Below are 258,366 nucleotides of genomic sequence, written 5' to 3'. Positions count from 1 at the left end.
ACCCCGAATACTAATAAATATTTTCAGCATGAGAACAAATCAAAAATAATGTGTAAGGTTTGATATAATTTTTTTATCGATATAATCTACCAGAAAGATTATGAGAAGATTATAAATTTATAGAAATTTTATTAGCGTACTGACAGCTACTGAATTTGGGCTTGCGCGAAAAACGAATTGAAATAATTTATTGTAAACACGGAGCGCTTATCCTGGAAGTCGAGTTTCACCGCGTAGCGGTCCCGAAGCGCGGGATCCGGGAGGTTGAGAACCCGGTACTCGAAATACGTAGCGGACCCGAAGCGCGGGATCCGGGAGGTTGAGAACCCGGTACTCGAAATTTGCGGAGCGCGACTCTCATCCGTCCGCTCTACTGCGCGGTTGTTTCCAGACTGAGGAATTCGGCTAGCTGATTTTGAATTGGTGACGTCACTTTCTGAACATCCGACATCCAAACTTTGGTTTCGACCTTTAATACTATGTATGATGATGTATGATGTACGATGTATGATCTACGATGTATGATGTATGATGTATGATGTATGATCATATGATATGATGTACAATGATTTTAGGTTTCACAAATTCATACAAGAAATACACACTTTATCTCTCCTGCCGATTCCAGACTCAAGGGGCCAGGCCCTTCGATGGTCAGCCGTTGACTGAAGATATATTCTTCAGTGAACGGGTCGGCTAATAATGCTGCCGTTCTGCGACAGTTGGATGACGAAAAATTTCGCTCGTATCTTTCAAATGTGTGTTAAAATACACTCGAAGTGTTAAGAAGCGTCGTTCTTTCTCTCCCTATCACCTTTCTAGGGCTTTAAATCACTACGCAGCGTTAAATACTGTCTCATATACGAAGCATCCGTTTCATCTCGATCAAAATTAGCGCATCCGTGATGTGTTACAGTTACTCTGAATTTTTTTCCATCCGAATACTTTTCGAAAAACAATTCTGCTCCTCCACCCAACGCAGATACTTCACTTGCAACCAGCTAAAACAACGTTTCGATTCTATGCCTATGAAAATTCAAGATCGAGAGAGCAAATGAAAAGTTGTTGGAATAATTATGAATACTAATGTTATGGAATACGTCGAGCGCGCGTCGAATAGAATCCCATTTCGAAATGAATAATTCTTCTCTTTTCATATCATAACTAATCTGGTAATATAGGTAAATAGGATGGTTGGAGGTGTTCGGAAATGGTAGGAGGTGGTCGGCGCTAGCAGATGGTGATAGGGGGTGCTCGAAAGTGGCCATTGATGGTCGGAGGTCGCAGGGGGAGGTAGGAGGCGTTCGAAAATGGTAGGACATTTCAAAAGTTAAAGTCGACGATGATCCGGTGCATCAATTTTATCGTTACAGATTTTTTTTTCCCATGAGGCATAGAGTATTCAACAACGATAATGCAGTCCTTAAAATTCATCATTCATCTCTGTCTGGAAAGCTAATTCGCAAGGCGTGGTATTCTATTCTATTTGCATTATTAGAAAAATACCCGTACTCTACATACACTGTTTCTAATCTTTTGCTACATTTAGTTTAATCCCCATGCATCCACAGCACGAATAGTCGGAAATGTTTTTGATTATCCATAATAAAATAAAAGAAGTAACAAAGCTTAAATTTATTGTCAAAGCTCTAATGAATACATCAAACTGCGGTCGAATCAATTCATTTATTATATGCACATGACCTCTGTATATTTGATAAATTATTCCTAAATACATTGAAACATACGTATTTATAATGAAATATCATGCAATGGGCTGAGTAAACTATAAAATATAATTTCTATCCAATAGCTGCTTTTATGTCAACAGGGCTTTGAGACTCAGTTCCGTTCGTCCTCCTCCTCGTCCACCTCCGACCACCTCCAACAATCGCCAACCGCCTCGAACAACCACCGATAACCACCTCGGGTTGTACCTGGAATAGCAATAAATATTTTCAGTATAAGAACACATCAAAAACATTACGTAAGGATTCATATAATCACAGGTTTTGTTTTTTGGCTGTAACTTTCGATGCGTTGATCGCAGCGTATTGGAACTGCGCCCATTCGATTTCTCTCGCAAAATTACGTCGGAATAGTGCCACGATTAATTTATTCCAGCACTTTTGAAAATCGCGAAAATTTTGGCCAAAAATGCAAAGGGCCTTAATTTTTTTACATTTTTCGATCCGAAAATTTTTGGTCTCAGATTCGATATAAATGACCCTCACCTGACTAATTGGACCCTCAGGAACTCAGAAAACGCTGCGAAAAGAGCGTAGGATCAAGAGGAGAGAAACGGCGAGCGAAAAAGCATCTGCTGAAAAATCTCGAAAATACAGGATCTCGTTTTTTGGCTGTCACTTTCGATGCGTTGATCGCAGCGTATTGGTACTACGCCCAATCGACTTCTGTCGCAAAATTACGTCGGAATAGTGCGTGAAAGAATTTATTCCTGCACTTTTCAAAATCGCGAAAATTTTCGCCAAAAATGCAATGTGGTTAGCCCTACCATTGGACAAATAATATAAAGACAGTTGCCCTTATGGGCTTAAATGTGACAACCGAAAACTGCTTCGTGAGATTTTCCAACGGTAGAGTTGAGAACTTACCGTAGAACATCAGAGAGTTTCCGATTTCGACATGATGCTGGCTGCATTCACCTTCTGAGCAACACAGTCTTCGCAATGGTCAGCCTAAATCAGTACTTGGCCTGAGTGTACTTACCGACTTGTCGGCGATACAAGAAATTAATAATTCGAATAAATATCTCTCAAAGTTCGTAGCAAAACAGTGATCCAATTAAAGTATAGGTACCCGAGAGAAGAATGTATACATAGATCATGAAAAAAAATAGATCAGATGTAATGATCATGCAGAGACCAAAAAGTATAAATGTATATGCGGTGCATGTACGACATTGATATATATGATTCATTTATGATTAATACGTGATGCAAACTATAAATTTTATAATTTTCTAGGAAACATAGTAGATTATCTACCATAATCAGCTATAACATGACAATAAAAGAATTGTTCGTTTCGAAATGGGATTCAATTCGACACGCAGTCTATATATCCCATAACAATAATATTCAGAATTAGGAGTAGGAATAGGAGTGGGATCAGGAGTAGGAGCAGGAATAGAAGTAGGGTCAAGAGTAGGTTCAAGAGTGAGAGTAGGAATAGGAGTAGGGTCAGGAGTAGGAGTAAGAGTATAGGAGGAGGGTAGGGTAGGGTAGCGTAGGGTAGGGGATAGGGTAAGCCAGGGTAGGGTACGGCATAGGCTAGGGTAGGGTAGGGTAGGGTCCTCCTATTCCTACTCCTTCTCCTACTCCTACTTCTACTCCTACTTGCAGAAACCTTCAGCGCAGAAACTACAGAGCGCTTTTCCTGGAAGTCGAGTTTCACCAGGTAGCGTACCTGCTCCGCAGAAACTACGGAGCGCTTGTCCAGGAAGTCGAGTTTCTGCAGTTAGTGGACCTTCAGCGCAGAAACTACAGAGCGCTTTTTCCGTATGTCAAAATCTACCAGGTGGAGGACCTGGACAGCCAGAACTAAGGAAAATTACACCTGAAGGTCAAAAGTCACCAGGTCAAGGACCTAGAGCGCAGGAACCACGGAGCGCTTGTCGTGGAAGTCGAGTTTCTGCAGGTAGTGGACCTAGAGCGCCGAAACTACGGAGCGCTTGTCCCGGAACTCGAGTTCTTGCAGGTAGTGGATCTTGAGCGCAGAAACTACAGAGCGCTTTTTCCGGATGTCAAAATCCACCAGATGGAGGACCTGGACAGCTAGAACTACGGAAAATTAGTCTGAAGGTCAAAAGTCACTAGGCGGCGTACCTGCTCTGTAGGAATCACGGAGCGCTTGTCCTGGAAGTCGAATTGCACCAGGAAGCGAAATCGGAGCGCAGAATCCAGGAGGTAAAGAACCCGGTACTCGAAATCTGCGGAGTGGGATTCTCATACGTCTTCTCAGCTGCGCGGTTGTTTCCGGACTGAGGAATTCGGCTCACTGATTTTCGTCTACATAGATCGGTGACGTGAGAGAAAAAACATTTTGGGTGACGTCACTTTCTGAACATTCGAACATCCAACCTTTGGTTTCAAACTTCTGTACTATGTGTGATGTATGGTGTGCGATGTATTCTGTGTTATGTATGATGATATGATATGACGTATAATGATCTTAGTTTTTACATTTCATACAATAAATACGCACCTTATCTCTCCTCCCGAATCCAGACTCAAGCGGCTAGGCCCTTCGGTGGTCAGCCGTTGACTAGAGATATATTCTTCAGTCAACGGGTCAGCTTATAACGCTGCCGTTCTGGAATAGTTGGATGATAAAAATTCTTTCTCGTACCTTTCAAATGTGTGTTAAAATATACTCGAAGTTTTAAGAAGTTTTGTTCTTTGTCTCCCTATCATAAAAAACAAATCGCCGACAATCACCTTCATATTATAGTATAATATAGTCTTTATATTCTTCAGTCAACGGGAAAGGACAGATAGAAGCGAATAGAAACTTATAGATTCTCACTAGAAACACGTACACTCATTTCGGAAATTTCAAGAAATATGATTCACAAGTAAGATAATCAATTTCGTTAAATTCTTTTCCGTTTATTGAGAACGATTCTCGGGTGGTGAAATCTATCCTAATTCAAATTGAATCAAGCGTATATCAGAGCCAAGCGCAAACAGCGGTAATCAGAATTTATCTGACTTGCGTAGTCGGTTTCAATGCTGTGTTCTCAAATTATTAAACTACCGGCCAATATCTAATGGCTAATCGTCTTTTTTCTTCTGAAGTTAGGTACAAGTGGGAAATTTTGTACTTCATAAACGTGAAACAGCTAAACGCGTAAATTTTCCATTGTTCAACTGTCAAACTGGACTGTCAACAAGCAATAACGTGTAAGCTACCGATAAACAGCGACGAAATTAATGGTAAAGTACCCTCATATCCATAGTTGGTTGAACGATTTCTAAAACGTTGTGAACGCACGTGAATTCACAGCAATTCAATGTAGTAGACGTGGTTGAACACAGATTCTACACAATATAACCTCGACATGATCTGCAAAAATTTTCTCCACGACGTGACCGGGCATGTGGCCGAAATCACGTCACCTAACAAAGCGATAATCCACTTCACGTTGGACGGTGTATTGCAAACTGCATTTCTCAAAATTCAGCGATTCTACAAAGACGGAAAATGCCTGCCTGATAATGAAAATCTCAACAAATATATTAAAATCAGCAACAAGGTGAGTCCAAATTTACCGCATTACAGGATGAAATTTGATTGCAATAGACCTTCACGGCTTCTTTCAAATGATTGAAATCATCTGTCATTCTTCTAGGTGAAGTTTTCTTGTCACATTATCGACAATGCAGAGCCTGGGCAGTGCAAATGGTTCATAACGAACTGCTGGCGGCATATTGAAAGTGAGCAGCATACTGCGACTTTATCAACCGGCATAATGAACGTTGCAGGAACAGTGATGGACCTGAAGCAACGTCACGGGATGTTAGTAATGACTGACCTGCTGGAGAATGAATTTAGGGTTCATTTTCTTGCCAGCAAAGTGTATATCTATGGGAAAAGGTTGTCAGCATCGAAGCCGTTGTCCAGCCATCTCCAGATCGAGGACAAAGTTTATTTTGACGCAATACCGTGCTTTCCGGAAGAAAATAATCAAAAGTGTAATTGGTTCGCGACTTGCGTTCACAAAGGGAAAAAGCCAGAGGATCTGTACAAGGATCCAAATAGAATTGAGACCACTGAGACTGACAAGGGTACGGCACTGGACCAGTTATTTAAATTCTATTTAAAGCAATGACATGTACGCAACAAACAGGATTCTGAATGGATTTTTTTGTAGATGGACTTAACAGGAGTGTCAATAATTTCGTTTTGAATAACGAAGTGTCTTCTAGTCACTGTCAGCAACAAGAACTTGTACCACCTGAGTATGCTTCAACCATCAACACATGTGAAACTGTCAAACAGACGCACAGTGCCAACGCAGATAATTCATTCAACAATTCATTCAACAATTCATTCAACAATTCATTCAACAATTCTGGTCTTGGGGAAATGGAATCTTCCAAAGAAGATGCCAATCCAAGAGCTGAACATGACCCAAAACTTAATGCCAAGATGTTGCATGATATTAAGCTGGTTAGTAATGCATTTGGAAATTCATCTCATGGTGAAATACATTATTACATTTAATGGTCGATATTCATACCTACTTTTTTAGACTTTTAAAAATGTATTACTGTCGCGTTTAATGATTCATGCAAATGGGTTATTTATTGAAAATATGGTAGTGACTTATATCTTGTATTTCAGTTAACGAACAATCCCAAAGCAGTGTTTGCTAAAAGTAACGGTATCATCATGGGTATAATAAATGAAGAATACGGCGTGATATTGGGGGAATTTCAACGAAACATCTTTGAGAGTATCCTGTTTCATCGTAGCAATGCATTCCTATTCAAAATGAATCTGGCCCACTCTAAACTTTCAGAAATCTTCATTGAAGGCAAGTCTTTATCTGCTATGTCGCCAAATTTTGTTACTCGATTTTTAAATCCAGCGATAATTGTCTCGATTCATTTGGTTTGACACTTATTGCTTGAGGTATGTTGACTTGTTATCGACCAATCATTATAAACGACAACCGATATGTCGGCTCGTTACTTACATTGCTGGTTGAAGGTAAATAGGACTTAGTCGTGTCCTGTTTTTATTGCGCGCTTAATTTTCTCATTGACAATACTGTATTTATGCAATTCTAGAGAGAAAAAAGAACTTTGTTCGATAACAAAGTTAAACTTATTCCAATTCGAAATTACACATTCGGAATTAAAGAACAACCCTGTGCCCGCTCAATTCTGTTTCACTGGTAATATTTTCTTCAATCGGAAATCTGGCAATGACAGCATTATCCATATTTCAACTAGTGTATAGTACCATGCAAGTGATTATTTTGGCAGTTTTAAAAATAAATCTAGTATTTTTGGGATCTAGACTGCACAGAATTTTCTCCTTTCGGGGTTTACCCCATACATGTATCTCATTGTACGGCATTGAAAACTGTCCACCTCATGAATTGCCTGGTCTTTAAATCTGTCACAGAATCACATTCTTTGACACTCCCAGGTACCGCAAAACCTCTGTGATGTTTGATCTGTAGCCTGTCGCATCATGTGAAAATTTTGCTATTTCTTGGGGCCTGTGTATATTACTACATATCAATCTTGGAAGTCTTTCTTTGCATCTGAAACAAAAAAGAAATGTATGTTACCATAATACGAGGTTATGAAAATGGCGAATGCAGTAATTGTCATCATTTCAGTTGCGTTTACGCCAAGGTATTACTTTTAGACTGGCCAAACCGTAATACGAGTTAACACTGTTCAATTTAAAATGTACTATGAAATCTGGACTTGTTTTTGTATCAAATTCAGTGAAGTGAGTTTTGACATTTCAGAATAGAAGTTATAAGTGATATGCGGCTTTTATCTGGTAACGATAAAATATAATGGTGCACAGTTTCGTTTTTTCGCAATTTATGGGTATAACGTGATAATACCAAAGTTTGTGAAACTATCACTTTCGTTTGTTTTCTTCCAATCGCAACGTTAAGACATGAATAATTCTTATATCTGCCATCTTACGGCTGAAAGTGAAACTAGTTTAATTTCTATCTTACCATCAGTCCATAGTGAAAATTGTCGATTCATGCCATTAATCCATGGTAGATGTGATTGAACCGAAATGGGCACAAAATTCGAATTGTTTACGAAAGATTCGTGAAAGGCTGGAGAATCATTCTGCAAGAATTTTCGAATGCCGTATAGTGTAATGGTCAGTTAGTAACGACGATCAAGATTAACGTGACAGTTTGTTGATAAATCGAACTCGTCTACACGCACGGCGGTTTAAAACATTCACCGGGACTAAGTGATCCGTTAATAATGTGTATATTCCAAGTTTAATATAAATTATTTTAGGCCATGGATGGAACAGTCCAAATCAATCTAGCCCTGGGTACACCGATAATTCCTGCTCGTAATATAATCGTTCATTTAAAAATTTACCTTTCGCTGTACACATCTCGCTGTAAATGTAGGAGAATTAATCCTGGACGTACGTTCAAGAGTGAAATAAAAATAATTCTTTTCCTATACTTTCTCGCTGTAGGTGATCGAGTAAGATTCATCGCTGTCAATGCGCCTAAGCAATTCGTTTGCGAGTGGATCGCCACGCAGGTATCCGTTGCAAACTTTGCAGAGGAAGGAGACGAGCAAGGAGAGGATCACGAAGTGCAGATAGTAGAAGAATCCCCCAATGTACAAATTTTAGAATAAAACAAAACAAGTCAAAATTGTAGACCATTAATTACTCGATAGTCAGACGAGAAGCAACTTTTCCGGTAATTTCTCATCGGTAAAACGCGTCTTCTAGTCAGCACAGTTCTATTTTTGTATACGGACGCCGTATCTACCCTTCATGGCGTAGGGAGACACAGGATCTGTTTCTTTCCCTCCCATCCAATCAATGCTTCTTATACTTTCTTTCGATTAGATTCGTTTCTCCGACGAGTAGGATGCGTTCTTTTGCATCGTGTATAATACATAATAGGTATTCATACCTGTTTGCATTTATCCTCACGCAGAGGTAAGAATATCACTGTGCTCGTTTCTTCAACACGTTGTCTGCATTGCAGCAAGCGACTCTTGTGGGCGATACGGATAAGAAACGTATGTACGCAGTCCAGGTGTCGTAGTATTTTTTACGTAACTGACTTTCGCGTCTTTGATGCGTTTATACGTGGTCGTTTATTTTTGGTCCTTTTTTGTTCGCGCAATACAAAATACGTTTACTCATTTTTTTCTACGCTTCAACGTACAACAGTAAATCAAATTAGGATGTATCAATTGCGCCTGAATGCCTATAGATTCACACCGGTATTATAGATTTTTAGTATTTTTATACCATCTGTGATACATATAACTGTTATAAGTGAGGTAAATTTTTACCTTGTTATGCAAAATAAATATTTTGAACTCTGCCCATATCATCCTTTCATTCTGATACTCCAAGAGATCTACGTATAAGTGTATCTACTTAGTTGGAATAATGAATGACGTAATAATAGTTGATGATTCATATTCAACGGTAATTTTTACTATGTCTGTGATCATTGTTATTCCAGCAACAGGAACCGCGTTTTTTGGCGAAGCCAACATTGCGGTGAAAACAGTCGATGCCAACAGTGACGGCAGCTGTATATTTCTCCAGTTTAAAGAGCGTTAAAGCCAGGCAAGCGAGTGTGAAAGATTGAAGGAGGAAAAAAATTGGAGTTTGAACTTGATTGGATTAGCGAATAAACTTGTATCGACGTTGTATGTAAAATCAGCAACGCACGAGTCTCGATTACAATGTAGACAAGATTATACCCTCGCAATTTTGTTCGCCGTTAAATTAATTACATCCGCGATAGTTGCGTAACAACGTATATAGATACGTTTATACCTGACCGGCTCGTTTCGTACGTCAAACCAGTCAACACCTCGCTTCATTATTAATTAATCGAAAGTTGTATATCCTGTGCATTGTCTCATGGAACGAGAGGCGCGACTTCCCGCCAGAGTCAACGTTTCGTCAACTCTGCGGGAGGAACGTATAAACTCGGTTCTTGTTCTTTCTCTTTTCATTTTTTTCGTTTCGTTCAGTTTCTGTTTCTGTTTCTTTTTCTCGTCTTCCTCGACGCCCTCGGACGACAAGGTCTCCGATGACACAGCTTCAACGCGTCTGTTAAATCGAGAAATTCAAATACCGCGTCAACGCGTTTATTGGTTCGTTATTATTATTATTCGGATTATTCCATTCCACCTGCTACTGCTGTACCTTGTACTTTTTTGGGTCATTTCGAACACGTTATAATTATTTTTACCGTTTCTGGATATTTATGTATATTTTTATCTCTCAGTTTTATTTTCAGACCGACAAGTTTTTCATGCTCCACACATCCGTAATCCCGGCGATGTGCACGGTGTGCAAACTCGATATTTGCAATAAGAATTTCTGTTTTACTTTTAACGTACAATATATAGTTATACGGTACGTATTATACCAAGTCAGTAGTTCGCGGTATCTTTAATTCATTTTTGTTCATATTCAAGTCACTCATCATGTATTACCGTGACGCGAATTTTACGCAAGTTTGTTTGTCGTTTCTTTTTTCCCCACTTTTCTTTACCCTCGACCGCGGCGCTACGTTTTTTTCTTTTTATTTATTTTTTTTTCAACGCTGCGCACCTCAGATTTCTCATTTCACCATAATTCTGTGGTAAGCGGTGCTTATTTCACGCTGTGAATCGGTGAATTTTATTTATTATAGAACACAAGCAACGATCGTTTGTATAAATAAAGTCAGTTTTAAATCAATACGAACAGTTAACGCCGCGGGTGAAATTTCTAATTTCAAATCGTTCGATCTGCAGCACGAGCCGTATGCCCTTTCGTAATGACTCTAATTTTGCAATTTTATCCCTAATGCTCATGCGCGGCTATGGAATTTGAATAATTTTCAAATAAAATGCATCACCTCCGGCAATTATTCGATTACGTCATTTAACCGAGATGGCATTCGTTTTTAGGGATCTACAGGCTGAATATGACGTAAGTCATGATCGCTAGCGCATGCGACGTGCCATCTACCATATGCTGCAAAGATTTTTACCATATTTATTCATTGCGGTTGCTGCCCGCGGAGAGAGAAAAAGAAATATTTCACATTACCGACGGCGACGCGCGATAATTGTAAATTAAATATATCACAGAGAAATTTCCCTCGGTGAAAGTCGATTTTACAACGTAAAATAGGTGAAAATTTGTCATTGTTTAAAACCCATTGTTTTCAACAAGCGAAACGTAAGTCCGCGCGCTAGACGTTCAACAGGTAATAATTCTGGATCTGTGTGCGTGCGTATTAAGAAATGCTAGACCCTCACCTGTCGCGCGGGCTGTCACTGCGGAACAAGTCGAATTGCTCTTAGGCCAAACTTTCAGGGACAGAATAATTATAAGATCATTACCCCAACCCGAAATTACGAACGCGTCGACGAAACCTTCATGCCGTAATCGTAAAGCAGTGACGATCTCGCGCAAGTATTACCGAGACACACTGTATAACATTTCTACAATAAAGTAGTTAATCTTTTCCTTATTTTTGTCACATTATACACCTCATACATGCTTGCCGGATGTCTGACGGGGGCAAAGGAGCGATTAAACCGATGGAGAAAAAAGCGAGAACGGTTCGTCGATGAGTAATTTGAATTACGCTTGTTTGTTTATTTGTTTGTTCTTCTCTTTTTCCTCCATCGCCAGTGAAGATGACACGGGGCGTTTATTACACGTGTACTTTGTAACCGGCTGTAAGTGTTTTTATTTCTTATTACGATAATGTTGCACCTCGTCATAGATTTCATTATCTGCATAAACAAGTATCAAGCGTTTGTAATTATTCCTTGTGTTTGTGTGTTTAGCTGTATCTTCGAGCGGGCATTTAAGACTGACGGCTGAAAACAAGACCGATACCATCGGTCCTGCCTCGATACGTTAATTCAAACTGCTGTTCCACCAGTTTAGTGGTCCACCGATACGCTCTCCTAGCTTTGACAGCACGTGTCCCGCTCAATTATCGCGATCGCGACGAAGGCAATCCGCGGATTGATAGTATTTTTTTACAATCACGTTCTTCCTACTTTGAATGATTTTCGAACGCAACTGCAGCAACCTCGAGTCGAGTGCATCGAGCGCATCGTAGGAGGACCCGAATCCAGGATACCTAATTCGGCAGATCGAATGGTATAAAAACGAGGGATTGAGTAACCGCGACGCGGAGGCGACGCGGACTCTTTCTTTTCGAATACTTGGATCGTCTCGCGGAGGCATAACAAAAAGACACTGTTCGAACGGAAACACTGCAGAGCTACATCGAGAGAGCGCGAGAGAGCGCGAGAGAGAGAGAGAGGGAGAGGGCGACCTGCAGGGGGCTGGATATTTTTAAAACTTGCTGTATTCGTCCCTCCAGCCGAGGCACAGAGCAAACTGCACATCATCTCCCGAGGGGCTGGACCAGAAACGACAGACGGTACCCTGCATCGGTCCTCCGTGCCTGGCGCGAACTCAATAATATAGAAATAAAGCCGTAAAACGTGGTAAATGACCGAAAATTATAACTGGCTGTACTGCCTGAAGGAAAGTCGAACTGCGACTGATTGAGGGGGATTCTGGGGGACAATTTACCCCCCTTGTGGCTGTATTCCTCCCAATGCAATGACCGTGATATATATGTATATACAAGTGTATTCTTGAGGATTCCGGTCAATGGTTTCATCGATCGAATCACGGTGTATCTATCAGAAGTCGTGGTAGAAGAATTTTTCTTCTTTAAACTGCACTTGATTTTGGACTGAATAGCTGAATAATAGGAACAAAAACGCGAAGAAATGGAGCTGTAGTTTCGATTGTCAATTGAGTTTTAATTCAAAATACAGTTATGGTACGTGTAGTAATTTTACATAATATTTAATATAGAGGTTTCGTAAATATTTTCCGTAATATCGAACACAACGCGTCTGAAAAATATGATTATTTTAAAAATTCGAACAAAATTCTCGACTCCGTGCCGATACCTATCTAATCTATGATATATTTTGACCTCTTTCGATATAAAGATTGGCCACGGTTTCAAATCAATAGTTTTGCGATATATAGAGTTGATGAATGTAACGGTGAATCAGATTTGCAGAACAATGTGATCAAAGTAGCGTGAAATATGGAAATGGATGAAATTCTCTATAGATCTGTAACTGCGATTGAAAAATCTTGAAACTACTCGATACTAGAATCGTCATTTAAGAATAAACTACGGTCCATTTTCAGTATAATTTTGATACAACCTCTTACGGGGGTAAACCATACCGCCCTCGACAATGCCTCGAGTTGGCGTAAAGCGAATCTTCGATCAACAAAGGGATCCAACCATCTAGCAGGCCAGCTGGTCTATTCGCGAGGATGTTGGACCAGGTTTGCGGAGAACACCTGGAGGCAGGAACTGGACGTGCGTCGCGGTCGGCTTCCGCAGGTATAATATAAGGCGATGCATTTCTGGGCAAATACGTATATCCCGATACGTATAACCAGGTGCATAAACTCGGCCCGCCGCGTTCAGGGAGAGTTCAGCGATATTCCAAATAGGGTGTTTTAAAAATCGGCCAGATGTGCGCACGTACATACCTACATTATACATGTACAAACAGGCGTTGTTGCGCAGCAGTCAGATGCAGTCTGTGGGTGGAGAACCGCTCTGATCCCTAGCAGCGCGAGCTCTGCACACAAGCGTGGTAATATCAACGATCAACGCATTTGTCGGACAACGGTGCAGCCGGACTTGTAAGGGCATAGGTGTTTTTAGCCGCGTTTTTATCGGCCAGCAGCAGAGTGGACGGCGGTGCGTTGCAGTTGGACAATCCGCGGTGTGCACCGAGTTTCTCGCCTCATATTCCGTCGTTTATGGATTTGTGGGTAGAAGGTACGCCATACGCGTGTAATAATTGGCCAAATACCGCGTTATGCGTAAACCGAGCATCATGCCTGCTGTATCTAAATTCTTTGGAATGGCTGTTCGAACGTAACGCCCCATTTATGGACCTGACGTCCTCGGCCAAGGCCGCGCGTGACAAGGATCAGTGACTCTTTTCGGGATCGGAGTTGACGGCTGCAGGGTTTGCGGAAGATCCTCTTCCCGTGGGCCAGGTATACCGATCGCGACGAAACTGAGGCTGGCAGCCAGATTTAGCTGTCAAGCCTGTTAAACTTTTTGGAAACAGAAAGGGCGCAGTTCCGTGGTGAGACTCGCGAGGTAACATTCGCGGAAAAAGGTGGAAAGATGAAAAGAGAATTGAGAGAAAAGAAGTAAAGGAGAAAAAGAGAAAAAGAGCCGCCAGACGGACGTCCGTACGCGTGTAGGTACATGGAACGTATCGCGCCCCGCCTGCCTCGCACACCTCGAACGATAGTGTTGAATTTACCTTGACGGTCGTGTTCGCATGGTCCTTAGGACTCCCATAGATGGAACGATTTTTATTCGAATTATTCCGGGCCGGAGGCCACGCGGCTACGGCGAGATGAGAGGCGCCAGGCAAGGATACGCTGGACTTCCTATTGCTGCAATACTCCCTACATGGCTCTAGAGGTTTGCGCCTTCTGCGTCGAGCAGGCTCGCTTCAAGGTTACTTCCTAAATATCCGCGAGCGGATCTTGCCGTCTTTGAAGACCGGTGAACTTCTGGGGTATGTACGCAGGTACCTACCTACTTTCAATCTGATTTACATATTTATTACTGGCTCGAAGACGCCCGCGGGCAAAGAGCATGCTTCCCGACTAGATGAGTTCATCCGTCTAGGATCTACAATCCGCATCGGTTAAGTTTCACAGCGCGCAGCGTGTTTTTGCGCCTGAAAATGGGCCCGCGTGAAAACCGCAAGAGCATCCGTCCATTTTTGCGTAGGCATCTTCCGATCTTCGGTACGAAGCCTGAAAAAGGGAAGCTGTTGGTTGTACAACGTACATATCTGTGCATGCTTCGTGTAGACGAGTGACAAAGTCTTGTGTATATTAGCCCGAGAGTTGAACAACTATTGTGCGCCATAGCGGGTAAATCAAGGTGACTTATTCTCGGTTATTACTGTAATCATATTTTATGTCGAAAATTAGTCACCGGTTTACAGGGACGCTTTAATGGTGTTAAGTACATTGACCACGTGGCCGAGAGATTAATTGGAATCCTTGCGAATTGACAATCTTTATATGGGAGAAGTGCGGAGAAGCTGTACAGAAATTTATACAGAAAATAGGCGCGGGACTCTTCGAGCTGTTGTTTCGCAATTTATCAAACACGGGTGAAACGAATATTTGCCAATAGCTGTTTTCTCAAAACTCTTATACTTCGAGTCGTAGGCGAAGAGTCCTTTTTCGGTTCGAAGACTGTAACAAATTCGCCGGTCGTACCAACTTGGAAACGCTTCGCTGTCGAAAGACAATGATTTCTGCATCGTTATCGAATCGTCGTCAGTTCGAGTCGATATAGTTGATTGACGGGCTGATCGGAGTTTCAAAGATCCCGAATTCGCGAATTTCCATTCGATTCCATTCTACGCTCTGCTTCATCTGGTTCTACGCAATTCCTCGGAGCTGACCTTTTCATCCGGTTTAGTTTCCATCAATATTCTCCGTAGAGTCGGTTTCACCGAGTCAATTCAAGGCGATAACGTACACAGATTTGCGTCGCCTTGGACACCACGTGTTGCCACCGATCATTGTGGTCGACTCGCTTACTCACGCACGCGGAGGGTCAAATTGTTTGCAAGCGAGTTTTGCGTTTTACGCTACACGTGTTTTACTACTTCCGACGTATAATTATCCTTTCGCACTATTATGCTATATTTTCCGTTCTCTCCTTCGAATATTCTCGCGGTTCGGCGAGAAAAAAGCTCCGCGAAAGGTGCTAATTTACTGCACGATCTACGAGAGCATGCTTTCGTACAAATAACTGTTTGCCGGTGTGTACGGAATATAACGTAGAATTATTATTGCCTTTAAGAGTGTTGAATCTCGGTGACAAGATTTGCTCATTTATTTATGTAGTTGTGCGAAAAGGTTGAAACTTGAGGCGAAAACAATGATGTGAATTTTCCTTTAAGGAAAGCTAACGGAACGACTTGGCGAGAAATTTGTTACGTTCGAAATTCTAAAAATCACATGAGTAATCTTAATTGCACGAGATTGCGGCAATTTCGTCATACTGCAAGTTATGCGATTTATACTTGGCGGGAAATATCAGAAGGTCAATTAATTACCACGAAATATTTGTCACGATTCATTCTCGTTATGGTATAATAATGTCGACCGCTTCCATTGCGATCCTATTAAGAAAACAAGACTCTGTCTCGGTAATAAGAACGTCTTCGGAAGGTCAATTATTGAAAAACTCTGACGATATATGTCTTCGTAGAATTGTTTATAATGTGCAATTCTGTTACTTGCCAAGGCAGAAACTCGAAATTTCTTTCCACGCCTTAATTTTGGCACGCACGAAAGTGCGATTTTGCTTCAAACGCGATCAAAATGACAACCCACGATCTTTAATGAAACAAGAGTTCATCGTTTCATTACCTATGATTCACCGAAATAAAATTTGCATGAAATAATCTATTGAGATAAGTAGAACATGAGTGAGTTGTGAAATAAAATTCCACTTCACCTATGAGGATCGATTATACATGGAGTTAATGAGTCGAGTGTTATTGATTATCGCAGCATCAATTAGTAGCTAAATTTGGCGGCCGATCAAAGTATGGATATCCATATGCACGCAGATTATCTACGAGCAAGGAGCGAGTAATTATTTGAAATCTGTCCGACGTTGTAGAATAGAAAGAAGAAGACGAAGAGGAAGAAAAAAAAAATCAATCACACAGCGAACAGCGCCGTAAAAGTTGTCGGACATCGTAGTACAGCGTAACGGTCGGTAACCTCATTACAAAAAGGTAAGCATCAAAACCTTGTCATTTGTGAAGAAGGGAGGGCTACGGGATGAAAGGAAAGATACGACCTCAGCACACCTTGGAACGTGACAACCTATGCGGACGTGTATCCCACAAGTATGAACCTGGCTATATTTGGCCCGCTCAGAATAGAAGTGGACCAAGTCCACGTCTCGAAATTATTTTTTCTTCTCCCTTCAACAATAACGTGCATAAAAGGTAGCCGCAGTGCCTAATGACTCTTCTCACCGTTGCTGCAGCATCGAAGGTTCAAGGCACACGTCATTTTTAACAGATCTTACCGAAATGTGGGTCGTCATGGTTTAATAGCGAAAACTTGGAGTACATGTTCATATCTCACAATCATCGCGTACCCATAGCGGCTACGAACGTGATCCGATCCCCGTTCTCCACCGTATTCCATTTGTAGGGGAGCTTAAGCCAAGTAAATTGAACCACCTTTCAGGGTTTAAACTCGACATACCTTAATTCCTGCCGTTTAATCTTACGAATGAAATATTAACGCATATGGCAATCGCTTCCACTCGGACCTCACACTTTCTAGATTTCAACATCTGGAACTAAACTATTCTAACTCGAAAATATTTAACCAAGGAGGTTTTCCCCGGTATCCTTAATTTGAGGAAATCATGTTTCAAACTTTACTCTTGCTGGGAACGGTTGAAATACAAGACCTCCGATTGTGCTCGAAAATGGAACAATGTTTGGTCTGAATTGAATTTTACGAACTGCGATTGTTCACCAGCTCGTACGATGCGAGTTCGCCGCTTTCCAAAGTCTTTCGTAAGGTTTCAGCTGACACACGCACCTTTTAGAGAGTTGAAAATGCAAAAACTGGAAAAAATGGTCGAGCAGATCCGAGGCTGGTCTAAAATCTCGGCATCCGGAGTCTTCCGCGAGGTGCAGCCTCCGGTATTGGCGGACCTCTGGGACTCGGGTCTCTTCGACTCTTCGTTCTCCTTAGGCTTTAATCTTTGGCGCGGAAACGATGGAAGGTAGCAGCTAAGCGTGAGTCACCCAGAGACAAGATCTCAAGTAAGGAGGCGGCCTTGATGCCGCGGGACTGATCATAATATCGGTACGGCTTGCCTCCTTGCCTCGCCTCTTTGTACCTCCGTGTCTGCTGCTCCGATCCCGTCTTTCGATGCTTGCTCGATCGAACACCTCCCCGGGGTCGTCGGGCCCTCGCCACTTGATTTTTCCCATTAATTGAAAGAGGATATTTTCGCCCGTGACAGTGCCGAGGAATGGAAACGAACGAGTACGTGGCCGATCGACTCGTTCGTCCGATCCATTCGGTTTCCAAAAATGGGAAACTTGGGTTTTGAACGCTGATCGCAAGCACCCTGAAACATCTGAATCGTTGTATCGGTACGTGGATTACGAAACGAATGCGAGTACTTCCGGTGGTATTTTATGTCGTTGTTAAATTTATCTGGTTACCCTAAATGGACAGAGGTGGAGAGTTGTTGGGAGCGACGCAACGCGCAGGTATTAGCAGTCGATTTATCGTAAATGGAATAAAAGGGGGGACAGGTTTGAAAATCTCAGCACCTTTGTGCCAACGATCATGACGGTAACTCCCATTGAAATTGAGAAAACTAATTTAGGACTGCTCTCCGCGGGAGTGAACTGCTCGTTAGGGTACCAAGTCTTCGACTTTATAGATAACAATCGAGGAAACAGCTATCTCCACGTTTGCATTCCCACAGCCCATGCTTATGCAGCCTGCAGAGCGTAATATCTCCGTACAGCAAACCGGGGCAACGAGCGATGGATCGAACAAGATCGAGGACTGGAATTTATCATATTGTAAAAATAATTAGGTATTCTTATTTTTTATTCGCGCAAAAGAAGTTTTAGTGGTGGTTAAATCGGAACGCGACCTAGCAATTACTCGTCAATTTTCTCAAACGTGAATAGTTTTCTTCCAATTCGTAACTATCGCGGAAGGAAAATTCACCCTCGTGTTTTCCGTCTATATTCTTCGAGAAGTACGATACGCGGTTTTGACTTTCCTGCGTGCGAAATTCACTCGCCAATCCGGAATGGAATCCTTACAGCGCGTGGTTCCGAACTGAAAATAGGCGACGATGGTCGCTCGAACTTTCGACCTGCAACGTATGCAACGCGAGCAAAAGCTTCGCTAAACCTCCATCGCCTCTTCCTCGCGCCTAAGACCGTCTGCGGGATTTTTTTACCCTCTTTTCACAGCTCGCATACCGTCTTGCCACGGAAAAACAGACGGTTGTAGGACCGCGAGCGGTCGTCTGACGGCGGAAATAGGCCCCGCAAGCTAATGTCAATGTCTCGTAGATGCCAAACTCGTAATTGCGGGGATTCCCGATTTTCTGACAAAACGTTGAAGGCTGGAATTTACACAGAATTCATTACGACATTCCACCTCAAGCTTTTTGCCAATCCAGCGTTCTGCAGACATCGGAATTCGAAATTCTTAAGTTTTTCGAGTACTTTGACGAAAATTACACGGAATTTGAATAACTAAGTGACCTTTACCACGTCATGGACGTTGAGCCAATCGTGAAGCACGACAGTGGTGCTCATCAACTTCCACTTTTTGCGGCAACGATTCGAAATAAAATTATCTCGTTGTATTCATCTTCACGTCTTCCAACGAGGCGTTTCATCAAATTTAATCAGAAGGCGTGTAAGTTCATTCGAATCGTGACTTTTCACCAATCTATCCAATCGTAGAAATGGAGCAAAATGGTCAAGAGCTTCAGTATTGATTCGTCTATAACGGGACTGGGATTTGTATATTCATAAAATTGTTTTCGTTCGTTATTCGTCGCGTTGAATGATATTCTTCAATCCGCTTGATAAACCATTTTTTTCAGTCACCGAGCATCCACCGTTGCCTTGAATGCCTAATAGAAAATATGTACTTATCGAAGTGACACGTCGCCGAGCGTATAGTGCGTAACGTCAAATATACTCAACCATTTAACGCAGGCTACCAGCACGGAGTAAAATACGAGAACGTATCTTCCAGATGATAATTCAATGTATAATTTATAAATTCATCACGCCGAACACGTGATTGTAAACGAGTTCGCCCTGGCTTCACGAGCAGCCAAATTTCCTATCCGCAAATAAGATCTAGGTTTTTATTCCATTGTTAATATATTACATCGCGTTATTAATATATACAGATTCGTGGCCGGCATAATCCAGCTTGTAAAATAAAATCCCACGCAGCCGGATCACGTATACCGCAATATAATAATCGAATAGTCGTCCAAGTTCATTTAAATTCTGACCGCTTGATTCTCTCGAGTACGTACGGCATCGTTTTTATTTTGTTTTTTTTTTTTTTGTAATTCGTTTCGTTCGTTGTTGTTGTCGTTTTTTTTTTGTTTTTTTCTTTTTATCTTCTTCTCTCATTCGCCCATATTACAGCATTCAATTACGACGGACAACGAAAAGGTATTAATCAATGGACCGACGTAGAACCGGGCGCGATTCTTTAATTGTAATAAATAAAGGAGTTGAAATTATTTTTCAAGTGTCACTCGTCAGCCTAGTCCGAAGCCTCGGCCTGATTGACTGACAGCACAATAGTTACACGCGTATCCCTGCAAGATCATAAGGCTATATACGCTGGTGCACGCGTTGCACGGGTGGGAAGGAGGGCTGCTTTATACACGCGGGATTAACTCGCCTCGTTTCTTTAGGGCCAAGCGGTTATCGTCATCATTATTATTCATTTGTTTCGACTTTTATGTTCATGCACAAAGGTCTGTTGGGTGTGTCGCCCAACTCTCCGCTCTTGGCTCCTCTGGAATCTCCGTTCCGCAGGCGGCGACGAACCAGCCCAAGCCTGGCTGTAACGCTGTAAAAATGCAGGTTAAATAATAATATGTTGCGAAAGGTGTGCAAGAAATTGTTTCAACAATCGCTGCGGCAGCGCGCAATAGATGTATATATATGTGTGTGTGTGTGTGTGTGTGTTTGTGTGTGTGTATAGGCGGTCCTCACTAGCCGTTACAGCCGTCAATATGACGTAACGTCGTCAAGTCAAATTACCGAGGCCTGTTCTTTTCTCTCGACAAGGTAGGTAGGCTGGTAGGTACGCGGATACCTTCCGACTAAAGGCATACCTAGCCGAATACTTCTACTTGTAAATACCTTGGACGGCGTTTCGAGAGTCGATTTTATCGTTAGTTAGAATTTGCGGGGGTCGCATCGCGTATTGCGGCCTTTTGCGGCACGGCGAGCTTTCGGAAGGATGGATTTTTATGTAGCAATTTTTTTCGAACGGCCGATGCGACTTCTCTGATCTTTGCTCGCGCCCCTGGAAGATGAAAGACCATTAAATTCAAATATGGCAGCCGAGGGCCGCCCGTCGCGTCGTCTACCTCGCGTAAACATTCGGATATTGTTATGATCGAAACGGTCTTGTCGGTGCATGGATAATAATAACAGCATCTACGAGGGTAAGAAGAGAACGAGATTATACTCCGCCGGGTCGAGCCTTAAGCTCGATTCGGGGAGACGGAAGTGAGGAACCTTGGCGTTGCCGTTTTCGGTCGAAAGTCGTCGATGTTTCCTACTTCGAGACAATTCGTCTCGGGCAACATTTTTAATCGTTATTACGCATACGACTTTGCGTATACCTTATACGTAGGCTTACGTACGTCTAAGGATGTCGGGTATTCTCTCGTTTGACCCAACGCGATTTTACGGCGAGTAATGATGACCCTACCTGCAAATTCTTACTCCCATAGTATACGAACCGAGCGGTTGCGACGACTGCCTTAAAAGTCGGGACGGGGTTGAAGTTCCGAAAGCGACTGATTCCGAATTATTTGGTGGCAACACTTGAGGTAAAGACATAAACTTTGAAGATACAAAAAAAAAATTTCGAACGGTCGGAAACCCGACGGCTCAAAGTTCCGAAATGCAAGTTTCCGAAAATTCATGTTACCACAGAGCAAAGTTCCGATAAGTAAAGTTTCGATGGAGTAAAATTCCTAAAATTAAAATATACCCACACAGCGTAGTTTACTCAATGAGTGGGTGTAAAAAATCAGAAGAAAACGAAAATCGGAATTACCGAAAACAAAGAAGGATCAAAGTGGCGAAATTTCACCAAGTCATAAATTCACAGAACTGAAAATCGTCGATTATTCGGAATTTCGATACTTTAGATTTTTAAATTTTCTCATGTTCGCACTATCGGAACTTTGAGCGTTCCGGACCATCCGAAACTTTGATGTTTCGTCAAAATTCAATTTCTTTACTTTCAGTTTCGCCACCAAAACATTCGCAATCTAGCGCTTTCGGAACTCTTTAAATTCAGAATTTCAACCCCGGCCCAAAGCTCCATTCTGCGCCGCGTCTGAAGTAAATAAATTGTTCAGCCTTCGCGGTGACAAAATAATCGTCAGCTGATACAATGCTTCTCCATCACCTCAACCTGCGTGAGATAAAAAATGCCAATGCCTCGAAACAATAAGTTTAATGCTGAAAGTGTACGTAAAATCAAGGACCAGCCGAGCGCCGAGCGATGCTAGACGATTGCCTTTAAAGGTGACTAATTTTCCACACAACCGCACAGGCATTAGTCAGACGATTACAAAAAGACACGCACAGTGTCCCGGGTAACCATTGCGCGGTTCCCATAGCCAGGTACAAGTGCAAAAGAACTGCAGTACGTCGATAACCGTTAAACCAATACCATTGCAGGAAAAAAGTAAACTAAAAATAGAAAAATCAAGTCAACCCAGGAAACCTGCCTTCGTTTCTATTACTCTTTCCTTGTTTTCCCACTATTCTGAAACGCGGTTTTCTCAGAGTCTCGAGTCAAGTTCTCTTCGACGATGGCGCGGCCGCTGCAGCGCTGCAGGCCAGACGTCTGAGTATCTAGCCGGCTTAAAACACTTCTGGGTTTTATTGTCGGGGGGCAGCAAGTAGCGACACTATCAACCGCTCATTAGCGGTGAAAATATAGACGCGTCTCCGTTTCGCTTTTACGGTTCTTCTCCACTCCAGCTGCTGCCTTGACACTCCTGCGCTATACCTGAAACAAGGCACGAGGTACGTCTACTCCCCGTACCTAGACTCTTCGTACACGTTGTACAATCGTATATTATTACACGTACGTGGACGTGAAGATATACATACCTTCAATTGTACCTGACCGACCACCTGAATGCCTGGAAGGTCGTCGGGCTACGTCACACGTTGTTGTAGGTGGATGAGTGTTTATTCCATTTTTGTAACCTTGCGCGCAAGGTCCGACGATAGATGTTGCCTATGGGTTTGCTAATCTGGGCATTTCGTGCACGATTGTAAGATCGTGTATAGTGACTCGTTTTTTTATATATTTTTTTTTTACTTCACTCCTTTTACGTCGGGGAAATGTTCATTTACTTATTTATTTATCTTCTCCTTTTTCTTTCACTCGAGTACGTGTTCGAGAAGCTTCGAAGAGTTCTCAGGATGTAATCCGTTTTCCAATCGCGTGATTAGATGATATCAGAGCGTTGTAGGTTGACGAACAGCAGCTGTGACTCTGAGTAGTCCGATTGGAGAGAAACGTCGAGTCCCGATTAATTGGGAGTAATTAAGAAGAATCTAGTTATCGCACGGTGATAGGCACGGGCTTTGATGTTTAACGAGCGATCCACGTGTGCTTTTATGTACGCACAGACGGACACTGAGACGCTTCGCAAAGCAAATACCGAGTTTCGTGTGTCGGCGAATGATTGTTCACAACTAAAATTCACTCCCGCGTTGCGCACACACACGTAGATAAACTTCCAATTCTAGATTCGAGCGTTTAATCACAGCTGGGCTTAATGGCGAGTCGCCTCCGAGTACAGAGTAAATATGTCTAGTGCTCCGGCTGAACTATCGCCGTTTAATACCGGGTTCTTCTTTTTGGATATGTCACTGAGAATCGGTATAATTATTCGTAAGAAACGGTGAAACCGTGAGAGGAAAAAGAAAAAAAGTTGGACTTATACCGCGCGGTATTTATTCTCGTTCCTTCCGCCGATAACGGGATAATAGAAAGTAAACATTGTCCAATTTTCCTTCTTCATTGGGCTATTATGTTACAGGTAAGGTTTTTACGTCGATGGAAAAAAAAAAAAAATACCCTGCCGACGAAAAACGGTTTTCTCTTACTCCAATTCCAGGACCTTAGAAAATTTTTGCTGCCACGGTTCATAACCGTCGCGATTGCCTTTGTCAGTGATGTTCGGGCCGTTTTTTGGTTTTGGATTTCAGAGTAACGGGAGTCGTTCCAACGGTCACGAACGTAATTGAAATTCCGTCGACAGACTACTGAATCGAACCCTTGTACGACGATCCGAAATAAGATACCCCCAAGGAATTAGGTTGTAATGGTCGTAATCCGTCGATTCACGCGGTCCATGAAACGCGCGTAGGTCGTGAAAGAAACGTCGCGGTTGTCGAGATTATACCAGATTATACGAGATATAGAGAGAGAGAGAAAGAGAGAGAGAGAGAGAGAGAGCAACGATCCCAGATGAAACCAGAAGGGACTAAAGAATCCCTGCTGCAGTCGCACCTGTGTCGCCCACGAATCAAAACCCTGGGGCACCGGGTCAAAACCGGCCACCGAACTCGGGCTCTGCAGGTTCTCGGTACACCTGAGGTCTCTTTCACCTCTTAATTAGCTAAAATACACAAACGTACATTACGAAACACTCAAGGCTGCTGTACAGACGAGATGGAAAGAGTGCATTGCATGGGCTCGAAAAGTAACCCAACGATGATGATCGTTACAGAGTTTCGGTTTGTTTGTTTCTTTATTTTATTTGCTTTTTCGTTGTTTGTTTTTTTCTCTTTTCTTTTCTTTTTTAAATTTATTTTTTATTTCTTCACGCTTCAACCGAATTCACAACCAAGCTATACAGAGGGATGTGAAAAATCGTATAGACGCTCCACGTGAGTATAACGCGAGTAGGTATACGTGGGTGCAAAATTACCAAGAAACTGACAACGCACGCTTGTGAGACGACATCATACCGCATTACGATTCAAAGGCCCGAAGCAATGTTATACAGGTATACACATCGGGATACCGATTCGGCGTTGGATGAAAAATATGGTAATTTCAAAACTTTTTTTTCCATTGTCCCGAACTTTCTAATAAAAAAATCTATGTTAGTCCAACAAGAGCGCTAGAAATAATATGTGTCGATGTAGAAACTGACACAAATTCGAAATTGTCAATTGAACGGAATACGTCTTTTTAATGTTTACGAAAAATTTTACACCCTGCGCCCAATCCATCGTCTCTCTGTAATGTGTAAGTGTCTTTACACTGATTGTGAGAGAAATTCTTAGTTCCGGTTACCGCTCAGTCCTTAACAATTTTCATTTTTTACCACAATCGAAAAATATTGTTCTAGGTAGAAAATGAAACTTAGTTTTATAGCCGTTACCGGAAAGTCTATTATCCGTTACTATTCTTTCTCGTTACGATCACTGTTACTATATTTTCTTGTAACTGTTGCGAAATCGACGTTAGAGCCTTGTTTAACTAAAAAAGTAGAGTAAACCTCAGAAACTGATTTTGCGTTGCAATTACCAAAAAAGGATCGACGATAGGGCAAAACGATTACGCGCACCTCGTTTTTCGTAAATCCAACAATATTCAAACAGTTTTTTTAACGATACCTGTTTTATTCAATTTTCCTAGTTACTGTAACAAATGAATCTTTTCTCAGTGCAATGAAAGCCGTATCTATTTGCGGTCGATAATGAACAACAAGCGACCTGTCATATATATTAGGTGTGTGTGTATATATATGTATATTATAACGTTAATACGTGTTTATAAATACACCTATAACGCATATACATACCGTAGCCGGTAAAAAACGTGTTGCAAGTCGTTCGCCGGTCCCTCGGCGGTATTCCCAGTGCTGCTGCAGCCCGGAGGATACACGTATGCTGGTACATACATAGGTGTTGATGTGGACGAAGCCGTCTTTCCATATCTGGCAAGGACGCAAGCAGTACCTCTGTATGGGAATGGGCCTCATAATGAGGAGCCCTACTCTCTTTTTACACCGGGCCCCGACGCTGTCGCAAGCTCTACTTAAAATCTAACTCGCGCGGCCTCTGTCATTACACTACATCCACCGATCCCTCCGTATCCGTTGGATCGATATCGGCAACATAAAATACTTTGCTTGATTAATGGGCGAGGTGATGATGTAGACTTTATTTCTTCATTTGGACAGTTTTTAAATTTTATTTTTTCACTCTCTATATATATATATTACGTATATTGCTCTTTTTGTCTTATCATGCCAGGCTGACAGGCCCGCATCTCGTTTGACGAGAGTCTGAGATACCTATTTTTCGTAAGGCATGATAATTAGGAGTATTCAGCGCGGTGGAAGGTGTAAAGAGAAATATTTAATAAACGCGCGTCGATCAGTTTCCGTTTTGTTATGTTTTTATTTATTCATGTGTTTATTTTATTTTATTTTTCACTTTTTTTTTTTTTTAGTAAGATTTTTTTTTTTTTTTGTTTTTCATGCGTATATAAACTAAAATAATAACATAACGAATAATATAATAGATGATATTGTTGTAATATTATAATCGTTAACGTGGTAGACTGTGTGATTGGGTTATAAAACTTAGGCCTATTTATACATTACACTATATAATATTACGAACGGGCGTAAAAATTATTCATTAGGCGTATCGACCGGTTATAAGTGTGTAAATCACGTCTTGACTGACTATTAACTTTTCCTTTTTTTTCATTCCGAATTCACCATACAAAAGCAACAACAGTTAAGTTAGACGTATAAAGTAAACTAATCGAGTGAATGTATCATAGTTCACACCGGCGTGTACTTTAGAATTATCATCTTGTTTCTTTAAAAGCAACTGTTATACGGTTGTGTATTTTTATGCATTTACTTTATTTCTATAAAAGATTTCTATAAATGCGTAAGGCAAATTTCATACAAGGAATCGAACATGTACGGCGGTGTGGTGATTTAAAAAATTATTTTTTTTTTTTATACATATATATTCTATTTTAAACAGCTCTAAAAGGAGTTGCCTGAATAATCAGGATGGTCAAGACAGAAAATACAACATTTGAAATCTTAATCCAATCAACGATTTCCCGTTGACTCTCTGGACGAGGAGACCCACGGAAGCCGACGGTCGATGTCGCGGTAGATTGAAATAGAAGCCATTAATCACCGAGTTTCGGCATTTTGTTATTACATCCAGATCCGTTTGTGATACAGCGTTGAGTTATAGGTACCAAACAATCTTTCAGATCCTATAGCTTCCAATTTATTTTTCAAGCGTTTTTGCGTACGTGTTTCTATGTGTGTGTGTGTGTGTGTTTTTTTTCACTCGTACTTTATTTGTTTGTTTGGTTTTTTAATTCTATATACTTTACATCATATACTCTAGTTTATTTCTATATTGTCTATAAAATAATCTTAGCACGTTAAAAGACCCTTCGTCCTAAAAAAGTCCGTTTCTACATCCCTCGCACTATTGTATAAGACACTTGGTACAAAAAGATAATCAATTTTATTCGTTCTATCTCTTTGACTCTCACTTTCTTACCTTATCTCAAATTGTTTTTTTTTTTTGTTTTTTTTTTTATTCATCTCTCTCTACGGTTACTTTTGGTATAAAAACACATTTCAATATTGGAATGATGATACGCTATTATATCCAGTCTATTTGAGTAGTCGGATTATTTATTTTTTTTTTTTCAGTTTTTTTTTTATATTTGTATGCTTTTTTGTCTTGCATTTTTCACTTCTCGTCACCATTTTACGCGTTTCGTCTGTTATACTTACTTTCTTTCACCCACGCTTGACTTCATTTCTCAATAGCCTACAAACCACGGCCAGAGAACGTAGATACGTATACGATACAAGTATATACGTTGTAACGCGTAAATAAACTGTGTATCTCGTTCGCTTGTTCTTCTTTTAATAAATACAATCGATATACTATGTAATATATATATAATATAAATAAATAATTTTCAAATATAATATTCAATCAATTATAAAAACCGTTCGATTATACCCGGATATAACAGGAATTCAACGTAAAAAATTTTCCTCCCTTCATCGTCTGATCGCGTCGTAATTAGATCCGGTAGCAAATGTTTACACGTATCGCGCAATAATATTATAATATTATGCTGTTCGAGCGAACCAACCGTGCATTACATCTATACCTACATGGTATATAGAAAGCTGATATTCATTTGGAAGCCGCAACAGAGTATAGAAAAAATTCACTCAACATATTTTAAACTATACTCAAATAACATTTAAACTTATACAATGTGTATAATATTACAATAATATACGCTACTGCTGCTCTCCCATATAACAAGAATAATATCCTCACTCTCTCTCTCACTCTCTCTCTCTCTCTCCCACTCACTCACTGTTTCACTCTCTACAATCGTTACAAAATGAAAATCTATCGAAAAATGCACTAGTCGTGTAATAGTTAGAGTTGCCACTCGCTACCGCGGTAGGCCGAGCATACGTTACAATGCGTAGCTTAAGATAATTTATCGGAACGGTTGGAACTCCGTCCGTCCGTCCGTTCCTCGACTGGAACCAAAGCTTATTGTTAGTGACCAATTAATTATCAGACTCACATACTGTCCGAAGCGACGGACATCGGCCTCTTGTAAACCGGTGCCGGTATCCTGGAGAAGCCGCCGCGTTCGGAGGCGGCCTTCGGGTCTTTCCTGGGGCTCGCGGCTACGGGAAGCTGTTCCTGAGGCAGGGCAACGGTGCCGTTGCCGTCGACCCAGGCCTTTGTGAAGTCGAGGGTCGGGTCGCCGTCGGTGCTGCCGGCGCTCCCGTTGCCCTGATAGTCCCTCAGGAAGTCCTGGAGCTTCTGCACGACCTGTTTCTCGTCCTGGAGGTGCCCGACCTTCTGCAGAATCTGCTCGAGCAGAGGGTTCGCCACCTTCGTCGGCGAGGATTGGAGCGAGGCGGAAGAGGGCTTTATCCGCCGGCCATTCCGGTCGTATTGGGGGCTACTTCCGGTCATCGCCGGCCTCGGGAGGCTCTGTCTGGCCGGTGATTTTCTCGCGAACGCCGCCGTCGCCGACGTCGAGGTTTGGCCGTTTCCGTTTCCGTTCGCGTTCGCGTTCGGCGAAGCGAACGTGTCGGCCTGGATGCTCGGCCTCTTCCGCGCCTGCCTTCCGTTCCAGGTGTTACTTCCGGCCTGGAAATTCAATTGACTCAACCTGGGGACGCCCGAAGTCGCCTTGCTCAGACTGCCCGTCGGCGGCTTCCTCTGGCTCGTTCTGACCCCGGATCCTCGCTTCATCGGGCTTCCCTCGGGGCTCGAATTCTCCTCGCGCGGAGTCCTGCTTCCCGACGATGCTCTCGACACGTTACTGTTTTCCCGAACTATCGACCCCGCCCTCGGCGTCCTGTCTCCCGACGAAGAAGTCACGCTCCTAGCCGGCGATGCTCGCAGAGGACTCGACGGACCGATTCGCGTCTTACGCAGACCCGTCTCGATCGTTTCCGTCTCCACGCAAGACTTCTCAATTGTGAGTTGCTCTGGAACAGAAAAGATTCTGGTTCGATATTTTGCATTTTTCAAACTCTCGTTATGTCGGTCGGTTTCGCCGTTCAACGACTCTTTCAGAAGCTGCCGCCGTTATAGAGTTGAGATCGGAAACATGGTCGCATGGAGTTGTACAACATGGCGCCGTCAGCGAGAACAGCTGATCCTTTCAGATAGATCGTACGAATATGGAGGCACTGAAAACCTCATGCAAACGGCAAGGATTTTATTTCGTTGCGTTAAGTTAATGTGCCTAACAGGATGTAGGTATGGTAAAAAACGAATTTCGTAATTAAACACGACGCTTTTAAGGCATATATTTTTTGCCACAAGATAGCGTCCATGTCGATGTATCGGATCTCTTGACTCGTTCTTTTCTAATTGTCACAACGTTTGGACGAATGTTTATTTCGTTTGATAATATTTACACACGTATCACAGGTACATAACGAACGATGTGGACGATTTGACGGAGCTTGAATCCAATGATAATATCTCGCACGTTATATGTATATGCGTCATTAAATATTCCGGTCACAAAGCTGTCTTGTATGCAAAACTAAATTCGTCCCGCGATCTTTTCATTTATTTATTTAATGCCTTTTTTCCCTGCATTCATTTTTTAATTTTTATTTTTTTTTTCCCCTTCTTTATGTTTTTACATATTTTTTTTTCCGTGTCCGTACGTTCGTCGACGAAGTATATAACGCGAGCAGAGAATTGTATAACCGCCGCCTACAGAGGCTCCCAGCCTAAGTGCTCGGTTATACGCGCATTATACGTATATTATACGCGCGATTGTTGGAATATCTGCGACTTAGCTTTTAAATTGAGCCGGAGGGCCAAATTTGTCCGTAAGCACAAGCATTCGAACGTAAGGCGCGCGCGAATCTCTCCTCGTTAGCATATCGCGTGGGCCTCTTGGGTCTGATCGCAACGTTTATTTTGTTTACCGTTTCGTTGCCTTGACGCGTGGCGCACGTTCGACTTTACACACCACACATATGCATATTTAAACGCTTAAGCACCGTCTGACAGTTTCCCTCGAGGCTGATCTGAACTAAAAACCAGAAAAAGTCGTCACCGTCTTATTCCTAAACGCCAGAGCACGATGCTCGAATACACGCTTCACAAAAATGCGAACAATCCGTCCGATCCCGTCAATACGTACAATGTAAATGCCTTTCGGTTCTTCTTCTCGCGTAAAGCTGAACTGCGTTACAGAATTTTCGAATAAAATATCGCTGTTTATTTGTTTCCGAACAATCAAGAACACAAGGTTTGCCAACAGTTTCAGCATTAAAGGCACGTTCTACAATACTGCGTGATGTAAAATCGGGGTGGGGGAGGAACAACATATTAAAATTCTGTTTTTCATATTTTGTCAAATCGCGTCTAAATTTGTCGCAAATCGTTTTTCCTCTCTCGCGCGTTATTATCTCCTCTCGTATTTGCGCCGCAGCGCGAAATTGCATTGACAGATGCAGCCATCTGTTATTGGGAATCTAGTAAACGCGATTGTTCCGTAAGGACAGGTTGCTGCGCCCACGTCCGACTCCGGAGAGAAGTAATACCTACATACACGCGCTCCTTCTTCTTCTTCTTCCTTGCTTGAGGTTCTCACACACACTCCTGACGCGTACGCGTTACATCTGCATACGCATGCGTCTAAGCCGAGCTCAAGTGAAGCAGCGAAGGCGATCGAAAGGCGTGCGTGCGTGTGTTTCTCATTCTCTCTCTTTATCTTTCCGTACGCGAACGCCTCTACCATATACTCAAGTTTATGTAGACACGGGGCGTGTAGTAGGCAGTTGACGAGTCCGTAGGTATTGTAGATACCGAGTTACCTGCATGTAGGTAGAGGTATAATCTCTAACGCGGAGATAGTTTCGTGTGGAGTTTGCTGCTCGGCGTGCGCGCGGTTAAATGTCAGGCCAGCCTCTTCTCGGTTTCACGCATATATGTAGGCATATGTACCATATACTTAATCTACCGCGCATATTAATCGCCTACAGGGCGGTCTAATCTCCGCTGCTAGTTTTCCTCCGCGCGCCTTTGGAACCTCGACTTTCCCCTCCGCGCAATAATATCCAGACCACCCCATTGTCTTTTTCCTTTGTTCAAGATTAAAAATCTGACGTTTTTATGGACGTTGGTATAACGAGGCGAAAGTCTCGCGTTGTCCGGGTGCGCCTGGACTTGTATTTTGCACGCTTCAATTGCATCCGCGAATTTTCACGCCGACGTTTACCCAAAACTGGAAAATCTAAATTGGCAATTCGAATGAATTGAAGCAGGTCCAGCAAAAAATTTCTACATTTTTACATATTTTCTACTTCCGAGTTTGAAAATACACCAACGTTTATACGTGTAACGAGCTCGTACCCGGTAAGTCGAGTATATTTAGTGGCGTGAACTGATGTAATGATTAAAACCACGTGCGCCATATTCTTACGATGCTCAATGGTAAAACCTACATGACCTGAATGCTAAGGTTGCAGTCAACGGTTTTTTTTTTTTTTTTTATCGAAACGTTACTGCAAACGAATACCAGCTAGCCTGAAGCATCAGCGTTAAGAATAGACAACATGGGTAATATTAACAAACCCATGTCAAGAAATCTGACCATGATTTATAAGCATAATTAGTGTTCTTTAGGTGCTAATTACACGCCCGGATGAAAATTTAGGTGCTCGTCTTTTCGTAATTTGTTATGTTTCTTTCTTTTTCCTTGTACTCTATTATACAACTTTGATTTTACAATAATTGCAACAGCGAGTTTTTCTAAAACTAACAAAGATAGAAATCCCGTGCTCTTTTAATTCTATCTAGGTGCCATATTGAAAATTATCTTGCTCAATTTTATTCGAAAACACCGGACTTGTTTGTTTCATACACTATATCAACATATTCTTTCGAGACAGGCGATTCAAATTTTACAAGGTATTCAAAAACCCGACGAACTCTCATTATTTTTTGGGTGAAAAATCCCATGTTCGTAGACAGTGTCAAAGAAAGGAGAGATACCTAAAAGGTACCCATAACGACACGGTACCTCTTGATCGGTTTTTCTGACGCGTCTCTACTAACATTACCCACGTAAATATAAACAAATTTTTTTTATTCCTACATGCGCTTAATATCCGGTTTTTTTTCGATGCACCAAAAAAGTTGTAACAAAGAAGAAAAAAAAAAACACCGCGTATAAATATGTATACGAAAGAAAAAAATTGTTTATCCACGTGCGGAAAGAGAATCGTCACAAGTAGGTAGAATATATATCTTCGCATAGGTATATTACCTACGTGTACACACCGTGTATGCCAATTCATACGTGATTTTAAAATATGAATTCGTCGCAAAAGAACAACCTTGGCTATTTCCGCAACAGCGGGTTTATCGTTTCTGTATATTATATACACGAGCTGTAAGTACGAATATGCTTGTACACATATGTACAAATAATCCTATTCACATTCGTGCAACGGTTAATAATAATTAGTGAAGCCGGTCAGGAGAGCGATGCAAACGTGAGAGAGAATGGCATGGCAGTGAGTTCATAACCAGATTATTTGCCCTTCAAGGAGCCTGCAGGTTGTGTTATACAATATACACACACCGATGTATATTCGTGGGATATAGTCGATGTTTATTGCACACACACACACGCACGCATTGTTGTACGTATTCGTGACAACCGCGTACGCACACCTGTACTACTGACATATTCAAAAATGTTTCCGGCAGAACGATCGGCGGCAAGCGATTGATCGAAATTGAAAAATCAATCAACCGCGTCGCGCAGTCAAGTTGTATCAAACGAAAGTAAACTGCAGGCGTGACGGAAGCCGTGTGACTTTTTCTTTTTTCAATTTAATTATTTCTTTATTTATTTCCTTGCCTCGTTTCGTGAATTTATTTCGAACATATAGACGGAGAAAAGGAAGAAAGAAAGAACATTAGAAACAAAACTCGATTAACCGGAATTATAAATACCTGTCTACAGGTTTGCTTATGTATGTATAGTCACTGGGACTTTGGAGAACAAATTTATATATACCAGCTCTATTACCGAGCGCGAAAGTTGACTGACATTTTACGTTCCAGAGACAATAATTAGCTCGGCTGTATGATTAGGCGATTCGTTTACGGTACACGTGTATGCACGCATGCGAATACATGAGAGTGTAATAGTCACTTGGACCAATTTTACATGACACACTTTTGTGCCATGATATCTACGATTTTTAATCATTGTTGTCGTTGTTATTATCATTGTCATTATCATGATTATTATTATTATTATTACCCTATTTTTATTACACGGACAGTCAAATTGACAGCAAAAGCAAGGTTTGTCGGGAGAAGATTACGGTAAAATTTTTGTAAAGTTTTTCCGTTTTTTTTTTTTTTGTTTTTACATTCGGTTCTCCGCTTCGCAAAAAATATATATTTATTTATATATACTTGATAATTAAGCACTTTGAAACCAGTTTCTGTATTCAGGCAGAAAAAACAAAAAGGTAGCAATTTTTTACTCCCGTAGATCGCATTAATACCACAAATTTACGTTCTTACTGTAAAGACAACATGCTATTTTATACGTGCCGCACTCTCTGAAAATATTTAGACTTGCGAGGTTTCGATGGAGTTCAATTATGGCTAAGAAAAAACTGAAAAGTTGAGAGTAAATCAGTGATTCGTGGCTCGACGTTGAATAAAAAATTGTTCTGATGGTTATTTTCAATCAAGAGATTCCACTTTTTTCTATAAATCTTGAACCATGCATTCACGGATGAAAGTTTCTTTCTCTGTCTCTCTCTCTCTCTCTCTCTCTCTCTCTCTCTCTCTCTCTCTCTCTCTCTCTCTCTCTCTCTCTCTCTCTCTCTCTCTCTCTCTCTCTCTCTCTCTCTCTCTCTCTCTCTCTCTCTCTCTCTCTCTCTTTCCAACGACCATTCATAGAAAAAAAGTAAAACTACGCGTATATTTAATGGGTCGTTTGATAAAATAGTGAAACTTGAATACCTTATTTTAGAGAAACGGAGATCATTCTCCGAGTCCCTGCATATTTATCCCCATAATACGAGATACCAAGTTACAGAGAAATCCTTAATAGCGAAAGATATAATAGTATGCCTAAAAACGAAAGACGAGTATATACATCTAGAATACGGACGTGAACATCAGGGGCCATGCGTAGTCGCATAGACGAAAGTATCTTTCCCGATTAACGCACGTAGAGTTTGAATCTGAAAATGATTCTAATTCTCGGAGAAATTTTACCCGCGAGATAATTTCTGTATAATGACGATTTAAAAATTTACATCATACCTACAGGTATATTATATTAATAGTGCCAACATCTCGTGTTCCTTCTCTCCTTCTTCTTATCCCTCCTCATCTTTTTCTCCGTTACCTTAGGATCACATTTGCGCGCTGACGTCACATTATTTTGCGAGTCGCTTACATTCTCAAGCTGAGAGCTGACGCTCGAATGCCAGCATAACATAATGCATCGTTATCGCAGAGTTTTACGATCTCCCCGCATTACCGATCATACCGAGATACCTAGAAATATCAAATAGATTCGCTCCAGCGTTCAAGTTCCGCCAGAAATTCCTCGCGTGCTCCATCCTGTTTATTATACCCGATGACTACGGCAAAACATTCGATGGTGTTTTCGCGGTTTAATCAGACTACACGTATCGAATTTACACGTGTCGGTATTACATGTACAAGACACGCGTGCGTCATGCCTGCCATGGGGTACCTTTACGTATGTACCATTCATGCAGGATATAAAATGAAACTTGTACGGCGACGATGTATCTATCTACACGGGGAAATTAATTCGCGTACATGATACTTTGTACTTTCTTCCCAGCTGGAGATCATCCGACAAGCGATTTAATCGAATACCGATTTCTAAAGTGTGCCTATGATGCATGGGTTTAAGGGTCGCTCAATGTATACGCATAGGCGATACGATACCGTCCGCTTGTAAAAAGGAGGGGGGGGGGGGGGGGGGGGTGTCAACCTCTTCGGCGCGTGTATTACACACACGTTAATGTAACAAACTGAGATGAAAATGATGATGGTAATAGTAATAAAAGTAATGATAATAATGATGATGATGATGATGATAATAATAATAATCGTTTTGCCGAAGCGGCTTAAACGACTCTCGATCAACTTTTTATCGTTAATTACAGACCAGCGTCTGCGGAGAAGTCAAATTGGACGAAGCGTGACTCATTGTGAGTATATTATTTTTCGTACGGAATGACAGAAGAAGAAAAAAGATGTAGTAGGCGAAAAAAAACCTTATAATTAGGTTCGGATCGAACCGATCGTTCGTTGATCGCTCTATACGTATAGGTATACCGATTTCACATTTTCTAAGCGGGTATTCCAAGTATATTCTGCATCGATGATGCGCATACATGTATACGTAATTCGACACAAAGTTATATATAGTATATACATATATTCGCGAATTTTGAGTATTATCAAGATTTTTAAGTATTGCATATCTGGAAAAGGATGACGAATCGAAATAATCAATTCGCAAATTGAATCGGGCAAAAAGTTGCTTCGGATCATACAACGAGAAGAAAATTACACGCGATGAAAGAACGAATGAATAAATTGCGGGCTCGGGTTCGTCAACCTGGATTTTTAACATACAAACAAGAATACGTGGAGGAAGAAATAGAAGCTGGGTCGGTTAGCGGCATGCCGAAGATTTACTCACTTTGATAGTCAACAACCGTAGGCGATGCCTGCGTGCTGCAACCGGAAGTGGAATTCGCGGATGCCGGCTGGACGGCACCGAGGCTCCGATAGCCTTCGTCGGATACTTCGCTTCCATTGTCCGAATGTTCGCCGTCGCCCTGAGGTGACTTGGCGTAGTTGCCGACATCCTTGGCGAACCTCTCGCCCGTCGTTTCCTCCTTTATCACACCCGGCGGACTCGGAGTCGGGCTTCTGCTCGACGAGTCCTCGTGACATTTGTAATTGAATATCGAGGGCTCGTACCTCGGCGTGTCGTCGTGAGACGAGGCCCGACGAGCCACGCCGCCCTCGACGACGTAACGTTTCGAAAATTCCTCCGAAAGCGGCACCTTCGCCCGGATCTCTTGATGCAGATCTTTCTTAGGATCCTGAAACATTTTTGCGGGAAATTCGACAATTTATACCACAATATATTACTCCCGGCAAAATCGTATAACATATATATATATATATACAACAACAAAATTTGTCGATAATTTTTGTAGCCGTATGGATTTGTCACGATATATTTTTGATTGAATGGCAGAAAGAGAAAAGGTAGACGAATTTTAATTGTAAAATCAAAAATCAAAAAAAGATCGAGATTTTGAATGACAAACTTTTATTCAACGTTCGAATGGCAGAATAATAAAAAAAAATCAATATTCTTTGCCACTTTCAGGTACATATTGCATGTTAAAAAAACGATTATTAAATGATGCAGCGTTTTAGTTCTGCACGTAACCACGGTGTTTAAGCACGCTTTTTTGCTAATCATTTGTATTTTGATAGACCTTGTACGGATTGTGTAACAGTCGAGATGTGCAGATCAGCGGAAGAGTTCCGCCGGCCGGTGCGCAGGAAGAATATAAAAACGGTTCCACGTTTGAAGGCAAGAAAAAAAAAAGAAACAAAAACGAATACAAATGCAACGGAACAAAAAAAGAAAGAGAAGAACGTCGGCAGAACGAACGTGAAGCGAGTGCGGTTAATTAACCCGAGGCAATTAGTTACCTGGTAGCTATCCTGATTTCGGCTATGATACATCTGAGAGCGTCCGTCGTACTTGATCTGTCTGATCTCCTCGTTGAGCGCCTTCCGGGTCGGATCGAGACCGGAAGTCCCGATCCTCGAGTTATCTACCTTCGGGGTCGGGCTCCTGGACCTGGAGTTCATCTTCGGCGTCGGCGACCTCGACCTCTGCTTGTTCAACTCGCTTCCGAGGTGACTCGGGCTTCCCAAAAACTTTCGCTGAGGCGTCGGGCTCCGGGATCGACTCGAAGACTTCTTCAACTCCTCGCCGAGATGCTTGTTCTGTTGTACCTGATGCGGGGTCGGTGAACGGGATCGGTTTGCGGAGATCGTTCTGTTCGTCTGCAGGGACATCGGCTGGTGCTGAGGGCTCTGATTTTGCACCCCGGCTCCCGCACAGGAACCAACGCTCGAAGCCGAGCTGCGACGGGTTCTCGGAGGTGATCTTACGATTAGAGGGGAAATTGTATTTTTACGCTCGTCAAGAAGATCATCGACACCCCGATATTGTACGGTAACGTTCGTCAATGCCTTCGCTTTCCGGATAATTTTTCCTCGGTCCGAAAGAAATTTCGAGCTCGATACTGTACGAATCATGTGACAACGAATGGCGATGAAGTTGACGTGAGAGAATGGGAGTCATTGTTACATAATTCGTATAGAATCGATCTCGCATTTTCTTCCGGACCGAAACAAAGGTAGCCAGAAAGGAAAGGCGTCGATAAACATTACTGTACATATTTACATAAATCGCTGAGAGAAATTTCTAGTTCTGGTTACTGTACCATGTACATAGATATAGTCTTTTATTTTAACTATCTTCATTTTTCACCACAATCGTAAAAGCGTAGGTACCTAGTATAGTGGGTGGAAAAATGAAAATTTAACGTTTCGATACAACCAACCGGAGAATATGGCTGTTTAAAATAATTATAGACTAAATAGTTACTAATTGGATAAAAACTTGCTTTCATTTCCAACAGTATTTAAACCGTTGCTTTAAGTATGCCCGCATTTTACTACAATTTTCTACAGTAACTATAAAAGATGAAATTTATCTCAGCGCATCATGTTTTTTCAAGTGGTATATAATTTTCTCAACTTGTACCATGACATGCCCAACTCACCGTTCGTAGTGTACCTGCGCGCTTCCAAGATCAAACGACCCGCCCGCCTTCTGGATCAATTTCGCCGAAATCGTTGAACGGTGCGCTATCATTGTGACAAAGGTAAAATTCGACTCGTCTTAATAATCGAATGAGTACAATAATTATAATTAATAATAAATTGTGACTTGTAGAAGTGAAGGATTATCTCTCGATGCGTACGGTGAAACGGGTTAGGCATCGATCCTTCCGACAAATCAACCCTGCAGGGTCTGACGATGATGGTTAGGTTAGGTTGGGTTGGGTTGGGTTGGGTTAGGTTAGTATCGTAAAGTGTCAAGAAAGATATGAGTATGTAAACTTACAGCTGCGGCACCGGCAAGGGTCGTGCTTGTCGAGATAATGGCTTAGGGTGTCCCACCCTCCGCCTACTCGCACCATAACGTGATTTCGCAGTATGCGGACGAAGATCAAAACCTTCGTGTCACCGATCCTGTACTTTCCTTCGGATACTCGGATCATCGGAAATTGGGTTGGACAGTTGCATCGTTCGACCAAATCGCGCACCTGAAAGCCGAGTGATATTCCAATATTATACCTTGCGCGATTGGAAATCGGGTCGGGTAAATAATATCGAGGTATCGTCCCTGGGAATGGGGGATGAATAGATCGAATAGGTGTTACGTACGTACGCGGATCATTGACGTACGGTGAGATATTTGATTCCTCGCGTCGTCCGTCAAATATATATGTGCCTACATGTATACTAGGGTGTTTCAGTAATAATTATTAACGATTTTTCACGGTGACACCCCCGAAAAAGTTTTTTTCTTTGCATGTTAAAGGAAAGATTTTGCAAAAAGATGAGCGTTCTACGTTATGCGGAAGATCGCGATAATTTGATCTTTCACTTTTTCATATTTTTTTCCCAATTTGTGTAGAAACACGTTGTAACATTTCGATTATTATTTATTTCCCGACATTAATATTCAACCCAAAGATCACGATCTATAACGCAACGATATACCAACCGGGAATCTTATTTTCCTAAATTAAAAGTTCATATTAAATTATAACTATTTCATGAGATTGAATTAATAATGCAAAAGTCGTCAGACACACTTTTCAAGCATCAACTGGAAACTTGAAATTACAAGTGTGGGTTTTCTTTGCGACGTAAATTTGTATAATAATTGATGTAGGCAATAAAAAAAATTGTCCGCTATTCTTTCTGAATTCAAAAAAGCGTAATAAAAAAAAATTAAAAATTAACTGACAATGAAAACGTTTCACGGAGTGTTATGATAAAAAAAAATGGCAAATTATTTTTTTCCAAAACACCCCAACGTATATTTATGTACACCAAACGTTCACTCTCGGGTGTAGAAATTATTTCGCGGAAAACTCGAGCACAGAGTTATTTCTTCTCACCGTTATACGCGTATCGTTATGCGTGGAGAATTTTCCGCAGCTGCAGCGAAGACTCTTAAGCATTTTAATTAATAGCTATTAGGTATAAAATCTGTAACCGTAATTTCCCCACTCGAGAATTTTTGCTGTACGATATTTCTCTGCCGCGGTATTATTGCTTACATACAGAGTGAGAGAAAAAGAATCAAACTACGAGGAAGAAAAAACAAATTCCCTGCAAACTCTCGAGGCTGATGATCGTGCCGCAGGTGAGCTTCAGGCATTCGTTGTCAACCTCGAGAGAGAAATCAGTGACAAATATAAGTACCCTGTATCTATACGAATCGCACAATAATTGACGGTAATTATAATTGTTCCGCCAACGGCTTTGGAATTTTAGTGGAAAGTTGGATTCACCATTTTTCTGGTATTCCTTGTTTTTTTACGCGTAATAAGCTCCGTCGCAATATCCGCCCTGCTGCGTAGCGGTGTCTTTGATATTAATCCGGCATGCACTGTGAGATTCTCTCTCTCTCTCTCTCTCTCTCTCTCTCTCTCTCTCTCTCTCTCTCTCTCTCTTTCGCGCGCGCGATTACGCGTCCCAGAGTCGAGGGTCCAGGTAGGTACTTTAAAAATAAATAATTATCGATCATTGCATCTATAGCGTGGAAGATAAGATATTACATACATTTAGATGGTATCTGCAACAACGCTAGTCTCAAATGATACGCACACAATATACAATTGATTGGATTGGCCGCGTGCTGGGCGATCGGGTGATTGGTAAATTATTGTTAAACCGGCTATCGGAATATATCAGTTTCTATGCCGAACACCCACGGAGGCTTTCACGCCGGGGTAAAATGGTCACAATCATGGAACGCCCGGTTAAGAATCGCGGGTTATTATAAGCACAATATATCACATCTTCGTCATATGCGCCGACTCACCTATACCGTAAACGTTCGTAAATTACGTATCAAATCTTTATACACGTACGTATATACAATACATATAATACGTATATACCTTGCCACGTAGAGACGCGTACAAGAGATTGGGAAATTCTGCTACTGGCCTTCGCGCTTCTCACGGTGAAACTTTTCTATCCCTATTTTCGCAATACCGCTTCTTTATATACATATATTATATACACATCCATACGTACATTCGTATACAATAAGCTGGACACTTTCTCGTACGACGCGGCATAATCTATGACTCTATTTCTCTTTGTTCGAATAATCAGTCTGAGGAAACAAAGATTAAATTCGTACTGCAGGTTCTGAAGAGGAGGAATGACAAACCGAAACTCTGACTTATAAAAATTCGCGAAAGAAAAAGTAAAACCAGTAAAAAAAAAAAAACACGAATTAACAGCTGATCGATTACTTGCCAATTACGGATGACGGGGGTCTTAACTTTTTTCTCGTTCTCAACACAAGCATCCGTGACTATCCTTTCCTCTTAAATCGCAGTGAACTCTGTTCGATAATCGAGGTTGAAAACCTTGCGAATATTGGATCGGGAATTACGTCGAACGGAACCCACGTCAAACTGCAAATCCAATTAAACCGACCGAAGCAACAGTTGAACAATTCGTTGCTGAATTGGAACAATGCAACGATGTCGATTAGAGGGAAAGCCAAGCTCGGCAGTGCTCGAGTGTATCTAATAATGACAGAGTATAATTGAAATTCGCGGTGTGCAGTGCCTTCCGAACGTCAGAAATAACAGAGGAGCTCCAAGTGCGTACCTAAATATTAAAAGGCAGTACGCCGATTAATGAGTGACGCCCACGTCACGGCAACGTCCCAACCGACGATATTACGTCGACACGACTAGAACTATATATATACAGGTATACATACAACACGTATACGAGACACGCAAGGAAGTCGAAACGACGTGCGTTTGTTTGTTTGTTTGTTTGTTTCTTTCTTTCGCTTTGTTCGCAAATACTCGTCCGAAGCGTACAAATGCGGGACTAGATTTTATGGGAAGCTCTTATTCATGAGCATGGACGCAGAATATTTGTTCCGCAATATCCGAACAAGCGAGTCCAGGTACGTTTAAATACTCGCGGATCGATGATTGTCGCCGCGGAAGAGAAGCTGCGGGTTTTAAACCGCCTCGCGTACGATAACTATTATTGTAATAGGCCTGCTTATTACCGTACTAAAACCTCGAGCATTATTCAGAATAATTGTCGCTATCTTTTGCCATAAATTGAATCACGACAAATGGCGGTGCCTGTTAGTCATGAAAGGCGCAGCAGCGGCAACGGCATTGCAGGTAAGCGGACAGGATGATAGTTATGACGCTATAATGCAAGGCCGACGGTTGCATTATGTAACTCGTCCGGGTCTACGGAGCGTGCAAACTTACTCGCCGGATAGCCAAGCTCCGATCCGATCGTCTCCTCGCTCGCAAACACTGCAAACTTAACCGACTTAACAACCTCGATGATAGTTTTGCACGGCTCGATTGGTCCGCCGATGAAAATTACTCTGTAATAACCTTTTTGCACGCCTCGCTTTGATGCTTTTTCACCCAACATTAACGGCTTATTACAGACTAGCCTTAAACGAATCGTCTGCACGCTCCTTCGCTTCGCACTGTTATACTCTTTGTCGGCTTTGTTGTTTCGTCTCACCGATCCGATTCGAAATCTCACATCGTACGGAAGGCGTTAATTTTTCTAGGAGGAATAACGATCGTCTTCGGAAACCGGATTAGCTGATTTCCTTGAAAAAAGACAAGGAGTTGGCCTCCTTTTTGACTGGCTTCAACATACTTTTGCAGAGCATTTGATGATCCAAATGATTCTTGACCGCGCAGTTACGTTTGAAAAAGGCAGGTTAAAAAGAAGTTGATCGATCGATCGATCGACTGGCCGAAATGAAAGTGGAAAGTGGAGGGAATTTTCATACCAAAATAGAGGCTACGAGGTGGAAATAGAAGAAGAGAGCGCTCTTCGAGCTCTTCGAGCTCTTAAAAGATAGCCCTGCAGCTGACGGACGTCTAACGTTCGGTCCATGCAGGTCGAGAGGATCGAGATACCCGCGTGGCATAAGCGGGAGAAAGTGATGGCACAACTTTAGATCCTGATGTTATCAGTACGAGCATCTCCCGTATCTTCGAAGGCATCTTCCCAGGATCAGAGCGCTAGGTTCATGGGAAGGAAGTAACGCAAGTGGCAGGTCACGAAATGACCCGAACCTGAGCCCGAGCCTAAACTCGCGTCGTCGGTGTAAATGGTAGGCGTACTAATCGTGTTTCGGAATCTTAAATTTAAACGCCGGGTTACACGAGAGGTGAAAATTAAGTCCCTACGGTCGCTCTACGAATTGTCGTTTGTGTATTGAATCGGTTCTTTCACCCGTCGGTCGAGAGTTTACCGTGACGATTAAATTTGGCGAAAAGTACGCGGTCTCGTTGTCTGTCTCTCGGATTGTTGTTTTCGCACGGTTCGTACAATGGAAACGGCGCGTTGTTGCGATTCGGATCGGTATCGAACGCGTACGCACGTTTACTCGCGTAATATCATTGTGTGCCTGATAACCCGGATGTGACACCGATGCAAATTTAAGATGATCGCACACCTTCCGGCCACAACGAATACGCGACTCGGGCTCCATTGCCATTGTTATCCGATTTCTTTATTTTCTGAACGAACACGCGGAGCAACGTTGGGAGAGGAGGGAAGGGGAAGAAACGAGAAAAAAATGAAAAAGCACTTTGGTGGCCAGACTCGTGCCTCCGACGATGCGACAGCAACGCTGGCAATAACGACAAAGCGGTAGAAATCGTCAAGTAGGATGCAAGGTACAAAGAACCCAGAACTTCTTTTGTATCTACGCTGTACGGACGTTTCATACGTCTGCAGACTTGGATTATTCAACAAAGCGATACATTCAGTTCGTCTGATTCCAGAATTCTAAGGGTGCGTGTAACGTACCCATGAACCTTAAGCGTTAAAACGTTGTTCTCGTATCCTGCTGAAGAGAAGTGGAGTCATTAATACGAGAGCGATACCGTATCACACTTTCATTTTTGCAAGAGGTATGCCCAAGCACTCCAAGTTCGTTCAAGGAGGAATCATTTCAGCCAGTGAGTTTTGTTTCAAAGCTTGCAAGCACTTCAAAGAAATTTCGTTGATCCCGAAAATTGGTCTCACAGGATAAAGCAGAGCTGTATGCATTAATTTTTTTTTTTGGCACTTTCATGACAAGTCAGAATCCAAACTAACAAAGTCGAATTTCGAGTTCTCTTACGCTTCCAGATTTACGTTATGCCACCCGGCTTTCCATTCCGTTTATCATTTTCTAGTTAAAATTCCGCTCGATCTTCCCTTTCACGGACTTGCAGTTAAACCCGACCTAGGATCGAGTGTAATTTGTAATTTTCGCAGGCTGCGCAGGATGAACGGAAATTAAATGTGTAATCTGGTATGTAGCAATAGTCGAGTCAAGTATCTGTTACAAGGTGCTTAAAGGTGTCGGGTGTCAAGACGCGTCGTTGAGCGTCGGCTTTAACTGCACTGCAGCAAAAACGGCGCGGGTTCGAGCCCCGGCTTTTCCCTTATGTACCTAGCTCGGAATTCGGGCGTCGTTTTGACTCGCGAAGCGCCGCGGCGCCGGCGTCTCGCGCAATCAATACGCGGCGCGGTTCGTGTATCGCCGCCTCTCTGCAAACTCACCTCTGTTACATACCTATAAGCGCGTATTCGCGTTCATTCCGCATTATTGCGCTTTTCGAAATCCATTTTGGATCGACCAACCACTGTATTTTCGATAAATCCAAAGGTCGCAACCCGCACCTTCACGCTTGAGACTTGGCCCTAAGATTTTACGGTCAGAAATCGTGATTTTGTGCAACGTGCGTTACAGTTTTCCCTCGCTAAACTTGAAAGTGCGAAGGGATAATATTCCGTTCTATCATTGCCGCTTTTTTGTAGCCGTTATAATTTCCCGTCAAGCGTCTCTAAAAGCAATCGCAGAATATCTATCACAGATTGCTAAAAGCTCTCTCAATTGAGTTATTGGCAAAGTGCCTGGACGCACCTGGTAGCACGGAGTAAAAAAAAAACAGCTGTAATGATATTCAATTACTCATTCCGCAATTAATCATCAATTGCCTTCAGCTGCAGCTTCTCTTCGTACACGTACCTGCTATGTGTATACGTATATAGATATATTGATAGACCTGTAATATGCAAGTTATACGCGCATGGTTATAGGAAATAGCGAAGCGGAGAAGATAGGTGACTCTCCGAGCGATTATAATTTATAATCGCACCGCATTTATTCAACAGACCGAGAGACACAGGTGCCGTCTATCCGTCCATCCGTAGGACACGCGGTAAAACTATTATAGGCACGTAATACGCATGCAGCATCAGTGTTGCAGCTGCGAGAGGACGACGACGGCGACGACGACGATGATGATGATCACCACCAGATACAAATCGCTTGCAATTAAACGAGCCTTTCATAAATGCAGTATACATATATAATACAAGTACATATTATACACTGTGTAATACTTAAGTGACCGACTGATTCGTCGTAATTGTGAAGGTACGTAATATCATCTTATTACGTAACTAACGTCCCCCCCCTCCCTCTCCACCGCTATGTTCGGACCGTTGAAACGAACACGGATCTACACCCTGTGTAAGTACAGTAGGTGATGCGGATGAACCCGAGGTATGATGAACAGAGGTTCACGATGAACTCGACAAGATATCGCAGAGCTGTATTGCGGTGGTCGCTTTTCTTTATTTGTTGTTTGTTTGTTTTTTTTACATTTGTTGTAAATAACCGAAACATAATGAATAAATCAAGAACGTGAAAGGTAAGTAATTAGAAATGGTGGCTTGATAAATTATACCGATTACTAAAAGTCGTTCAGCCGTAATATAAAGGAGCGGCACCGCCCACACGGTAACAGATTTTTCTCCATCTCATTTTGCTTCCAATGTTTTTTTTTTTTTGCTCATTATTTTCTTCTTTTCTTCTCTTCTCAATCTTATCAAAGTTTCGTTTTATTGCTACACCTTCTCTCGTTCGATCTCAAACAAAGTGATAACCTCGTTCCTCACCCTCCAGTTATCTCAAGGATAAAAAAATAGGAATAGTATTAATGATAATCCTAACAAAATATGAAAAAAATTGATCCAACCTGATTCCGCGGTTGCTTTGTAACGAAAGCTAAAATCCCTGATGCATAGTTGAAGATCGCTTCGTACATCAAGCCCCATTCTATTTTGCAAGATGTGATCGTGCCGCGGAGTGGAGTGGACAAGGGAGTAAACGAAGAAGAACAAGGGTAGAACTGGAGTAGTGCCTGATAGAAAAGTAAGATAAAGGGAAAAAGAAGAAGAAAAGAGTTCAAACCGACGTTTAGAAGCCGTACAGCGGCTAGACGAGCTACGTGACGTTATTGGAATAGCCTACATTCAGATACTTATAAGTATACGTATAAAACTAGGAAGCGCGGGCTTCAGCTATTACTGCAAAAATGTCACTACTAATATCGTCGAGACTTTCTCAACGTCTTTAACGTTCCCCTGTTACATCTCGCGTCAAATTTTCACTTCGCAATGCAGATTAGGTATAATTGAATTCGTTCGGTGATTGTGAGGTTGCCTTTTTGCAACGTTAATCAACCCCGTTTTCGTCCCGAATCTATGACTCAAAACTCTACTGCATATTCGCATACGGACGAATTCCCGCTAGGAATGCACCCCGTGGCAACCAATTCAAATCCAGAGTTATTTGTTGGTTCGAGACTTAAAATAACTGCAGCGTTGGAATTCCAGAGATGCCTGCAGCAGAACCGCGCTCCGACGACGTTGCATTACATCTGGGTTATTACTGCCGTTGATACTAACAACAACAACAATAACGATAACGATAAGTATTCGGCAATGTAACAGCTGTTGCATCGAGTACGCATGCGTGACGAAGGATGTTCAAGGCGTCGTTATTTTTAACGAAAGTTTGATTTTTTTAGAATTTTCATTCCCACATCGAACCGCGGAAGGGTCGCGTCCCTTGAAGAAAAGTAAGAAGGGAAGAGAAAGAATTTCTCGAGCGTTTTAAAGTCTCTTTCAGCGTCGCGGTGACGCGTTCCATTAGACTTGAGCTATGAGCTCGGTCAACTTAGTATTGAATTTCTGACCCATTTCTTTCCCCGAGATAAACAGTGATTAGCTAAGACCGGACCGCAGCCGGACCTTGCACGGCTCAGTAGCCTTCTCTATTATACACTCGCTAACTAATTGCACGTTACGCCAACACCGTCCTGGCTTGTTGCGGGGGGAGGGCATTTTTATAAAGGGAACGCGCGATTCGATCATCAACGCGAGTGCGCCACGTCTTCGAAAACAATTCAACCCTTTTAAAGACACTTGACGCTACGGCAATGCAAGACCGCTGCTGAGAATTTATCTCGCGATTGGTATGCGACTTATGCATACGTGAGGTAAGAGCTTCTTCGGAATGCACAGAGTGTACGTAGTAAAAGCTGTACCGATACGTTGAAAATTTCCTGCAAGACTTTGCCAGGCGTTTCGGAAGCAAAACTCGAGTTATTTTTTTCCACGTGATGACCGTTTGTTGTTTGCATGTGTGTGTGTGTGTTTTTTTTTTTTTCCAATGTAAGAAACTAGAGCGAATCGGTTAATTTATCCCCAGAAATATTGATGTTTCAGAATTACAATTGATTTTAATTACCTGAACTCATTTATTCAAATTATCCATTGACAACGGCGATTTAACTGTGTTGAAATCATTACCATAAATTGTTATATGATATTTTAGGAAAAGTTCTGAGACATTTCCTGTATGCTGACTGTAACCATGATTCCGGATCTTATTATCGTCACCTCGTAATCGGTGGTCAAATATACGCAAGATCGTTTTCCCGTCGAACGGACGTTTATCTTTGATTCTTTATTCGATTTTTTTTTCGTCCACGCGGCCTAAATAACTTGGCAGCAAGAAATGTTTAACAGGCTTTGAATAGAAACTGTATATGCGCATCTATCCCAACGCTTGGAATTCAGCATATCGTTAAAAAGAATTTTATTATTCGAAGATACGATGATATAAGTAATGCTTCACTGAAATTTCTTGTGCAATGGCTTTATCTTTCTAAATTTCGATAGAATCAAAATTGGATACGTTTAAAAAATTGTTTCAAAGAGAAATACCCAAGTTATTCATCGCTTCCAATTCGTCTGTCTTCAATTTTTATTTCTCTAGAGTTTTCGATAAAAGTCTTGAGAATCGCACAAATTAACGTAGGTTCCTGATATGACAAAATGACATTGTTTGACATGTTTTTGAATGAGAGAAGAATAGTGAAATTGATTGAAAACGATGTCAGTTGACGCCCTGGAGGCTCAAAGCGATCTCTGATCACAGCCTAGAGACGATTATACAACATGTCGAAAGAAAATAGTAAAGATTTCCTTTTCCAAACACGCTAATGCAGCCAGTGTATACAATCGTCTGGACAAGTATGCTGCCGCTGCTGCTGCTGCACCGATGAGGAAAAACCCTGCAATGCGCATACCTAGCTTCTAAAGCCAGCTGGTTCGATACATCGATCAGGTTAAAGAAGTACAAACAAACTTTTTCCAGCATACGACGACGCCTTGTAGTCGAAGGGTTGACGCCGGAATTAAAAGTTAGATTGCACCGAGAGGATCGCCTAACCAGAGTGATTTAAGCGGATGTAAGCTAATTCACCGCTGCATCGTCGAAAGACGCCGCAAGTTTTCGGCGTTATCGGTTTCGTTTGAAAGAAAAGGCCGAGTATCTAGTTGATTAATGAACACCTACCTACCTACCAACATTAAACTTGTATCGTAGAACCGACTCGCGGCGTTCATCTGATTCACTGAACTATTTTACGCCTGCTGAATAATCTAACTTTACAATACTTAGTCATCGCCACTTTTTCAGTACAGATATCGTGGTCGACATAGATAGATGATTCGTAAAAATTTCCGGAAATCGTTACTGGGTTAGTTATACCTGAACGTATAATATATTTAAAGAGCGATGTAACGTGCATTTTTCGCCTCTTCTTTTTCGGTCCAGATATAATTTTTACAGCGATATTTTAACCGATAACAGCCTGCAGATGTATTCGGGCATTTTATGAACCGTTACTCAACTCGCATCTAGAATCGTTTTCGAAAAATTGAAGAAAGCGTACATAGGAGAAGGAAAATTTGTTTTTATCAACGTGAAACAAGGCCGGACTTGTGTTCGTAACATCCTGCATGACAGACCGGATTTCCGGAGGAAGGTCAGGCGTCCTGCACTACGTAGATATACACACATTCCTTGCACAAGGACACCGCGAAAGAAGTCCCGGATCGTTCGTAACTAACTTTTAGGAACCTTGGTCTTATCTTGACGCGGAATTACCGAGTCAGTGTTTTGACAAGGAAAGCTGTAAGTACGTAGGAATGATAAGAGGAAAGTGGCGACATCGGTCTGCTTGAAAAAGTTTATAAGCTATTACAATACCGTGATGTGAACAATTTAATGGCCAACTCGACGCAAGATTTATGTATCGATTCGTAAAACCAGATGGTACTCGCTTATCGCCAATGGGGATGAAAGAATGTCACACAATCGGCCTGCCGTACTAAGGAGCCTCTTGGCATGTTTTTAACACGTGAGAAGATAACGCTTGAAGCGGGATATAGTGTAGTTTTTGATAAGCGGGTCGATAGGAGTGTATATCTACCGCGGGACTTATCCGTCGGTTATTATACATGATACGGTCGAAGTGACTCGTTGAAGAAAAATTCACCAAACATTTCATGTATCCAGGATCTGCAAGATTCGAGTAACGAGTTTGGAACCGGTTAAACGAACATTTTCTGCAGCTGAACAGCGAATATGGAAGTCGCTTTCTTACAACGCGAGGCTATAAATATTCGGCAAATGTTGCAAATCATTCGAAAGTTTCATTGATAAAACTCGGATGCGATGTATCGATAACAGTACAGCAGCTGATTGATGTACGTGTAAATCAATTTATCAATCTGACGTGTATCAAAAGCGAAACGAGACGATGACGGCTCGAATATTTGACACGAGTATTTGTCTAAACGTTCTTTTCGAAACTCTTCGAAGACGCAACGCGCGCGGAGAAATTGAAACGGAGAGAGAAATACAGGAAGCTAGAAAGGAAAAAAAACACACACACACACAAAGATTACAGGTACGTACGTAAATACCTACGTGTCGTGACCAACGTTTTCTTAAAAATATCTCCGAGAATCGATACATCATCGGACTTTGGAACAGGCTTATATGTTTACTCGAGCGATAAACGCCGAGTTTAAAGCATGCGATAAGGTTGTTATTTTTGGTGACAATTTTCTTACAGAAATGCAGCCGAAAAACCGTGAAATTATTTACAGTATAGAAGGTGAAGAGATGCAAGCTCGTCTCTCGAAAGGCGCGGTTCCAATTCACATCGGCACAATCAATACATCCGTAGCTCGTATAATATCGATAAAACGCGACGGAAATAATTGGCCAGATTTTGGCGAAGCGTGCAGGTTCCCTTGAACTTGACACGAAGTGAACCAGGCCGATCAATACGAAGCTTTCCAGCGCTTGCGAAGAAAGGCTTTCAGAGATTCTGAGTCGGCCGCGAAGCTCCCATCCTGACGTAAGTATTTCCGTAACACCTCCAACGAAATTATAACGCACAGGAAGTAGACGAATTTTCGGACCCGGTAACCATTTGACGTTTACGTTCGGTATGCGACAAACAATAGTCGTTATATATCTACATACCGACGCATGCCTATGTATATATATGTATGTATGTATATTTATCTCACGCTCTTGTAACGGTGGTCAAAAAACAAGGCGGCGTTTCTCCTCCTTTTGCACCACTTAAACGACGGAAGAAGAAAAGGAAGAAAGAGGGAGAAAGAGAGAAGACGGAAAAATAAAAAGTTTGTTTCTAAAAAAAAAAAAGAAATCGCTTAGCTGTGACGATCAAGTTAAAAGTCACGAAAGGAACTGAGAACGCTTATACAATTTTTTAACCTTTGATCCGTGGCTGGTTTTAGGTCATAACAAACAAGTCCTGCAGTCAATGGAACGACTGTTTCGACCGATCGGTATAAACGGATCAGTATGAAACGGTACACCGTTAAAAATCTTCCCGCAGATCTACTTTTTGCAGACTCTTCCGTTATTGTAATGAATTGCAAAAAATACTTGAAAAAAAAAAACATCGATCATTTTTATTTTCTTGGACCAATTTGACATTATAACGTTTACGTCATAGTTGATATAAGAACCGATGGCCTACCTGCCACAGGTCGCATACGCAAACCTCGTATCGCATCGCATTGACAGCAACGTTTATCATTCGTCCAACACGTTATCTCGTTTAATCATCGATCCATCGCGCATTTTTTTTCCTTCTCTTTTTCAATAAAATAAACTATCTGGCAATTGCGAGCAGTCTACAACGATCTTTTCAATCTATTGTTTTCCGGATTTAATATCACTTTGAAGTATGCCGCAGATTGATCTAACATTTTGTAAAATTTATCAGTTATCGGTATTTGTATTGTGTATATATATATATATATATATATATATATATATATATATATATATAATTAAGAATAATAAAGAAAACAAAATTTGATATTAACATTGACCATAGATTAAAAATAGAAAAGTGTCCATACTTCAACTGTTTCTTTTTTTTTTTCTTTTTTTGGATACATAAGATTTTAAACATATTGTATTCAACTGTATTGTAAAATAAAATGAAAAGAAAATCGCCCGAGACCAAAGCAGCATATTTTTAAAGAATTTTATAACCTCATTGACGAGTTGTGGATAAAAATTTGATACCCAGAGAGCAAAAGAGAAATAAAATGGATCGTGAATCAAGGATCGATGACGAGATATACAAAATCCTGTAAGGCCAGCACTATAATTCCTTGTCGATGGCAGACAGCAGCATTCCTAACGCCTGGTGCAGTCCAAGTAGTTCTGCCCGCGGTGAAAAGCCGGGATTTAAAGTATGCACGGCATTATATGCACGCGCAGTGCGTAGGGTACGTACGTATAATATAAACATACATACGCAGAATGTATAAAGAGAGCGTGCCTTCGTTAATACACGGTAAAAAATCAGTGGATATCTCGAACAACCGGCAGTATAAACGTTATTAAAAGGCACGGTGCATTTCAGGAGGATAAGGTAAATGCATCCAGTTCAACAGTGTCGAGGCTGCTTATGTTAGCTATTCGCCACATCGCATGGCGGCTGGAATCACGTGTAGGTGAAAAACCTCGCCCCCTTTTATGCCGCCTTAAAGTATTCCAACATTCTTCAATAATAATATGTTAAAAGAGCAGAAATTGGCAAGGTTATAACGAGAGAGCGAGTGAGGATCGAATTGCTGCTGATGTCGCCGACGATTCTTTACTTCGTCGTTTCATCGTCAGAAAATTTTGTTATCTCAAGCGTATCGGTGTAGATGCCTGAAATTCCTTTGCAGGAATAATTCGGGAAAATACGTTATAATTGCACCTTTCGTAATTAGAGGAACAACACTGTCGAAGTTCGAACGATCTGCGTCACTGCTAAATTCTACATACGAGTTACCATTTTCGTACCGATTGTGAGATTAACAATATATGTATACGTGCTTTTGAAGTCTGTCGATTGGCGTTAAGATTGTTATTATAGTCCTTGTTATTGTACGGTTGAACCGATACGCGATTTAATATTAGCTTCAAATTGAATAAGGCTCGTAGTTTGTCTTTGTTTAAAAAATGCTGAATCGAAAGTGCGTGGCTGACGATTCGCAAATAAACGCGTGTCGGGTATCGATATCGATATCGATAACGTAACAATTAGCGTAATTGCAGGTATAATGTACACGTATGATATTATATTACACACAGTGACGTTGACAATTTAATAATAAGATACGTGCCCGCGTTGATCGATCAAACGGTTTCAGCGACCGATCGCAGTAACATATCCATAAACTTATAAAGTCACTTCACGATAAATGTTTATCTCGCGTGCCGCGTTAATGGACCGAAGACGATCGTTTCGTGATCAGTCTCGATCGGGCGAAATCTTTGTCAATCGTCTCAATAAGTAGATAAAATGCTCGCGGTCACCGGTATAATAGAACCGTTTGAAGCGAAAGAAAAAAGCCGGATTGGCAAATCGGCTGCTCGCTATACCGAGGAAGAATTTCGCAAATACGCAGCAGTCTTGATTTCAAGCTTCGAAGCAAACCTGAGAAGAATCCGTTTCGCAATTAGCGAGTATTGTGTATACCTATAACAGACGGCATCGCTACGTGACTCAATATATGTGTAATGTACCCTGTGCCAATTAATCAGTTCAACCTAATCTACTTTTACTACATAGCGAATTATTATTCCCAGGAAAGAGAAGCGGGCGCTAACGTAACACTTCTGTCACGATTTACCGTCCAATTTGACCCCGGCGCTGATCGCTGAGTCTTAAAAGCTACCGTCAATTCTAATTCCGATTTTGCCAACTGGATAAGGCCGGTATTCCCCTCGAGACGTAAAAGGCAAATGTAAAGTTTCCAGGAGGTTACGGTAGAATATCGGGAATTATCGAATTCGGAAATGTTCCGGATCGGTTCCATGCAGCCGATGACAATCACGTGAACCCTAATCGGTCACCTGGTGTGAATTTCACCTCAAAAACTTTTCAAACTCCTCCCAGAATCCCTTGGTCATGGAAATGGGCCTTGCGGCGCCATTCTTCGTGCGAAACAAAAGCCGTTCTTCGACATTTTTCACACTTTCTTTAACTTTGTAACACCAACTTTGGTTAAGAAAACCGAGAAAGCTTTTTTTTCCACGATCCGTAAACAATACTCGGATATTTTTTTAGATTTTAGGAACTCATTTTTCAAGCAAAATATCACTTTCGGGGTGAACTTCCACCCAGTGTGACCGACCGGGACTCGAAGTGACTTCGGTAGACAATCGTCAACGTTGGACTCACCATCTCGTCGAGGCTCTTCAAGTCGTTAGTTACGATCTGAGGCTGAGGTCCGTAGATGAGACATGGCTGCTCCTCGTGCATCTCCTCGTAGTCGTCGTCGTCGCTCTCCTCGTTGTTGGCCCCGTTCGCCCCGTTAGCAGCCTTGTTTTCGGCGGCTATTTCCCGATCAATTTGCCTCTCCATTTGCACTAGCATAGGAGCGAGCATACCGAACTTAGCACCGCGTCTCGCGACCTCGAGGAGACATAGAATAACGTGTCGTTCGTTTTTCCGCATAATCAGATCGTCGGTTTCAAACAAAAGGCACTCGATGATCCCGAGGCTGTTCCTGCACCAGGATATGAAATTCGAAACGTTATCGCGGGCGAAGAAAGTCCCGGCTTTTGCATTTGGCAAAAATGCGACGTCGCTCAAATGGCTCATTGGCATAGCCAAGGAGGACGTCATCGAGCGAGTCATTGATTTCCGTGCCTGGCGTCTCGCCACGTAGTCAGATGCTGACTTTCGCACGTTGTTGGCATGCTGAAATCAGTAAAAAAGAAAACAAAATTAAATTAACAATAAATAATCACTCTTCCTCCACTACACCCGCGGAGACTGTAATGAATTCTTTTCGTCCGGCCATAAACTAGAAAAGTTACAAAATATACTCCTACGGTATCGCGTAATGTCTTGACTTGAAATATCACTTGGGAATGAGGCCGCGATGCGACGACCGATCGCCTAGCCTCGCCTCGCGGTTTTAACCACTGCCCTACAGCGGATCCTTAGTGTCAAAGTGTATTTTACGGTATAATTTTTCTTTCCCATAGTCTCGTCTCGCCTACGAATATCATCGCGTTGCGGCTGCACGCCGGCATCGAACGAGGCAAAAGCAAACCAAGCCGATGTCAGCGACGGCTGCACGACCGTGTCTGCCTGTCTATCTTTTTCTAGCAGATCCATAGTGAAAGGTGGATTGCCTGCTGAATGAAAATACGCGGCAACTCGCCTGCTGCAAGTCTTACCAAATAATTAATAGTTCCGTATATTTTACGTGTATCTATCTAAGCATTCATTCTTGTGCAGTCTTAGACGTTTTCGTATATCGTGCGTAGTTATAGGTATACTTTCCGCACGTGCACTTCATCTCAGATGTATGTTTCAACATGGACGACACACGTGCCTCTGTCACCGGGACAATATTCATTCGTCACAATCTTGTAGGTGTTTGCCTGAACTGCAGTGATATATTGTACGCGAGAGCGACAAGAGAAAGAGTTTTTGTTACAAATGCTGGCCCCGAATGAAAGAAAACAATTCCGGCCAAATGTCAGAGACGTTGTTAAAGCAAACGTTGAGAATTATCACGCCATTTGTGGATCTTGGCGATGTGTAATAATTCGTCGAATAGACGGTACGCAGCTTGACTTTTAAAGGACTATGAACCCGGTGGTTTGGTCGTTAGTTGTTGTTTTTTTTATTTATTTATTTTTTTTTCTACCACGTCCTCATCCTCTTGTCTTCGAGGATCGTGAAGAGGAGATAGATGTCTTACAGGATTCTTGTTCACGTGAAAAAGAATTCTTCGTTTCAACGTAGCAGTCTCGAAATTATTCTTTTAGAATACAGGAAGAGATGTAAAGTTTCATTCAACTACATCAGAGAGAATCTGTAACCGTGTTTCATGGACAAAAAAAAAAAAAAAAAACGGTGCGCAGCTTACAGACACAAAGACAATTGAAATAAATCAGAAATAAGGTCAAGTGAGTATTTATTACTGTACAGAATTCAACACAGAAATGATACGCAAGATGGCGCGACGTGTACGCGTGACGTCAAAAGTGCCGCAGCCAATCGCAAGTCCGACGAGACGTTCGAAACAAAAGAATGCAGCGGTTGAACAAAAGTTTATACGAAACAAAATATATCCAATATCGTCGTTACGTGGTTGATTGGATATTTATCACTGGTTGACTAAACTTTGATTATGCCTGCTAACGTTTGACGATGAAAACGAAAAAAAAAAAAAAAAAAGAACACGTACATTCATTTATCGGTATTTATCATTTGGTGAATAAACTTTGATCCTACCCATGCACACGGAGTGTGTATGAAAATATTTCTGTTCGCATATCGCGACCCCATTCGATCGTACGTATATACATACCGTAAAGTCTGCAGCAACAGCAGCATGCTGACACAAAGGTCATGTGTTCTGGACCGCGATTGGTTAAGTTTTTATATTTATTTAATTTACTTATTGTACTATACCCAATGCGTTATACCGTATCGGCTCTGGTGCCTACTACTGGATGTTTGCAACAGCACTCGAGGCGTGTGAAATAAAAACAATTTATGCTCGTGGGGGGAAATCTCTGTATACATATAATATACGGTGCATATTTTCTATAAGACGTAGTTGAACGAGTTGTGAGCCCAATTTTAGGACAGTTTCAACACCGTGTGACTGCGGCAGCAGAGACACATGTGCTAGGGTTCGGTGTGGTCGAGCTGACACAAGAGAGGCCTATACTATAAAATAAGTATAATATGTACATAAGTATAATGCACGGGGATATTTAGGGCCGCTGTTAGGTACGTATGTATGTATATATACATATATATATAACACGAGGCGTGGAATATGCATTCAAATGCACACGACCACAATTTATACATATGTGACAGCATCCGGTCTCCGCTGCAGCAGCAGCAGCAGCAGCAACAGCAGCCGTCGTTATTGCTCCCAAGGGATAATCGAGATCTTAGTACCGGGAACCGGTCGTCGGTTGGGGATTTCAACCCTTAACGAAGTTAACGTGAAAGAATTGGCTCCGCTTCTCATTCATGTACAATCACGCGCGCGTACGGGTGATAGAATTATATTTAAAGCGGTCTCGATTCTCAATCGCACGTGGGAAACAATTACCGAGATATCTAAAACACCGTGCTCGATTTCACCGAGTATTTTTATTTTTTCTCATATCTTTCTCTTCGATACGCTAGAGCTGAGAACGGACCGAGAGGAGAATCGCACTTCGACCACGACGACGAACCGCGATTTAAATTCCAAGTCCAGGTTGATAACCTCTGCGTAAAACTCGAGCACATATGGTGATATGGGCTGCAGATGAGTCGAAGGCAGGATGTCTGTCGCATTATGTGGCCTGTGACCCCCTGGCTCTGACATATCATCTCTTCTACACTTCACCAACTAAACCTCATGAAAACGATTACACTATACGTTATACGCACATCTCAAATTATTGTTACAAACAGATCTGGACTGCCTGCCTGCCTCAGTGACGACGACGATGTTCGATCAAGTTTGAGACGTTCCGCAAACCCCTTCGTAGGAGAAATCCTGCATCTTGGAAATGAAAATCCGAATGACGATAGAGATGGATAGAGATTCAAAGGATCGCGGGGTAAAATTGAGCGTGTATGTCATATCAGCGCGTATAATTTAGTAGGCGCGTACGTGAACGTGATTATAAATAGATAGCTCCTTCGGCTGCAGCAGCGAGCAAAGGGACAGGCGCAAATGTTCGCCGCATGGCTTTGTTCGAGATGACAAGGCGTCAGCCGGGTACGAGGCATTGCATAAACCAGACACGTTCGACGGGAGTCGTTTTCTCCATCACCCGTCCGTCTAATCGCCGTGCGCCAAGTCTTAGAGCTACGCGGCTTTTGTGCACGCGCATTCCGCTTGTTAGATGCCTTAATAAACTTCAAAGTTTAAGAAAACTACGGGGCGATTGTCGTTCCGCTGGATCGATAGATCGACGGATAAATCCCGTGCCCAGCTGCTGCTGCTGCACGACTGGAACAATGATTTATATACAGAACGAATTGCTAACGACCGAACGGTTTAATGCGCATGCGCTAAAATTCGAAAACAAGGGCAGTTGTTTTTTCAGGGTGACCAACATTTTTCTGGTTACATACATCGCGGCGACCTGTCATCTCAATTTATCAATGTTGGTCGTCCTCGCGACACGATTCCTCTTGCTCTCGAATTTTAGCGCATGCGCGTTAACCCTTTCGGTCGCACATTTTTAAACTCAATACTCGGGGTTTTCGGGGTTATACGAAGTATCGAAGATCTTTTGCAGTTGTAAATAAACTGCGATAAAACTAGGACATAGAAATTTTTAGGTATTAGAAATTCACTCTGTAGGTGTACCGAACTTATGTACGTAGTACGTACACGGATCAAAGTGCGTACGCGTATATTCTACGAAAGGAAAATTGCAAGTAGTGCTTGAGTTGTTTTTTTTGTTTTTTTTTTTTGGCAAGACTAGAAAGAAGCTCCTTAAAGTATTTATTAGCAAATTTTATCGTTTCGAATGACGAAAGTTTACTTTCTGACCGATTAGAGACCCTGCGGACAATTAAGATCCGGCCAACTTCTCGAATTGAAACTTTGCTACGAATTGCTGCAACAATCGATTAACTGCAAAATGAGATTCGGAGAACCTCGAGGCGTTGTTTGTGATAGCATAGCTTGAAACATTGTTCAATTTCTCAGAAAATCATAACTGCAACGTGAGTCGACGCTCGTGTTTTCCTTATACGTCGAAGTGAGATCATCGTTACTGTTTTCCGCACCCGTGATTCCAAAAGTTTAACGCTAACTCGACTCAATTGACTATATCAATGGTTAAACCGAATGGCAACCTGGTTTAATTTGAAATTAAAATGATGCATGTACGTGTAATATCCTTTTTTTCCACCGCTGCGCTACAACGCGACTGCGTGACCGCAACTTCGTATACACAGATTAGATACACACTAATTATAACGTATATTGATACATCCGTTAACCGAGAGGGGGGAGCAGAAAGTTATCCTCGTTGGTCGAAACGACCGGTCAAAGCTAAAGTAAAACTCGAAGTATCGTCAAGATCTAAATGACGATGGATCATTGAATATCTCTTACGGCATCGAGGATTGAATTAATTTTAAATCAACACCGATTCCGAATATCGGTCTATTAGCGATCGTAGATTGTTGAAAGAACACCGCGTTCAGGAAGATTCGCTTGTATACGGAAGCCATGCCTCGTGGGCTGCACACGTGCTCAGGAGGATTAAGAAGCGAGTCGTAAAATGCTTTTTGTAGAGTTAATTAAAATTCACGACAACGTGTGCTGCACGTTCTTCGATTTTAATTGTCCTCCTCGTCGCTGCGCTGTAAGCGAAGCGGTTTCGTACAAGCAGAAAGATCCGAACGATGAGCTTGTTGTTAGGTTCGATTGTCGAAACGAAGCTTGCAGAGAATCTACGAACCGCCGAAGCACTCTCGTTTGAAATTAGCCTGCACTTCGAATGAAGTACCGCGCGGTATTAAAGATGTATTGCTAATTGCGAGGCATGCGGTGCAGTTCGTCTCATACGATGATTATTACACGTCAAGAATTTAATTCAGGGAATCCTAATTGGCGGTTATCTAACCGTATTTACGACCCGCGACTCGATTCTTTTCAACATTTATTTTCATTTAATTGTCATGTGAAGATGGACATTTTCTGTCGTTATTCTTTATCGCTTTTTATCGTCACGAAAAAGAGAGAGTGTCGCGCGACTATTTCACATCGTACCAACGATGGCTGCTGTAGTGGCAAATCGTACGTACATCCATACGCCGCTAATTAACCTAACGAATAGAAACCTGTATAAAAATTCACTTATTTACCGTGCGTAAAAGTTGTATAATCAAAGCAGCAGACTTTTCATCATTCTCGACGAAAGAATTAACACCTTTTCGCGTACATCTGCGAGTCGGCGCTGCAAAAGCACGTTCCCTAAAACGGATTAGGATTAGGAACCGCGGTTCGCGGCGACGACGCACAAAGATTCATCGATTTCTAAAAACCTTTCAGGGTCCCGTGGGCCTAACAAAGGGAGGCCGTGTACTCCGTAGTCATAATATTCGTGAGCGTGGCTCAAACATGCAGCCGGACATTCGACACGGCTTTAGAAAAGGTCGAGACCTCGGTTTTCGGTTATTCCTTGTCGATTTTCAAACAATATCGGATTAACGTCTTTATTTAGAAGGCGCGTTTCTTTTTTTCATTATTTTTCTTTTAAGCAAGCAACAACCCATCGCGTTAAAAGTTATTTCTTCGAGAAGAACATAATTGGACAGGGTTGATAATTGATTGAAAAGACAGAGCGGTGTGTTATTCTTCTTCTTCTTGTTCTTATCTTCCGGAAGGGATTGTGTTTCTTGGAAGATCAGCTTTCCAGCAGCAGGAGCAACAGCCCTTAGAAAACGGCTGGAGTTGGCGTTATAAATATAAAAATAAATGAAATTCCGTCGTTAGGACGACTACTACAGCAGGGAGGCCGCCTGCATAGGGGCCGTTTTTCATTTTGTTCTATTTCTGGGATATTTTTCCAGCCGACCATACCGTGCCACCCTTAGAAGCGAGAACGGGGAAACGGCGGGGGAACACCTTGTGTAGGGTATATTTAGACGTACAGGGTGAAAGGAAATACGGACAGAGAGACATCGGGCGAACGTGTTTATCTCATTCATGCCGCACCGCCGCCACAGCAGCAGCATTTTTAGACTGCAAGCGCAAAGCTCCCGCCGCGTCGAGACCGTCGATGCGACTGCAGAGGAGCTTTCTTTATTCCTCGGCGACGACAAGGGAGAACCACCCAGTCCTGCCCCTCTTTCGCTCAGCAGTTGCGTAGACGACACGATCGTTCGTCTAATTGTTCTAAAAATCTATTAGGCCGTCGTTTACTTATATTCCTTTTCCTCCTCCTCGTCTCCACGAACCCGCATCGCTTTTACTTCGTTCGCCTGTACAAACAACCCGTTTCAAACGCGACGAGGCCATCAATAGGGGCTGATGTTCCTTGCACTCTGTGTAAACAGACGCGTAATTTTCTCACAGGGAGTAAACTTGAACCCGGAAATATCGTCTAGATTGTTCATCCCGCGCAGTATATAGTATAAACACCGACTTCTTCAATCCTTTGGAAGATTAAAATTGTTACAGTAATACAGAATTGAAACGATACGTAGCTTTGTAAACAAGAATTGCGGGATGCTTTTATTCTACGCGTTGTGTATACAATTATACGAGCCTGGAACGAAATTCTTACAGCGATTATAAAAGTGATTCGTGAGGTTATAAGCATAGATAATATACTGCCGATACCAGAAGTTTTTGATTAATTACACGGTGCGAAAATCTTCCTAAAAACCATCCGCTTCGTGTTTACAAAACACTTACGACGATCTTTGATCGATGATCGTTGCGGTGGACGGTTGTAGAAAAACGAAAAAGTCACAACCCTTCGGTACCGTTTAACCCGTGACAATTTCGTAGGATTGATCAAGGTCGAATTTTCCAAATTTTCTCAAATAGTTAGCGGTTCGTGGTAATCCGTAAAGGCTGTAAACGCCGCAACGGAAGATGCATGGCAGTAGTAACACAGGGAACACGTGGCGGTGGTGTTTGTACAGTGGGTGAAGGAGTTTATAGCCCGATTACCGAGGGAGCCGATACAAGAGCGTGGGCCTCGGGGCCCGGGGACCACCAAGAGGCGTCCGGCGAACAATGCATCGGGGTTTCGCGCCCGGCCCGTTAGCCATAAATCTGAATTCCAGGGAACGAGGAGGATGGCAGAGCCGAGGAGAGACGGTGTCAATTGCTGCTAATTGCAGCCACAGCGTCGGCGAATCGACTTCGGCGAAGCACCCGCTGAACCGGCGGCCTCGGGTTCATTCAGCGAAAACCGAAGGCTCCGGAGCTCAGGCGCAGCAGGTGGATCCCGGCCGCAGGCACGGGGCCTTATAAGGCCCAACTAGAGGCGGTTCGTATTTGTCATTTCCGACAGGAAGGACCCCGAAGGCACGCGCCGTGGCTCGCTCATCGAGGATGTGAAATGTGAACACAGTGCGCAGGATGATGCACCCGCGTGCAGCGCGATCTGACTTCGAATACGTAGGTACGTGAATCTCGATCCGAAATTCACGCACACTTGACGAACAAACCTTGAATTCAAATATAACGTATTAATTTTATGGGCCTACACGATGCCAGGCTTCGCATCGCATCCGAAATTCTCACCGTGCTCGAGTGTACTCGTATATTTATTACACACGTATTAACGTATGTACGGGGCATTCGGTGACATCTCGATCAAGATTTTACCTCGATGTCTCGGATTGGCTTTGTAATTTTTTCTATGAAAGTACGCGACAAAAATCGCAAAATTTATAAAAAAAAAAAAAAAAAACTTGTGAAATATAAAAAAATTTTTTACACCTAATCAATCATACTTCAGATACGATGGGTCGAAAAATTATGAAAAAAATTATAAAGCCAATGTGACACATCGACGTCAAATCTTGATCAACATGTCATGGAATGCCCCGTATGTATGTATGTACGTACGTGACGACATCGCAACGCGTCCTGTAAGGACGTTGCGGTCAAGTTTCAACCGCGATTAAATCACTCTTTCTTCATTATTACAGATTCAGACGAATGTTGGATTATTTGTGGAGATGAAATTAGCCTTGTGCCATTATTTACTATGGGGAATGATCTTCGGAAAATTACCGCACGCGTTGTAAGGGTACGATATCGCGGTTCTTTGGCCTCGCGCTGAACTCTCGATTATAAACGGTTTTCTGCACGATTTTAAGAAGAAAAGAAAATTCCAGTGCCTGCAGAATCCGTAACCTCGTCAGTACCTATAAATAGTCGTAATAGTATTTGTATATAATCTAAGCATCTCGCGGAGCTGATCTCCTTTCTCTCATTCTCCTCGTAGTGCGGTGATGAGAAAACGTTTCGAAGAGAAAAAAAAAAAATAAAATAACCGACCAAAGTTCACTTGTCCCGAGCTCTTTGCTCTCCGTGGGGCAAAATCACTTCCGGTTGAAAGGTACACGTATACAATAGGATTCGGTATTGATTTAGTATTTCAAGTATTCACGTGAGAGCCATTAAAAAAGGTTTGTTCTGAAATTGATAGTTTGTGATTGAGAAAAAAAAAAATAAAAAAAAAAAAAAGAAACAGAAATGAAAATTTTTATAATTACAAGCTGCCGAGTTATAATGAGCATTCAAAGCTAATTATCACGGGATGATTACTGCGTGACCTGAAACTTTCACACTGTCGATCACAGAGCAAGACTCGCGATATTGCCAAAGTCACGTAACAAAGCATGTAACACGTTAAATTGAATATTTTAGGCAAACCAATTGCGCTATCGCGCCTGCCAGCGTACGATAATTTCATCTTCTCTTCTGCACACAAGCCGTGTCTGCACATATTAGGTGTAATACAAGCATATTACGACACCGTACGAATTACAGGAACGTTGCATGTACGTATTATACGTGATCGAGAGCGGGTTAGTAAAATTACCACCATCCTAGCTGCAGGGGTATATACAATAGCGAATAGATAAGCCGGGAGAGGTACGAGGTATTCACTCGGTATCGCACGTGCCGCATAAATTCCCCATAGGCTTGTTATAAATTTCAACCTCCCGTTGGTACAGAAATATTGAGAGTAGGTAGACGACGACTACGACGATAAGTTTACAAGGTGGAGAAAGTCCGCATAGATTAAACCCGACCCGATGAATTCCTGCACAATATGCATGCATGCATGCGCATACGCGTGCGTTCACGACGTCTTATATGCACGCGGACTTTGCGCATATCCCACGGTTCACAATTTCAACTCTAATCAGCAGCTACGGACGCATTGCTGCTACATATTCACGTATCCGATGTAACATCTCAAAGAAATTTCAAGAAAAGCGTTGCGATTATTATCGCCTTTAAGTTACTTGCCTTTGGTTATTGCCAACTATGCCTTATTAATTGCCTTCAATGGAATATAAATCGTGCAGTTTTTTCCCGATACTTTTTCACAGTACAATGTGAAACGAAGAATGTGAACGCGAATACAATGGTCCGGGAATATTTTACTCTACGTAAAGTGGTTTAGATGGAAAACCGCGATGCTTTCTTCGACTAATTGTTGTTAACTCGGTGTCGAATATGTGCCAGAAATAATGCTTTTTGGACGCGTAGGAATACATCCAGAACCTAAATAAACAACGAATGACAAATTTCATCGGCGAATATAATAAATTCAACTCATCGAAATCGGGTTAGGTGTAAAAAATGCTTGTCGAGTTCGTGGCTGATACGGAAATATCGCGATACGATTCCGCATACATGCGTTTATTCTTGAAATATTACGAAATACCGCGCTTCGATCGACGTCACGAAAATTTTTTCCTCTTGAAATTTTCCCAGCGCAACAATAACTGAAAAATCTAATTGCTGAAAGTTTGATCTCTAAAATTATTTCGATTCAAGTATCAAGCAAAACAAACAACAAGGAATTGCTTGTTTTTTTTTTGTTTGTTTTTTTTACAACCGCGTTGATTGTACGACAGAAAAAAGTGAGCCACCGATCGTTGAGAGGTGGCAAAGAAGCGGTTTAATTGGATTTTAATGTCTGTATTAGAATCCATTGACTCGGTATCCGGTCGCGTATCGCGTGGGCGAGGGAGAGAAAAGAGTCGTTACGTATATCGATGTCCTATTGAAGTTAATTACTCGACTCTTTGATCAATGATTCCGAGCACGTTTACCTTCAAACCGGCCAGAGTTTCCGCTGACGAACGTCACAGACATCCTTTCTCCCTTTACTTTCCCACTTCTATTATCTTTCTCTCCACCTTTCAATTCATCCGTCTGTACATCCATCCGCCTGTCCTTCTCTCTTTCTCTCCCCTTCCCCATTACGTCGCACTGCACATGTCACACACGTAAGTTAACTGTATCCGATATCCTGTGCACGCGATGACTCGTCCGGATCTCGAACTGTTATACCTACATCTGAGAATAAGATAAGACATGTGGACAAAACTCACGGGCATACATCCGTCCGTAAAACATGCCTGGTAATTTGTTAGAGGTAAACGAGAAGCACGGGACGATGACGACTCGTAGACTAGACTAGATTACCGAGTCGCGGACACTCGACGGTATACTTTTCGTCTATTTGCACCGTGCAAACTAAACGCCACCATCCTAGTCATCCTAAAGATTCGAACCTCCGATAAGAAACTCGCGGTTCCTCGCACGGCTCTGACTCAATCTCTCCGATCCAATTTCACTTTTCGTTTTAATCGTGCTTCGACTCGCACGATGTTCGAACAAAGTATCTACCAACGACAAAAGGAATCTTGAAAGGGAATTGTACCTTGCATAAAGCAACTCCGGTGTCCAGTCTGTCCATAAAATTGTCCAAGTTGACTCTGAGCTCGGGGTAAAGAGCGTTGAGCCACTCGGCCAAGTCTTCTTTCATCGCTACCAGGTACTCTTCGGATGATTTGAAGGGCCTGTAAGGCCGGGCTTCGAGCAGCACCGACATGTTGGATTGAATCTGTAACAGAAATAGGGCCGGGGTAATTATTTATAAATCAGACGCGTCGATTAGCGATTGGATGGAATTGCAGAAACACGGGCGGTGGTCGCAATCGAAAGTAGTAACTTTTACCTAATCGCCTCGATCGGGGAGGTGGTCCGTCGTCCACGAAAAGATAACGTAACGTGATCCTGCCGATGGGTTGTTACAGGCTCGAGCAAGAAATTATGCTAATTCGTGGATTACTTCATAACTAAAAATACGATCGATTCGGCAAGGAGTCTCGCAGACGTGGCATCTCCTTTTTATTATATTGCGTCATTTGGCACTTGACACAAGAGTGTAGGTATAACGTCTCGCGGGTACTTCACTACGCGCGTTTCGAGTAGTCACACCTCGTACAACATGCATGTATCTCTACCCGGTGATAAGTGTATGCAAACTTCGGAGAAGACTTTGAGTTACGGCTAGAAAATCCCTGAGGGAGAATTATTATTATTAATCTTCATCTTTTTAGCCGATGTAGATAATGCGACGTGACTTTTAAATAACACAAATTCTATTATCCTGATTGAGTATAACGGATGTGAAAATATGTGTAAGTACGAATGTATGAAAGGCATGTTTATTCATAGTGACACGGTTGAAAGTTCGCGCTATTATACGCGAGTGAGCAGATCGCGGATTAGAATTTAGAAAGGCATCGCATCGCGCCCCGCCATCAAATGTCACCAACAGCCAAATGTCCTTCTCCGGAATCCTCGTGTCAATTGATCATTACGTATAACCCCGTCTCAAGAATGCAGTCCTTGCGCATTTAAGGTCCCACAATTAATACGGCCGAGAAAAGATACCGTTTGAAGAAATGGACAAGCGTTGCAAGTGAACGATATTACAGCTGATTTATTCTATTATTTCAATTACATTTTACGACCATTTGCTGGGAACAAACAAACGTCTTTATCTACTGTTATACGTGCACGAGGACGTTCTCATAAGCACCACTCGTATTCCTAACACAGAGTAAACAATAACGCCGTCACAAATTCGATTGCGGTTAATCTAAAACCGACGATGACTCGCCCGTTATTATATACTAGCTAGAATTTTAAATAATAACCTCACGATTCGCGAACGCATATGTATATGTGTACAGCACATACGGTATTAGTGCACGAAGTAATTATTCTGTGCGCTAAATCAACGCAAGGTATTCTGGTAAAAAAAATGTATAAATAGATAAATAACATGTTACCGCGTGTCAAAGATATCTTTGACGAATCATAACTTGGTAAAACTTGATTGTTTCAGCCACGTTTGTATAATTTCGCCGCAACGATAAAGACGAAGAAGAAGAAGAGATATTTTTCGACCAGAAAGAAATACCCCTGCACAATTACGTGAAATAAGTATTTTTTTTCAACTCATTTTTCACTTCACAGCCTATAAAATTGGACCTTTAATTATTTTCTTTTTTCAACCGTCGCGTCGTAGCTACAAATTTATGCAGACTCAAGTCCCTTACGAAGACCGAATGAAATACGTACAACGTATTTTATACAAGTACACAATGACTAAAGTATACGTATTAATACGCAGGCTGTTGCAGAGTGTGAATGGAGTAAATGACCAGTTAATAAGTCCTAACAGTTTCGAGCTCTTTGAAAATATCTTTTCCCCGCTAAGCCTAGTGTCTGAACCGTTATAATACGCGCGAGCCTGGCGCATAATAAACGACAACCAGCGGGAATACACAAACACACGCACACACACACACGTCATATATTCTCGGGTAAATATGTACATACGTATGTCCACACACGGTTACACAAATTTTTTCCGACAAGCTGATATTCGGTCGCGTTCTACTATCGCCCACGCGTCTGCAGGCCTGCAGGAAATTCCATCTTTTCTTATTTTTTCCACATTTCCGTGTACACACGGATACCTATAACCATATACGTTACTCGTCCAGTTTATAGTTTCTCGGTCACGATTCGTGTGCAACCGTGCGGGGCCACGGTATGCTCGTAAACGCGGTTGAACTTGAATTTTGATCGAGGGTTCTTCGTACGCTAATGCGGGAAAATATACTTGCAATATAACGAGGCGTTACGATTATTTGGACCAGCGATCGATCATGCAATGACTCGAAACGATTCTACGGTGAAATTGTTACAGGATTTCGGAGTGTGCCAAGCATCGGTTCGACGATCAGTCTCAAACGACGCTAGGGGAGCGAAAAAGCTCCCTTGCATCGAGGATAAGCAACGAACCCTCGACGAATCGGTGGCGATGATTTCTTTTTTCACACCGCAGAGAGCACCGATTGGAAATAAAACGAGGCTCGAATCATTATCGCGCGCATCTGTCGGCGCTCCGAGCGAAGAGGGTGATGATTATTCTTGATATTAATTCGCGGGGGGAATTGCGTCGATCCTTGAATGCCTCGTCGGAGAGCGAATCCGTCCGCGTCCTCGCGTTCCTGACCGTGCTGCAGCTGCGTGGCACGAGAGAAAAATACTCGAAGCCGTTCATCACCGGGCGTGGAATACGGCTAACGAGATGAGTTATTGCCCTGTGTCAATGCGAATATTTCGCGATACCACGGGGGTATAGAAAAGCTGCTAAACCGTGCATAACGAACGCCCCGGAGCCAAGGCGTGACTCGATGGACGCGTGAAGAATCACGAGAAAATTACACACCTACCTACCTACCCAGTTGCGGGAACGCGATTGACTCCCGGGTGGTATCTCTATAGTTACACCTCTAGTTCCTACGCACTATAATGCCTGTAAACATAGTAAACAAACTAAAGAAACGTGAGCTTGCGCTCGCTGCTGCGCAGCCCTCGGGCCGCGTGCGGATGAGAATCTTGTGAATGAGCGTGCCACTCCATTCACTATCCTCGAGTTAAACTCCGGAGAGCTTGAGGCAGCGGCGGCAGCCACTTCGGATAGACGCTAATTGCTCGACGTTTTCTCCCGCTGCAGCGTTGTCTCGGCACCCCCCCCCCCCCCCCCCCGCCTATCTTTCTTTCATCCGTTGCGTTTCTTCCGCATCCCCAATTGCATGTTTTTAGTTGAAATATTATAACGATCCAGGCGTTACGGAATAAAAAAATTAGTTCATTGGGACTATTTTTACGATAATACTAGTTGACGCAGAAACCTTGTTCATTTTGTCACATGTGCAAGGTCTTACATGTCTTTTATCTGAGACGAATAGCGGATCAGAAAGGGGGTGATTTCACCCTTTGTTACAATATCAACCCATCCGATTCTACAAAAATCGAGAAGAAATGAAGATTTATTTCTCTATTTGTGTTTAAAGGATTTTTGTTTTTGTGCACTTGAATTGTAGACATTAATCGCATATCGTAATATCGCATCGCGCTGAAATGTTAGTGATGAGAGGAGTCGGGATAAAGGTGAGTCAGAAGCTGAACTTCGTGATAGACTTTGATCTGTGATATGTCGACGATAAATATCCGTATTATCAGAATCTAAAGTTTCTTTTTCAAGCTATTGTGCCCGTATTAAATATATGTACACGATACGTTATCAATGGCGTACAACAGAAAATATCGTTTTGCGTTAAATTTGAATCACAAAAGGAAGAGTAGAGGAAAAAATATAGTGCGGCGACGGAGATAAAACGCATTATCTCGGAGCTGTGTCGCGTTCGATAGGAAACTCTGTTTTTCAGACTCGTCGGTTTAGAGTTTTGTGTAACTATACAATTGAGGCGCGCGCCTCCTCCACGTGTAGTAAAAATGGAAATTCTTTCATTTGCAATTTCCATTTTTATGCTAAATAAAGCAGCTGAACGATCTCATGTGGGTTTCGGTTGTGGGAGGAAAAAAAATATAATCTCTCGTCGTTTGACGTTGGAAATTTATTTGAAAAGGTACTTTCAGCTGCAGTTCGTTGAAAAAAGAAGCAGTAACGAAAGAGAAGGCGCAAACTCGTTCTTCCAACCATCGCCAAATCTAAGCTATCAGTTATTTATTGACTTATTATTCCATTCGTATTTTAAACTGCGAGGCTAAAGATCAATTCTTATCCGTATTAATATAATCGTGAATACTCGAACATATTGTATAAAAGTAAATTTCGTTCTTACCTTTACCGAGTATCCGCTAGTCGATTATTCGATTTACCCTCTCCGATGCACTGACAACACTAGTGATTATTAATTCGATGATAATTTTTTATTAATATAATAATTGTGACGGTTTAGTGGACTGATTTTTAACTATATTTGCCGATATTTCGTTGTCGATTTGGATAAATAATTTGTTTATACTGATAGGTACGGTGGTAGTGAAGAATTAATTTTATGCGTTCTATCTACTTGATTAAATTTTGCGTTTAAGTTACAACATATATTTATTTCATGTACAACCTCTTCCGATTGATAAAAATATCTTATTACTTCATTATCAATTTTAAATGCCTATGCATGCACCGTATCACACTTATAGATCCCGATCATTTCGTTATATTATAACTCGTCCAATATCGCTGTAATACAGTTGATATTTGCCGATTGAATGAAAGATACGAAAATCACAGATTCAAACTAATTTCATACACGTTCATCGAACGTTACGTCGTGTATATTATACTGTGGTATTTTCGCACCGATTTAACTTTATTGAACTATGAGTGTAAGTCGAATGCGTCTCGCGGGGCGTATTCGAACCCCATGCTCGTGCGATGCCGTCCCTGCCAGAGACTGAACGCGCCTGAACGCTGTCTGCCCGTATAAATGCCTCGCATGCTCGAGACATCGGTAACTCGGCTCCGAAAATTCTAATCGCGGAGGTCATTGGAAGGGGGCAGATGGCGCCACCAAACAACCGGCCGCACCGTCGACAAAGCAGAATCCCGTTACGAGATTGAGCCATTCGTTGAAAGCACGGCTGCAACTTTGAAAGTGAAGCATACGGTAACCTGACATTACCAACAAAGGAATTAGAAGCTGTTCTGCGGAATTACCGATGCCAAGCAGAATTGTAACGCTGCATTATGCGCCTATATACTATGTACCGATTTTGCATGCGAAAATTAAGAGCATGTATATATACATATATATATATATATATATTTAATTCCAATAACGGTTGATGGAAGACTTCCGGGGAAGAAAATTGCACCATTCTGCTATGAGGATTCTATTTTATACTGGCCCAAACTAGCCCAGACGTGGCAAACGATTGCAACAAAGACCAGGATCTTGCAGTCAAAATATTTATCGTTTCATATTTACTTATCAAATATACAAATAATAAATCAACACTGGCAATATTGTAAATTGATACCATAGATTGCACAAATTTTAAGAATAAGTATTGAAAAACCGTTTGGAATAATTTGAATACACTGTAATATAAAGAAAAAAGAAGAAATAATATTTAGTTTAGTAATTAGTCCAATCAATGGTTTGAAAGGAAAACAGTTTTATTGTTTTCAATTGGAATACAACGAGTCTCTGCACAATAAGCTACAGATTAATTGGTAGACTTGGATTCCTTGGCATTCTGTAGACTCTGGGTGATGTACAACTTTGCCAAACTTTGAGAACAGAACTGCGATATGTGCTGACTATAGGTGTTTATCTGTCCAGCAACGATCATGGGGTTCAGCCTGGGGGGAACAGGCAACGGCCTGAGCAGCTTGTTGATATCGTCATCGGGTAGAGGCGCCTCGTCCTTAGCAGCCCTGGCTGCGTTCTCCTGTGCCCGCTTTTGCATCAAACGATTCTTGTCTTGTTGCTGACGAATAACCAAATGCTGATGACGGTTGAACTTAATAGCTTCTTGGTTCAGCTCATCTACTCTGTCCATCAAGCACCTCAGCTGGTTTTCCAGGACCGTGGCGGTACCGAGGTCAAGATACTTGGTTCCTTCTTCTTCGGGAATCATTTCCTCTAGTTCAGACATCATGATGTTTGTAAGATTGCTGTTCTTTATGACAATCGGCACTTCGACGAATAGAGATTCGTAGCCAATTTTTAACGTGCGCAGCGCATCGGGCGTAAATTCTCCTTCCTTGTACATTTGGATCGCTTGTGGAGTCAAGCGATAAGCCTTTAGTGTCAAAAAGCCCCTAGCAGACTTGGCCGTGTCGTAAATAACCACCACTGACTCTTCGATGGATGTCTGATAGTGAAACTGCGATTCCAACAGAGGATGGCTCAGAAAGTTTCCAACGTCAGCGCTCTGGTACCAACCAACGTGAAAGTGGTCGACGTTCACTCTACGCAGCCTGCGCATCATGGCAAGTTGATATTCCTCTTCATCCATGGTTTCATCGTTCTTGGGAAACGGAAAGCAGTTGGTGATCTCCAGCCGATTGTTGACAACCAAACCAAGCAGAGCACCCTGAGCGACTTCCATGTTGCTCGTGGATTCTTCATGACAGTGTTTCACCATTTTCATCACTGCCAAACCGTCGGTCTGAACGTAATCTATCCGGGACTCCGTCTCCGGTATCCTCCTCGATTGCCCTCGCGTTGTCATTTTGTTCAATTAAAAAATCACCTCTCTTGTGCACGAAGCGTTGCAAATTTCAACCACTCAATTTAACAAAAACCGTGCTTGATAGATAGGCAGATGGAGGACGGTACTCAGCTAGGTTAGGAAGGAAGGAACGACGGAAACAGGGCACAGCCAAAACCACCGGACCCGGATCAAAAGGAAACGTCAGAAAATTTTCGAGCTGTGTACTAGCGTCCTCTGAGCCGACGGAGGTTTTTACAACTAATTTTCGATAGCGCGTACATACATACGTGTCTGTATTCAAACCGTATTTACCATCTCGAACGCAGTCGATAATATAGTGCATCAAAAGTATGCAAGCTAAATTAAGTTAGGTTAGGTTTGGTTAGACAAATCAGAATCTTCCTGCCCTTCCTGCCAATATACGTATATAAACGTCAGTAAACAGTGAAATGGTAATAAACGTCAAATGATTTAAAATTGAACATGAATAATTCAAAGAAAATAAACGTGAATTATTCATCATTAGTGGGTTTGAAAGCTGAGCTTCTGAGGAAACAAACCGAAGTTAAAGACGCGAAAGCAAATGCGGAAGTAACTTCTATACAGTCTAAGCACAAGGTTAGGACTAAAAAGTCCAAGACGAAAAAAGTAAAAATTGAAAAAGAACTAATTGACACCGACGATATAAAAGCTCACAAAAAGTCGAAGTTGATGCTCGAAGCAAAAGCTAGGCTTTACGAAAATTTGAAAAGGTCACACAGCAATAAAAACGAACATTTTCTGGTCGACTTTGGTAACAAACCACAGTCAGAAGATGAGAAATTCGATTCGGATGATTATGAAGATGCAAACTCTGACCCGGAAGAAGACTGGGTTGAATACGAAGACTGCTTTGGACGGACAAGGAAATGCCTCCGTAGAGATTTGTCGACAATGCAGAAAAAAGATGACTTTGTAAAGCACGAAGTCATGAAAAAGTCCCAAGGAGATACCGAAGTTGAGGATGTCAGGCCTCCAGATGTTGTCACACCTCCGAAAGAGCCAGAGATTGAAATAATGCGAAGAAAATGGGAGGAGCAAACGGAAAAGTTGACTGAGAAAATGAATATTCATTATCAAGACATTCTCTTTGACGAAGCGAGAGCCCACGGCGTTGGATACTACGAATTTTCCCAGGATGAAGAAATGCGAGCGAAGCAGCAAGCAAACTTGGATGCATTGAGAAAGGAAACCATACAAAAACAAAAGGAAATGCAAAATCTAAAGGAAATGAAAGACAAAATGGAACAGAACAGGCTAAAGGCGGCTAGAATACGACAGAGAATAAGGGCTGGACTGCCCCCTGAGCCCACGGACGAGGAACTCGTGAAAAATGATGAGGTGAATACAGACAAGATGGAAGTTAAAGCAGAAACTGAAGAGAAAGTCGAATCTGATGAGAGGAAAATAATTGAATATAGGAAAGAAAATTCACTTATCGAAATTGAGAACAAGATAAAAGCTTTTGGCGAACTGCTTGGTAAAAGAACACAGTGGTATGAGATGTCGCAAGAAGAATGGGTCTACAAGCGGAGAAAAGATAGAGATGAAGAATTTGCCCCCTTATACAATAATTTTAGAAGTTCCGGGTATTTAGAATCCAAGAATACCGATCAGGACAAGGATGAAAGCTCAGCATCGCTCGATGATAGCTTATCTGGTAAAAATGAGGAAACCTCCGAAAGTCCTGCTATTATCGAAGAATGTGGCACAAAGAAAACGGCCGATCAACTCGATGGCACGGATAATCAACAAAGTCATATTCCGCATTCTGAGACTTCTACAGAGTTATCACAGATTACCATGCCTAAGCAAGTGATTAGCAATGCTGACACAGAATCATCGGATAGTAGTGGTTCAGATGTAATCGGACCGATGCCACTATATACCGAATTACCCACACAGCATGTGAATTTTCAACAAACATTCGCTACCCTGCCAGAAAATATGAGAACAGAATTATCAGGCATTGATTTTTCGAAACCACCTCCAAATATGCAATTTGGCCTTACTTCAGATATTTTTAATACTGGTCCAGAACTGGTACCAACTTCAGTCCCACCCCCGAATCGCGATTGTTTACCTATGGAATATCATCTACCGGATTCTACATTGTTGAGCTCAATAACTGGCGTGGATTCAAGTAAACGATCAGCTGACACCAGCATGTCGGATAATATTGATAGTCAAGAACCACAGCATATCTTAAACGAAGACAAGATTACTGCTGGGCTTAAATATTTACGAGCAAATTTTGAAAAGCAAAAGCACAGCTGATCGACTAAAATATTTAAGAATATCAAGTCAACTAATTTTAGATAATAGACATGTTTTATGTCGAATGACATAGTTGTAAATATTTTTTCGATGCACACTTTCTTCATTAATTATTATTTACTTGTAAAATTGTTACTTATTTATACGAAAGATCTGAAATAATTTTGTTATGAAAGTTTCATTAGGCATACTGTGTGGGAAATACATAATTAACGATTCTATTTTTTGTACTTCTTACTCAATTACCTACATTACTAGTTCTTTACGAGTAGACTTTGGTTATTAAAATGTTTTCAATGGGAGACAGAAATTCTATATGGTAACCAAACTACGTACTCATATTTTTTAATTTATTCTTATTTGTGGTACACACAAAACTGAATAAATTTTTTGCTTATTCTGTACTAAGAAAACAACATCGAAAAATTAGCTAATAAAGTAAGAATTTCTCTTTCTATAAACATGATTGATGCGTTCTCATTAGAACATAAACATAGAGAAACATGGTGCTTCCCAGAATTGCGTAATTCTTTCTTGCATGATCGAAGTACTCATTTGTCAATTGTACTACATATAGGAGAAAGGAACTCGTCATTTTGTCTACTCCATAAACAGTTTCGTACATTTACAAAAAATGCACGCATTATTATGATTTAAAGAATATCGTCAGTCACAGTTGAAATTCAACAGTCTTTGCAGAAGTATGGAACAAAAATTTCCGAGGAGTACTGTGATGCGGGATGACAATTTCTCTGATAAAGAACTCATAATTTCATTGTTATATAATATCAGAGGAAAATCATTGCCGCAAAAATGAGAAATGCTCATTATTTTCAGTTACAAACTACTTTCAATCACTCTGGTTGTAAGTTACCCTATTGACTATTCGCTTCCAGATCCATGTCAGACCAAACTGCTTCTGTTTCACTTTCGTCAGCTCCCTCGTCATTGTCTGTATCTGGCAAACCATCTCCAACATCATAAGTTGTATCTGCATGTTCGTCACCTACAGTCATATAATAAGTCGATTCCAGTTTCGTTGAAGTACTGTCTAACCGATGCAGCCCTTCCAGAGCCCGTCGATTACATGGATCTAAACTGTAAACAAATGGGATAAAATGAATTGGTTAGTAACAGTACAGATAAAAATATCAGCACACTGTGAAACTAAAACTGCATCCCTACTTCAAGGCGATGGCGTAATGATCCAATGCTTTTTCTTGATTGTGAATTCTAGCCCACAAATCGCCAAGCATCTGATGAAATTTAGAGGTAGGTAATATTTCTACTTGTCTCTCAAGTAATTCAATAGCAGCTTCTAAGTTCATCTCCTGTTCGTATATTTCAGCCAACAAATAAACAGCCGGCAAAAATGACTCTTCTTGACTCAATGCTTTTTCCAACAAGTTTTTCGCTTTGCCAACTGATACAGGGTCCTTCATCAAAACCGACGAATAAAGCTGCAACATAATATTTTTACATAAGTCATCGTGTCAAATCTCAAAAACTGTTGTTTAAACATACAGTTTAGTATTTTACTAATGGCGTACCGTCAGAGCCCGAGGCGTGTGTCCCAGTAATTTACAACCTGTACTGGCGATATTCAATGCTTCCCTAAGTCTATGCATTCCAACATAACAATCAACGAGTCCTTTGTGTGGTTCGTATCTATGTGGTTTGAGTAGAGCAGCTTTCCTAAAATGGTGCAATGCCTCTTGATATTTTTTTTGGTCGATAAGAATATTTCCCCATAATATAATTGCTTCGATACTATAGGGGCTCAGGTTTATCGCTTGTACAATCAGGGTACTTGCTCTACTGAATTTTCGCGCAGCGTACAAAGCATAAGCCATAGCTATATACTGTTCAGCTGTGTATTCGGAAGTCTGTGTTATAGCTGGGATTAATTTCTCAAGCTCCTTGGTGTTTTGCGTCTTGTACAACACAGCGGCATATATGTCAAGGCTAAAAAAGTAACAAAATAAAACAGATCAGGCTTATCATTGAACACATATCATTTGAATCCAGAAACGAATTTTTACAAACCCTTTCGTCAAATCAGGTTCTATAGTTCTGGCCCGTCGCAAACACGTCAAGGCATTTTTATCGTCACCAGCAAAATAGTAACATTCACCCATTGTTATTAACAAGGTAACATTGTCTCTAAAGTAATTGGCATTATCGAGTGACCTGAATGCTGTGATTGCATGACTGTATTCACGATTGTGAATATGTGCGTGTCCTTTGATCCAGATGTTCAACCACTCCAGACTTGGTGAATTGGTTATAGAGTTAACAATCATGGAATTTACTTCGATCCCTTTTACACCCAGAGCAAGGAGTCCTTCCACTGCGTTAAGAGCCAATGGACATTCTCGTAAAACTTCCTTGTATGTCGTAATTGCTGATCTTTCCATTCCTTGTTCTTGGAACATTTTTGCCAGAGCCATATTCACCTAAAAATTTATTTTCCGAACATAAATAATAGATGGCAAAAAAGTTTTCTACTTTCAAGGATGAAGAAGTTCTTACTTTTGCGGATCTTTGCTTGCCAGGTATTCCCTGAAGAACTTGTAAGGCTTCTTGGGTATTTTTGAGCTTGACCAAGCACAAATGTATTTGATATTTAATGTCTATGTCCGACATGAGTTCTTTCTGTCCATCAGGCGGCGGTTTAGTAGCACCTTTAGATTTCAAAAGGCATTTACGAAACTGCAAGGACTTCTTGTACAGCGATTCAGCCTTCCGGTACTTGGAAAGATGAAAGTACGAATCAGCACAATGGACATACGTTAAGAATTTTGCCTGCGGTGGAAGAAGCTCGCTGTTGTGATCGCTTAGCGATAAAATGAAATTTGCCTAGAAATAGAAGAGCTGAACGTTATCCTCATGCATTTCTCTTACACTGGCAAATTCTTTCTCGCCATCAATTTTCTGCATTATAGGTTAGTTTCAACAAATCAACATTAAGTCACAGCTCGTACTCACTAGAGCGATCACATTTGAATACAGCTCTTGATCGTACAACATTTTTATCTGCTCGTATAAACTCGACATTTTTACAGATCTATATAAATACTACTTTGACAGCGGACGGCTTGTGTCCTCTTATTCACCCACCCACATTTACAAATTCATATACTTATGCACGCCTAAAGCACCCGTCAAACATTGGCGACATCTGTTGACTAGCGCGAGATTTGAATGGCTGGTTTCTTCGACAAATCTAATTCTAGCTTGATTCTAGCATTTTAATGTTGGAAATGCAATAAACGCCGTTAATATCGTTCATCAAAACTTCTTACAAACTTATGACGTTGGCTGTTGACAAAAACAATAAAAGCACATCCAGCAGTTAGTATATAAAATATGTCACATCTTTTTACATAAAACCTAAATACTGTGCGGCTAAACTCGTTGGGCTATAGATTATTTACAAGTTTATTGTACGCTCTGTAATGATCGATAAAACTTTTATATCGTGACCTTCACGAGTAACATTGCCCTACATTCCTGCTCGATCCATAAGAAATTACTCTGCGACGGGTCACATACTGTACTTAAACTATAACTCAAGTTTTCACATCCGGTAGTATTATTTTAATAATATGGTTTATTGCGTACGCTGAATATACGGGAATGTTATACATATTTTGCGCAACTGCCGAAATCAGATATTATATACATATGTATCTATAGCAGATGACATCGCTGATACAGACTGAATCAGGTGTTCTCACAATCAGACAGACATAGGTGAACAATGTGAACATAGATCCCCGCAGCATATCATTCATATATCCGTATATCATTACTGATTAGATAAGCGTTAATTTTCATGTACGATGAGTCGTTGCACCTCGGGTAATTTTTAAAAAATACGTACATTACAAAGTATAGCGTACCAAACAATTTACAATTTTACTGCAACGGACGAATGGAATCAAATAAAATATCTTACCACTTGTAAATAATAGTAATTGAATCGTGTATCGGTAATCCGCACGCGGCATTTTTCAAACCATAATGAAAATTGTGATAGAAAAAAAAAAAAGACTCCAATCTTATCGCAATCCTATGTGCATGATATTTGTATGTCGCGATATATGGCTTATTGGGTCATAATGAGATGTCTTTCCCATACCTAGATGGCGATAAAAAATAGTACGGTGATTGGTGTGCAGAGTGGATGCCATGAATTTCACAGCACAATCAAGGACACGTAGTGCGTTATCCTTTCACTTTCAAGGAAGCCGAGATTTGGCATAGTTTCAGTCTACCGCAGGCAACGAGCGGTGTAACAGGTGGGCTTAATTACTTTTTACATAAAGCTCCTCCGGATTATGTTCGAGTCTCGAATAAATACGAAGTGTTATTCTCTTACTAAAATCCGCTATAATCTTATAAATTGAAAATTATCAACACCGCATGCGTCACTTCGTGTCTCAAGTAAACGAAAACCATAGGGAAAGTAAGTTGGAATATGTGCATACATAAATCGTGATATAATTATATCGAACGACTAATGGATATAAGTGTATGTATTTGTTTTTTTTTTCTTTTGTTATTCGGCCAATAAAATATTCAATAGAATATATTATTCCATGGCAAGTAAACCGAATTTCCAGTATCGTTGCGAATGTCATTTGTAAATAAAGGATTATATCAGAATCACGCCGATGTAGATCAAGCTGATCACCTTGCCATAATAATAATATAATATACGAATACCACGAATACTTTCACGGGAAAAGCTCTGACCTCTGAATATCTTTCGAAATTATTCCGATATTGAATTAATAGATGAAGGACACGTTTCGAGTGATAAGAAAACGAAAAATTTCTACTTTTCACGTATTGCAAAGAACACTGTAACATAACAATTGGGCCTTTTAAGCGGTCGAATGCTCACATATGCGGGTTGAATAACATTTTTTCACGTTCATTTGAAAAGGTGCCAAGATTAACTGGAACATAGTATGAGTGTGTCTGACGTAAATTAGCTTTCTTAAGAAGCAAGGTAGACTTTTGGGCGTTGTCGGTGCAAGATTGACATCTTTTCTTGTCTCACATCTCTCATACACCGTCTAAATATTGCAACATGCGTATGTAATACGGATGTGGTGGAGATCTAGCTTCCGGAAAACATATTATTAAATAGACTGTAAATTTACCACAAAACCGTTTCACAGCAACAACGATGTATAGTTGATTAGAAAAAAAAATGTATAATAACAAGATAACGTAAAAATTCGCTTCCGTCCTGGTTGTATGCCATAAACAAGCTAAACCGACTAATATACAGAAACTTACGTACGATACAATGATAATAATTTCCATTCCGTAAATCATCATATCTCCGCGGTATCCTATTTATTTATATGTGAATATATTTGAAATAACCATAGCTAACACATACACTGTACTTTTCTAGCGCATGTCATAGCCGGACGCCGGCAAACAACAAAAATAAACGCAGTAAAACACAATAAATAATATCTGCGACGGAAGATGGGTGGAAGGAGTGGAAAAAGCTTTTCACCAAACAAGGCAAAACGTAGTGGGGAAACATCGCCACCAAAGAAAGGTAGGGCATTGCGTATAAAAGCTGTTGGATTAATATCCAGCAAAGCTGTAACGCTTTGTAATATTTATTATCAACAGCGCGTTGACCGCGGTATATTGATTTGATTTGAGTCTCCGTCTGCCGGTCATCGGCCTTGCGAACCACGCGTGTATTTCTCGCCGCTTCTTTATACACATCATTTTACTAGAAGTACAATTAAAATTGTTAGCTGGTCTTCGTCAGATTATTGCAGTCATGTCATCGACAGAAGGATGTAAGCGACGCAACAAGATAACTAATCGTATAATCAGCCGTGTTTCCATTGATTTACTTTAAAATATCAGTTTGATTATTGCAAAGAATAGCCCCTATCGACAGCTGATAAACGCTTGCCATGATCTACGTGTTGCGAATAAAATGACATATCCGTCGCGATTTGCTAATTTTCGTTGATTGGCAACGTATTGGGCATCATTATTTTTCAAATATAGTTATCGTCTTATTCTTTGAAACCAAACTTGCCTCTTTTTTTATAATTTTTTGCGTAAAGTTGTCTTTTTGCGACAATTTAACTCTCATATCTCACAATCAGTAGCGAAATATCGTCGAAACTGCCGAGAATGAGTGACAAAAAGCCTGAGAAAAATGAGCCTGGGCAAAGTCAAAATTGCTCTCAGTGCAACAAGCCTAAGCCACCAAATCCTTACGATTTATATAATGTAGCAAACTGCTGTTGCTCCTGTGAGTCGATGCCTTCCGAAATCGAAATGTTCACGCGTTGAATGAATTTTAGTTGTATATTAATCAAATCTTAACCTCACTTAGGAACTGCCTTCACTGTGTTCTTAATAACATATCATTACAATTAGCTTTAAGTTTCCTCCAAGAATCATTCAATGGCCAAGCAATAACTACTTTTGATGTATTCCTCAGGTCAACCGGAGAGTTCAGATTTCGTTGAAGCAGTTGTCTGCAATGAGAATGAAATCAAGGATAATGAAATGAAATCATTGCCTTTGGGCGAAGATGGTGGTAAGATTTTACTGATCAAGCAAGGCGGAGAGCTGCACGCCTTAGGATGGAAGTGCTCTCATTATGGAGCGCCTTTAGCCACTGGCGCCCTGGGTGAGGGTCGAGTAAGATGTCCGTGGCACGGAGCATGCTTCAACATAAAGACTGGTGACATAGAAGACTATCCTGGCTTGGACTCTCTACCATGCTACAAGGTAAATGGAGTTGCTCAAGGAATGAAGAAGTTTGGTTGATTGGCAAAAACACTCACCATCTCACCATCAAAAACATACTTTTAGGTTTCTGTAGATCAAAATGGTGGCATAAGAGTGCGTGCCAAGCGCAAGGAGCTGGAAACAAACAAGCGGACTAAGGAGATGAGTGCGCTTAAGAGTGACAATCTATCGACTATTGTGATTGCTGGAGGGGGTCCAGCTGCTGCAACTTGCGCCGAAACTTTGCGCCAAGAAGGGTTCACCGGGCGCATAGTCATGGTTTGCAAAGAATCTGCTTTGCCGTATGACAGACCAAAACTTTCCAAGGCAATGGATGTTGATGTAGAAAAGATTGCACTCAGGTCCCAATTCTTTTATAATGAACATAACATTGAAACTTTGCTTGGTAAAGAAGTTATAGGTATGTGAAATAACTAATATATCTTCTACTTTAATATGAAGTTGAGCAAAACATTGGATTAGTATAATTTTATTTCAGAGTTCACAGCAATTATTTAAAAAATCGATAGATGAAATTAAAAAAATCTCATGTATGTTTCCATAACATCTAGTAAATATAGAAAATCAAAGAAAAAATTATCAGGAAATTATAGGTCGTCATTTTCAGTTAATTATTTGTTGCAATTAATCACTTTCAGGATTGAATACCAACGAAAAGACCGTTAAGCTAAACACTAATGAAAATTTGAGGTATGATTATCTGTTTGTTGCGACGGGAAGCAAACCAAAGTTACCTGATCTGCCTGGCATCGATTTAGCAAACATTTTCGTTGTACGGAATTATGTAGACAGTGCTGCAATTTTCGCGCAACTTTCTCCTGAGAAACATGTCGTGCTGCTGGGACTTGGTTTCATAGGCATGGAAGCAGCTGCCTATTGCGTTGGCAAGTGTGCTTCGGTTACAGTCGTCGGTCGCGCTACCGCGCCTTTCAAAGCTGTTTTTGGACAAGAAATTGGTGACAGAATTAAAAGAGAATTTGAAGCTAAAGGTAAGATTTTTCACTTGTGTACACTTGATGATAAATAGCGGCTCAATTGAACTCAGACAGTTATTACTTTTACTTCTAAGGTGTACGCTTCATCTTGGAGAACGGCATTGCTCGTTTCTTGTCAAACAATGGTGGTTCTTCTCTTCAACAAGTTGAGTTACTGGACGGGACATTCCTCGAATGCGATATTGCTATTCTGGGAGTCGGTTCTACACTCAATACAGAATGGCTAAAGGAGACGCAGTTGCAACTGCTTGCAGACGGTAGCATAGTCACGGACAGGGTACTGTATATTGTTCAACAAAAGCGTAACTTAATCTCTTGTTATGTATAAGATAGACGAGGCAGAAAAAGTGACTGGTAAGACAGATGCCAAGGACAACAAAGATGCGACGAGTAAGAAAAGTACAAAGACAAAAAAAAAAGTTAAGGTAAAGAGCTGATTGTTACATTCAACTGATCTGGAAACTTTACAAACTATCATTTATTAACAATATAATGTATTAGGAAAAAGGTGTGAAGACTGTTGAGAAACTGCAAAACGTCAGTGTAATAGGGTAGAAGATTACTGATTATATGGCCACAGTTTTGAACGTATTTTAGAATCGCAAATATTTTGTTTTTGTTTTCATAATAATTTTTCCAATTAAAAACTCTGTAACTCCAGGCTAGTCTATAATTAATAGTTCTTTGAAAGCTGAGTTAGCTCATCTGCAGTGACTATCAAAATGAGACATCAGAGAAAGTACAAGCAAGTCAAGCATGCAGAAGTTTTACCTTCATGGGCTAATTTGTCAAAACCAGTATCTATGGTCTACATTCATAGTTTAAATTTTCACAGAATATTAACATTTGCTATTAGATGTTCTTAAACCTTGTTCTACCAGGGTAAAATAAAAGGTCCTGAAGTCAAAACCGAAGAGACACTCCTACATGAGGAAATTCCACAGGTATATTAAACTAGCAAAACTTTTAGACAAAACGATATCGTGTAATTATTTTGGTGATTAGAAAGATATCGTGATGAAGAAAGTCGAGATGCGACTAAATGGCACTGTGGTGGTAAACAAGGTAAAAGTAAGATCTAACATACAGAGAGCTTCGAATTGAAAAGGGTATATCAAATTCTACCACGCCATTATTCACAATATAATACCACTTACCAAATATATATTTATTGGCAGATTAGAACTGTAATATCAATTAACTAGAGTATCTTGTGAGTAAATTAACTTGATGTCCTCCACAGATTTTCTACGCGTAGTGTGCAATGTGCTCGTTTAATGGAATGATTTATCTTCTTACAGTTCCTCAAAACAAACGTGGACAATGTATATGCCGGTGGTGACGTTGCATATGCTCCTGTATATAGTTCTGGAAATATGCCAGCAGCAATAGGACATTACGGCCTAGCTCACTACCATGGAAAAATTGCTGCTTTGAATATAGCGGGCAAAGAAACACCTTTGAAAGTAGTGCCCTTCTTCTGGACCATGCTATTCGGTCGAAGTTACAGATATGCAGGTTCGGCCTAATTTGGATTATCATTTATTTGCTCACGTGTTCAAAACTTTCCTGAAAATACAGAGATCACTCGCAAGTAACTAATAAACACTTCATGTATTGAAATAAATGATCCCACAGGATATGGCAGACCAACTGGGGTAAAAATTGTTGGATCTCTTGAGGACTTCAAGTTCTTTGCATACTATTTCAAGGATGGCAAAGTCATTTCAATGAGTAGTTCGGGAAGAGATCCCATTGTGGCAGATTTTGCCAATTTGCTGTACGAAGGAAGGCAGTTGACTCAAGAAGAAGTGGAAAGAGATCCACTGGGTTGGATGCCCCACAAACCACAAGACTTGATTCCAGCAGTCTCTACACCAGACATTAAGTCGTAAGAATTTAATTTTTAAATGATTTTTATCATTCACTTGTCTCATAAGCCAGAAAGTAATATATGTATGATATATAAATTTGTTAATGGCACATAATATAGACAACTAGTGAGTTGCTTATATACTGTAGAATAAAAACTGTCTAAAGGTACAGAATATTTGTTTTATTCAGTGTTAAATTAATATTCAACAATAATCTCTACAAATTATCACAGTGCATGAAAGAAGAAACTACATTATATTCGGACTTTTGACAGTTTTTCTTTTCACAGCACTACGAGTTTTCAATGAGAATGGTGCCGAAATAATTATATTTTCAATATATCAACTTTGAAAGCTGGTAATTGTTTAAGATATGTAGTACAATCAGTATTAACTTTTGGTTATATATCTATTAAATTATGGTCACAACGTAAGCAGGGACCAATATGTTTAGGTCAGGTCGCGACAGTACGTTCTTTTTAGAAGGATACTTAAAGGCTTGTTATGCTGCGATTTCTCATATACAGTAGAAATTTTTTGTACGTTCAAGACATGATCTATGAAAGGTATGGCGTTACTTAATAAACGCACTGGCTGCTTTCCGAATCTTGTCAGCAGCCATAAAACAAAAATCAATATTTGCCCCAGATTGTAAAACAGTTTTGTTTTGAAAATATACTCCTGCTGTATTATTAGTTGAAACTATCAAGTGTTTGATATGAAAAGTGATTGTGATGTAAATTGAAACGTCCAAGAATTGTTGAAAGTAAACTAAAACGTTTATTTTGTAATAAGGTATCCATTGTATGTAATATTCAAAGTGATCGAAAATACTGAATTGGTGCCTCATTTCTAGATAGTTTTTCATAGTTTTTATATGTCTATAGAAATATGTTGATATCACTCACCTTTAATATATTTTGATTAGGTACTTAATATTGATTATCGTAGATTGTTAATTTATTTTATTATTTTTTTCACGCTTACGGGTACTTATAACATTCTAGGAAAGGGTTGGGTACTGGAAATGTGTCGAGGAGAGATTACCACACGTACGCAATAGTACCTCCTAAACTGTATACAATTAAAAACTGTATAAAACGTGCACAATACTGTAAACAAATCAGTAATTACTCAAGGTGTTTACGTTTTGTTAAGAGTTTTGTTCGTTAGTACACTTGTGATAGATGCAAGGTGCAGATTGCATTTCAATTGTTAGTGCGTTTCAAAAGTTTTATAATTTTAACAGTTTTGTGATATATTAATGCAACGCAACCAACTAGTAGATCACTTCGAAGGTTCTTGTATACGAAACTATATTTATCTTATATACAAACTATTTTAAAACACACATACTTTGCAATTGTTATCAGAGCATTTGTAATATCAGTGAATTAAAATAGGATCATTTGCATATGGAAATCGTTATAATTTCTTTCAGTTACCTTGAAAGAACTGATGTCAAATGAGGCATCAAGAAGTGCTACTTTGTTCATTAACTAGATACCTTTTGTAGTATCAGTCTGGGTCTTTTGCAGGATTTTAAAGCTTTCTTGTGTACTTTTAAAACAAAATGGTAGTATCCTAATTGTCCAAGTATGTATGGATCAAGTAAAAATATCCTTGATTGTGCCATTTGCAGTGAGGTAAAACGCTACGTGAAATCAACATTAAAAATCTTAGAAGAATAATGAAGGGGTTTGAAAAGTCTAGCAAAATAACTATACACGGTAATATTTCCAATGACGGAACGATGTATTAATTGAAGTATCTTTATCTCATAATTGTTTATATGTATGTACATTTGTTGTATAATTTAAACAAATAAAGAATTGTCCATTATTAATCTACTACCTTAAATTGTTTATTTTAATCCCAAGCATCTCTCACTTTCAAATGCATAAGTCTATCTTCCAAAGTAGTAATTTTGGAAAATTTTTCACTTCTTTCCTTATCCCATTTAGCTATCTGATCTACTCTAAGGTCTTTCATATGACCACTGGACTGCTCAATTGTTAAGTAAGGATGACGCAGTAGCAGCATATTCTGCTCTTCTATTTCGTAGTCCCAGCGCAGAGCTCTGAAGCTTTTGTCAGTGACTGCTTTCCTTAGTCGGTGTTTTCTGGAGAACAATTATTACTTTTGTAAGTATTATTCTTTACAAACCTGTCATGTTCAGGTAACGACGAATAAATTTCTCCGAAATCTGGTGTTTCATCCAAATAAATTCAATAGCTATACAATCGCTAGATCTGATTAGTCTCAAATAAATAACGCTGAAAATATTTGACACAGTATTTAAAAAACTGATTGAAAATCGTTTAGTCCGTTTTTCATGGTAATTAATCAATAAAATAATCTTCAATTGAAAGTTAATAAGACCCACTTTTTCAATTGCCTGCGTATATTGATCGCAGGAAGCAAGTTTATAGGTTAGAATCGAAGAATTTGTCTTTTATGGAGTAAGGATTGGAAATTTCCCTCACCCGTGATACAAGTGGCCGTGCGGATGCTTAAATCTCAACAAAACTGTGGTCAACCTCATCCTATCTTTCCTTGTTATTACTTAGATTGAAACGAAAATACTTTGTGAAAATTCGGCGGTCTGAAGCACGACAGGATCAGCTGTTTGCCTTCTTGATATTCCTTGCATCACGCCGGTTTTTCCCCTACCTTCCCTCCGAATGATTTCGATCACCACGCGTGGTGTCGTTCAGCATTTTTACGAGTAGCTCATGTGTTATCTTTGCTGTTGAAAGGAATGGATACTAAATTTATCGAGATAATGTGTTAAAAATTGTCGCATATACTAGCCAGCAAGCGGCGAACTATCGGAACTTTAAAGATTTCAATATCCTGTGTGAATATCAAAATTTTACGTAATGTTTGATAAAGAAAGTAAAAATAAATTATAATAACGTACGCGAATAGAAGTGGTGAGGAAATATTAAAACAATGTTGTTTGCCACTTTTCAACGGTTGACACTGTCTCGAATAGGCATGTCGATGATTAACGGCAAGGGTTTTTGTAGCTTGTCCGCAACGATCATCAAGCTTCCTGAGAAAAAGTTTACCTTGAAACTCGGTCAGCTTCTTTTGTTCGATAAATACAAATTTGTGACAAAAAATTCAATCGCATCTAGACCGCAACGATTCATTTTCACAACTTCAAGTAAATTGCACGGAGTACAAGGCATTCAACAGAACGTATCCACTTTTCAAATGAAAAAGCGTCCGTTGAGAAAAAAGAGATCTATATCAGAGGACGAAGAGAGCAGCATGCCTGGAGTGAGATTTACTCGATACCTGTTATTTCTTTGATATACATGCTATAGGATAAATTCAATACTTCATTTTAAAACATGTTCAGTTCTGGAATGTCAAGTCACTGGCCACTGCAGACGAATATGATTTAGAAGGACTCATGGACGGTTTACTTAAACAGGATTTATATTTGCCACAAAAGATTTCAACGTCTTCAGAATGTGAGTAATATTATGTCGTCACCGTATTATGTTTCACTTCCATGGTGCAAATTGATGCCTTGAAGCTTTCATTTCTATTTTCACTCAACCAAATAACAACTGTAATTAGTTACGAAAAGACAAGTTCGACAACTTGTTACGTTTAAAGATGAACGGGCCGTAGTGTCTAAATTATAAGTTGTGTTATTGATTCGCTTCAAATGTTTTGTCTGACCATTTATCCTTGACTAGTTCGCGGAAATAATTATTCTCAACACTGGTATATTGATAAAAATACAGTAAATTCGTATAAAGTAGATTTTATCTATCCTCGGAAACACAATAATTGCTACAGAAAAACGTATACTTATAGTTTGCGAATTCACTCAGAAAAAAAGTGTATTTAGTCACGTTCTATTATTTGTGAACCTGCCCCGCTTTCCATTACACGCTTATTGAACAAATATCGATAGCGCGTCAAGAGGTATGATACCTACCTTTTATTTATTTATTTATTGTTGTTTGCCACCTTTGCATGACGCAATATAACAGTTGGTTTATAATACTGACTTGATATCTGTAGGGTTCATATTATCTTATCGTCATCATATTTTTCATTCTCATATTTGATAAACAAATATGTTTCATTCCAGTCGGGATTTTCAGGACTTTCCTTTGGAAACTTTGTCAAAGAATTTTTGTCATTATTTCATGATTTATCCTTATTCTGATCAAAGTATGTTACTGTCTATAGACTTTTTACTCAAACCTACCTACTCATAATAGATACAGCACTGCCATCTCACTCCAGTCTCTCATGTAGGCATGTATGGATGAGAGTGAACCTTGATGGTGTGTATGCATGTGTAAGTATCACTAGATATATATACAAGGTTCAGGGATACAGTCTGCAGTCGTTCCAGTGATTCATTTGGTGAATGATGTACGAGTAGCAAGAATCGCGTGATACATTATCACATAAAAACGTGTTTTTTATCAAACTCTTCAATTTTTTTCTATTAAAATTGTATGATAGTTTATTCATGGGCAATGTGAGGAAAATCAATAAGTCCAACAGCAGATAAAATATAACAAAGGTTTTGGTCGGGAGTACATTTGATAGTTTCTTTTTAAATCAAAAGTATAAAAAGTAATTTCTCAAATAAAATATGGAACAGAATTTATGAAAATACTGATTCATGAGTTCGCAATATCTAAAAATAAACATACGTAATACTCTTCAGATTCTTCGTTAGTCAACACCTCAGATGCTAACATAATTACCATTCCAATATACAACGTACTCTTAATTCTACATAGTTTTCATTTATCGTCAGTGCATACTCTAATTTTAAAAAAGGTTAAGAACAAAAAATTTTGAATCATATATTATCGGGAACAAAGATTCAAAATTGGCACTCCTGGACCGGCGCTTGTTAGTATCAATTGACAACAAGAACTATTACGTTTCTGATAATCATACACTTCAGGTATATGTGTGGTTCACAATTGTATGAATCACATAAAAAGCAAGTATGAACGCGAGTGATCAACCCAGTATGGGCCTTTGCGTCAAACTGCCATTGCCGCAGGCAGAACTGCAAGAATTAATAGATAAAGCCAAAGATTGGTCGCTTATGAATGGAGCCTGCATGCGATCGAAGAAGAATTTCAACAGAGATACTCTGCAGTTTGCTCCATTTATTCTTATACCGTCATCATTTCCAAGGACAGAATTTAATCGAGCTTGTGAAATTCAAATAATATTAAATGAACTCATGCACAGGGTTGCCCATGACTATGAATTCCTAAAAGAAACCCTCAAAGAAACAATCAAAGTCGATACTTTTACCCGGAAATTGTTTGATATTTATGAAACGGTCCACAGCGAGGGATTCACTCAGAAAGTATCTTTAGGAATGTTAAGGTCCGATCTAATGCTTGACACCAGTTGCCCTAAAGAACGCGGCTGCTCACAAAATCACAAGCCATATTGTTGTTGGAAACAAGTAGAAATAAATACGATCGCATCAGGATTTGGATGGCTTGGTCCTGCCGCTACAAAATTGCACAAATATATTCTACAGGAACTTGATCGCACAAATGAGCTAAAAAATTTGCCCGACAATAATGCGCTCCAAGGACTATGCACGGGAATGATTGACGCGTGGAATATTTACAATGATCCAAAGTAAGTATATAATTTTTTAAATGTCCTCAACTTAAGAAGAATTTCATTCCTATAGATATTCCCAAATACTTTTGAAACAAGACAAACATCGTCTTTTCTTTCGTTCATGCTTTTGTATAACGTCTAATTACCTAATTATTTTGTGCTTCTTTCAGAGCCGTTATTTTATTCATCATTGAAAACGTCACGTATAACATTTGCGATCAGCGTTTTCACGAATTTGAAATCCGCAGACTTAATCCATCCATTAAGGTAATACGTAGAACACTGAGCGAGCTAGCTGTTGAAGCACGTCTCGGTCCCAAAAAAGAGCTGATTGTTGGAGAACAAACCGTCGCCGTTGTCTACTTCAGATGTGGCTATGAACCGAGTCAATATCCCACTGAGAAAGAGTGGGATGTAAGATTACTTATAGAAAGATCTTTAACAATCAAATCCCCATCAATTCAATATCATCTAGCTGGTGCAAAAAAAGTTCAACAAGCTCTGGCCAAGCCTGGAGTTCTCGCCAGATTTCTGAAGGACGAGGAGACAGTTCAGCAAATCAGAGGAATATTCACTGGTAAATATTATCAAAATTAGATAGCATACTTTTACACTAATGTTGTGGAATAATAATCAGTAAAATTACGACTGCATCGGTTTAAAGAATGGTCACTGAATCGATCATTTTAATCTGTTATTGATTCAAAATTTTCCAGGTCTTTATGCTTTGGATTTTGATGAACACGGGGAAAATGCAATAGACATGGGGATAGCAAATCCTGAACGCTTTGTTTTGAAACCGCAGCGAGAAGGTGGTGGAAATAATGTTTATGGAAATAACATAAAAACCGCACTAGAATCCATGAAGGACCAGCAAGAGAGATCGGCATGGATCTTGATGGATAGAATCCAACCACCGTTGCAAAGAAACTATCAAATACGAGCAGGAAGTGATACAGATACAGAAATGAAGGAAGTCGTTTCGGAATTGGGCATATTTGGTGTATTGATCGGCGATGAAAAGAATATTATCATTAACAGACAAGTTGGTCACATGCTTCGAACAAAATTGGCCAGTGCTGATGAAGGCGGTGTTGCGTCAGGATTAGGGGCTTGTGATAGTCCCTATTTAACTGACTAGTTGAAATGCACATGTAATACCATCGTTGTTAATTATCACCTGATTTTGTACTTAGCAGTCAAGAACTAAGAGAACAACTACTGATGAAAATCTGACAAATGATTGTAATTTACGCCTAAAAATTATTTTATACGAAGAATAGGCTTATTTAGCATTTAATGTGACAATAACTCATCCCTGTGCCACACATTCTATTTATATGAATATATTTTCGATGATACTTTATCCAACGCTTCCTAATCAGCCAATTGTCGGAACTCGCCAGAGAAGTATGGAGTAATAAAATAATATATTTCTGGACTAGTAATCCAGAGTGATCACTTGTACTACGTACTAAGTTTAACCTACCATCCTTTTCTTAGATACGTCTAAATTTACTTTATGGTGTGATATTTTCTACTATTACTTATAGTCATATTGTATATTGGAATAAGTCTTTATGTTATATAAACAGGGGGATAAAGTTCTGAGAACCCATACATCCAATTAATTTGAAATTTTGTCACGAATGTTATAGTAAAAATACCCGCAAATATGAATTTCACGGTCAAAACTCACAAAAACGAATTTAAAAAAAGTTTTTCTATGTTATTTCGATAAGTGTTGATCTGAGAAAAAAATGTTTTCTACAAAATTTGTAGCGTATAAAAAGATTGATCTTATACCTATGTTCCAAACAGTTTTTGTTTGAAATAATTATTTTCTCGTTCAGGAAAATTAGGATAATGCTTCAATATGTACGTTATTATGCATCTGTCATAAGGAGACCCAACTTATTCTAACCTTTGGTCTGCGATAGTCACCAATCCTAGTGGTAAAGTGTGTAAATAGAAAAAAAATCGAAACTAATGGACTTTTGGCAAAACGTACTTATTGGAGCATTATCCCATTTTTTCCAAAAAAAAAAGATTTCAGACAAAAACTGTGTAGAACATAAAAGATCAATCTTTTTATAGGCTACAGCTTTTGTAGAAATTTTTCTTTCTACGATCACCGCGTATCGGAATAAAATAGAGAAACTTTTTAAAAATCAATTTTTGTGAGTTTTGACCATGAAAATCAAATTGGCGGGTATTTTCACTATCATATTCTGATCAGTGAGCCAAAATACATGGGCATTCGAAATTCCAAATTGATCGGTATGGGCTTTTCGGAACTATACCAAAACAGGGTGCTGAACCAAAAAATGAAGTAAAATTCACAATGTCACATTTACCTAGTCTTTTTACACATGTTATTTATATCGCAAAAGCAGAAGAATAATAAAAGAATTGCAACAGAGCATTATCTATGAAGAGGAAAAAGCCACTAAACCATAGACTGCTAGTAATCGTTCAATATATGTTTTTTTGTTATTACATTCCAGCAATGCCAGATGTGATTCACGCAGTAGCTAAATATGAGGTAGAAACAGAGCCCCGTGAAGTCTACTTTTTCCGAGAAGGAACTGTTGTTTTTTGGAATATGTCAGAACTTGAAAGTGGAAATTTACTGAGATTCTTGAAATCCTATGAACAACATAGTTATGCTGATAAACTGGTGCAGTCAGAGAGTGAACTAATGCTGTACACGCATTTAGAATCTAGGTAAGATATCAGAATGGTTGAAGTGTTTTTGATTGCGCCGATCTTTATTCCAATTTGTATTGCCGATTGATATAAGTCCTAATTAACGGATGCTCAATGTATGTACCTGACAACCTGATTTTTGGTATACGTTACAGTAAAAAGAGCCATTTGAAAGAAGGAAATATCATGTTGGCACCAAATGCCACAGACTTGGATAAATACACATTCTCAAATGCAATTGCACTCTCTGTCAAACTTGGCATATGGGAAGCATCACTAGACCGTTATGTGGATTCAATTGCTTTTGTTACTGATGATCTGAAATCTGGTCGTCCAATAAAAATGAGCAGAGAAGAAGTTCTGCGAAAGCAAGGCGAATTATTTGCGCTCAGGCATATGATCAACTTGAGTTCCGACCTTTTAGATACCCCAGATTTTTACTGGGAAAGAGATGAATTGGAAAATTTATTCCAACAAACGTGTAGTTATTTCAGTATTGCCAAACGTACTCGGGTATGTGAAATTATAGTAATACACAATATGTCAATCAATTTAATTTCGTACTAGCGAAATATAAAACTGCTTAAACATTTCTCCATTGTTAACGAATTCGAATTGAAATCTTAGATTACCTTTGTATTATAAATTCAATTATGGATCTGACCAATATTTTATATAGAATAATATACATGATTTCTGTCCACAGGTGATGAATGAGAAACTGAATCATTGCGTTGAACTTGTAGAACTTTTGTCATCCCATCTTAGCGATCGTCATCACGTTCGTTTAGAATGGATGATAATTGTATTAATTATGGTTGAGGTAGTATTTGAAATACTACATTACATCGATCGTTATTTTGCCGATCAACCCCAAACATCTGAAGTGTTGACCTCCTAGTTACACTCTAATATCAATTAAAATATCTATGTATATATATATATATATATATATCATTTTCAGCGAGTAATTTCTACAATAGCAGGTTATAAATACTGTAAATATATAGATAATTTGCGTTTATAAAGTATAAATAGTTACTTATTTGTTATTTGCCACATATGTTGTCTTTACAATAATAAGAGAAACAAATGTATAAGGAATTGAAAACTGTTGTAATGATGATTAGATTTATTTTAGTTATCAGGCTCATGCATTATAGGGGCATTGCCTAATTTTAATTTTGAGAACTTTCGTATTGACTTTTCAATGCTGTGTAACATGTGTTATCTGTTACACAAAATAAAAACAAAGTAGAAAAATAAAATTCTCTACCCTAAATACATTTTTTGATAGAAATAGCTGCAGATTCCAAGAATATGAATATTTTTCGAAAAGAATTTTTAAGGCGACTCGATGTTTCAAATTTTCAAATCGAGATGAATCGAAAACGTAAACATGTGTCGCTGCATGTCAGATCCAAAGGTCAGATCGACCTAGGTATATGAAGCTAGCCTGTGAACTTCGAATTTCTTAAAAATTTTCACGAAATTCCTATGTTGCAGGCCAACTTTACTTTCCTGCCTTTCTTATAAATTGTCATAAACTACACCATGTTATAAACCATAAACGTCAATTACTCGTCAACTTACCATGTGCGTGCGATGTGCACGTGACAGCTGCGTTTGATTCGTGATTGCTTATGCTAACTAGAACTCAAGTGGGACCTTATGATCTGTCATTTCTGTTCTTTGGTAGGCATTCGTGATTCAAGTTTTGATCACACATTATTTATTTCGATTTTATATCGTAGGAATTAGAGAGAGTTTATAGGGAGGGGAAACACAGTGAGTTTAGGTTAGATTGCAGCAAGAATCTTCGGAAAATTTATTGAAACCATGTCGGGTAAGATGCCTTTGTTGAACGTTTTAATTAGCTGCAATACAGAATTGTTCATATTCAGATTCAACTATCCGTAATTTGTATTCTTCCAGACAACGTGTGTCTTCAACTTCCAGTGTCAGTGGTTAACCGTGCAACAACATCGACGGATCGCAGTGAATATCTTTTAAATCTTTTAGAAAATATCTTACCACCCTCAGATACTAAATCAGTTAATGAAGAATTGAAAAAGGTAATAAGAATAAAAATTTTACTTCCTTTGTTCCATTCATCAGTCATCTTTTAACATTTTTCACTTTTCAGACATTCACTTTCAACAAATACAGAACAAAGCATGTTCGCCGTAAACCAAAGAAGGTAACATTTTTAACAGCCAGAAAAAGATCAGAACTTGGCTTAAATAAATTGGATAACAGGATTAACTTGAAATACGTTGATGCATTAGCATTGAACCAGCTGTGGCTAGAATACATGCGACAAATGCTTGGTGTTAACAATTTCACTGATTTACCGCAAGGACCAGTCGAACCAAATTGGGACAACATTGGTCAACAATTGCTAAAGGCTGACTTCCATGGAGCAAAAATTGTTGTCATTAGATCTAAATGCCCAAGTTTGGTAGGCATTCATGGCATTGTATTGCAAGACACTAAATGTACCTTCAGAGTTATTGGAGAGGATAGTATTATCCGAAGTAAGACAACTCTGAATTTTAGCATTGAAATCTAATTCTATTGGAAACAAAACTTCTGATTTTTATTGAATAATTTATCAAGATTTGTGCCTAAAGTTACCATGCATACAAAATTTGCACAAGCCTACAAAAAAATGTTAAGACATCCTCATTAGTTACATGCACTTAAGTATATTATTCGATGAGAACGAAAAGGGATAAGAAAAGATATGCGATTAGCAGTATACAATGAAAGATTTTAAAGTTGCTTTCTGTAAACCATCATGAAAATATTAACGCTTTTTTTTCTTGTAGCAATTCCAAAAGACACAGCTGTATTCAAGATATGTTTGGGCAATGTGAATTTACAATTGTTTGGCAGAGAGTTGTGTGTCAGACCTGCTGAGAGATCAGTGAAAAAATTTAAAAGTGCTCGTGTACCTGATTTATAACATAATTACGATTATGAAAATACAAATATTGCTAAAATTTTCTTGAGTACTTTTAATGACTTATCAAATATCACAAATGAGGCTTTCCCATAGTCAAGAGATACGTGCATAAAATTGTATCTTTAACAAGTACGTTGTGCATTTTAATTTTTAATTTTTTTATAATTTTTATAAAAAATGTTTAGTGACGAATATCATTTGTTACTGGTTAATTAATATGGGAATGTGTATGATAAGAAAATGAAAATATGTTCGTCAAACAGGCATTTGTTTATTTCTCACTGTGCATATCCACTTGACACAGTTGTTATATCTTACAGCAAAAACAATTGAATGCAATCCAGTTCTTCGATCATCCATTCTCGATAATTACCTTTTGTATCATTTATTCATTTTTTTTTTTTTCAATAATATTAATTCATATCATATTTTTGTCTACTACTTACATGTTACACTAAATACCAATATAATATATAATAATATAATTATATATTTATAATATATATGTATAATTACTAATAATCCTTGCTTTTTTGTTTGCTTTTTGCAATAATTAGTTATAATAGTATTTCAAAATATTCAAATAATCATGATATTATAATAACAATTTGCGATGCGGATTGGTTAAATCCTTATTCAAATAATAAATCACTAACCACTTCATTTCCAAAAATTTCATTCACGATCAATTTGATTTAGCTATGTTGAAAAGATAAGTGCAATGATGGAGTTTTGGGATTGTCGCGTACCTTTCGCACGCACCACCAGTTCCTAACGAATTCTTACAATTTATTTACCATAATTTAAAGGATCAGTAAACCAATTACACAGGCCTGAAGAATCAGAAACGCAACTAAGAATTCTACCCTAATCGATCCCTCACGAGAAATAATTAGTGTATTTGAGTTTAAAGCATCCCTCAACATGCAGTTAATAATTAATAACGATGCTCTTGTCATGAGATTTGGATTAATGTTCATATACCCACCGAATCAGACTCGTGTTACGTGTTCACTGTCCCATTCAATAATCAGGGGCAATCTACAATTATCACTGCGTTACGTTAAGGCGTATAACTTATTGAAACAATTTTTTTCCAAATAATCAACGTGTTAATCATGCCGTCAGTACACTTTTCAACGGATCAGTTAAACGTACACAGTATGCTGGCAAAAGATAGGTATTTTGCGACGTACCACTGTAAATATTTATTCAGCTACTATAGAACGGTAGCTTCCGAATTTAATTTAAATGACAAATCAGCCACTATTTCTATGAATCATCAATAAAATGTTAATTCAACATTTTTTTTACAGGTTAAATGATTGCTATTGAAGTGTGGTGGACAAATGCTATCGCAGTATTAACATCATTTAAAAATCAATTGATATTCTTGCTCCTGTCATCCATGCAATTCCGATTATTAAGGAAGACACTTTCCTTAAAAAATTTTAAGCCTATTGTATTCAGATCAACTGTTAGCACAGCGTAAACTGGAGCTTATTAAATAATTCGGAACGATTTTTAAATCGTGTCATTACTTCGGGCATATCATTTTTTTAATAGCCATGTAAAAAATTCTGCCATTAAACAACTGCGGATATGTCAAGGACATATAATTATAGCCCCCCTCAACGTTCTTGATTGCCCCGGTAAATTGTCAATTCGATACTATTGTTACTCAATTATGTAAAGCAGCCTAATGAACATACCATATACATATTATATACTTTATTTTTTCAATTATTCATAAATCCTCTAATTAATACTAATTTTTGTTGCGCCCACAAAATGCTTTTTTTTAGGAATAACTGTATTAATAATTATTTTTCATTTTTTTTTTTTTTTTTTTTTACATGAGACGTTTTTTGAGATTGAATAGTTGACAATTATTACAGCGGTAGATGATGTTTTATAGAATACATGTTTCTAGTTTTACTAGTTTATTAATTTTCTCCTTCATTGAATTCTTTTTTCCTTTACAACTACTAGCTTGACATTGCAAGATATTTGTCAGACAGCAGATTTCTGACGGTTGACTGTAACGTATCAATATTAATGGAACCTTGCTCTAGCTAAACCTTATAGAAAAGTAGGTATTGTTGATCATTGTGGAACGTGTTGTGAAATGTGTCTCACATACCGTAGCCCTGATAGGCTGCAGTAGGAGGTGCATAAACTCCTTGACCCGGAGGTGCATAAACACTTTGAGGTGCGTAACCTGGTGCCATCATTCCTGGTCCTGCTGTCAACATCAACTGTGGCTCAGCTGTAATTAAATTATAGCGTATTTTACAAATATTTTTGACACCTACCATTAATTTGAAAAACTTCCCGATACAAAATTACATTTCATTGATATCAATAAGAATCGTGTACAAGTATTAACAATTTTTTAGAAAAAAGGAGCGTTTAAATACCAGAACACATGAACTTACCATTTCAAATCATTTAAATTAAATTAAATTAACACTTACGCATGATCATTGGTTTGTGCTCCTGTTGATCTGTTTCTTCCAAGCGCTGGCTTTCAGCTTCTTCGAGTTTATCAACCTAAACGAGGGATTACAAATGAAAATCACAAAACAAAAAGACAAAAAAAAAAAAAAAAATGTGAGTGACGTACATAATAGTATTTGTTTAAACTGATGAGCTGTTTTTATAATTTTCATGGAAATAGTTTCAATGCTACAATACCTTGGTGATGTACTCTCGGGCAACTTGAATTAGATAAGGCATTGCGAAGTGAAGGATTCTGTGCCTCCAGGCAAGTTCCAAAATTACATCGGGATGAAGCAAGTCGTAACAGTAGAAGAGGCAAGCTGCAAAACAATCTTTTGATCCTCTCTCTAAGAACCATTCTAGCAGTTCCTCAGCTACCTCTGCATTCCTAGACTCCGCAGCATACTCCATAGCATCTCTAAAATTTAGTGAAGCTTTCAAAATGTAGCAACTACAGGGTTAACAAAAATATTTCAAACTGAAGCAGCCTCTCACCGGAATAGCCTGTCTTTTTTGCAAAGTTCAACCGATTGTTTCCATCTGTTATTGCCTTTGTACAGGTACGCCGCAATCCTTCTAAACTCGATTAGCTCGTGTTTCTCAAGCTGCTGAGCGAGAGCAATGTTATCAAAGTTATCAAAAGCGTCTATTGACGTCCTCAAACCTTGATAATCTTCCTCGTCAATGAGAAGACCATTCAATGCTTCATTTATAGCTTTGTTGTTCAAAGATTGGACCGATCTAAGATAAGGCTTCACAAGTTGCAAATGTCCTGTACGAGTGAAGTAAGCAACCGCTCTTGTATGATCCATTCTTGGTGCAAGGACAAGTAGAACATCATTCAGCAATAGTGGCTTGTATTCTACGTAGAATTGGATCGCCTTGTAATACAATTCCACATTAGCTACCTTGGTGATCACATCTTTGAAATGACCTTCGCGCCACGCTTCTGTTGGATGCTGCATCATTGCTAGTACCGCGTTATCAAATTCTTCATATTTGTCATACAAGAATACAAGCTCCGCCCATAAATGAGCTTGTTCCGCCGCGCGCAATACCTGTGTAATTGTTCGAATATGAATACTTATACTTATAAGTTGATATTTTTATTTCAAATTCTAATTTACAGTAAATTACCTTCGGTATGTTCACACGAGACCAGAAGAGGTCGAGATGCTCACGCATCCGTTGTGGCTTGTACTTGCTGTATAGAATAGCAAGTTCTGTGAACATTCCCATGTGAGCCCTCTCCAAACCTAACGCAGCCTCCAATAGATTGATGAGTTCTTCAAAGTGTCCGCGATCTTGATAATATTTGATCAAGTCCTCAAGCTCGTCGGCGTGAACAACTATGTGCAGACCACACATTTGGGCCAATCGAAATTCTCCGCTGTCCACACAAGCAAAACACACCTCTTTCCATGTGCGTGTAGAATTTGCTTTACGAGCGCTATCAACTGCTCCTTGAAACTCTTTCAAGTGAACGAGAGTAATCGCTAATCGAGCAAAGTTGGATACATTGTTGTACAAAAGTTTTGCTGCGTCGTACATTTTGTCATCGAAACAACGATCACCGATCTGAAAACATAAATATTTTTTCAGGTGTTCAGCAGTTTTGAAATGCAGTCAATTTTAGCAACACACTAGAAGCTTGCCAATGAGGTGAATAACTGAATCAACCTAGTGGGTTCAAACATGAATTACCTTTTGAATATCAGCGTGATTTGGACCAGAGATAAACTCTTCAAGATCAGCAAGGCGATTGGTGCGAGCATACGCGTAAATGAGTTCGCTTTCAACAAAGGACTCTCTCGCCTTCTTGCGAGCCATTTGCAAGTAGCGAACAAGATCTTCCCAGTGGGAAGTTCGATGAGCAGTCTCAACTACATCGACGTATGCTGATGGATCATCGGCTTTGATGAAACTGTCAATGGCCTCTTTCACTAGACCCTGTTGTAGCTGAGCTTTAGCCAGCTGTGACCACACTGCTGGTTCGTTGCATCTAAAGGTTGAATTGCATAGGTATTTTCAGTCAAGTGATTGACACAGTCAACAATTCGAATATTTAGGCAATCTTACCTTTCGGCAAATTCATAAGCCCTATCCAAATTATTCACTTGTTCAATCAGCACTTGAATAGCTGAAGTATTGACATCGAATTTCCGGAAAATGGCGAAAGCTTCTTCGAATAATTTGTTGCTGATAGCAATGTTGGCTATATCGGGTGCATCATAGTTGTCCAGACGATTTATGTACTCCATAACGCGTGTGCGATCTGCTTTTATTGCTGTCAAAATCAGCAGATTTTGTAGATTACGATGATCGCTAAAGACACTGCTGTCAAGTACAATTTTTTCAAGCAATTCAATCAATTCATTTGGCAAGTCAGCTGTCATGAAGGCCTTTACAGTTACAGAAATGTCTTCTGGATCTTGGGTCTCTGACAGTGCAGTTTGAACCACCTGTAATTGTTGAAGTATATGATAAAATTAAGGTTTGCATATTCTTATATTTCTGTCACGAGAAGCACAAAAAATTGATTTAAAAGTCACGAAAACTTGGTGGACCAAAATTATACTTGTAAATCAGCTGTATTAAAACCTTTTGCAACTCTCCCCTACTGACCTGATCAATAAGTGGTCTCTTGTAGGGATTACTTTCCAAGAGAACCTCGGCCCAGAGATCAGGGTCTCGTCGTCTGACCAAATATCTGGCTTCACTTTTGAAAAGACTATTTTCATTGCATACGCTGATTAATTCTCGATCGCATTGACCACGTTCATACGCTACACATGCTAAATGAGGATCACGTTTCTCGCAATATTTACCGACAACACGGCTATCGTAGAACTGATTTTCCCTGTAACATAGAAGAGATGAAAAGTGAGAATAGAACTTAGAAAAGTCAAAACTACACAGTTTATTTGATACAATTACATACTTGAGGAATCTCTCAGGATTATTGTTACTATCGATATAAATTTTAGCTAAAGCATTATGGGTGGCAGGCTCCACACAGCCTTCGTGAACACGAGATTCCAACCAAGGCAACAAGAGCTTGAGTCGATTACGTTTTTCAACCTCCTCAACCAGTTCGTCTGTAGAGAACTGACCCCGGACGACAAGAATGAGGTTTTTTATTATATCTTCTGAACAGTCGACATCCAACAATCCACCAATTACAACGGGTAATCTCGATGGGTTGACCTATAAAAAAATTAACAAAATCATAAGTTTCAAGACTTTTTATTCAGCATTGATATACAATTCCAATTAGAATTCGATGTTTACCTTTTGAACATATATCTCGATGTATTTTTGTAGATTGTTTCTGTACAGGTACAAAACAAGATCGTGCACAAAGTCGAATCGATCGCAAACAATGATAAGAGGCAATTGATCAGACAATTTTGCTTCCTTCAAAAAATTCTTGACTCTTTCCGCATTGTAGCAATTGCTCTCACGACATATTCTCTCAACTTCCTTGATCTGTCCTGTTTTACAGGCAGCTTGGATATATTTGAAATGAACTTCCTGATCTTGACTGAAGTTCACAATCGATCCAAGGAAATAGAACAATCCTTCGTAAGATTTAAAGCTCTCGAACAAATCTGTCATATAAATACAGAAGAAAGATAAGTTGTTGCATATAACAGAAGGTGTAAAAATTTTAATAAGCGTTTGACTAAAATTAAATGAATGGTTAATGAATATTTACCAATCAAAGCCTTGGTGGTCAGTTGCTCATGGTACTTTGTTGCTATCTGTACACAGATCTGCAAGTTTTGTCTCATGTTTGCAGTTAGCATAGCTTTCAAGCATTCCAAGGAGTCTTCTACAGATAGAGTACCGAAGAATCCAACTAGCCAATCAGGCGACAGCATCTGCGTATGGACTACAGCTCGCTTAATGTCATATAAGTCTGTGTAATGCTCCAGAGCTCGTTGTAGAAGACCTGCTTTCTCACATAACTGGGCAACATGGGCACGATCATAGTGCGTAAACATTTGATTCCCAAGTATGGCATCCGCCACTTGGGGAGCAGACATCAAATTCATTTCCAATAAGCGAGTTTGTAATGCACCTTCACTAGCTCGATTATTCTTCAATGCATCTAACAAAAATGCTGTACACTGTTGCACCATGTTCTGTTCCATGAATATGTCTACAATCTGGAAAATGTTATTTTCAGAAATTCATTGATTAACTAGAATTGGAATGTAAAACTTTTTCGAAATGGTAACTGACGCTATTTCTTTATGGAAATATAATGAGTATTAAAACTCGACTATAATTTGCTATAAACGATATTTACAATTTTATCAACCTAGTTCAGTAAATTGTCATGTCAAATAACCAGTCTATATGTAAAAAAACAATAACATTTTCAAACAGAAGAATCGGAAACTAATTTGAGAGAGCTTCTCTTTCATGCAAGTTATTTTGTTTCGAGAATGCTGGTAACATTCCAAAGAAACAATTTATCGTGTCGGCCTGACTGAGACTACCAAATAGAAGATCTTTGATATATTGTAACCAAATCCAAACCACATGGGTTGATAAGTTCTTTTGAATGCTGTGACTCATATACTGTATAAACACAGAATGTAAGCTCAATACTTATCAGCTTCAATGTGTGAGTAGTACAGCTTTTTGTATTCCAGAAATTAATCCTCAGTTTTCAATAATGTTTCACAGTCACGTTTATTACTCATGTCAAACAAATTGCAGATAAAAATATAGCATATTATGGAAACACAGTCTCTTATGAGATGCAATTTTTTCTATCTATTGAATTATAACGGACACATAAGTACTCATAATGTAGAACAAATTTTTCAACCTATTCATGACGACGCAACTTGAGTCATGGCTTGCTGCAATTTGTTACAATCTTCCCGCATAAAATTTTTTTCTGATTATCAAGGTTTTTTAATATAAAAAGTACTGTCAAAAATTTCGTAACTTCATCTCACAACATGCCATGGAAATATTCATTACATGTAGGAAATGTTTTTAAGAAATCGGGAAAGGATATTTTAAATCATATACTCGCATACTAGAAACAAATCAAATAATTTTGGAGTAATAATAAAAGTAGAGTTAAGCATATAAAAGCAATTAAAAAATAATTTATGAGTACAAGGGTTTAAAACTACATGAAATTTGAGTGATGAGTTTTGACTCGCTATCAGAATTAGTGAAAATTTGTGGGGCTTCTATATCAACTCAAAAATTTCAATACTGATCCTTCTGACTTCATCAAACTTCTGTCAAGCCTACAAGTCATATCAGCCAGCTTTGAAAATCAAATAAAGATGGAAACTCACCTGATTGATGTCAGCCAGAGGTTCGTCATCCTGAACCAACATTTGCGCAAAAGCAACACCTTGGTCAGGATTAATTCTCATCACATTTCGCAGCAAGAATACATAATCCGGAGTGTACGAAACCTTCTTGGCATACAGAACAATCTTTTGGAATTGCCCAGTCTCAGCAAAACATTGGATAACTTTGTTGGGTACGTTCGCCCTGAGGTAAACACTCAAGGCAAGAGTTGGATCAGCTTGTTTAACAAGATCCCCTAATTCTTCACTGCATTCCAATTTGTCTTCCTTCAACCATTTTTCAAGAAGTTGCTTGCGTCCTTGCACCAAGACAGGACGGCAGAGTTCCAATGACTCATACTTGTTTAGTTGACCTTGATCCAACAGTATACCAAAGTACTGAAGCAACGGAGATGTCTGCCCCTGCGTAGCTGGGACCTACATACACACAATTGTTCTCGTAAGTCTAAAAATTGTTGTGGCTCCTGAGAGTACGACCAGATTCATCACACAAAAAAATATTATAACATAAACAAAAACCGTCTTACCTGCTGGAAACGCTGAATGGTTGCCGGAGTCCTAAGGATACCTTTTGGAGCATTGGCAGCAACTTTGGCAGCCTCGGCATACTGGCCATTTTGGAAAAGCATGTTGAATTTTCTCACAAACAAGTCTTCCGCCCCAGACAAATTGTTTCTAACAGCCATTCTCAGAGCTAGTTCAGGATTCTGAAGAACTCCATTAATGTATGGAATTATGTTCTCTTCTTCGACGGAAACAGACAATACTTGCCCCTTACGATTGACTCCGATGATTCCCCCAGAAGCTTCATGGGGAGCGGTCACAAAAATTGTTTCTCCAGAGATACGGTTCATAAATATACAAGTTGCTGATTCTATGTCATACATATGGATGTAGCCGTATTTGGTGATTAAATATATCACGTCATATTTCGAGCTGACCTGCATTGCAACTGGAAAATCACCTCCAGCTTCGGGTGGAAAGAAAACGTCGACTGCTTTCTTGGGAAAAGGTTGATTCCCAGCTGGAGGTTGACCAACCTCTATAATATGCAACTTAGCACCTTGGACAGTCCTTACAGCAAAACAAAATAGATTGCTGGGTTCTGCATTGCCCTCCATTTTGAATTGCGCAAAGGAAGCTGCATGCCCTTCAATTGGTTGAGAACATTTGCGTTCTACGGAATACAACTGCATCGCGCCAACGACCCTGTTATGTTGCGCCGAAATTCCAATCAGCAATAACCAAGTTTGTTTTGGGTCAGTTCTGTAGTTTATGATCTGACATCCGTTCAGTGATGAGTGACGATCGAATGTTTTATGAGGCTGAGAATCTCCTTCCATGGACCAATGATAGACAGCAGTTTCAGTGACTAGGGCCAGAGTATTCAAGGAAATCCACTTCCAAAATACAACATCTTCCGTCATGGTATGGGCTTTCATTTTTGATTTCATCTCAATGTTGAAGATTTGCAACGTCTTTTGGGCTGCGAAATAAAAGCAATGATCAACCAAGCTGCGAAGAAACAGTTTTTCCATTTCAATTAAATTTACCAATAGATTTTTCATATCACTGTTATCACACATAGAAATGGAAGAGTTATTATAAAAAAATAGCAATGAATGAAACAGTCAGCTATTTATTGTTTTAATCCGAATTGAGATAATTCTGAGGCAGATAAAATGGTGACGATTTCTTTGTTGGTCCACAGCAAAGGTTGAATAAGTGCAAGCTAATCAGTGTACTTGTAGAAGATAACAAAAGATACAATGATTAATAAAAGAAGAAAATTGATTTCATATACCTTTCAAAGCTATTACTTTACTCGCAGGATTCATAATTGCAGAATCGGCTGAAATTGGTCTCCTAATTGGATTGGCAGAGTCATTCATATCGATAATGACGACTTGCGATGTGTCCGCAACCTTTTCTCGTACACAAATAAATTTGTCCGACTCCATCGTAAGTGTATTGAAGCTGACATTGTTGGCATTGATTCCCACAGCAGTTAGCTGAAGAAAAAATACACTCAAGATTGCTTAATTTTATAAGGATTAGAACAGCAGCTTGTTTGAACAATGAAATTTTGATGACACCATTTTGTACCATGATTCCAATGTTCAGTGTATACACAGTACTTAAAATGGGAAAAAAAAAATGGGAAAAAAGTTGACAAACATGTTGTTCTTCTAGCGCTGTAAGTTTTGCCAAAGCAAGTGAATCAAAAATGATAGAATGAGTATGAGAAAATCATTGTTAGCAGTCGTGCGAAGTTCTTTTGTCATAGGTCGGAAATCTTGTTAGATATAATTCCAATCAGATATTTCTTGGTTGGTCTATGTACCTCAAAAGAAACTAAAAATAAACTTCCTGAGACGTAATTTTAAATTAAGTTCACTGTAAGATCTCTATAGTGATAAAAGTACAGGTATAAAGAAATCTACTGACACAAAAATCAACATAGACTCGTATGTTCTGGTGTTAAGAGACGAAATTTTTTTCAAATATCTATGGAATGTGGGCGGAAGCGGGGGGCGTATTCGCAGACGTGGCCTCTAATACTATCAATGATCGGTTATCGGCTGAAAGAAAAAACCTTAAACGCATAATTGATCGATTTTTGCGTAAGGGTGGAGAGACAAATGTAGGGCAGAACAGAATGAGGGTAGGCTCGTTGTTCCGAGATGTGCGTACTTTTTGGAATTAACGATTTTAGTTGCCGCGGCGGGGGAGACACATCATATCTGTCAACGCAACGTCAATGGAAAAATTTTCACAACTTCTTGAACCGATCATTAAGAATCTGGTAATTTCAATTGAGCTTGATGAGACGAGGAATAAAATCGATAAACTGCAAGATTCGACAAAGTGAAGAATTATCTCTTCACAACAATGGAACGATAATGAAATTATCAAATCGACTTCAGGATAACGAAAAATCAGGTCACCTACCTGGAGATGCTCCTGAAACCTTATGGGCAGCAACTGCGTCATTCTGGCGGAAATTTACGGTCGTCCTACAATATTTTTCACCGCTATCTTGTCCCTGGTACGGATGTGCGGCCCTCGATATCACTTGTACACAAAATTTCACGTTTCTCGTGGGTTATTCACTCAATAATCAACTCATCCGCACGCATTGACTGACGCAAATGCCGTCACAGACCGCTGACACCCAACATGGCGAAGGACTTCCACCGGTGTGAAAAAGTAGTTCCTGAGATCGGTAATATTTCCAGCATTAACGACGCGCGACACAACTCGCTTAGACGTCGGCGACAATTCCCCTTAGCGCATAAATGAAACAAGGAGATTAAATTCCTTGCCGCATCCGTTTGTCGCACGGAAATGATGACTGATATTCAACGCGGAGTAATACATCGGCGTTACACGGCCCCTGTGATGCGCCGACTCCTACTTCTTGGCTTGTGAATGAAGCCGCGACGGCGCGCCGTGACTCGTTCACCCTACCCTCAGGAGCCTCGGTGATCTTATTGATATACCCCCGAAGATTTGGCATACTTTCAAATCTCAGCTCGTACAACATCCCTCATCGCCTCCGAAGCTCAATGAAACAATACAATTGTAAACAAAGCTAATCTACGACGCAACCTATCGATTCTCTCCCTTTCTTCCGTCCGGATGCACGCGATGGACCAAAGATTAGCACCTAGGTACTTTCGAAAATTGTCGGTGCATGGCCTAGCTCATTCCACGCACCTGACGCCGTGGAGTATTAATTGTTAATCTGTACCGCTGAGATGTGGATGAAGAATTTATATTTTATTGAACAGTAAGATGAATGTAGAAACTCAAGACTACTGGAGAGTGCAAAGTACAGTGTATATACTGGCTGGTTGATTTAGAATTCCCTGAGAATTAAAAGGTTTCCAGAACACAAGACAAACTCTTTTCCTGAGTGGCAAAACTTGTACTACTGAAATGGGGGGACCTCTTCCGAATGGATATCTCCAAAAATGTAATAAACGGGGGACTGTATGGATGGAAACGGGATTGATTCGCCAACCAACCATTGATACCTGAACTGACTTAGTCAAACACAAACATAAGGTCCAAGTTCGCACCGCACACAAACTCCGTTACAAAGACAGAGTCGTAAAGTAAAACAATTCCCACACACAACGAACGAAATATTTTAAATGGAGCCGAAATAGTACTGACAAAAAAAATTTTTAAAAATTAAACAAAGAAAAATTCTCCACATCTCACTAGATCCTCTGAGTTTTTTTTTTGAAACTTCACAATCTCTGTGTGCTAAAAACATCATAAAACAGTTCACCGTTGGCAATAAATTAAAACTTAAAATCATTTATTCTCCAGCAGGAGTCACATGTGTATAAAATATACAAATAATAGTAATATTTGTACTTCTGGATATATACTCTTTGACAGTACATATATTCGCCTCTGCTGCTGCAGAATAAATTCTTGTCCGTTTTCGTTGATAGTAGAGCTTCTAGTCGAAAAGACCGAATCCCATGTCATCGTCCTCAGACTCGGATTCCTCCTTCTTCTCGGCCTTCTTCTCTTCTGTAGGGACAATAAAGGAAATTTTTCAGAAATATTTCATTACACAGTAATCGATAAAGTTCTAAAATCTGTAAGTGATCAGTGGATATAAGTTACAGCACAACGACTCAGTCGAAAGATGGTATGGATTAACATCATGTTAGAGTTGACTGCAGCACAAGAATAATTTCAATTACAGGCACTGAATTGTGCCAATTACTTAGAAAAAAAAACTTGACTGGGCACACATTCCTTCTCTCACATAGCTCACTTACCTTTCTTTTCTTCAGAAGGTGCAGCTGCAGCTGCTGCAGCTGGCGCAGCAGCACCACCTCCGACAGGCATTGAAGACAGCTTTCCACGGCCTGTAAGAGTTCAAGTATTTATTATTGACCAGTGTATCAAATGATATTTATGAACATACAACATGTGTTAAACATTATGTCAAAAATAATCTGTACTTTATAGTACAGGAATGACGTAGTTTTTTTGCAGATGGAAATAACCTTGAGACTTGTATATGCTGGATTAAAACATACCTTCGTTGATCAAATCCTCGATGGGCTTTCCCTTGAGTTCAGAAATGACCTTCTTCAGTTTTTCAGCATCAGCTTCAATTCCTACGGAGGACAAGATCTTTTCGATGTCACCTTGGGATGGCGATTCCTTGCCACCCAGGACAGCCAAAAGGTAAGCGGCCACGTAACGCATTCTGAAATTGTGATTCTTTTTTGTTACACAGAAAACGGTTATAGTTATGAATAAGTGTGTCAACCTAAGTGACGGTGGTAAAAGTAACAACTATCGTCGAATTTGTAAATACGTCAGTTTTTCAAGTAATCATCACAGCCACTCAGGCGAAAGATGGTGTTGTGTGAAATCATCATGTTTGCAATTTCGACGTTGCTGTTCAATCATTTACGAGATATTGTAACCGACAAAGTCTAAACCGGGAAAGATTTTTTTTCACATTACGACAAAAGTCGCAGTTACTGGTTAGCCGCTATTTCAGCGTGTCAACACAACACACGGCAAGTCGTTAGGAATCCAGAAACATCTCGCTGAATGACGCCCATTTATCGACAAAAGGGCTTGTGTGGCACGGAGGAACGTTCGATTAATCAATTTTTTGCAATATTGTTCAATTAATAAATGCAACCAAATTACTCACTCACTTTTAAGTCTCTCACGACACGAAACGTGGGACACGCCAAAATATAACACGAGCACGTTTCACGACTGGAAACGAAATGGAAGGAAGTACCAAAGCAGATTGGCGACGTCATTGTGCCGGCTTGGTGACGGCAATATATCGTCACTTCCGGTAAATCCGGTTCTACGCCAATGAAGTTCAAACACATCCCTAAACATTTTTCAATATTTATTTCACATACTATCATGATTTGGCTCTAATCAGCGCAGAATAGGAAACGCTAGTTAATTGTAGTTACTCACTAATTGTAACGATTGTATTACTCCTCGTGTAATCAAACTTCATACTTCATAAAACAGCCTAGGGACTTTGGTATTATTACTTTGCCAACAACAATTTATAATCGGTGAATAGAGAGTGAAGATGTGTTTGATTGAAGGGGCGTAATTGCATCGAATTAAAATCCTAACAAGTCGTTTATAAATATCGTATGTAATTCAAGATCAGCCGACAAATGACAAGCGCTATGTCTATGACATTCTAGTATCGGAAAGGGTGTTGAACATTGCATAATGTTTTCTAGAATCTAGTCTTACTCTACTGTCAAAAAACTGCCATGTATGATTCGTTTTTTTACTAAATCCAACGTCTCTTTAAAAACTTGTATAATTTTTATTGCCGCCAGTTATCACATTCCACAACATGGGTAAGTTGGATGTTATCAAATTCATAATCGAATTATTTTAACAATGAGACGGGTGTTACAAATTTATTACAGGGGACTCTACAGAATCCCAGAAGTGGCAACAACATCTAGCGCTACTCCGGGAACAGTACGTCAAATTGAATGCTGCGCATCTCAAACTTCAACAAGACTACAAAAACGCTACAGCTAGCAGTCAAGAATCTTCATTTGTTAGCAGGCTTTTGGCAACTGTCGCATCGCTTTATGGGCAACAGCATTATAGGTAAAGATTCAACACTGATCGTAAAAATACAATTCCAAACATATGAATCGGATTTTATTATGTTTGAAGTAAACTTTGAAACAAGTGGCATTGTAGTATCGTATAAGATGTACAAAAATTAGAAATTGTTTATTCCTACCATTTCAAAGTCATTGAAAACATGTTCCTTAATCACGTAACAAAGTTTATTTGATGTGAAAATGAATAAGTCTCAAGAAGCTATTTGAATTTCCTAACCGTACCAATTTATCATATTTTATTTGCTTTTCAGTGATATCACAATAAATCTGCCAAATCAACAAATACCAGCTCACAAATTCGTATTGGCAGCACGCAGCGACTTTTGGAATGAATCAGCTTTGGGCACTACCTGCATTCTTGGTATGTATTTCAGTAATAACAGATAATACAGCACATGAGTACAAGAATTTTTCACCATTGTCCGCAGATATTTGTTACAAATGTTATCCATGATAAAAATCATACTTAAAAACTCCCAAAGCTTCACATTAAAATTACATTATTATTATATGTAATAAGCAGTGATTAAGACTGCATAATTATTTATCATTTCATAAATTACACATCCAATGCACAGTTAAATCTCGGCTTCCAAAAAGATAAGTTAATCACAATAACCATTCTACAACAGTGTATCCGATACATCTATCACTCCAGAAGTATAAGTGCATATCTTGTTGAAGGTCTGATAGATGTACAGTCATAACATCACAGTTTGACCTAATGCAATCTCTGCCATGTGTATACAATAAATTTTTAGTTTTCTGCACATAAATGGAATATCCACTTTTATCTTTCAAATTCTAGTAAAGTATGTCGGATTTGTTTAGGTGGGTTTTGAAATGAATACACATATGTTTTCAGATTGGAGTAATTTAGATGAGGAAGTAGGAACCGTACTACTAAAATGGGTTTACACTGGTGTAACGGAAAAAAGAAATTTGACTCTGGAACTAATGAAAGCTGCGTCACAATTTCAGTTATTGGAATTGGTCGATCAGTGCGAAAAAAATTTAATTGGAACCGTCAGTCTTCGTGATTGTGTTCATTTGTATACAGCAGCTGAAGAGCTCGGAACGATAGCATTAAGAGATCATTGCAGCTCATTAATATCTGTACATTGGGTGAGTTTTTATAACAGATGAAGATCATATGCTATATCTGAAAATTAAAATCTGTGGTATTGAGGTATTCACTGAATTGAAAAATCTATATCCTTTAAAGGGATGCATCTATATGCAGATATTTTAAAATTACTGGCAAACCTTGAGGAAATATTTTCATAGCACAGTCTCATCTCTATAGTTACTAGTTTTCCAAAGTGTAATCAAAAGGAGATCAAGATTTGTAAATCTGAACGTGATTTTCCTTGATTATTCAAAACAAATGTAAACTTCAATTGGATAGAGTATGTTGGATAAATTCTTGAAGAAATTTCGAATTTCTTGCAAATAATTGCTGCGTAATTACTCGTTTTGTTTGGCAAAGATATTTCATTAACGATGCACTTGGTACTTTGTAGAATCATTTTAGCGCATCATGTATCGTAAATTGCGACAGCTCACAAATCCCATGCTTTATTTTACACCTTAACACCCCAAAAAACTATAAAGATATCACTTACGATAGTTTTCGGAAGACGTGATTTTGTGTTTGCAAAAGTTACTTTTCAAATGCAGGATGATTTAACTGGAGAAGACTTCAAAGAGATGCCAGGAGCATTGCTGTATAAATTATTGAAGACTAAAAGCAAGTTTCCGCTGCATTCAGCTGTTCGATTGGTTCGAGAAGATGTTGTCTTTTTATTCTTAATGGAACACGATTCAGAGGTAAGAAGATATTTATTATATTTAAATAATCACTTTTATACAAGAGTTACAGATAAGTTTGCGCAGTGACTCATCATAATAGGAATAATGTAATAAACATTTTCTAAGAATTTGTACAATTCAAAATCTTTCATTACACATAAATATTTGACTTTTAGGTTGTATTCTGGTATTGTAAAAATAATTAGAATTTATTTACAGTTACTCCACATGAGAAATTATCCACAGAACATTTTTCGAATAATATTCAAGTACCAGCACTGAATCTTAATAATGAATTTGTTTTCAGACTAGATTCTTCTTAGTTCATCTCTATTTTTTGTTAAACGTGAAAATTTTGCCAAATGCATAGCATTAATCCTGCTATGCGCAGAATGATATCAGAAGAGAAAATTTTACTATCAGACTCAGATCCATTGCATAAATGCAATCCACAGTAGCAGTATTTCCGAGGTATTTCAACCTTTTGAGTTTCACAGCCTTCGCTGTAAGCAGAGTTTACTATTTTTTCTTCACTGTCCCATTTTTTTTTATTCCAGTTATAATTATATGCAGCTAGTTTCTGTGGAGCGCAGTCCCTCTCAACGATTGTAACTTCTGAAAAACGTAAAATATTCGATTCTAAAATTTTTAAACAATATTCATAAAAGAAATCCGATTACGTTTTATATTTTTATTCATATCTATCTCATGGTTCCTCTTTGTTTAAAAAAAAAACATAAAATCTTGACTCAACACGGTTCGCTGCTAAAAGACTGTCGCATTTATGTCAATTATATTTAAAGAAATCATCATTATTCGAAAAGTTCATATATTATTTTTTCTGCAAAAGTATTACTCCACTGTGAGTCTTTTAAAAGTTACTCATCTCTTTTATTTAAAATTTGTTGACGTCTTTAGATAAATATGATTAACCCAAATCATAATTACCGTTTTGCCCAAGAACCTTGGTGCTTGTTATTTTCATACATAGAGTAGACTTTGGACATTCAACTTGAAACCGTTCACTCCAGTCAAATTCAGAGCACGGGTAAGGACCCGCTCGATTATATTCTCTTGTTGGAGTGCATTTGTAGCACAAGATGCCTTCCGAATTTATGATAATAATGAAATCTGAAAGTATAAAAAAAATCTTGTAGGTGTATAATTGATACCTGCACTACGACTTGATACAGTTTTGATAAAATGCAAGTATAATATTGTGAAATCGGCAGCTGATATCTTTCAAAAAAATTTCAGGGCAACGAGTTGATCATTTAAAGCCTGCCAGTAGCAAGGAAATAAGTATTTGATCTTGACGTACGTGAAAAAGTTAGCAGAACTTTCAGTATTTCCTGCATCTTATAGTTCTGACTCACGCTTGGGCAGAAGTACTTATCGTTATAATATCGTGCACAATTATTGATTTACACGTGAATAGAATTTATTTACACCATGTCCAACAATGATTTCATAAACACTTCAACTATTAGATTATTCAATTATTTTTCTATCAGCATATAATTATATGTTAATCAAATATCACATTTTATTGAGAATCAAGCCTCATTGTTAGAGTACAAATTTTTATCTTCTGCCGAACGCGGCACAGTTTGTACTGGTTGTGTACTGAAACGTTCACTTGTGTCACTGCTTGGTCATCCAGCTTCCTGTCTTTTTATCTCAGTTCTTTATTTTTCCCTCACTCCTATATGCAAACAAATTTTATCTATAACCATATAATTGATCGGTGAATGTCATTTAATTTTAAAGGTTTATTAAATCGTACAAAGATGTGATATTTTTCCTATGAAAAGTGTCGTGTAAAAGTTTCCAATCAGTTTTCTTTAAATGCCACACGAAACGCGTGTAAATATTTACGAATAATTAACTAATATAGTATAAGCTTAACTGCAACTTTCCCTCTCTCCCTCTAGCTACTCTCTTTTTCATTATCTACGATTTATTATTGGAACGAAGTTCCTTATCGCTCGTTCACCGTAGGGGCTAGGCGGAAAAAAACGACACCAAAAAACCGACACTTTTTGGCTATAGTGCTCGTTTGCTATAGTGCGCGCGATCTCCCTCTCTCTCTCTCTCTCTATTCCAGCGTGTGCGCGCGCTCTCTCTCTCTGTCTCAGCGCTTGGGGTGGGAGACGGCAGCAGCGGTCTCTCTCACTCACAGCGCACGACTATACTTCGCCCCTCTTTCTCTCTCCTACAGCGTACAACTATACTTTGGGCCGCAGCGCGCTCTCTCACAGCGTACGTCTATACTTTGCCTCTCTTTCTTTTTATATCTTTCAAAAACACATTCGTACGATTTTATTACCATTCCTTCATATATTTGATTTTTCATTTAATTATTCTTCAATTAAACGTTCTTAATTTATTCAATGAGCAGTAATATAGCGTAAGGAACTTCGTTCGTACCGGCTGTCCCATGACAGCTCTCATGTTTTTTTTACAATTTTGTAGTCAGCTAAATTTAGGGTTACAAGGTCACTAGTTCAATTACGTCTCTATTTTCCTCTATATTTTTTTTCCTTCGATTTTGTGTTTTAGCCATACGTTTCAATCTGATGAGTCAGTCCCAGTGAGACTGCATTCCACTTAGTCAGCAATACGCGCAACCTGTTTTTAACGCTTGACGCGATATTGTCCGTTGGAAAACATGAAGGTTTTTCAAGCAGTCGCAGGCAGAACTAGAAATATTTGATATCTGGCAATTGGTGGTCGAAGGACTGCGATATCCGTGTCCCGTGCATCTTGCCCGCCACGTAATGCCAGTAATGCGTGGTAACGGCGCTTCGTCGTTGTTCGTTCGAGGCCGCGAACGGATGACCACCGACGGCGATAACCGACCACCGATGTCCGTTTTCCGTCGCTCGCACACACTCCAACGTTTTATCTATGCCTATAGCTGCCCCGAGACGACACGCTCGATGTCTTTCGGTGTGCGCGCCGATGATATTTAACGGGATTATGACGCATGCCAAGTCGAAATCCTTGTAGAGCCCACTGCTCGAGGGAATTTCCTTTCACAAAAATTGACGATAATTATACATAGATCCACGAACTATCGGACGATGGTATGCTAATTGTGGACGCGCGGGTATATTGTAAATGCGAAAACAATATTATAATTAAGAGACGCCTTAAAGACGTCCTTCATATTTTTTTTTTACTTCTACTGGAAAATTGTTAAAGTTGTCTTTACTTCAGAGTATCAAAAATCATTGTTACATTCAGTCGCATTTATTACGGATAATTTCAATTGAAATCGATTTCGTAATAAGCGCAAATTTCATCGATAATACCTTAGGATAATACACAGCATAATATAATACGCGTATGTAATGACATAATATCATAAACAAACGCCAAAAATACGATTTTTATGGCAAAAGAGCGTTTGTTTATTTCCTTCATTCGCTTTAAAAATGATTGAAATAGAGAATTTGCAAATTCAATAGCAAAAAATCGTATATCAGGCGGATACGACTGCTTCCCATTAATTGGTATAATTCAATGATAAATCGGAAGATAATGGCTGAATATTGTAAGAACGATATTAAAAAAATTTATTTATTTTTTCAAGGACTAAAGTCGTATCAACCAGTGTGTTCGACCTTCTCCCATTAATTAATGGATTTGTACGTCAGCCAAAAATTAAAAATAAAAAACATGAGAGCTGTCATGGGACAGCCGGTACGAACGAAGTTCCTTACGCTATATTACTGCTCATTGAATAAATTAAGAACGTTTAATTGAAGAATAATTAAATGAAAAATCAAATATATGAAGGAATGGTAATAAAATCGTACGAATGTGTTTTTGAAAGATATAAAAAGAAAGAGAGGCAAAGTATAGACGTACGCTGTGAGAGAGCGCGCTGCGGCCCAAAGTATAGTTGTACGCTGTAGGAGAGAGAAAGAGGGGCGAAGTATAGTCGTGCGCTGTGAGTGAGAGAGACCGCTGCTGCCGTCTCCCACCCCAAGCGCTGAGACAGAGAGAGAGAGCGCGCGCACACGCTGGAATAGAGAGAGAGAGAGAGAGGGAGATCGCGCGCACTATAGCAAACGAGCACTATAGCCAAAAAGTGTCGGTTTTTTGGTGTCGTTTTTTTCCGCCTAGCCCCTACGGTGAACGAGCGATAAGGAACTTCGTTCCAAAAATAAATTCTCAGTGCTTATGACCTTACGCCATTAGACACGTGAATCATAAAAAAAAAGTAATATACTTTTTTGAATATTACAATCCCGATAATACAGCTTTACAATTTATTATCTTGCTCTCTATAATTTTTTACATGGAACAGAGTGTGGAAAGTAATGTAAAGCATACTATCCGAGTTTCATTATTTTTATTATTATTTTTCGTAAAATTGTTAATACTGTAATAAGATAGAAAAATATTTTATGTCACAGCTTCCGGAAGCAGTGAATGCAGTCGATTCCAAGGGAGAAAGGGCATTGGAAGTAGCATTACGAGCTCGTCAACCATCTTTGGCACGAACCTTGGTTGAACATCGCGCGGATTTAGGAGCAAGAGATCCAAGTGGACTTACTCTGCTTCAGTCGGCGATCTTGAAGGGGGATTCATATTCAGCTGAATTTATTATAGAACAGCTTGAGATTAGTAACAATACTCAAAAATTATGCGAACCTGTACGTATAATTCCGGGAGCAAAGCATGCGAAGGATTTAGAAAAATACGCTGGATGTATAGCACTGCATTTAACAGCTGGTCACAGAACACAAGACATGACCTCTGTTGCTATCAGACTGATTCAAGCTGGCATTAATCCTAATTTACATGATCACAGAGGATGGTACGATTTGATTTCATGTTATCTAGACTACATGTTCTTATTCACAACGAGATTGAAAAATTTGTATGTAACTATCAGCAGAACATAATTTATCTATTTTATTGTGACAGGACAGCATTACACAGCAGCATCGCAGAAGAGAATGAAGCTCTCTTTGACCTTCTGGTTAATACCCCAGGAATAAATTTCGATGTGTTAACGAATGAAGGCCATACAGCATTATCGTTCACACTTAACACAGAAAATCTCCTTAAATCATATGCCGAAAAACTTTTGAGCAAGGGAGCAATACCGAATCCAATTTACACAACAACTAAAGATACGCTTTTGCACATTTTAGCTCGAGAAGGAAAGGAGGATGCAGCACTATTTTTAATAGAATATCCTATAAAAAATTTGGCTGTTCAAAATTCTGAAGGGTACACAATATTACACGAAGCTTGTAGAGCTGGGCTAGAAAATCTTACCCGTGCATTAATAAAAAGAAACGTGCCAACAGATGTAATGACTCTGTTGCATGGGAATGCACCGATACATTTAGCGATTTCGAATCAACATCACGGCGTTTTGATGGCACTGTTGGAAGCTGAGCAATCGAATTCTCAATTAAATTTAAAAGATGGAGAGGGTGAGACACCTTTGAGTCTAGCAATCAAAGCACCATTGAAAAAAGGGAGAGAAATTGTGGCTGCACTTATCAAAGCTGGTGCAGATATCAACCAGGTTAATGAGAAAGGATTGACACTTTTGCATCAAGCTATTCTGAAGGAGGACTCTGCAACAGCAATATTTTTATTGGAAAATGGCGCTGATATGAACACCAAGTAAGTTCTAAAACCTTCTCTTTGTGTGATATCGAAAAAGATTTTGGCTCTGAATTAAAGATTTAATTTCAGAACTCGGGATGGTGAGACGCCCCTTCAGCTATGCGTCCATTGCCGATTGGGTGAAGTAGTTGAAGCCCTTTGCCGTAGAGGAGTTGATACCTCAATAGGATCCCCACTCTGGGATGCACTTGATTCCGAACAGGAAGACACGGCATCCGTTTTAGTAGCTCATGGAGCTGATACTGACTGTTGGGGTCCAGGACCAGAGGGATGTCTACAGACTCTGCTGCATAGGGCCATTGATGAAAACAAGGAAACTATTGCGCAATTCTTGATAAGAAGGTACATGGGTTAAAAATATGTACTCTCCCCTTATCTTGCAAATGGGAAGCTTGATGACAAATTTAATGATTTTAAAAATAAATATAGTTTATAAAATATGTTTACAGCGGCTGCGATTTGAACTCACCTCGACGTCCTGGCAAAGATGGAGGAGGGGAAGAGTCGAAGGATAATTGTTCACCATTGCATCTCTGCTGTCAATGGGGTCTTGAACAAGTTGTTCAAACTCTTGTTGAGCATGGTGCCAATGTGAATTCACGTGATGCAGATGATAAAACGCCAGTGCATGTGGCCATTCAGAACCACCATGCACAAATTATTTGCCTTCTGTTGTGCCATCCTCAAATAGATTTATCTCTGAGGGATAAACGGGGCTTGACCCCATTTGCAACAGCACTTACTGTCCGCAATCACAAAGCTGCCCAAGTCATTCTAGAAAGACTTCCTACGGCTGCAGAACAAGTTGATAATAAAGGGAGAAATTTCCTACACAAAGCCATACAGCAGAACGATTTAGAAAGTGTGCTATTCCTTTTATCTATACAAGTAAGCTAATGTTTCATTTGATTTTTAATGGGGAGAAGAAAAACTTTTTGGACTTAAATTCTGAGATCCTGAAAATAATTTGGATTACATATGAATTCCCGCCTATAATTTTTCAGGTCGATGTGAACTCTCGAGTTCAGGACATGACTCAAACTCCGCCCCTGCATCTAGCTGCTGAATCTGGAAATGAGATGTTGGTGCGTAGTTTGGTCTTGGCTGGTGCTCGGATTGATGACACTGATGCGCATAGAAATACAGCATTGCACGCAGCTGCACGTACCGGCCATGCACCAGTTATTTCAGCTTTATTACAGGTGAATATAATGTTTCAAATCACATACATTCCATGAAAGTACATCAATTGTTTCTTGGGAGCTAAAATAATTAAATAAATGTCTATTTTTTTACAGAATAATATTAACTTTGATGCCATAAATGCTGACGGAGACAATGCATTGCATGTTGCTGTAAGAGAGGGCCACGTTGCTGTGGTCAGATCTCTTTTAACGGAATGTTCTCTGGATGCTGAAACGATCAATTTGAAGGGAAGAAATCCTCTGCATGAGTTAGCTAGATACGGGCGTGACAATGCAGCCACTATTTGTGAGTTGTTTTTGGAATGCATGCCCAAGTATCCACTGAACAAACCCGGTAAGTTGTGACTAAGTATGTATGTACACTCGAATGTCAAACTACACTTCTAATATTTAAATATGATTATACAGACACATAAAATATCAACTGTCTTCTTACGTTCACGATCGATGCATATAATAAATGAATCAAAATTATGACCAAATTTTAGACCTGGATGGAAATACACCATTGCTAATAGCGTACATGAAAGGAAATGGAAATTTATGCCGGACTTTAGTAAAGGCTGGAGCGTGTATGGGCTCAATGAATAAGGAAGGGATCACGATATTCAATTACCAGGTTGCGACAAAGCAACTTTTGTACAGATTACTCGATTCACTAACTCAGGAGGCACCATGGGCTGAAAAAGATATGTGTTTGGAATGTGGCACCAAGTTCGGTCTTACAATGCGAAAACATCACTGGTAAGTTTTTTTTAAATTACGGCTTCATGTTTAATATAAACAAAGAATTTTACGCACTGATTTAAAAAGCATTCCTCCCTCAATAATAGTGCAACAATATTTGATTCCATACCCTTATTTATTTTTTAGTCGTCATTGTGGACGGATATTGTGTAGCAAATGCTCTGGTCAGGATGTACCAATACTGAAATTTGGATTGAACAAACCAGTACGAGTTTGCGGTGTGTGTTTTGACGTACTGCAAGTTGGTACAGAATAATTCACTCTCATGCAGTCATATTTTAAAATAAACAGAAATTTGAAATATATCATTCCAAGGTAACAACGAGAGATTATTTACCACTAGTGGTATTTAAAATATAAGAATGTTAATTTGTTGTATCAATAAAATTATGTTAGTAATTTTTGTACTTTTGTGGAATAATTAACTTAATCCCATTTTGTTTCTCATTTAATTAAGTTTTTCAATCTTAATATTCGTCGGTAATTATAACCTGACAAATTAAACTAACAATAAGTATAACACAAGTGTAACATAATATTTTTATGATTAATTCAATCGTTATTCCATTAGTTACTTGAGATTTAAAAAGAATTTTAACCACACCGTGGGCTATGCAGTGCAAGTTGTGCTGTAACCAGATATTTTGCTATCCCATGTTTGAAAAAGCAATGAATCATTCAACATTTACAGCAGAAGAACGTCCCTCCCTAGTAGTAGTACTGAGTTCAAGTAATCACACAGTCGTTGCATATCGTTAATATCTCCTGCAATCAGTTATGCATTGCATGAATCTGACCCACAGTAACAATATTCTGCAGGTTTACCAGGCCTGCCCGTATCTTCAAACATGGAACACCTTTCATTGTAAGCGGAGCTTACTACTCGTTCTTCACTATTCCATTTCGAATCATTCCAGTAGTAAGATACTTCTCTCTGTGGAGCGCAGTCCCGCTCAATGTTTCAATTTCTGAAAAGTTCAGAAAATTCGAGTTTAAAATTTTTAAAGTAATATATCCTTCGCCTTCATATCATTAACTCTAATAGTACTTACGTCCGTGCAGTAGAGGAACAGAATAAGTTTTATTCATACAGAACGTAGATTTTGGACAGTAAACCTTGAACCGCTGACTTCGATCGAACTGAGAGCATGCCAAAGATCTCTGAGAATTAAATTCCTTTGTTGGGGTGCATTTGTAGCACATGATGCCTTCTGAGGCTGTCATTACAATGAAACCTAGAAAGTATGCGAAAAACCTGGTAGGTGTGTCATCAAGATTTGTAGTATATATGCCACATTTCTTTGTAATCCAAACGAAATGTTATAGAAATTCAAATCGTTATTCCAAAACTTTGTGTAGATAAAGCTAAATTTCATTATTTAAAACCCAGAAATAATATAGTTATGAGTAAATGTATGTCTTTTACATACATGGAAGAATGAGCAAAACCTTCAGTATTTCTGGCATCTTAGCGTAGTGACCAAAATTAATTGTTGCTAAAATAAGGTCTAATTAATATCTTTGAAGATTGTTTATAGTTCTTTTCACAATAATTGTTACAGACGTGAAAAGAACTTATTTACAATGTATAACGTGTAAAGTAAATTAAGTCAACACTGGTTTTCTACTTCTGCGGGACACTGTACAGTTTGTACTAATTAGAATCAGGCGTTCCGCCCACTCTTGTGAGTGACGTGTTACACAGCTTCCTCCCATCTCATCACTTTGCTGTAAACTTGGTCAACTCTCATATCATTGTCAGAAAAACTACTTTTATCCATAAACCTATAATTGGTCAGTAAATGGTAATGGATCATAACTGTTTAGTAAATAACTCAGATACATCACGTTATCTCTCTTTGTCATAATCCATACTTAATTATTTACATCTTGGTAATAATTTAAATCAGGAAGTATTTGTGGTTCGAGGATCGTATACACGATAGTTTTTTGGCCTTTGTTTTTAGTCTTAGTCAGACATTATATTCAGTGGATGAGTCAGTCTTATTGCAATTTATTTTTAATGGTTAATGCCATATTACCAGTTGTAAAATATGAAGGTTATTCAGATGGTTAGGACTAATGATATTTTACATCTCACAATGATCAGAAACCTGTGATGTGTATATACCTCCTCCCTAACAAGAAAGCTGTGTTCTTTATAAGAAAGTATATACGTGAATTTGGGTTAAAAACTTCTTTTACTTTGCAAATGATTAAGGGAACTAAAGATAACTTTCATCACTTCCAAAATAAATTCAGCTCACAAAATATCTTTATTGTAGCTGTGATTTGAACTCATTGGCAAAGTGAGCACAGCAAATTTGTAATGCAAGTTGGTACCAAATAACTTATTCATGCGAAGTATTATATTTTGAAACAACCATAAATCTGAGATATATCGTTTCAGGGCAACAAAGAGAGATATTTAGCCACTTAAAATTATGATAGTATATTCAGAATTATGTAGAATATTAATGTAATACCATTCTATTTTATGGTTTTAATTTATTTTTTCATTCATAATATTTAACTGTATTTACAACATGACAAATTGAACTAAGTTTAATGCAAGAGTAAGTTAATATTCTCATGATTAACTTGAACACTATTGCACTGATTACTTGAGTTTTGAGAAGAGGGTCTTAGCCACACAGTGATCTACACAGTGCAAGTAATCAAAGAGCTCTTCTACACAAATTTCTGCTGTCTTTGTTCTCGAATTCACTCGATCATTACACGTGGTCAATTTTTCTTGTAGGCTCGCGCACTTCGGCAGATTTCCACATTCTTCCTGCAAATCAGAAAATTGAATCAGATACAATATTCTCTAAAAGTTTATTCTACTGACTAGCATGGAAAAAGTGGTAAATTATGATTTTTTTTGGCTATCACGTAATCTCATTACGTTTTACAACAGATGTTAATACAGAAAACATGATTTAATTTCAATCAAATTGTCACTGCAGAAGTTAACCTTTCTAACCTACACACTCATGATTCAGTATTTAATTAGGAAAATCTGATGCATTAACCATTAAGGTGGACGTTTCCATTTTACCAACTAATAAAGGTAATGCAATCGAAATAGACCTTTTATGCTTATAGTGAAAAGCAAAAATGAAATGTTATACCGCCTAATTAGTGGTGAACGTTAAGTGAAGAATTGCAGTTTTAATCAGAATAACACGATAAGTCGGAAGAACGTAATGATATACGTATGATTGAATTTACAAAGGTAGATGTTTAGAGTATCTAAATGTATAAATTCATGTCAGTTATGTAATAATTATTAAAGCGAAGTCCTGTGATATACCTTGAGTTGCTTTTGCGGATCAACGAGCTCCTCGTCGGAGGCAACAACCGTTGGCAGGTGACGAGTGAGAAAGCTTGAGAAGATTGACATTGTGCCTAAAACAAAAGCATAGGTAACACGCGTCTGTTATAATTTCGCAACAATTGTAAATTCAATTGAATTCAATGATTTCAGGCACCTTTTCTCAAGCGAACTGAAGTCTCGGCTTTGTGATATAAATGGCCGTCGATGAGAAAACCATGATGCACTTGGGCCTGCACACGATTACCGACGCATGCGTGCCACCTCAGTTTCTTATCAAATCAACGCAGCCATTGGCCGAAATGGTATTTAAAAATTCCACTAGGACATAACTGACCAATGCGTGGATTAATGCCATTCATCGTCCGTCGGCAAGTTTTTCGACGATTATTCAACGCAAAATTACAATTGTTTAATGCAGATATCTGGCTGCTTAACGTAATGCCAAGCATTCACCGAGCTATCAGGTATTTTATAAAAGATTCAGGGAAACTATACGTCTCCCGACGGAAGAGGATATGGGATAAACGAATCGGGTCGGGCTATTGCCTCCTCCCTCGTAAAACTACTTTTTTTGCGCATTGTTCTCGGGTATCAACGCAAATAAGTTATTCATATATCAATAAAATGATATCGTCGAATGGCTAAGTAATTACATCGAGCAATGAAAATAGCGATGCTCGCGGTTATTTCTAATTCTAACATAGATTCCTTCATTGATGATTATCATTGCGCGACAAGGATGGCGTCATCCAGAAATACACGCATCGCTTTTCGTATCGCGAGACAAACAGTGATGATTGCGATATTGCAAAGCCGAGATTTTCACTAAAGAAAAGAGAGTTATAAACGTTGGTAATAGTCGTCTACGTTCCGATAACAAATGTTCGAGGTTTATTTTGCAATGGTTAACTCAATCTGAGTGTAGAGCGTTGTGTGGACAGTCAATCTCGAAGTGCCTTTGCGCTAAGCGTGTCGGAAGGGGCTGTAGTAAAAAAGGGAGAATTTTTGAAGAAAAGAAATATCAAGGGAGCCAAGCAAGGGTTCTCCCTGATTAAAAAGACGACGACGAAATCGAGGAGCGTCAAGAAACACGAAGGAGATGTCTAAGATGTGCCGAGTATGAAGAAAAATCGAAGTCCTACATGAACGACTGATCGAGGTTGGGTTTACACACAAAAAAAAACTTGTAATTGTACTAATTTTGCATTTACTCAACAATCAAAAACATGCCAGAGTGAAGATTCTTACAGGAAGAAAAGTCTACGAGTACGAATTCCCGAGAACGGTCAAACATCTTCGATCATAACCATTTTAGGTTATGTTTGCCTGGCTTTGATGTTATCCTGCACCAATTTCGGACCACTATTCACCCTTATAATCGGAATTCTCCAGACATCGTTGAACTGACTATTCCAGGCTTTAAAACGTTTGCTTTGATCACCTTTTTGCCAAATTGAAGACACCGAACTTTTGTCAAATTGGGTCTCAAAAATAACCTTTTAAACTTGTTTGAACCATTGGCTCCAGCTTTTTCTTAGGTACTTGAAATACATTTCAAACTACCAAGTTATTCAACTGTCGAACATATCCATGGAAAAATATTTATTTAGAATTCTGGGCTAGAATTTTATCTGAATGGATGATGCCTGGAGGCGATGAACGGAATGGAGAGGCATGGACACGGGCACGGACATTCGCATCACCATCACGGCCATGGAACCTCGCAAAGTTCGTCACAAAACTCCAATCAATCGTCAAAGCATGGTCATACGCATGGCGCACATCCTCAAAAGGAGGCAGCCACTGGTCAAGCTGCTCAGAAACTGAGGAACTACAAACTGCTCGTCGATCCCTTCCTTGTAAAAGGTGCCTCCAAGTTATACCGTTACGATGGAATTGTTCCTGGAGATCCGACGTATCCTCCAGTTCAACTTCGAGATCCAAGATCGCAGTTGACGAGAATATGGACGAGATTAGAACAGCTGGACTTACCTGTACCACGATTCAAAATAGATTCTAATTATTGCGGGGAGCCGCCGCCGCTGGAGGTTACATTTTGCCATCTTAATGACAATATTGATAGAGGTTTTCTAACGGATATGGTACACAAATTTGGTTTGATTGAAGAGTTGACTATTTATTACCATCCGTTGACTAACAAACATCTAGGAATTGCTAGGGTTATATTTGAGACAACAAAGGCTTCTAAAGCTTGTGTAGAGAAGTTAAATAACACTTCTGTAATGGGAAAGGTATTGAGGGTATTCTTGGACCCGTTTGGTGACGAGTGTAAAAAGATATATGAGGATTTGACGACTGAAAAGAAGCCAGAGAAGAAAGTTGAAAAAGAAGTGAAGCTGGAGGTTGAATCTGAAAAACAAACACCAATTGAAAAGGCACCACCTGAAGACAGGGAGGAGTATAGACCTGTTAAAAAGAGCACTCAAAGCATCGAAAAGACAAGGGATCCTTATATTGAAAATTCAAGATTCAGTAAATTTAGAGATTATCCAACCCCTGGTGGTAGCACTGGTAGTGATTTGGGCTATGGCACAGCGCCGAGTGAACTCAATTATTCCAGTACCTATTCACAGAATTCTACACCAGCGGCGAGCTATGATTACCCTCAATATTATTCCAGTTATCATCACCAAGCATCCAACAGTTACGTCGCAAGCATGCCACCAAGTGTTACGCAATCTATATCAATGCAACAAAATTCTAACTTGTGGTGGGGAGCTACTGGACCCAGTGCTGGTCCCGCAGGATACTCAGCTACACCCGTGTGGCCAGCAGTCCAGCATAATGTGGGTATCGATACTCCAAGTCTAATTCCAGATGCAAAAACTTCTACTTTGTTAAAAAGTACGCAAACGCATCACATGCCTAAGAAAGAGAAAGAGAGTCTACCAATTACGACAAAAAATTCTTCAAGAAATTCTCCAGTGGACAATTCTGGAAAAACTTTAGATTTAGATACCAGAATCGCCATGCTTTTAAAGGACAAAGCCGGAGGTATGGCTCCACCATTCTTACAGTTTGGAAGCGATTCTGAAGATGATAAAAGATCTCTTCAACCAGATGAAGAAATGCTCTCCGAACCACCTAGCCCGTTCCTTTCATCCGACATGTATAAGTCCTGTTTTGAAAAGATCTTAGAACGTAATAAAGAAAGACGAAAAACACATGAAAACAATATTAATCAGTTCTCCGTTGACGAAGAATTAGGAAGTGTGATTAGCTCTAGCGAAGACGAAGCTTTGTTAGGTAGTTATAGTCCTGCCCCTGATGATATGGAACCAGAACCACCCAAGGAACCTCCTCCTCCACCACCTCCGGATGACGATAGGATGTCCTTGAGCAGTTTAAGCTCTGGAGATGAGAAGATTGAAGAGGTAAATTGGCCCCAAATCTATACAAGTAACAGTTCTAATTACGTATTTTAATGCAAATATTTAAAATTGATAGAAGCTCCCTCAATCTGTAAAACAAATACACTGACACGGTAAATCGATTAACAATTTAACAAGTCTTTTATGATATTGTGGCAGGTTGTAGCTCAAACTGAACCACAGAATCAGTTGTACTCGGGAGCTAGTTATCCCGGACATCTAGCGCAGTATCCAGCATCGGCAGATGTGTATCATTGGCCAAAACCAGCACAGTACCCTTATCCATATGGAACACCCTATTTACCAAATCATCATTACCAGCCATCAACAAATTCCGTTACTGGGGGTGTCGGTGCACCTCAAGGAACTGCCTACTATCCCACATTGCAATCCAGACTGCAGGCATTAGCCAACCACAATATTACCAAGGATAATCCACAGGTTGGTTAAAAATAAAGTTTGATAAAATACCATACTTAAAACCATCTGAATCTGTGGTGAATTCAAATGTAGGAATTGATTCAGAGGTCGCAAAAATGCAAAGATGTATTTTTACAATCTCTTTTACTTTATTAAGGGCCCTACGATCAATGGAGTACTCAACAGAGTTGTTACTGAGCTAAAACAAATCTTGAAGAGAGATTTTAATAAGAAGATGATTGAAAATACAGCGTTCAAGTTGTTCGAGGTTTGGTGGGATGAGAAGAAAACTCAGAAGACGCAAAGTACTGATGAAATCATGAGTAATAATGCTGTCAAGGAAGAACCATCCAAGCCACAGGGACTTTCGTCTATTTTAGAACAAGGAACTCCACTGGGACTTAATTATGATGGGTTTGGATTGGGTATTAGAGCTAGTATGCCTAAGATGCCATCCTTCAGGGTAGGTGTTCAACATTTTTTGCTATAGATACATACACCTTGGTGTTACCAAGAAATCGTTTATACTAATTTATGATATTATTCACAGCGGAAGATCAAGGCACCAAGTCCTTTACCACAAGATGAAGACAGTCGACAATCTGACCATGTGGATCCTGAAATTATTGACAGTGACAGTGATTTGGACCTACAGTCGGCGCAGAAAGCAAAAAGACGTCCTCCCTCTATCGGCACTGCCTCTTCATCTTCGTCATCACACAGTAGTACCTCGAGCGCACAATCCAGCAGCAGTGAATCCAGTAGTAGTTCCAGCGAAAGCTCGGATGAGGAAGAAACTTCTAGTGCTTCCCAGGAGGTATTTGAACAAAAATTGGTCGATTTGAATGTAACCTTGTTGGATGACGTGAAATTAATTTTAAAAAATCACTTCGTCAACAGGATAGCGATGCCCGAATGTCCGATAATCGTCCGCTAGCATGCAACAGTGAAGATCCTGATATTTTAATGGAATTAGCAATTCAGAGATCCTTGGATTGTCCGACACCAACCAGAAGTGAGACACCTGTACCTAGTCTACGGCTACAAGACCAAGATTTGGATCAATTCCCCCAGCACGATAACGAAATAAGCCCAATTTCTTCACCGATCATGGATAGAGAAACCAAAGACGAAAGTAGATTAAGGACAGATGAAATAGAAGTGGAGCGAAGAGTGGATCAACTCGCAACATCTGATGTTCATGTTGACAAATCGAGACCCGAATTGCCGGTACAACCCCAGAAGACAGTTAAGCCAGAAATTGTTACTACGTCGCCAATTAAAGAGGAAAATCGAGACATTCAGAAAATGGAAAGTTCTGCTGCTGAGGCACTTATGGCTTTGGCTGGACAAGACAATATCATAAGACACAAGAGTCCAGGTCCTTTACAACCAAATATTATCCGAACTCTACAAACATTGCCGGATAAATACATAAACAATGAACCGATATTGAAAGATTCTGAGAAAATTGATATGTTCAGTGAAATACCTACGACAGATTCGGAAGAGGAAAGCCTGGAAATAAGGAGGATACGGTATGTTGTTAAAAATGAAATACTAACAGATTAATGAAATCAATGTGCAATACTAAATTTGCAGTATTTAAGTTATAGTTATTTTTTTCTAATCGAGCTACAGAAGTTATTTCAATGTTTTTTGGCCAAACGGATAGCCCTGTCTTTTGATCAATTCATTGTGTTCATCACCATGATGCATTCTTTTTTTTTTTTTAATAGATTCCAAGCAGAGACAGATTTGCGTCTGAATGGTCAGCACAGTCCAAGTTCTCCTGGCTCTCAGGCATCTCAAGTTTACATGGAGCACTCGTATTCACTTCCGCCAGCACCACCACAACCTTCCATATCCGATTCCCGAGTTTCCAGTCTACCTGTACCTGTTAAACCGAAACTTACGAAGCCACCAAAATTGGAGAAACTGAAAGAGAAGTCTGATAAGACTGCTAAAAAGAAATATCCCAAATATTCCAAACTCCATACACACCAAAACCATGAAAAAGAGAAAGAAAACATCGAAAATGAGTTCGCGTATGAACCGTTACCACGAAAGTTCGAGGAACCACTTAAAACGTACAAGGAACGGGATCTAATGAGCGAAATGGGAGTGCTTTATGAATTTCTAACAAAAGGAATAGATGCAGAAGATGTTGAATATTTGAGGAGAAGCTACGAAGCTTTGCTGGCAGATGACAACCAAGGATACTGGCTGAATGACACCCATTGGGTTGACCATCCTGCAACGGATATTCCAAGTCCTGCTAAAAGGAAAAAACGAGACGAGTTACGATTACATTCTACAGGAAGCGCTCGGACAGAAGGCTACTACAAAGTTGATATACGCGAAAAAGCCAAACACAAAGTAAGTTTGTGTTACTATATTTCTTGCAGAGAAAGTTATGTTATCTTTGTTTTATTTTCTCATTTTTAGCATCACTATGCTCAAAGCATACAGCGCAGTAATGACATAGAGGATAGTACTGGACCATATTTGGGTGGTGACGGCACAATGAATGGCCCAAAAACAAAGGCTAAGGCATTAACTGGAAAAATGCAGGCCTTATCACGGGAGGCGAGAAGTAATCAGCGGCGGTTATTAACAGCTTTTGGCATTGACACTGACAGTGATTTACTGAAGTTCAATCAGCTCAAGGTAATATTGATTGGAGTATCATTACATCTGTCAATCAGATTATCATGTATTTTATGTGGAACATTGTGACTCAGTTTTGAATGGCTTTCTTATTACTTAGTTCCGAAAGAAGCAACTGAAATTCGCCAAATCCGGTATTCACGATTGGGGTCTTTTCGCAATGGAACCAATCGCTGCTGATGAAATGGTGATAGAATATGTTGGACAGATGGTGAGACCAGTGGTCGCAGATCTACGTGAAACTCAGTACGAGGCTACAGGCATTGGTAGCTCTTATCTGTTTCGTATTGATCTTGACACTATTATCGATGCGACGAAATGTGGTAACTTGGCAAGATTCATTAATCACAGCTGCAACGTGAGTTCAATTTGTTACTTGAACTATACCTAATTTTTAAGTGTATTCGCTTGAATAGTTGACACTTTATGGATGATTAAGTCTTTAAGACTTTGGAATTCAATTTGCTTTTCTACTATCTTCAGTTCTAAATTATTGCAAAGCAATATAATGGTAAATGATTTGTTACAGCCGAATTGTTATGCTAAAGTAATAACAATTGAAAGCCAGAAGAAGATTGTGATCTACAGCAAGCAACCAATTGGTGTGAACGAAGAAATTACTTATGATTATAAGTTTCCGTTGGAGGATGATAAAATTCCGTGTCTGTGTGGCGCACCCCAATGTCGGGGTACGCTCAATTAATTTCTTGTCACCTTACTGTTCATCCCCCTTCAATCAACCACACCCTTCTCATATTTTTGTAAATAAAGTCCCATGTAAACATTTTATAAAAAGCCAATGGAAAATGGTATGTTTTATTCGAAATTTATTTCTTGTTGCCGAACATTTTGATCATGAAACTCTAGTAAATTATCTAACCATTTTTACCTGAATGAATTTACAGAACTTTATGAACATGTATCTATATTTTTCTTTTCCAATCTTGTGACATTAGTCACCAAGATTTTTTTAGTTAGCGATCTGTTTAATGATACTGCTTCTCTTGAGAGATTTCTCTCTTAAAAGATATGTCTAGAATGAATAAGCTCTGCTTAGGCATTTAGAAAAATGTTTATTTGATAATGGCTAAAGTTTCTTAAATGTAAATCGGACAAAATTCATATCACTGGCTCATAGAGTTCGGCGATGGATCTGGTGGTTGATGTGAATTACTTGAAGGAATTGTATTGATAGTACCAAAGTTTTCCTGTTTAAAATTAATATGAGGATTTAAATTTGTATTGATAATTGTGGGAGCAGCAGGATTTTGCATGTCCAGCTGACTCTGCGCAATGTCTTGGAGGGCTGCTTGAATTCTTTGAAGCAAAGCTTCACCCTGTCTGACAGTTTCTTCTAGCTGTTCCGCAGCATCTTGATTTTCTTGTTCAAGTCTGCTCAGACTAGCTACTTGAAGTTCCTGAGAAGAATCTTCACTCGGAAGGCTTTCTATCAATGTATCAATATCTTTGGCGCATCGGGCGATCAGCGTAGCAAATAGAGTCGCATATTCTAAAAAAGTCAAACCAAAATATGCTTTGTGAACTGAATGATCACAAACAATGATTACTGAAACTCACCTTCCTGTGTCTGATGAGGTTGTGGCGTTCCAATTCTATCAAATCCCGGAAATTTAGTAGGCATAGAATATTGTTGCAAGATCCCAACACTGTTGCAGAAGTGTTCAGCTTGCTGTAAGGATAATAATATCGAATTATCGTGATGAGTTTGCCGGCTAATTGATTTTACGGCAAGCTTACTTGATTTATGGTGTCTTGCAATTGGGTTAGACGATCCGCCATTTTTGCGATGCACCTAATATCAACAACGGACTTTTCCAAACGCAATGGTATTGCCAGAGAGGAAGTACACAAGTTTAATAATCAACCAGATGTAGCAGATGCATATTTTGTTTTTTGAAGTAAATTTACGTACATTATCACATCATATCTCGTTACTCTTGACTTTTGACTATATCAGCTCGTGTTGCGCTGCTGTCACTATCACCATTCTCACGACAATCTGTACGACGCATATATCGATATTATAAGTCACATACTTACCGACGCAGCACCACACTGCCACCATGATCCTGACAGTTTCGTTTTTCGCCTTCCCGCCAGTGCCCAGTGAGAACGCGTTTTCAACGGGTGTCAGATTTGGTTTATTGTTAGAGTTTGGCAGAGAGAGCCTTATGAAACATAATTAAAACAGTAAAACGCATGTACACTGCTTACTACATTTTCGTATTCACTTCTCGTTGGCGTTGATCTAGACTAGGTTTTCACGAGCAGGAAAATACCACGAAGCAATCACAGCATTTTGCTGCCGACTTCTTGACCAATAGGAATGCTAATAAAGCAGTGACGGATCACGTGTACGCGTTGAATACGAATCTTCTATTATCGGCATGCCTCATATGGCGCGATCATGGGTACGATCAAATGTTCAATTTACAACTTGTTTACAGTTTATTAATTGAAATTCTTACTTTATAACCTATAATCGAGTTTCCTGTATATCGAGATATTGATTAGCGTCTTTCAAAAATGAAAATGAGACCACAAGCCCAAATACCAGTTCTTTTGATTTATCGTCGAAGTTTTGCGTGAACATGTAAAACAAAAAATTCCCCATCGTCTTTGACACACTTTGCACTGTAGGAAATAATATATATAGGATAACGAAGCTATCTTTCGAATACATTACAATGTCAATCGTATTAAATGTACATTGTAATATTCAATGGAATACTTCTTAAAATTCTACGTTAAATGTGTGAATACAAGTATATTGAAGCTTTGCAACCGCGTAAGTATAGTAATGCTCGATATGCACGGTATTCAATCGGTGTGAACTCTCCGAGGCGTCGTTGCGTAATGTCCCTTTGACACCCGCTCTCTAGACCCACCGCATTCGATTCGTCACCCGTTTAATCTCAATGTTTATGTCTGGCTCTCGAAATATTATCGGCTTCCCTGCCTCACCGCCGTGGTCCATTGACTTGACGTTGACTTCAGCACGTACACATGTCGATCATATGCGTGCTAACACACGTACGACATTTCGGAACGGATGTATGAAAAATGATATCTGGTGTTCGATTCTCAAAACCAATGATCTCATTCTACTTCTTGTTTTTCTTTTTTTGTTTGTGTATAAAGAAGATTTAAGAAGGTTGAAATCCAAAAAACGCCGACCTTATCTGGATAAAAAAATCTCCATAATCTGGAGCTGATACCGGTGAAGCAATTCGATATACGTATATCCTATTTTTTTATTTCATAACGTCCGTTCCAAAATTAGATATATTCCGCGCGCCTAAACCCAACTCGTTTTACAACGTACCGAAATGTCGTAAAAATATCTAAAAATTTCCAGAAGCATGATTTACACGTTAATATTGTTCTGAATATCGGACACTCCTCAATAACGGACAATATTTCTAGTCCTGAAATTTCACCGTAGAGAAAAACCTCGTTTATCCGAGGTAACGTGGGGAGGAGGTATCTCGGATAAGCGAAAACTGGCATAACACGGAAGAAATGAAAAATGTGAAGATTTGAATGATTTTTTACGAATTTGATATGGTAGAATGAAATTTAAACACAAAGGTACATGAAAGTGAAACTCTAAGGAACGTAGATCAATCTCTGGGGAACAAAGCATTGTTGCTACATATAAGCAACAAAGTAGCAATCGCAAAATACTTCGCACGTACGGCATATGCGTACTGTATTCGATCACACACCTCGATGTTACAGTGTTCGAATAAGTCCGTTGCCTCATATTGTGAAACTTGGTTGATCGAAGGTCGGACAAACCAGGTTTCATTGTACACCATGAATTTCCTCGTAGTCGTTGGCGGAAAAATGATAAATATTCAGTACGATACAGTTCTGAAGGTTCAGTTGCTGTTCCGACGTGAAGGAAACATGAGTGAGAGAAATTTGACTATTTTTATTTGGATTTTTTGGATAATTCTTCGTTTGTGCGTCGATGTAGAATGCGGCAACGAAACCGGACAAAATAACGTATTATTTACATTTTAATTTATAAATTCTATTTACTAAGTTTATATCCAATAGTTGTGTCACAAGATGACAATTTTCAGATGCAGTATAGTTCTCTAGTATTTCTACTTTTCAGTAATTTATCATGATATCGGGTATATAAATTATGGTCAAATCAATTTCATACTGCATCTAATAGGTTGTCAGGGATGTGAAATATTTTTCCGTAATTCGTTTTTGCCAACAGCTGTAACGACCAAATTTATAAATATTTCTGTACAGACGTGATTACTTGTTTTAGACTTGGCGAGAGTGGAACTTCAGTCCACCACATCGTAAGTGTGTGAATCTTAAAATTGACAATCAATTCAGTTTGGCAAAGCCGAGCCTAAATAATCAGTGTGACTATGAATCCAAGACATCTCAGCCACCTAGTTGGCTTCAACACCAACGGTCCACACTATTCCAAGATTTTCCTGATTTTACTGGTAAGACATTTTTTTTAGTAGATAATTGCCACTCGTATTGGCGAATATACGAATTATATCTTGATTAATGATTCACTATTGACATGTTTCATCTCATATAGTGATAAAATTTGTTATTTTTATATTTGTCTTAAGGAATTGATTGGAAGGTATCAAAGCCACGAGAAAATTTCAAACTTACTCTACTAGCGAAACCACATGTGAAGAATAAAAAGGAATGTCCTTGTGATCCTAGAAAAGATTTTAATCTGTTGCAAAATATGCCTAACAAAAAGGACTCATCATTGTCTATAAAAGTGGGTAATTTAGGTTGAGTAGCTGTATATGTAACAGTCGATATTAATTTAAACGCTCATTGTAGACAACAAGTCATTAGTACAAGATCTTAGGTTCTTTGGTTTGTATTTTGTTTTTCTTTCAACATATCTTTCTATTTCAGAAAGGTGTGCCTGCTAATGGTACATTTATCGATATATTTACTGGCTGTTATTATTTTGTCATGACAAATAGAGAAGAAAAAAGTTGGTTGTGGGGTCCATATTTTTACAATACCACGTATCCTGTCCGTGATCCAACCGTGAGATGCCAGTTTGAAAATGTTTCAAATGCGGTTATTGAAACGTGAGCTTCAATTTATCTGTTCAACACCTAACTTTTCAGGTACATGACGTCTTAGTGTTAGAGGGACGGTAAATTTATTTCTTGTGCTGTTTTTTGCGTGGAATTCGTTGGAGATAAAGAGAAAATGATTGAAACAAAAAAAAAAAATTTAACCCTTTTCGAATTTTTTTTTCCGCAACCAAATTGGAGTATCGTCAAATCTTATGAAAATAGATCTTTAGAGTACTATTCAAGCTGAAAAGGATTTTCTTTTTTCGAAAAACATGCTTCAAAAATGGTAAAAATTGTTTTTCTGAGTCTTGTATTTTTTACCAAATGTAAATCTGTGTTCTTTAAACTTCTGCAGATGGATTTTACAATACTCAAATTTGGCAGAAAAAAAAATTCCAAAGCGATTAATATTTTTTTTTATAATTCTCATTTTATCACAATCGTATTCTTTGCAAAAAAATCGATTTATCGCTCCCATAACACTAAGGCGTGCGTATTTGAAAAGATGGGTGTCCTCTCCTCTTAATGTGCCTAGTTGGTTGAATTATTGACTGTTATTTCTTGTGGATAAATTCACTGCGAAAATTACGTACTGACTTGAAAAAACTTTCGGCATTGTAATTTTACAAAGTCTAACATAATCAGCGGCAAGTGATATTAACTTCTCAATATGGGACGAATACTACACCTATTCGGTGTACCTATTGCATCGATCTATGTTACGTTTAGTATTCATCTTAAGTATTCATTGACACAAATTTGAAACAGGAATTCTTCTTGTGATTAAAAATTATTTCTGGCATACTTCTAGTTTTACACAATACACCCTTCATTTTCGATTCTTGTTTCTGATTGCACTGAAGAATCTATGAATTTGGAAAAGCCACTCTAATAATGTTATTTTCAGGAGTCGAATATTACCCTTTAACTTGATCATACCAACAACTTGTATCGAAATGAATCTCAAGTTGTGGGAAATTGATGAAGAAAAGTTTAAAAAAGCGAGTGATTTTAGTGTGACCACATCACCGGCGTCGCAGATCTGCCACGTGAGCATGGTAACGTACGACTACTCCGACGTACATTGTACAGACCCTTAGATTGATTCTGATACATTCAAGATCACTGTTGTAGTCTGCTGCTATGTGTTTGACATGGGGAAAAGATACTGTCGGCGGCCTTGAATGTGTTACGATCAATCTGAGGGTCCGTACATATGTCGAATGTTACATCATGACAATCGATGTGTTGATAATTGTATACGATGTCTATTCCTTCTGTCAAATAAGACATCAGATATACACGTATATTTAATACTTTTTACGATGCAACAGGTGGCAAATTTGACTTTTGGATGCGAGTACAATCACACAAACCTTAACCTTTCGTGGCCAGTAAGTGTTATATATTCCTCAAAAAATAATATCGTCTCATCCAGTTTCCCATATCATTATCCGGGATTTTAAAATCAAAATGAAACAATTAATGTACACAGATGGAACATCAGAATCTAACAAAAGGTGCCTGGCGCGTTAAGGTCGTATGGGAAGGGCTGAAAGAAGGAGACGTTTGTTACTTTTTGGAATTGTCACAAACGTACAAGCGGAGTATACCAGGATGTAGTAATTTACTGTTTAACCCGACACAATGGAAAAATTATGCCACGATTGGGAGGCTCGACCTACGTGAGATATTGATGTTATTATGCTCACCGGGAATTGATACAATTGATAAATCTGACTGTCTTAATTGCAGCTTGTTATAAGAAGCTTAAAGAACCTGGAGCTGGCTGGAATCTTGATGAGCTTAGATTAATTGCAGTTGCTGTTCTCTTAGCAGCAATATTGCTCTTTTGGATCTTGAAATTATTCAGAATCCGATGTGGAAGAAGCCATATGGGAAATGATGTACCCTTCAACACGATAAATCCATTACTGAACAAAGAAAAAGCCCAACAGAATTTTAATAATTTACAGGTTTAATTTTCGTTGATGGAAGAAATGAGATCTTTCAGAGATAAGTTAAAGGAAAGGTGCGGTTGGCCGGTAAGTTTCATTCTTACTTTGTTCTAAAATTCTTCTACTTTAAAATAATACAATTCTCCGTGTGGCGTTGAAAACATTCGAATAAACACAATTTTATTTATATTTCCCCTCATTGTAAAGGATTTTGTTGTAAGTAAATAATGAGTCATGTTTACAAGCAAGTATTTCGATACTAAAGCCAAATTACAGCATGTTTAGTGCTATGCATTGCGACGTAATATACCTCAATGCTTTTACTATGGTTCTAGGTTTATGACTTGCAATCAGACGAAGACAATGATTTGAATGTTAAATTCGGTTCCAATGAGTGGATTAACCGCTTACTAAAACATAACTGTAGGGTCATTTGGGTTGACACACCACAATTTCGTCATTCAGAAGTCAGGGAATTTTTCAATTATTCAGGGTATTGTGGAGGTGTGGAACGAGAAAGAATAACGCATTTCTCATGAAAAAGCAAAATTCTAGTGACAATGCAATAGATCTTAAATGTGTTTTTTAATATCAAGTGATTCCAAGCTTTATTTATTAGATCCTCGAATCGGCACTATTGTAAAATTGTAATTTAGTCTTGGAAACGCAACATAATCTCTATTATTCAAATTTTCATCAACGAATATCTGTGGAAACAAAATTCTTGCCTCTTGAATATTATTTCTAATAGCTTTTCAACCGATCTGATTTCAAAGGTACAATTTTGAAAAACCCTGCAAGCTACCGAGCTAGGAAAAATGTTATTGAAATAATTGTGACACAATAAGTTTTACAATGCTTGCAACAAAATCTTGCGGTCTATTTAATCAGTATGAACTGAGCTCTTATGACTCCCATCAGATTGTTAAATGTTAGAATTGAATTACGAAGTTAAATCATACAACGTATAACTCTAAAAAGAAAAATTAAATTGTCTGATTTCTTTTTTTTCCAACGCAGGAAGGCGTGAAGTAAGCATATGAAGAAGCATAACCGGCGTGACTCTTGCAATATGTGACGTAACATCCAGAAATATAAATATATAACGTTTAAACAGTAACGTACGGATGATGTAAATGTTCCGGAAATTTATGTTCACCAAAGATCAAAGAGCAAATCTGCATTCATCCTTCGGTTGAGTAATGTCAACTGTACATTTCCTTTTAAGTACTTCTTTATCAAGAATACCTTTTGTACTTATTGTTAGTGAATGTTGAAGTTTCCTGGACTCCTGGAAGTCAATTAAGTATATAAATCATCGCTTTCACCAACATCAAAGGTTTTCCAATTTGTACTTATCGAACTGCGTTTTAATTTTCAGACATTTCAATATTTGTTTTGAGCTTTCGGAATACAATTGCACCTGAGTTTACTAGGATCATAAAAATTCGTATCTAATTTTGTCGCTTGAAATTATTTTTATCATAACTATTATACTAATATGAAGTTTGTACATATCACAAGTATCGCTGCCAAATGTTTATACTTTACTGAATGTAATCAGAATCCAGTGATTAACTACTTTATTGTGTTCCATCAATATTTCTTGAAAGATGATTTACCGTAAGATTATGGTGGGGTGCCCTAGTCCATTTCGATGTTGACGTATATTCTCCAAGAATTGAAGTCTACATATATAAAATGCAAAAAAGGGCTAAACAGCCTCATTCTATGTGCAATTCTCAGCAAAACCACTGCAATATGTTTCAACTTCACACAAAAACAAAAAAATGGCATGATTTCTACGAATTTACAAATGTACGATCAGCTGTGCTTACGGCTGAGCGTTCGAGAACATGTGAGAAAATTTTTTACCTAAAACAATATTGTAATTCCTAGTTTTCGTTCAGCGACTTCAATATTGCATGAAAACTGTCTCACGATAGTTCATTTTACTCGTCATTCTTTTCGGAATTGCGGCAGGTATCTCAATTATGCACTTTTTGGTCACTAAAATGCGGGAAATGTGGAAATAGTAACACGTGTCAAAACACCACACGTTTCTTCGAAGCTTTTCGTTATATGAGCATGATTAACTTTTCTGAATTCCGCTGCGAAAGAGCGATGCAACGTCAAAATTTGAACCCTTTCCGTTCATTTGTACCAAAAAAATTATATCCATTTCTTTCAATACAACTGGGATCATGAAAATGAAGATGGCGATTGTTACAGAACATGCTCTTTGTAAAAATGTCACATTATTTCACTCAGAAAATCAATATGAAAAAGACGCCTGACACTGCCGTCGGTAAATCGTCAATTGACGTGGAAAATCAGTTACAAAAACCGATTACGTGTCAGAGGGTATTATTTTATCGCAGGGAAACCAAAAACGCGAGCGTTGCCTTTCTCTGCCTTTGAATTTGGTGCAATATGAAATAGTTTTTGCAAATTCGTTTAATACTGAGTTATTAGAGCTATTGCTTCTGAAATCAGCATTCAAACCTTTTTGTTCAAATTTGAGTGGTAAGAAGAATTGGGTATGAACATCCAGGTCGCTCACCCTAACTTACGATCAACTCTCACCCGAGATTCTGATCCTGGTATCGGTATAAACAGAGATATTAACGCGCTCAATTAATGATATGACAGGTGGTGCGACAGTAAACGACAATTCGGTTATTAATATTAATAACGATAATAACAACCAAATTCATATGCGAAAATGATTCGGTGGGAAAACTTTCTTACCATCGTTGACATGCGAAAAAAAAAAAAAATTGCTACCCGTGTTGCTCATCGACGTAACAGGTTTCGAAATGTTTCATAACTCATCGTTATAACGAAAAAGCTTCTCTTATGACTTGTTAGATGAATATTAATTTTCTGTGTCAGGTGTTGCCTTCAGCCTGTTAATCCTTGCAATGATGACGAATATGCAATATTGTCTTACATCAGGGTAGATTACTACTTGTAAAGATCATTAAAAAAGAAGACCTAAATGTCTGCACATTTCACGGAAGTAAAGTTGGAAGAGTATTATATGTATATAGGTATAAGTTCGAAGGCAACTGTGTTTCGACAAATATTTTCGTTGCACCGAACCAAGGTTATTATGCATTGCATCCGGATGATGTAATTACACGAAATAAGCGGTGTAACAGGTACAGCGATTTACATTTGTACAGTCAATTTTATTAAATAAATATGCAGTATTATAACGTACGCTTATTCGGTAACGAAATATCTTACAATCTTGCAAGTACGTAGGCTTATTTTATGTCAATCATTACATATTTAAATGAATATACATACATATACACATATATATATATATATATATATATATATATATATATATATATATATATATTCATACGATTGAAGTCAAACACATTGTACATATACATTTGTTAAGTGTCAACGAATTACTTATCGCTCAAATGCACTACAACAACACTTCGATCAATGCGATTTATTGCACTTTTGTTTAAATTCTAAAAGGCCACATCTCCGGTAACTTTCTTTCTATATTCGATATATAAATAAATATTTTGTCACTCACAATCAAGCCCAAGAGTGGCACATGTGGGACGGACGGACGAACGGACATAGGCATAAAGTATCCGTGGGGAGGAAGGAAAGTAAGTATAACACGTTTCGCGTGGGTCGTTGGCGAAATCTTGACTCATCGGTGTGAAGCGACGTGTGATACTTTTTTTAAAAGTGACCTTACACACACGTTCGTTCTTACTTTGCGCCGACACGCCCCAGTGCTATGTGAGGTATTCTGTACTCACACACGTATTTACGAACTTGTCATTATAATTATTTGCTCATATACTTCTGGATATTCTTTGAAATTGAACGAGAAATAAATTTAAGACATCATTTTGTTTACTCAATCTCACTCCATTCGCATATTGGGTAAATAGCGTCAAACTGGAACCACTTATCAATACCTTGTGTACTCGACGGTCTTCGTGTCTCAGGCAAAATTCAGTGTTTGGACGAATGAACATGAATTCATCAACTGTCGTACAGTCGTTAAATTGATTTTTCCTCAGAAATTTGATCTGTAGTTTCTGTATAGTATATACGTTCAAGTATATATGTAATGTAAAATAGAATGTATGAACGTTGGATGGAAATGTCGAGTTATACGACGAGGTATAATTTAACTAGTAATTTCTTCAAGTCTAATTGGCATTACGCAAGATTTTTTCAAGCCACTCGTCGAATTTTCGTGAAACGTGCAGGATTTTACGATACCTTAATTGCCCCGAATGATCAGCGTCTGCACTCTGCAGTGAAACTTCTAAGCTTGTTATAACGTCTTGTGAAATGACCGTTAAAAATCAATCTCGAGCAATTAAACAACAGCGCAGGTACAAAGATGCCTATACAAAGTCCGTAAAAATCTTCGAAAAACAAGTTTTCTTTTTAACTTATCACGTTCACGTCCAATGCGCTCGACTAATTGACGCCGTCTATAACTAATTCATGCGAATCACGACCAACGGTGATAATTTATCTTCGTCAACATCCAAGCGCAGATTCCCAGCTGAAGAAATGCCGCGGCAATAATGACAAAGAGCCGCGTCATATTTCCGCCCTCCGCCCAATAATATATAATCACATTGCGATAGGTTCTCGCGTTAAAATTTTGATCCCATGATAAAAAATCGAGCCGAAGATTGCGGATCTTCGGCGAAATTTCTCAACCCAACAACTTTCAGAACAGTCCGAAAATCTTCTTCGAAGCGCTCGTGCTGCGCTTCTTTCTAGCCGGAACAACGATCTCCGAACCGTCCCCGTTACCGCTGACCGGACCGCTCGACGGCATCAGTTTACTTCTAACTTGCTCGTCCAAAAGCGCTTGCATGTCCATTTGCCACTGTTCGAGCTGTTGACTCAGCTCGATCTTCTGCTGGATAGCCTCCATCAGCTGGCTGTTAGCCTGCAGCACGTCGATCCTCGTTCTTGCCAGCTCAACTTCCGCCCTGTTCTTCCGGGCGACAGCTTGGTCCCTGACCTGGTAAGCCTGGGCCAGGACCTCGTCCTTGGTCAGTGCCGAATCCTCAATGTCACCTCTGGCTCTGTCTCGTTCCTCCCGTACACCTCGAAGCTCGGCCTCGCATACGCTCAACTTGCTCGTAAGCTCAAGCAGCGATTCCCCTCTTCGCCTGAGCTCGTCTTGCGTCTGTTTCAGCTGGTCTCTCGAATGCTCGAGCTCCTCTCGTACCCTGTGCAATTCCACCGCCAGGCCAAGTTCCCCAGGAGCGCCTCGTCCGGATAATGCCAGTCTGAACAACTCCTCCGTCAGCTCCGACAACGCCCCGGGACAGTTTGCCTGCGGAAATTGAAAGCTTCTTTACTTCATTTTACTTGTGAAATTCCATCAGCTAATTTATCACATTTCGATATATCACGAATCACTTTTTCTTTGGTGAGATCGGTGCTCCAAGCTTGCTCGGTAATTAATCACGTTTGTTTATACTTGTCGATGATCAAAGACAGTGCGATCGCAATTCGATTCATAGTCAGTTTTTTGCCCAGATAAAGGTGACCAACAACCGAGATGCAAGAATTCAAATTCGACGACTAAACATTGTCGGTGTTTACATTAATCGCGCTCATATTTATATCTCTCACCTCGGCATCGGCACCGTTCGCCAGGACCAACATGGACTCGTCGCAATCGCTCTGAAGGCCAGAGTCGTCTTCGCCTCTTCTGAGCTGAGCGCAGAGTTCTCGCATTCTTTTACAAGCCCTCGTTACTTCGGCTTTGAGGTCCTCGGGTTCTCCCAAAGAACTTCCGCTCTCCTCGCACTCCATTTCCGCCTGCAGTGATCTCGGGGGTTTTTGTATCGAACCCGATCTTCCTCTTCTTTCCGCCTCGAGGGCTGCCAATGCAGCGGCGAGCTCGTCCCTGTAACCAAGTCACATTAATACATCTAACGTGCGGTTCGTTAACATGGATATAAATTTGAATTAGGCATGCCGGTTTTGAGTTCTCCTTGCCGCATCTAGTTCACACTTCGCGTTCTACTTAAACACGCAACACGCTCCGATAACTTGATTCCCAATGTTCATGGTCCGTGTTCGACGCTTCGCCCTTAGAGGACCGTTTCCGGAGTAGGTAAATAATGATGGCTAATTTTCCATCCGCGTACCTCTCCCGTTCCGCCGTTCTCGCTCTGTGCTCAGCTTCGTGGCCAAGTCTATCCAAGACGAGGGCTCTCTCCTCGGCTTCTTCCAAGGCGGCAACAGCTCGCGCCCTTTCCTGCCGTAGCTCCAGGGATCTCCTTTCGAGTTCGGTTCTTTGGGCTGAGACAATTTGTACCTGAAACCAACCAACGGTTCAAATTCACGTCCCACTTCAGCGGGGTAATTTTTCTTGATCCGGAGTCTCCGCGTCCGCATGATGATGGCCTTACCTCGTCCCTGAGGATCTCCAAGCTGCTGACATGGTCCTGAAGGGTGGTGTTCCTCAGCGCGCACTTATCCCTGAGGACCCTTAGCTCGGCTAGGAGCTGTTCTTCCTGCTTGTTTGCCTCTCGGAGCTGATCGGCAAGCCGCGTGTTTTGGGCCGCCAATTCCGTCACCAGGGTTGCCTGCTCCCTTTCCGCACGTCGCGCACGTTCTCCCTGCTCTTCTAACTGATTCCGAAGGGCCTCCAAATCGGCCTGCAGCTCCAGTGCCCTGACCTCGCCCTCGTCGTGAGCTTCCTCCAGTCTTCGTCTCAGGAGGTACCTCTCTTGTTCCAGACTCTGGGGAGATTCGTCATATTTATTCAACTGGTTACCCCGCGGTACGAAAATAAATATCTGTTGGGCGACGCTTGCGGAATCGCAAAAATCAGGGTCAGTATATTGAAAGTTAGCGTGGGAAGTGAAAGAGAATATTTTCTTCTTCTTCCTCTTCTTGATTTTTTTCAGGTCAAGAATACCGGCTCATTGCCGTGATATCCGCGGGAACGAGACGCGTCGGGGAGTTCAAAGGAATCGATGCAGGTATGTGGTCGCGATTATTCGTGCGCTGCAGTTATAATAGGTAAGAAATATTTCCCTCTGCGTAACCTTTGCCGATCGATTATATTACAGAGAATTGCATCTCATGTTTCGAAGCCGCGTGCATTATACATACAATACGAATTTCAAACCTGCTCTCTACTTTCGCGACGAAAAGTAAACCGAGTTGATGGATATTATTTCGCACGTGTCTCACAAACGAGTATAGAATCGTCGAAACTCTGTCGCTCGCTGAAGTAGGCAATGAATATCGTATTCGTATCGTATAATAAGCTCTTAGTATAATACAATATCATTCCGAAGAGACCGCTGAATCTTTCTCTTTTTTCTCGATTTCTTACAACCGCGCTTTGTGGTTTTCGCTCACGACGCGGACGTCACGCTTTACGAACAATCGAATTGGGCAAGTAAGAAAATTCATTCGCTAATTTTAAACCCCTGCAAATTCTGTCGGAGAGGATGGAAAATACACGCCTGGTAATCGAGCATTAGACAGGGTTTTCTGTCTGCTTTTTGAAAACGGGAGGTCGTACAGGTGGTTTGTTTGGCTTACTGTTCCGGCCACAGGTAGCTCGTTACAGTAACTGTCTCAGCTTTCGCTGCTATACGGTAATAATGTAAGCATATCGCTTTGAATTGAGAAAGGTTGCTAAGAATTGTGGATACGGCGCTCATTACCCAACACGATTCCTAATTAATAACGCATGGTAATTAGTAAAAGTTTCGTTGGAAATAAAACACTAAATTAGAATTTACAATACTTAGTAGAGAAAGAGAGGAATTTAAAATTGCGGAAAAAAAACACATCGCAGTCTTAACACTCCGGTAACCCTATCCCGTTTACACACTAACATAATTATGTATCAGGGAAATTAATTTCTTTCATCTTACAACGCGGTTTTCATGAATTTTAAGACAAAGAAAAGTAAACGAATCCTGTTTCGTACGTTGAATAAAAAAATAAGAAATAGGCATACGAGTCGATCGAAATGAAAGGTATAAAATCGCGTTGTCTATTGGCTGCAGCTGAGTGAATCCGATCCTATGCAGAAACGGTTCTTCCGTAAATATTTGCGTTATAAAAATTGAGAATAAAACAAAATACGTAACAAACTCGATGCGTCGCGAAAGTCTTGACGATGTTTACAACGTCCATGTAGGACTTGTGATTAACGTACGCCATTTCACACTTACGTATATATCTTAAGTACACACGCGACTCTTTCAGCATAATAACCGTGCGTTGAAACTTTATCGAACCAGTAACTGGTAGATAGGTGCAGGCAAAACGTCATGGCCTTGGTCCCCGTGGTTAGTCACCGATCGATTGGCAACCTCCAGCTAGCCTGGTGATCACCTACATTCTACCTAAGCCTCCGCATGGTCTCGCTGAATGTTATCGTCGAAGTCACCGTGCTTTAAACTTTGGCTCCTATGGTACTATACCGGGTTTAAATGATCACCGTTAATCAGATACGAGAGTGATTCATACGCTCTCGACTTGTCTTGCCGCTATTGCATCCCCGTCCGTACCAAATAAGAACGTTTGAATGGATCGCGAAATTTGGCCAAAAAAAAAAAAATAAAAAAAAAATAGAAGGAAAAAGCAAAGTAGTCGGTACGAAGTGCGTCTAGAGATAAATGATACCGTTGCCAGCGAGTTTGGAATCGTCGATCAAATTAGTTATCGAACAATGCTGACGTGAATTTGTTTTTTTTTTTCTCTCGTCTACTTTTTGCCGGGACCACGAGCGTTGTCCTTGTTGGCGAACTTTGACCGCAGGGTTCACGTTTCTTTTTTTTTGCAATACGCGAATTCGATCCACTTCTACCGCTCGAGCGTGACGAGGCTCAAACTGAGCTGTTAAAGGTACCTTGGCTGGACGGTGTAAGAGTTCGATATACCTTCTTTGCCTGACTCTTTAACGCCTTTTGTTATAGAACAGCGTCCCGGATATACGACGATTTTACACACCGTTGTATGATTCATATATGGCAGACAACGTTTACGAAGGGAATATATATATGTGTACGGATTACAGGCGATGTTGCGAGATCAGCGACGCAGAATCGCAAACGTTCGATACGTGAACGGTATATTTTTACTCATAAAAATCGAACAACAAAGGGACGAGGTAAGTATTATTTCACAAAGTGAGAGGGAACCTGAAAGAAATTTATAACGAGCAGCATTATTTCTGGTTCAGTCACGTTCTAATTTCCTTCCGAAATACCCGATCTTCCAGAATCGTGAAAAAATCACCGACACGAATCCAGGTTCAGGTTCGCCGAACCTAACGTTATTATTCATTACGGCTTATCGAAAAAAGGAATGAAAGACAGCAAACAAAGGTTATCGGAATTCTTTATTTTCTGTGCAGTAGGTAATAATTCAAATCGCTCGACCAAGTGCTCGAAAATTACTATTCACGTTAGCGGCAATGGATTTCCAAAATCTAGCGTCGACGCGTATACTTGTAGAATAAAACGAATGCATTTTTACGGGTGGGGACCGGGAACGGAGGTCTCACTTTCCCCGAGGGCAACGTCAGTGCGGAGTTGGCAAAGTATTCGAGGTAGTTGACAAAGGCGAGCGGGCAGCGAGTATAACTTCAAAAGTCGAGGCAATGGCCCGTGGTCGACTCTTTGGAGCGATTGCGAAGCGAATGGCGAGAGAGGCTCGAAAGCCGCAACGCCGTCCGATGTCGTAGAGTCCCGTAACCATACCACCTAGCTAATTGTGAGGTTGAATCAGCGCAACGATTAATTGCGCAATGCCGGGAAAAGATATTACGATAGAGGTCTGCTATATCCGAGTCGGCATTTTACGTACACCGGGACGCGAATCTTGCCCAATTAGCTTATCCTGATTATAAAATCTTAACCGACGGCTGGAACTCGTGGGAGATATGAACTAGAGCAAGACATAAACTACCCGTGAAATTACGAGCACCGTTTTACGTACCCCATATATGCAGGAGCACCTGTATAATTGCGAAAAAGTTAAGCTTACACTCGAAACGTGTTGGCGGGTGTATAAACGTTGGATAATTTCGCTAGAAATTTCTTCTATTCCGTTCTCACGAGAATTTAGTCCAAATGCGTTGTACTTTTTTTAAACGTTCAGGATAATTGTACTCACTAATCCGTGATACGATGGATTCGTGCGAAAATATTGAAACGAAATCGAGAAACAACTTGCCGAAGTTTCGAGAATCCCGATGATTCTGGTCTTTGAAATATCGCACCTTTGTTTCGACTCGTGAAGGATCGATGACTTTTTACGGTCATCGTTAAGCACGCATTGATGTCCGTGAGAATTTTTGTTACTGTCAACCTGCGGTACGATATATATGGTTTGTCAGTTTCTGTAAAATCATTTATGAATCCGAAACTCGGTATGGCGTGTGCTCGAGTTTTTTCAAATTTTAAAGTAATACGGAATATAAGAAGTTCGCTGTGAAGTTCCGTCTTGAAAATCCTTCAGCCTTATAAATCGGACTTTCTTTGCGTTTCATAATCGCATCGATTCACAATATGCGTGAACCAAGAAAATCTTACGTGCGACGTGAAAGCTTTTCGGATGATTGGTAAATGATGCGATTATATTATTAACTCCACGCTACCGCGTTCCACTGAAATTATCAAATTATCTCGGAATCGTAAAATTATTACTAACGAGGCTTGTGTCTGAGATTGTTGCAAACTTTCACGCTTAATAACCGGACACTTCTCTTGTATACATTTTTCAAAATTCGGACATTCAGATCAGCTAATTGCGAGTGTTTCTAACGAAGTGAAAACAATATTCCGCCAGTCTAGCCGTGAGCAAATTATACACTGGAGGTCGTGTGTATAAGGTAGAGCAAAAAAGTATAAGCCTTATTTTTACTTCTGAAACTAGTTTTCGTTTTATTTAAATTTAGCATAACGTGGCTGTATAATCATCACGGGAATATTATTTTACCGTTACTCATTGCTGAAAACGCGGTAAATATCGTTACGTTAATGCGTCGTTACACATTGTGCATACATACGTGTGTAAAAATATGTATATTGTATAGTATAGATACAATCGATCCTATAGGGTGTGTATAACTAATTATTTTTCCATTCTCGTTGTTTGCGACTGCACCACCTGCGGCATAACATAATATTATTATTACTTTGACGAAAGTGAAGGAGCGTGAAAGAATCGCGCCAGTTTTTTAACGCGTTGCGCATAGAACATGTCACAGGTACGGTACGATTCATCATCAGGTATAACTGGATGGACGCTCATTTTGGAGGATCAAATCACCGCTCGCCGCAAGTTCGACTCAGACATATGTTAAGCGATGACGTAATTTTTTCGAGACTAACACACCGTAGGCGAGTATTTATAAATGTATATGTACGTATCGACATGTGTGCGTATATTATACAGGATCTGTTCGGCGAGATGCGGTTATACGCAAATACAAGATACGTGAATTGCTTACGAAACGGTGAGTGGAACGTACGGCGGCTTTCCAAAATCGGTAATGACGGAAAGAAAATCCGGTATGACCGTCCAGGTCGTATAATATATGTAGAAAAGAGCTTGAAATACCCGCGATTACGCGTCAATGGAACCAGAACGTTATACGTACGGATGGTTCTTCGGTGAACGGCGTAATTTGTAAGCAATTCCAGCCTAGTAGCACGGAAAATAATGATTCAACGCACAGAGGCAGTCGGCACGAGGATCAGCCGAAGACGCAATCTCTAATTGTATAAAAGCCATGGTGCCCCAGTCAAGGATTCTCATGTCAAGGATTTTTACGAAACGTATCCGGCGCCTCTCGCAATTCGCATGCAATGGCCGTCCTGTGTATTCTCGAATATTTTTTCACCCAATAAAACCAATCGAATTCTAATACTTTTTTATCCCGAAATGGTGAACTCTCTTTTAAAAATTATTCTCAACGAGAAGACCATGCAGAAAAAAAACCGACTGCTTGCAGGGACTCGACTCGATTCGACTGCGGTTAATTCCGTGATTGAACCACCAACTTACAGACCGGTTCAATTCTTAGCGAACCGGTTTTATTTTACTTTTATCGTTAGTTTTTTCTTTAATATACCCAGCTGCTTACACTTAAAATCTTGCAACTTGTTTCACTTTTACCCGATCGTGAAATCGCGGGACTTTCAAAGGCGGAGACCTTGCGCGTGTGATTCTCTCAACATGTCCAATCCACTCCCAGGAGTCCGAGGGGCGTTCAAGGTAAAACGAAGGCCTCAACTCAACGTTAATATCATTCTGAACAATGGAATTTTTTCACGTATAATTTGACGTTTTTTGTCCCAACTCTTTGTTTGCACGCCAATTTGGTAAACTGACCGGCTAAATTACGGCGGTGATATTACCGCAGATAATCGACGGCATTACGTTGTACGCGTAAAAAAATCGCACGTTTATTTGTTCATCGTGATGGGATCGTTTATACCGTTTGACATTAGTCGGCATTGGAAATTTATTGAATATTTATATCGCGAGCATGCGTTATTCGGGTAAAGTGCCGATGACCATTTCATTATCAGGATGAAATTGAGCGATTTTTAAACCCAGTTTGAGCGAAAGGAAATCTTCCGAAGTTTTTGACAATCTGCGACGTCGGATATATGTAATTGGATTTTACAACTTGAAACTGTCTACCGTATTTTCATTTCATGTCGTAGATTATCTCGAATAATGTTACCGCGAGATTGGAAGGTAAAGGTGCAAACGGATCGTTATACCGTACTCCATATCTTTGTTTTCACAAGTGCAAACCTCACCTATCATTCAGCAGCTGATTCTCTTTTAGGATTCGCATGTGGCGAGTGAATCGTTCGAATTGGTATCGGATTAAAAATGAAACCAGATTTGTTGTATGCAAACTGTTTACAACCTATCTAATTTTCGAACCGTATATAAAACACGTACAGAAATTATTTTCACTGAACGTAATGCTGGTTTTGTAGTTGCGCAATATCGCCGGAACGCGTATTTCAATTTAAGAAATCAAGCTACTGCTACTGATACGGCACGTATACGTAACATACACATTTCTGTACTGAAAACGTGTTTTCGCTGCAAATCCGGGATTATTCGGTGAGATACTTCAGAGATTTTTATTAGTGAGTTAAAAAAGAAACGAAGGAATAAAATTTTGAAACTTAGATCGATTGATTAACTCAAGACGGGGAGAATATTCGGCCGCAGATGTTTTACGACTCCATAGCTCTACGTAAGTGGAATAAAATTGCCAGCTCTGCGTGAAGTGCGTAATAAACGCCGTTATTACGCACCCGTCATCAGAAAGTAATACGGAGTTTGATAACAAGCGTAAGAAAAAATGCTCGCGTCGATGAGATAACCACTCTTACGATTAACTTTAATATAGAGTAGGAATCTAAAATTGTGCGATAAATTTATAAAGACTAAATTGACTTGATTTTATAGCAAAGAGCGATAATATTTTCTCCCTCACATGCCGAGCGATGAACGTCATTATTTTCATGTTATATCGCCGTTATCTCAGGTTTTAAATAACGATAACGAGATCACCTGGAAGCTAATGGCACGGGTATATTATTATCTTATCTTGAATTTAGGCTGCAGCAGTTATATATAAAAGAGTTGATTGCGAAAAACATACAAAGATAAAATTTTTACCGTAGAATAATGACTCGAATATGAAAAAAAAAAAAAAAATAAGAAAAAAATCACTGCCGCTCGTATGCGCTTTCGACAACGAGGCTTAAGTTACCAACGTTAACGTAACGAAACATCAGGGAAACATTCATTATTGTGCAATTTTAGAATGGTTTTGAAGAAGTTGGCTTTTCAAAATAACAGTATATTTTCCTTATCACGGTTTACTAAATTTCAAACATTGCTAAAGACGCGAGGTAACGATTTCTCCTAAACATACTAATTTCATCCTCGTTTTCAACGTGCGTTCGCATCGAATGGAGAATTTTTATCGATTATGTAAATCTCTAAGGTGTACATGATACCGGATGGCTGCATATATAATAATATAGGCGGTGAGTGTCAACGCGTGCATATCTTGTGATCCAAGAACCGGAAGTGAAGGGCTTCGGCTCGCCGACGTGATCGTGCAACTTGAACACGAAATTTAATACGCAGATTTCTGCGATAACAACTATGAAAGAAATGATCGTGTTACCGGAAATGCATGCGGTCTTTGCGCTACCGACTAATCGGTGATACCTATCCCACTTCCATATGCAAACTGTACGGGTGGTCTTTGTGCGCTTTAAGGGAGTCTTCAGCAAAGCTTAGCCCAGCGGTCGTAGAATGACATGGAAAATTTTTAGCTCAGTCACTTGCTAGTTTCGTTACTGGGTATAACGGTAACGAGTAATCTTCGTTGCCTTTTTCATCCGCAGACCGTCTTTCGAGAAAAATATCAGCGATCGTGCATCGATAAAGAAATGAAATCGATCATTTCAGATACCCGACTGATAATCAAACGAATTTATTGTTGCTATGTGAAACAGTCTGTCGGATGGAAAAAAAAGAAAATGACCTTAACGAATAGATCGCGGAAAACATGTTTTATTTCACAGTGAAAATATTACGTGATTGATTTTCATCCGTGACTGATTTTTTCTTGAACAAATATATAACGGGGAATAAATGTAAAATGTTTAAGGCGGTGATTTTTTTTTTTTTTTTTTTTTTCTTACAGTACGTTTGTTTACCTGTCGTTCAAAGAAACCTGTTTCGCCGTGTAATTATCGCATATCAATAAAATCATTACCTATAGGTAGTTGAATTCCGTTGCTGCTTCACGGTTATGAATATTTGATGACGAGCGGTGAGATCACACGGATTTCCCTCTTCGTTACGATACGTTCAGGCATGAGAGATGCGGACACGTTTATAACACGAAGAAAGAAAAAAACTTCCTGTACAACAATTGGCCGGTCGTCTTCCGCTTAGTCAAAGACCGCGTTCTGCCAATTGTGGGTTAGCCGACATTATCTTGCCGAGATACCATATGGGTACGTATACTTAATACAGTTTTGCACGTGAATAAAATTTGTACAATACAACAATAATAACGCATTATGCGAGGGAAGAAAGAGTGCCGGTTTCTTTCTTACAAGCACTTCCGGAAAGTCTTCCTACGCTCGTTCTTCGTGTATCAGGTTATAAGTACATGTGTATACACTGTGTACAGTCTTTATAGGCTCGGATCATGCTGCATAAATTACGAGTCTCTGCGCGTATCTGTTCCTACGTGTATGGAGGTCAAAAATGAGGCAGAAGTCGAAGGAAACTGGGAGAAGCAGGTAGCGTGATGCCGGCTATTGTTCCTTTCCTGCAGAACTTCATTGTCTGGTATACGTATCTACGTAAGGCCCAAGAGGCCCCGAGGGTCTTGCCTAAGTGGCGCGCTCAGCTCCACGCTTTCGTGGCTCTTCCACGGAGGTACGCACTACGCCAGAAATCCGGAATTCATTTCCCATTCGTTGACTCGAACAATAGACTCCTCTCGAAGTCGGTAGATGATGGTAAGTAGAGGTAGATTCCTCTCGAAGGCCTGGCGTTCATTTTCGCGAAAAACATCCCTGAGTTTCCGGTGAGCAAAACCTGACCTAGGCTGAGTACTTGTTTTCACCGCATCCTCGGCACCCTAATTACCATTCCGTAAGACTGTAATTACGTTCGTAATCTTCAGGGGAAAAACAATCGCTCGTCCAGAGTGGAAAAACCAAGTGCCGAGCGGTAACGCGACGCTCCAGTTGAAATTCTTTTTCACCCACTTTCGTCCGATTTCTAGAGAGAACATCGTTATACCTACGTTTATTAATTTTTGTCCGTTTTCTTCTTTTTTCTTCAAAAATACAACGGGACGCTTTCGCTTTCTGATTTCAGGCCTTGTCGGGAATGATTTTCTTTATTCGTTTCTACGGCGTGTTCGAAAGATGAGAATGAAATAATTAGCGATACGTTAATACAGTATAGTTGTATTTTAGCATCGAATTTTTATTGCACAGCGTAAACCGGGTCGGAGAATCTTTATTGTTTTACCGAGACAATTACAGCTGTACGGGAAGAACGTAACCTAGAGGTACGTGCAAGATCACGGCGATACAATAAGTCACGAAGTTAAGAGCGAACGGTAACTAGAGATCGCAAGCTAAATTCTCAGTTCCGAGACCTTCGTCGGCTGTGAAATTGCGACAGATTATTTTTGCCGTCATTAAGTTCTACGTAAAACGATAACGGATAACGGGGAAGTGCTCGAAACGATTCTACAACTGAAAATAAATCGCAAGTGCGTCAATGGCGGCCATATTGATTCCGTACCAAAACAAATACATGGGTACGTTTTTATCGATTAAGCCATTATGTTTACAGGTGCTAAAAATATCTTTTAATTTCCTATAATTGATCGAGCCTAGTATTCATACTGAATAATGGTTCGATCATGGAAGCGATCCACATCACGAGGCTGTACACACAACAGGGAAAGCTCGGTGTGACGACGATAACTGTATACGAGACATTTAGTTACGCTTGCAGCGTTTAAGTCGCGCAGTGCGCGGCGATTTCCGGCATGCTAATTGCTACTGTCGAATGTAACGTATTATGTGTCGCGCTCAAGCTTTTATCTACCAGTTCGCTTGATCGAGGGATGTTTTTCGCCGAATGTAGTAAAATAGAGGGGACGAATCTCGACATATCCGAATTGATTGGATTCTGTTAATAAAAAAAAAACAAAAAAAAAAAAAACAAAGAAATGAGAATAGAGAAAGAAGAAACTGTGGTTTTATCGTGTTTCACCCCATTCGATGTCTGCAGTCTGTCGTACACTTTGGCAGACGATCTGCTGATTCGTGAAATAAATTGTAGAACATCGGTTGGCGCAAGAAGTCGAGATAAAATATTTATCGCCTCTCGTATTCGAACGACTCGGTGAGTAAGAATTCTTTCATCTGCATGTACAACGTACAATATAATGTAAGGTGTATTCGTGTAGGAATACCTATTCAGATATATGCCTACGCACGGTATTGAGCTTTCTGCAATCTCGCTCAAGGTCGAGAATTTCTACGCGATTGTCTTCAGGCTTGATATCCAATTTACTGATCAATTCTCGCGTCTGCCGGATAAGGCTTCGTTAAACCTGTTTGTCCTGTTTCTAAATATTTGAATTAGAGGCTTCGACTAATTTGCTCGCCTGTTTCGACGTCAGTAATTCCGAGTTCCGACCGTTTAGGCGTTACACGAATTCACGATTTTAAACTCGAATTAAACGCCTCGTCGTCGGTGATATCAATTATATATTTATTCACCCATTGTGAATCGTAATGCGCATCGATGCCAAAGCCTCTTTACGCGATCACTCGTCTCTTTCGTAACGCATCATTTATACGCAACTCCGTGCAATTTATACTCGATCAAAGCCATCTGCATTCGCTGCATGTGCTGTTATACAGTGCCGTCCCTAATTCTCGACTGCAAGACTTAGTCGATCGACCATGTTATTCAGTTTATGATTTTCCCAAGCGATAATGCGTGTCGAATTAAAGCGCACGCTGCGTGAGAATGTGTGACCCAGAACTGTACCGTTAAAACTGCGTATTCACCGAGCGTGGAGGGTTACAAATAAAATATATTTGCCGTAAAAAATTATTAAAAGATTGTGGAATTTGCAATCGGAACAATTTTCGTAATAGCGAATTTCCGAAGGTGCGTTTTTTCATTCGGTTTTACGGAAATTTCGTCACGTCAAGCACAAGAAGCGTAGCTTGAGAAATCGCAGCTGATATGCAGGGATATTAGGTATACAGTATAGCGCACCCTCGCAAAGCGCTAAAGCTTTGCTTCGCCTTTTTATAGTCGAAGAGGCTAAGCTGGGGTTAGGCGACTTTGTAAACTACACCAATAATTGATTCCCCTCAAATTCAAGGCCTCGGCGGGGCGGCCGAGTCTGGCATTAAATTTCCAAAAATAAGTATCTCTCTCTCTCTCTCTCTAAGCCGAGGAGACTTCTGTTAAAATTGGAAATATAGAAACTTTATTTAAGAAGATTAACACACGTGAGGCGATTCTGTTTGATCAACATCCGTGTAAATTGATCCTGTATCAATTTGCACGCACAGTATTATCTCCCACACGATTTCAATTACGAGGGTATAACAAGACACCCGACAGGTACGATAATCAACATTTTCGATCGAAAACTCAAATTTGGCGGCATTGTTCAGGCATGAGGCTGAACTTGGTAACTTTACGTAAACAACCATTGGGGAAGAAAATGACCATTTTGCTATTTTCTAGTCACTTCAAAGTGGGCAAGTTTAAAAAATACGAATTACCGCGTTGCCTTATCATAATTTACCGCATTACAGAGATTCTTAACATTGTGAAATAACGGGTTTTCCGAAACGCGAAATGCGCCTCAAGTTGGTAACGTCGATGTAATTATTAACGTTTCGGAAAATCGTTATTCGACAGTTGCAGAAATGTCTGACATTCGGTAAATCGTAGTAAAGCAAAATGTGTTCATATTTTAAAAACTTGACTACCTGCTTCAAACTCCCTACATAAACTTGAAAAATAGTGATTTGGCCCCCCTCGTAACGCGAATCGTTCCAATAACGTTGCTAACTTCAGCCTCGTGTTCCAGCCTTACCTCCAATTTACTGGCATACTCCTCGGCCAAAGCTTCTCCTTGTTTGGTGAGCTCCTGGTTCCTTTCGAGAAGAGCCTTGCCGAGTTCGGCAGCAAGGACCAAATCCCGTTCCCGTTGTTTCAGCTGCTCGATCGGATCCCCGGCAACGTCGTCGACGTGATCCAGAGAATTTCTGCGTGCCTGAAGATCCGAGATCATATCTTCGAGGGCGTAAGGCGCGATCTGGCCCTCTTTTCTCGGCAACATTTTCTTTTCTATCGGCCACAGACTGTATAATCGTTCGTTGCTGACAGGTTCTCTCTGCGTCAAGATGAGAGATTACGTTTTCCTTCTTATCGCGCCAAAAGGTGGGCGACAAGGTTGCGTCGATGCATTTGAACCGACGTTAGGCAACTTGCGTCGTTCTTTTATCGAAGTAATTTAGGTAACAATTGTTGCTTTTCGTACGCATCTTACGCCGTGATTTATGCTTCGCCTTTTCGTTTCTTTCTTACTTTCGTTATTCGGACATTCTTCCGATTGTTAGCTTCCGTTGCGCAATTCTTCCCACCGTTCGAAAGCGTTTATAATCGTTGATTCACACTCGCAACTCACGATCGGCAATTAGGTATTAAACTTGAATATTACCAACAGTTATACACACGTGTAATATATAGTAAATTCTTTTAACTGGTGCTGTAAAATACGAATTATTTAAGTCGTCTTCAAAGCGGGATTAAAATTAGTAGCCTATTATTGTATCCTTAGTCTTTGTCTTCGATTTAAATTAGTATGGTAGTTCGGTTTGTTAGAAGATATAACTGTGATAATTAATTGTTGGTAATTAGGCACGAGTACAATGCATGTAATTTCCCTAATGAGCGCCACTGGTTCTATCATTAATTCTTTACAAACCGTGACGAGTTAGGATCGATCAAAGGCACTTCGTGTAAAGAGTGTAAAAGAAGAAAAAGAAAAAACAATTTATAGCCAAAACCGACGACAATCGTACGTCAATCGATAACTAGAACGTTCGATACGCGAGGTTCCTTATCATCGCACCAAAAGATACAACAAACGGACTGATACTCAACACGTTTTCACTGCAAAATTTTTACAACGCATACACTGCAACCTTCGATAAATGAATAAACAATCGAGTCGAACTTTGAGATGGAACATTAATTACACCGTTCCACGTTTTATAAGGCACTGTGTAAACTAATTACAAATATACCTTACGAAAACTATATTTCACAATCAGTCGAATACTCGCGGTTGATACGTCACAACATCACCACGTTGCACTGCAATTACATAATAAATTTACAAGCTGCATCGCGATCCGTCAGCCTTTCGTTTCACTGTATAAATTATTCAACACCCCTTTCTTCCTATTTCGAAGTCGAAGTTCAATTCCGCAGAAGAAGTATATCTAAGAGTTTTCACGTACAACGAACCAAAGAAATGAAAAAAGTTTGAAAAAAACAAAGATACGAATCGAAAAACACGCTCAATATACGCAGCAGTTCACGGCACGATGGCGAATTGAAAACTGACGTCCAGGCGGTCGTGGGTATAGAAAGTCAACAATAAAGAGCGTGCAGCAGACAGACGACGAATGAGTCAGCCCAGCTCTGGCCTCTGGGATGCGCCTGGCTGCGTATAAAGCGAAAATTTTACGGAAACCCGGAACACGCGGTGCGCCGAAGATCCCCTCCTCCAAAGCTGACGGTGCGGCGAATCCGACTGCGGCTTCGCTCCTCTCGGCAACGGTCCGCACCGATTCCAAGGCAGACTAGAGGCCAGGTTTGCTCGCTCGACGGCCACAACCAGGTTCGAAAGAGCCCGAACCTCTCGCTCCTCGTTCACCTGGCGTATATATGACTCACCTGACTCACCTGGCTCACCTGGTCCGCATTGGTCGGGGCACCTGACTCCACGTTCCACGTTTCCACGGTTGAAGAACCTCCGCGGGATTTACCTGCCGAGTAGAAAATGCACTCGATTTTTCCGCACGGTTCCGAGCGTGCAACGTGTGACGTTGTACCTCCGGAATTGGATTTAACGATTGATTGATCGAGTTAGGAGCTTCAGCCCTTTAGCGGCGTGATGTAACGGTGAAATTGTTATACGCAAACACCCGATCGATGACACTTACACTTGGGAAAATAACAATGATAACAAGCGTAGCCGGGTTCCGTCAGATCGAGACGTGTGGGTGGATTCGTGTATCCGGCAATCGCAATTGGAACGGAGTGTAGGAATTGTACAGACAAATGGGCGCGCCGTGACGTCAATAATGAGCAAACCTGCGCTGGATGTTTTCACCGTTGAATTTGATCTTTCGACACCGCGAGTTGTTGGCCGGTTTACGTTGTAAAAACAACGTATGCAATTTTATGTGAGAAAATGTGCCGCAAACTTATTGTGTAAAAATGTGTCAACCTTTTACGTTATTCGCGGCGACACGATTCTTTACACGTCAAACACTTGCGAACAGACCTGAGGTGGTTGTTACAACGCACGTAGAGTGTGCGATTCACTCGTTTTGAGCCATCTTCTCACAGCAGGCGAGGGACGTGGTCTAGTAGCTTTCAAAATAATACCTATGACACGGTGTGCGATAGACAAACATATGCTTAGCTGCTCGTTGCCCAGGTAACACGATACAGCGATACAAGTAGCGGGTAACATCGACGCTTGGCAACGGCAGACAGGCAGTGCAGGCAGAAAAGAAGAAGAAGAAAAAGTAAAGAGACCAGTGACAGCTGTCAAAACTGCAAACAAACGTGACCGGATAGTTGAGACGCAGGCTGCTCCGGAACGGTCCCGGGAAGACATTTAAGCTGCACCAAGAACAGAGACATTTTTTTGCATCTGCAGTCGGTTGCGAAGCAATCGGTAATCATCGTCACGGAATGGAATAAGAAAAAACCCTCCGAACCGAGCGCACTTTCGGCAAATTGATTTCTCTTATATCGCCTATGGGGGGTTATTTTTAAAAAGAGTTAATCCATCGGTGTTAATCTCGCTCCGTTGCGACGACTTGTCAGGGCGCGGCCTTGACGGACACAATTCGAGATATTCTACGTTGCGAGAACTGATATAACTTCGCGAAGGATACTTCCAGTCGAGTTTCAAGTTTCATTCTAAGTATGTCCGAGTATTGGTTACACTCTGATTGGGATGCGTTTACGTCACCTTTCGTACAACGTTGATATCTCGAGTCAGAAGAGCAAACAAAATCGGGGAAACTTTCTACTACCTGCTATACTGATTTCGAACTCTGTTTTTTAGTGTGAAAACAAAAGGATAACTAAGAAACTCGGGGAGTCGGGTGATCTTGATTGTTCGTGAAAAATCTACTCTCGATCGTCGCCTCTCCCCGTTCAAGATCCAAGAACTGAATCCGTTCCGTTCCGACAAGAAATAGCGATAAAAAGAAATCACGATGGCGTTCAGGTCGCAACCCGTGCAAGAGGAGGTGGAGCTGGAGGTTCTTGCCGAAACTGAACTGTCCAGGTTGAAACGGCAGTATAGAATAATGGAAAACGATAGGGCAACTTACGCGGAGGATGCGAGGCTGCAGCTGAGGAATCAGCAGAATATGATAAATCAACTCGAGTTTGAAAAGGCGGAGCTGATGCTCGGTATCAAAACCGCGACTTCGGGCGCCAACAGCAAAAAAGACGAAGCCATGGGAGAGAAACTCAAGTGTCTGCTCGCCACTCGTACGAAATATAAAGAAACCATCGATAACGAAAGGCAGCAAATAACCGAACTCGAGGAACAGATACTCAAGGTGAGAACCCGGGGCTTTAATTGGACGAGGAATAAAATCTCCTCTTCGAGAATTGCTGGCGTGTCTTTTGTCGGGAGTTTAATGGGGGCTTCGAAGACTCGAGGAATACGGTTCCTGGAGAACAGGAAGATGTAGAGTATCGGGCGTAGCTAGTTTTTGACGTCGCTCGGTGAAGTATTGTCAAAAAAGCACATACCGCAATTAAGCTGTTACTCGTTGGTGACACGTGGGTCGACTTACAGTTCTTTTAGCCTTTCACACGACACTAGATTTCCGGTTTCTTTACCAAACGCTGCAGAGGGTTACGCTGGCTACGGTGGGTGGTTAATGTAAGCCCGTTTCCTTTTCGGCATTTATATTTAAACCGGCTTTTCCTAGATTGACTTGCTCAGTTCGTGGGAAGCGACCGAAATAATGTTAATCATCAGCAGACTTCCTAAGATAAACTCGACGCGATTTATCGGTCGTTTTTACCCGTGACTTATTACGCTTCGGAATCCTTTCGAAAAGGCGATGTAACGATAGAATAAAACTTATCGCGCGGTAATATCGAAGAAACTTGAGATCCGATTCAATTCTTCCGATTCTACAGCTATCGCAACAGGTAAATATTTTACTATCTAACTGAACCAAAGGTCTCGCGAGAAGTGACGCGAATGAAGATGATCGTGCAAACGGATAGCCAGTCGAAAGAGCTGGCGGTAAAGCGTAACCGAATGGTAAACATCCTGGAGAACCGTTTAGAAGTAGCGACGAAGAGGTTCAACATGATCGTTACGGATAACAAGAGATTTAGAGAAGATATCACCTCGCTTCTGACCGAGAGGCAGCAATTCAACGTGCTTTGGCTAAAGCTAATTGGCCAGTTAAACACTGGAAAACAAGTAATCAACGATCTTATAGAGCAGGCAACCGTTACCTTCAATATGAGGGACGAAGAATTGAACAAATTGCACGCGCTGCGCGAGAGGTAAGACGCACTTTCTACCCAACTATCGACTGCGATTCATTTTACGATGAATATCCGGGGGAAAAAAGCAATTCATTCCTAATAATTGTTTAACCATGCGCCTTAGTGTCGAAGTATAGAACCTGGCTCTCAATTGGAACCGCGGGTCTGCGAAATTGCAATGTCAACTGAATTAACGCCGCTTTTTTTCACCCGCAGGGGTGCGAGGGACCTCAAATCCCACACCTCGGAGATGTGCGAGCTCCAGAGAACGCTCGACAACGAATGGAAGCTGCAGGAATTTCTGGGGGTGAAAGGCCAATACCGTGACACCGGTGATTTGAACACAAAAAAGGACGCGAAACGGCAAAACAGACACGATGAAATGCAGAAGAAAGTCGCCGATTACACTCACATCCTTGAACTGATCAAGCAATTCACTGGTGAATGTTCGATAATTAGTCATAATGATCGCTATTTATAATTGTTTTTCTACACATCGTTATTTACACTCGTCAAAGTTAAACGCGAGACGAATTAAATGGCAATCAGTTCTGCAGGTGCAATTTGCACGTAACCTTACTGATCCTGATCCCGTATCCACATACGAATAAGCCACGGTATAAATATGCAGCGATTATTTGGACGCTCGACTTTTGAAGAGCATGCTTATAGAATCCATACTAATCGACGTGCTTGATTTATACTGTCGGATTAATTCTGACGTGGGGAAAGGAGGATTTCTTTTTCACGTCATTTAAGGTAGCTAAATGGAGTGAAAGCAGTGTTTTCGTAGGTTTCTTTATCGCAGCTTGCTTTTTTTTTCCTACAATCGAGCATTTTTTCCAGAGATCAAAACTTTTTAACCGTTGGTCGATGGATCCGCAGATTTCACTCGGGTATCAAGCCTCCCCGAAACTCTTACACACGCTTTGTTTTAAGGTTGAAAAAAAAGTTACTTGACGGGTAACCGGTTTTCTGAGAGATCGATTCGATTCCAGGGGAGCAAGAGATCGACAGGCTCATGACGCACTTCGTCAAACAAGAGGAGGAAAACTTCGCCCTCTTCAGCTACGTGAACGAATTGAATGACGAACTGGAGGGTCTTCAGGCAAGGGTGGGTCAGCTGCGAGTCGCCATTGACGAGGCACGAGCCCTCAACACACACAGAAGTGAACAGCAGGCGCAAACCCTCGACAGGATAGCGAAGCAGCTGGAGGAACAGACTTCCGTCGCAGCCACCGCCGAGAAGAGTTTGGCCGAGGTGGGTGATCCGATCTGAAAAAGACGGTGTAACGCGTTCTTAAAAAAACTTCTCATCTGACCAAGTCCTTTTTTTCCGAATCAGTGCAACGACGTGATCGAGAAACTACTCCGTGGAATCGAGTCGCTGTTCCGCGCGGTCAGGTGCGACAATTCGCCCATCCTCGAACTCCTCGGCGACAATTCTCACGTGACGACGAATAACGTTATGCTCTATCTCGGGATCATCGAGAAACGGATCACCGACCTTTTCAACCAAGTTCACTGGGCCGACAAGGCAAGGAAGGCCCCGAGTCGACTTGACGAATCGAAAAAACCTCGGCTAAAAGTTCCCGTCCTATCCCAAATCGCTCCAACGCAACCTTGTGCTCTGTGAGTTGAAAACGACACCCGCAATCGATTCATTCCTTCCGTCCTCCATCCTCTTCTCAGTCGGCTGACAGCTTTATTCCGAATTCTTTACGCGAATTATTTTTAAGACTCGATGCTGTGATCAAACAATGCCGTAGACGGTAGAATAAATATCTGTAAGTCCGTCAATTGTCACAGAGATTTTCCAGCCGCAGCGCAATTCTTTTTAAGATGTAAAAACAAGCCAATCAGTTAATACCCAACCGGGTATTACCTTAAACTAACAGAGATTTTTCGGCATTATTATATGCTGTTATTACGCTCAATATATTAAAAAAAAAAAAAATGCAGGTGCGTGGAGAAGGAGGAATTACAGAACGTTTCGGAAGGTCTTGACGCACCGCTAACGAGGCAAGAAGCGACCGTAAAACTCCAACAACGTTTGGAGGATGATTTCAGCGAACTTTTGCACAATGTGTCCGGCTGTCATCTACCAGCAGCAAGAAAGATTATGCAAAGGCGTTACCAGTAGTTATACGAAAGCTGAAAAGAATTTTTAATGTTCTTCGAATAAAACTAGCAAGTAAATTAATGCAACGATGATAATACCCGCACTCAATCATGATTCGGTGTACGATGTACGAACCTTGGACTTTTCTGAGAAGTATATTTCTTTTTTTCAATTCTTGCTGTGGCTATTGTTTTTTAATACCCACTCTTTATTTTAACAAGAACTTGACAAGTTATTTTGTCTTTACACTCTGCGACACAGTTTTGCACGATCAATACATGCGAAAATTCAGGTCAGGTTAATACTTATGACTTTTATCACGCACGCTAGTCAAGTAAGGCTAGTCATACACGTGTCACATAAATCTACGTTTGTATTTATATTTTTATCGAAACTGAAACAGGGGCGTACATTTTTTCAACCTCATGTTTCTAGAAACTTGGAATGTGATACAACAGGATCGCATATACTGTTTATATATATATTGTAACGGGCAGTTGTTCAAAGTCGCATCAACACCGACAGTATTTGGATTATCCACCATTTGTACCATTGTATTTGGATTAATCGCTATTAAACATGTGTTTTAGTTAAACATACACTCGTCTGTCTCGCTGTCAACGCATTCCTCGAATATATAACTTTATCTTGAAAAAGGGAGGGAAATAAAACCAACAGTCAGCCAAGGATTTCCCTGGTCTGAAAGGTTAGCGGTGTTTTCGGTCAATAACCCATAACAAAATACATACCTATAGGCAGGTGACTCTGTTTACTCCGAGTTCGCGATTAGAAGGGAGTACTGGGAAACCCGTATCTTCGACTAGGTGACATACGCTTCTTTCACTTGTCTCCAGTTGAAGCAACGGCCTACAAGTCCTTGTCTTACTGAAGGGAGCAACGGCGGAGGTGCTTGTTCACATTCCTAGGCGGCCTTGGTGATACCTAAGTCCGTATAGTTCGACTATCAAGGGTCTTTGGGTCTGATAAGCTGATCCAGCTTTTGCCCATCGGAGGGGGCTGCTTATAAATCTATTAAATTTGACAAAGAACACAATAATAACGGGTTTATCACATAGGCTGTGGCCCAAGATAAACCGCACCCGTTACAATATATATGACAGTAAATATATATTTTTAAATAATTTATTTAATAATCGCAACGTACACTCATTGGTTGCATTTGAATATAAAATGAGGAATGAAAACAATCGGTTAATTAATGATTAATAATTGTCAACTCTCATAATTTGTGAGAATCGCAATTTATTACGGAATTATCATGCAGACATGATACATAATCAGTGTGCGGTTTTCGTAACGCGGAGCACTTAAGGGGGGGTACAGCTTGGACGGTCTAAAATTATACCTAGTTTTGGGAGTTGTTTTTTTTTTTTTTAAAGAAAATGAAAATACTTACAGTAATTTGATTTTGAGAGCTTTATTTCTTATAGTTTCAAGATCATGTTACTTGTATGCCGTCATTTCGTTATTAATTTCGATGCAAATATTCTAAAATGTTCTTAAAACTATAAATAACAATGCATTCGAACTCAATTTGTTTTAAGTGTTCTAATATTATTAAAAAAAAAAAAAACAACAACAAACAGGAATGATGTTAGACTGTCCAAGTTGCCCCCCCCCCCCCTTAAGGTCAAAGCAAAAGGGAAAATTTTTAAGTCTCATTAAGCTTTCCATCGCGTAGTTTGAAGCGTAGCGGGATGCTACCCTATAACTTGCGAGTTAAGCTCAAGCATCCTTTGACTTTGCTTCTGTTTGTGCCTTCCTTCGAGCTACGCGAACGATCCGTTTCAGTTCCAGAATAGTTCGTTTGATGTGCACCAATTGGCGTTCAACGTCATCGCGATCCACTTCTACGGGAATCCCCTTGCGCCTGCAAATCTGCTGATAAACATTCCAGCAACACGCTCGAACTTGAGTCAATTCGAGATGCTTCGCTGCAGTCGTTTCCTTGATTCTCTGTACCGCAGTTTCCCAACGCAAAGCGTTCACTTTCGCTTTGTCGTATCTGCCCTGTAGATCCGCCAATCTGTTGTTCAAGTTTATTAACTTTTGAGCCTTGTCGTCCGTCAGACGAACCTGTGGAAAGTAGAATAGAAAATAGGTAGCTAAATCGGTTTTTCGATTCAACAAATACTGTAAGGCTGTTATACAATCCTGGGAGATTTCAGTACCATTTCTGTGCTTGCGTCCTCCAGTGCTTGAAGATTTTCATCCTGTCGTTCGGAAAGTTCTTTTCTAGCCTCGGTTAAGCATTCGTATCGCGTCAGAATTTCGGATATAGATTGAAATTGCCCTGTCTCAGAGATCACTCTCTCCAAATATTCTTGATACATACCGTAATCTGCCACGTGTTTCTCCATGCTTTTTTTTATTTCTTTCATGTCGTTCAACTTCGCTTCCATCTCCCTTATCTAAATTTGTTACTGGTGTTAATATTTTCGATAGTAATTGTACAAGTGATGGAAAACAGGGAGTACATCCTGTTGTTGCGATTATTTATACTTTTACCTCTTCTCGTCGTTTGTTTTGCAGTAAAAGTTCCTCGGCAATTTTGTGTTCGGCCCTTTCTCGTTTTTCTTGATTTTCCTTGGCAAATTTATTAAACTTTTGAAACGACTGACGAAAAATAAGCTCCTTTCGCCTCAATTCTGCCCAGTGCTTATCCATTTCTTTTCTTTTCTCAACCTGCTCCTGCTGTTTCTCTGTTAGTTGATTCTCGGCTAGGTCTAATTCGCGACGTGCCTTCACCAATTCGGCTGCCGGACTTATTCGAGCAACGTCCCATTCTGACAATTTTCTGAAATTTTCAAGCCAAAATATACTCTCGTTATTCAAGACTTCGGCAAACATCGTTATTGTCAGGATGACGGTGAGTAATTCGATCAAATTAGTATTTAGACCAATTTTTATTTAATGTAAAATACCAAATACTTTACTTTATATTCCTGCCTTCTGCTTTGGATATGAAATATTCCGCTATAGCTTTCTGCGGGTCGGTAGTGATTTGCGCACGATGAATGAGATTCTTTGAATTTTTCACATGTGGCGCCATATTTTACCAGATGTATACAGCAGGTATTTCTTATGAGAGTAGAGGATAAATACGATCAAAATCATAAATAAATTCAGTAACCAAACACTGTAAAGGGCACGTGTCACGGTAAAAATACCTTCTTTGACACTGCTGCATAGCGTGTTTATCGATCAAACTATTTAAACGAGGCAAGCTCGCGCCTTCGCGGCTCTAGCGCCATCTGTGTATAATAAAAAACATATTTCAGGAGCAGCTGGGTATTTTTGTTACACAGGTTTGGCGGGACACCCATTCTTTGAATCAGTCTGAATACAGAAAAAAGTCTTATCATCATGAATATATTCCGATAGTAAAGGGAATACATTCTTAATTGACAAGAGGTAAATCGATGTATTTCAAAAACCAGATACGTCGAAAATACTTGACAATTTTAAGTTTTTGGAATAACCATACGGATTTTTTATATTATACTTTTGCTCTGTATGACGCGAGACCGTACAGCGTTTCTTGACGGTGTAAGTCTTGTGCAAACCGTAATTATACATACTTATTATTGTATACATATATTACGTCGTAGAACGTAATTACTCTCGAGTTTCGCCAGACGTCTAACTTTCTCACTGTCTGATATTATCGTTAGGTGAATCATGATTCATCGATGACAATAATGTACGCTTCTATATCCTGTAAAAAAAAAACCGAGATAACAATGATAAAGCTCGTTTATAGTATGGTGTGAGCTACAGTCGCATGGAAGCTATACTTCTACAAATATAATCGTATCTAGAATCCGGTAGCGGGGATAATGCAGATTCAGAGAACACGTGGACGTGCGAGTGCGGTCAGCTGTGCGGTTTATGTATTAATTCAATTAAAAAGTGCTCTCCGAAATAAACAAAAAATGTGTGGTACGAGGTACTGTTGTGTTGTGGATTGCAAAAATACCCAATCGAAAAATTCAGAGTTAACTTTTTATTCGTTTCCGAGATGAAATTGGGAAATTAGCACGAGAAATGAGTGGATAAAAGCTGTCAGAAGAATGTAAGTAATATTATAACAATTTGATACAAGGAATTAACGTATTGAAAATATGCAAACGTCAGATTTTCTGTAATGTTTTATTTTTATAGTACACCAGATAACAAGCCATGGCAGCCGAATAAGAACACTCGGATCTGCAGTGCTCATTTTATTGGTGATAAACAGTCTAACATCGAAAACAGCCCAGCGTATATTCCAACAATTTTTCCGCCTGTATCCAAAAAAAAAGTCATACCAAAATCGGCCATAGCTAGACACGAGCGACTTCTGATGAGAAAATCTGTGATTTATTAATGTTGTTATAAACCGAAATAAAAAATGTAGTTTTCTAAATCTAATTTCAATAACCAATATACTTATTCCTTTATTATTTATATTTTTTTGATAAGGAGATACATCTCCATTTTCCATTTCTGTTTTGCATGTATAGATGCAAAGTTCCTGAAAATATATTTTTTTACATTATTATTGAACTATTCATTTATCTCATAATTAATACATACCTCTAATTTCACTTCGTACGGCAGATTATGTACTCTCGTCCGTGGTATTACTTTCCCACGGACGATTCGTTCTCCACTAGCTTCATCATCAATTTCGACGACCTACTGAACATGATGGCTTTGGAATAGTTTATACCCTATAAATTTTTAATTAATTGATCATCGTATTGTTAGTAATACGATAATCCTAAAATTAAGTACGTAGTAAAAATTACAATGAATTTGAAATAATATCTGATATGTTTCGTGCATTTACTTACCTTTCGACACAGATTTTCCGCGAGAGAATTCTGCATGGATATTCTGAAATCCACATTTGACGATAGTGTGGCTCATAATATCACTTTTAATTTCATATTGCACTGAATAAAACAATAGTTTAAAACAACGTCCTCGAGTTGCCGCCGTTAACCGACAGATAGCGTTGCCGTCGTTTCGCCATGATATCCAAGAGGCGTATTGCAGCGCTTAATTCAGTCAGCGCAACAGCCTGGAACAATTTCACGATCAGTAACGAACAGAGCGTTTATAGGATCATTTTTCGTTTCTATAATACATCACGATAGGCAGTCGAGGATTGTAATTTTTTAATAACGTTTGATTCACGCATTTTCGGAAGTCTCGGCTCGCATATTTATTCCTAGTCGAAAATGATGACTAGGAAAGAAAAAACCAATAAAAGGAGAAGACGAAGAAGAAGAAACAAGGTGATTGCTCGCATGAACGGCCGGTACTTTCAGCTTCAGATTAACTGGCAGCTTCGTCGCGAGGCTGCGGTCAATCGAATGCCCCTCAGCAAGACTCTTGAAGATATAATCAACTACATCAGGGAACACGAGCAAACGGATTGTCTAGTAGTAGGATTTGCATCGGAGGAGTTCAACCCTTTTCATCCAGAGATTCCATGCATCAGCACTGCGTTAGTTGACTGAATTAAAAGTAAATTTAAAACTATTTTTATACCCAAGTGCATGGTTGCCATTCATTTATCACCGATCAAATTACGGTTGTTGAACTTTCTGTAGAAATAAAACAATTTTTAAACAAAATAATTGCTGTATTATTTAGTATTGATATACTCTCCTATTACATGTTAAATGGTACTTTATTGTCATCGAATGCACGTGAAATTTTACATCTAACAATAAGACGTCGTCTCAAAATTTTAGTTGATAATCATCACAGTGATCGATGAACGCAATAAGCGTATCTTATCGAGCTATGTGTCATATAAGCGTCTATATTTTCCAATCGGGACATTTACAGCTGATGATGGAGCAGTGAATTTATTTTCATTCGAATTTACATTGCATTGTCTGAATTAGTTCTCGAGAAAGACGTATTGAATAAAGCTGTGGGAAAACTAATGGACTTATTGTTAGGTGTAAAAAGAGGTGAAATTTCAGTATTCTATGTCGACGCGATATTACATTGGGATCTTATAAGACGGGTCGGTAAGTGCAGAGTACTAGAAGTACCACCGCGCCCACTCGTGCCCGGTAAAACATAACGAAAAATAACACGAGGCAAATTTCACGTGCAAATGACTATAACGACGCAAATGATACGAGAAACAAAGGCTATGTTGATCACAGGCACGTAAAATTTCTATGTAAAGAAGCTCATTTCGGAGCCATCAGAGCTCTCATTCCTTTAATCGTACCAATCCTGTACAGTTTTAGTTACAATAAGTTTGATTGCGTCTTGAAAAATGGCGCCAACTGGATCATAATCTCTCACGTGATCTCTGCTCTCTGATGGCATTCTTGCACTGGCGTCAATATAATGATTAGCAGCATGATTAGCAGCATCCAGAGCTGTCAAGGTATGTATATGGGCTATTCTGCGTCAACCGGATCAGTCATCTCTCAGATATTTTTTTAATTTGGCATGTGGATTGTGTAGGGGGAGTTAGATTTTTGTGCCAAAGCGCGAATCTCATAATGCAAAATTCGATTTTTTATCAACAGTAACAAATTAGACTCCCATTTTTTTCAAGAATTCATAACTTCGGCAAAAAATTAGGTACAATATTTTTTTTTTTTTTCAAATTACGCGGACAGCTCCATAGAATTTAAAAAAAATACGAAATGGTAAAAAAAAGTTGTTATCAATTGTTTATTTAACAATTAATTTTTCAAAGATTTTTAAAACAGCGACTGAGATGACCAAAAAATTTTTTTTAAATTCTGACATGTTCCTTGAACTGTACTACAACCTGTGAATTAATTCCAGAGGGGTGTTTTTCTTCGGTTACCGTCCACCGCTGCCCCGCGGTGGCGTCGCAGCGTTATTTTAGAGTCATTTTCACGATGTAGGACATGATTGAAGAATCTGAAAAAAATACTGTACCTTCATAAGGCCTGCTCAAAGCGATAAGTGAAGTTTCAAGAATGTGTTTTTCACCGTTTTTTTATTACAGAGATTCAAAATAACGGTTACACACCATGAGAGTGCACACAAATGATAATATTTACATAACTTGCTACTTATTTTAGTACTTATAATCACCCCCGAAGATATGTGGAAGCTGCGAAATGAACGCACTTACAATTATATATTTTATACAAATAAATCGCTTATTCTATGGATACAATCTATTAATCTTTGATCAAACTGAGCATTAAACTTAGAAATGTGAGCAAAAGTTTTCGTCATAACTTACACGGCTATCTTAGCGCATAGATTTACGGGTGAATGACTCATCAGAGGAAGAGTAAACCCTACATTCTACAGTTTTTATTGACAGAGGTAAAAATGAATGGAATCGTCGAGTGCCTTCGACCGTTATTGTTTGGTTCAATCGCGGCTTCAATAATTTTTCATCTTCTTCATGTGCGGTGTTGCTGCAGAAGTCAAATGTGATATTTTTCAATGCACTCACACTCCATTCGAATAATTGCCTTGGAGTCAAAATATGATTTTCATTGGGCCGCTGTAGGCTTGCACGTGCAGCAAATCTTTTCACAGTTCCACCAATGCCATCACACGGACTTTTTCCATGTGACGTTGCAAAGAAATGCCATTCAGCTTCGACATTAAAGTCGTCAAAATGATGAGTCAAATTAATGAAGTTACTTTTATTTTTATATTGTGCACTAGCACCGTCAGTAAAATAAATCATTTTCTTGATAACTTCACTACCGAAGAACTCAAAAAGCCTACTGATTAGTTTCTTCTGAAACAGATGGACCGCGACTGTATTATGTTGTAGATTTTCTGAGATAATAACGAAGCTCTTATGCTTTAAGTCCTCATTTTCAACATAATACACAACAAAAGGATGGATGGTAGCTTGATTGTTATTCCAGTTGAAGCTTTGAATTTCATCTTGAACAACAAATGCATAGTTTTCAGCAAAGTCACCCAAAACTAAGAACTCCCCTGGTTGTAGACGACTTTTTCTGTCTTTCAAATATGCACTTTGCTGTTTAGCGATGAAATCATGTTTCTTGAGGACTATCGTCTGTTCCTTTAGCGTCTCGAGGAACCTTTCCGTTTCTTGCGCGATCGTTTCTAAAACAGATCGATCCGTATGAGTCCACCGTTTGTAGCTGATACTTTCTACGAAATTATCGTCGAATAAACTTTCCATTTCATGTGTAACCATATCAAAACTTGCACAACTACTACAATCACCACGATAGCACAAAGGATTTGGAGAGTCACAGGATATCTGTTTTATCAAATCGTGGTACATTCTTTTGAATATCTGACAAATTGCGCTAATCGCCACCAACATAAGTTTCACATTCTGGTGTATTTTGCGAACACAAACTGTATGTGTTCCTGTTGGTCCAGCTAAAATACACTGCTTTGGGCGGAGTTCCGCGAATTTTCTAAAACCAATTTTATCATTCGGATGCTGTTGCTTGAACGCGGTGTAAGCTTCCGTCAGATCACACAAAACAAATCGTTTTTGGACTTGATGTTTTGAACTATCCACATCGCGAAGAGTGACAAAATCTTTCTGACCAGGCTGGATCCGACTTATCTCATCAGAACAGTGAAATTCTACTACATGAGAGACAACATCATCGCAAAGAGTGCGAGATGGTCTTGGATCTGGGGAGGATCCAAATCCACGCTCACTTTGCAATATTTTAGCTTTACGAGTCATTCTATATGAATAATCAAATTGTAACTCCAATTCTCTGATGGACCAACTACGAAGAGTCATTGTGAGATATTTAATTTTGTCCGCGACACAATTCGCGTTGATAAACAATTCTTTCATATCACACAACAATTCTTGCCCGATATCATTCTCAAGAAACATTTTCACACTGCTCTCTTCACTAATTGGTGAAGGTGAATCAAGATCGTCACCACTCGCATAATTATGATTCATATCAATTACCTCGTTTTTATCAGATGGAGTAATTGTGTTGCATTTGTACAATTTTATTCGACAATCCATGCACACATATTCTCCTAGGTCTGGAAACTTTTTCCGTAATGCTGGTGTCACTGGCTTTACCAAATTTCGCACCCAATTATGGCCAACCCTTTGGAAAGGATTACAGCACCGTTTCACAACTATTGTAGACATTGCTTTCAGAAATCAATTACTTGTGTGAAGAATGAGACAATATATTGCACTGATCGATACACTGGAATTCGATTGAATGTTATAATGCTTGCCCACTGCGCTAACCTCGGTTTTCCTAGGGAAATTTCTTTCACTCGATTGGCTAACTTGTTCTCAAAAATGGCACCCTCCTTATGTCGCGATAGTGTAATCAAATAAATGGTCGAATTAGTAAACGCTCTATCGCTCGTGACATGTGAGAATTGTACGAGTAATCTGTCAAGATTTATCCAAAGACTGATTAGGATCAAGCATGTGAGTGGGGCGCTGAGTAGCCGGTGAATTTTAGTGATACGTTTCCAGCAGCATGTCGACAATGGCCGATGAATCTACTTCCGTGCCGAGAAGGCGTCAATTGGTAAACAAAAAATTATCATTTAAAAATAAGCAGTGGTTATAATTCATTACCGACTGGGGCATATGTTCGGATAATACAATTTCTCCCTAATCACAGCGCGAGAGGACCAAAAAGTTATACACAGATGATTGGACACTGGGAGATGAAGATATCGAGGGACGGAGAACCTTTCAGCTTGATGAAAAGATTGACTGCGAGCGATATGACTTGAGTAATTTTAATGGATTATTTCGTGAGATGACGGGATCTGAATTAACCCTGAGCTACCTGCAAAAGCATGGTCTTGGGATACCATTATTATTCAAAGAAAAAACCGGACTAGGCTTGCGTGTGCCAAGTCCAAATTTCTCCATAAACGATGTCAGAACCTGCGTAGGTACGTAACATCAACAAATGTCTCTGAGAGGCTGTTAGGAACTATATTTCAATAATTACCTGAAAGATGGCGTTGATCTACTATGATGATGTGTGCAGTTTAAAAATAAGTATTTTGAGATGATTCGGATAGCTTGAGATATTTTTACAATTATGGAATTTTAGTGACGCAGTTGAATAATTTCGTCAATTACAATTACTTCACACTCAGGATGGACAACACATCTTTGACATTCAAATATCGTTGAAATAAATCCAGTTTTAAGGCATTGAATCTCTGTCACATTATTCTTATAAATTGTCTTTTCAGCCGGCCAAAAATGTCTATTAGATTATTATCAACGTAGTTACTTGAGTAGCAATTTAAATTGCCAAGTTTCACAGTCAGTTCTTACAGTATCATAAAGTCTTACATTTACTTGGTACAATTATTATTTTGCAATTCCCTGAACAGCTTTTTTCAAAATTCCAATTTTTCATTGCATGTAACAAATGAACTATTTTAAACCTTGCACTAACCACCACTCCAATTTTAGGTTCCAAGAGAATCTTGGATGTAATGGACGTAAATACTCAAAAAAATGAAGACATGACTATGAAGGAGTGGCAGAGGTACTATGAGGAGCCGAACAAAGATCGCTTGCTGAATGTAATATCGCTGGAATTTAGTCATACAAGGCTAGAAAATTACGTGCAATCTCCTACAGTAGTTCGTCAAGTGGACTGGGTGGACGTTGTTTGGCCGAGACATTTGAAAGAGGCTCAGGTCGAGGCAACAAACCTGTTAGAAGATATGATGTACCCAAAAGTACAGAAGTATTGTCTAATGTCAGTGAAAGGCTGCTACACAGATTTCCACGTCGACTTTGGAGGTACCAGCGTATGGTACCACATACTGCGAGGTGGTAAAATATTCTGGCTTATACCTCCAACAGAGAAGAACTTAGCCTCTTATGAGCAGTGGGTACTGAGTGGGAAACAATCTGATGTATTTTTTGGCGATATGGTTGACAGATGTGGAAGAATCAGTTTGACCGCAGGAATGACCTTATTCATTCCAACAGGATGGATTCACGCAGTTTACACACCTCAAGATTCTCTCGTTTTCGGGGGTAACTTTTTACACAGCTTCGGCATCGATAAACAATTGAAAGTTGCTCAAGTCGAAGAACATACGAAAGTTCCACAGAAGTTTCGGTACCCGTTCTTCACAGAGATGCTCTGGTAGGTTCAAACGAAACCTTTTTCATTGTCATTTCATTCATCATTGTCAGAAGCTATATGATAACTTATGAATTCTCAATTTTGTTACAGGTATGTGTTGGAACGATATGTTCACATGCTATTGAACAGAAGCCACCTAGATATTCAGGATGCAAATCAACAATCCCCGGTTACAAAACTACATGAACATATACACTTGACTCCATTCGAATTGCATGGATTAAAAGCAATTGTAATGTACCTGCACTCTCTTCCATCTACAAAGAAAAACGTTCCTGAACTAATTCGGGATCCAGTAGCACTTATTCACGACGTTAGGTGCCTTGTTGAACAACACAGACATGATAATCCTGATGCAGCTGTGACAGGATACCCAGTGCTGCCACCCCCTCCAGCTATGACAATCGCGGACAGAGTGAGTCTTTGTTAACCACATTAGTTTCTTTAAAGTACTTTAGAAGTACTCGCAATTATAGACTAATCCATTTTTCTGGAATTTGTTCACAATGTAAGTCTTCATACTCAACAGGAACGTCTACGAACAACCAAAAAAAGTTATACAAAGTTGCAACGGCAGCAATCCCACGACAAGTCTGATGGCCTAAAGGAGATCAAGCCAGGTGTTCCTCGGAGGAGGCGTACTAGATGTAAAAAATGTGAAGCATGTACTAGGTCCGATTGTGGGGAGTGCGCTTACTGCCAAGACATGGTTAAGTTTGGTGGTACAGGAAGGGCTAAGCAAACATGTCTTATGAGGCAGTGTTTAAGACCAATGCTCCCTGTTACAGCTGCTTGTAAGGTCTGTCAGCTAGATGGATGGAAACAGCAACCAGCGCCACTTATGGGTATGTAGGAAAACCATAAAATTTAAGAACAAAATCATTAAAGCTTTGATTGTCAAGCGAAGTCTCGACCAACGAATATCTCACTATTCAAAATTGCAGGAAAACCAACGCCGTCGACGCCATCAACGTTAATGGAGTGTACAGTTTGCTATGATATTGTGCATCCGGACTGTCTGACAGACTCTGGTCAAGGAGGCACAGCTAGCGAAGATCTTCCAAACAGTTGGGAATGTCCACAGTGTTGTGAAAGCGGTCGACACTTGGACTACAGACCTCGGCATTTCAAGGCGCGTGCTCGCAAGATCTCTGTTTCAAGTGGAGCCTCATCGGCACCTACGACTGACTCTGAGCGAGCAACTACCCCAAGCAAACGATCTCGGCCAGACCCAAACGAGGTAAGTTATCACTCATCGATTAGGTGTATTATTTTTTATGTCGTATAAATCTCGTGATTGTGATTGAAATCGCGTGTAAAACAGAATACTCGTCAGGCAGGTATTTGTCCTGTGCATTTCTGTGAATAAATAACTAAAGGAAATGGGCAAAAATATGAAAATGTTTTTAGACATTACTTGACATCTGAAAACCAATACCCGATTCATTATTACAGGCCTGGAATGATCGGGAACCGGCTGAGGGTGAGCAACGCACAGCGTTGCGCACTCAGTTAGCTATGCAGTTGACTGGATCAACTAGTAAGTCGTTAAAACGGCCTCACGTTGTGGTAAGGCCGTCGCAACTGCCCCCACCATCCAAACCTGGACCAGATTTCAACGGGCACACTTTAGCTTACGACAAAACAGTAATGCTGGCTATATTTAGGTTTCTAAGCTTGAAAGATTTAGCAAATTGTGCTTTAGTCTGTCGTACATGGGCCAGGTACAGTGTAGATCCTTGTTTACGAAAAAGAATGGACGTATCTCATGCTCACTTGACCGCAGCCCACTTAACAGGCATTGCTCGAAGGCAACCAGAAAACTTGAACTTAAATTGGACGAACGTCACTAAGAGGCAGTTGGCTTGGCTCCTAGACAGATTGCCTCAGCTTAGAGTTTTATCACTACAAGGTTGTACTTGGTCGGGCATATGCGCCCTTAAGACTTGTACGTGCCCTCCGTTAGTTAGTCTTGACCTAGGTCACGTCTCAGGCTTAAATGATTCTAGTTTGAGAGAAGTCTTAAGTCCTCCGGCTGACTCAAGACCTGGTTTAATAGACAAAACGTCACGTTTAAAGCACTTGAAAAGTCTTTCATTGGCTGGTTGCGATATAACTGACATAGCTCTTAGATATATCGTGCAACATTTACCGTATATTGAAATTCTGGATCTATCGTCTTGTGGACGAGTTTCAGACGCCGGAGTTGCCCAGCTGACTACTACTCCAGCACAAACCCTGTCCAATTTAGTTTCTCTAAATTTATCAAACTGTAGACTACTAACAGAAGCCAGTCTTGATCACCTTGGGAGGTGTAAAGCGCTTAAACGGTTAGACCTACGACACACCACACACGTTTCTACGCAAGCTGTCATAAAGTTTGCTGCAAAAAGTGTACACAATTTACATGTGACTGATGTTAAGCTAGTTGAAGAAAAAGTAATTAAGTAATCGTGTCTGTAATTCGTAACATAAATATTCAACATATTTTACGCTTCTGAAATTCTATTGAAGAAAAGCAAAAGGAACTGTCACACATGATTTGTGTATCCGAAATCATCCGTACTAAAAGTTTTGTGCGAAATTCTTATATATTTTTTTTCAATCTAACAATAACAACAAGTTTGCTCTTGATAAGCTTTTTTGCAATCATCCAAGCATCTTAATCGCAGTATTATTTGGCCATTTTATTGCTGTGAGATATTAAAAGTATTAATTGTACTTTTATTTAGTTGAATCAGTGAAAAAGTAACTTGATATCTTTGTTTTCTGGAAATTATTATTTACCAGTCTGCAAAAATTTGTGAAAGTTGAACGTTCCAATGAGCCTTGATTGCGTTGATGCTACGTATGGTTATGAAAAAGCTGGCTAGTTATTTGAGATGAGAGGTATTACACTTGGTCCATAAAAGCCTCTATTGCGTGCAATCTATTTCAATGATATGAAGATTTAAAAGTGAAAAATATTAAGTAACTACTGCGGGATATGACCGTAAATCGATACGCAAATACTTATTTATACAAAGTGTGATCAGTAGACTGTAATTAACGAACGTAAAATTTATGTTCAAACTTACATATTAAGGTATCGAACCGTGATATACATATAGTTACGTTGTATTTATTGTTTATAATAGAAACATGAAACGTATTACGCCAAGAACGTTTATGCTGATATGAATCATTCTTGGACCTCCTTTTTTCTGTCTGTTATTAATTTAAAGTATTCAAATTTACTAACAAACTTTTACTGTCGAGATCCAGTATTCAGCCACTGATGAAACCATTTATTCTCTGGTTCATTTTATTTTTTGTCGCGTCTTTAGATAAACTTTTCAGTCAAAACTCTGTGGCTGTGAGCCAAATTCGGTTTTTCTAAATTACCGTATATGAAGTTTATCTATATAAAGCTAATACTATAAATTATATACATAAAAGACGTACTTCTTTGTCCAAGGTGTACTCGTTAAGTTGAAAAGACTACTTATTATTTAATTAAGAAAATATTATTTTAATGAAAACTAATACATCTTACTGTATAACTCCTGTAACTTATAAAAAAACATAGCAATATCTCGGTTTTCAAATATAATTTTTATTTCAAAAACTACATGAATGTTCAATTTAGATTTAAAAAAGTAATCTAAGAGGTCAAACTTCAGTACTTTGTACAGTATTCAAAGTATTGTAAACCATCATAATTGATTACGTTTTTAATCGGTTTTTTCCTTTACTGTAAATTCATAGATCACAATTGTGATTTTCATTGGACATAAATATTGCATTTTAAATTTTTCCGTGGAAGCTAAACAATCGAGATTCCGCTAAGTTACTGGTGTATGTTGGCGTATGTACTCCACTCAGCTCCATTGTTACTGAAAGTTATCGAATCAATCAAAATTCCCTACCTTACTTCGGATACTAGGGTATCTAAATGACTGATGCTAGGGAATTGTCACGTAGTACGTTGCAGTATCGAAATTTTCAAATGTTCAGTGCATTGTATACCGGCTTGTCTCTACGTCGTAGCTCGTAGGTAACCATAACACACAGTTTTTGCTTTGGTTGAAGGCGATCGATAATTTGTGTCGCAGTGTTTCAAACTTTCAAGGTACGCAGTATTCTTCTAAGCGTCTCAACTGGAACTTGAAGAGGGATTATAAAGTTGAAGAGTAACGGGATTTGGAGAAAATGTGAGTGAAAATGCCTGTTACTAACTGTCTCGTAGATGCAGCATGAAATGCGTAGAGATGTATAATCAACAGCCAATATGTTTTCCTTATTAAAAAAATATCTTACAATTTAAATGCAAAAACAGAATACAGTAGCTTGTCAATGTGTAAATACGTTAATTATTAGCTAGTTTTACAATTACGTGTACGACGTAGAATCGATTTTTCTGATTCGTGACTCGGCTGTGCCGTACATGGTCGCACGGCAATCCTGCAGCCTACGCACCCATACATTTTCCCATTACAGTACGCACTGCAAATGATTTAAAATTCCATTCACCCAACAACAAATCTCTTCTTCGACTTTTAATGTATTTGAATCGCTCTTAACCTCGTGAAAAATAACCTTAAAGTGATCGAAAATATGAACTAGGAAAAACAGGTGCGACTGTGCAGGGATGTATGTGTGTTAAGTCCGTGATGTGTGTAATTGAGTTTTCTTTTTTTTATACATATAATTTATCTTAGTACGTTCACAATGACTACTGTTATTCGTACGCTTATAACTATTTTTATGATTTTTAGCATCGTTCCTATACAGCGTATAGTGAGTATTTATTATGTATAGTATATCAGGGTGTTTCAGAAAAAAATAATTTTTGATTTTTCACCATGGCACCCCGTAAAAAGTTCGTTTGGGTCAAAAGACATATCGTATTCAGACATGATTGAACATCTGTCTAAAACCAGGCATTTCGAAATTCTCATTATACGCTTACGTACCCTGTTATCACTAAAAGTTATTCAATCAATTCAAAAATCTTATCAATCTTCAAATATTTCCGCGTGTTTGCACCCGTACGATAAATTCAAAATTCCCTATGTTACCTTGGATTCTAGGGTATCCAGAGGACAGTTGCTAGGGAATTGTCACGTAGTACGTTACAGTTTGGAAACTTCAAATGGCCACTGCATCGTAAATCGGCTTGTCTCAACGTCGTAACCTTAACACGCGGTTGTCAGTTTTTGCTTTCGTTAAAAGGCGATCGATAATTTGTGTTGCAGTGTTTCAAGGTACGCAGTATTCTATTGGGCGTCTCAACTGGGAATTGAAGAGTGATTATAAAGGTGAGGAGTAACGGGAATTGGAGAAAATGTGAGTGAAAATGCCTGTTACTAACCGGCTCGGTGGTACAGCCTGAAATACGTAACGAGATCTAATCAACAGCCAATATCTTTTCTTTATTAAAAAAAATATCTTACAATTCAAATTGCAAAAACAAAATACAGTAGCTTGTCAATGTATAAATACGTTAATTATTAGCTAGTTTTACAATTACGTGTACGACGTAGAATCGATTTTTCTGATTCGTGACTCGGCTGTGCCGTACATGGTCGCACGGCAATCCTGCAGCCTACGCACCCATACATTTTCCCATTATGGTACGCACTGCAAATGATCTAAAATTCCATTCACCCAACAACAAATCTCTTGATCAAATTTTAATGTATTTGAATCTCTCTTAACATCGTGAAAATAACCTTAAAGTGATCGAAAAAATTTAATAGAAAAACACAGGTGCGACTGTGCAGGGATAGCTGATATTTGGTATGTTTTTTTTTTTTAAATATACGTAATTCATCATGGTACCATTATCAATGACTACTGTTATTCGTATGCTTAAAACGATTATTATGTTTTTTAGTATCATTCGTGTACAGTGTATAATGTATATTTATATTGTGTATGTATGTATGTATTGTATGTATATTAGGGTGTTTCAGATAAAAATTATTCGTGATTATCCACCATGGCACGTTGTATAAAGTTTGTTTAGGTTTAACAAAACCTTTTAGGGGATGCCACGGTGGAAAATAGCAAATTGTATTTTTCTGAAACACCATAATGTATATGGATTAACATTGTATCGATGTACCATTGATGCATCAGCCTAATTCGGCTAATACGGAGTCTAAATCTTCCTGCAGAGTAATGCTTTCTTCACGTTGCCTCGCTAAATCGTCTTTTAACCGGTCAACCGTCGCCTTGAGTAGATAATTTCCTTTCTTGAGCGTAGCCAAACGCCCTTCATGCCTTTTGACTTGTGCCTGCAGAGATAGTGAAATATAATAGTAAAAATTAGAGCGTCGCGGAGTATTAAATGCAAATTTAAATAATTGTCAACTTTAAAAAATTTCATTTTCAGATCTGCTTTCAAACTGACTTATTAGTTTTGATGTCACTGCTTGGATACGCTAAACAATGATAGTTATGATAATGATAATTGACCTGTAAACTGTTTTTGCGTTTTTCAACCGGAGCATTATCATCCTCGCTTTCAGACTCTTCCTCGTCCTCCGACTCTTCAGATTCAGATTCCTCGTCAGACTCTTCACTCTCTTCTTCTTCCTCTTCCTCTTCTTCCGGTTCTTCGTCGTCCTCTTCCTCGTGCATAAGCTTAGCCATTTTATCCACCTCTTTTTGGAGTCGCTTGAATTTCTTATTTTCTTCCTTCAACAACTTTTGCTGTTGTTTTATTTGTTCCCGCAATGCATGCCTCTCCTTTTTGGCATTTGCTGCTTTATCCCTGTACAAAAAGTTTACCAATTGTTCAATTAAATATCTTATTATTCATGCGCAGCAATGGCCTTGAATCAAGCTTCAGGTTCTCACGGGAGAATACAGTTCCAGGTAAATTATCACTGTATTTATTATAAAGAAAACTTTCCAATCGAATTTTAAACCTAACTTCAAGTTCATTTTATACTAATGATTTCTCTTGATTGTCACTTGATTTTGACAAAGTAGTAAGAAATATTTCATGGAACATACTTGAAGGTTTTTATCTTGGTAGTCAAGAGTTTGAGCTCCCTTTGAACCCGCTTCTCGGCTGCGACACTAGGATCATCGTCTTCATCCTCCTCGCTGCTTTCCTCCTCCTCTTCTTCGCTCTCATACTCCGGCTGATCGACGCTCTTTTGGGAGGCGATCTTCGCGACATCCTTGGCACTGGGACACCCAGCTAATGCCATGCCTGAAAAATTTGACGAGGACGTGTCCGCGCTTTCATCTACTTCAAACTCTGAATCGACATCTGACCATGGCTCTGGCAGATTAGAGTTTATGGCTACACGCGGTCGCGTTTAGGAAAAAAAGGGGGAGGGAACAGTAGAATTAATAAAATTTATCATAACAGTAAAATGGGTCCGACTGTACTGCGTTGTGAAAGTATGGTGCGTCAAATTTCCCCTGTACCGCAGTGGAATTTTCCGGTGAATAAGAGTGCTGCAATTGATACTTTACAAGTAATTTCGAGTACGGTGTGTAAATTACGAATCAATGTCCGACCGCATCAAGTCACCAGGCTGAAGTTAGTAACGTCAACGTAACGAAACATCAGTGAAGAAAATCATTATTGAGCAAGTTTGAGAGCAATTTTCAAGTCGTTGGCTTGGCGAATATATTTTATCGATCATGGTTTATCAAATTTTCGAAATTCCCAAAGGTGCGAAGTGACGATTTTTCCTCAACACGCGTCGTTAGAGTAACGTTGCCAACTTCATCCTCACGGCAATAGTCGGCTCGATCAACTTACCGGCCTTCATGCGTCTCTCCAACGCCGCGTACATCCTCTTCATCTCCTCAAGTTCGTTCTTCATCTTATCCTTCTCCTCTGCAACCGCAGCAAAGTTCTTCTCCATACGTTCAGCCTCTTTTCTCGCCTGATCAACCTCTTGCTTCAGGGCCTCTGCCAACTTCTCGTCCTGTTTCTTGTACTCTTGAACCGTCTTCTGAGACTTCTCGCGCTCGAGCTCGACCTCCAGATTCAAAATCCTCGCCTGCAATCTCTTGTTCTCCCTCTCGACCGCCTCTTTGTTTCGCAGCTCGATAGCCAGCATCTGTTTCGTACTTTGAAGGTCGTCGCGGACCGCGTCTATGTCGTCCATCTCGTCGGGAACGACCTCGTCCACGGGTGCTACTTCGGCCTTTTGTATCTGTTCCTCGATCGTCATCTGCCTACGGAACTTTCTCAGGCCCTGCAGCATCGGTTTTGACCTGTCGTTGGTTTTTACGCTTTTTAACTTCACCCCCGATTGGATCTGTTGCAGCAGCTTGTTGTGCATGTTCGATTTCTCTGATTCGAACACAAAATGGGCATTGCCTGAAATGGATCCCGGGGGAAAAAAAAAGAAAAAGAAAAAGCAAAGGGAAAAACAGAAAAATTTTCTCTTTTACAATAAATCCATTCGATTCACCTGTAGTAATCGTTTCAGTAACTTCGTATTTTTTTTTTTTTTTTTTTCAAGAGAAAACGAGCACAGTTGGAAAAAAAATAATACAAATACTGCGAGAAATTTAGAACTCGTTACTGTGACATTGCCCGATCCATCTAACGCCGGTTTCTCTGAAGATCTTTACAAATCGTTCGGGCGAAGAGGAGAAGAAAATCATAATAATCCGCTTGTCACGTTCCACTAGTTGTTTGAAATAACGCGTGCGTTTCATTGATGGTTAAAAACCGTCGAGAGATTTTGTTTTCAGACAAAAATTACAGCCTACTGTACTGACGTTTTTCCTGCATTTGCCTCGCATCAATTAGACGGTAACGAACATTACGGCCGACCGAAGACTTCCAAAAAGTAGAATCACGATGCGGTTTTTATAACGAACACTTGGTACGCCTTTGTCGTGGGTGATGAGGCGGAATATTTATTTTCTCTTAATTAATTACATCATTAAAAGTAACCCGACGAAATCTGTCAATAATTGTTTTTTCTTTTTTCGTTTTCGTTTTTTTTTTTTAATCAACGCATTAGAAATTTTGAAAAAATTTCAATCGGCTTCACAGGCCATCATAATTATCTTTATCGTAAGACAAATCACCGAATTTTTTCTATCTTATTGTTTTTTTTTTTTTTTTATTTCTCCATTCAATCGACCGATGCGATATTAACTGTCGGTATAGTTCTTCTTTCGGGAAACATTAAAAAACAAAAAAGTGGGGAGAACGAAAATGTGGTCGATTACAAAATCGCGACTAGTTGGGCGCATTGATCTGTAAAACTCACCGGCAGGGTCCTCGACAACTTTGTTGACTCTTTCGAGTATCGGGGCACTTCTGTCGTTGCATTTAACCTTCTTTAATTTTTTTCCACTCTCTACTTCCTTCATCATACATGCCCAATCCGGTCGCTTTCTTGGCCTCGATTTCAAAGCCTCTATCACTTTTTGCTGTTTTTCGCTGAGGGGTGGCAATTCCTTCAAGATCGTTCTAGCCGGCGGTGGAGGTGGTGGCCTAGGAGGCGGTGGAGGCGGTATGGCCGCCCTCGATGAACTTTTTGATAGTGTGGGTGCTCCTGAGGGTTTAAACATTTTTCAAACTGAAAATCGGAACGGTTCGGTTTCCCTTATCGACGAGTTTCTTTAACCCGAAACTTGGAAGTGTGAAAAAATCTGAGTTTCGTTGCTTTTCAAAACTGTTGACAACAATTTTGGAAAGTGCTAAAATCAATTGTCGTCGTCGATTTCGACGACATGTCGACAGACAAAAGTTGAAGTAAAAAAAAAAAAAATAATTAAACAAATAAATAAACCCCAACAACAATCGACAAAGGAGACTTTTCGACTAAAAACTGGTCAAAAGTATACAAATCCTCACCTGTTGTGCTTTCGCTCTTCGAAAGCGGAACGACATCGGCGCGAGATCTTGATTTTTCGACGCGAATTTGCCGCTCGAGTTGGGGTCTGGAGTGAGCTTCGTGTCTTCCATTTTCCCGGGGTTTTGTTTTCGCGGATTCCGGTTTGCTCACCGTTTCCGGTTTACTCGCGGCTTCTCGAGTATTCGGCTGCGACGGGATGATTGTGATCTTGCTCTGTTTTCGTGTCGGCGCTTCGGCGGCTGCGGGTGTCGAATTGATCGGAGCTTCGACCGGCTTTGGAACGCTCTGAAAAACAGCGGAACGAAATTTTCTCGTCAATTTTCGATCTCGGTACAATCACAGCGGGATTGATGAATTTCTAACGAATTTTTCCCAATTGGGATAAAAATTGAAACGTGGCTCGTGGCCGCAGATACGGAACGACAAATTTTTTAGGCAGGGAAGCTGCTGCGCTACGCGTCGCTAGGTATCTTCGAGAGACGAAAGATTAACGACCCGGTGAAACCAGCGGTTAAATTTATAGCGTTGTTTTTAGCATCCACCGCACTACCGTGTACTCATTGTCAATGTATGCGTTATAATACAGACACATTGTACGCATTATACAAATCACTGGCGATTTACGCGGATTAGTTTTTTTTTCTTTCGATAAAGAAATATATCGAACGTCAGTGAACAAGTACAAGTCTTCGTCGACTTGGTAATAGACGTGCTTGTAATTTATAGTCTGCGGTTTATCCGCAATTACGAAAGTTTTGCATGTACATTGCGCGTTGTTGTTAGTTTTCATCATGTTTTAGTTAGCAACGTTAGCCTAACGATTCGTGCTGAGGAAAAACCGTTATTTCGCAATTTTGGAACTGTTTGAAATTCAGTAAACTGTAATAAACCGAAATATACTAAGATTTTGCAATCCTAGTTCCCCCAAAATCATTGTAAAAATAATAAAATAGTGATTATTTTTCTCAACGTTTCGTTACGATAACGTTACTAACGTCAACCTCGTCGTTTTTCATAATTACTCATCTAATTCGAAACCCGTAATACAACACAACGCGTTTTTACAACTCGCACGCCACAATTCGCGTTCACCGTGCAAATTCTGATAGATCTTGTATTGGATTTTCATATATAGAATGATCTTACAAAGCAACTGCAGTTTTCCGATGCTTGACTGCGTTCAGGTTGAAGGGTTCGCATGGATTCACAGAGAATCTTGAGGCTTTCAAATTTCTGCAGTATTATACGTACGACCTTCAGTGTGGAAAAATTCGACATTGACGAAACGAGCGGTGGCCAAGCGCCATTTTTTTTTTTCCTCTCCTTTCACGAGCCGCGTACATAAATCCGCGAGTAAATCCTCTTCTTTCTTTTACATATGTACGTCTATTTTATTACCTCGAGATTTTACGGTTACATACGTGCCAATAATCAACGCCGTCTTCATCGTCCGCAGTTATTGCTGCCCAGAAATCCATCGAACGCAGATGTTGTCGGTATAGATGTATAGATATATGTATATTATACGCGGAAAATTCACTCCGATTGATTTATTGATGTTCAAATTATTTTTGAAATATACAAGTTATAATTGTCGCACTGAGGAACAATTTATGTCGGAGTGAATGTTTCGGTGATTTTTCGGCGTTGACGAATCGCAAAAATAAAAAAAAATGCTGTATTGTTTTCTCGATGCGTCGCCAATTATATGAAATATACTTTGAGGGGAGGGGGTTGGGGAAAATTTATCATTCGAGAGATTTGGGTGTTAAAAAAAGGAAATAAAAAACAGAGAGAAAAAAATCGCGTCAATTTGCGTTTGTCTCTTTTCTCATCGGACACCTGGAGCACTTTTTCACTCCGTCGCCTCGTGGGGAGTTTCACGCGCTCACTAACGGGCGTACAAATTAAACTTACGTCATTGGGGGGGGGGCTCCGCTCGTTCGAGTCCTCGACCGATAGAAAGAGAGACAAACACGGTCGATCCGCCCGTCTTTAAATAAACACGGCTTTCCCAATATTATTGTTGTTATTCGTCTCTCCGCTAGGAGGGTTTTTTATTGGCCGGTTGAGAGGACGTCAAATGCACATCCTCGAATATCGTCGCTTCGTCGTCGTCTACGCGTATAATTCCTATCAATAGACCCGCGCCCCGTGATCCGTCGGCAGTTTCATTCTATAGGGTATGGTATACGCATGTCGCGGACGGATGGATAAATTTTACGTCACATAGATATATATCCGATAGATGTACGAACGTGCGCGAATGCGGGAATTTATTTCGGCGTAATTTAGGTATAGGTTGACGGAAGACACAGCTGGCCGCAACCAGCAACGAGGATTTGAAATAAACCTGTAGCTTTAAATATAATCGTGACCCGATGCGTGCAGTATTGCGAACGCAGCGAGAAATCGAAACTATCCTGCACATGCCGTTTTTACATACCTACGTGTGTGTGTTTAATTTATTAGAAAAAAGTTATCCATGGTCCAAGAATAACGTGATATGTTGCAGCTTTTTTCACGAATTGACATCCGTCTTCGTTTCATCCGTTCGCAAAGCTACGATCTAGTTTCATCGTTAGAGACCAAGATTACAATACCGAAAAACGTGGATGTAATATTTTTAACATTTTATCTCGCAAATGGTTTTGCACCGAAGGCATAGTTTCATAATTTTTTTTTTTTTGTTCCTTTTTTGCAACAAATCCATATCCAGTAAATATTTGTCCATTCACCGGAAACTGTAGGAGCAATATTTACGGTGTATTGCTAAAACCACGTAGAAAGTACCGCAGGAAACGGTCTTTGCATGATAGCGTGGATTTACAATACAGGAAATACTGCGAAATAACGCGGAGGTATAATAAATAAATATAAACTTCTCAACTCTGGCGCGCAGTTTTTCGCAATTTTGGATTCGCGGTTAATTTTGTAATTCTTTGTCGGTCGCATTTGTAGTTTTTGCACGACGCGGCAGCTGAATCTGAGAAACGTTACTGCAGGATCGATGATATCGCTATCGCAAAGTTTACGAGAACTTGAAAGAAAACGATAACTCTACGAAATCGTTGTACGAAAATTTTATTATACGCTGCGGTTCTTGTAAATTTTTTTTCACGAGGCTGAAATTAGTAACGTTATTGTAACGATTCACGTTTCGGACAACACGTTTTTTACGAATCTTTAAAATTTACGAATCTCTGAATTGCGGTAAATTATAATACGGCAAAGCGGTAATTTAGATTTTTAAAACTTGGCTACTTCAAAGTCACTGCAAAATTTCAAAATAGTAATTTTTTTCCCCAATGTTTTTCGTTTTTTTTTTTTTTTTTGTTTTCTTGCTGCTCCATATCCAAATAGTTTCAAATTAATCTTCCAACTCTCGTTACGTTTCAAAAAATCCGGAAATACGTTTCGCCGATTATTCAGAATGAAACGTGGGAGTGATTTACAAAAGAAATTGTACAAACCGGGGGAAAGTTTTACAATGCTACGATATGTCGAGTAATTGCAGACGTGATCGCTATTCGTCTTAAATATCAAATAAATTGCAAAAAAGAAAAAAATGCTCGGTACACTTGGTGTTATTTTTTCACAAGGTTGAAGCAAGCGACGTTAACGTCACGAAACATCAGGAAGAATTTCATTATTTTGCAATTTTAGAATGACATTCGAGGAGTTGGCTTTTAAAAAAATGTAGGTATATTTGATTCGGTATGATTTACGTAATTTCAGACTTCAGATTTCAAAGATTTTTTCCGGAACATGCATCGTTACAGTAACGTGTTACTGACTTAAATCGCGAAATTGTTTGCTCTCGGCGAGTTTGGTCAAAGATCAGTTGCCTCAAAGTTTCGTTGCTGATCGATCGGCGTGGTCCGTACGTAAATAATGTAACCCACCTGCTGAAGCGCGCCACGTATTCTATTTCAGGGTGATCTTCGACATGGCATGATCCTCGACTCGCGGCCTCAACATACTTTTCTCCCATTCCACACACGGCTTCCCTACAATTTCCTCAAACTTTTCTCGCACTCCAGTGTATCCGTTGCAACGATTCTTTTTTTTTTTCTTCCATAGATTCTCCAGACGCGGTGCGCGAATATAAAATATTTTTCGAAATCCGACAAGGGTTGCGAGTGAAAAAAGAATTTCAAAACTCACCTTGAGCGTGACTTGAGTGAAGGCCGGTGGCTCGTCGGTTTTGGGCCTGGATTCCCTCCTGGAATTTAGAGTCCAGGGTGCGGCGGGCATCGGCAGAGGGTTGGGACCCTCTTTGACCCAGGGTGGGCGAAAAGTCGTCCTCTGGGGTTGCTGCTGCGGCTGCTGCTGCCCCCCGGCTCCTGGCATATTGTCAAAATTGATGTCGCACCGCGGTTTCGTATATTTTTAAAGAAAACAAAATATCCTCCGTGGAAACGCGTGACTCGCGCTTCGTAGACGTGCGGGAAAAAATTCGTTGAGCGATGAGGCTAACGACGTGGAGAAACTTCTTCACTCTCCTCTTCGTCTTCGACACTCTCGCAAGCTCTTCTTCTTCCGCGTTACTTCCCTGCGGCCGTTAATACGCGGCCTATTTTACGCCGAGGGGCTTATCCAGCTGCACCAATTCTCTCGGCGCTTAATTCGCGGTTTTCACGAGAAAAATAAACATCAAATAAACAACGAAAACGAGAACAAGAAGAAAGAAAATATTCTACAGAGTTTCGAATTCGCGCTGTATATGTATATATATTTTATATTCCAATTAACGCTTACGGACGTTAATGTTACGCCCAACAGCCGCCGTCGCGAGACTACTCTAGGTCCACGCGCTGGCAACGAATCCTCGAAATAACTGGATTTACGCCACTTTTTCGAATCCAGTCGAGACATCGAGACCTGTAACTCGCGCGATGGCCCCCCTGGCTGCTTCCCCCCGTTTTCGGGTATTTTTGGCACGTGACGTCACACGGGACGCGAGGTCAAAAATAGACGGTCTTCTAGGCCGTATCGTCTCTGCAACTTCGTGCTTACGCCTTACGCTCGCGAAGTTATGCGTATCGTCTTCCCTTCACACCCACATCCCGCCTTGCCGCCCCCTCTGTAACTGTTTACAATGCAATTTTCAATGTTTCGCGGAATTTTTCCCGAAGCGTGTACCCCGCTTGTTCATTCTTAAAATTTTTTCTCCATCTCATTCAACGTTAGTGACGGATGATAAGGGCGGCGGAAGCTGAAGTGTCCCAAACCCGAGTGGACGTACCTACTCGTGGGTATTTTGCGTTTGCCAAAAATGGGAAAGTAATATCGTCCTCGAATGTTGATATTTATTTGGATTTCTGTTGCACGTAATTGATTGCATGCATTGAGATTTGTCGTCTCATTCCCGTCATTATTTATCGTATTTGCAGATTTTTGCATGAGCCGTGATTCTCTTCAGCTACACATAAGAGCAAAGTTATTTAACTCTTTTATTTGAGAAAAGTAGTCGTAATTTTGAAAATTCTCCGCGTAACTACCATTTAGGTACTCCGGCGTTTTTCGCAGTCTCTCAACAATGCCGTTAGTGAAATACGTGCATACGTACTTCAGTGATTCATTAGTATGTACGTAAATGGAACGTAAAGGTACGAAGGTTACACATTTTCGTGCGGTACTATTGAGAAGGTCGAGAACTAATTCTCGAAAACGAGCGCTTGTAGTCAGAGTCGGGGAACCGAGAATTGTATTCCCCTCACAGCCCGTGAGCGGCTCTATTGAGAGGTTGTACCGTATTCGAAATATTGATTGAAGTCGTTGGATGTTCTTCCTATGCACGTAAACAACTGGTAAAAGGATTGATTAGCATTAAAGAATGAAAGCGAGATAGATAGATAGATAGATAGAGGTTTGTTACATCCATGGCGATGTTAGACAAGTAGCGACAGAAAAATAATACAGGATACGACAAAATATAAACGGAAAAAGCAAGTAGATGGACAGAAAAATAAAAGAAAATAGGTAAAATAAAGAAAGACAGGAGAAAAAAGTAGATTACAGTGGGGAGCACAAAGTTTAAATTAAGACTAGGGATGAGATGAATGAAATTAAAATTAGAGATACCAGGTAAAGTAAAATACGAGAAATACGAAAATGTAAGTCAGAACTGACTACAAGAACATGGATTATCACGCAAACTAATGGGATTAATCAGAACTAGAGAAAGGGAGAGAGAAAAACCTTTACTAATGAGGAGAGAAATGCAAAATGCAGGAATTTTGTGTGTATAGATAATTTTCAAACTTTTGATCAAGAATGAGTAACTGAATGCGAGAATGAATTCATCATAAAATAACAAGCACAAAATCTAACTGTAAAGTTTCAAAGCCTGATCTGAAAATCAGGTAAAGCTAACGCAATTCAACGTAAACGACACTTTCACTCGCCTTTCATTCACATACCTTCTGGTACTTTCGTACTTTTATAGCCAAAGAAGCCGTTGCGACGCTTTCATTCAATTCCACCTCGCGGAAATTACGAGGAGTTTATCCGAGTTTTAAGAACGAAATTTCGCAGTAAAAGAATCGTCGGAGGAATGCAAATAATCGATGAAACATTCTATTTTAGGGTACCGACCAGCTCGCACGGAGAATCTAACTGCACAAGCTTTAAAATTTGATTCGTACACGATTCTATAAGCCGCTGTCGTCCGTCTCTAGAACGAAAACCTGTGCAAAAGCTACAGTGAAAATATTTTCGGAAGTACGGGGAAAATGAGTAACTTATTTATCAAAGCTCCTGCACAGTTTGAAATACAATTACACACGCAAAACGCAAAAATTAACGAAAAGCTAACCATCATCAGACGTCATATTTCTCGGACTAACTCGATCATCCAATCTTCTTTGAATCGTTGTTCTAAAAAGAATTTTCCTGTTTCTCAAATTGTTTATCTTCATCAGGGTCGGTGGTCTCCGCGAAAGAGATTATCAGCGAGCGGTGCAAAAACGTAACGAAGCTTGCCGAAGATTCGATTATCACTGTCAGGCGGCAAGATATTTTGAACGGGAGTCAAGGTTAGCGGAGCACTTCAACTCTTGGAGCTCTGGGGGTTTTTACCGTGATAATAAATTCATTGACGGTAAATCCAAGGCCGAAAGACTTCGTCGGCGACAGAACAATCTGAGAAAAATGCTGAAGGATGAGGACGCCGGTTACAGGGGAGAATTTGCAGAGCGGGCGGCCGCCGGTATGCCTTCTGTAAGAGACGGACCTGACAGAGCCTCCGTCGACAACTTGAGGAAGCAGCTCGACATGAAAAAAACGGAGAAAGCACTTTATTATCCGCACAATTACGGTTGTTTTCAATCGTGCAACGGTCCGTGCGAATGCAAGACTGGCGGTGCTTCTTCTCGTCATTATCAGGGTGAACACCACATTGATGCTTGCAGAAATTCCAACCTAAGTATGGAGCAAACCAATCTGAGGAATTACTCCTCCGACTGTCAGAGCCGCAAGGAAAATCCGGAGAATCGTCATCACGGTGAGAAGCGTCACATCCAAGGGCACATGATGTACGGTAGCAACATCGACAGCTTCGGCAACTCTTTCACGACGTCGACTGTTAAGCACACCGGGGAAAGGCGACACTACGAAACCGCTACTGACAGCGTTGACGAAGGGTCAAACCAGCGTCAGCACAGGGAAGAGGCTGATTATAATTCTGTTGCTTCGTCCGTACGTCAGATGCAGGAAGATCAGGTAAGATGAACGAATCGGAAATCATTTTAACCCCGTTTTTTGCTCAGTATAACTGAGTATAACTGTCGCAGTCGGTCTTATCAAATCTATAATCCTGATCGTTCTAAATCGTTATTTCAAATATCTGGTAAAAGTAAAACGACGCTACTTCATTTCAATGTCTTGTCATCTTACAGGAAAGCGTGATGGGATACGCGGGACATGCGGCGATTTCGGAAAGGAGACATTACGGCAACCCTTCGAACAACTCGGGTAGGAGCCTGGCAAATACAAACATGAGGCAGGCCAGCCCGGCGAAACGTGTCTCGGAGACCTCCAAAGAAGCTGAAGGAGAACGAGAAGCAGAGGATCCGGAGGAATCCGAGTTCGATCAACGCTACGCAACTGCTGATCAGGAACTCGAGCAGATATACGAGAGCGGTAATCGGTCTCAGGCTTCGAGTCCGGGTTCCGAGGGCTTCACTAACAGGAAAAATTCATCTACCGACAACATAAATTTCTCCTGGAAATACGACGATCCCGCTAAACGACCGGTCTGCTTTCTCACTCACAGTCAATTGCTGGAGGAGATACAGGATTTGGCGAACAGGGAGGTTCAGGTTTGCAAGAAGCAAAATTGGGCCGAAGCACTTCGTCTTAGGGACATGCGAAATCGACTTGAACTTCAGAGGGAAGTCGAAATTTTTAATTTCAAAAATTTAGTTACAAATAAGAACAGACACTCAGAGATGACGAAGTTGGCCGATAGAATGAAGCTGATGGACAAACGCGAGACGAGTGGGAATGACCACCTAATTTACAGGTTAGTCAATTTTCTTTCGCAGTTCTCACCAGTGTTTAAGGGAGTACATAGCTCCGGCGCTGGCGAAAATTAATATTTGTATGATTGTATTTTATGGAGTGTGTTGTGAAATATAACGTAAAATGTTTATTACACATTATTTCTTGATCATACAAAAGTAAGAAAAAAATCGGCCAAGGAAATCATTTATAATAAATGACGTGTGTATTGAAATTTTTTAGGCCTCTGTTGCGCTTCACGGTTGACGTGATTCCGTCGGTACAAGTCGATGGATTTGAAAAATTAAAAATGATTCTTCTACAGTAATGTTTTCGTTATAGCCTGTTGAACCATTTTTATGATGTCTAATTGAATACATTTTTTATGAACCAGAAGAGAATGAAATTTTTGATGAAAACGGTTTCTTCAACCTTCAAAATGTCATAAAATGCTAATTTTTGTGAAATTAAAATATCCGGCTCGATAGACTGTAACGAAGACATTACTGTGCAGGAATCTTTTTGAATTTTTCAAATCCATCGACCTAGAACGACGGAATCATGTCAACCATGAAGCGCAACAGGGACCTAAAGAATTTCAATACACATGTAATTTGTCACAAATAATTTTCTTGAACGTTTTTTTCTCTTACTTTTGAATAATTAAAATATAATGTCTAATCAATATCTTGTGTTATAATTCACAATATACTCCATAAAATACAACCATACAAATATAAATTTCTAGCAGCGGTGGACGTATTTACCCCCTTAATATAAGTGAACACAAACGGTGCACTTGGTATTTCCCGATATTTATCGCTATCGTTACCTCTTTCCATAACACTGTAAAAAAAAAACAAAAAAATAATCGGAATTAAGTCTTGAGCTCTTTTTTTACGAGTGGCCTTGGTCCTCATTATTTATTGCTACTGATTACGTACTTGTGACTTAATAAGAACTCTTTTTAGTATCGATCGTAACGTCTTACGCGATACAAATTCCTGGCTGATCGCCGACCGGCCAAAGTGACGAACGAAGAAGATAGGGGCGTACATACTTATACATGCAGAAATGATTTTCAATTATATGTATATTTGCCGTGAGAAAATAACAATTATGTGTATAACGCGATATATCTATTATAGCTATAAACGTCACGGCGATGTGGCAATTTATAGCGATGAATCACATATTTTCCGAGTTCTATAACGTTCTAAAGATTTGCACTGCAGGCCAAAAGCCAAAACCGCATTTCTCAACACGATTTGTCACTTGCCAATTGTGACCTGCTTTACACATGTATCAAATTTACATTTTTGTTCTACTTACTCTACGAAATACTGCGGGAATCCCGTTGTGTTGAATGCTTATAGGCTGTTGCGTACGAAATTTGAATTTTTTTTTCCCCTTTATCCAGACACATTTCACGTCACGCTTTGCGTTCTTCTTGCGCTAGCGTACATGTGCTATGAAGCGTGAATTTCTCCACCTCGTTTTTCGATTTTATACATACACGTAAATCACCTTGACTTTTCCACTCGAATCTATTACCCAATCCTTTGCGCAACGATTTGCAAAGAGATAATTAGGTATTAAGTGCGAACCCCATGAATTTTCCAAGTTAGAGGTCTCCAAGTTTTCTTATGTTACCTATATTTCACTCTCAAAACTCTTCTTTTTTCATACGATTTCCATCTTCATAGTTGTATCTGAGTTTTTCTTGTGCTTCTTCCTGTATTGTTATCGTCGCACTTCAAGAAGAAAAATCGACAGATAGAGAATTCAGTAGTTCGTTAATTCTCATCCAGTCTTGATCCACGACGTTTTTTTTCCATATTTCGTGTATACATGATCTCTACACATGAAATTCGTCATCACACAGTGAGGAGGCCAAGTCTTTGTGGGAAGCACGAGTCCGAGAGGACAACGCGATCTTGAGCGAGGATGAACGGGCCGCGAGAGAGAAATTACTGCAAGAATTGGAGGAAGAATGGGAGATGATGTCCTTGAACGACAAGGAGCGAATAGCTGAGTCTCCAGTGAAACAGCAGCAGTCGTATCTTCAGGAAGAATTGAACATAAGAGCCGAAGCTATGGATAACGCAGTGGATTTACCTCCCGTCCAGTGGTCGAATGACGAGTCGAAAAGTTCGTGTACTCGAAACAAGGACAAGGGTTCCGCAAGCCTGATTTTCCTAGGCTAAAAAGGGACCGATGTTAAGCCTCGTAGAATTCGTAGATATTTACCGCTTAGTAGTAGATGTAGAATGTATGTACGTACTACAGATTGGTTAGGATATTGCATTACACTCGATTCGTTCGGAGGTTATAAATTTGAAAAGACTAAAATTCGTAGACACTTGTAGTCTTTATAATAATTTGTATGATATTCGTACATTTGTATTTAACCCTCGTGGTATATTTGATACTATGGCAAAGCTTCGCGTATCAGACCGAAGAAATTATTTTCATATTATCATCTCCCCCTAATTCTATGGTGCTAATTTGACCGTTAGTGAAACCCCAGAGGCCTTGCTTACCTTTAGCATTAAGTTATAACGTTGTTTTAATCTTATATTTACATCTTACGAGGCTTATTTTCTTCCACATATTCTCTCATCGTATAATTCGTATTATTATATTCCGTTAGGGTGGATAAATTAAAATCATATGTATTTTGTTTTATCATTCGAATAGCATGCATCTTTTCAGAGGGCGTTCTAATTCCTGCCAGATAATAGAAAAGAGAAACAAATCGTCAAATTCAGAATGAATTTTCGCGAATGAGCGGGACGTCCTTCGCCTACAAATTTATACGATCTTTAAATCATATTTCATTATAATTCCTAGCCACCCTATTTAATTAATGTGAAATTATGTATTACGAATTGTAAGCCACGCTAATATTGCAGCATTAAATCTCTGCGTTTGCACCAATCTTATTCAAAATTCTATATTCCAAAAAATGGCGCATCAAATCCCACAAATTTTCACACTCGTGGGATGAACGAAGCTGCCTTTCAAATCCCAAATATTCGCACGCTCCTGACTCGCGGGAATAAAAAAACAAACGCACGCCCGAGCTAATCGCGGTAACTTTAATTTCCCACGTGGTTAGCTCAACAGCGGAGAGATGGCGCCACCGACAGCACTTCTCGGGAGAGATAATAATGATGATAGTAACAGGCGGAATAATAATACCGAGTGGTTACGGCACTCAGCCTCGGGCCGAGACGCAGTAGTAGCGCCCGTCTGACAACTGGGCGTGCTGCGAATGCACACCCACCAATTTCACCTTATTACTATCACTATATCGGAGCCAAACTATGCCGCGGCATATGAAAAGCTCTGCAAAACTGCAACCGGGGGATCCCGACGTGTCTATTTATCTTTCCTTTTTCTCTCTCAGTTTTTCACCCTTCCACTGTTTTTCGGTTTTTATATTCCAACGTGATTCCGGGCTCGCGCTACGGAGAATCACATCATTTTCATGCAATTTGACGCTACGATTCTGAGGCATTGATTTTATTCTTTTCTGTGCAACTCTGTCTTACGTAATGAAATTTTTTAACACTTACTATTTTTATTTTTGTATATTAAAATATTTAATATTTATTATTATATGATATTTTAAAGTATTATAATAAAATCACTGGAAAGATCGGAGATAGAATGTATGAAACTGAAAAAAGCATTGTATGCTGAAAGATTATAAGAAATATCGATGTTGCGTTAGAAATTTCGCAGAATTTAGGAAAATCTATAGTTGAAAAACGTAGACACCTAATTTTGAATTTTTTCACACGGTTTTACAAACGCGCGAAGTAAAGCTCTCATACTGAATAATTTCAAATTATGAAACATTTGCGTAGTGATTTTCGACCTGTTACTGAGCGTAACCGAAAACCAGTCAGTAAAAAGAGCAAAAGTACAGTTTGCATTAAAACCGCAGAAATAACGATGCATTTATTAAATATTGCCCATTTGCAATTGCGGTTCTCGGAGTGACAGTTTAGTGCCGATGGATCAATTAGAGGTTCGATTCGTGCCGTTTCGCGAACAAACAGGAAGAGGAAGAAGAACAAGATGGGGATGACTAACTAGGTAAGCGCTGTAATATTGTCAGCGTATGTTTATTGAAATCTGCATTTCTACAACGCTGAAAAAGTATATTTTGACCGACAGAAATATAGTAGAGATCAAAAAGTCCTTTTTCAAGTACGTGAAACTCTTTTCCCCGTGACGAGTTGATTTCTACCAATCAATAATCGCAAATATATTATACCCATGGAGAATATTAAAAAATAATCACTAGAAAGAAATGACATATAATGACGATGAATATAAATTATCCCGTCGTATCAAATACAGGTAAATTTATATATTATACGCATACTAAGTATTCTGCTATTCGCAATTAATGCAAATGTATATCTCTTAGAGAATGTAAACCGTCCAATTTGTTCCCTTTCGTCTGATTCATTTCTCAATGCGTAGGTATTTTAAACATGAAATTATAAACATATCTTGTTTGTTCGTTTGTCTGTTTTACATTTCCCGATGGGAATATATGATATAGCTTCTCAAGTTATTACCTCGTGGGTGAATCGTTTTGACTTGATTAGAGAGATTCTGGTGAGCATTATTGGTAAAACTGCTTAAAACCGAATTCCTACAAATTTTTGTATAAATTTTAATATACATATATTCTTCAGGAATGAAGAAACAATTTATTTGAATATGTTTCTAACGTATACAGGTTGAATAAAATTATTACCGAGACACGTTTATTGCAGTTAATCCACAAACGTTTTGCCCTAAAAAGTTTGTTTCTTCTCTGTTTCCTCTTCTTTTTTTTTTTTTTTTTTTTTTTACAACACAAGTTCACCTGCAAAAATTGACTTACAATTAGTGACAATCAAACTAGGCTAAAATAAAATTCCGAACCGCTTACCTATTCAACTAGTGTAATACCTGTTCCCCTCGTCAAATACAATTCTGAGTTTGCACATTGTTTATCACGAGCGTGAACCAATTTTTATTTTTCACTTCTAAAGCCTGTACTTATACAATTCTTATGAACTCTTTCGCAAGTTGCACGTTTCAAGCGCCGGACAGACAGCGACTGTAATAAGTACCGCAAAACAATTTCTTCGGACACTAAACCGAGTTGCGCAAAAATTACTCGTACGCGTGTAATTGAACAGGTATAAAGTATACAACGTGTAGAATATAGGGACTCGTTATTTTTTATGAGTATAATTAACTTCTCTAGGATACGAGGAGTGTATCCGTTAGACCAAAGTTTGCGCGATCAAACCACGAACATATGAAATAACCCGTTGTAACGCGAATCACAATTTTGTTTTTTTCTAATCAACAAATTTTTTATTCAAAGTTGGAAAAACCGGTAACCCTTTCAAGCAGGAAAGTATACTCGATACATTTTTGACAAAACGGAAACATTTATAGTGATTGAAAAATGGCAATTGCAGTCGAAGAGGCTTTATTAGTCGAAGTTCCGAAGATAAATGAATCGTTAGAAAACAAATGGATATACCTTTTTCATTCTCAGCTTCTTAATTATGGCAGATCAAGAGGGTAGCGCGTTCTTCTGATTCTAAATTTACACAATTTTACGCTATTTAGTTTTTATATGTTTTCTAATAGCTCCGAAGCTCGTAATATACGAAGACCTTTACGAAGCAGGCAGGCAGCTCGAACTGCATTCTTAAAATTACGTACAGGCATATTAATGCTGCGGTCTGAAATTTCCGCGCCTAATTAGATTACACCGTTTTATTTTATTTCTATGCACTTCCGTTCCCAGTCGCCCGGACATGCGTTAATATATTGCTTATACGTATACCACGTTAAAAACGCTACCTGCATGTACGTATACGATCAACGGTGCTAATTGTAAGAATCGTTCGCATTTCTGCGACAGTTTCACGGCGTGTGTCTGATAATTTACAACTAGAAAGTTTGATGTTCGAGTTTGACGCCCCTGCGATTCTAACTAGCTCAATTACCGCCCTGCGTTTTCATTCGGATTATAATATCCACGGTCCATCGCTGTTGTAACGAGGCAGAGTGCAACCGTGCAACTGCGGCTGTTTCGCTTCAGATCCTCGGCAGGACAGCGTGGTCGGAACTTTTGTAGCGTGAACAAGACTGCGGAGCGCAGAGTTTAAATATACATAATTCGCAAATTGTACGACTCGTCGAAGCGGCGAGAGGAATTGAATCGAAACAAACTAGTGAAGACATTTATTTCGAAAAATATAGTCGGCCCGCGGTATTAGGTACGATATTAGGTATTATACGCGTAGATTAAGCCGCGCGCGTCGTTTATATATTCCTACAAAAATTCAGGCTGGCTGCTTTCACGTTTGACGTGGGTACAGCGTGGGCATAGTTTGAAAATTATTACCTATCGTTGAATTAATTAGTCTTCTAATTAAACCCGAGCCTCTCCCATTTCTCCACGCGTGGGCGTTTAAGTTACCTATATAATACATATTTTTTCGTTCGACTTTTTTTTTCTCTTTCTTTCGTCTTTTTATTATTATTTACCCCTTTAACTCGTAATCAACTCGTTTCTGACCGACCAGACAGCTAGTCTCGCTGTTACACGATCGAATCGAAACCGGAAACGGGGCTTAGAAACCGCGTCGAGTGTGCAAGCCAGGCAATTAACGCTCTAATTTTTTCTTCCGCTCTCGCTTACAACGATTCGTAAAATTCTCCGAACGATTTAACGGCCCAACTACACACACATACCTACCGCTCGATCCATTTCTGCAAATCTCCGAGGGGTGCATTTGCGTATATTCATCGTCCCCAGAGCCTCGCGTCCACGCACGTGGTTCTGTTTCTTTCGGGACGTGTTATTAGCCGGTCGAATTCGTCTATTTATTCCATTTCTTCAGCCGCTCCTCTCACGTGCCGAGCTGCACTTGCCCCCCTTTTCTCGCCCCTTTTTGCCCTCTTTTCATTCCTCCCATTTGCTTCGTTTGGCACTTCCTACACGGCAGGGAGGGAGGGAGGCAAGGAGGACCCGCGGCTAGCGACGTCAGCTAGAAACGCGTTTAATTAACATAGCTAGCGCGCCATCTCCTCGGGGCAACCGTCACCGGGGTTTCATGGGTTTCACGGCCCATTGCCGCCTCTCTGCCCGTTGCTCCACCACCGCCGTCGCATTTTTTCTCCACACCGCCTCCGACGCATCCGACTGCGCCCTGCTAGAATTACATTTTTGACGGATTGGCTAACTAATTTCGGGTATCTATCGGGGTAGGCGGCCCTCGCTTTGCGTCCGCGACACAAAATTATTCTACACCCATTATATCTTCATCGCGTTCCTCGAACCCCAAATCTTATTTATAAGAGACATATTTCGACGCCTGTATTCACTTTCCCTCCTTACGCCCTTATTTGGACGGATTTTAGTATTGATTTAAAAAACCGCTTAGCTGATCCAAAACGGGCAAATGTACGAGTTTACATGTCGATTTTGGCCAGATTTTTTTTTACGAAATTATTTTTTAAATTCTTGTCGGTATAATTGTAGCTGGTGAGATTGAATCAAGAGATATTGGTTGTGGTTTCAATAAAACAATTAACATCGATACGCTATTCTTCTTTGATCCACCTAATGATCCAGAGGGTTGTTTGAATAGGCAATTCTTCGACATTAGGGATGCGGGAAAACATTTTATCTTATGAACAGTTATCTTACTCGACTTATGTTACTCCCCCATTTGAATTGCAATGAATTTTAAGCTATTTACACCAAAACTTGCGGCACTGAATTTTCTTCCAAAACTTGTTTTTTTTTTTCTTGTAAACTTATACACAGTACGCAATTACACATACAACGTCGAATTAAAATAATTCTCTTACGGATCATAGAATCTTGTTTTCAAAATAGATTTTTTCAACATTTATCTAAATATATTCGGCATGTAATATGTGATTTCTTACGATCTGCTTTGCTGCGAAACCAACAATTTGTTCAGTCAATACGAGAACTGCCAGCTCGTCGTAATAAGTCGAGGTTATCTGAAATATCCTCAAAAAATTAAAAAACTGATTCGAGTACTCTCTTAAATCAAACCTACTGCATCTTGTTTGTTGCATTTTTCGTTGCGGTAATTTTTCTTGTTAACAGCTCACAAAAAAAAAAAAAAATAACAAATTACGTGCTGTAAATGTAAAGTTCGCTGTTGAAGTTTCATAAGTGATTATTTTAAATGAGCAAAATGTTCATGTTAACAGAGATTGCAAAAAAATTTCTGTCGCTACCATATAATAACGATAAGATTCAGTCTCAAACACATGCGTTGGATATTTTTACCGATCGTCGAATCGTCTGCATGTAAAATTACCGTATGGTAATGTAATAAATGAAGTTGGCAGAAAGCGCATTGCTTTCGGAAATGGTGGCGCTGCCTTGGCGAACTAAAAGCTATAACAAAGTTGTATTTCCGGTATACTTTCCGGAGTACACGTGGTCCGCTTCCGAACCACTTACCCGGGGAATTCCCCGAAAAAGATGCTGCCCGCAGGGGTTGGGGAGAAAAGAATTACATTTTTGACGGATCGGCTGGCTAATTTGGTGCTTTTGGTCGGGGGCTGGGTGTGTCACACCCGTAGCGTCCTGCGCGGCTTTCCGGACGAGACTAGCCGAGCAGGGGAAGCAATTAACACCCCGTTTGACAGTGAGTTAATCATTAGGAAATTTCCTGTTTACAACCGATCGCTGTATACACGGTTTCACACGTGTTTTATTACGCATGTGTCAACGCGAACCGATCCCCAAGGCCCAAACTCCCAAACAAGGCCCACCGTGTGTAAATATTTTGGATCGCGTTACACCTAAGGACTTGTGCGGTGCGGGGCAGGGTAATTTATTGCTTAGAGCATACGTACCTACCGTGTAGATCCGCCGGATTTGCATCTACAGGTTGTTCGCTGCAAGCTTCGTGCGAAACCCTGCGCGCGGCAGAATCTGATATTGATTGCCAAAGCTCGCGGCTTTATTATAACGCGAACGTGGGCGAAAAATTAATCGCCATTTTCACTCTTTGTATAACGCGTTACGTTGTACGATATTAACATCGGCTAACTGATGGAGGGGGGGATATTTCGCTACTGCAGATTTCCCAGATTTGATCAGCGAATTTTCATACCGCGAGACGAATATACGCAGACGGTAAAAATCTATGGACGTTGCGGATACGCTGATGATGTCACGAAATTTATTGTCAAACGTGAACGGATCGCGGTTAAATTTTCGGAAACTACAAACTTTCTCATCTGTGACATTTTCACTGTTATATCAACGTCGAATTACTTCCGTTATATCGACGGTGTCTTCGTGATGTTATATCCGTAATAAGGCAACGTCGCAGTCATGATAAACGTATAACTCAAAGTTTAAGATTCTCGTAGGATTTACTGTTAAAAAATCGCCATGAATGTTTCATTCCTAACGAACATCACTCGAAACATGCCACCATGTCTTTTAGGTATACATGATAAAATTATACCTATATGAGAGTACAGGTATAACTACGGCAAAATGTGACACGTGTTTTGCGTAACCCCGATCAGTTGACTAAATAAAGGGGGTAATATGTTTTTGAAAATTTAACGACTTTCATTTTTGCCAATATTCTGTCATAGTTCAATTTTGCTATGAAGCAGTAATACAGAGTACCTACACTGTGAAAAAGTTCATTCGTATAGTAACTAAAAAAATTTAGTAAAACAGGTATCGTTAAAAAAACTGTTCGAATATTGTTGGTATTACGAAAAACGAGGTACGCGTAACCATTTTGCGCTATTGTTTACTCTACTTTTTTAGTTAAACAAGGCTTTGACATCAATTTGTTGTTGCACAAGCATTAAATTTTCGCAACAGTTACAAGAAAATATCGTAACAGTGGTCGTAATGTGAAAGAATAGTAACGGATACTAGACTTTCTGGTAACAGCTACAAAACTAATTTTCATATTCTACCTGGAACTATATTTTTCGATTGAGATAAAAAATGAAAATAGTTGAGGAGTGAACGGTAACCGAAACTAAAAACTCATCCATTCGTTGAAAGCTTGTTAATTTCACTAACGTGGATACCCGTTAGTTACCAGTTGCGTTATACTTACGTACGTAAAAAAGCGTGGATGACTCGCGTAATTAACTTCATGACATTCAAGAACTCATCAAACATAGTACAGATATTGAGTGATGTAAATTTTCTTGAAAACAAAGGTCAAATGAACTAGATGTCTTTATTCTACGTATGAGGGATCGGTCGAGAGAATGAATAAAGCGCATCATGTACAACGGAACTTTGAATACCATAATTGTCTCTGTGATTTCATGTCATTGGGCTGTTTGGCGTGCTCCGTAAATCAGATCTGCATCTCAATAAATTTCGCTTCCAGTGGACGTTTGATGTGATTTTATCATCTATTCCGCGGACACGTGACCGCTGAATTACCGTCGTCGTTTCCTCCTTTACCGAATAATATGGATTTCCTCTGTCACCGCAGAACACCGTTAGCTTGTTTTTGCAACAAAATTTCAACCGCGACTCGCAAGGGAAGGAATTAAAATACTTGCGAACTGGAATCAGGCGAGAATTCCTTGACTCATCCTACATAGTCCTCAGGTTTTTGAAATCTAAAAAGAACTTGCAACCGAATCCGGAAACGTTTGTAGGCATTGGGATTGCGCATCGAATGTGAAAACGAGCCTTACTTTCGATGGTCCGTTTATCGTCAAGCATGGAACCAAACTAAGCGGAAAATTGCAGTTGATTAAAAAAAAAAAAAAATTCATAGCCGCCAAGGTTCTCAAGACGATTAGAACGACAGCCCTTTAACGCGGTGTTTATCGATATGAAATAAACGAATGAAGGAACGAACTACAAACAGCGAGCGTTGGGCGGTACCCGCATAACGTGTTATAGGCACGATCGTGTTTATTTTGCAATTTGAATGACCAGTTTTTGTACTTTCGTCAAAAGTGAAATCACAACCGAACAATCCCGGCAGTAATTTTGTTCGGCGTGGCGTATTTCACGTACAATATAAAACGCTGCGGATAACAGGTGAGTGCTGGAAACGATCGTGCAGCCAAAATGGTATTGCACGGGCACGTGAACGGCAGCCATAATGGTTTTGCGCCAGCGTTGCAATTCGCCCGTTAAACACACATTGCGGATTTTGTCGTTTATTCTTTCCTCCCCTTTCTTCGTAACTTCGTCCAAGTTTTCGCAACTGACCCGAGCTACTTGACTCGAGAAATTGCGATCAGCACGAAGAATAATTTCCACAGTTTTATCACCTGTGCTTTTACCGAAACGAACACATACGACCATCCTACCACAGGCTTGGCACCTAACCCGCAATTTTCAAAAATCCTCGCACACAATCATCGTCATTCGGAATCTTCGATGCCACCGCGCATCGTTTCGCCGAGTAATTTAATTTCTTTGAAAAGAGTATCGGGCCGAAGCTCTTCGCGGGCACCTTCAGACACAAGGAGGAGGCTGGTCGGTTTGTAGCTTCCGTTGGTAGCGACGGTGCCTACCGCGGGCGTTCGTACATACCCACCTACCACCCACCTACGTATTCCTCGCACACACGTGCATCTGTCCATACATACACGCATACACGTACGTACGTACACACAATTCCCTACATAACGTTTCTGCCGCTGCGTTACAGAGAAAAATATATATAACCAGAGGCGCGGAGGTGTGCGTGCCGGAGCTTGTACCTCGACGCACGCACATAAACGCACACGTCGATACACGCGCGGATCGTACATACCGCGGGCACATATACCCGGGCCGCGTCTATAGGTACGAAATGGTAAATGAGTGGGTAGACGCGAGGTCCGGACGCCCGGTGCTAGCGGCGACCTAAAGCTCCGTCTACCGCGGGACTGTATGCGCGGCTTCCTACCCCGTGTTCCTAAAGTACGGGAATCCCCTCGAACCGAATGCCCGTTTAATCGTTTGCCGATATCGGTAAGCATTGCTAGTTCGAACGCGAAAACTGTAACAGTGATCACTCTGCGCCGAATCGTACGACGATTGAAATTATCTTCAAACTTGCAGCACGCTTCACGCGTTGGACAGCCTGCGGTGGTGGCAGGGTGGCCAATCCTCACTCGGTAATTCTAACCTGTGTTGTTAATTACGACTTAAGGCTAAGATATCGGTTGTTTGCGTATCGATTGCTTGTCAGGTGTAACTATGGAATTTTTAGCTTCTTGCTACGGTTCAGATCCGCTTAATCAAAGTTTATAATTGTTGAAATATAGAAATTTGACCAACTGGTGAGCGTCGTATCGTTGGTTGTAATGGTGGACTGATTCGCAGGCAGATCACTGCGGCCAACGCTAATGACCCGAAAATTTCTCCCTCCGTACTTTGACGAGGAATTTGTAACAAATTCCCATCCTTGATAAAAATGCTTCTTCTATGTACTATGTATGGTAAAGTCTACTTTGGAAGTAATTCCAATTCAGTTGAAACCGGAATTTGCGATACGAATTTCTGCGGGTGAAGAAAATTCACCGATGCTTTAGAGGCTGAAAGTTGATAATGGTCGGGTGTGTCCGGGACAAAAGTTGCGTATAATAATCGCGGGTAGAGCTTTCGAATGTGGATACGCCGGGAGAATTTCCATATTTCGGAACGTTCGCGAAGGGTCAAGCGAGGAGATGTAACCATGACCGGAAATATTAGTCTACAGACGAAATTCTAAAACTGTCAAACGGCTCGGTAACATTGCGCACATCCAAGTTACACGTAGTTATAACGTGCGTCGTCAGAGCGTGATATATGTATACACGCCTATAGCTGCTCGCAGGATAAGGATATACGTCGATCCAAGCACTTCGTGACACGCAACCGAACCGTGCAACGCGTGTACAACACAATCACACGACGGAGCCGGAACACGTATAACACGGGTAGGTATTATACAGCATGCATCGACTCGTCGTCATTAGAGAAAATTAGAAGAAAGAGAGGAAAATATAATTAAGCAAAACAGGGAAGAAATAAAAAAAAGGAAAATCCCCCTCTCGACTATCGCGGCTTGTACCTAATGAGGTCGTCGAAATCGTCGGGGCGCTGCGGGAGGGGCGGCAAATATCGATGGAAGAAAGCTCGTTGCTGCTTTGCAGGGAGGGAGGGGAGTAAAAAGTACGGGGTATAAAACAAAGCGTACACCGCGTATATGACAGTTGTCGAGGTGTATCGTGCCCACGAGCACAGAGACGGGCGAGTCCCTCGTCGGTGAGGAGATCCGAACCGGCAGGCAGTGGGGGACGACGTTAAGGGCGTCCGGAGCCAACGTCTATCCACCGAGTTGATAGGTTGTCGGAGAGAGATCGCAACGCTGCGAGATAGAATTAGAAGGAGACGCGAGACCGCGGTGTATAACGGGCGAGCAGCACCGCTGAGAGGCGGGCGCGGAAAGAACGTAGCGAGAGGGCGATAGAGCCGGGGAGAAAGAGGGAGAGAGGAAGCCGGTGGGTATAGGTACGAAATGAGAAATACGGGAGAGAGAGAAGAGGCAAAAAGGGACGGCCCACGTACAAATGGTCCTCCCGGAGCCTGGAGATCGGGCCGCGGGGGTTGCCACTCGACCGCCACCGAGCCGAAGACGAACTCCCGGGTCTTTATTCACGACGGCCTTGGGCCGCGTCGATGCTCCGCCAATTTCTCCGCGTAATCTCCGTTCTCTCGGAAGCTGCACGCCGGTAGTGATCGAGCCTCCTGTCCTATCCCTCGCGATGACCGCCCTCGGCGGTTCTTGTAAGATCGCAGCCGCGTTGCTCCATCCCTTGCCTGCGTAAGACTCGGAAATTGTGCAGGTCTCGTTTTTCCCGAATCGGCATATCCGGTCGACTCATTTTCCGTTGCGGACCTTGGCTGAGTTGGGTTATGGAAACTCGCAGTGATCGGTGAACGAACGCTGAGGAACGAGGAGGATTTTCATAGATCGCGAATTTTTTCTTCATTCTTCCTTACGTACTTACAAATGTAGATCCAAATATCGATGTACACCTGCAATTTGTACAATACGTGATCGTTTGTTGCGAGGGAAGAAATTGGTGCGCGATTGATTGTACTTCGTATACTTGGAAGATCTCAAAAAATCATAGCTTTCGTACGATCTGCAGGAGAAAAAATTGTTCTGTTTTGTTATTTTGAAAAATCATCGGTTAATTGAACGCCGGAAATAATAAATGCATAAGTTTCTCTTTGACGAGCTTGTTACACTGCAAGATCAACTTTACAGAGTCAAGCCTCAATGCTGAGTAGAAAATTTTCTGACAAACTTGACGAATGCAACAATCGTGCCTAAACTCGAGATCCGCTTTTACGAGCTATCGTAGTAGAAGCATTAGATGAAGTATTGGCAAGACCAGAGATATTGCATAGACCTATACAATAAATGAATTGTAAATGTATGTACAAGTAAAATCCCTGACCAACATATTTTATCCAGGCCTGCACCGAGTATGGCAACATTTTCGAAAGTCATTATCCCAATATTCAGCTTTTTTTCATCTCCTTATGCGCGTTTTTTTTCCTTTGTCAACAAAATTCCTGATAAAATTCGTACTCGAAAAAAGAAGTAGAATAAAGGACAAAGAAACAATCTTATACGTCCGTTAAAGTACACTGGATAATTTTTTGTCGCGAATAATATATGAACCGTGCACTGTAGATTATATAGGTACAGTTTTATTATTCGCCGTATTATCTCGCAGCCTCACGTGTGAACTAGAAAGGCGAACCGCGAGCGAAGAGATGGTGTACACCTAGACATCAAGGAGATAATTCTCCAGTGTCTACTATATCTAGGACTTTATCGTTCCCGGTAATATCGTGGCTTCCTTTGTAACGGGTACTTACTTGCGGTTTTGATTTGACAGAAGTCATCATTGCGAATCGGGGGTACGTTATCTACGTTACGGCTGTTCTCGCTTTTTATTTTTATTTTTGTTTTTTTCCGCGTTCTTTGAGTGAACGGGGGAAGAGAAAATGTTCTTCAATCGCTGGCGTAGGTGTATGTTTCTCTAAAATCTCGAAATGACGGATAAAATGAGTGCAGAGATTGATCGGTTTTACACGACGAAAATAGTGACAATGAACAAAATAGTTTATTTGTATGGCGAAAATATTATTATATAATACGTAGAATTGCGTATTTCAAACTGAAAGCTCTTGCCGAGGATGCGAAACAGCGGCATGATGCTTAAAAAACACTAAACGCGCATACAATTGCTACGTATTGATGAAAAATCAATCTATAAGCCGGAAATTGCGGAAGCTAGCGATTTTCCGTGAAAGCCCGTGCTTTCGTTAAGCTTCGCTCGCTCGTTCCAAAAGGACGCCGCGCATTACTTTGAGGCTTGAACGCGTCACCGCCAGGCAAATCCTGAGCAATTTCGCCGGGCTGCCAAATGCATGAAATACCTAAGTAAATCGAAAATTCATACTGTAAAATGTACGAGACACGCTCCGCGTACATAAATGAACTCTCAGAGTGTTTTTTGACGGTCAAAATTGGGCCATCAACGATATAAATTACCTTTAATAAAAATATAAACCGTGATGTCCAGATCTTGCGAGTCGGCACATCGTATCATAATGCAAGGAGATAATCGACGCGGTTCTTATAATCTATGCTCTGTGATCCGTATTTTCATTTACTGAAATCTCCGTTTGTTCGTTGGCAAGAGATATGATTTGATCAAATTCGTCGAAAAACGTTGGATTTACGAGGGAATTTCAATAATATCGAGACTTGGTTAAAATATATGGTACAACGATTGGTAGTTGAAAATTCAAACACCACAATTACAACTCAGTTGTAGTTGCTGCAACAACGATTGTATTGGAAAGCAAACTCCAAAGCTGTATAATAGTAGCAAAGCAACCGTGCTATTAATATTGTATCATTGTAATTAATATATTATGCAACCAGACGTGCGGCGGAGCTAAACTAACTTCACATTGTCGTATGGAAACTGAATAGAAAGTATACCTATAAACACACCTTGTACGATAACAGCTGTAAACGGTGACTATACAGGTACTCCAACTTCCATCACATTACAATCCGGCTTGATTGATATCCCATCTCTGATCGTGAATTCTGTAATTCCTACAATATCTGCACGTATATATTGATGAACAAATATTTCGATCTTACCGCAGGTCATATCTTTCAATTTTTTGCAACAATTTAATTTCTGACCTGCGTACGATACGACGATACTTTTGTAAGGCTGCTTGGTAGCGAAAAAAATTTACGGAGGCTTCTCCATCCGCGCACCAATTTGCAATAAGAGTTTTTCCACGAGGTTACGCAGGCATGCGGCCATAACGATAAATGTGGAACGTTTTGCAAGCGCAGCGTGCGCAGGTTCGCGATAACGATTAACGCGCGAATCGGATCCCGACTAGATATACCTGAGACGCCAACACCGCGTGTCGCTTTCATATTACATATGTCGCGATAAACGCCATGCACCGAGAGATTTTCCGGGTAAAAAAAATGCTCTCTTCTGTTCTCGCTATTAGCCGGCGCGTCATGGCTCAGGGCGCGACACCGGTCCGTATATATCACGTGGCATTACTAATGGAACACCGTGTGCATGTACTAGATGCCGTAACGCGGGTAGAGGCCAGGCGTCGTAAATCGCCGTACGTTCCGTGAAACCGAGGCGACGCGACGCCCGGCGTCGCCGACCGTTGCAGCCGGCATCGGAAGCTCTGCGGACTCGAAACAACGGAGGAAAATAATATTCGTTAATTACAGAATAAAATACGAAATGCGATTCCTTCGCGACGCGACGCCTTAATTCGGGTCTGATCCAATTTTTCGTTCTCTTCTTTGCGGGGCTTTATTTCGGTTCAGCTTTCAGATTATGTTATAGGAACGTGTGATGTGGAAAAATTGGAATCGATGAGTGATGAAAATTTATGAAACTGAAGAAAATCGCGTTTCGAGAAAATGGCTTTCCTAAATTTTCGCCTTAAAAAGTGTCCGTTAGTGGACTAATTATTTTTACGGCAAGTTAGTGCATGTCGATAATAACTAGAAAGACTTTTCAGGCAGTCATTGCACGAAAAGTCTTCATCTTATTTAACAATAAGTTTAAATAGCACGGATTTTCCAACGACCCGCTTTGCTACCGCTATTCCTTTGATCTGCACACGCGTTTCTCTCTTGCGGGAGCCAATTAAAATGCAATTTCGAAGCAACCGGCGAGCCCGTATATAATGTCGATACATCGCATGTGCAAGATCCCGATACGCGAGGCTTTTTGTATCGCGGCGATATTCAACAATAATTTATTGGCTTCTGAATGTTGGATTCGGACAAAATTGAATTTTATAGGCATCTGTAAATTTCGAAGACTAATAATTGCAGCTCCACGCGTCCACATAATGGGAATAACTGAAACCTAAGTAAGCTAAGATGATCTGATGCAAAAATTTTAAAACATCTAGTTTTATACCGATTTAATTCTTGGCATTGATTATTTTATAAATTGATTTTCTAGTCAATATAGCTTGTCGGAATTCTTCTATAATGTTCCTCCTTCTCATCCATCGGTCAGGTGCAAAATTCATTCTTCGGATATAATCTAAAAATGGAAAGAATTCACGAACTTTTTTCCCCAAGTTTCTATAGCCAGTTTATTTCACATAATACGAAACATTTCCTTTTCTTTTCTCTCGGCCTTTCCTTTCGGTCGCTTCGATCGTGGACGCCGATTTCAAAGGATGTTATTAGAATTTTTTTTCCAAGTTTTCTCAAAACCGGTTGTAGAATGAATTTGCGTAGTTCCGCTTGCACAGATTTTCTCAAATATAGGTATAACATAGCTTTTTCTGTTATTTTTTCGTTTCACGTCCGACTCTTCGAAAATATCGCATAATGAAATACCGGGCTTGAAAAGTTGGTTAGCGTTTTTATTCCTCTCAATTTTTCAGAGTACGAAAAGCCGCAAATGAAGCGTTGTTCTGCTGATATCTTGCTGAAAACTGATTTCATCAAAACTTGCGCTACCGCGTTTGACGCGTTTCAGCCGTAACGCGAGTTTCGAATTACTTTGTAACTCAATATATCTTCCATCGCGTTTTGACGTACCTAATATGCACCTTTTTCACCGCAGGTAAATATTGACGTTTTTAAAGAAGAATGTCGCATTCCGAAATAAAAGTTGGCTTCCAGTGACTACGTGTAAGAAATTGGCGATTTTTCTCTCTTAGATTAAGTGATTAATCCCAAAGCTGCAGAATTCCTTAACCCACTGATTTCGCGTTAAATGCTTGGCAGCGTTTCTCTGCAGAATAATTTACAAGAACGGCGACAGTACTTGGGTGAAATTTTTCATCTATAAATTTTCACACGCCTCCGTAAGTCAGAAACGGCGTATGTTTCGCTTTTTATGAACGTCGAGCAACCCTGCGACGAGAAATATCGCACCCTTGGCGAATTGTAAGCGTGCGCAATACGAGTAAGTACGAACCGAAAGCGAACAAGGCGGAGCAGCGCCTGACTGCTAACACATGACAGGAGCGAAAGTCGAATTGGCTAGGCGTAAGAGGAGCGGAATGAATCGTAATGAAGAAAAAATGGACGGATATAAGCCGGACGAAAATTAGTACAACACACGCGTATAATAATCTAGATATATACTTTTCACTAAGTCGCGCGTACCTTTTAACTCACACAAATTGTTTTTCAATGAAAGTTTTTCGGGACCGCGGTAAAACCTCCGTCATCAAGATGATCGATTTCGTAATTTGTATTTTCACTTTTGCGGTAGTTGAAGAATTTCAACGTTACGGGCTGATAGCCGTAGACTCGTTTCTTCGATATTTATAATCCGACGAATGAGTTTATTAGTCATCGGTAGTCCATTTTATATATGACTACACACGTATCGGTATTTCATTGAACATTGGACAGACAATATGGCTGTCGCCACACGTGGTTCGTTTATAACAAACGATTTATCATTCTATCATAAATTTGCCTTCTCTGGTTAAAAATTGCTACGCAAAAGTTGCGCATTCGCGCGAGAAAGCACATTCATCTTACGCGTTCAATATTAGCACCATACTCCGTCACTTGGACTATACGATAATAAATCGACAGTAGAAATACCTGTTTTCTCCGTTTTTTTTTTTTTCGCCTTTTTTAAACGTAATTCAATAATTCATGCAGCGACTCGCTAGCAACGAGTATTCGTTTACAATACCATCCGCCTGAAATTCGAAACGAATTTTGTCAATGGATTCGCAAGTCTGAACATCGTTAGGTAAATCGTTTCGCCAATGCCATGATTCAGAATCTTTCAGCAATGCAGCAGCCATTGAGTATCGAACTGTAATTCGACCGTACGATATAAAGAACTTCGAGTAGCCGCCCTGAAGTGCGTAACTTTTATCCGACCATAACAATCAGGTATCAATGAGGCATTTAAGCACCCCGATAAATAAGAGCGTGAATCAGGTGCCGGATAAGCGTTGGTTAATTTCCAAAGTCGAACGTTTCGGCAATTGAGTGAAACGGGATCAATTTGTATGGTCGAAGACGGACGCCCCGTGCGTTTAGGTGGAGCAGCGCTGCGGGGCCTTCGAATAAGTTGCGGGGTCTCGGTAGCCTCGCAATAATTGTCGGTGTGGATGCACCCCTGTATTTAAGCGTACCCGTAGGTATAATACATCCGCCCCGTAATGGTAGAGAGGTCGATGCGTCCGGTTAGCCGAAGGCGCGGTACCCCGTAGCGCGTGATCGACGCACGCCCCGATCCAAGGGTCTCCCAAGGATAGTCGTCGACGAAGGATACGGCGCGCACGGATCGGAGAAATTGGGAGTTGAGACGTTATACGGAAGCTTGGTCACAAGTTTCGGGTGTCTCAAACGCCACACCCTGCAGGCATTGCTCAGATCTGATCTCGAGATTATCTCGGCTTACATATATCCGAGGGGGTCGGAGGTGTTCTCGGATCTCGACGATCTGCAGGGTTGCATTCGGGGCGCGAGTGCATCGGCTTCGTCGTGCAGGGGAATCAGCCCTTTACGGATATCGTAGTCCTTGGAGTCTCGGCATGCGTCCGCGTCCTCTCGGAGAGGATGAGGAGGAGGAAGATCGGGAGGAGGAGGAGGAGGAGGAGGACGTGCAAGACCGAGACCAAGACCAAGACGCAGGGCCTCAAAAACTCCGGTCAAAAGTTACGAACGAACCCGAGTGACCGACAGGTGACACAGACGGATGCCGCTCATTTGTCTCGCTTCGAGATGAGCGACGGAGAGGAGAATCGAGCGGGTAACAACCGATCCCAGGAGCGAGCGAGACGCGGAATTTAGGTAAGGGTGCCCCGCTGGGCCGGACTCCCCGCTGGCGGCGGTGTATTTGTTGCCCTTTTTTGTTTCACTCCATCCTCCACCTTCCTCTCCCTCCATTATCTCTCGCCCTCTCGCTCCCACGAACCGCCGCCGCTGGCTACGCACTCCGCGGCTTTCCTCTTCTTGTTTATTTATTTCTTTCTTTATCCTTTTTTTTTTTCTTTTTATTATTCACTTTTATTTCCATTCATTTTTTAACTCTCGTTCCTTTTTGACGGTGAATTTTGAAAAACCGCAATATACATTTGTTATGTGCGCTGCACCGTCAGAGGGTCTTTCGTGCCGCCCGGACCCCGTCCAGGATAGATTACTTTCCGAAGGATCATTAGCGCGGACGCGTTATTGTATGCGCCCTGTCCTTTTCTGGAACACGTGTGTGCGTATGTTTGTACACACACTATCGTATAACTATAACGCTGCGGTGTTTGACGTTTGTAATAACTCCGGAGGTGGCCCGAATCAACGGTCGACGTCTTTGCAGCGATTTACCAAATACGGCACAGTAGCATGCGTGTCGGTACACGTAAGAGAGGTGAAAAAACGGAGTAGCGTAAGTCTGTTTAAGGTCGATCGTGTCGAGGATGTTGGCCGATGGATCGACGAGCGGTGATTTACTCGAATTGTGTTATCGGGCAAACCTATTATATACGTAGGTATAGACGTATGGAGGAAAGACGGACTCGAGGGATATACAGAAGCGGAGCATGATTCGGTGGTCGGCTGTACGACGTCGAGAGTCCGGCTGCCTTGTTCGACGGTTGACTGGAGCCTCGATAAGAGACCAGCTTGTATAGCGGCGTGGAATAATATATCGGAGGATGGGAAAAAAAAGGAGTATCAAGGAAGAAGAAACAAGAATACTGTAAGAGGGAGAGGAGGAAGGAGCATATGACGAGGAAAAAAATGACTGAAAAACTATTCTAGCAGTCTCACACTTCTTGGATAGTCCGTGGCGAAGGCCGCGTAGGCCAAAGACTTATGGATATCCATGGCAACCGACTTTGAGTCATTAATAACTCCGGTGGGAACGCCCATCCTCATTTTGTATCTTTTCTTTTAAGTCGAGGCAGCGGGAATGAACGAACAGGTACCGCAGGTATATACCCTCGAATATATTGGAATACCTGAAATTTACTGGCTCCCCGTGACTATGCATCATCCGCGAGCAATTTTGTGTAAGCAATTTCATAAACCAAGCCTCGAATCAGGTAGGTTATACGATATATACGATATGTCGGTAGGCATACGCATACGTATATATGTGGAATATATGTATCGAAAGTTGCGTTGTAGAATTTTCCATTTCACCAAAAAAAAAAGAAATTTATTTTTATACACATACGCGTGTTAAGCTTCTCAAATGATACCCGTACGAGCACACCTGCAACAACCCTGAATGCCCGTCGAATAGTTGAGAAGAACGGGACGCTTCCAGGTGAAACCATGGTGAAACACCACAACACCATGATCACGCGAGTTACTTATCTCGTTCGGTGGCCTCACCAAGTCTCTTGTATATTACGCTACAGAGGCGTGATGCCTCGGGTCATAGGATCCGTATAATTCGTCTGGCGGGCATTGCGCGACCTTGAAAACTTGTCAAACGTTGATCGTTACGATCGATTTATGGATTCTGATCAAGCACAGCCGGTTCCTCCGATAGGTGAGGGTAAATCGAGCTGCTGCCTCTGTCCGAGCCGTGAGAAATTTCACACCGCACTTGGCGTCGGTGCGAAAGAGGTAAAAAAAAAAATGAAAAATAAATAAATAAAACGAAGTAAAATTTTAGGGGGATAAATAAAAATGGAGAACACAGGACGAAGGTGGTGCCTGGTATGCAAATCCGAACGACTGCATATACGAGCCCTCGGAGATCGGGGGGCCAAGAAAAGACGCGTTGTGACACAGCGGAGCGAATACGCGACGGGTCGTGTAAAAGCTTGAGTCTCGGATTAGGCTGGGTTAGACGAGACTCGGTCAGAAAAGGTTGGGGGCAGACGCGTTGCTTTCCACTCGGTTGACCTCAACGCAAAAGCAGCCGAAGACCCAGAAATTTATTGTACTGACGGGAACCGTACGTCCGTGTCGGCACGAGTTGATCCGTCTGCTGTTCGTCCTGGAAGCCTCTTGCTATTTCCATAAAACTCGTCGAGATTGCTGGACGTTTCGCTGGAAAAATATCGCAACTCCGAGGATTTAAAGTCGGAGTCAGAGTGTCTTATGCCAGTGTCGACCGGTGATAGATACGGTGGCTTCGATTCTCGAACAGGAATAGGTCTTGAGAACTATTTTTCAATTTGAAACAATCTTCGGAAGAGCCTGGAAGCAAAGATCGATCGTGTGATAGTTACACGCCGATTCTTTCATCTTATGCGGTCTATTTTCCTGCCGGGTATTGCACGAACGATTAAAAATTCTACCTTGTCTAATGGCGCGGCACGATCGGCTAAATCTTCGTCACTGTTTTATGCCTAAAATTGATCCTGCGTGAAGAAATTGGTTCTATCTGATTTCAAAAGAATCTCATGCTTGCCAGTTAAAGGTTCGTGCTTGACGTAGAAAACCGATTTTACTGTCGGGTCACTGCGTATCATTGAAGTGATACCTTCAAAGAGTTGCGACGAAGAAGTGTCAAGGCTCCGGTAGGTACGTGTAAAACCGACACCTAGTCGTATCAACGATTTCTTAGTTCTGCTAAATTCGGATTCTCTTCAGGAGGGTCAGCATAAACTGCATTCTTGACAAACGATTAACATTTTCCGATCCAGCATAGTTTATTAATTTATCTGTGACCAAATTCACAGGCTTTCCTTAAGTCGGGGTGCCGACGGAGCGCATGAGCAAATCGTATTTTACACTTTTCTCTTCTCGGAGCGACGAAATCGGATCAAACTTGGACAAATATTAGTGTTTGCAATTTATATTTTACGTTGGTTGAAAAATGGACGGAAAATTGTGGAAAACGCGACGAATATTTTTGCAATTAATTTTAACTTGCTTCAGGGTATCACAAGGTCACCCGAGTGTTTTCCCTCGTTTTCACAAATCTTCCGAGCTTTCATCACCGATCGCCGAATCGCAACAGCGCAACGTCAATCATTATCCAAGATTGGAAACGACGTCGTTACTCTGCGTGAGATAAAAAAAAGAGCGTAAAACACGCAAGATTTGTTCACTTGGTCGGAACTCCGACATCCCCTTGTTTAACTGACCATCCGCAGGTCCTCGAAAACTCGTGCGAGGATCGAATAATTTTCCGTTCGTTTCCTCTTGACTCCTAACGAAATTTCCTGCGAAAACTTGAGGACCCAGCGACGGCATGCTGCTGGAAATTCGGTCTCAGCGGGGCGCTCGTCAAGTTGATAAAAGCTCTCCTAGACCGGGTGCGTGACACTTGCAGCAGTCGGTTTGTACGCGTAGCGTCGTGGCAGGGGGTCCCGGTAGGCGACGTCCCGCGTGGCTGCAAGGGGCGTCGCGACGCGACGCGTCGTCACTTGTTGCCTCCTCGCGTGGGAGTGGGCCAGGTGCCTGGTCGGAGATCGCGGACGCCCTGACGAAGGCGCACCTCGGCTGCCCGTCGCTGCGGTCTAACCACCCTCCACCCTCCACCCTCACCGGGATCCGGATGACTCACTGCGCCGAAAACATGATCGTTGAGGTCTGGGAACCGAGGCTTGCCGATTACCGAGGTCTTCGTACATATACGTGCGTACGCTTCGACCGAATTACCGTCACAGAGATGTTTTTATACCGTAGGATTCGTGATCCGGTCGAAGACACGAGCTCGATCCTTCGAACACCTTAGGTAGGTGTAACGGCGCGGGTTAAAATTACGAAACGTAATTGATATTCCGTTCGATCGGCAAAATTCGACGCTTCGCAAATTGCTCCCTAAATCAGCTACCTGCCGAGTCTTAAATATCCCTATCTAGAAGAATAATTTGACGAAAAGTATACCTGGCAGCCAGACGTGATAAATTTCTACACTGTTGCGAAGTATAAAACGACTGTAGTGTGCCTCTTTTATTTTTTAATATCTTTATTTACTTTTTTTTCTCAATCTCAACTTTCATTAGATTATAATTATCCTCCCTAAATACCTACTGTTCTATGTAATCTGGGACTATAAAAATTCTGGTAATCATTTTAGAAAGTATCGTACTGTTTTTATAGCCGTACTATAAATTTTTACTACACCACCTCGACGTTCTTCCGAATGTTAACTGGATTATTCAATTAGTATAGCGTCGGAACATGAATCTTCAAATCAGGAATAACTTTAGAAGTAAAGATGAAGGAAATAAAAGAACGCAGGTGCTTTGTAGCAGGGAAACGTGCAGGATATGGAATTCGATCAGGAGCAACGGGGTTCGATTTATCCGCGGTTTTCACCCCGACGAAAAGCTCCCCCCGCAAATACGTTGAGGTCGCACGGCTTAATTTGGTGAAATAAAAAAAAAAAAAGGAAAGAAAAATGAGTTTCCTCGGGTTCGTCCCCCATTTATTCCTCCTCCTCGTCCTTCTGCCCGTTCTTCCTTCTGTCCGGTACACCCTCTTTCCTTCGCCGTATCGTATAGGCGGCTCTGGAGACCGGTATATACATATATACGTCTAAGCGCGTAACGATACGCGTTCGTGTGTATAGGTGTGTAGGTATAGGTACGCGCTATATAGTCTTAGGTTCGGCGTGGCGTATTTAAAAGGTAGCCAAGCAGCCAAAGAGCCGAAGCAGCGGAGGAGGGCTCAGAGGGCAACTGATCATCGTATGCATTTAAATTGGTTCATTAAAGCACCATAGAACCCCATGCTCTATACGGCGTATACTACACACCTACCGTATACATATAGATATACATATAATAAAGGATACCGTATAGTTGGATAGTGGGCCACACTAGTCCATAAGAGGACTGCACATCGGAGAAGCCCTTCTTCGCATATTCTACAAAGTTTTATTAAATTTTTCTCATCTACGCGGGATTGAAAAGCAACAAGGTGCGGGGCTACCTGTACAAGCAAGTACAAGGAAAAACGATTTCGTCCGAAAGCTCGCTTCGACTTTGCTTTCATCGAACGTGAGAACAAGTGATTAAAACCTTTCGATTCTATGTCGAGGTATCGCTGCATGCGGGTTGTGATGCAGAACTGTGCAAAGGAAGTGCAAGGTGTCGTACTTCTCACGTTTGAAAGTATCGGTGAACCGTGAACACCGAGCACTTGGATTGTCCATAAGACCGTCTTGACTCAGCTGTGTAATACTGTTACAATTCTGCGTTAGTTTTTCTTGCCCTGATCGGTATGTTGGTCGTTTTGCTTATCGCGTATACTGTACGGAATACACAAGATCCAGCATTCGTGCACCGGTTCTTGCCAGTGCGACTCGAGAACGTCGACTTCTATTGTCCGTTTTAATTCGCTACCAAAAGTTCTTTGCTCCACCGAATTATTATCGGCTTCAATCAATTTTCCCTCCGGCACAACTTTGCCATTCTCGTAACGATGATACCAGCAGTTTCTTACGCATCACTCAAGAACACGCTGGTCGACAAAAACGAGGCGTGTCAAAGCTTTTTCTACCACAATTCAAATTTGTTTGACAAGATCACTATTCACGCTTCCTCAAACGTCTTTAAAACCCAGAGAATGTCGTACCAGCGAAAAGTGCAGGGGCGGACCTTCGGATGCTACTTGGGTATAATTACGGTGCGCCAACATAAACCGGCGATTATCTCCGGTGCATCCCAACAACCGAAGCTACACCTCCTCCTAGAAGCGTGGGCCGCGCTATTTGCCGGGGTGTCTTTTAGTCCTGCGGGTATTCGCCGACCCCGACGGAGAACCGGGACCCGGAACAGTCGGGATCTGAGACACGCACGTGCCCGTAGCTGTCAGGACAAGCCCCGGCAGTTATCGTCACGCGGCCGAGCTACAATCATCTATTCCTCCGGCCCCCTTCGTCCACCCCCTCCACCCCCACCCCCGAAACACTCCCCATTGTAACAACCCCTAACTAATCCCGACGGACTGACGGGCCGACCGTGGCTAGAACCCGACACGCGATTCTGGTGTGCGCGCGGCTCCTGATGCCTGCAGTAGCTGCACGTGGGAACTCGAAGTGTGCCGTATACGGGCCAAAACATCAACCAACGATCAACCGAAATGCAACCCCGGAACCAACCAGCCGGGGGGCTGCGAGCGAACGAAGTGTGCGAACGACGCGCGACCTGTAAAATTTACCAACTTTTATTGCGACTCGATTTTCATTCCGTTTCGTGTTGTGGGTGAACGGTTTATGCTTTGGCCCGCGCTCATGCTAATTGGTTCGCCAATTAGAAGCTTGTGAGACCGACTGCTTCGCTTTGTTTCCATTTTTTTTTTTTTTTTTTGTTTTGTTGGTAGAAACGACGATTGATCGACGAATTTGTTTCGCTTCAATTACACGCCTCTGATACCTGCTTCAAGTTTTTTCACTCTACCACTGCCGGCTTTTCTACCAGAGACGCGAGTTTCCGTAGTATCAAACACGTCGGCGATGATCGGTGTAAAGTATGTCCCGGTTTTACTGCAAATCAAGCTAATTATACGGACAAGCTGCAACTGCAGTTTTGTACTCGCTAGTAAGAAATCCACTGGTACAGTGTGACGTCTTACGGCTGAAGCAATCGTGGCTTTAACAGCACCAGTCCAATTCAGTACTTGATCACCGTTTGACACAACACCGTTGCAGTTTCAATCTACGTAAGGTAAGTGTCCCAGTTATTGACCCTGTCCTCATCATTGACCTTTTTCGCGACGAATCTGTTTGATCCTTAGTTCTGAAATTACCAAAAAATAAATTTGTAGCGTCTAACCCTCTAGCAATTGGTTTTATTCGCCGAGGGATTTACAATTTGTGTCGTCAATTTATAACTTTGGAAAATAAAAGGGTCAATGTAATTGGGTCTAAACGTGTCAATAACTGGCACACTTACCTTACCTATAAACATGGTAGTTCATCCACGGTGTCCATCAAACAATTTCCCTTGGAACCCACGCGCCAATTCCATCGACGTCTCAGGTCAACACAACCATCGTAACGGAATGTAAAATCAACCTCTGTCCATCGAGTGCGGTCATCGTAGGTGTGGTTCTTGCCGTATGAAAGAAACGATTTCCTCGGACGTCGGTGAGATCCGCAAACGTCACCCTGACCTCCGGTTATCGAGGCGTCGTAGTTGTCCGGAGCCACGGCGAGATCCGCAGAGCGTGCTGCTCCGATTGCCGGGATCGGAACGAGCGGAGGAACGCTGCCATGGGAGAGGAACCTCGGCCGTGGCGGTGCGCGCTGACAGGCCCAGGAACGCCCTCGGCGAAGCATGGGGCACCCCCCGCCGGGCAGTTTTGTACCAGAAGAGGCCCCCGCCGGAAAGGGGGACCCCCGGGGTGATAATTAGGGACCCACGAGTGTTTCTAGGTTCTCGAGGGGCCTTGAAGTTTCGCCGCTCTCTGCCCCGAAAACATCACCAGTCATCCTCGCCCCGAACCCCCGGCACCGAACCTGCACCCCTTAAGAAATGTTTCGGCATTAATTTCTCAACGCGTCAAACTTATGCTTCACCTTATAACGCGCCGAATCCACTCTGCACGATCGTTTGCTTCGCAGTGTCATCTGGTTTCTAGAGCGTTTCACTGTTCGCTCGGTGGCTCGGTTCGTCGATATTTGCCGGCCATCCGCATCGAGCCATAAATCGTCCAGCTGTTTCGAAAGGGGGTTGACGGACGATCTTCGCATCGACTTCTTACCGCGAGACGGACGGTAATTGTCTACGGTCCGAACTAAACGATCATTGTCGAACGACCGCTCGGATAATGTTTCCGCACTCTTATCTCGACGTATTTTCCCGCCTTACTTGTTTTCTGTGTACCGTTAGTTCCACGTCTTTGCGCAATTCATTTCCGACAACCCTTAAACGTCTGCGAAATAAATCTGCCATTCTACCAATATAGATTACAAGCCTGTGTTAGTGATCGACCAGAATACAATTCCGTACTAATTTCACGAAACCGTACAGCTATTTTCGAGTTGTATTATTATCTAACCTGAAATGCCGATGCTTCAATGGAATTGCAAAGCTTTATAATGTCATAATTAGACAATCGAACTGAGAGAAGGATGTCAAAGCTGAATTTGAACAAGCTCAATTTGCTTCACAGAATATCCTGCAAGCTAGCAACGGTGATCCAAGTCAAAGTGAACTTGAAACAGTCTTCGCCGATGTCTATAAAACGATCCAACGATCAGTTGCATATCATTTTTACACACGATTTTCCCGTGGATCCAACGCGCGTCTCAAGCGACGTATGTTTACCGTACCAACCTATCTTCGGGATAAAATGTAGAGAAAAAATCGTGTAATTAAAAGCTCGACATAACACCACCGGTATCCGTTGTACGTTGGAAGTTGTTGCGTGTCGTAATACCCCGGACACGAAGAATCCCTCACGCAGGATTATAATATTTAATTCCTAGAACAGGTACGTACGCGTGTACCGTGTCCCTTGTAGACGAGGAGCGTGCGGTTCGTACAGAAAATCCCTGACTCTGTGTAAGTGGGTGTACACGTACAGGTACACACCCCCTGCAGCACTGACGTCTCAACTTTGAACTTTTCGTGCAGACTAGGAAACAATGAAGAGAGCCGGCATTGCGGTCGAGTCGGACAGACCCAAGCCACCTGTCCGTCCGTTCGTCCATCCGTGGAACGAACGTGTCTTCCATCCGCCTTCCCTTCACCCCGGGACGCGGAGCCCGGACTGTTCCACTTGATTAAGCAACTTTACGCGTGCAAGAGACCACCCCTACGACGTAGGTATACCCACCGACGGCGTGCGACCCTCTGCGCGTGGAGTCGACGTCAACCAAACGAGACCGTCGCTCGGTGATGTAATTTTTTCACCTCTTTACGGAACAGGTATCGAGATTGAGCTTCCCAAAGCCTGGGGAGGCAATTAAAAATTCGTTGAACCGCGGCCCTTCTTTCGTTCACCCGCTTCTTCTCACGGGTTCCGAAATCCTTGATATCACGATTTTTTCCTCACTTGACGGCCAGATGTCGGGTAATACGACTGAAATGATTATTAAACGTTGGTGAAATTCGAAATATTTTTTAACGTATCGCAACATCTGGTCATTGTGTTCTTTTCGTATCACTTTTGTCCTCGGGCTACTTTGGTTGGAAAAATATGATTCAAATTGGTTTAAGTTCTCTTTTCGTTTTAATTGGATCTTTTCTATTCCGAGAATTCTATCAAATTTTGTGCATAATACACATGATTTAAGTTTTTTACTATTGTTTTTCGATCGGCAATCCCAAGCTCTACATGACTTTGTCAACGATTTAATCACAATCTGTTTCAACGACCACTAGCGCTTTAATGAATTTTTCGATAAGAATAGATCAGATGCATTCTACGATGGTCTTTACGTGATTCCGATAACTTTGCCCACTATCCAGCTCGAGAACAATGATACGAGAACGGTTGATCACATACATAATTGCAATCAGGCTCACACTCAGCTGTGGAATATTTATAAATTGGGTAATGCAACTAATTAAAATCGTTTTAATTCTCCTCGAATCACTTGAAAAATGGTGTTTTCAAAAACTAGACGTAAAACTTCTGCATAACCAGAAGTAGGACCATTGATCCAGTGTTCAATTGTCATGGAACTATCCAGTCAGAGAATCGTGGAGAAATTTTAAAAGCCATTAGGTTCGAAAAGAGGCAGCACAACAAGTATCGCCGCGACGTTATCTTTTTCGTGTTCGACAGGTCGATCGCTACAGGTTCTCCACCACCTCCTAGACTCCATGACTCCAATCAGTCAACGGTCACAGATAAATCTGACTCATAATTCTTACGCGGCTCCCGCGTAGCCAGAGTCATATCTACGCGTGGGGATGCTGCGAGGGTAGAGAATCAGCTCTCCGGTAGCCCGTATCAAGATCTTTTTGCATTTCTGTGGGGGGTGAGTCCCGGGCTCGCTTATCTCCGCGTTATTCCCAAAGGGCGAACCCCGTCAGCCTGGGACGGTGAAGATAACGCTCGCTCCCCACGCGCGAATCACCGAGCCAGGGACTCTGCGCGGGGAGAAATCGTACAGGGTGTATCGCGCCCCGCAACTTTGCACGGTGCAGAGACTTTGCGACTCGTGTCGGCGGTTGCAGATCACTCCGACAACACGAAACACCGGAAACTTTCCCGAAGACGGCCGGCCCGCAACCTATGTACTCGTATCCGCAAGCCTGACGTGACCGAAACCACTCCGAAAGCAATATCGAACCTGCGGCAGAAAAATCGGAGCCATTGTTTGGAACTTGACACGGATTTTAACAGTTCAGACAACTTTCCATCAGCTAGGATCACATTCACGCCAATAACAGAGTTTGCGAACCAGCTCGGTAATCAATTACTTATCAAAAGTTAGGGAAAAAATTCAATGATTAGTCATCGATAATACTTCAGTTGTACCGTTTCAGACTCATTGTCAACATGATTTCCAACATATCAAGTTCAGGCCTTGGATTCTCATCATTTGAACTGGATATGTTGTTCCTCTTACGATCGGTTCACGGAGGAAGAGTTCACCTCACGATCCGTAGAAAAAACATTCGCTATGCCAGCCAAGAGCGCATGGATATAAGCGATAAATCCGAGGTTCATCCTCGAGACGGAACCTCGGTGACGGAGTAAGGATTCCCCCTGCTCCCCCCAAGTATCGCCTCGGGACACCCTGTATAGTTGGTAAGCGCACCGTGTGCCCCCGTAGCTTCTGTACCGAGACCCGACGAGGATCACCCCGACTACCCGGACAACCCGGCAAAGATAAGCTACCCTCTCTCACGTGGCGAGAGCAAAGTCCCGGAGTCCCGCCTATGTATAGGGGTGGTGATCATTCGCTCGTGAAATAAGCTCTGCAGGGATGGTGGTTGCGCATGGGGCGGCTTAGGGGTGCAAACGTCGGTCGAAGGCACTCGCCAGCCCAGCTGCCAATGACGTTTCCACGCGACTGCTTCTAAGGCGCGCGTGTTTTCGACGGCGAGCGATACTTCCAACCCTGGGGCCTCATATCAGGGCCCTCCACAAACATATACATAGGTACACGCATCCGTTTATGTATACATATGTGTGCATATACAGGCACGTACCTGGGTGTAATCGCGTTCCGGCAGTCTGGCATGTAACTTGTTCGGTGAACCGGACCTTTATCTGGAGGAGGGTGTCGGAGGGGTTCCCCGACTGAATCAACTTCTTTGCCAAATTCTTTGCGCCAGTCAAATACCTTCTTCCGAAAACTTCTCTGGCAACGCGAAATTTTCAGACTTGCATGCCTTTCCGGATAACGACGAGATCTGAGAAACACGATCACGCAATTTCTCTTGAACGTCTGTGGACCGCCTTAAAATTATTCGGCATCGTCGAACGTTACTAATTGTCTGCCGTATAAACAGAATTGCGTTTACGATATAACTGAAAGTAATTTTAACCGGTGATTACGCAAACTCGAAATTTAACCTTTGTATAAATGGTTACGAAAATACCCCGTATCCGTACCGCTTTACGAAGGTAAACATTTAGCCGGTTCGTTTTAAGTTCAATGCTTGAAACGTTTGGCCACAGCAGCTCTGTGTTGTCCGTATTACTTTTACTTCAAAATTGATTAGAAACAATCTCCACCATAAAACTACAATAATTTGTAATCATAATACTTACATGTAAGAATTATGTTGGCTGTCAGACGGATAGATGGATTATAAATGGATGGTTAGATCATTTACCATAGATGCTCCGAGGCAGAGCCGTGTAAGAAAAACAGCAGCGGTATATAAAGTGAGGTGAAAAAACACGGCGAGCGGTATAAGGCGAGGTGAAAAAAACCACATCTACACATGTACAGAATGGTGAGAAACGCGGTGTAGAACGAGATGGGACCGGCCTGAAACTGGAGTAAGAAACGGAGCATCATTCATCCGGTTCATTGGGACCGAATTTCAGACCGAGGATACTAATGGACTCGGTTAAAGATCGAGGATTGGAAGGTATCTGCCTATTGCAGCCGGTTAGCCGTAGCAGAAGAAAAACACCAGCCACACAACGCGATTGGCAAAATAACCAGAAACCCGAAGCAGGTTTCGAAGAAGCTTAAACTTTCCGACGGTACGTGATCTCGGATAGCGAAGAACCGAACCGATTCTGGACACCTGTGGCCCGACATTGTCCGGCGACTTCCGGTGACGATATATCGGCAATTGAGCCGAGGCTTCAAGTCCGGTAGCCAAAGTCCGTACAGGCCGGATTCTCCGGTAAGTGATAGATAAGCGAGCCTCGCAGCTCCAGGGGTCCGTTCAGCCTCTTTGCCCGAAGGGATTTCAGATAGACGTCCGCGGGTACGGGAGATGTAAGATCCACCACCAGCCGGTTCAAGGGTGTGGTTGCTTAGCTCGCCGACCCATAAGTGCTGTGAGCGGTATATATAAGTGGTTTCCGGCTTTTTCAGTTATAATCGCTTGGCTATTACCGAAACGTTTTGGGTTGGGCGAGCGCCTACTGTTGTGCCTCGGGCTGGAGGGGGTGGACGATTAGGAAGAACCCAGAGATCGATACAGGATCTTCCACCTCTTGCAGCCTCCGTTTTTTCCGCTCGCAGGGCTCGAGAAGTTTCTTGCACTGGAACTTTGGGCGGTTTTTATCAGAGATTACTGGATAACGTTGGGAAGGATCGATTCGTCGCGAAGGCAGACGCGTGGTCGGATGATAAAACGTTGGCAATCCTTCGGTGATGTCTTTCCGAAGCACTAAACGAAACTTTTTCTCTCCACAAATTGTGACACTTTGTGACGTGTTTATCAAATTTTATTGGAGAAACCTGTAGCCACGGACAATGTGGGCTAGGGGTTTAATCGTGGAGGCTATCACAATTCCTAAGTGGGCTTCCTGCCCGGTTCGGAATTATAGATAATGTCAGATAATAATAACACACCCCGTAGGGCAGCCGTGGGCATTAAGTATAAGGTAACACAAGGCTGTAGTAGGAGGATAAGTATAGGCTGCGGGGCCCCACTCAGGGTTCCCTTCTGGTGTACGGCAGAAGTCAGGCCCAGCAGTCTGGGCCCCATACGTGCCGGGCCACGGGGTCATTCCGGCTTCCCCACCCCCGTCATGGCCCCCGCCGCTGACCGGACCCGCACGTAACGTAACCCCCTTTCCGCAGGTTCTGATCGGGCCCCGTCCTCACCGTCTTCGCGCTCCGTTGTAAAAGCTCTCCGCGAATTTCGAACCAAAGATTCGAGACGCAATGCAGATTCGCTGCCCCGATACTTGACCGAGTGTTCACTGATTATGAGAGAGAAAAATGTTGTCAATGTATCGTATGTTCGCTGATCTATCCTTCGTGAGGTACTTGTATAATCTTGTTTCATGGTGTAAACAACGAATGACGTTCCGATGAATTACAAGCCGTCTGAAAGGGAGCAAAAGCCTTTTGGGGTCCGCTTCTAGGGCCGCTTCTAAGGACGCTTCTAAGGCATGTGCGCCGATCAGCCAATATGTACAGTGCATAGCGAGAAAGTGGCAATATAATATGCACCCTTGCGTAATGTGATTTGAAGGTTGACCCGTCACTCCCATTATTTCTTCAAGGGCACCTGTTCACCGCGACATGCTGTTTAGCGTTTCATCAACATACGCGTCGCGGGGTTCCGCTCTTGGGCGCAGGACGTGCCCCCCGCAGCAGCACGGTGCGGACAAATGGTTATTCTTTGTCAGTGTGTACAGGCCGGGGTGTTGCACGGTGGCTGTGCCGAAGTGTACGATCAAAAATCGGCAGAACCGAGGAGCATCGTCGCCGTTGGCGTTTTCAGGGCTGACAGATGGGGGGCGGGGCGCCAATATCTGCAGAAGCCTGGAGCGAGGCTGTTCACACACGTGGAAACAAAACGGCCTGTGTGAACACCTTGTGGTGAGCTCGGCAGCGCCGGAGGATTCACTCGAGTCACCGGCCCTCGAGGAACCGAGGAAAAGAGTACGGAGAAACGTCGGAAACGCGGACGTCGCGTCGCTCTTTCCAAATGTATATTATGACAATGAGAACCAGTGAAAAACACCCAGAAACAGGGATTTTCAAATTGCGTGTGTTAACATAGGTTACCATTATCCCAAGCGCCTGTGATGCTCCAAAAGTCCGTCAAGTGCCTCGATGCTGATCGCACTTGCAAAGAGTGTAATTCAAACACTAGAGTTATTAGATATGTTTTGGTAGGCAGTCAGAAGTGGTGACAGAACGATCACGCAGAAATTAGAAACAAACACGAGGGTTCCTGATCCTCTGGTGTTGCCCGACGACGGCGAGCACTTCGGGGATGAAGTGGGGAAAAGCAGGGGACTAGGGGGGGTTGGATCTACCGTGGGGATGATACCCTCTGCGATGCATGTAGGATATAAGGGGCAATAGGCTAGCGGCAAAGCGAGTTTTAATGCTCACGAGAGCCGGTTACCAAACGTGTGTATACGAATACGGGGGTACATGCCGAACCGATGAATCGCGGGAGGAGGGGCGAAATTTTGGGGCGATTTAAGGGGTGAATTTCGGGGTCCACTTGACTCCGGCGTTACGGACCCGATACTTTGGCTCTATGGTATAATTTCTACATTACACACCCGCTGCATTTGCCTCGGATATATGTATATACCGGAGCGGCCGCCTTGCATTCACCCCCTACGAAATCGTTTTACACCGCACAAGCGGGGATATTTTAACAGGTACCTGCTATCGGGATGACGGAACACATTTTTCATCAGCACCCGATGGGGTGAAATTTCACCACCAGCTTGGAGCGCTGCTTTTGCCGGCTGCGATGCTCCGTCGTATCCTAATTAGGATAGTCATTTCTCAAATTTGATTCCTAATTAGCATGAGTTCAATGGTCAACAGGTATATTCAGACCCACGACGGTTTACGTCAAAACATCAAAGTTCCGACGCGATTCTGTAGAATTTAGGACGCTCGTAATTTGCATATTTACGGATCGTTATAATCTCGTAAACGTGATATTGTGTTATATACTTGTGATTCGGACGTTCGATTTTCAAATCTATACATTTTTATCCAACCTTCGTTCCGAATAGTTTTAATACTCTCTGACGCAACGGCGCGAATGGTTTTAAATAGAGAGATGATCATCGACACGGACAAGGTAATTGACACGAGGTACGAATTATTTGACAAGCGTGTAATCGAGTCGAATAACAAACATCAACTTACGAAAAAAAGCAAACGCCAGAATGTATGCAGATAATTTCTTTTACCAGTCATGATACAAAAATTGGGATGAAACGATTTAATCATTTCCATTTGAAAGCAATGTTGAAATTTTAAAGCTTTCCGACTAAACATCGAAAGTGCCGCACGCGATAGGCTTCGAAAGCGTAAACGTTATCGCCAACGTTGGTTTAACGACCGATAACCCTTTAGCTTTGAAACGATACCCGCTGACTAATCGCGCCCCCGCCATTCCCGCACCCTTTTTTGGTCCTTTCGTTTTTCTCTCTCTTTTTTTTTTCTTTTTGCTGTTTCTTTTTTTTTTTACCTTTTTTTTTTTATCTTGGAAATCAGCACAGGATCGGAATTCGAATGTTTGAAAGGGCCGCGGGCAATCCTGCAGTGTAAGCGTATAGGTACGTACGTCGCAAGTTAGGTGTGTGTGTATAGCTGCAGAGATTGGGTAGGTTTACGAAGCAAATGGCTTGAAAATAACGGAGCCTCGTGCCCAGGCCCGAAGCGCTGCTGCAGCGACGGTTGCGGCGGCGACGGCGACGGTGGTGGTTGTTGCGCGACGCTTCGGGGTTGCACCCCGTCGACGAGGATCAAGGTGGGGGCGGTATAATCGATGCCAACATGTGCAGCTCCCTCGGGGCGACGGGCAACCCCTAACTTGCCAAACCTATTTATACAACAATGCCCCGTACACCCCCATAAACCACCCCTGCATGCCCCGGCCGCCCAGTATACGGGGCTGCACGGCCCTCGTGCCCATTCAGCGAGCCCGCCACCCCCTAGCCTCGGTTTATAATCAACCCCTACCGAACAGTTTATCTTGCGCGCGGTGCCCCGGCTCAAAGCAGCGCGCGGCGAGGGCTGGTATTTTAAATAGCAAATACTTATCTGTGCGCCGGGTGGCTAAGAAAACGAGATAACAATGGAACTCGAAGGGGGGGCCCTCGAATCTCCGGGGCACGGGGATCGCTCGATCCATCCATCCGTCAGTCCTCATCCCGCGGCGCATGCCGAGCGATTCGTGTTACACGTTCACGCCGACCGGACCTCCGCACACTCGCACTTTGATCGTGAGTATAATCGAATCGAGACTGACACCCTTCCGACGACGAGAGAAGTCGATTGTCTACTTATAACGATACTCTGGAGCACTTCAGCTTTTCGGTACACGCGGATTCGGTACATATCGAATCACGGCGCAACGCTCGCTCACTAAAATACTTGTAGACCATAAAAATGTAATCGCACTGTGCTCGATAGTAGATTAGTGATAAAATCCGGATCGATGCGATTGCTTACCTAATTCAAGGCGCTTTCAACTTTCGTAAATCCGATTTCACGAGTACTCGTCATAAATCTGTTGCGTATAAGAATTGGAAACAACTGTCAAAGAGACGTTCGATTCTCAATGAAAAATCGTCCGGTGTGACCGATAAATCTATGACAAGTATACACGTATGTACGTATGTACATGCATCGGAGTAAGAATCGTTCTTGACTATAATCGTGGATGAAGGAAGCCTATGTTCCGCATGAGGGTCTTTCTATCCCTCGATGCGGCGGAGTTTCGACCTCTGATCCGAGGGACGTTAATATATGTACGATACGTACGGAGTGGAAATTAGGGTTTTTCGAAGCCTACCGATTTCCTCGAGGCCTCGATGAAAAAACGCCCGGTTCGAGATAAGCGGCGTCCGATCGTGGATCCGTATCCCCTAACACGTGACGCGCGGCTTTTTCTTTCGTTACGATGCCATGCAGACCGCGCGTATTTTACAAAGACTCAACGATATGGATGAATACGAATTACCCACACGCACGCGCAGCGAGTACCTGGCTCATAATGCCGTAGAAAAATACACTCTCGCAAGACGGTGTTGGTATTATATATAAAACAGGAACCAGCTGAGACATAAGCCGGATTTTGGATTAGCCTAAGCCGACCACCAGGATGGCGAGGATCGAGAACACCGGGAGGCCTCTTTGGCTTCTGTCACTTCTGAAGAGAGCGAGAGAGAGAGATCGGAAAAAAGGGGGATGGACGGACGGACGGACAACTGTTGATCGTTCATGCATGCTTTGACGAATCCTTCTTTTCCCTGCAACCGCCCGTGCATGGTTCACCTTTTATTTTCTCTCACAACGCGTCCGTAATCCCGCGATCATTCGATCACTGTTTTATTCTTCGCACACGCGAGCGTAGAAATTATACACCGACACGGACTTGGATATGTCCGCAGCGTGTTACACGCTCGAGTCGAGAAATAGTCGGTGCGGTTTCTTGTATATACCTGTCGAAAAATTTTCATCAATTTTCGAGTTGATTGCCGATGAGCCTACGGCTTGTACAACACGTCGGCCTAATCGCGGCCGATGTTGGTAGGTGGGTACCTACATAACAGCCGTCCAACGGTAGGTAGGCGACCAGCGCGCGCCTTCACGATCCCAGGCGTATACTTATCTCGGCTACTAGGTCCGCGTCTACATGTGTCCTTACAATCACAGGTGCGCACACACGCGCAACCCCCACGATCGGCCATTCTCGAGTCCCAGACCCGTAACGTGACTTGGGTGAAATTTGCTGCGCAGTGCCTGATACGTCGAATCGCCGGCTGAGTAAAGACGGATCTTGAAATTGGTAACTCCAGGTAGCTCGGAATCATTCCGATACAGCGATCGGATTCGGGGTTCGATCCGTGAACGTGAATCGTGCAGTTTTCATTCTTACGATAATACAGTACCTAGATATGTTACCGTCCTTCGTACTCCGATTTCGAATAATTCGTATGGTTATTGATTTTTGGGGAAAAATTAGGAACCATACAATAGTAGGTAGTGCAGGTCGTTTGAAACTTTTCAAACTTGCATCGAATTGACCGAGTTTCTTTTCCGTCTCCAAAGAATCCGTCCGGAGCGTTCAACAAGCCGATTCAAATCCGAATCCTAATTTCAGGTAGCTCGAGCCGCAGGTTTTTCGTCGATTCGGGATAGTGTTGAAGCGGGGCCGAAAAACACCTGCGGAATCACGACGGCGCGGCGATGCATGAGCCGTTTTCTTCGTCGCGGTGCAGCGGAAGCCTCGACGCGATGCGCGTTAACCGGGGCGTGATTTGTAAGGCTTCCGTGTATAATTAGAGAAATGGGGTGAGCTACGGGGGTTGGCGGGTGACACGTGTGTCGACACGTGAGTCTCTGTCACGTGGACCGTGACATGCCCCCTCGACTTTGAAAACTCCCACCGGAGACACAGGGCGCCCTCGGGAGCCGGGGGAGGGGGAAATCCTAGATCGTGCAGGCCGCGTATTTACACGCGGACTTCGTTTACACGCTGCAAATAACGAGAGTATGTTACGCGTTTTTTCACGAAACGCGAAGTGGAGGTTAGGGTCGCGTGATGTCAGATTTGTTTGCGACGGCGCGTGCGCGGAGTACGAAAAATACCTATTTTCCGTACTCCGCGCATGCGCATTCGCAGATATCGCTTTACCGTCGTAGAAACGAGTACTTTGTGCACGGGAAATACGCATGAAAAAACGCGTAAAACGTGCTCGCGTTATTTAAACAAATTTTCGCTCGTGTACTCTCATCTGCGTTTAAGCAGGTATGTGCGTTGGTGTGTAATAAATCATGCATTTACGTACCGTATGTTCCATGTCATCGTTATATAACGTATGAGAAACTTGATTACTATTCGCAAATGAGAAATGCTTGCGGATTGATGCGGTACAAAAATTACGCGCGTGTAACTTTTGGTCACAATTATGAGTCTATAATTCCAGCGAGTGGTGTGTATCAGTTTTACCCCTTGAGGTAAAATCATCGAACACGCCTAGCATGATCTATGTACAGGAAAAAAAAATCGAAGTCTTTCAATTCGATTCTCGATTGCATCAATTATTTAATGCCGTTCGAAACTGCATTTGGAAAAAAGAAACCCGAAAACGATTTCTTACCCGACATTTCCCGCGAGTATCTCTCCGCGTATTTTATTTAATAAGCCCAGATTTAATTTAACTATTTTTATATATTGTTATATGTTTATTTTTTATTTTTATTTTATTTTGTTTTATTTTTATTTCTTCTTTCACCGACAGCTGTACATTGTCAACGCGTTTGTGTTGTCCTTAGGGGGCACATTTCTCCAGGACATTTTTTAATAAACGATTTTCTCTCTCTCTCTCTCTCTCTCTCTCTCTCGTATGCCTCAACGATATAAAATTGGTGTCAACGCGGAGCTGATTTCACAGGAAAAACGTCGATCGTGAATGGGTTTTTCTTACGATGATTTACCTAATCGACATCCTCGAATAAAATGAGAAAAAAACGAAAGTCTTCGAGTAGCCCTTCCCCCTCCCCCGCCGTCCGTCCGTAGAATAAAGTCGGACCGTGTCGAGCAGAGAACAAAGAGCTTGAGCGATGCACTTGCTTATCCGAGGCTAATTATCCCGGACGCATGACTAAACGAGGTTCAGCTACGCTCGAGAGGGGGCCCCGGGGGCCCGGGGGTGGATGGCGGTGGTTTGAGGTGAGGCAGGGGGGGGAGGAGGGCACGCGTCGAACCGTAACAACGACGTCCCCGTGGCAGAAGCCCTGCGTCGCGGCGGCGTCGTTCCTTGGGGGGTCCTTGTGTCTTACGGATCGAACCGAGGCCGGGACCTCGAAGGGGGTAAAAGAGGATAGGCTGTAAGCCGGCGATGTTCCCCGGGGAGGGTTTGTCCGCCTGCAGGACTCCCCCGGGAACGAGGCGGGTCCGCATCTGTCGTTCGCGGAGGTTTTTCGCCAGGCCGCGGTGAAACGCCACACGCTACAATGTTGTAACGCAGTAACACATGGGGCACCGCGGGACGATCGACGACCCCCGTCAACCGGGCGCTGTACGTACGTTGCGGCACCCCCGGGGCAGAAACACATCAAAATCGAATTCGCCAGATGTTCTACATCCGAGTCTTCCGGCTGGACCTTAACGACGTTAGGGAACCACCCGCGTTATTTAGGGCGGGACTCGTTTCTTACTACCCATTCGACATTTTATAATGCGGATGTAGACTCCGAGGCGTGAATTCTTTGTTCCTAAACGTTTCTGCCTGGTGATGGAAATTTGCAAATACTTGGAGAACCGATAACGCAGAGCGGCTCAGCCCTTGATACGATATGTTTAGAATAATACGAGCCTGCAGAAGTTGATAAGCCGGTGCTGCCGGTAAACAGCTACGCCGTATAAGACGGTACGTCTGTCACGTATTTTCCAAGGTGTGCAATGTCGCATGTCGAGGTTCATTGTCCTTCGGACAAGATGCGTGAACTTAAACCCGTTGACGACTGGGGAGGACAGGGTATATCGTGGTAAGGTGAAAGTGTAACACGCCGAGGTGATCAGGTAGAGACGATTATTTTTACGGAAATACGAGGTGGTTTATTATATAATAATATTTATAATTAATATGCATTATGGCGGGGCGTGTTGTGTCGTACACAATATTTAGTGTTATTATTATTTATATACATATACATATACTATTATATATATATATATGTATGTATATATAATGTCGGTTTCGTCTTTAAAATCTAATGTGTGTTATGTAAATTTGAAATATGTTATACGTCAATTTGTTTTCCTTTCTGTATATCTTGTCTTTTTGTTTTCGTCAAAGTGTATTTACATCGAATGCCGCCTTAACAGTTATATGTATATATAATATATATATATATATGTGTGTGTCTGTATATATATATATATATATATATACACACACACACACATACATACACACACACAAAATATATGTATGTATTTATATATTTATATTTAATAATAATAATTAGTACAATGTGTGATAGCAATATCTACAAGGTCTCTTAAGGTATAATTAACGTTAAAATAATTAACAAGGTACATAACATTATACATAATAGGGGTCTTCGGGGTTTCGGGGATGAAGTGGGTCGGGGGGGGGGGGGGGAGGGGGCTCCAATTTTATACACAATAATAATGATAAATATATCTTACAAAAACAGAGGCAGAAGTGATGATCAACAGATCGACGAGCTGCTGATCGAGCACCTTTTGCGACCGCGCGGATCTCAATTCACGTGTCTTCCTCAAATTTACTCGAGTTCCTTATACATAAATTAAGAGCTGTTATGCTGGGCTAATTTGTTCTACCAGACAAGGCCTTCGCTCTGCATCTGGTGGGGTTCCGGGAATCCGCCACCGCCTCCCCCGCCTCCTGGACCGCCCCCGTTACCACCGCCGCCAGGGTTTCCCTGGCCACCGCCTGCAAAGATTCGGAATTCTTCTTAATTAACATACCGGAGCCCTGTCGATCAATTATCGTTATTAAAGGGTTCCGCGATTGTATAATATTAATCCCAACCTCGCACGGCTGAAAATCATCTCGTTATCGTTTTCAAAGCGGCGGCTTAAATATTTCATCTCCGACAAGCGACGGACATCCGACATCTTTTGTTACGTAGGTAATTAGGTTCGTTGCGGTTTAACGGTGAATCGTCTTACCTGACGGCGCTAGGAATTCCCCTGGACTGCCACCTGGAGGTGCGGGAGGACCTTGGCCTGGAGGACCCGTGAGGAACTCGGGAGGTCCGCCAGGTCCGCCGGGGGGAGGATATTCGCCGGCCGCAGCAGCCGCAGCTGCCATTCCAGCGAGACTAGCCGGATCTAGGCCTGCAATAGCAAGACCAACTAAAAACTAAAGACACTTTAGCCCTTTGAACTGGAGGAATTTTTTTTTTTTTGCCAAATCGCCGGTGTACCCAAGTATATTAATTTTGTTCACTTTATTATATTTAATTTTATTTTTTTAAATCAAGTTTTTGTCACACGAACGCACGTAAATGCGCGTTCACGGGGAGGAATCGAGATTGCGGTTACAAATTTTCTGGTAAAACGGCGCGAAATATTCGCGATTCGCTTCATTCACTCGACTGACTGCGGACAATGCTTCTCTCTGTGTGTATTATACCTTTTACGATAAACTGCCGAGCTGCTGTTCGAGCAGGATTCTATTGACATCTGGTAGACGTATCGGTTACATCCGAAACCGTCTCTGAATGGTTAAATAGGAGACGAGTTCAAGCGGTTACGTATTGTAAAAGTGAATGCAAACACGTATCGACAGGAGGAAGTGAATGCGGCGGTGTTAAGGATGTATGTCTCGGTAAAAATATGTTTGAACGAAAGTTTATGAAGAGCATTGACGATACCGTTGACGGTAGGCGAAATTTCATTTAAAAAATCGCGAATTCAAGCAACGTTTCACTTCGCTTCACGATCAATGAAAACAGTATTCCGTTGCACAATGGTCTTTCATTTAAAACACTCAACTTGAGCTCCATTCGATACTAAATGAACAAGATGTTTTCAGATTTTTTCTCAATTTATTATACAGAGACCGATTTACATCGAGAGTAGATACAAGTTCGTAAAAGTTGGTTGAACTTGTCGCTTGAAGTTGGTAATTGTCGAATGTTAGAATGATTTATCAGTCGATTTCGTCTGGCATTTAAAAACTAACGATGAGTAAAGATTAATTCAGAGTCATCCTCACGATCGTCCTGAATATATAAAGCATCCACGAACGAAAATAATGTGCGTACAATGTTGCAAGAATGAATTCCGAATAATACATCTGCTCTGCAGATAAACAATACACTGGTCGCGTTACGCATTATATTTTGCGTAATTATAATATCTATAGATTTATATTGCGTCGCGGATGTTTCGATAATCGATAATCCCAGGCAGACTTTACGAATATAAATAAACCAAGACCCGTTCAAATTTACACACGTATCATCTATTTGCGTGCATATACGCCAACTTTCGCAACCCCCACCTACTGTATATGGCAACGTAGCTGGTTACACAACGCGGCAGTGAAAAGCTCGACGGAAAATTTGTACAATACGGAACGGCCTTACATCGATAAGCCATCCGATCACCCTCCGAAGGAGTAAATTTTAGCCCTTGTAAAAGATCTTCGTAATAAACGTACTGAGAGAAATTTTTAGTTGCGGTTACCGCTCAGTCCTTGACCATTTTCATTTTTTACCGCAATCGAAAAATATAGTTCTAGGTACAAAATGAAAATTAGTTTTCTAGCTGTTACCAGAAGGTCTGGTATCCGTTACTATTCTTTCTCATTACGATCACTGTTATTATGTTTCCTTGCAACTGTTGCGAAAATTTAATGCTCGTGCAAGAATAAATTGACGTCAAAGCCTTGTTTAACTAAAAAAGTTGAGTAAACCTCAGAAACGGATTTTGCGTTGCAATAACCAAAAAAGTATCGACGATAGCGCAAAATGGTTAGGCGTACCTCGTTTTTCGTAATTTCAACAATATTCAAACAGTTTTTTTTTTTTTCAACGATACCTGTTTTAGGTACTGAATTTTTCTAGTTACTGTAACAAATGAAATTTTTCTCAGTGCACCCGAAACACTCTAAAAAACCTATAGAACTCACCAGGATTTCCAGGACCGCTGAAGGGAGGGCCGTGAGGATGCGGCGGGGGATGACCGCCGAAAAATTCGTGGTGAAACGCGACGGGTCCGCCGTATCCAAACTCGAACTTGTCCGTGGCGAAGTAGGGGAACCCCGGCGGGGGTCCGTCTTCGCCACCAAGCGCCCCGGGACTCAAGTTCAAGGGGAACCCCCGCATCTTTCGAGATCCACCGAAGAAGGGGCCCCTGCCCATCGACGTTAGTTGTTTCAGCCTCCGCTCTTTGCTCCTTTTGTTTTGAAACCACACCTGAAACGAGAAAGGATAACGATTTCCTGTAATCCTTGCGCAGCTTAAATTCGCGCGTACTTTGCGATCGGCTTTTATTTTCAAAGCACCACGGGACGCAATAATTGCGGATCGTCTATTGCCAATTTTGTAATTTGAGAGGAGAATTGAAAGAGGTCGCAAGTGCTTGCGACCAGGAATTCGACTAAAAGAAACGGAGAAAAACGGTTTCTTATTCGTTGAATTGTTGTTTAGGTATCGCTTGAGTTCGTGTGAGGAAGTTTTTTTGAAAAACATCGCACTTGCAGCGTTTTTTTAATACTCCCCTTTGATTAATGCGAAGACCTTTTATGTGGCAGTAACCGTATTCGCGACGATAACCGATCTTCTTACCTCTATCGCGTGATTAAATTCAACTAATAAAATTTTGCTCCACGCGGGTAAATTTAATGGCGAATATTACAGTTCGACGCCCAGTGTGCAGAACTTTCTTTGATAAAAAATGCGAAATATACCCAACGGTACAATCATTACTTTCTATCCACAAAGCGCAATACATACCCGAAGGTGTGTATATATTTTGGACTATAATATGCGGTTTTATCGTCGTAAATGTTTACGTTATAAATTTAATATACTTGATCGAAGAAGTTAAAATCTCAGCGCAACTGTAATCACGCAATCGTTACTGTTACGAATTCAGTCGTCCATACTTTCTCCCATTACAACCAAACGTGATGATTTTTTCAGACTCATCAAAGTAATAATTGAGCAAAAATCTTCATTTATGTATACATTTCTTCGACGTCACTGCATCGACAGAGAATCACCGCGATTGCTGCTAAATTACAAAAGTAACAATGTAATTTTCGAACTAGAAGTGTAAAATTAAACTGCAGCGATCAGCTCTGAATGTTCGGCGTTAAGTAGCGTTACAGATCGCCACGATTCAAACCGTTGGCTGATGAAAATTAGCAAACGAACTGCCATGAAAATTTCGTTTCATCAACGCGATGAGATCAATCGCTGACTCGTAAATTACTGCACTGCGGCAAAAATTACACGTACAGCATAGTTAAGGCACGACTTCATCTCCGGGATATATCTGTGATGAAGGAAGAAAAAATTTCCGACAAGCAGAACGACGCGAAGAACCGACTCACCTGTATGACCCTCATAGGAAGGCCGGTCTCCTTGGCGAGTTGTTCCCTGATGTGTCTCGTCGGTTTGGGCGTCTGCGAAAACGCCGTCTTGAGTATCTCCAACTGCTTGGCTTTAATGGTCGTCCTGGGGCCGCGCCTTTTGGAACCGGCCCCGCCGTCGCCGCTTCCTCCGCCCGCTCCACCGTCCGGACTTTTATTCTCCGTCTGGCTGTCTCGAGTCTCGGGATCGCCGTCGAGCGAACCTTCGATCAAAGAGTACACAATAATTTCATCGTTTAACCCTCGTTGAACCGGGTTCAATTTTTTACCTTCACCGGCGAAAAAACATTTTACACCGCGGCATCTATGTATACCATCTATATAACGTACTCGTATACCTGCCGCTTTACTTCGGCCCAAGTTCCCGGATCAAAACCGTTCCGCATATATATATACATATATATATGTATATAGGTATATATGTTGGTATATATCGGTCGCGAACGGTTTATCACGTGTATATACATAACTGGGTCGGCTAATTCTTTCATCGAATTAACACGGCTTATTGTGAGGATTAGAGGGGCATTTTTCTTTCATTCTCGCACATGTATATATATTGTAACGTTCTTGGACGTTACGGAAATAAATATGGATTCGTGAGTTTGATTATCAAGCCAAAATCAAAGGCGTAAATAAATGTCGTGAAAAAGCTTTAATTGCAGGGTACGTGTTTCTGGTTTTAAGTCTGAAACAAGACTGTTTTTACAATAATGTCGGTTGACGCAGCAACCTTATTCTTTTTAAAGACATAAGAGGTTTATAAACGCCTTTTATCTATGATGACTACTAGATCATTAAAAGGGGGCAAAACGAGTGATTTCACCCTTTGTAACAATATATATATACGTGCAAAAATTTTTAGCACAGTGTTAACGGTACGAAAATAAATTTCTCTACAGGTCGTATGTACAAGAAAAATTACTATGACACAGGTATTTATCTAAATATTGAAAAATTTACGCATAGTTTTGCCAAAGTTTCGTCGATGTTTTTAGACGTTTAGAAAATCTACCCGATGACGTGAATTTTTTACATCACATACGACAGAACAAATCGATCATCACGTTCTCCGCAAGAGGTGTTCGGCTGTAATTGCTTTTCGAGTCCAAAAAAAACGTCTGACTGGGTAAAAAATAGTGCAATGCAAGTTTCGTCACTTAAATAAGTATACATATATATATATATACACATATATCTTATGGGCACAATAAACTTTGCAGGATACACAAGCGCTGATATATAGGTAAATAGTACCGTTAAGACTGGTCGGTGTTCGCGTTGTTGCAACCTTATTTTCGCTTATTGTGCAGAGATCGACCGACCGATTGATATGCCATCAGCTATTTTCCGTACGGAGAGGATTGAAAAGCCAAGGAAAGAGAGAGCCGGTTTTCTTTCCGCTTTGTCCCCGAATATACTCGAAGAAGGTCTGAGCATCGTTTCCCGATCGCTGCCACCATACATTTCTGCACAGTCGTGAGTTTTCGCCCCACCGAAAATAGACATCCCCATTGAATTATTACACAGCCTCCTATAAGCCCATTGAGATCTATACGTCCTGCAGGCCATAGATACTGTACACACAGCGCAGGGGAGGTCTCAACCACGGGACAAAGAAAATATTTGGACAGTGTCACACTCCACAATGGTGTATTATACCGACATGTGTATATAATACACATATACGACTTTATGCAAGCTACCCGCGAACCATTGACGATGCATAGGAGACACAAGTACAAACGGCGTTGTATTTTAGGCGCTCTTCCAGTGACCTGACAATTTTCAAACCATTCGAAGGTACTATTTTTCACAAGACACCGTGCGTAGACACAGAATCGTGATTATACCGAGTGACGCGTACGGTTTTGAATCAGTGCTTTACCCTGTTTGGATTTAGATTTGACGTTGCAAGGTGTCGATAGATGGAAAATAACATCAGGAACGTCGTTACTCTCCGTCAAACAATAAGAAAACAACGTTGAAATCGGGCTTGGACGGCATCGACGTAAATGGCAGTCGTCGATAAAACCATGAACATCTTATACAGGTATACATTATACATTTTACACAACGCACTATCCTTGCCTTCAAGGTATAGCAGACCGATCAACATGTCGTACGAATCTCACCTGCAGCCTGTTGACAGCGTTCCAATCGTACCGTCACCTTCGTTGCCACCTTCGTTTGTTAGGCGATAATTGCCACGGACTGTTGACTGTACGTACAATAAGCTTTCTTTTCGGCCTTCGGTCATGGGAGTTGAGTTTTATTTTTGCTGACAAAACGACGTACAGGCACGCGAGTTTCTAACCGAATACCGCAGTGGAGCGGATCTGGGAAGAGAGGGACTTTTGCCGACGATGAGATCAACGCAACGCTGCAGGCTTAGCTCACCTTGATCCTCCGAGTCTTCCTGCTTGCAGGGGTCACCGCCAAGGGGTAAATCACCGCCGTGGCCAACACCCGGGTCCCCAGGAACCCCGGCGGCGAGGTTGTGAGGCCCCAAATGCGTCCCACCGACGCCGCCGTGATGGTGGTGCGAACTCCCGTCATCGTCCTCGTCCTCGGAACCGGATCCCATCAGAGAATCACCCCCTGTCAACACCAAATCATCCAATTTCGAGTCATCGTCGGTTATCTGTACTCAGCGCGGAGTGGACGGGCGTTTTTAATACAGCTTATGACAAATTGAATTCGTTCTAAATTTGCCAAATGATCGCTGTCTCAAATCAAACGCGAATTAATCGAGCTTGAATTTTTCGTAGGGAAAGAATAGCGACGGGAATAACTGTAGCGTCGGAGTATTATTCGAGAAAATTTTATCAAATTTTGGTGAAAAAAACGATTTTTTTTTTTATTTGAACAGTTATACACGAGTTGCATGAATAGTTTAATATTTATTTAATATTTAAACTCATGACTGAACTTGAAGCGTCGTTTCTGAGAACGGTGCATGCTTATCGCCGCGGAGGTTATAAATATAATGTACAATCAACGCGATGATTAGATCTTGCACTTAAATTTCGCAACGCGTAAGTGTATAATGTATATACGTGCAACAGTGGCCGGTAGTGTAATATAGATACGGTAAAGAAATCAGCGCTTCGATATAAGCTAGACCTACTGCAGAGCAGACGTACCTATACCCACTTCGCGATGAAGCGGCACTTGTGCTGACGCAATAAAAGAAAATTATAATCGAGGATAAAAGTAGCGTGCAATTTCATACCTACCGGTCTGAAATTAACCCTCTGGCTCTGAGTACACATGGAGATCCAGCAAACTGGTAGCTAATTCTAAACCTTATATCCAAACATTACCCTTCGTTGATCTACCAAATTATAACTATCAAACGGCTTGAGTCCTGATTTAAATACCGCGGAGCTGTGAATCCTCCTGCAAACCTTGATCAGGGAGAGTAAATTTTGCCGCAATTCGTTGGTCTCGTAAGGTAGATACGCACAGATTTTTACTTGAGCATATACGAGTAGATACCTTTTGGGGTTTGCTTTGTTGGACGAACCACGAAACGGTTACCGAATTAATTGACTTATTTTCGTGGCTAAACAAACAGTCGTATTCCGAGGTTACATCCTACCTGTATTTTTTTTTCAATCCTGTTCTGCTCTTACACAATAGCGAGAGTTTTTAACGGAGGATTCGAACTGAGCTGGGTTGAGCAAATTGGCGTCGACGGGTAGGACAGCGAGTCTCTCTGACTCTCTGACAATAACCTAATACTCAAGTTGGCTTTAAAAGGTATTTAAAGTTGAAATTCTGCGCATAATTCATCGCGTTATACCCAGCTCTAGCAGAGTGGGGAGGTCGGGGCCCTACACCGAAGCTCGAGAGGATCCGAGGGGGTTGGGCCTTGCGGTTAGGTGTCGGCATGCGACAAAAGGGCCCTGCTGCGTAACATAACGACCTTCGGTTTTCGTTTCATCGTTACAAAACCCCATGAAACTGAGCCGCGGTACTCTTTTCAAGGACCTGCGTTGCGGTGTTTTCACAGCTTGCCGCCTCTCGTCTTCTCAGAGGTGCGCGTATAGCCTACACAAGATATTTCCCCTTTCCTCTATCGAACCTCGCGCATAACACACCCTGCAATAATCCTTCGCAACGACACTGCGAAGTCCGTGTTAAATCTCCGAACTTAAAAGTGTCGAACCGTTACCTCGTATATTTAGAATTAGCTGTCAAATGTTCCACGAGAATGGAATGTATGGAAAAAAACGAGATTCGCGCGGTTTTCAACTCATTCGAACCCTCGCACGTTCTTCCATGAACTGTCGCCGGTTAAATCTGCAACACCGTGAAAATCTCGACTTTTCTAATACGAATCAGAATTATCATCGACAGTGTTTTACGAAAGTCTGCAGAAATTTCGACGCCATCTTTACTACTGTCCAGAAGCCATTGTAGTATGTTGACTGAAATTCGCTTAGTTAGTTAAGACTATTTATGCAGGATTGGCGCACCTCGAATTAAATTTTTAACAGCCCAGTTTTATTGAAGGGGTTTACTGTATCATTTAAAGTATAACGAGTCGAAAGTCCGCGTCTGGATCCATAAAACGTCACGTCTCATCGCTAGAGGCAGTTGAAGTAAAAGCGGTTGTCGCACCGGGTACAACATACCTCTATGTATATGTATATTGTATTATACACAGATCGCATCGTTCTCCGATGATTTTTGAATGTTTCGCAAAGAGTGTATCGCGGAACGGGTTTATTCTGCTCGAAATTAACGGTACGATGCAAATTTTTTCTCCACCTAACGTAATTGGACTTTTCTGAGAAACAACTTTCACCGGTGTCATTCAGGATCACATCCTGCATAGATACGTATTTATTTTATCCCGAGCGGACATGGATCGATTTTATCCGTCAATGTTCGTTAAAATGCAGTATTTCTACAGCTGGTACGAAATCCTCATAATTTGTGCAGTTTCCAATTTACGAAAGAATCGGAATTCCCTTGACTTTACCATTTTACGTAATTCCCTAATTTCAGGTGTCCCTGTCGTCTAAGTATAATATCAAAGTGCATCCTTGAATAAATTGATGTATATATTATAACAATCGGTTGAAGTATGCGGACAGACCGAGCCGATTTGAATTATGCACCCACCTCTCGACACATCTTTTCTCCGTTTCTGTATTTGGCCAGTCAATATCTCTATTCAAATGTATTCCACCGTTTCTATATATATACATGCACGACGCAGTTAACCAGCTGTAAAATCTGTCGTTTAGCTATACCGTAATATTTTAATTAGAACGTATAATTTCACAGTTTAATCTTCGACGTTATACACGAGTCTCCTTAACCGAGTCACCCTAAAAGTCTCTATAAATTTTCATCCTCTTCACGTTTGACTAGCTAGGCGCTAATTTCGGTTGACGCGGAGCGGCGTCTCGAGAGATGAAGACTTGTGCCGGCATTCACAGCATTTTAAAATTGAATTCACAGGTGAACAACACCTCTTTATAAATACTATCGGGGGAAAGAAGCGATGATTGTCGGTGAAACTATAAAAAAAAAAAAAACAAGTAATAAAAGAAAATAAATTAAAAAAAAAAAAATTTCTTGTACACGCAGGTTGATTCTTATACCGATTCATGCGGATGCGGTGGGCTCAAAACTCACCGTGATGACTGTGATGACTGTGGGCATGGTGCGTGTGGGGTAAAGGTTTTCCGGACAAGTAATCCTCCTTGCATACGAACTTGTTATCGTCCAGCACGTAAAGCTCCTCACCTGTGCTTAGCTGTTTCCGGCAAACCAGGCACGTGAAACAGTTCAGATGGAACACCTTGTCTCTAGCCTTTCTTACCAGATCCGACGGGCTGATGCCTTGCAGGCAACCACCGCACTTCGTACCGTATCGCCTGTAGACCAAACACAAAATCCTTCGATTAATCAAAGGATCGCCTTTGCGGCATTGGCGCAGGGTCAAAGTTCAACATTTTTTCCACTCGGATCCCGCGAAACTAACATCTAAGTATTTAACCATACGAGTATCGATAATTGCGATGGAATATTCTCAGCTTAAACGATCGTTCCTGAAAATTTCAACATAATTTTTGCAAGACTTTTGAAATTCGTATCGATATATATTTGGAAGCTCCAGACGGCGATCAAAATCGAACCGGATCAAAAGACCGCGATGCTGAGAAATTTCCTTCGAGTAATTAAAAACCTATTTCTTCAGGTACATAATATAACTCCGGTCAAGTTCGACGCTGAGGATGAATGTCGGCTAGTCTCAAGTAGTCGTTGGATTCGGTGATAGGGACACGGGGATTCGACGTGCATCGGCCCGTGACGGCGATTCGCTTTAAAGTATAACAAAAAAATGTAATAAATCATCGGTAGGAAGCGTTAGACGCGACGCGACGGGGCGCGGCGCAAGCTGGGTTAAATTATACTCTGAGAGGTCGAAGGTCAGGGCGGCTGACAAATCAAGCTCAAAGTCCCGGCAGCCGCCGTGAGTCAACGGACTTCCATATATGTTATACATAGGTATACGTACGTATGTTTTACATAAAATCGAGTTGCGTTTGAAGTGGGACTTTCGACTTTTCAAGCACGTTGGCTGATCCGGAGCGGCCGAAAGTGCGTGAATGAAAACAGTTTGAAACGGCGGCGAAATCTCGAATTAAACTGCATTAATTTCAAACAGCTGTATCTCGTTTAACGCAAGAGCGACCCGCAGAATTATTCCAGCAACAATCTTTGTACTTGTTGTCCGGTTTGTTGACCGGTCTTTCAGTCACTCGGTTACGAAGGTGAGAATTACACCTTCAACGGGGAAATATTACAAGTTCACAGACCCGAATTTTCAACGGCTTGATTAATCGATCCCCCTGCGATTATGTAATTACTGCACGTTGACACGTGTATCTATTTGACTCACGATCCGATGTAACGCACGTGCATTTATCGTCGATGAAAATACCTCACGGAACGAATCATTTTTTACAACGCACGAGTACCGAAGTTTGTAGAGTGTAACTTATCGCCGCATTTCCCAACAATATTCTCTTCTCATATCTGGAGATCTTGGTATTTGTTTAAATGTACGAAAAAATTTTCAAGTTTTCTTCCCAACTACCTATCGATCTGTTGCAATAAATTTACAAAACTTAAATCATTATCTCGCAAAGTCGACGTTATTTTTACTGTCAAAATCCACATTCGTGAAACAGTTTTTGACTGCAATACGAAACATGAAAACGGCAACTTCGAGTAAAAACTAAACTGATTGTAAGTGCTGCTTTGCAAAAAGTATTGTAAAAGATAAATGATAAATTACTGAGGAACCGCGATTGATTTCAAACATTTTTGCATTCGCTACTGGCAAATTGGTTTGTTGAAAAAATTTTCCTTTTTTTGCTCTACCCTTTATAGATCGATAAATTGTTGTGCTCTTGATTTATTGCCGGTATTGGAGAACCATTGATCAATGGCTGAAGAAGTTCAGGTGAATATTAACGACCTGCAATACGGAGCTGTCTTCGGGATCCCGCAGTAACATCTAAAACTATCACTTAAATTCGCTACATTTTGCGACGATATGAAAAATCACACAACGTAAGGTTATGATTTGTATTTCGATGAAAGCATTTAAGCATTAAGCATTAAGCATTAACGTGCCTGCAGAGTTTGAATCACGTGATTCTTGGCACGGACTACGTCTTACAATTAGTTTCACCGCGATGGCGTCAGACTGTAGATACAAGCAACGCGATGGATGGGAATGAGATAATTTTTCCATCCACGCCTTGAATCTCTATACGCAAGAGAATCAAGGCTTGCAATTAAAACTGCGGAAAATTTTAAGTTAACCGACGATTATGAGGTAATTTGCCGATTGTGCGTTCACTGCCTCTTCGCTAATTCGCATGAGAATGTACTGTAGATGAAGATCGTCAAGTCGGGAAGAAAATGTTGGTACCAATGTTTGCTTTATTACTTATTTATAATTACAATAAAATATACGAATTTTGGGATAACCGAGGTAGGATTAATAACTTTTTTTGGAGTGGCTCGTAAGAATATCAGACTCTTACAACATTGAAAGAATTATATTAAATTAAATTTTGTAATGGAGTCGAACAACGAAAATTAGTAGTAGATATAAACGAATTGCTTTACTATTTCGTTAATATATGTATATATTTACACCACTCGTGGACGCGTAACGCAAATTATCGGAAAGTAATGTAACAGCGGATCTGATCGACTGCTAAAATCGGAACAGTGGGGAAACGTTCGACTATCTTTCGTGTAGTCTTTTAGAATTTCTCTGAAATCCCAGTTGCAGAAAGTACAAGTGACTTTCAATTCATCACGAGTTCTTATGGAGAATATACATATATTACTCGAAATACTTGCTTTGAGAATTATTTTTGGAACACATGTTATTTATCCCTATCACTTTTTCGCACTCTCAATTTTCCAACAGTAAATAGTACGGTTGTCAAACGTACTGTACCATCTCTTTTTCATAAAGATTATAACGATTCATATAAAAATGTCTTATTATTGTAGGATTGATTACTACAGTACCTGTGTTATCCCTAAATTCATGCGTTTCATTGCAATTGTGGACAGGCGATGAAGCAAACATTGATATCAAAATTTATTCCCTGTAAAGACTACAATTATTTGGTCAATTCACATAGTTCAAAAATATTTTACATTTCTTTGAACCAATCCGTCGCGAATCTTGATTTATTTCTCGGTCATACAATTTAAGCTATCTCCTAATACAGCCGATAAAACGACGATTATTATTCCAAAGGTAATGTAGCAATAATATTTTATGGCGACGAGTTGCGTTCCATGGAAAGGTTGGATGCTACGAGATATCTCCGTGTCGTTAAAAGCAGGATGCACTTATATGCAAATATATATTAAAAGGTGTAAACAGAATAAGCCATAAGCGCAAATCAGCAAACGTGGAAAACTTCGCATTCTCATTAAAGCTTGAAGCGCTTTAAGGACGTACCTACAATATCCTCGTATTGCACGTATAGTCGCTTTCCGCAAATTTGTTCATCAACACATTCAGTGTTTCTATTATTCTGTGATGCCCGTATACCTAAATTTTCAGCTGTAGCGATCGTTAATACACGTAAAATGTATACACGCGTATGTTACCGCCTTTTCAACAAGTCTTTCAATTATTTTTTCGCGCAGTATATATTTATCTCCGTCTAATTACAAATGTTACACAATTAATTACTGGCAATTAGCTAACCCGCTGCAACCGTTTATTTATGTGTTCTGTCGTACGACCTCTTGTCTCCGGAAGAGGTGTATGCGTGTGTGCGTGTGCGCGCGTATACAATATGTGCACGCAATATGCGCGCATCCGCCGAAGTGTGTATATATGTATACCGCACGTATAAGACTGGAAAGATTATTAAATATTAAAAAGGGTTTCTTGGCGTTAGAATCGTATATACGTAAAGCAAAAAGAAAACGAGAGAATAAGAGAAAGAGAGAGAAAGAGGGGGAGAAAAAATTTAGTAGAAGAGCAAAGAGTAAAAGGAAACCGTGGCTAAGCCGCGCGGGTGAAAAAGCCTCGGAGAATTCTCCCAAAAATAAGAAATACAAGAATACTCTACACGGCCGCAACGACTATACACGCGCAGGTTCAACACAAATCACACACCGGGTCCCGTGCATAAAAACGAACGCACCCGATTAGCCACGGCTTGCAGAAGAAGGTTTGCTCCCGGGATGACGAGAGCAGAACTTGCCTGCCGACGCGCCGCGACGCCCGGAGTTTCCAACACAACACGCGACTCGATGCCGGACCGTTCGGCTGGTTTTTTATTTCTCTTTTGTCTCTTTCATCTTTACTTTCTTACCTACGACTTCTCTTAAATATCGCGCAGGTGCCGCCGCGACGCGGTGTTAGAAGAATCACTCTTCGTCGCGCAAGCCGAAGGGTTTTCATACTCGATGATTGTAAGTTTTCTTACACAATTATTCTACACTCGGAGCTGCTGCAAATTGGTCTTGGAAGAGGCGAAACTCCGGGATATGCCGGGATTCGTAGTTTCTTATGATCAGCCGCAGTACGCGTTGCATGTAATACGAAATTGCTGGATGATCTGATTGATCTTTGCGCCATTAACAGCAGGACACGATCGATTGAAAGATGAATAATAAGGGAACTTTTACCGAGGACCATGATTACATTACGCGTAAGTTCCGATATTTTTGTTTTCTCGATCACGCGTTTCTAGCAATTAAACAAAGCCACTTTACTGGAATAACTCGGAAAACACGAAAAACTCTAAGTATCGACAGCGGGTCTTCGGCTTGCGTTCAAGGTGAAAAAAAAAACTTTCCCGAAAGGCGCGGTTGAGCTTTTTTGACGCAAGGTGTAAGGCTAGAAAATAAGAGTTCCAGAGGTTTTGGAATCGTATTAAACCGTCGGCTCGGGTTTAAGGAAGGTGTCGATTTAAATTAATTAGTAAGGTTTATCCCGCAGCACGATGCGAGGTCCGCGCTCTGCATTTATCCGCGGAGGCGCGACTCGCGATGACGCAATAAACCGTAACGTGGGTTGGCAAAAACCTCAAGACGAATCCCCTGATGGCTGACCTTCCTGGAATACGCTTCGGAGCAGTCGTCACGCCCAACAAACTCTCGTATGGGTGTCACGGAACATTTATAATATTTCCTCGTTCGGCCCTTGCCTGCGTGCATGCGCCTTTTGACGCGTATTATAATATACGCGCCGGTCTACGACCCGCGGCTACTAACACGCATAAATCGAGTCACGTTGAATAAGGGCATTATTCATAAAAAATTAGATACCTTTTTAGGTCGATCGGAAGGAGAATATTCGGCACCATCGCCACGCGTCTTTGGTGACTTACGAGAACCCGTTTAATCAAATTTTCAACATTTTTACCAAAAATATTATATAACCAGCGGTTCCGTCTGCATTGCTCAATATTCATTTTTAAAACTGAAATACGTGGGGGATTTTTTTTTTTTATAGCTGCAGTCCATGGTGCAGGAATAATTGGCGTGAAATACTGCGATTCGGCTATAAAAGTTAAGTTGGCTAGAATTACACAAAAAACATGTTTGCCGATCGTGCAAACAGTGGAATTTAAACGCCGGTGCCAAATCAACATGGCGGCCATTCGCACGCTTCAAATTTTATTTCGCCTGTAACGTCGTCTACGGTACTCAGCGATTATCGATTGTCATTTCACGCCAAACATAACGGTGGCAGGAATATTTCAGTTGCAGTTTCGGCTTGTTAGCAGAGCCTGAAAAATGACAACTCGACTCGCCATATTCACACGCATGCAATTCGTATCCCATACATTTGAGTATGATTGTTATACGTGCGATTCTCTCTTCGAAAGTTCGCAGCGTTTTTTTGCGTTCGCGTAAGCCAATTAGCAACGCTCAGTATGCATATGTAGCATGCAATTTGCGGGGCCGATGCAATTTATGGACGAGGGTGCGAAGCAAAGGTAGGATTTTCTGCGGGCAAACATCTTAATGTGATACGATGACGCGTTCCGCGAACCTCCTTATTTGATTCTCGAATTCAAGGAATCCCTCCTGACAGAAAAAATGCGGCGTTTTACAAGTCAAGCCGCAAGGCAGTCGGTCAGTCACTGATCCGAGTATCAGACCATCGGGTCGAAATCTTGATTGTTAATTCACGCTTGCGATACCATTCGGGCAAAAAATGGAAGCGGCAGACAGGATTCCTTGGAAAAAAAATCGCGGGAGGGCCGAGGAACGTCAACGTTATGTACGGGGAGCTGTGACAGCGGTTTCTTTCGTTTCTTAGCTGATAATCAGGTATAAGACTAATGAATTAATGCCAAGTTTTAACATTGGTAAACCGACCTGAAGAAATCGTTTCTGCAGAAGAGTTTCGCCTCCCTCGAGAAGCACTTGTCCTGTAGTTCGATGCGGCAATCGAAACAGCGGACACAATTGGCGTGCCAGGCTCGGTCCAACACGTTCAACAGGAACTTGTCCAGAATAGGTTTCTCGCAGCCCGCGCAGGACAGGAGCATAGCTAATCCGCACCTTCCTAAACCGAGCGATTTGACGAACTTTTATCAGTTTGCTTCTCTCCCAGCTTCAAGCACTCCATGCACGTCGGTTATGTCTTCCATATTCTACGTCACTTGTTTTATGCACCAAGATTCGAATGATTCGCTTACTCATTGAACACAACGACATCGTTGATAAGGAGATCATTTTCTCAAAGCAACCCATTGACGGTCGAATATTACAGATCCTGTATTTATGGCGAACAACTATAAGACAGAGGTGTGGTGTATTCGCTAAGAATAGTTATACGACAAGCTGTTGCAATTGTTCCTTGTCAAGCCCTAAAATTGGGGTTGGGTCTAAACGTTGTTTATACAGAACGAACAATGCGAAATTACGTTGAATAACCCCAGACAGAATATGGTATAACCCGTGCAATCTTACTACAATTATCCCACATAATAACAGCAGACGGTAAAGAAGCGCTCATTGTCGGACGAAATTCAATGAACCACTCAGAGATACAGCACCGTAAGTCGGACCTTTTAGACGAATTCGAAAAACACACTTTCCGTTTTCCCGCTCAATTCACTTATAATTTTATATCATATATATGTATGTATATATTTGTGTAAAATAATGCGCGTTCGCGATCTCAGTCACTGCTATACCATTCTTTCAAATATCGTGGTTCAACGTTCACCGACTTACATGGATCACTTATACCTGAGCGGCTCAGACAAGAGATTATACACCTTTTCGCCCCAGCAGATAACACACAGCGCTGGGTGCAACCCTTCTTTAATGTTTATAAGTACTGATACTTTTTTGAATTTCACGGTCTAGATGCTGCTCACTGAACCGCGTTCGTTTTTAAAATTTAACGTACCGTGATCTCTTCGGGAATCTAAGGATCAAGTTCTTCTAATCATCAAGAGGAAACAAGTGACTCAAAATTACGTCCATGCTAACATTCAGGGATCCGCGTTATAAATGTAATCCTCAATCTTTTTCGTCGGGGTTTTGTGAGAAGGGAAGTATCGTACAATTGTCATGGTACATTTGTTAATACCGTGTCGTCTCTAATTTCGTGATCCATCAGACGAATAACGCAAACGACATCAGCCATACCTATACTAATCTCAGGAAATTGCAGTAGGACTTGAAATTACTCACATTGCACAAGAGTTGCACCCTCCGCGTAGAGAATAAAAGTGCAAGTTTTACTAAAAACTGCAAGAAAGAAGGAACGCGTCAGGTTTTTTGGTAAAATATACTTCGTGAAAGGCAGAATTTACTCTACAACAATGAAAACCACTATTACGTGCAGAGTAAAATCTGCTACTATTATGGTAAAAGATGGATATTGTTTACCAAAAACCTCGACGTGTCTCTCTTCTCCCGCATTATTGAGTAAAATCTGCTCTCATCTCTCCGTGTAACATATACATATCCTTTCATTAACTTCACTACAACCACAAGCAATTGTCCCAGCTTACTTCCAAAAGCTCGAATGATAACGTTCGAAAATTTATCGACGTCCGTCCATGCTGTAGTAAGAAACAATGAGTACAAAGTACAAGAATCTTTCTCGCATCCATCGTAGCCTCGAGTTTTCCTTCTAAAATATTTATACCTGCGGTATAAAGTTGGATGAAAGAGGCTCCGTGCGCAATCGAGCTTTCAAAAGCTAGCCGTCAATCGAGCGTTAATTTTAACTAGATGCGTAATAAACCGCAGATCGGGGGCTCACCTATGTTGTGGGCCTGGGTGACGGGAAGGGGCGCGCAACAAGGCCCCCCCAGGGGTGCAACCCTAATCCGGGGGGTTCCCCCCGCGAGGCCCGCGACCCCAGGGGCGCCACCGCCACCGCCGCCGCCCCCACCGCCCCCGTACCCCTCCACCTCCCCCGCAGCGGCCGCTCCCTCGGCGGGCCCGTAACGGCCGAAGGGTGCCGAGGGCCCCAGCGCACCCACTGTTACAGTATTGTCTCCAAGCCTGAGGAAGCGCACTTCTCTTCACCGATCGTTTCTATCTTCTATACGTGATTGTATACGTATTTATGTATTTATATATATATATATATATATATATATATATATATATATAGGTGTATGCGTGCAACACGCGGCAGGTGCAGCGTTACGTATTAATCAGCGTCACTGTCTATCGAAACGATTCCCTACTAAATTATAAACCGATCGGGACGATTTTTCTTGGCGACGATCGCTGGTCTACGTCCTCTTTCTTCCTTTACTTCTTCCAATACTTATTCTTTGGAGATTCCCGTCACTACTCTCCGAACTTTGACAACTCAATTGTCGATTCCAGCTCCGCACCCTCTGTACTACTGTGCTCCTGTAATTCACCAACGACGTTTTACCTGCAAATATTCTCGGACGAATGATTAGTTTTTCTCCGGAGATGCGGCATCGTTATCACGTTTACGGTCAACGAACGATCTGTCATTATTCACCTGCTGCATAACTTCCTTTGTCTCCGTATACTATGTACAGCGATTCCAACGTATAAGGAGATTGTTTTTTTTTTTTTTTTATCCTTCTCTCAACTAGTTATTTCTGCGTTTGTTTCAAATAGTTTTTTGTTTATACACTTTTTACTCCTTCGGTATTAGACACACTTTATACAGCCGCGGTGAGAAATACGCTCGGCGCACTTAACTCGTGAGGTAAATATTTCTCCGCTCAACTTGTACGTAGAGTTAGGAGAGAACGCGATCGGAAGGGCTGCTCACGAGTATCGGCAAGAATATACGTCGAGCTCAACCACCCGCACAATCCGTTCTCCTTACAATCTTGACACACAAATGAAACTTTATTTCACCCGAAAACTATACATATACAGCACAGCTCTCTCGTCTAGCCGTGTATAAATTATACACATCCTTTTATCACACGTGCGGCCGCAGCTTGTATCCGTTATAAATGTAAAAGGCTCCCCAGCGACGAAATTAACGCAAATGAAAACACTGGATATAATTTTGTAAAGTAAAAAAATATCGTACAGATTATGTGAAAGCACGGGTCAGGGCAAAGGCTTGTTATCTCTCTCAAGTCCCAAAGCTGACTCGCGGTCCGTCCTTGCGACCCGAATTACTTCCTCCGCGTCTTGTATCTGCGGACTACCGACACACCGTGCGCTATTGTAATTCGGCACCGTCGCGCTCATCCGCTGGCAAAGAGGACCGGGACGACAACTGCGTGGCGGCGTGACACGAGGCGCTTGCTTGGAGTCCGCCTGCCAACTGGCTGCACCTGCTGCAGGAAAAGCCCCTTTGGAAGGGGCGACAGGCCACGCCCACCGAGCGGTCAGGATACCGCGTCGGGCCCGACCCACAGCTTTTCACCCCTCGTAACCGGCTGCGATTGGCCGCGGCTGCCGGCGGTGGGCGCGTCCATCCCCGGAATGAGCCAGACATGGCCGCCGCGTGGACGCAGGAAAGCGCCGACTGGAAATACCTATTGATCCTGCCGGTGGGTAGACTACCGGAGGATCCCAGAATGCCACAGGTTTCAGAAATTTAATTTTTAAATTATTCAATTTAAGAAAGTGTTCCACCGCGCACGGTACAAGGTCTGTTGTATGTGGCCTCGTACCTACGCCTCGGGATATTTGCCAACCCGCGAACTAAGTACCAACTCACTCGAGCTTGCGGGACGTCGGGGGTCGATGACGCAAGCTTTGCTTTTACACTGACCGCCCTGCGCAACCTCTGCATGCTCTCTATCGGGTAACGAAACGTCTTTGATCGAAATTCTCTTCCGGAGTACTGTTCGCGACGTCCTAGCGATACTTCCGCAGTTTCGGTTGCGGAATGGGAAAATTACGAGGGGGGCCAACTCCCTTGACGTATACCGCATGATTCTGGGGTTTCGCCTGAAGGGAATTAACAATCTTCTATGCGATTATAGAGATCCGGAAGAATGAATATTGCGTCTATCGATCATAATCTTCCGATCTTGATCGATAATTCAAAACCGTACGTTCATTGATGAAAGTGAATTACCAATTTCTTATACTTGATTCGCTATCAGGGGGTGGGATCGAGTCGATTTTTACTTATTCTACGTTCACTGCTCGATTGCAGCTTATTGATGTACATTGATGTACATATTATTTGCACTGATGGCGAGGTCATTGAGTTTAGCTTCTAGTGTTTGATTTGTATATAAACTCGATCAGACTACGTCTGCCATTTTTAGAAAAATATGCCCGTCCGATTTTTATGACTGAAAACTATACTCGACGATTTTCCAAGTATAAAGCGCAAATATATGCGACTGGTCGCGTGGATAATTCAAACAATTGATTCTTTATAATTCGTGAGTATAGTGCGTTTGAAATCGTATAAATATTTTAGACTGTAGAACCCTCAATCGCGTTTTTATAGATCACTATATACATGTATGTATATATACCGAAAAAAACGTCCACTATCAATTTTGAGTTCCATTTCACCTTTATCGTGAACATTTATATTTTAGCACGTATCTACTGCGACAGATTAGTTTGTAATTGTAGGATAAAAAAGAAATCGGTCAATGCAGTTTCGGAAACTTAAACTGACTGATTTTAATTCGCTTAGTCTCTTTATTCTACATCGAACTGTATAACGTAAAATGATTATTATTTACCTTATAAACAATTCATTAGCAGTGTAGCAGGTAAGTATAACGATCGCAGCGTACCATCTGCGGTATCTGCGAGAATAAAGTCGTCGCATCGATGTAGATCATCAACAAATTCTGAATTGCAATATCCTTCAGCAATAGGCTATATGGTATGGGAACAGCTGTATAAGGAGTCCCATATGTATACTTGTAGACACCAATGAAGGAGTAAAATACAATTTGATTTATTTGTCGATGAACAAGGGTAGAAGTATAGGGCCATTAGATTTTATAATGATTCTCCTCACTGCGATGTAGGTGTAAACCTATACAGATGTCAGATTTCATGGGCAAGTAGAGCTCACTCAAACCGAGTTTGGTCTGAGATGAATCAGCGTTAAATAAGAACCATTTTCCTTAGATGGTATACACCTGCTCTGTAAAACGAACCGTATCGTTCCACTTTGCGCGTTACGAACGGTAGTTTTTCGTCCAATAGATGCGTCTGTGCTTTTCGGCATTCCCTTCTATTCGTATATGATATATAAATAAGAAATATCTACATGTATACACGGAAATTGAGTAAATAATTATGTAAAACAATAAGAAAACAAAATTTAATCGTGACAAATATTTTGATAAACCAAATATTATGAAGATTTGATTTCGTTGGATGACGGTCAGGGATGGAATGATGCACATTTAGCAATCAATTTTATTTTCTGTACGTCGTTTTGGCAGGCCTCGCCTGCCATCATCAGGTTTCTTTGATATAAATAATAACAAATTGTTACACGACTTACATTTACTCACTAACTGTCACGTTAAGAACATTGCACAGCTATAAGGTAATTATTTATCTCTATTGCATCTAAATACTTTTTAGTGTTTTCAAATTTCATATTGTACATAAATGCGAAGGTTTAATATTTTATCTTATTATTTAAAGTACTATGGAAGATGAATTATTTAACATTTACATAAATTGACATTCCCTAACGCTTGCAGTGCTTATTTCATGGTGTTCGAGAAGGAAGTGAATACCAACCTGACTATACTAACCAAACTGTTCTCTTAATAGTCAATTTAACAACAATATTTGAAAGTCAAGTACCTGTTTACATATTTGCTTGTGTACTAGCTTCAACCACTAACGGTCTTGACATACGGCGAACGTTGTCGGGTAGACTACTTATCTAGTTAAGGAGCATTTGTAACGTGAAGCTCATGAACAACCTAAGGAAGCGGGTAAGATATGATTGTAGCATATTATCCCGATATAAGAATCCTGAATCCTCATTTGCACAATTTTTCGTTGACGAATAAAAATTCGAAAACACATGACTTTGGAAGATTCTTTTTTGCCGAGTAAACTTTCAGAAACAAAAGACACGCGATTTATTTTCCTCGTTAGTCCGATAAGGTAGTTGTCAATTGTCGCTTGTTATATGGAAAATGACAGCTTATTGTACATAGGATGAACCACCAAGAAGGAAAATCAATTTTATAGTGAATATTTATTTGTTAGTAACAATCAATCTAATAAAACGTACAGGTATACATGATAACAATTATGAATTAACAATAAGGAAAACATTAAATATGCGTTTAATTCGATGAAAATGTTTATATCGCTTTATGTTACAAATAATTTACTGCTTGCGCGCAAAGCATTGTCTTTACTTTGATAGTTAATTTGTACTAAGGAGACTTGGAACAACTGTGGTGTTACTTGGAAATTAGTTGACATTAATCCGGTGCTATATTGGGACTGTGGCCAACCCATTTTCTGTAAGTCAGATTCATTCCATTTTCAACCAAAGCATCTATGGGATGAATAATAAACGGTATGGATATCAGACCGATCGCTACGCTAATCCACGGGCTTTGAAATTTTTTGCCACTAAACTTTTTCTGCGCAAATTGAACAGAGTAACAGATCCTGTTTATAGTAAACCCGGGAATCACCACAGAAGCAAACCCTTGCCATATCAAGCAATCAGATGCTGAAAGAGCCACTCGTTTAATTTTATGCGGGGATGGTTCTTGCTGAAATAAGAAAAAAACAATAATATTACAGTCAAAGTATCAAGATGACAGAAAGTTTAAAAAATTATTCTACAGAAACATGTATTTTCGATAAACTTTTCGACATTGTGATGTTCGAGCTCAGTTTTATCGGTCGCAAATATCGCTAGATAGCGGTAATTATTGGCTAAGTGATTGAGATGAGTGAATTTTTGTTTTTTCAATGTATGTACAGTAAAAATGTGACTTGGACAAATCTGTAGTGATCTTTCTGTATAAATAACGAACTTCCATTATTTTAAATGGTAGCCGATAGATGATAAATATTGTCACTGTTTCTCTTACCGACAGCCAGCAGAAAACGTAGGAAATATTTATACCTACCGTAGCTGAGGGGTATAGAATGCGTCCAAATCCCTGTGTAATTTATTTCAAAGATTTATGTTTTACATATTTTATCATTTATATACCTGATAGGCAACAACTGCCTTGCACGAAGAGTCAGCAATAACGTAGCCGATTGCTACAGCATAGCTAAATCGTACCAAATTTTTTGCGACGATACCTCTAAAAGCTTCACCGACCTCGTTAGCGTATCCTAGAAAAAGAGAAGGATGAACCACTTATTGACAAGTACAACTGTTCTTGTTGGATTAAATTGAAAATAAATCAATATGTATATGAACAAAAAATTTGTTAAAATAATCGGAATGCGTACTTTTCAGAAGAATTTATCAGTAGTACGGAGATAATTGATAATTAATCCGTTCTAAATCGAAAACTTATCATTTACCAAGGTATCTCACGTACGTGTCGCGAAATATGTCCACCTCCTTCATCTCTTTGGCCATTGCAACACCACCTCAAGTCCGCTCAAATTCAATCAGGTACAATTAAAATTTTCTTTTCCGAATCTGAATTAGAAAACTTACTATCTTTTAAATTGACGTCTGTCAAGTGTCGACAAATAGTGTACAGTCAGGTTTGGTTAACCAACACCACTGGCGTAGCAGCAAAACATCTGATTCTGGGGGATTTCACTAGATTTTATTCGCACGTTGGCAATGTAGAGAGAACCATAATACTAAAATAATGTAACCTATTTTTTCAAAATCTCTAGTTAAACCAAAAATCAATCGCACAAGTCATTTTGGAAGAGCTTGAATACGAATAAATCTGATAAGCATAGGGAATCGGGTTTGAACCCGATCCGACGTCATGGGGTCCGACCTTTCAAATCTTTCGGATCGTGATTGTACATGACATAACCTAACCTAAGCCTAACCTAATTATTTTGAATTCTAATCAAATTTTCAATAAGAATAAAAATTGTATTAGATATAAATCTCCATGTATCGTAAAGTATGACTATAATCAAAAATTTGTAAACTTCATTTTACCAAGCCCTTCTAATGGATGTGTCAATAGTGAGCTCGTTGACCAATTATTTTAACATGTTATTTGATGAAACAGTTTGGTACTTAAAAGAAGTAGCGTGGCAGCTAGTTATTGCCGGCGTTGCTTACTTTTGCGTTTGCATATTTTTGTATACACTGTTATTGAATGTCAGTCATAAGGCTTGGCAGTTGCCTGGACCACCTGCTAGAATATTGTTAGTTATTGCTCATCCGGACGACGAAGTCATGTTCTTTGGTCCAATGCTACATTGTATGATAGAACAGAAAAATTCCGAAGTTTATCTCCTGTGTTTAACCATAGGTACCCATGATACGTATTCTTGTCTTGTTTATTTTATTGTTGATACCACATCTTGATACAAATTTTTGTTGTCATTGCAGGAGGTGCTAAAAGAAGAAAAGAGGAACTCTGGGCTAGTGCTAAGACGCTAGGAATCCCAGAAGCTAATGTTACCATTTTGATGTAAGCTCAAAGCCACTTTTTACTGATCATCACGACACAGATTTAAGAAATTACCAAACTTTCATTTTAATATTTGAATCACAGTCTGCTAATAGTTCTCATTTGAATATCCAGGTCTACACAGTTACCTGATGATCCAAAAGTTCAATGGCCAGAGAATGTAGTAGGGGAGACGATTCTTCAACACGTTGAAAGTTACAGGATAAATGCGGTTATTACGTTTGATAAGCGAGGGGTCAGCGGGCATAAAAATCATACTTCAATTTTCTATGGAGTTGCCTCTCTATGCATGGAGAATAAATTGCCACCATGTAAGTGAGCAATTTATATTTTCTACGTATACATAAACTAACGATACTATAGAAGTCACTGTAAAGCTTCTATTAACTATTAAAGTTCCATACTATTTTCCAGATTGCAAGATGTACGTACTAGAATCTGTAAATATACTACGAAAATATACTCTGATGTTGGATTTACCAATCAGCCTGCTATTTGCATCTCATTGGTATCTACTCAGCTTTAAACAACGGAAAATCATACATGTAGGTTCTGAATTGATATCATTCAGCTTATAAATGTCTCGATATTCAATCTCCTGAATTAGTAATTGTTATGTCAAATACAGATGGCCATGATGGCTCACAAATCCCAATACGTTTGGTTTAGAAAACTGTATATCAGATTTTCTCGATATACACTGTTAAACACCCTTCAAGAAATCAGCACACTGGATTTGGAGCTGGATGTTGAGTTTGATGACGGATAAAGTTACTTGAAGAGAATAGAGTGGAAAGATAAATAACATGTTGTACATAGATAATAAAATTTGTTTAATATTAGGACGCTGTCGAGCGCATACCAATTTGCATCGATTATATTCGATTATCCTACGGAAAAATTCGTGCACAAAGTCTAAAATGCTAACGTTTTTCCGCCACCTACTAACAGTCAAGAAAAACGATGAAAGTTTGCGTTTTCTTACTATAACTTTTCACCTACAACCTTTTTTAACTCCTCAAGAGTTTTACAAAAACATACTTCCAAAATTTTTAGGCTCACAATTGATTAGAAGGACCCAATTCCGACTAATTGGACCCTTGGAAATTCGGAAAGTTCAACAAAATATCGTACGATCAACAGTTGCGGAAATATGATGAAACTTTTTGGTTTTTTGCTTTAATCTGAAGCGTTCATTGCGGCGAATTGGGACTATTATGTTAAGTTGCGTTTTATC

General features: G+C 40.7%; 28 protein-coding genes and 2 long non-coding RNA genes across 58 annotated transcripts; 13 read left to right on the top strand and 17 right to left on the bottom strand.

Annotated features, from left to right (window-relative positions):
* Positions 1-4,801: 4,801 nt before the first annotated feature.
* LOC107219011 lies at positions 4,802-9,097 on the top strand. Of its 4 annotated transcripts, none has more exons than XM_015657067.2 (6): positions 4,805-4,958; positions 5,061-5,278; positions 5,375-5,810; positions 5,897-6,195; positions 6,370-6,562; positions 8,227-9,097. In XM_015657067.2, the coding sequence occupies exons 2-6, from the start codon at positions 5,084-5,086 to the stop codon at positions 8,391-8,393; spliced, it is 1,290 nt and encodes a 429-aa protein (XP_015512553.2). In that variant the 5' UTR covers positions 4,805-4,958; positions 5,061-5,083; the 3' UTR covers positions 8,394-9,097. The 4 variants fall into 4 exon arrangements, with proteins under 4 accessions (XP_046590351.1, XP_046590350.1, XP_015512553.2 ...); XM_015657066.2 differs by having other exon boundaries at positions 5,029-5,278; XM_046734394.1 differs by having other exon boundaries at positions 4,804-5,278.
* LOC124293478 lies at positions 6,733-7,694 on the bottom strand. Its single transcript, XR_006903342.1, has 2 exons — positions 7,616-7,694; positions 6,733-7,300 (listed from the first exon to the last, which is right to left on the bottom strand). It is a non-coding gene; the product is annotated as an uncharacterized LOC124293478 (long non-coding RNA).
* A 17,584-nt stretch (positions 9,098-26,681) lies between the features above and the next one.
* Positions 26,682-69,845, bottom strand: LOC107219005 (GAS2-like protein pickled eggs). Its single transcript, XM_015657059.2, has 8 exons — positions 69,197-69,845; positions 64,906-65,088; positions 53,663-54,184; positions 38,542-38,743; positions 38,198-38,282; positions 37,053-37,515; positions 36,019-36,427; positions 26,682-29,257 (listed from the first exon to the last, which is right to left on the bottom strand). The coding sequence occupies exons 2-8, from the start codon at positions 65,074-65,076 to the stop codon at positions 28,332-28,334; spliced, it is 2,778 nt and encodes a 925-aa protein (XP_015512545.2). The 5' UTR covers positions 65,077-65,088; positions 69,197-69,845; the 3' UTR covers positions 26,682-28,331.
* A 670-nt stretch (positions 69,846-70,515) lies between these two features.
* LOC107219009 (eukaryotic translation initiation factor 3 subunit H) lies at positions 70,516-71,787 on the bottom strand. Its single transcript, XM_015657064.2, has one exon. The coding sequence runs from the start codon at positions 71,595-71,597 to the stop codon at positions 70,587-70,589; it is 1,011 nt and encodes a 336-aa protein (XP_015512550.1). The 5' UTR covers positions 71,598-71,787; the 3' UTR covers positions 70,516-70,586.
* Positions 71,788-71,917: 130 nt separating this feature from the next.
* LOC107219008 (coiled-coil domain-containing protein 174) lies at positions 71,918-74,116 on the top strand. The gene has a single exon (XM_015657063.2). The coding sequence runs from the start codon at positions 72,063-72,065 to the stop codon at positions 73,893-73,895; it is 1,833 nt and encodes a 610-aa protein (XP_015512549.2). The 5' UTR covers positions 71,918-72,062; the 3' UTR covers positions 73,896-74,116.
* Positions 74,117-74,228: 112 nt separating this feature from the next.
* Positions 74,229-78,157, bottom strand: LOC107219012 (anaphase-promoting complex subunit 7). 2 transcript variants are annotated; one of them, XM_046733398.1, is made up of 6 exons: positions 78,040-78,157; positions 76,428-76,754; positions 75,942-76,351; positions 75,446-75,860; positions 75,081-75,355; positions 74,229-74,993 (listed from the first exon to the last, which is right to left on the bottom strand). In XM_046733398.1, the coding sequence occupies exons 2-6, from the start codon at positions 76,539-76,541 to the stop codon at positions 74,771-74,773; spliced, it is 1,437 nt and encodes a 478-aa protein (XP_046589354.1). In that variant the 5' UTR covers positions 76,542-76,754; positions 78,040-78,157; the 3' UTR covers positions 74,229-74,770. The 2 variants fall into 2 exon arrangements, with proteins under 2 accessions (XP_046589354.1, XP_015512554.1); XM_015657068.2 differs by lacking the exon at positions 78,040-78,157 and adding an exon at positions 76,884-77,026.
* Positions 78,081-85,427, top strand: LOC107218994 (apoptosis-inducing factor 3). Of its 8 annotated transcripts, none has more exons than XM_046733392.1 (9): positions 78,081-78,199; positions 79,330-79,482; positions 80,395-80,687; positions 80,772-81,108; positions 81,347-81,697; positions 81,778-81,980; positions 83,005-83,221; positions 83,342-83,594; positions 84,585-85,427. In XM_046733392.1, the coding sequence occupies exons 2-9, from the start codon at positions 79,407-79,409 to the stop codon at positions 84,748-84,750; spliced, it is 1,896 nt and encodes a 631-aa protein (XP_046589348.1). In that variant the 5' UTR covers positions 78,081-78,199; positions 79,330-79,406; the 3' UTR covers positions 84,751-85,427. The 8 variants fall into 8 exon arrangements, with proteins under 8 accessions (XP_046589348.1, XP_015512532.2, XP_046589351.1 ...); XM_015657046.2 differs by having other exon boundaries at positions 78,193-78,366; XM_046733395.1 differs by lacking the exon at positions 78,081-78,199 and adding an exon at positions 78,379-78,432.
* On the bottom strand, positions 85,314-86,205 carry LOC107218998 (ribosomal protein 63, mitochondrial). The gene is made up of 2 exons (XM_015657051.2): positions 86,064-86,205; positions 85,314-85,699 (listed from the first exon to the last, which is right to left on the bottom strand). Exons 1-2 carry the CDS (start codon positions 86,120-86,122, stop codon positions 85,447-85,449), a joined length of 312 nt encoding a protein of 103 aa, XP_015512537.1. The 5' UTR covers positions 86,123-86,205; the 3' UTR covers positions 85,314-85,446.
* A 327-nt stretch (positions 86,206-86,532) lies between these two features.
* LOC107218997 (required for meiotic nuclear division protein 1 homolog) lies at positions 86,533-93,116 on the top strand. The gene is made up of 5 exons (XM_015657049.2): positions 86,533-86,865; positions 86,948-87,062; positions 91,725-91,944; positions 92,082-92,439; positions 92,633-93,116. The coding sequence occupies exons 1-5, from the start codon at positions 86,533-86,535 to the stop codon at positions 92,825-92,827; spliced, it is 1,221 nt and encodes a 406-aa protein (XP_015512535.1). The 3' UTR covers positions 92,828-93,116.
* Positions 87,120-91,639, top strand: LOC107218996 (glutathione synthetase). The gene is made up of 3 exons (XM_015657048.2): positions 87,120-89,232; positions 89,388-89,794; positions 89,934-91,639. Exons 1-3 carry the CDS (start codon positions 88,577-88,579, stop codon positions 90,356-90,358), a joined length of 1,488 nt encoding a protein of 495 aa, XP_015512534.1. The 5' UTR covers positions 87,120-88,576; the 3' UTR covers positions 90,359-91,639.
* Positions 93,117-93,368: 252 nt separating the features above from the next.
* On the top strand, positions 93,369-96,327 carry LOC107218985 (ribonuclease P protein subunit p29). Of its 2 annotated transcripts, none has more exons than XM_046733403.1 (4): positions 93,369-93,621; positions 93,862-94,001; positions 94,073-94,463; positions 94,758-96,327. In XM_046733403.1, exons 1-4 carry the CDS (start codon positions 93,570-93,572, stop codon positions 94,892-94,894), a joined length of 720 nt encoding a protein of 239 aa, XP_046589359.1. In that variant the 5' UTR covers positions 93,369-93,569; the 3' UTR covers positions 94,895-96,327. The 2 variants fall into 2 exon arrangements, with proteins under 2 accessions (XP_046589359.1, XP_015512522.1); XM_015657036.2 differs by having other exon boundaries at positions 93,374-93,772.
* On the bottom strand, positions 95,146-105,954 carry LOC107218999 (clathrin heavy chain). Its single transcript, XM_015657053.2, has 15 exons — positions 105,697-105,954; positions 104,549-104,756; positions 103,272-104,230; positions 102,727-103,161; positions 101,115-101,568; positions 100,688-101,007; positions 100,338-100,603; positions 100,022-100,256; positions 99,476-99,858; positions 99,101-99,398; positions 98,534-98,974; positions 97,892-98,454; positions 97,592-97,814; positions 97,372-97,447; positions 95,146-97,163 (listed from the first exon to the last, which is right to left on the bottom strand). Exons 1-15 carry the CDS (start codon positions 105,736-105,738, stop codon positions 97,030-97,032), a joined length of 5,037 nt encoding a protein of 1,678 aa, XP_015512539.1. The 5' UTR covers positions 105,739-105,954; the 3' UTR covers positions 95,146-97,029.
* Positions 105,955-107,057: 1,103 nt separating this feature from the next.
* LOC107218982 (60S acidic ribosomal protein P2) lies at positions 107,058-108,597 on the bottom strand. 2 transcript variants are annotated; one of them, XM_015657033.2, is made up of 4 exons: positions 108,450-108,597; positions 107,814-107,986; positions 107,550-107,639; positions 107,058-107,295 (listed from the first exon to the last, which is right to left on the bottom strand). In XM_015657033.2, the coding sequence occupies exons 2-4, from the start codon at positions 107,983-107,985 to the stop codon at positions 107,222-107,224; spliced, it is 336 nt and encodes a 111-aa protein (XP_015512519.1). In that variant the 5' UTR covers position 107,986; positions 108,450-108,597; the 3' UTR covers positions 107,058-107,221. The 2 variants fall into 2 exon arrangements, with proteins under 2 accessions (XP_015512519.1, XP_015512518.2); XM_015657032.2 differs by having other exon boundaries at positions 108,446-108,579.
* Positions 108,598-108,710: 113 nt separating this feature from the next.
* LOC107219002 (rabankyrin-5) lies at positions 108,711-119,201 on the top strand. 2 transcript variants are annotated; one of them, XM_015657057.2, is made up of 13 exons: positions 108,711-109,133; positions 109,206-109,395; positions 109,667-109,776; positions 110,281-110,540; positions 111,096-111,245; positions 115,655-116,058; positions 116,169-116,882; positions 116,955-117,227; positions 117,335-117,773; positions 117,890-118,087; positions 118,184-118,424; positions 118,579-118,834; positions 118,964-119,201. In XM_015657057.2, the coding sequence occupies exons 1-13, from the start codon at positions 109,130-109,132 to the stop codon at positions 119,091-119,093; spliced, it is 3,369 nt and encodes a 1,122-aa protein (XP_015512543.2). In that variant the 5' UTR covers positions 108,711-109,129; the 3' UTR covers positions 119,094-119,201. The 2 variants fall into 2 exon arrangements, with proteins under 2 accessions (XP_015512543.2, XP_046589347.1); XM_046733391.1 differs by lacking the exons at positions 108,711-109,133; positions 110,281-110,540 and having other exon boundaries at positions 109,255-109,395.
* LOC107219003 lies at positions 111,239-113,189 on the bottom strand. The gene is made up of 3 exons (XM_015657058.2): positions 112,549-113,189; positions 112,176-112,358; positions 111,239-111,842 (listed from the first exon to the last, which is right to left on the bottom strand). The coding sequence occupies exons 1-3, from the start codon at positions 112,583-112,585 to the stop codon at positions 111,568-111,570; spliced, it is 495 nt and encodes a 164-aa protein (XP_015512544.1). The 5' UTR covers positions 112,586-113,189; the 3' UTR covers positions 111,239-111,567.
* Positions 119,202-119,274: 73 nt separating the features above from the next.
* LOC107218989 lies at positions 119,275-121,460 on the bottom strand. The gene is made up of 3 exons (XM_046733406.1): positions 120,268-121,460; positions 119,890-120,072; positions 119,275-119,805 (listed from the first exon to the last, which is right to left on the bottom strand). The coding sequence occupies exons 1-3, from the start codon at positions 120,302-120,304 to the stop codon at positions 119,717-119,719; spliced, it is 309 nt and encodes a 102-aa protein (XP_046589362.1). The 5' UTR covers positions 120,305-121,460; the 3' UTR covers positions 119,275-119,716.
* A 1,316-nt stretch (positions 121,461-122,776) lies between these two features.
* On the top strand, positions 122,777-129,489 carry LOC107219000 (histone-lysine N-methyltransferase SETD1). Of its 4 annotated transcripts, none has more exons than XM_046733390.1 (10): positions 122,777-123,336; positions 123,418-125,572; positions 125,729-126,010; positions 126,147-126,452; positions 126,540-126,806; positions 126,890-127,527; positions 127,729-128,368; positions 128,438-128,659; positions 128,760-129,017; positions 129,189-129,489. In XM_046733390.1, exons 2-10 carry the CDS (start codon positions 123,833-123,835, stop codon positions 129,360-129,362), a joined length of 4,527 nt encoding a protein of 1,508 aa, XP_046589346.1. In that variant the 5' UTR covers positions 122,777-123,336; positions 123,418-123,832; the 3' UTR covers positions 129,363-129,489. The 4 variants fall into 4 exon arrangements, with proteins under 4 accessions (XP_046589346.1, XP_046589343.1, XP_015512540.2 ...); XM_046733387.1 differs by having other exon boundaries at positions 123,411-125,572; XM_015657054.2 differs by having other exon boundaries at positions 122,777-123,715; positions 123,801-125,572.
* Positions 129,490-129,712: 223 nt separating this feature from the next.
* LOC107218984 (mediator of RNA polymerase II transcription subunit 21) lies at positions 129,713-130,681 on the bottom strand. The gene is made up of 4 exons (XM_046733404.1): positions 130,593-130,681; positions 130,418-130,489; positions 130,238-130,349; positions 129,713-130,169 (listed from the first exon to the last, which is right to left on the bottom strand). The coding sequence occupies exons 2-4, from the start codon at positions 130,457-130,459 to the stop codon at positions 129,784-129,786; spliced, it is 540 nt and encodes a 179-aa protein (XP_046589360.1). The 5' UTR covers positions 130,460-130,489; positions 130,593-130,681; the 3' UTR covers positions 129,713-129,783.
* A 99-nt stretch (positions 130,682-130,780) lies between these two features.
* LOC107218980 lies at positions 130,781-138,706 on the top strand. 3 transcript variants are annotated; one of them, XM_046733401.1, is made up of 10 exons: positions 132,223-132,691; positions 132,972-133,158; positions 133,294-133,454; positions 133,598-133,779; positions 134,678-134,828; positions 135,105-135,164; positions 135,266-135,455; positions 135,526-135,815; positions 136,749-137,034; positions 137,110-138,706. In XM_046733401.1, exons 1-8 carry the CDS (start codon positions 132,413-132,415, stop codon positions 135,750-135,752), a joined length of 1,437 nt encoding a protein of 478 aa, XP_046589357.1. In that variant the 5' UTR covers positions 132,223-132,412; the 3' UTR covers positions 135,753-135,815; positions 136,749-137,034; positions 137,110-138,706. The 3 variants fall into 3 exon arrangements, with proteins under 3 accessions (XP_046589358.1, XP_046589357.1, XP_046589356.1); XM_046733402.1 differs by lacking the exon at positions 132,223-132,691 and adding an exon at positions 130,781-131,091 and having other exon boundaries at positions 136,749-138,706; XM_046733400.1 differs by having other exon boundaries at positions 136,749-138,706.
* Positions 138,707-138,901: 195 nt separating this feature from the next.
* Positions 138,902-156,230, bottom strand: LOC107219006 (bicaudal D-related protein homolog). Its single transcript, XM_015657060.2, has 5 exons — positions 154,447-156,230; positions 142,169-142,501; positions 141,905-142,074; positions 141,384-141,660; positions 138,902-141,081 (listed from the first exon to the last, which is right to left on the bottom strand). Exons 1-5 carry the CDS (start codon positions 154,690-154,692, stop codon positions 140,464-140,466), a joined length of 1,644 nt encoding a protein of 547 aa, XP_015512546.2. The 5' UTR covers positions 154,693-156,230; the 3' UTR covers positions 138,902-140,463.
* A 1,190-nt stretch (positions 156,231-157,420) lies between these two features.
* Positions 157,421-161,882, top strand: LOC107218990 (coiled-coil domain-containing protein 63-like). Its single transcript, XM_015657039.2, has 7 exons — positions 157,421-157,581; positions 157,726-158,230; positions 158,866-159,200; positions 159,399-159,622; positions 160,181-160,443; positions 160,528-160,814; positions 161,145-161,882. The coding sequence occupies exons 2-7, from the start codon at positions 157,880-157,882 to the stop codon at positions 161,323-161,325; spliced, it is 1,641 nt and encodes a 546-aa protein (XP_015512525.1). The 5' UTR covers positions 157,421-157,581; positions 157,726-157,879; the 3' UTR covers positions 161,326-161,882.
* Positions 161,883-162,933: 1,051 nt separating this feature from the next.
* Positions 162,934-164,742, bottom strand: LOC107218979 (coiled-coil domain-containing protein 42 homolog). The gene is made up of 4 exons (XM_015657027.2): positions 164,262-164,742; positions 163,834-164,122; positions 163,497-163,736; positions 162,934-163,401 (listed from the first exon to the last, which is right to left on the bottom strand). The coding sequence occupies exons 1-4, from the start codon at positions 164,375-164,377 to the stop codon at positions 163,051-163,053; spliced, it is 996 nt and encodes a 331-aa protein (XP_015512513.1). The 5' UTR covers positions 164,378-164,742; the 3' UTR covers positions 162,934-163,050.
* A 1,020-nt stretch (positions 164,743-165,762) lies between these two features.
* LOC124293521 lies at positions 165,763-166,507 on the bottom strand. The gene is made up of 3 exons (XR_006903371.1): positions 166,164-166,507; positions 165,904-166,040; positions 165,763-165,841 (listed from the first exon to the last, which is right to left on the bottom strand). It is a non-coding gene; the product is annotated as an uncharacterized LOC124293521 (long non-coding RNA).
* Positions 166,508-168,318: 1,811 nt separating this feature from the next.
* On the bottom strand, positions 168,319-184,595 carry LOC124293708. The gene is made up of 2 exons (XM_046735776.1): positions 184,592-184,595; positions 168,319-170,024 (listed from the first exon to the last, which is right to left on the bottom strand). The coding sequence occupies exon 2, from the start codon at positions 170,021-170,023 to the stop codon at positions 168,578-168,580; it is 1,446 nt and encodes a 481-aa protein (XP_046591732.1). The 5' UTR covers position 170,024; positions 184,592-184,595; the 3' UTR covers positions 168,319-168,577.
* On the top strand, positions 170,604-176,058 carry LOC107219007 (jmjC domain-containing histone demethylation protein 1). The gene is made up of 7 exons (XM_015657061.2): positions 170,604-170,852; positions 170,949-171,228; positions 171,764-172,451; positions 172,542-172,866; positions 172,981-173,296; positions 173,396-173,691; positions 173,907-176,058. The coding sequence occupies exons 1-7, from the start codon at positions 170,802-170,804 to the stop codon at positions 174,900-174,902; spliced, it is 2,952 nt and encodes a 983-aa protein (XP_015512547.1). The 5' UTR covers positions 170,604-170,801; the 3' UTR covers positions 174,903-176,058.
* On the top strand, positions 176,464-193,729 carry LOC107218993. Of its 6 annotated transcripts, XM_046735775.1 has the most exons (6): positions 176,464-176,644; positions 177,524-177,751; positions 189,211-189,324; positions 189,401-190,009; positions 190,186-190,811; positions 192,675-193,729. In XM_046735775.1, the coding sequence occupies exons 4-6, from the start codon at positions 189,440-189,442 to the stop codon at positions 192,994-192,996; spliced, it is 1,518 nt and encodes a 505-aa protein (XP_046591731.1). In that variant the 5' UTR covers positions 176,464-176,644; positions 177,524-177,751; positions 189,211-189,324; positions 189,401-189,439; the 3' UTR covers positions 192,997-193,729. The 6 variants fall into 6 exon arrangements, with proteins under 6 accessions (XP_046591731.1, XP_015512530.1, XP_046591727.1 ...); XM_015657044.2 differs by having other exon boundaries at positions 177,689-177,779; positions 189,211-190,009; XM_046735771.1 differs by having other exon boundaries at positions 177,524-177,779; positions 189,211-190,009.
* LOC107218992 (glutamic acid-rich protein) lies at positions 177,845-187,129 on the bottom strand. 3 transcript variants are annotated; one of them, XM_015657041.2, is made up of 7 exons: positions 186,452-187,129; positions 182,284-182,569; positions 181,694-181,981; positions 180,220-180,786; positions 179,457-179,751; positions 178,914-179,211; positions 177,845-178,732 (listed from the first exon to the last, which is right to left on the bottom strand). In XM_015657041.2, the coding sequence occupies exons 1-7, from the start codon at positions 186,635-186,637 to the stop codon at positions 178,571-178,573; spliced, it is 2,082 nt and encodes a 693-aa protein (XP_015512527.2). In that variant the 5' UTR covers positions 186,638-187,129; the 3' UTR covers positions 177,845-178,570. The 3 variants fall into 3 exon arrangements, with proteins under 3 accessions (XP_015512527.2, XP_015512528.2, XP_046591726.1); XM_015657042.2 differs by having other exon boundaries at positions 179,457-179,658; positions 186,452-187,127; XM_046735770.1 differs by lacking the exon at positions 186,452-187,129 and adding an exon at positions 183,706-184,152.
* Positions 193,730-231,989: 38,260 nt separating the features above from the next.
* Positions 231,990-250,438, bottom strand: LOC107218981 (LIM/homeobox protein Lhx5). Of its 3 annotated transcripts, none has more exons than XM_015657031.2 (8): positions 250,343-250,438; positions 248,437-248,626; positions 242,185-242,426; positions 238,930-239,130; positions 236,491-236,732; positions 235,063-235,348; positions 233,094-233,279; positions 231,990-232,854 (listed from the first exon to the last, which is right to left on the bottom strand). In XM_015657031.2, the coding sequence occupies exons 2-8, from the start codon at positions 248,607-248,609 to the stop codon at positions 232,739-232,741; spliced, it is 1,446 nt and encodes a 481-aa protein (XP_015512517.1). In that variant the 5' UTR covers positions 248,610-248,626; positions 250,343-250,438; the 3' UTR covers positions 231,990-232,738. The 3 variants fall into 3 exon arrangements, with proteins under 3 accessions (XP_015512517.1, XP_015512516.1, XP_046590409.1); XM_015657030.2 differs by having other exon boundaries at positions 233,094-233,261; XM_046734453.1 differs by lacking the exon at positions 231,990-232,854 and having other exon boundaries at positions 233,107-233,286.
* A 3,400-nt stretch (positions 250,439-253,838) lies between these two features.
* Positions 253,839-256,241, bottom strand: LOC107218988 (mitochondrial fission process protein 1). The gene is made up of 3 exons (XM_015657037.2): positions 256,042-256,241; positions 255,719-255,846; positions 253,839-255,269 (listed from the first exon to the last, which is right to left on the bottom strand). The coding sequence occupies exons 1-3, from the start codon at positions 256,097-256,099 to the stop codon at positions 254,970-254,972; spliced, it is 486 nt and encodes a 161-aa protein (XP_015512523.1). The 5' UTR covers positions 256,100-256,241; the 3' UTR covers positions 253,839-254,969.
* A 69-nt stretch (positions 256,242-256,310) lies between these two features.
* LOC107218983 (N-acetylglucosaminyl-phosphatidylinositol de-N-acetylase) lies at positions 256,311-257,971 on the top strand. Its single transcript, XM_015657034.2, has 5 exons — positions 256,311-256,967; positions 257,048-257,129; positions 257,244-257,440; positions 257,544-257,674; positions 257,758-257,971. Exons 1-5 carry the CDS (start codon positions 256,661-256,663, stop codon positions 257,896-257,898), a joined length of 858 nt encoding a protein of 285 aa, XP_015512520.1. The 5' UTR covers positions 256,311-256,660; the 3' UTR covers positions 257,899-257,971.
* Positions 257,972-258,366: the final 395 nt, after the last annotated feature.

The sequence above is a fragment of the Neodiprion lecontei genome, chromosome 3, assembly GCF_021901455.1.
Source record: "Neodiprion lecontei isolate iyNeoLeco1 chromosome 3, iyNeoLeco1.1, whole genome shotgun sequence".
NCBI lineage: Eukaryota > Metazoa > Arthropoda > Insecta > Hymenoptera > Diprionidae > Neodiprion > Neodiprion lecontei.
This window is presented reverse-complemented; position numbering and strand designations above follow the sequence as displayed.

Coding starts and splice junctions, on each gene's coding strand:
- LOC107219011 (XM_046734394.1), top strand. CDS start 5,084: ATGATCTGCAAAAATTTTCTCCACGACGTGACCGGGCATGTGGCCGAA. Junction 5,811..5,896: donor GACCACTGAGACTGACAAGG/GTACGGCACTGG, acceptor ATTTTTTTGTAG/ATGGACTTAACAGGAGTGTC. Junction 6,196..6,369: donor TGTTGCATGATATTAAGCTG/GTTAGTAATGCA, acceptor CTTGTATTTCAG/TTAACGAACAATCCCAAAGC.
- LOC107219005 (XM_015657059.2), bottom strand. CDS start 65,076: ATGTCGGTGCTGCTCGAAGCCCGGCCTTACAGGCCCTTCAAATCATCC. Junction 37,516..38,197: donor GCGCAGGTACACTACGAACG/GTGAGTTGGGCA, acceptor TCTAATCGTAAG/ATCACCTCCGAGAACCCGTC. Junction 36,428..37,052: donor GAAATCAGGATAGCTACCAG/GTAACTAATTGC, acceptor AAAATGTTTCAG/GATCCTAAGAAAGATCTGCA.
- LOC107219009 (XM_015657064.2), bottom strand. CDS start 71,597: ATGACAACGCGAGGGCAATCGAGGAGGATACCGGAGACGGAGTCCCGG.
- LOC107219008 (XM_015657063.2), top strand. CDS start 72,063: ATGAATAATTCAAAGAAAATAAACGTGAATTATTCATCATTAGTGGGT.
- LOC107219012 (XM_015657068.2), bottom strand. CDS start 76,952: ATGTCGAGTTTATACGAGCAGATAAAAATGTTGTACGATCAAGAGCTG. Junction 76,352..76,427: donor GCAAGCAAAGATCCGCAAAA/GTAAGAACTTCT, acceptor ATAAATTTTTAG/GTGAATATGGCTCTGGCAAA. Junction 75,861..75,941: donor GAACCTGATTTGACGAAAGG/GTTTGTAAAAAT, acceptor TTACTTTTTTAG/CCTTGACATATATGCCGCTG.
- LOC107218994 (XM_015657045.2), top strand. CDS start 80,082: ATGAGTGACAAAAAGCCTGAGAAAAATGAGCCTGGGCAAAGTCAAAAT. Junction 81,109..81,346: donor GCTTGGTAAAGAAGTTATAG/GTATGTGAAATA, acceptor AATCACTTTCAG/GATTGAATACCAACGAAAAG. Junction 81,698..81,777: donor AAGAGAATTTGAAGCTAAAG/GTAAGATTTTTC, acceptor TTTACTTCTAAG/GTGTACGCTTCATCTTGGAG.
- LOC107218998 (XM_015657051.2), bottom strand. CDS start 86,122: ATGAGGTTGACCACAGTTTTGTTGAGATTTAAGCATCCGCACGGCCAC. Junction 85,700..86,063: donor CACGGCCACTTGTATCACGG/GTGAGGGAAATT, acceptor ATTGTTCTCCAG/AAAACACCGACTAAGGAAAG.
- LOC107218997 (XM_015657049.2), top strand. CDS start 86,533: ATGTTGTTTGCCACTTTTCAACGGTTGACACTGTCTCGAATAGGCATG. Junction 86,866..86,947: donor AAGAGAGCAGCATGCCTGGA/GTGAGATTTACT, acceptor AAACATGTTCAG/TTCTGGAATGTCAAGTCACT. Junction 87,063..91,724: donor GATTTCAACGTCTTCAGAAT/GTGAGTAATATT, acceptor ATTACATTCCAG/CAATGCCAGATGTGATTCAC.
- LOC107218996 (XM_015657048.2), top strand. CDS start 88,577: ATGAACGCGAGTGATCAACCCAGTATGGGCCTTTGCGTCAAACTGCCA. Junction 89,233..89,387: donor AATATTTACAATGATCCAAA/GTAAGTATATAA, acceptor TGCTTCTTTCAG/AGCCGTTATTTTATTCATCA. Junction 89,795..89,933: donor AATCAGAGGAATATTCACTG/GTAAATATTATC, acceptor AAAATTTTCCAG/GTCTTTATGCTTTGGATTTT.
- LOC107218985 (XM_046733403.1), top strand. CDS start 93,570: ATGCTAACTAGAACTCAAGTGGGACCTTATGATCTGTCATTTCTGTTC. Junction 93,622..93,861: donor TCTGTCATTTCTGTTCTTTG/GTAGGCATTCGT, acceptor GTATTCTTCCAG/ACAACGTGTGTCTTCAACTT. Junction 94,464..94,757: donor AGAGGATAGTATTATCCGAA/GTAAGACAACTC, acceptor TTTTTCTTGTAG/CAATTCCAAAAGACACAGCT.
- LOC107218999 (XM_015657053.2), bottom strand. CDS start 105,738: ATGACGCAGTTGCTGCCCATAAGGTTTCAGGAGCATCTCCAG. Junction 103,162..103,271: donor CCATTCAGCGTTTCCAGCAG/GTAAGACGGTTT, acceptor GTGTGTATGTAG/GTCCCAGCTACGCAGGGGCA. Junction 101,569..102,726: donor CTCTGGCTGACATCAATCAG/GTGAGTTTCCAT, acceptor AACATTTTCCAG/ATTGTAGACATATTCATGGA.
- LOC107218982 (XM_015657033.2), bottom strand. CDS start 107,985: ATGCGTTACGTGGCCGCTTACCTTTTGGCTGTCCTGGGTGGCAAGGAA. Junction 107,640..107,813: donor CGAGGATTTGATCAACGAAG/GTATGTTTTAAT, acceptor GAACTCTTACAG/GCCGTGGAAAGCTGTCTTCA. Junction 107,296..107,549: donor ACCTTCTGAAGAAAAGAAAG/GTAAGTGAGCTA, acceptor TTGTCCCTACAG/AAGAGAAGAAGGCCGAGAAG.
- LOC107219002 (XM_015657057.2), top strand. Junction 116,883..116,954: donor GGCGCTGATATGAACACCAA/GTAAGTTCTAAA, acceptor ATTTAATTTCAG/AACTCGGGATGGTGAGACGC. Junction 117,774..117,889: donor TATTCCTTTTATCTATACAA/GTAAGCTAATGT, acceptor ATAATTTTTCAG/GTCGATGTGAACTCTCGAGT.
- LOC107219003 (XM_015657058.2), bottom strand. CDS start 112,585: ATGCAGGAAATACTGAAAGTTCTGCTAACTTTTTCAC. Junction 112,359..112,548: donor AGTTCTGCTAACTTTTTCAC/GTACGTCAAGAT, acceptor TTATACTTTCAG/ATTTCATTATTATCATAAAT. Junction 111,843..112,175: donor CAAGGTTCTTGGGCAAAACG/GTAATTATGATT, acceptor TACGTTTTTCAG/AAGTTACAATCGTTGAGAGG.
- LOC107218989 (XM_046733406.1), bottom strand. CDS start 120,304: ATGCCAGAAATACTGAAGGTTTTGCTCATTCTTCCAT. Junction 120,073..120,267: donor GGTTTTGCTCATTCTTCCAT/GTATGTAAAAGA, acceptor CATACTTTCTAG/GTTTCATTGTAATGACAGCC. Junction 119,806..119,889: donor TGTTCCTCTACTGCACGGAC/GTAAGTACTATT, acceptor TGAACTTTTCAG/AAATTGAAACATTGAGCGGG.
- LOC107219000 (XM_046733390.1), top strand. CDS start 123,833: ATGAACGGAATGGAGAGGCATGGACACGGGCACGGACATTCGCATCAC. Junction 126,453..126,539: donor CTAAGATGCCATCCTTCAGG/GTAGGTGTTCAA, acceptor TATTATTCACAG/CGGAAGATCAAGGCACCAAG. Junction 127,528..127,728: donor CTGGAAATAAGGAGGATACG/GTATGTTGTTAA, acceptor TTTTTTTAATAG/ATTCCAAGCAGAGACAGATT.
- LOC107218984 (XM_046733404.1), bottom strand. CDS start 130,459: ATGGCGGATCGTCTAACCCAATTGCAAGACACCATAAATCAA. Junction 130,350..130,417: donor TGCAAGACACCATAAATCAA/GTAAGCTTGCCG, acceptor TTATCCTTACAG/CAAGCTGAACACTTCTGCAA. Junction 130,170..130,237: donor ACCTCATCAGACACAGGAAG/GTGAGTTTCAGT, acceptor TGACTTTTTTAG/AATATGCGACTCTATTTGCT.
- LOC107218980 (XM_046733401.1), top strand. CDS start 132,413: ATGTTACAGTGTTCGAATAAGTCCGTTGCCTCATATTGTGAAACTTGG. Junction 133,455..133,597: donor ACTCATCATTGTCTATAAAA/GTGGGTAATTTA, acceptor TTTCTATTTCAG/AAAGGTGTGCCTGCTAATGG. Junction 134,829..135,104: donor AGATCTGCCACGTGAGCATG/GTAACGTACGAC, acceptor ACGATGCAACAG/GTGGCAAATTTGACTTTTGG.
- LOC107219006 (XM_015657060.2), bottom strand. CDS start 154,692: ATGTTGCCGAGAAAAGAGGGCCAGATCGCGCCTTACGCCCTCGAAGAT. Junction 142,075..142,168: donor TGGAGATCCTCAGGGACGAG/GTAAGGCCATCA, acceptor GGTTGGTTTCAG/GTACAAATTGTCTCAGCCCA. Junction 141,661..141,904: donor AGAACGGCGGAACGGGAGAG/GTACGCGGATGG, acceptor ACTTGGTTACAG/GGACGAGCTCGCCGCTGCAT.
- LOC107218990 (XM_015657039.2), top strand. CDS start 157,880: ATGGCGTTCAGGTCGCAACCCGTGCAAGAGGAGGTGGAGCTGGAGGTT. Junction 158,231..158,865: donor TCGAGGAACAGATACTCAAG/GTGAGAACCCGG, acceptor ACTGAACCAAAG/GTCTCGCGAGAAGTGACGCG. Junction 160,815..161,144: donor CCAACGCAACCTTGTGCTCT/GTGAGTTGAAAA, acceptor AAAAAAATGCAG/GTGCGTGGAGAAGGAGGAAT.
- LOC107218979 (XM_015657027.2), bottom strand. CDS start 164,377: ATGGCGCCACATGTGAAAAATTCAAAGAATCTCATTCATCGTGCGCAA. Junction 164,123..164,261: donor GCAGAAGGCAGGAATATAAA/GTAAAGTATTTG, acceptor TGAAAATTTCAG/AAAATTGTCAGAATGGGACG. Junction 163,402..163,496: donor AGGACGCAAGCACAGAAATG/GTACTGAAATCT, acceptor TACTTTCCACAG/GTTCGTCTGACGGACGACAA.
- LOC124293708 (XM_046735776.1), bottom strand. CDS start 170,023: ATGACTCGTAAAGCTAAAATATTGCAAAGTGAGCGTGGATTTGGATCC.
- LOC107219007 (XM_015657061.2), top strand. CDS start 170,802: ATGTCGACAATGGCCGATGAATCTACTTCCGTGCCGAGAAGGCGTCAA. Junction 170,853..170,948: donor TGCCGAGAAGGCGTCAATTG/GTAAACAAAAAA, acceptor CCCTAATCACAG/CGCGAGAGGACCAAAAAGTT. Junction 173,692..173,906: donor CTCGGCCAGACCCAAACGAG/GTAAGTTATCAC, acceptor TCATTATTACAG/GCCTGGAATGATCGGGAACC.
- LOC107218993 (XM_046735772.1), top strand. Junction 190,010..190,185: donor GTCAGATGCAGGAAGATCAG/GTAAGATGAACG, acceptor GTCATCTTACAG/GAAAGCGTGATGGGATACGC. Junction 190,812..192,674: donor AATGACCACCTAATTTACAG/GTTAGTCAATTT, acceptor GTCATCACACAG/TGAGGAGGCCAAGTCTTTGT.
- LOC107218992 (XM_015657041.2), bottom strand. CDS start 186,637: ATGCCAGGAGCCGGGGGGCAGCAGCAGCCGCAGCAGCAACCCCAGAGG. Junction 181,982..182,283: donor GAAGAGCGAAAGCACAACAG/GTGAGGATTTGT, acceptor TTAAACCCTCAG/GAGCACCCACACTATCAAAA. Junction 179,752..180,219: donor GGAGAGACGCATGAAGGCCG/GTAAGTTGATCG, acceptor GACCGCGTGTAG/CCATAAACTCTAATCTGCCA.
- LOC107218981 (XM_015657031.2), bottom strand. CDS start 248,609: ATGCTCCTGTCCTGCGCGGGCTGCGAGAAACCTATTCTGGACAAGTTC. Junction 242,427..248,436: donor TGCAGAAACGATTTCTTCAG/GTCGGTTTACCA, acceptor TTTGGTCTACAG/GCGATACGGTACGAAGTGCG. Junction 233,280..235,062: donor CAGCGGTCCTGGAAATCCTG/GTGAGTTCTATA, acceptor TTTAGTTTTTAG/TTGGTCTTGCTATTGCAGGC.
- LOC107218988 (XM_015657037.2), bottom strand. CDS start 256,099: ATGGCCAAAGAGATGAAGGAGGTGGACATATTTCGCGACACGTACGTG. Junction 255,847..256,041: donor CACGTACGTGAGATACCTTG/GTAAATGATAAG, acceptor CTCTTTTTCTAG/GATACGCTAACGAGGTCGGT. Junction 255,270..255,718: donor AGGCAGTTGTTGCCTATCAG/GTATATAAATGA, acceptor TTCTTATTTCAG/CAAGAACCATCCCCGCATAA.
- LOC107218983 (XM_015657034.2), top strand. CDS start 256,661: ATGGATGTGTCAATAGTGAGCTCGTTGACCAATTATTTTAACATGTTA. Junction 256,968..257,047: donor TCTCCTGTGTTTAACCATAG/GTACCCATGATA, acceptor TTGTCATTGCAG/GAGGTGCTAAAAGAAGAAAA. Junction 257,130..257,243: donor GCTAATGTTACCATTTTGAT/GTAAGCTCAAAG, acceptor TTGAATATCCAG/GTCTACACAGTTACCTGATG.